General features: G+C 34.8%; 8 protein-coding genes and 1 long non-coding RNA gene across 13 annotated transcripts in view; 5 read left to right on the forward strand and 4 right to left on the reverse strand.

Annotated features, from left to right (window-relative positions):
* Positions 1–50,776, forward strand: part of LOC136034512 (serine/threonine-protein kinase RIO1-like) — a 119,974-nt gene extending 69,198 nt beyond the window's left edge. Inside the window, exons 10-11 of the mRNA XM_065715734.1 lie at positions 42,460–42,642; positions 50,583–50,776. Coding sequence (XP_065571806.1) covers positions 42,460–42,642; positions 50,583–50,726 — 327 coding nt within the window. The 3' untranslated portion in view covers positions 50,727–50,776. The remainder of the gene's footprint in view (positions 1–42,459; positions 42,643–50,582) is intronic.
* On the forward strand, positions 12,828–42,453 carry LOC136034513 (protein salvador homolog 1-like). 2 transcript variants are annotated; one of them, XM_065715737.1, is made up of 3 exons: positions 12,828–12,946; positions 41,312–41,978; positions 42,013–42,453. In XM_065715737.1, exons 2-3 carry the CDS (start codon positions 41,313–41,315, stop codon positions 42,349–42,351), a joined length of 1,005 nt encoding a protein of 334 aa, XP_065571809.1. In that variant the 5' UTR covers positions 12,828–12,946; position 41,312; the 3' UTR covers positions 42,352–42,453. The 2 variants fall into 2 exon arrangements, with proteins under 2 accessions (XP_065571809.1, XP_065571808.1); XM_065715736.1 differs by lacking the exon at positions 12,828–12,946 and adding an exon at positions 34,726–34,961 and having other exon boundaries at positions 41,312–42,254.
* Positions 50,777–64,074: 13,298 nt separating the features above from the next.
* Positions 64,075–100,918, reverse strand: LOC136034511 (uncharacterized). Its single transcript, XM_065715733.1, has 7 exons — positions 100,763–100,918; positions 93,592–94,299; positions 77,808–78,049; positions 71,929–72,633; positions 68,002–68,192; positions 66,897–67,033; positions 64,075–64,234 (listed from the first exon to the last, which is right to left on the reverse strand). The coding sequence occupies exons 2-7, from the start codon at positions 94,296–94,298 to the stop codon at positions 64,231–64,233; spliced, it is 1,986 nt and encodes a 661-aa protein (XP_065571805.1). The 5' UTR covers position 94,299; positions 100,763–100,918; the 3' UTR covers positions 64,075–64,230.
* Positions 100,919–105,517: 4,599 nt separating this feature from the next.
* LOC136034514 (dnaJ protein homolog 1-like) lies at positions 105,518–121,915 on the reverse strand. 3 transcript variants are annotated; one of them, XM_065715740.1, is made up of 5 exons: positions 121,841–121,915; positions 118,206–118,567; positions 112,118–112,311; positions 109,392–109,667; positions 105,518–107,289 (listed from the first exon to the last, which is right to left on the reverse strand). In XM_065715740.1, the coding sequence occupies exons 2-5, from the start codon at positions 118,564–118,566 to the stop codon at positions 107,056–107,058; spliced, it is 1,065 nt and encodes a 354-aa protein (XP_065571812.1). In that variant the 5' UTR covers position 118,567; positions 121,841–121,915; the 3' UTR covers positions 105,518–107,055. The 3 variants fall into 3 exon arrangements, with proteins under 3 accessions (XP_065571812.1, XP_065571811.1, XP_065571810.1); XM_065715739.1 differs by having other exon boundaries at positions 121,762–121,906; XM_065715738.1 differs by having other exon boundaries at positions 121,756–121,906.
* Positions 121,916–130,687: 8,772 nt separating this feature from the next.
* LOC136034515 (BRD4-interacting chromatin-remodeling complex-associated protein-like) lies at positions 130,688–194,885 on the forward strand. Of its 2 annotated transcripts, XM_065715741.1 has the most exons (12): positions 130,688–130,799; positions 142,074–142,186; positions 145,623–145,662; positions 152,041–153,096; positions 157,952–158,377; positions 162,492–162,668; positions 167,526–167,615; positions 175,714–175,821; positions 178,055–178,269; positions 188,747–188,990; positions 191,480–191,929; positions 194,609–194,885. In XM_065715741.1, the coding sequence occupies exons 2-12, from the start codon at positions 142,161–142,163 to the stop codon at positions 194,624–194,626; spliced, it is 2,850 nt and encodes a 949-aa protein (XP_065571813.1). In that variant the 5' UTR covers positions 130,688–130,799; positions 142,074–142,160; the 3' UTR covers positions 194,627–194,885. The 2 variants fall into 2 exon arrangements, with proteins under 2 accessions (XP_065571813.1, XP_065571814.1); XM_065715742.1 differs by lacking the exon at positions 167,526–167,615.
* A 3,544-nt stretch (positions 194,886–198,429) lies between these two features.
* On the reverse strand, positions 198,430–202,479 carry LOC136034516 (DNA polymerase epsilon subunit 4-like). The gene is made up of 2 exons (XM_065715743.1): positions 202,164–202,479; positions 198,430–198,615 (listed from the first exon to the last, which is right to left on the reverse strand). Exons 1-2 carry the CDS (start codon positions 202,398–202,400, stop codon positions 198,475–198,477), a joined length of 378 nt encoding a protein of 125 aa, XP_065571815.1. The 5' UTR covers positions 202,401–202,479; the 3' UTR covers positions 198,430–198,474.
* Positions 202,480–220,053: 17,574 nt separating this feature from the next.
* Positions 220,054–255,417, forward strand: LOC136034517 (DNA damage-binding protein 1-like). The gene is made up of 5 exons (XM_065715744.1): positions 220,054–220,152; positions 222,964–223,127; positions 244,386–246,540; positions 251,671–252,205; positions 254,787–255,417. Exons 2-5 carry the CDS (start codon positions 222,966–222,968, stop codon positions 255,370–255,372), a joined length of 3,438 nt encoding a protein of 1,145 aa, XP_065571816.1. The 5' UTR covers positions 220,054–220,152; positions 222,964–222,965; the 3' UTR covers positions 255,373–255,417.
* Positions 255,418–259,303: 3,886 nt separating this feature from the next.
* Positions 259,304–285,774, reverse strand: LOC136034519 (phosphate carrier protein, mitochondrial-like). Its single transcript, XM_065715745.1, has 7 exons — positions 285,610–285,774; positions 276,590–276,711; positions 273,153–273,313; positions 270,148–270,384; positions 264,600–264,778; positions 261,729–261,916; positions 259,304–259,601 (listed from the first exon to the last, which is right to left on the reverse strand). The coding sequence occupies exons 2-7, from the start codon at positions 276,702–276,704 to the stop codon at positions 259,438–259,440; spliced, it is 1,044 nt and encodes a 347-aa protein (XP_065571817.1). The 5' UTR covers positions 276,705–276,711; positions 285,610–285,774; the 3' UTR covers positions 259,304–259,437.
* Positions 285,775–285,880: 106 nt separating this feature from the next.
* Positions 285,881–288,358, forward strand: part of LOC136034520 (uncharacterized) — a 6,213-nt gene continuing 3,735 nt past the window's right edge. Inside the window, exons 1-2 of the long non-coding RNA XR_010619193.1 lie at positions 285,881–285,986; positions 288,162–288,285. This is a non-coding gene — a long non-coding RNA (uncharacterized LOC136034520). The remainder of the gene's footprint in view (positions 285,987–288,161; positions 288,286–288,358) is intronic.

Genomic DNA, 288,358 nt, shown 5'->3' on the forward strand with positions numbered 1-288,358 from the left:
GGTCGTCATTTTTGTCCCGGTCGTCATTTGTGTTCCGGTGTCCCGGTCTGTAATTTCTCTTTGAGTGTCCTGGTCGTCATTTATATTCCCTGTGTCCCGGTGTCCCGGTCTGTATATACATTCGTTTTTGAATTGGTCTTTTTTTTAGTTTTTAGTTTTTTACCTTTTTTTAGTTATTTTAGTTATACCTCATGATTCTAATGATTGCCCTTGAGCTTTGTTGATTGTGATTGCTAATCAAACATTCCCTGTGTCCCCGTCGTCATTAATATATCCCCCTGTGCCCCCCAGCGTCCCCGTTGTAGTTGTGTCCCTGTGTCCCGGTCGTCATTTATATTCCCTGTGTCCCGGTCGTCCTTTGTGTCTCGGTCTGTATATATATTCGTTTTTGAATTGGTATATGATGAAATAAATTTTTATGTTTTTCCCCTTTTTTTCTAGTTATTTTTTTTTTGGTTTTTACTTTTTTTTAGTTTTTTAGTTTTTTTTCTTTTTTTTGTAGTTTTTACCTTTTTAGTTTTTTTTATTTTTATTTTTTTTTTTAGTTTTGTTTTTCTCCTTTATTTTTCAGTTTTTTTCCTTTTTTTAATTATTTTTCTTTTTTAGTTTTTTTAGTTTTTTAGCTTTTTTATTTTTTTATTAGTTTTTAGTTTTTTTTCTTTTTATTTTTTTTGTAGTTTTTACCTTTTTTTTAGCTTTTTTAGTTTTTTTTTTTACTTATGTCCTGGTCTTCATTTATATTCCCTGTGTCCCGGTCGTCATTTGTGCCCCGCAGCTTTGTTGATGGTGATTTCTAATCGAACATTCCTTGTGTCCCGGTCGCTTTCTCTTTGAGTGTCCCGGTCGTCATTGTATTGTATTGTATCAGATTAACGACGCTTCTTGACTACTAAGGTCCCCATGTCGGCCCAGTAGTGCATTGCTGCAGCATGATTCGATCTCTGGGTCCCGTATTACCAAGCTAAGGTCAAACCCACTGCGTCACCACAGGACTAAATCAAACTTTTTAACAAGCTGGGTTTCCTTGCGAAGCGTCGAATCGAACCTGCGAACCTTGACTTAAAAGCTGAGGACTTATCCAGTACGCCGTCGTAAGGTAAAATATTTATTCCCTATGTCCCGGTGTCCCGGTCGTCATTTGTAGCCCGATGTCCCGGTCTGTAATTTCGTCAGTCGACAAACATGCCGTCAGTCGACACACAAACAAGACGTCACTCGACACACACACACACACAGAGACAACTTATTTTTATATATATAGAAGATATACAGATAAGTTGTCTGTGTGTCTGTGTGTCGAGTGACATCATGTTTGTGTGTCGACTGACGTCATGTTTGTTGATTGACGAAATTACACACCGGGACATCGGGACACAAATGACGACCGGGACACCGGGACATAGGGAATATAAATGACGACCGGGACACTCAAAGAGAAAGCGACCGGGACACAAGGAATGTTCGATTGGCAATCACCATCAACAAAGCACCGGGACACAAATGACGACCGGAACACAGGGAATATAAATGACGACCAGGACACTCAAAGAGATATTACAGACCGGGACACCAGAACACAAATGACGACCGGGACAAAAATGACGACCGGGACACCGGGACACAGGGAATATAAATGACGACCGCGACACTCAAAGAAAAATTACAGACTGGGACACCGGGGCACAAATGACGACCGGGACACAGGGAAACAACAACAACGGGGACGCCGGGGGACACAGGAGGATATATAAATGACGACAGGGAATGTTCGATTAGCAATCACCATCAACAAAGCTCAAGGGCAATCATTAGAATAATGAGGTATAGATCTGAATACAGATTGTTTTTCCCATGGACAATTATATGTTGGATGTTAAAGAGTCGGTAAACCTGACAATCTATTTATATGCACAGACAATGGGACAGCCAAGAATGTTGTACATTCGCAAGTTTTACGTAGTCAAAAATATATATATTCACAGGTGGGACACAGGGACACAAATACAATGGCGCGTAACGACTTGCGCGCGCGGGGGGGCTTGGGGGGGGGGCGAAGCGCCCCCACCAACTAGGTGTTGGTGTGGCGCGAAGCGCCACCCCAACAGCTAGTAGCTTACATGTATCTCGTGTTTGGTTTACGAGTTACACCTGACAGGTGTGATGAACCGTTGATTAAGGCTTCTAGATATGAAGCCGAAATATTGATATTTTTATTGCTTAAAGTTTTCTTTTTCTTGTGTACTGTCTATTTCAAGTGTTACCCTTTTTTCTCGTTTGTTTAGATATGAAACTGGAAAGTCATTTTAGTCTAAAAATTTATTTTTTAATGACACGTTCTGACACGAACTGAATGTAGGAGAAACTAATTTTTATGACAAACAAGGGCATGGTTTGATTTTAAAAACTAACGGAAGTAACCCAAAATTTGAGTGGGCACTGGCCCTTGAATTCCCCTCTTTACTCTCTACGTTAGAATTTAGCATATTCTTCATTGAGAGTATCATTAGTATTTAAACCAATATGTCAGTGTTCGGTTCAATGGGCTAGGAAGAGGGTTGCTTCCCAGACATTGAATATTTACTAATCATTTCAATTTTAAACGTCGCTTTAATTAAAAAAATTGCTAATGTAGGAACAAGCTTTTCTTCACTTTTGTTTTTTTTTATACGATCTGTTTAAAATCAAATTTTTCCTTGTTGTTTTTAATTATATATCCCCCACACAGTAGCCAGGAATCGAAACGCGACACCCACGATTTGAAGACGCCCCTTTATCCACTCAGCCACCACAAGGGTATTCATGCTTAATTTTTCTGAATTTTGGGCACTGCTTAGACAAATGATTAACTGAAATTAGCTTTTTTATTACTGTATCTCTCCTTAAGAAAATCCTGCGTACGCCTCTGCTCCTTCGTATACAGGACTGCCATCATGGTCAATCCCTAAAGTGCTACAATGGCCCGAATTTGCGTACTAGACAGCGATTCTCTGGGCTATAGTAAAAAAAACTGACTGTAATAGTGCTAAAATAACACTTCATGGAAACTGAAAATGGAAGAAAATGACTGTAATAGTGCTAAAATAACACTTATGTGCTACAGGTAGCAATCCTGTTCGTACGTACCTAAAAAAAAAAAAAAAAAAAAAAAAAAAAAAAAAAAAAAAAAAAATTCAAAGCCTTCCCAAACAGTTTGTGGTTACAAACCCTAAGTAAGGAGTGATTCGGCCCAATAATGATCAAAACTATAAAAATGGAATTTTAATAACAATAGATACGTTAAAATACTCAGCTGTTTATGCTGACTCTAAATATAAAGTTCATTAAGTTTAGTAATACCCATCAAAAGATGCGAGCCTCGGTAAATATTCCCAATTTTTGGAAATGGGGTAAACACCGCCAAAAGTCAAGGGATCTTCACCCAAATCCCACCAATAAATTCAGCATACCATAGAATACTTTTGTAGAGGTTTCAAGCTTCAATATACAAAAATGAATTATTTTGTAACTTTTGGCAGAAAAAAGAACGCGGACGCGTGTTTATTTATTTTTTTCTAAAGGTGATGGAATAGAACCAATCGTCCTAGAAGCCTGGTACAGAGCTCAGTTGAATAGAAATATAATGTTCTAGTGCCCTTTTTCAGTGAACAAAAGAATGAAGGGCAACTAGCTCCCCTCCCACACCAATTTTTTCCCAAAGACATTTGATCAAAATTTAAAGATGAGCATTTAATTCAGCACAGTTGAAAGGTCCAATAACTATGCTTTTGGCGTGTTGCGACCATCCATAGTCTCTGGGGAATGGGCTGTAGGTTGCGGAATTTGGCCATATTGATTACATCTAGTATTTATTACTGGGAAATATACGGAAATTTTCAGGGTAATTGTTTGGGGAGAGGGTTGGAAGATTTTCCACGTGGAGAATTTTCCAGGGGAAGGAAAGTTTCAGGATGAGTTTTCAAGGAGAAATGCTGCACGGGGGTAAGGGGATTTACTGGCATGATTTGAAAAATAGTCGGAAATTAAATAAAAAAAAAAGTTTTTTCAACTGAAAGTAAGGAGCAACATTGAAACTAAAAACGAACAAAAATTATTCTGTCTCTTCCTCACTATTTGCACTGAAGTTTGACTTTTGTCCTGATTTCTTAGGAAAGACAAATTGAGTTTTTAAACCAAAGAAGAACTCGACACAACACTTAAGAAATGAATAATTAGACTTTAACCAATTAGAAAAACCATCATCTTGGAAATCAAATTGAAAAATTAAACAATTTAGTTGGTTTAAATACATAACAATCATTAATGTAGTAGACATCATTTTAAACATTTTCAACAAGTATTTCTTTTCCGTCTGTGCATCAGGTTTTGTTAAAACCATTCAATGCCTGAACGAAAATGGGTAGTAACCTCTGAATGCTCGTGGTAAATTCAAGTGCTGACAGAAAACAGCCACCGACACCACATCAGACCTCTTGCTTAATTTATGTGGCCAAGCATCCTATTATTGCAGTTAGAACCGTAGCCACCTTATCATAGTACGAACCCTTTTTTGTCTAAAAGCTTTTTCCTATTTGTGGATAGCTGAGCTACACGTAATGTTAAAAACAATTATCAAAGGGGGTGGAGATATGAAACGTCGAAGAGTGCATTTTTGGGCTATAATTGCGCTGTGGAGTTGTATTACAACTTTGTTGTTTTTTTGTTTTGTTTTTAAATGCTCGTGATCAGTGATCTGTTGCTTGGTAATAATAAGAAATGGCAATTGATTTCCAGCTTGGTATTATGCAACTGAGAAGAAAATCTCCAAAGAGGTTTACGGCAATTCTAGTAATTTTTGGAGCAAAGAGTCCTGAATACAGACATTCTTGTTTGTTGGTTAAATTTTTTACTTTTATAGACTTCTTTTTGAAAATTTTGTGTTCCTAGGGCCAGTATTAGACGGGTGTAACTAAATTGCGATCTATCTTGTAGAAGTGGGAGAGGATTTACGGTATGAAGCATGATTACAGAAGGTTGTCAGCTCCCAGCCAAACTTGGTAGAAAGTAGATGCCAATTTCTTAGTTATGCATTTAGCCTATCTGGATGTAATCTGGCCCCGGTAGTGGAGGGAGATGGGCAGAGGGAGAAGAAGAATAAGTTCTTTCACCAAGTTTTACAAATTCTTGTCTTTAGCATTTTCACCACAATTCGTCAAATCCAAACCAACTTGAAGAAAAACAGAGAATAATGTCCTAGTTATACATTTAGGGATACTGACCTTTATAGTGGAGGGAAGGGGCGTATAAGGAATCGCTAAACCAGAGCACCTTCTACAAGATAATATCGGATCTCGATCAAGCTTGCCAAGCTAGGGTGGTTTTCTAGTTGTTTTTGGTCTTTTGGACATCAGGGTCTGACCCGGTTTTGTGTAGCCTGGAAGAGGATTCTTGTGCTTTCGTCATCAACTAAACTTATCAAGCAAAAGAAACTGTCAGATGTCGATCAATGTGTAAGAAAGATAGAATATATATCCTGATCACGCTATATGAAAATTCATACTCAATTGTACCTCTCGTAATCAGAAAATATACCTAAAAATTGTTTCGGGCACTAAGTCAAACTGTAGGAATATCAAGCAAATATTATGAGAGACAAGTACGACAGTTACGACTTTTGGAAACTTAGACTAGGTTCAAGCTTTATGGTGGAGAAGAAGGGAGGGACCCTGCATTACTTTTACCTCGATATCCACCCAAAAAAGGTTGTCAGATCTCAGCCAAGCTTGTTGGGAAGCAAGGATAAATCTCTTAGTTGTACCTTTGAGAGTTTGTTGACAATACTATGAATTTGGAGGTAGAAGGTTCCTAAATTCATGTCATCAGATCTTTCAAACAGTTCGTGGTAACGAACTGTAGTAAGGAGCGACCCGGCTCAATAGTAACCAAAACTCTAAAAGATAGAATTTTGATACCAATAGCTACATCAAAAGAATTGCATTTTAATGCTCTATTTTAAATATATAAGTTTCATAAGGTTTAGTCTTACCCATCAAAAGTTACGAGCCTGAGAAAATTTGTGTTATTTTAGAAAATAGGGGGAAACACCCCCTAAAAGTCATAGAATCTTAACTAAAACCACGCCATCAGATTCAGCGTATCAGAGAACCCTACTGTAAAAGTTTCAATATCTACAAAAATGTGGAATTTTGTATTTTTTTTGCCAGAAGGCAGATCACGGATGCGTGTTTATTTGTTTGTTTGTTTGTTTGTTTTTTTTGCGTTTTTTTCCCAGGGGTGATCGTATCGACCCAGTTGTACTAGAACGTTGCGAGAGGGCTCATTCTAACGGAAATGAAAAGTTCTAGTGCTCTTTTTAAGTGACCAAAAAAATTGGAGGGCACCTAGGCCCCCTCCCACGCTAATTATTTTCCCAAAGTCAACGGATTAAAATTCTAAGATAGCCATTTTATTCAACGTAGTCGAAAAACCTTATAACTATTTCTTTGAGGACGACTTAATCCCCCACAGTCCCCGTGGGAGGAGCAACAAGTTACAAACTTTGACCAGTGCTTACATATAGTAATGGTTATTGGGAAGTGTAGAGGCGTTTTCAGGAGGATTTTTTGGTTGGGGGAGGGATTGAGAAGAGAGGGATATGCTGGAGGAACTTTCCATCGAATAATTTGTCATGGGGGAAGAAAATTTCCATGAAGGGAGCGTAGGATTTGCTAGCATTATTTAAAAAAAAACAATGAAAACATAAATATGAAAAGGTTTTTTTCAGCGGGAAGTAAGGAGCAGCATTAAAATTAAAACAAACAGAAATTATTACCCATATGAGGGGCTCACCTCCTCCTAATACCTCGCTCTTTACGCTAAAGTATTTTTAGTAATTTCAACTATTTATTCTTCGGCTTTTGTGACTCAGGGGTCATTCTTAATGAATTGGGACAAATTTTTCATTTATTATATTTCCTCTTCTTTGTTTTGTTGAATAAATTGTCGGTGTCAATATGCAAATAGGCCTGCCAAACAAGCTAAAATGAAATTAAAATTCTTCAAAAAACTGTCTTTCTTTTCACCGATTGAAGCTTGGTACTCTGGTGCTCATACATAAAGAGAGCAGATACTACTATAGATGGAAAAATGGAATCAAAAATCAAACAGTAACAAAATAAATAATAGAAACCCAAAACGAATTCTAAAACAAACAAAATTAAAATTTAAAGGTCAATTAAACAAGAACGTGTCCGGGATTGCTTTTTTCATAGAGGGGGCTTAAAAAAAAAAAACTCTAGAAAGCGTGTCAAAAATTTGTTTATGTTCATGTTTGTTGCTTTTTTACGAGTCAGACAAACATTTTGGGGAAGGGGGTCCAAACCCCTCCCCTTCCCCCTGGATACGGCTTTGCAAGTAAAACGAACAGAGATTACCACAAACAGGAGTACAGCTAAAGTGTCAAATGCGCTTTGCTGAAAAAAAGCTGTATTTCGAGGAGTGTTTTTTTTTTTGCCATAGGATCAGCAACAATACAACTACAACAGAAAATATTAAGGCTAATCAACGTTCACAACAAAACTGTTGCTAAAAAAACAAAGAGAGATAAAAATATCAATATGAAGAAAATAATTGGGACTACGATCAGTAGAAGGAAAAGACAAAACTAAAGCGAAACGGATTCTTCGCCTTTATAAAACAAGGCGTCTTCAACGCTAAGAAACAAAGATAAAAACAATAATAACTTCAAATCAGATAAAATCCAAAACCAAGAAATAAAAACAATAGATGAGGGAGTTAATCTTGTTGGCCCTCAGTCGAAGTCTGAAACTTGCAGGAACGAGGCAGTGGCTGGCATTGCCGAGCTCGGCATCTCTGTATGAGCGGAAGTTTTGGACAGACAAGAATTGACAAAGCTATTGGGCTTTTAGGAGCAAATTGCTAAAGTGACGTGTTAAAAGAATTTACATTCAAATATTTACAATTTCAAACTATAATAATTTTTCAGTGATAAAGTACAACATTAAAAACTTTAGAAAGAACCTTAAATCGTCTTTCCTAGTTCTGAATTTTCTTTTACTTCCCAATAATTCCAATACGAATAAATAAGTACACACAGTAGCCTACTTAAGCATAGTATTTTATAAACATAAACTTTTATAAGCACAAAAGCTCCACTTATTATATTTTCAATTGATTTTAATTTATTTGTAGTTAAATTATTTGCAGTTGTAATTTACAATTTGAAACTAGACCTCCTGCACCAAGACCCCTTGGAATGATGCAGCAACTTTAACCATGGGGCATTGGTCATGGTTCAACTGTGGTTCACAATTGTAGAACAGAACATGCAACTAAATATCACGGGTAATATATGTGTGTGCTCCCGCATCAAGTTTGCAGATACGTTTTGATTATTTTAGGGTACCATTTTTAAGACCTATACGTAATTAGAAAACTTCTGAAAAAAATTCTGTATCCGTAAAAAATTTCTGTGACTACACTGGCTAAGCACGATGAAACGAAATAAATAGTAAAGAAGAGAGAAAGAGGATTAAAGCAGACAGTAAAATATAGAACAGAACCATGCAAATATTTTGATCGAGATCTCCGCTTCGAGGTCGATCAAGATCGACTGTCCTCAGTGTAAAATAAAAATAAAGTCTGAAGGACAATGTAAAACCTAACCTTAAAACAAACACTAGACATTAAAGAAGAATACCATTTCTATGTAACGGTAAAAAGGTAACTGAATAAAAATACTATATTGAATGGCATCTCAAACTTTTCTTTATGCAATGCTTTTTAAAGGCTAATTACGTACCAAGCATGGTATTAACAGATACAGGTTGCGAAGAACGATTTTTTGCACAGATATAAAAACGATTGGATTTAGTAAATTCATTATACATTGGACTTAGGTAAGTTTCACTAGTATCTCTATTAAGAGCGACCCTTTAATGGAAAGGTCTTTTTTATTTTTAAATGCCTCGTTGACAAATTGCATTAGACCCTTAAATGGGGGCAATAGGGGAGGTATCACAAAACAAAATAATTGGCTCGGATTGTCATTGACGTGTTGAGTCAAGACGGAATCAAAAGTCTGAGGCATTTAGCTTAGCTCTATGGCTTTGTCAGTTGGGGACCTGTGTTCCGTTAACCTCTCCCCAATACTTGCTGAGTCCTCCCAATATAGAAACAGCCACAAAAACAGAAAATTCTATAAGCACCACTATCCAGAATAGGGCTGGTTTTATCCTCGCCACTGTTAAAAAGCTCTGTGTTTCATTTAAAATTTAAAAGTGACATTAAGGGTATATTTTCCTAAAATTCTTCCCGTTTCATCACTTAATTTAGGAATACAGGGTAGAATAGTGAAAATTTTCTTGTCACTCACCAAAGGGATGCTATCTGCTGTGGGTGTTGGAGTTGATGCATCCATTTCTGCCTGTTTCAGCTTTTTTTCTTTAATCGATTCAAGCAAGTTTATAGAATATCAATTGCAAAACAAAATATCCTTTAGATAGTTCAATTTTGGGACGATTAAAGCTTCTTAGCATATTCGTAGCACATGATCCACCGAAGATATAACTACTCCTCTTTTTACGCAAGGAGAGTGGCTGGAAGAAAAAAGCAAATATCAGTCGTTATGTGTGGATTTTCTATGTATCGAGAACTCAAAGCTGAAAGACTTATTAAGAATTAAGAGGTCTAGAAAAGGTAGTTTAGGATTATCTTCTAGCTCTAAAGTTATCTAAAGATTAGAATCTAAAGTGTTCAGATGTCACAAGAAGGAGCTAAGTGATGCCTCTCCATGATCCCATACAGAAATAACGTCATCCAGAAACGAACCCCAGAAATGGTGTTTCGGAATAAAAGTTTTTAAAGTAGAGATTTCAACAAATGCCATGTAAAAAGTGGCCAAAAAAGGCAAAAGGCTGGTACCCGCTTGAAGACCCATAATTTAGGTCAAAAATTGGTTATTGTATCGAAAATATAAGGAACAACTATTGCAAAGGCAGACGTAATAGTTTCGATATCTAGTGTCTTGCCGTTGATTTGGTTATAGTATTTTCTAGTTTCCTTTGAACAGCAAGTTCACATTTTCTAATATCACAAAATATATACCTAGAAATAGCATCAAAACTGACCAAAATTGTTTTTTTTTTACAACAAGATCTTTTAATTTTTCAACAAGGTGGACTGAATTTTTAATTCATCAAGTTTGCGTAGACACTGCATTCTGTATTTCACTGGCTGTTATTATCCTTGTTTTCTCTTCTTTATAAGTGTTTTCGTTTTACTCTGTATCTGTGTTGTATTTGTATTAGCTCTGTAGCATTTATTATGTTTAATGAACATCAATGAAACGGCTTGTTGTATAATCTTTTACTTCTTAGAATACTGTTTGTTTTCAGATAATGGAAATTGCACGTCCTTTTGCTTACTTATCGTGGCATTAAACATCAAAACATATTAAACGTCAAAATCAAAAATAGTGAACTTCTGTTTCCAAATATTCTCTTCTCTTGATTTTGCAGTAGCACCGGGTGGTTTCCACTTCAGTCGGCACCTTAGTTTCAAAAGTTACTTGTGAATCTGTTTAACTGTAAGCTCCCACGATAACCGTTGATTTCTTGTTTTGAAATCTGAATTTCCGGCATTATTTCCAAAAGAAATGAGAGATACAGAAATTTTGCAAAGTTCGTTGAAGAGATAGTTTGAATTTTTATTACAATTGAGAGTTATTTGATTTCCAGAAAGTTAAGCTTTGAACCTAGTAAAAATGTAGCTAGACAACGCATGGGGAATTTATGGAATCAAAGTTCAAGACGGAAAAGACACATAAGAAATTTTACTTATTGAAAACCAATGTAAGCTTCAGTTCTTAGAAGATCAATATCTGTCTATCTACATTGGAAAAGAAAAATAGTTGCCTCTACGATTTCAAGTAAATTAATGCATGATGACAACCTTAGAAGTTGTTTCTGAGTGTACAGCTCTTGAATGTATATATTTTCGAAAATAGAAGTGTATTTCTTCTTGTTTACTTTTCATTGAATTAAACATGTAAAATGTGGCAAACATCAAATCGAAAATGTTGGAAAAAACAACAATCGCAGCTTCTGTGTTCCGAAATCACTATTCACTGCATTATTTCCCAAAACCTTATGAGAGATAGGAAAATTGTGGTTAGGTTTTCGGCGAGACAGCATAAATTTCTATCATCATTCAAAGTTATTTGCTTTATTAAAAGATTAGCTTCGAAGCTAAGATTCTTACATGTTATCTGAAAAAATATTTTAGCTTCGAAGATATTTTTTCAGGTAACATGTAAGAAATTCATAAAACAAAAGCTCCAAAATGTTGAGTTTGTATGTGTTACCACATCAAAGCTACAGAATATTGATAGAAAAAAGGCGGCTGGGAAAGCAGAAGTGTTGCTCCGCAACACAAGATGTGCAACCAATTAATTCAGGAGGTCCTTGACTACTTTTTGCTACACAGATTCTTTTTCCACTTAAATAAATGATATGGATATCTACTCAGGGTAACAATTTCAAGTGCAAAAAGAGGAATTACCAATGGCCAATTAGGCAACATTGCTGTTATATTCAGTTGACCTAACGATAAAGATTACGCTTTTCTTTGCGAGGTTTCTTCGTATCCCCTTCCCTAGATATGTCTTCTTTTCTGTATTCTGATTTTAGTCACTAGGTTAGTGTCTATACTCCTTTGTTATTCGGCCTGCTTTGTTTTCCTCTCATTTTCTCAAATTTATTTCTCCCACATCCGTCATTCTCCCTTTCTTTCTCTATCGATCTTTTTCCCTCCCCCTCCCTCTCTGCTTATCTTTTATTAGCCTCATATGCCAAGCATAATTAAGCAAGAATTTTTAATTTGCGAATTGACTTTTTCCTAAAGTTATCCCTGGTTTTCTTACGGCACCTTTTACCTGAGGTCATCTTGGTGGCGTTTTCCCTATTGAAATTGCTATTATATGAAAGAAACAAGTTTTTAAACTGAAAGTAAAGAGCTACATTGAAGCTAGAACAAATAGAAATTATCATGTATGGGGGGTGTTGCCTCTTCCTCAATACCTTGATCTTCACGCTAAAGTTTTTAATACTGTTAAAAAGCTTCTTATTGTTCCGAATCCGATTAAATTTTCCTTGCATTTCAGAAGTTGTTCTTAATAGTTTGGGACAAAAAGTCAAACTTTAGCATAAAGACCGAGGCATTGAGAATGGAGAAGCCTCCTTAGATACGTAATAATTTATGTCCGTTTTCAGTTTTAATACTACTCCTGACTTTCAGTTGAAAGTAGGATCCACCCCCATAGAAACATTCTATAGACAATTTAATCCGTTGAAATTTCACCCTGGACGGTTACTCTTAATATTTCCACATGTAAAATTGAGTTGGCAAAGAGAAAGTAAGACAAAAAAAAAACTTTGTATAGGAATTCTGGCAAAGTCCCCATGTGTAAAATTTCTCCTGAAAAATTCATCTCCTCTAAAACTTTCCTCTGCATGGAAAATTCTCACCGTGAACTATCCACCTAGTAGGAAATCCCCCACAGGCATGATGTTATGATGTAATTAAGGAAAATTGGGTTATCACCACATAAAAGGACGAAATACTTAACCTCTGGATTTATTTTGAAAATATATGCAAAAATTTAGCCTACCTCTGAATTTCCAACAAATGACGCCCGTATTTCTCCTAAGGCCAATCCATAGTAAGAACTTGTTTGTACAAATAGAACCTGAATTCTTGACAAGAAGTTCGTAGTGTTTTATTCCCACCTATGGAATTTCGCTAGAATATTGCCTCAGATGGCAGTTTAAATCTTAAAGCAATGTTTTCAAAATAATAACACATTGAAATAGGGAAAGGAAGATTGCTGTCAAGAGAATCTCTCAGCTCAGATCAGGAAAAAGAAGATAAAGTGAAAATTTCTCTTCTTCAGGTGATGCACTTACTATTATGTCATGTAGAAGAAGTATATAATACTATGTTTTACTTTAGTTAGGCTAGAAAGAAATTGAACCTTAAGTCTAATGATGCTATACATCTGAAAAATAACTTTTGATTAGGACGTAAGAAATGCGGTAAATTACGAAGATACGGAAGATTAAGCTGTGTATTACAAATTATAAGTTCAATTTAGGAAATGGGCTGTATTTATCAGCTTGTAACTATGCCTATTAATCCTACTCATTAGCCTAGCTATTCAGTACATGCTTGATTATAAATGTTAGTATTAAGATCTATCAGAGTGTAGTAGACTACTGTATATTTTTATACAAAGAAAATTGTTGATAAATATTGAGCAGTTCACATAAATGACCTGCAAATAAAGTGAACATACCACACAATGCCTTCTTTATGCTCTTTCTGAAAACAATAATTACTCTGCTCACAAATTTAATATTAATGTAACCTAGCTTAACCTAACCAAGTTGTTGCTTCTGAGATACTTGGCTATTTTTTTCATAATACATCCCAAATTATATATAGCCTATCTTGTCTATTTTGTCACTTAATTTTGTTTGTCTCATGCTAAGCTAAAAGAAACTAACAAAAGAAACTGGTTCTACAGTATGTCAATGGATAAAGAACCTGTGTCTTGGTACTATAACAGATAGGCTATGTTCTGCATCCTGAATCTAAATTTAATAGGCTATTCATTTATATCCATAAGTAGCCTAGGCATATGTCTACTAGGCTATAGAGGAAATTTTGTAAATCAGGTTAGTAAATATATAATTTCTTCCTACTTTGCTAGGTACAAGGCAAACATACCACATGATTAATCCTTTTATATTCTTTCCAAATGTATTATTTGCTTAATTTACAAATAGCCTTCCATTATGAGGCATGGGTTAAATACTTACTGGATTCTATTACTGACATAAAGTCATGTCATTTAGGCTGAGTCACAACATAGGCAATAATGCTCCTAAACAAATGAATATAGTTGCTAATTGAGGGAAGTATAATAGATGTGCACTTGGTAGACTATATGCTACATTCTGTCCTTTATCTTTCTGGTCTTTATCCCCTTCTAAAAAAAAGATGTTAATCAGATTTGGACTTTTTATTTCAGATATTGTAATTTTTACTTTATCTCCCCCCTTGGTATAGCAATGGGAAGATAATTTGTAAGTTTGATGTCCCTGATAGAAGTGCAAAGTTGGCCCTCCTGCATGGAAGGTTGTCAGAATCAGCTTTTTATTGTTTATTGCCTCATCATCCTTTGGTCTGTCTGTTCAGTTAATCTCATTGTAGTATAGTGTTTTTTTCTATTTGTAGTGTATTTTACTTGCAGTGTATTTCATTTTTTTTTTGTTACTCCACAAGTGCCATAACTTGATGTGATGTGGGTTATAAATAAATTATTATTATTATAGGGAAAAGATGAACACACTATTGAAATATCATTTTCCTATTTTCAAATATAATAATAATTTCATTCTCAAATGCCTCTTCACTCCCTGATGGTCTTATATAAAGCACTAGGATGAAGGTTTGTACAGAACTAAAAACAAACAATTGAGCAGCAAGATTCTTACTTTATAATATGCAGCATTTTTCCATTAATCAAATTTTCTTCTTTACTCCCCTTGCCATCCAAATTCATAAATCATTTTTAAATATTAGTCAGTATCAAAAATATCAGAATAACTTTTGAAATAAGATAGGATATAGGTCTAACAGTTTTAGTAGGTCAAGGTACCCATTCATAAAGAAAACAAAGTGTCAGTAGATACAAAACAGCATATACTTTCTAAAAACTGCATGCAGAATACTTAAAATCTGGTCTTGAATTTGATGCTAAAAAGTCCAACATGGTCCTTTTTAACTAAAAAGGCCCAGTTCCTCATGAAATTATCCTTTGGAATTCAAAGATTTGCCCATCTGACCAAATTGTTTATCTTAGTATTTCTATTGGAAATACCATTTCATAAACTTGTCATTACCTTAAATCACAGCTTGGAGCAATATAAGGATTTTCTATCCTTGTGGTGCTCCAGTGATAAAAACAAATTGTTTGGTGTAGATTGTGGTTGATCTAGACTTTTGTAGAGGACTCTGCTAACAGAATGCATCAAGTGCTGCATATCAGCTTCATATGCTTCCATAGTCTCTGCTAAGCTCTCTGCTTCATTTCAATTAATATTATCTTGTAATGCTGCACAACACTATTGCTCTTTCCCACATCTGTACTTGTACCCTTCTGGAAGATTCTTACTAATGCTGATAATTTGAAAATCTTCTCCACTTTCTTCTGTTTCACAAAATATCTCCTGAGATATCCAATTTGGACATGCAATTCAAAGCTAATCAATAGTATGTGCATTGTAGATCCTACTAGTGCTGTTGCTAAACTCATAAAAACAACAAAATCAAAAAATTTTCTTTTGATTTTGACTAGTGCTGTTGCTAAACTCATAAAAACAACAAAATAAAAAAATTTTTTTTTGATTTTGAAGACATGCTTGGAGCCAAATTCTTTGACTCTAGTTGCATTATCTTACTTGTATAGTGACATTTTGCTTTTGTTTTTCTTTGTTTTTTTCTCTTTGTAGTGCTGTCATTTTCTTTTTGTACAAAGATGGGTTTTTAATAAATATTAATAATACATGTAATTATTAAGGCAATATATAGGATCACCTGGGGAGGGGGGTGCATTTGCAAGTGAAATGATTAGTCAATTTAGAAATAGCATTAAAAAAGACATTGAGTAGTATGTTCACCTTGTCCCTACATTAGTAATGAAAGTCTTATGTACAAGACTCAGCTTCTTTCCAAGATGGAAAGAAGCCTCTTAACTTCAACTTTACCTTCTGCTATAATGCAACTCTTTGGTTTTTTTTATTATTATAGAAAATTTTAATCAATTTGTGGCATCACCCCATTGCTACATATGCCTTGTCATGTAAAAGATATATCCCATGTTCCATCCCCCTTTAATGAAAAAGAAATTGGACCAATTGAGCTTGTATCCCTTTGACACTGCTCTGGCTTATAACTTCAAGCTTAAAGCTGTAACCAGGAATGTATTTAGGGTAAATTCTCACTTAGTGATACTTTTATTTTAATACTTATCCAAATTTTTATAACAAGCCTAGGATAAGGAGTCAGAAAAATATTCTGTACTCCTACTATAGGTTCTAAACTCCACTAAACTTGTACAATTTTCACCTTCAACATTTTGAGAAACATAAGCTATTTTTAATGTAAGAATGCTTGACAAATAATTGTGTAACCTCTTTAGCCTGATGAACCAAACTGACAATAATAACAATTCCATAGTAGTTTTGCTTAATTAATGCACTTGTTTCTAGGTTTATGTATATATATATTTATATATATATATATATATATATATATATATATATATATATATATATATTATATTATATATATACAGTCATTCATTCATATATGAATGAATGAATGACTGTATTTAAAGCCATTTTTCAGGTCGTATACATACATATATAACAACAAACAAACTAAATTTTGTAACAATCGACTTTCAAATAACAAGACCCTTCCAGACAAAATTTGCCACTGCTACTATATTTGTTTTCGATGTCAACTTCAAAGTTCCAAGAAGGGGCTCCCGACCGCCCACCCCAAGAAAGCTCCCTCTTAGCTCATTTAGCCCCTGACACCTGAAAAGAAAATGGTCTAGCCCATCAAGATCACCACAAATTGGGCAAGTATACTGCATTTTTGGGTGACACCTATTTTTCCAAATACTGTGAAGAGGGAGACAGTTTGCTTGCACCTGCATCCAAGACCTCAGGGATTCTTTTGTAATCCCTAATTTAAAATATAGCTCTTCACCATAATTTTCTTTCACCTTATAGTAAGAACTTAAGCTTTCCGACTGGCTAAGGTCATTCCACCATTTCTGAATTTCTTGGTCTTCCAGTCGTGTTTGGATCTCTGACAGAAAGGCTTTTTGATCTGAGATTGGGCCCTCTCCTCCATTCCATGCATACAATAGACCTGTGCTGTCCAGTAGTTTTTTGACATGGAAGGGCCATGACGATTTTTGTCCCAGGGTAAGTAATTCATCATATGCTGCTCTGATGAGTCTTGAGGAGGGACATAGCAGTATTTTCAGCCAAAACTTAATTAATTGGGTCTGTCTATGTTTTCTCATGGAGAAAAGTCCCAAATCTCCCTTGATGAAAAGTGTGTAAGTTGTGGCGTGCAGACCTAGCATTTGTTTATAATATTGTAGCTGTAGAGTTTCTAATGAATTTGCCACTTCTAGGTCCCATACTTCCCCTCCATAGTGGAGGATTGGCCTTATTTTTGATTTGAACACGTTTTTATGCATCTTTAAGTCACCTCCCGTCAATTATCACCTCCCGTCAGTTCCCGTCAAGTTACTGTTCCTGAACAGTGTTGCCATTGCTGTTTTTCTCGATTTGCCATCTTCAAAATATGATTGCTCCATCTTCCGTTCGATGTTAGATGGAATCCTTAATATATTGCCTGAGACACAACCTTCACAGCTTCACCATTCAAATTAAAACTTTCTTCATCTTTAATTCCTGTTGATTGTCTACGGCAGAAAATCATCACCTCTGTCTTTTTTGTGTTAATTTCCAATTTTTTTCCCTCTAAATATTCAGCTGTTAAATCTAACAGAGTTTGTAGCTCCGAATTGGATCTGGCGAACAAGGCAATATCATCGGCAAATAATAATAATGATAATACTTTATTTCCAAGGTGTACAACTGGCGCCCACCTTTTTTCAAGGTATTCGGCAAGATCATTTATAAAAATAGCAAAAAGTTTCTGTGATAGGGTACTACCCTGTTTTACACCTTTTACATTAAAAAAAACTCTAGATATACTGCTTCCTGCTATCTTTACCGCATTTCTGGTCAAACAATACATCGAGAGAAGAACCCTTAAAAAGGGTGACAGAATTTCTGTTCCTAAAAGCGGTCTAAACAAAATTATACAGTCAACATTGTCAAATGCTCTACTTAAATCAAGAAAAGCCACGTACAACTTTCCATTTCCCTTGCAATACTTACTAATCAATGCATTTAGAACAAACATTTGATCAGATGGTGAGTATCCTTTACGAAAACTGGCTTGCTCTTCTCTCAGAATTTGCCTCTCATCCAGCCATAATTCCAGCCTTTTGTTTAAGATTTTGTCCAAAATTTTTCCAAGGCAGTTTCCAAAGCTGATTGGTCGGTAATTCTCGCACAAACTTGCATCACCTTTCTTAAATAGGGGGATAACTACAGATATCTTCTTCCAAGGATCAGGCTACTTTTTTTCTTTCATAACCAAGTTATACAACCCCAGAAGCAGAGGTAATAAAACTACTTGTAGTACATTCAAAGCCTTTGCTGGAATTCCATCTGGTCCTGGTGCAGACCCACCTCTAGTTTGTTTTATGGCATCTTCTACTTCTTCCCGCTGGATCTGGCAGCAAAGGTGATAATCTTCTTCCAGTAGGGGGTATTCAGTGTGGTCACAAGAGGGGATTCCGACTTCTTCTGCCAGTTTTTCGAAATTGGGTGGGGGCTGTTGTGTGCCAGATGCTGTACCTGCTTCTAGTTTCTCAAAAAAGGGGGCCACTCGTCTTCCTGTGGAATACATTTGGGAGCAGTCATTTTTTTTTATGAAACCTTTTTCCAGAATTCCCGGAAATCATTTGTCTTATAGAAATGCGCAAGTTCATTTTGTTCCCGCCATCGAAACTCTAGTTTCTTCATTTTTATCATTAGTTTATATTCTTTTCTTTTACTTCTATGCTGTCGGAGCAATTCCAGTTTCTCAGTTTCCTTTTTGGATTTTTTAACATATTCTAGCATGTGATTTAATTCTTCTTTTTTCCGTTCACATTCATTGTCGAAGAACGTGCTTTTTTGTTTCCCTTTTTTTTTCATTTTTTCAAGTAAAGGACTCTGTATCAGCTCGGCAAATTTTGAAGAAACTTCATTTACATTTCCCGTATTTTCCTCAATCTCACATGCTAGGGCATTCAACTGTTGAACCATCGGCTCCGAGCAAAAATAATCTTTTATTCGGGTTACATCTTTCTCCACCCACTCACATTGTATTCTTGATTTTACCAAGCCAGTGCTTCTCGTTCCTGTCCCAAATGTCTGATACTTTAGTTTTTCTCTTTTCCGCTGATTTATACTAATATTTGTCGACTGAAAATAAAAAAATTAATGGAAAATGGTCAGAACCAGCAAAATGCACTACCTCAAGGTTTAGGGAAATAGGTGCGAGCCTACTGTCCACCAAAACATAATCAATGACACTAAAATTCGTTCCGGAAATGCAAGTAAACTCACCGCGTCCCGCATCATTTCCAAACCTTCCATTTCCAATGACTAGACCAAATTCTCTGCAAATGCCCAACAACCTCCTTCCCCATTGGTTAACTTTTCTTTTCACATCTTGGCTCTTCCTTGGAATTTTGTAGCTCTCTGGAATCCTCAGTGCCGTCAAATCATTTCCTGAAAGAGAACAAGGGGAATTTCTGGTTCTTCTGACGTATAAGCATTAAAATCACCCATCAAAACAAAAACTCTTCACTATATTTTCTCTGTAAATATTCCAACTCATTTGCAATCAAAGTCCACGTATCTTCTTTCATATAACTACTATTCTGTGGAGCAACATATATGCAACCCAGGACAATCTTTGATCCATCATGACACTTAATGTTCTTAGATTTACTTTTTATTCTATGACAAACTTCGAAACTCTGCTTTTTCACAAAAACCGCGACTCCACCGTAAAAACGTGCGTTACGGGAAATTTGCCGGTCAGCACGGAAAACTGTGTAATCTTTAACCGACAGATCCTCCGACAGATCCTCAATTAAACATGTTAAATCACACTTCAGAAAAGACTCATTTAGACACTGTTGTTTTTTTTTTACTCATTAGGCCTTGGACGTTCCATGTCATAAACTGAATTTGTTGTACACGGCCTACTTCCTATTCCTCGAAGTTGAAAGGGCTTCTTAGTCTATTTCTGAGTGAGTAGCGTGGGGGTTCTCGACCAAGGCCTCGATTTGGTGGGTCACGAGTTACGTTCCGACGATCCTGCCTGTGACGATCTTCGGGGCTGATTATCTCTTCTACACCTCGTTTACTCGTGACTCCGCTCACTCCGGTTTTTTTACCGTCTGCCTGGATAATAGCCTGGTCGTGTGTGAGACTACCGCTACGAATATCCGAGTTTACCTCTGACATTTGATCCCCACCTTCGCTTTCCATTTCCGCGTTTGATCCAGTGTACTCTTGCACTTGAGATCGCGCTAGTTCTTTTGCTTTATTTCTTCCATTATTTCTAATTTTTCCTGATTCATGTTCATACGTGAACAATTCACCGTCTACAAATAAACGAGGGCCCTTGAATTTCACCTCACGGTCCTCTTTGATTGCTTTCTGCAAAAGTGGTTTCAGAGCGTTGCGAGCAATTCTCTCGGCCCGTGTATAATCCGGAGCTAGGGAGATACCGCAACTCTGGAAGCGAACTGAGTTTCGCAAAATCAAATCTCGCAAATATTTGGTTGTGAACTTCACTAAAACTGGACGGATTTCTCCTTGTTTTTTAGTGTTCAAGCGGAATGCGTCATTTATGTCCCATCTCCTGATCTCAATCTGTGGCAAACAGCCGGGAATGACCTCACTGATTTCCTCCGCAAGTGATCCCCTAGGTGGGTTTAGGGGTTCAAAATTATAAAAAATCAGGTTTGACTGTTTTGCTTCTTTTTCTAACCCCTCTCCGCGCCTCTGCGATTCGTCTATCTTTTATTTTATTTTCTGGATATCCTCCGTGGTTTTCGATTGCGACGCCTCATTTTTCTTTATTTGGGAGGATATGGTTTGCAGTTCTTCCGCTATCGACGCGAGCTTAGAAAGGCCCTCAAGCTGGTTTTCTATATTTTTCAGACGCTCTAAAATATCCAGATTTGTTTCCTGTTGAACAGACATTTTCGTTATTTAAAATTAATTGAAATTTACTTATCTCAAGTAGGGACAGGCCCACGCAAGCAGTGGCAATCACTTTGTGGTCAGTGGCCCGATGGGACGTGGGACCTGCCTGGCTTATTTCCCACCGTACTCCGACATCCAACAAATCATCCAACAATCCAAGCTTTCCTTATTGCATATATATTTCACTTATTGCGAAACTTCAATAATCACTGACAGTCACTGTATTTCAAACGTAATTTATTCCAAACTTCAATCCTGCTTCAAAATTTTATCGATGCTCACAGGCCAAATGCCAAACGATAACTGATATATATATATATATATATATATATATATATATATATATATATATATATGTATATATATATGTATATATATATATATATATATATATATATATATATATATATATATATATATATATATACATATATATATATATATATATATATATATATATATATATATATATACTAGCTGTTGGGGTGGCGCTTCGCGCCACCCCAACAGCCTGTGAATATAGTGAATATAGTTGATTCACAGGGGCTGTGAATCAACAGCCCCTGTGAATATAGATAGATATATTATATATATGTTTTTAACTACGTAAAACTTGCGAATATACAACATTCTTTGCTGTCCCATTGTCTGTGCATATAAATAGATTGTCAGGTTTACCGACTCTTGAACATGCAACATATAATGGTCCATGGGAAAACAATCCGTATTCAGATCTATACCTCATGATTCTAATGATTACCGTTGAGCTTTGTTGATGGTGATTGCTAATCGAACATTCCCTGTCCCGGTGTCCCGGTCGTCATTTATATCCCCCTGTGCCCCCCGGCGTCCCCGTTGTAGTTGTGTCCCTGTGTCCCGGTCGTCATTTATATTTTTTACTTATGTCCTGGTCATTATGGCTTATGTATGGTCATTTATATTCCCTGTGTCCCGGTCGTCATTTGTATCCCGGTGTCCCGGTCTGTATATACATTCGTTTTTTAGTTTTGTTTTTCTCCTTTATTTTTTTCCTTTTTTATTTTTTTTCTTTTTTAGTTTATTTAGATTTTTAGATTTTTTAGTTTTTTTATTAGTTTTTAGTTTTTTTTTTCTTTTTAGTTTTTTTGTAGTTTTTACCTTCTTTTTAGTTTTTTTAGTTTTTTTTTTTTTACTTATGTCCTGGTCGTCATTTATACTCCCTGTGTCCCGGTGCTTTGTTGATTGCTAATCGAACATTCCTTTTGTCCCGGTCGCTTTCTCTTTGAGTGTCGTCATACCTGGTTGGTGGGGGCGCTTCGCGCCCCCCCAAGCCCCCCCGCGCGCGTAAGTCGTTACGCGCCATATTAGTTACGCGCCATTGTAGTTGTGTCCCTATGTCCCACCTGTGAATATAGATAGATATATTATATATATGTTTTTAACTACGTAAAACTTGCGAATATACAACATTCTTTGCTGTCCCATTGTCTGTGCATATAAAAAGATTGTCAGGTTTACCGACTCTTGAACATGCAACATATAATGGTCCATGGGAAAACAATCCGTATTCAGATCTATACCTCAAGATTCTAATGATTGCCCTTGAGCTTTGTTGATGGTGATTGCTAATCGACCATTCCCTGTCCCGGTGTCCCGGTCGTCATTTATATCCATTTATTTAGATTTTTAGATTTTTTAGTTTTTTATTAGTTTTTAGGTTTTTTTTTTCTTTTTAGTTTTTTTGTAGTTTTTACCTTCTTTTTAGTTTTTTTAGTTTTTTTTTTACTTATGTCCTGGTCGTCATTTATACTCCGTGTCCCGGTGCTTTGTTGATTGCTAATCGAACATTCCTTTTGTCCCGGTCGCTTTCTCTTTGAGTGTCGTCATTTATTTTTTTCTTTTTTAGTTCTTACCTTTTTTAGTTTTTTTTTACTTTTTTAGATGAAAATTTTTTTTAGTTTTTTTCTTTTTTTTCTTTTTAGTTTTTTATTGGTTTTTACCTTTTTTTTAGCTTTTTTAGTTTTTTTTCGTTTTTTCTTTTTACTTTTTTTTTAGTTTTTATCTTTTTTATTTTTTTTTTTTATTTTTATTCTTAATTTTATTAGTTTTCTTTTTCTCTTCTATTTTTCAGTTTTTTCCTTTTTTTTAGTTTTTTTTTTAGTTTTTAGTTTTTTTTAGTTTTTTACCTTTTTTTAGTTTTTTTTAGTTTTTTTAGTTTTTTAGCCTTTTTATTTTTTTTTATTAGTTTTTAGTTTTTTTGTAGTTTTTGCCTTTTTTTAGTTTTTTCAGTTTTTTTTTTAGTTTTTAGTTTTTTACCTTTTTTAGCCTAAAATTTTATTAGTTTTCTTTTTCTCTTCTATTTTTCAGTTTTTTCCTTTTTTTTAGTTTTTTTTTAGTTTTTAGTTTTTTTTAGTTTTTTACCTTTTTTTAGTTTTTTTTAGTTTTTTTAGTTTTTTAGCCTTTTTATTTTTTTTTATTAGTTTTTAGTTTTTTTGTAGTTTTTGCCTTTTTTTTAGTTTTTTCCATGACGTCACCTGATCCATCCACAGATCCACACACAGACAACTTATTTTTATATATATAGATAAGATATAATCTGGCGTAACGGACAGACAACTTATTTTTATATATATAGATATATATATATATATATATATATATATATATATATATATATATATATATATATATATATATATATATATATATCTATATATATAAAAATAAGTTGTCTGTGGATGGATGGATGGATGTGTCAGGTGACGTCACCTGAAAAAACTGGATCAGGTGACGTCAAAACTGAAAAAACTAAAAAAAGGCAAAAACTACAAAAAAAACTAAAAACTAATAAAAAAAATAAAAAAGCTAAAAAACTAAAAAAACTATAAAGGTAAAAACCAATAAAAAACTAAAAAAAAACTGAAAAAACTAAAAAAAGGCAAAAACTACAAAAAAAACTAAAAACTAATAAAAAAAGTAAAAAAGCTAAAAAACTAAAAAAACTAAAAAAAGGTAAAAAACTAAAAAAAATAAAAAATAAAAAAAACTAAAAAAAAGGAAAAAACTGAAAAATAAGCTGACGACCGGGACAAAAAAACTAAAAAGAAAAAAAAACTAAAAACTAATAAAAAAACTAAAAAATCTAAAAATCTAAATAAGCTAAAAAAGAAAAAAAAAGGAAAAAAATAAAGGAGAAAAACAGAACTAAAAAACGAATGTATATACAGACCGGGACACCGGGATACAAATGACGACCGGGACCCGGGACACAGGGAATATAAATGACGACCGGGACACAGGGACACAACTCCGGTACACCGGGATACAAATGACGACCGGGACACAGGGAATATAAATGACGACCGGGACACAGGGACACAACTACAACGGGGACACCGGGGGAAACAGGGGGATATAAATGACGACCGGGACAAAAAAACTAAAAAGAAAAAAAAACTAAAAACTAATAAAAAAACTAAAAAATCTAAAAATCTAAATAAGCTAAAAAAGAAAAAAAAAGGAAAAAAATAAAGGAGAAAAACAAAACTAAAAAACGAATGTATATACAGACCGGGACACCGGGATACAAATGACGACCGGGACCCGGGACACAGGGAATATAAATGACGACCGGGACACAGGGACACAACTACAACGGGGACACCGGGGGAAACAGGGGGATGTAAATGACGACCGGGACACCGGGACAGGGAATGGTCGATTAGCAATCACCATCAACAAAGCTCAAGGGCAATCATTAGAATCATGAGGTATAGATCTGAATACAGATTGTTTTCCCATGGACCATTATATGTTGCATGTTCAAGAGTCGGTAAACCTGACAATCTATTTATATGCAAAGACAATGGGACAGCAAAGAATGTTGTATATTCGCAAGTTTTACGTAGTTAAAACCATATATATATATCTATCTATATTCACAGGTGGGACATAGGGACACAACTACAATGGCGCGTAACTATTATGGCGCGTAACGACTTACGCGCGCGGGGGGGCTTGGGGGGGGCGCGAAGCGCCCCCACCAACTAGGTGTTGGGGTGGCGCTTCGCGCCACCCCAACACCTAGCTGGTGGGGGCGCTTCGTGCCCCCCCGCGCGCGTAAGTCGTTACGCGCCATTGTAGTTGTGTCCCTGTGTCCCACCTGTGAATATAGATAGATATATATATATGTTTTTAACTACGTAAAACTTGCGAATGTGCAACATTCTTCGCTGTCCCATTGTCTGTGCATATAAATAGATTGTCAGGTTTACCGAGTCTTGAACATGCAACATATAATTGTCCATGGGAAAAACAATCCGTATTCAGATCTACACCTCATGATTCTAATGATTGCCCTTGAGCTTTGTTGATGGTGATTGCTAATCGAACATTCCCTGTGTCGCCGTCGTCATTTATATATCCCCCTGTGCCCCCCGGCGTCCCCGTTGTAGTTGTGTCTCTGTGTCCCGGTCGTCATTTATATTCCCTGTGTCCCGGTCGTCATTTGTGTCCCGGTGCCCCAGTCTGTAATTTCTCTTTGAGTGTCCCGGTCGTCATTTATATTCCCTGTGTCCTGGTGTCCCGGTCGTCATTTGTGTCCCAGTGTCCCGGTCTGTATATACATTCGTTTTTGAATTGGTCTTTTTTTTTTAGTTTTTTACCTTTTTTTTAGTTTTTTTAGTTATACGTCATGATTCTAATGATCGCCCTTGAGCTTTGTTGATGGTGATTGCTAATCGAACATTCCCTGTGTCCCCGTCGTCGTTTATATATCCCCCTGTGCCCCCCGGCGTCCCCGTAGTAGTTGTGTCCCTGTGTCCCAGTCGTCATTTATTGTCGAGAAACATGACGTCAGTCGACACACAAACATGACGTCAGTCGACACACACGTCCCAGTCGTCATTTGTGTCCCGGTGTCCCAGTCTGTAATTTCTCTTTGATTGTCCCGGTCGTCATTTATATTCCCTGTGTCCCGGTCTGTATATACATTCGTTTTTGAATTGGTATATGATGAAATAAATTTTTTGTTTTTTTCCTTTTTTTCTCTTTATTTTTTTATGGTTTTTACCTTTTTTTATAGCTTTTTAGTTTTTTTTTCTTTTTTCCTTTTAGTTTTTTTTTGTAGTTTTTACCTTTTTTAGTTTTTTTTTTATTTTTATTTTTTTTAGTTTTCTTTTTCTCCTTTATTTTTCAGTTTTTTTCCTTTTTTTAGTTTTTTTTTCTTTTTCAGTTTTTAGTTTTTTTTAATAGTTTTTCTTTTTTTTTCTTTTTAGTTTTTTTGCTGTTTTTACCCCTTTTTTTAGTTTTTTTTTTAGTTTTTTTATTTTTTTACCTTTTTTTAGTTTTTTAGTTTTTTAGCTTTTTCAGTTTTTAGTATTTTTTACCTGTTTTTTAGTTTTTTTAGTTTTTTTCTTTTTTAGTTTTTTTTTCTTCTTTTGTATTAATGCTGAAGCCAAGGTTCGAACCTGGAACCTCTTGGACCTAGAACCTGGAACATAACGCTTTACCAACTCAGCTACTTCGGCTTGAATACATTTTTTCTTCTTTTGTATTAATGCTAAAGCCAAGGTTCGAACCTGGAAACTCTCGGACCTAGAACCTGGAACATAACGCTTTACCAACTCAGCTACTTCGGCTTGAATACATTTACCTTTTTTATTTTTTTTATTTTTATTTTTTTTAGTTTTCTTTTTCTCCTTTATTTGTCAGTTTTTTTCCTTTTTTTAGTTTTTTTTTCTTTTTCAGTTTTTAGTTTTTTTATTAGTTTTTAGTTTTTGACTGCTAAGGGCCCTGCGTCGGCCCTGTAGTGCATTCCTGCAGCATGGTTCGATCTCTGGGTCCCGTATTACCACGCTAAGGTCAAACCCACTGCGCCAATACAGGTAGTTATATAACTGAGCTACTTCGGCTTGAATACATTCGTTTTTGAATCGGTATGTGATGAAATAATTCAGACGTCATATGCGGACAGTGACGTCACTCGACAGACACAGACAACTTATTTTTATATATATAGATTTTTATTTTTATTTTTTTTAGTTTTCTTTTTCTCCTTTATTTGTCAGTTTTTTTCCTTTTTTTAGTTTTTTCTTTTTCAGTTTTTAGTTTTTTTATTAGTTTTTAGTTTTTTTTTAGTTTTTGACTACTAAGAGCCCTGCGTCGGCCCTGTAGTGCATTCCTGCAGCATGGTTCGATCTCTGGGTCCCGTATTACCACGCTAAGGTCAAACCCACTGCGCCAATGCAGGTAGTTATATAACTGAGCTACTTCGGCTTGAATACATTCGTTTTTGAATCGGTATGTGATGAAATAATTCAGACGTCATATGCGGACAGTGACGTCACTCGACAGACACACAGACAACTTATTTTTATATATATAGATAGATAGATAGATATATCAAGGAAACATGGAAACATATATCCAGGCAAACATGGAATCCAGGAAACATGGAGAACAAAGTTCTTGAAGTTTGTTTGAAGTGCTCCTTCCAAAAATGAAGGAGCACTACAAAGAGAAAAAAGGAAGCAAAATATTGCTATTCAACTATGGCAATGTAACTATAGTTGAAGAAGTTCGCTCCAAGCATGTCTTGTAATCTTGCAGTTGTGTTTCTCCATAAGCTTAGCAAAAGCTATAGTAGGATCTGCTATGTGAAGACTGTTGATGTGTTTTGAATTGCATATTGAAGTTGGTTATATCAATAGGTATTTTGCAAAACACAAAAAGTAGAGTAGATTTTCAATTTATCAGCATTTGTAAGAATCTTCTAGAAAAGTGTAATATAGAGGATGTTTAGGTGAGCAACAGTGTTGTACAGTATTGCAAGATAAAAGGCAATTCAAACATAACTTACAGAAACTATGGAAGCATAGGAAGCTGATATGCAGTGCTTGATGACTTCTGTTAGGAGATAATGAGTATGAGAAATAGTATTTCCAATGGGAGTACTAAGATAAACAATTTGGTCAGATGGGCAGATCTTTGAATTCCCAATTACAATTTCATGAGAAAATGGGCCTTTCCAGTTAAAAAGCACAACATCAGACTTTGTAGTGTTAAATTTAAGACTAGATTTTAAATATTCTGCTTGGAGTTTTTAGAAAGCTGCAGAAATTTTGTCCAAAGTTCAGCTAATGTTATAAATGTCATCAGCACAAGTGGCAAAGGATATCTATATATATAAAAATAAGTTGTCTGTGTGTCGAGTGACGTCACTGTCCGCATATGACGTCTGAATTATTTCATCACATACCAATTCAAAAACGAATGTATTCAAGCAGAAGTAGCTCCGTTATATAACTACCTGTGTTGGCGCAGTGGGTTTGACTTTAGCGTGGTAATAAGGGACCCAGAGATCGAACCATGCTGCAGGAATGCACTACAGGGCCGGCGCAGGGAACTTAGTAGTCAAGAAGCGTCGTTAATCCGATACAAATACAGTAGCTCAGTTGGTAAAGCGTTGTGTTCCAGGTTCTAGGTCCGAGAGGTTCCAGGTTCGAACCTTGACCGGGACACAGGGAATATAAATGACGACCGGGATACTCAAAGAGAAATTACAGACTGGGACACCGGGACACAAATGACGACTGCGACGTGTGTGTCGACTGACGTCATGTTTGTGTGTCGACTGACGTCATGTTTGTCGACTATAAATGACGACTGGGACACAGGGACACAACTACAACGGGGACGCCGGGGGGCACAGGGGGATATATAAATGACGATGGGGACACAGGGAATGTTTGATTAGCAATCACCATCAACAAAGCTCAAGGGCAATCATTAGAATAATGAGGTATAGATCTGAATACGGATTGTTTTTCCCATGGACAATTATATGTTGCATGTTCAAGAGTCGGTAAACCTGACAATCTATTTATATGTACAGACAATGGGACAGCGAAGAATGTTGTATATTCGCAAGTTTTACGTAGTTAAAAACATATATATATATATATATATATATATATATATATATATATATATATATATATATATATATATATATATATATATATATATATATATATATATATATATATATATATATATATATATATATATATATATATATATATATTATATATATATATATATATTCACAGGTGGGACACAGGGACACAACTACAATGGCGCGTAAGTAATATGGCGCGTAACGACTTACGCGCGTGGTGGGGCTTGGGGGGTGCGAAGCGCCCCCACCAACCAGGTGTTGGGGTGGCGCGAAGCGCACCCCAACAGCTAGCATATATATATATGAGTTTTGTGTAGCCTATGAGAAAAATATCATAAGGTATTTTGTTTTAAGTGAGTGATGTAAAAATTTTAAAGATGGCCAAAAGGATGTGTATGATGAAGGGGGCCAAGGAATTCAAACAAACACTCGGTAACAGAAAGTCTATGGCTACTTGTTGTGACAGATCAAGAAGCTATGTTGCTTGTGGAGTTTATGGAGCCTAGAATTAGGATCACTGCAGCTGTTTATCATAAAACTTTACATCATTTGCATAGGGCCATTCAAAACAGCAAAAGAGGAAAGCTGACCACTGCAGTTGTTCTGAGCAATGATAATGGTTGTCCACAAACTGCTAGTGAAACTCAATGACTTCTTGAATAATTTCAGTGGACCATTTTTGATCGTCCACCATATAGTCTTGATTTAGCTCCCAGCAGACATTAGCATATTATATTCAAATAGGCAATGGTCAACTCTGTTATTTCTTTTATTGTAGTGTCTGCAAAATGAGGAGGACAGGGTTAAAATGATCAAGACTGAATTAGAAAACTGATAGGAAAAAGCCTGAAGGTTTAGCCTCTGATTCTGAACAGATTTTATGGTAAATTTTTGAGTAGTACTTATTGGAGAAATGAGGTGAATTTGGCTTGGTATTAGTCAAATAGGCGTCTTATCTCCATTGATTGATTATCTCCATTGAAACATATATACCTTAAGGGATTTGGTCTTCCACTCGGCTGGTCAGTATTTAGGGAATTTCATCAGTATTATGATTACCTATAAAACCTGAGTGATCAGGAACATATTGGAAGTATGTCATTATGCCTCTTGATGTAAGTGCATTTGTAAGAGTAAGATAATGGAAAGTATCTATATGCATATTATGTTGAGGTGCCATATCCAGCAGCTCCAGGCTTGAAATAAATTGGAATATACTAGCCTGTAATGTTTTGCATATTAGGACTCAATGAGTAATTATTCATAACATACACCAATGCCATGATCATGGCATTTAACCCTGCTGACATTATAGAAACATTTTCAAAGAGTTTATCACCCATTGTAATATTAAGGGATGTGAAATGAACTTGATCAACGAAATTTGGAAAATGGTCTTTGTGTGTAATTTTATCAAGTTCAACGATTTTTTTCTGCATGTACTGGATAGGGTGTAAGTTCTTTTGTCCAATATGAGAAGTTAGTATCTATTATGGGGAGGGTTCAACTCCATGGAGGGGTTTGGGGGAATATGCAGGAGAGGAGCAGTAGACCTGCCTTTCACTGCACAGTTCGTTTTTAGTATAAGCAAACTCATGTGCAATGCCTCTATACGTTGATGGATTTCTTAGCCAATTATGTAGGGTGTGTGAGCTGTTGGCTTCAATTTTTGATTAATAATTTTTAATAAAAAACGAACCAATAGTCAGTAAGGGAATTGTAATTTTACATAATCACAAGGGGACAAGATTACATCTTGGACCAAAAAGAGTTGCTTCAATATTAGCCAACAAGAGGATTATTTCGCAACAGAATAGTTAACTTAGTTTCAATTTTTATAATTTTTCCTCAGTTGCTTTGATGTTCTCATTGAAGTAACTCTAATAGTTTCTTTTCCCTACGTGGATCATTAACAACAATTGTATTTATTATTGGTGGTGGTTTTATTTGTTTTAGTTTAGTGTTTTTATGGCACTTGGTATTTACCAAGTGACATATTGCAATTTCTGTTGGTCCCAGTTTTGCTAGTTCAGGCACTTCCAGATAAGCTAGGACGACAAAAGTTGGCAGGCGTATTAATGACTAGATTAAATTAGAAATAGTCTCTTCCACGATTTGACCATCTGGGGTGGGGGGGGGGGATTGGAGGGGTGGTTAATTAGGAAAAATTTGAAAAAAATGAGGTATTTTTAACTTATGAACGGGTGATCGTATCTTAGTGAAATTTGATATTTAGAAGGATCTCGTGCTTCAGAGGGGGGGATAGTTGGAGGGGGAAACCGGAAACCTTGGAAAACGCTTAGAGTGGAGAGATTAGGATGAAACATGGCGGAAAGAATAAGCACATGTCCTACACATGATTGAAATAACCGGACCAGATCCGCTGTCTTTGGGGGAGCTGGAGGGATTTTCAGTGCTTTGGCGAGTTCAGTGCTTCTGAACGTGCTAGGACGATGAAAATTGGTAGGCATTTCAGGGACCTACCCAAATTGACTTTATAACAGTCGTTTCCTCCGATTCGACTATCTGGGGGGGGGGATGGGAAATCGTGAAAATTGAGGTATCTTCTATCTTAAGAATGGCTGATCAAATCTTAATGAAATTAAATAAAAAAAACGAGTTTTTTTAACTGAAAGTAAGGAGCGACATTAAAACTTAAAACGCACAGAAATTACTTCGTATATGAAAGAGGCTGCTTCCTCATCAACGCCCCGCTCTTTACGCTAAAGTTTGACTCTTTCTCTCAATTCTTCTTTTTAAAACAGTAAAAAACTTTAGCGTAAAGAGCGGGGCGTTGATGAGGAAGCAGCCTCTTTCATATACGAAGTAATTTCTGTGCGTTTTAAGTTTTAATGTCGCTCCTTACTTTCAGTTAAAAAAACTCGTTTTTTTTATTTAATTTCTGAACGTTTTTGAATCAATGCATGTTTTGATTTTGGCTCTCCGCAGAGGAATAATCAAAACGAAATTTACATATTTTTTTTTTGGGGGGGGGGGCTAAATGGCTTTCTCATAATTTTGATCGAATGATTTTGAGAAAAAAAGAGCGGGGGCGAAGCCTAGTTGCCCTCCGATTTTTTGATTAATTAAAAAGGCAACTAGAACTTTTAATTTTTTACGAATCTTTTTATTGGTAAAAGATTTACGTAACTTATAAATTAGCTTACGTAAAGAACTTTTGTATTCTCATGTTTTTATTACATATATGAGGGGATTCGCCCCATCGTCAGTACCTCGCTCTTTACACTAAAGCTTAAATTTTATCCCAATTCATTAAGAATGACCCCTGAATCACAAAAGCCGTAGAATAAATAGTTGAAATTACTAAAAATACTTTAGCGTAAAGAGCTAGGTATCATAAGGAGGTGAGCCCCTTATATGGGTAATAATTTATGTTTGTTTTAAGTTATATTGCTGTTCCTTACTTCCAGCTGAAAAAGCTTTTTCACATTTATTTTTTAATTTTTTTTTAAATAATGCTAGTAAATCCTGCTCTCCCTTCATAGAAGTTTTCTTTTCCCATGACAAATTCTCGATGGAAAGTTCCCCCAGCATATCCCCCTCTTCTCAACCCCTCCCCCAACCAAAAAAATCCTCCTGAAAACGCCTGTATACTTCCCAATAACCATTACTATATGTAAGCACAGGTCAAAGTTTGTAACTTGTTGCCCCTCCCACGGGGACTGTGGGGGAGTAAGTCGTCCCCAAAGACATAGTTATAAGGTTTTTCGACTACGTTGAATAAAATGGCTATCTCAGAATTTTGATCCGTTGACTTTGGGAAAATAATTAGCGTGGGAGGGGGCCTAGGTGCCCTCCAATATCTTTGGTCACTTAAAAAGGGCACTAGAACTTTTCATTTCCGTTAGAATGAGCCCTCTTGCAACATTCTAGGATAACTGGGTCGATACGATCACCCCTGGGGAAAAAAAAAAAAAAAACAAATAAACACGCATCCGTGATCTGCCTTCTGGCAAAAAATGCAAAATTCCACATTTTTGTAGATAGGAGCTCTACAAAATAGGGTTCTCTGATACGCTGAATCTGATGGTGTGATTTTCGTTAAGATTCTATGACTTTTAGGGGGTGTTTCCCCCTATTTTCTAAAATAACGCAAATTTTCTCAGGCTCGTAACTTTTGATGGGTAAGACTAAACTTGATGAAACTTATATATTTAAAACCAGCATTAAAATGCAATTCTTTTGATATAGCTATTGGTATCAAAATTCCATTTTTTAGAGTTTTGGTTACTATTGAGCCGGGTCGCTCCTTACTACAGTTTGTTACCACGAACTGTTTGACTTGATACATAGAAAGACCTTGTGTCTCAGATGCATTATTTTCAATTCAAATCGGATCTGGGGACATATGGGGTGGGTAGAGGGGGGAAATAGAAATCTTGGAAACCAGAAATCTTAGAAAACGCTTAGTGTGGAGAGATTGGGATGAAACTTGATGGGAAGAATAAGTTCTAGATACATGATTGACATAACTGGACTGGATCTGCTCTTTTGGGTTAGATTTATAGTGCTTTGACGAGTTTGGTGCTTCTGGACATGCTAGGGCAATGAAAATTGGTAGGTGTGTCAAGGACCTGCACAAATTGACTTGATAACAGTCGTTTCCCTGATTCGACCACCTGGGGGCTGGAGGGAGAGGAAAAATTGAAAAAATGAGTTATTTTTAACTTACAAATGGGTGATCGGATCGTAATGAAATTTGATATCTAGAAGAAACTCGTGCCTCAGAGCTCTTATTTTAAACCCTGACAGGCATTAATCCTCTCATTTTCCTTTTAAATCAATATATTGATTCTTAGAATTTTGCTAGAGCTCATGCCATATGAGCTCTTGGCTCTTCTGACCTCGTAACAAGTGCCATATGAGCTCTTGCTCTTGTTTTTTTTTTATCTTGTGCTGAGGACGCCTAGTTTAGATACAGGCGAGATATCTGTTATTTTAGTATTTCATCTTTTTTCTCTCTACTGCCTGCAGTCTCGTTTGACGTTTTTTCTTTTTTTTAGTTTTATCTCTCTTTGTTGTTAGTTGATAAATAATAAATTAGGAAGAACTTTCTTCTTTCATTTGTTGTTGATAAACCACTCTCTGTATGCAGAAACTTAGTAATTGCAGGCTTCCTGAGACCAGATACGAGGTGGATTGTGTTATTTTGTGAGGTTTCAACTTTTTGCATTTGGGTCAATGCACAAGCATCATATGCAATTAGCCCATAGTCAATTTGGAGTCTCTTATGAATTTTGTAAAACTGGAGTAATGCTTTACCGTTAGAACCATAAGGTGTAGATAATAGTATTTTCATTTTTCTAATTTTCCTGTAGCATTTTGATATTATTGTTTTAATGTGAAGGTGGAAATCCAATTTCGGTAGGTGATTTTTGTGGTTATTCTCAGGGATTATGATGTCGCTTAGTGTTAGTTTGATATGAACTGTTCTATGCTTGTGGTGGAATTGAATGATTGTAGATTTGGTAGGTGCAATGGGTAAACTAGATTTTTGAGAAAATTTTTCAAACTGGAATGGGGAATTATGTAACTTTGAACATGCAATCTCAAAGGTGTTGCCAGTTGCCCATAACGCTAGGTCATTAACATATTTTATATTAGGGGGGAGGCTCATGTCCCAGAGGAATAGAGAGAAAAGGAGGCAGTTCACTAGTGCATCCTATGGAAGGTCTCTGTTTGTTGGAGTTTTCAGTCAAGAGGCTGAATGGAGAGAGTCAATGGAGCATCTGTTTTCAATGAAGGACTTGTTGAAAAAAAAAACTCCTGTCTTGTTTCAGAGTTCAGAGTGAACATATCTAAAATCAGATATCCTCTTAACGTAATTAAACCAGTGAATTTTTCAAGTGAACTAATTTGTCATTTCGTAACAACAATTGGCTTGGTATTATAGTTGTGAATAATCCTGCCCTTTACCAATTAATTCAGTGACCTTCTGTGATTATAGACTTTTCACAAGAAATGACATATCAGATTATATTATAATTGGATATTCTTGCTCATTTAATTAAGGCGCTGTAAGATCTTTTCATTATTTTTTATAGCCCTATTTTTGATTGCATATCGTTAAGAAGTGTGCTGGGAACAAGTAAAAGAGGGGAAGGAACCTCCCACAAGCAACATATTGCACCCGCCGGTATTAAACTATCCATAAATTGCAGGGTACAGTTGAAGGAGTCCTAACAGTTCCCTTGTTCCTAGGTTCCTTCATTTAATTTTTATTCAGCATTCACTATATTAATTCAGGATTCATTTAGTGTACTGTTCATCATTTACAAACATTTTTGGAATTGAGTTCTTTAGTCGTGACGATATCCTTAACACCAAGCGTATCATGGTCAATATTACCTCTAATTTTGGCCTAGGATTCCGTTACTCTAAACTGGTCAAGGATAGTGACAATGTGATCGACATTGTCACTTTCTTTTAAGTCATTTTCTTTTTCTTTTTCCTCTTTTCTTTTATTCACATTATACTCCGTTTTTCATGTGTATTATAACGGGTTATAAATAAATTCAATTCAATTCAATTGCACAAATACTTAATGCATGTGCCAAGGAGAAAAAAGGGCTCCCTGTGTTTGTAATAACAGATTCCCAAGAATTTCCCTTGTGTGGAGAGGAGATAGCAGCATGCGTTACGAGTCAAAATAAATGAAATGTGCTGTCGTTTTGACGGCATTTACGATCATATTAAAAATTTTGCTCTCCCAAAACGAGAGAGTGAATCAGGAACAAGTATGCCTGTATACTCTGTCATTGTGAAAAATCCCCCTACTTCGCTGGTCTCCCCTAGTACTCGAAAGGAGTTTATTAAAAACCTGTGTCCAACTCAGGTCCAAACTGACTCTATGTTGCTGAAAAGTAACCGAACTCACCGGAGGTTAATCACCGATTCTCTGGCTTCTGCCAAAGCAATCGCAAAAGCTATGTCATCACAACATAAAATCGAGACGTAAGTTAAGGAGCCCCAGTACATCGGCATAGTTAAGCGAACTCCTGAATCTGTATCTGAACAAGAATTACCTAGTTTAATTCGAGGTAGTGAAAAAGCCACACGCTATAGTGAGACCTGAGCTCATAAATGGTACTTTTCCAGCAAAAACGATATATTACAAGCTATTGCCCAACCACTGAAAATCAGCCTAGAACCCTTTAAAATTGAAGAATTGCGACTCCTACCATGAAGATGTTACCGTTGTCATTAAAAATCACATCTGGCCAAAGACTGTACCAATCAAGAAAAGTGTGGAGTGTGTGGGAGCTTAGATAACGTAAGGACGAAGGAAAACCCATGCAAGCTACCTCGTTAATGCTTGAACTGTGGATCCAACAAACACACCTGCTACCATGCAGCTTGCCCTCGAAATATGTCCACTGTTCCCCTTCAATCCACAAAATGATGTGCTGTATTTTCTCTTGGAATATGAATGATAAAGTGCTGGACCATATAGCCTTTATATCTGATGTTTCAACTAAATATGATATAATATGCCTAGAGGAGCCTTTTTTGGCTGTAAATAACACGAACATTCTGAAATTCTCTTCCTATCTACATTACTTCATCCAACCTGCATCTAAATCTGATTCCTAGGGTTGCCCCTCTGGAGGCCTTGCAGTTATTTTGAGTCAGAATATCTCTTCTTTACCGCAAATCCTTACTCAAAATGCGTTCCATCAAGTGAGCAAGATTAACAGCCTTGTAACTATCAGTTTATACCTCCCACCTGACTATGGTGATGAAAGATCAGAGCAAAAAAAATGCTCTTGCATGTAAGAAAATTGGCAGGGAACTGAAAAAACAACAAATGGCTGGTCTTCAAGTGATGATAATCGGTGACTTCAACTACAATTTGTAAGATAACCATAGCTCAAGAAGTGAGACCTTGATGGGAGTTATACCAGATACAATTTATTAAAGAAAGACAACCATACTCGTTCATAATCGTTGCCCATAATGTATCAAACCTGGATAATGTCTTGTACTCTCAAGGTTGTAGTAATATTATGGTTTCAGTTGGTGCTGAAGGACCACCTACTGCTATCCTTCCTCCTCCCTACTTCAAACTCCTGCAGTGAAAAGTCAATGGCAAATGGAGATCATATAGCTATTGGGATAATGTTGACAAGGAACTATATAAAACTAGTTGTGATGCGATCCTTCAAAAACTAAAAACCCCTTCCACCTGCTTCAAATGAACTCTACATTGCCATACCACGAAACTGTCATTGAACTCAATATTTACTTAGTACAAATATCCTATGCTTTAAGTTCTGCCGAAAAATCCGCCGTTCCAAATAAAAGACTTCAGGGTGAATACCCATGTGAAAAGATGGTAAAAAAAATAGTGAACTCGTGAAAGCAAAAGATGTGGCAAAATTCTGGCTTAAATTATGGAACGAATGTGATCGCCCAAAATCTGGTATAGTGAGTAATATTTGCCTGCTCACAAAATGCCGTTTTAAAAAAGAAGTCACAAATCATCGACTATATCTCCAAAAAGAAAATGCGGAAGAGATCCTAGAAAACCCTAACCAATTACGGAAGCTCCACTCTAAACATCGGGAGGCAAATAATGAAAAGGTATCGGACATCAGTGAGAACACATGGGTCTAGTACTTTGTGGACTAACTCAAACATCTTGAAGAGTCTAAGAACCGCAATTTTAAAACTCAGCTCGATAGTGTTATACCAAAGGAGCATAACACTCTTCTGGTCTCTAGTTCTGATGTAGTGTTCCAGTATAAAAAAAAAAAAAAAAAAAAAAAAAAAAAATCTTCAAGAGGAGCCAACAACTTGTGTGCCCTACATCTTTTACATGGCAGTAATATATTATTTGAACATCTATCCGTTATCTACCAGATTGTGATGCATCAAGGTGTTGTCCCTGATCTATTTTGTTTAGGTTTTACTGTGCCCATTCTTAAAAAAGGAAAGCCACTGGATTACCATCCTCTTATAGACCAATCACGTTTTCATCCATACTCTCTAAGCTGTTTGAACTTCTGATAACCAGTGAGAACAACTTTAAATGTAAAATGTCGTCCCACCAGTTCGGTTTTCAGCCTGAACTAGGCTGCATGCATGTCCTAAATGCATTAGCAAATATTTTGCTTGATGCACATAATAGTTAAGAAAGTTTGACCTAAGGTCAGTATGGTGTTTAAAGGGCATTTGGTTCGAGCATTCGAACCAAATACCCACAGGTTAGTACCTGTGTTATTCAAGTAATACGTAATTTGTATGACCGTCTAAATGTTAGACTAAATCTTAAGATTAGGGTCACTGCAAAACTAATGTATGTACACAAAGGGATCAAACAAGGGTCTCTCATTCTCCTGATTTGTTTAATTTTAGTGTAATCAGAACCCAAGCGGGAGTTAAACAATTTTGTATTTACAATGGTAAAGATGTATCGTTAATCGGTTTTGCGGATGACGTTATAAACATTGCCAGAATGTTGACACGTCTAGAGGAAAATTTTGCCCTATTACAGAATTCATCTGGTAATATCGATCTAGATTTTAATTTAAGTAAAAGTGAAGTGTAGCTATTCAACCGGAAAAATTCTAAGCATACCCTGTCAATAAGACTGGGAAATCATGATGTTATGCCTTCACAACCCATTACTTACCTTGGTTTACCCATAGTTGATAGCTTGAAATCTAGTCGTTCGCTGCTAGTAAAACATATAATAAGAAGATCCGAACAAGTTATGCTGGTATCGTTTATGCTAAACCTAATTTAAATCGTCATCTACTAGGTCGTCGATTTACCTCTATATGTTTACCACATGTTCTTTATTCGGCACCATTTTGGAAGTTATTACGAGAAAGATAAAATAGAAATTCGCTCTACCTATTTCTGTTACGCCAAATTCCTACTCCAGCTCCCAATATGGAACAGAAATACTAAGATCATCTAGCAATATGGGGTAATTGACCCATCCATCGCCGTTCAATTGGTCATTACCATTTATGAAAAACAGCTGATTACGTTAAAACACGAATGGCAATCTTTACTTATGTAGATTAATTTTATACTGTTTCTTTTTTATATGCGTGTGTATGTAAGTTACTTTGGTAGTGTCGCTTTTTCTTTTCTTTTATTTTATTTCCTGTACTCCGTCTGTGTACCCTTTTTTGCCGGGTTAACAATAAATACATACATACAGTAACTTTAGGGGTAAACCAAGACTTAAAAGTTTGACACTAAGTGTCTGGTGGCTAAAATTGTCATATTTACTTCAAAATCTAAAAATGCAGCAGCAAGAATATTGTTCTTGGAGAAGCACTCACTTATTAAATTTGTTAAGTAGACAAAATCATCAGTTGAGGAATGGTATTTCCTGAAACCAGTTGGGGTATCATATTGTTTATCTCAAAAAACTATAAAAGTTGATTATACATCATGTTCTCTATTACTTTTCCCAACATAGGAGCAATCATGATAGGCCTGTAAGATAAAGGCTTGGTTTTAGTTAATTTTTGGATAGGTAGGGGGAATATTGGTATTTGATCTATTAAAATTATAACATACATGTCTTGATGACTGCCTCTACTTGAGATGAGTATACGTCTTCTTGAGTATCTAGGGGCCCTTTCATACAACATAGGTCAGATTGAGTGCAAAATACGAAAAGGTGTTGCTCAAAGACACTTATCCAAAATTGGTTGAGATACAATAGCTTGTTCTGATGTGAATCCCCAAATGGGTTCTGCTGGTACAATTGCTCTTAGCTTATTAAAAAAAAGAACAAAAAAATACACACACACACACACACGGGAAAATTCCTTGTTATTTCGCCGTATCTACTTTAATTCGTTTCTTGACCCAAGCCCCCCCCCCCCTGCCTATAAAAAATCTTTGATCCATTGATCATTACTTAATAAAATGACTTTGTTTTCTGCTCCCTTTAGGTCTTTAGTTTTTCTCTTTACTTTTCTTTTGATGAAAGTATTTTTTTTTTATTAGTGACGTCACTAAATCGTGCAGAAACAATACCAGTAACAATTTACATTGTTGTGAATAGGGCCTGTAAAATGATGCTAGTATTTCTGTAGAATTTGAATTTTCGTTTGAAGTTTGTGCACAACATTGAATACATTTTTGTGAATAGGGCCTGTTGAAGTGTGCTAAAGTCCGAATTAAAGACATAACATTAATTTAACTCACTTCATATTTATATTAGATTTAGCCCTTTTTTAGCCTTTTACCATATCCAAGTATGTTTTACGACTTTCAACATTTCTTTTGTGGAATAATACAAAACTACAGCCCTATTTACCATCAATTTTTAAGGTCAAAAGTATCATTTTCTCATTCTGTTTCTACTGCCGTTTTACCAGGTGGACTCTAACTATTATATACTCCCACTTACTAACAACGTACCCCAGCACCAAGCTGCCCAAGGCCAACGCACCTGCGCATACTATTCTTTCATTCGACTATATTCAAAGATTCACTCTATCCCCTTCCTTGGAGCTCCAATTTCCTTTAAATCCTTCCTTATGACCTCTTCCCACCACCTGCCCGTGTTTTTGTCCTAGGTGGATGGCCCAAAGGCACAATCTTTGATAGTCCGTTAGCCTTTGTCGACAAAACGTGATCGTACTAGGTAATAAACATAACTTGGCCTACTTTGCCAATAATAATAATGAAACTTTTCTTCATATTCCACATAAAGTGGGACTTTTGGAGTTAAAAATACTAATTCACCAGCAAGTTTAGTGTCAATTTTTGTCTCGAAATTTGTCGAGGACCTTTATTTTGTGAATTTGGATGGACGTAAAGGTGATTTGGTCTCCCCTAGGTCTAATCCGAAAGATTATGATTTTTATGCCTTGTTAGTCTTGGAGTTCTTATCCTTGTCCATATGTAGTAGGGGGTGGATTGGGGAATCACAACAAAGCTGGTCAAAAATATTCTGAGAATCGCTATAGGATGATCAAAAAGAGGATGAACCTTCCTCATTACATAGAATTTCTATTGAAAAAACTAATAATGAATGCGAAAGAAAAATTCTGATAAAAACATTAGATAAAAGACAAGATCTTATTATTTTTTTTTTTTTTGGGAGGGGGGAATACAAAAAAAAGTGAATTGAAGGATGAAACTAGTAAGTTTCAGGGTAGCCATAAAATATTGATGATTTATTGGAAGGTGCTCTAACGCCATCCTTGCGTGAGTGCCTTGTTGACAGAATAAGGCCAAATTCAATTATGTATGTGGAATGATATTATGTTTTTTCACATTGCTTTAAGTATTGAGAGTGCTATCTCTTAGAGTTGTATCTTCCAGGCATTGTACCTATAGCTAGAAGTGTTATTGTTTTCACAGATTCTTTAGCAGCAACTCTTTTTTTCAGCATGCTTTCCAAGAAGAAAGACCTCCATAAGAGTGTCATTAGAAACGAGGTTGCTGGAAAGTACATAAAAAAGGAAAGTGGGTACACAGAAAAGCTTTTAGACAATTTCACTGCAAAAAGACAAGCATATCCAGTATCAGCTCCATCAAACACAGGGACAAAGTCATCAAATTTCGCATCAGTGCAGCGGGAGTCCTATGGTGATTATGCAGAGGTTGCTGACATCGAACCAGAAGAAATATCACTTGCTGCCTCTTTTAATAAGCACACGCAACAAGTGCCACACTATAGACCTTTTAAAGCAATATCTGAGCCACAAATTAACCGCAGTGATTTTAAGTATCAGCCAATTAATAATGCACTTTTTAGACATAATTCAGGTGTTTCATACCAGCCAATTAGTTTCCAGAAACGAAATCCGCACTTTTTATCTCAGGGAAATTTAGACTCATTACCGTTACCACCAGGTTGGTCAGTGGATTATACAGCCAATGGAAAAAAGTTTTATATTGACCATAACACTCAGACAACACACTGGAGCCATCCTTTGGAAAAGGAGGGGTTACCAACAGGATGGGAGAAGGTCGACAGTCCAGAATTTGGTGTTTACTATGTTAATAACATCACTAGAGAACTTCAATATGAGCACCCATGCGCTGCCAGATATGTCTGGAATCCAAAGCCTGCTCACTGCTTGGGAGAGACCCCCTTTACATAATCATAACTTTCACCAGCATAATGTGTTAGTCCCGGCAAACCCATACCTAAACGAAGAGGTACCTTATTGGTTAAAAGTTTATGCTAAAGCCCCTACAGAGCTTGATTATAAACTAAAATGGGAACTATTTAGATTACCCGAACTGGATGCATATGACAACATGATGAAAAGACTTTATAAGCAAGAACTAGAAGAGATTGTTAATAGTTATGAAATTGCAAGACTTGCTCTGCTAAGAGAAATGGAAAGGCGGAATAGTAACTCTTCTGTTGACGTTTTAAAGCGAGCTGCTCTTTCTCAAAACTATGAGACCAAAGTTTGATGGTGACTACATGTGTGCATTGTTATCGTGTTTTATAAAGTTCCTATTTTGAAGTGTCTCCATTTCAACCTAATTGTGTTACATCAAAACTATTGTTTCTGTTTTTAGGTGAACATGTTGAATCAAGTGGTACAAGTTTCTGTGACTCAAATTCGTGCGTTTAACTCCAATAGAGCGACTATTTGTAAAATTGGAAGGCTTGTTTATAAACGAATGTACCCAACTGTTGTTGTAAATCCAGATGGATCGTCTTTCAATATTCGCTATTATGAGCCCAGAAGCATTATCAAGGTAATTACTTATTATTTTGTGACTAATTATGGTGTGACTTTTTTTAGAGAAATAGATGCCTATATTTCTGACCCTTAGGGTGGGGAGGGTATCAGGGAATTTTTAAGGAAATGCGTCCAAAAGTATCAAAGGGCTTTTTAGGCCAAATTTTCATGGAGGATCCTTCAGAAAAAAATTTGAGTGGGTTTGGGTATTTGATTACGGTGTAGGGATCCTCAGGAATCTTTTTAGTACAGCTTGAATATAATATGACACTCTTAATTTTACCCTGTGCCTCTCTCTGTCCATCCCATTGAAAAAGTCTATTATTACTTTCTTGAAGCTGAAACATTTCAAATTATGCAGGTTTTTTTTTAATTATAATTCATGGGCAAGTAGGTCTACTAGAAAATAATATATTCCACCATGATTTTTTATCAAACTTATATCCAAAGACTTGTATTTGGTATCCCTTAGTTTTATGACTATTTACCTTGGTTCTGCCCTTGAAATGATGTATGGACAGACTATCTGGCTATTTCAACAGACTGGCTATCTCAAACTTTGTATCGTATAAGGGGCATGGGAGAGGAGTTGGTTCCCCTTTGATCACTTTTGACTCTTAAAAGGGCACTGGATTGCAATTTCCAGCCGAATGTGCCCCATCTAAAGTTTATACAGCCATCCCTTCTATATGAAGTGGCTTTGGAAAAAAAAATTACAACAGGAAAACATTGAAGCCTTATAGCTCTTGTCTATAGGCTTGCACCACTAGAGCGTTGGCTCTGATTGTGTTCACTAATGTATAATTACACAACGTATATTATGAAGCAGGGGCGGTGGGTCATTCTTTAGGCGGGTGCTAGATGCCTAGAAGACTGCATTTCAATGCCTAAACTTGCTAATTCTCCACGAGCCTTTAGATAAATATTTTAAGGGATACGGGGGCTTAGGAATTAATTTATTATCTCTCTTCATTGAGACTAAGACTAATTAGGGGTGATGCGGGATGATACCTTCATTCTTATTGCAGAAGTATGTTTCTTATATTTACTTAACTAAAATGATGTGCTTTATATTTCCTAATATTACATAGACTAATTTGTAAGTGCAGCTATTATTAAGGAGGGGCTGTGGGTTATCTTGTTGGTGGGAGGTGGGATAGCCTCAAAAAGTGTATTTAAATGCCCAAACATCTTTACTCTCATTGAACCTACATATAAATATAGATTGAGTGTTGGGGAAGTGGGTGGGTTGCCCAGATAGAAAGTGATATACAATCACTCTTGAATCCCGGTAATATTTTCGGTCTACGGCTTTATTGTTTGTTCGGGTGGTGGGGGGTGTAATAGTGTCACCCTAATTAAGGCCATCTTTTTCGTTGTAGCATTAAATATTAATAGAGATGGAAAAGGCAAGGTGGGGTTTCTTGACCCTCGCCAGGAAATTTCTTGGGGGGAGGAATAGCAAGTACTGCAAGGAACTTTAATTTCAGGGCTTTTATAAGTTAATATTTCTCTTTTCCTGTTTATAAACAATGTTTCAGTGTATGTTACACACATATAAGTTCAGAGGACGTGTAAACATACTACTACTACTACTACTACTAACTCACTGCAGCACCAAGCCGCCTGAGGCCAACACAGCTCCTCCAGCCTAATCTATTTAAAGCCTCCCTCTACACCCTCCCAGGAAGTTCCTATTTCCTTTAAATCTTTATTTATGACATCCTCCCAACCCAGACAAGGACGACCTGCTTTTCGTGTAGCCCCAGACGGTTGGCCAAAAAAGGACAACCCTCGGTAATCTGTCATCCTCAATCCGTAGAACGTGGCCTAGCCATCTCAACCTTTCTTTCATTATAGCCCCAGGAAGCGGGATTGAACCACACTTTTCGTGTAACCTACTGTTTGACATACGGTCAGTCAGCCGGGTACCCAGAACAATCCGTAGGCAATTTCTCTGGAAAACATCTAGTAAATTTTCATCTGCTTTTCGGAGTGCCCATGTTTCAGAGCCATATTTGACCACTGTCATCACTGTAGCTTCCAATATTATAATCTTGGTTTGTAGACTTATCTTTCTATTCTTCTAGACATTTTTTAACTGTGAAAAAACACCCTGAGCCTTTGCTATTCTACCTTTAACATCTTCACTGCTCCCACCATCTTTACTAATAATACTACCAAGGTAACTGAAGCTCCTAACCTGATCAATCTTTTCGTTACCTAATGTCACCTGTTCATCTTCACTTATTCCTAGCCTTAGTGACTTAGTCTTCTTAACATTGATTTTCAAGCCTATTTTAGCACCCTGAACTCGTAAAACGTCTAAAAATTCATTCATTTTGCTCACACTTTCATCTAATATGCTTAAATCATCAGCATAATCTAAGTCCAGGAGCGTTCTTCCTCCCCATTTGATTCCATGGTCTCCAATTGCCTTTCCTGTGCTCCTTAAGACGAAGTCCATCAAAATGATTCATATAAAGGGGGATAGAACACAACCCTGCTTAACTCCTGATTTAATACAAAACCAGTTGCTAACCTCATTTCCTACCTTAACCGCAGCAGTATTATTCTCGTACATAGCGCAAATCACTTTAATGTATTTTTCTGGTATACCATATAACGATAAGACCTTTGTTAACGCTCTTCTATCAACAGAATCGAAAGCTTGCTCATAATCGATAAAACTGAGGACCAAAGGTGTTTGACAACGAAGGGACTTCTCAATTTTTAACCTAAGAGTGAAAACATGGTCGACACATCCTCTACCTTTTCTAAAACCGCATTGTTCTTCCCTTAAAACTTTGTCTACGCATGTCTCAGTCTAAAAAGTATCATATTACTCAGTAATTTGCTACCTACAGAGACCAGACTAATGCCTCGATAATTATGACACTCACTCTTGTCACCTTTCTTATACAGTGGTTTAATTAAGGTTTTCCTAAAATCATTGGGTACTTCCCCCTTTTCAAAAATCATGTTCATAGTCTTCAGTAGCTTATTCCTAACCTCAGAGCCACTATATTTAAGAAACTCATTAATCATACTATCAGCACCTGGGGCCTTATTATTTTTTAATCCTTTTAGTACTGTCGCTAATTCTTCCTCACTAAACAAATCTTCCTTCACATCCAAGGTATCACAAACTTTTTCATTTTCATCTATATCTTTTCCTGCAACTGTATCTTGGTTTAGCACATTCTCAAAATGTTCCACCCATCTTTCTTTAACTTTTTCATTATCACTAATTGTGGCCCCATTTCTATCTTTAACTGGGACTTGTCCGGATTGGCTTCTCCCTTTCAGTTTATTAACATGCCAGTATAATATTTTACTATTATGCCGTCTAGCCGCATCTTCCAGATCCTCAGCAATTTTATCCATCGCCTTCACTTCACATCTCCTTAGTTCATATTTTAATGCTTTCTCCACTTTCTTTACATTCCTATTGTTTTCATACGACCTATCACTCAGATAGCTCTTATACAAACCCCTTGTACTGTCTATTGAACCTAAAGCTTTTTCACTAATATTCCTAGTTGCAGTCTTAGCACTCTTCCCTAGGACACCATCAGCAACTTCACAAATTGTTTTTCTGAAATTATTCCACCCATCTTCCACATTGTCAAATTTTAAACTTTCAAGTTTAGTATTCAACTGTTCCTGGAATTTTTTTCTCAAATTTTCATCCTAATGTATTTAAACATCAGAAGACCCTGTTGTACATGTCCTGATGAATTCAGCCATGCACAGGATCAAAAGTCATGCAGAATTTTCATCCATATTAACAATAATATTCCTCTCTGTCCGCTAGAAATTCTGTACTAAAAAATGTTATTAAGAACATACTCAACAAAACCACTGCTCATCTCGTTGTTCTGCTCCCATGTAGTCCCTATTAAGCTAGGACTAATAAAAACCATTCAGCAAAGCCCTGCCCAAGAAACAAAACGCTGTAGGATGAGAATTTCAGCTTAACAAAAGCCATATTGACGTCATTTCTTTAAAGTTAAATAACAAAAGAAAGCACTTTCCTCTCGACTGTTTGGTTCAAAACTAAGATTGTTAAAAAGTGAACGTCATGAGTTTAGCACATCGAAATGGCCAGTGGAAGAAGATTACCATTTATCCTGATGAATATATTGTGGAAAAAATATAGAGCCCAGTGCTGTTAACAGAAGCTGCCTCTAGGCTTCATTCTTTTTTCTAAAACTGGCATTTCCTTTCCCTTGCATTTGCCTCTGTTAAAAATATAGGGAGCCAATCCTGTTAAAAGAAGCTGCCTCTAGAGCTTCATTCTTTTTTCTAAAACTGGCATTTCCTTTCCCTTGCATTTGCCTCTGTTAAAAATATAGGGAGCTCAGTACTGTTAAAAGAAGCTGCCTCTAGGCTTCATTCTTTTTTCTAAAACTGGCATTTCCTTTCCCTTGCATTTGCCTCTGTTAAAAATATAGGGAGCCAGTCCTGTTAAAAGAAGCCGCCTCTAGGCTTCATTCTTTTTTCTAAAATTGGCATTTCCTTTCCCTTGCATTTGCCTCTGTTAAAAATATAGGGAGTCAGTCCTGTGAGCTTCATTTTTTTTCCAAAATTGGCATTTGCTTTCCCTTGCATTTGCATGTGGGAAAAATATAGGGACCCCAGTACTGTTAAAAGAAGCTGCCTCTAGAGCTTCTTTTTTTTTCAAAACTTTTCAAAACTGGCATTTGTCTTCACTTGCATTTGCATGTGGGAAAAATATAGGGACCCCAGTACTGTTAAAAGAAGCTGCCTCTAGAGCTTCTTTTTTTTCAAAACTGGCATTTGCCTTCCCTTGCATTTGCATGTGGGAAAAATATAGGGACCCCAGTACTGTTAAAAGAAGCTGCCTCTAGAGCTTCTTTTTTTTCAAAACTGGCATTTGCCTTCACTTGCATTTGCATGTGGGAAAAATATAGGGACCCCAGTACTGTTAAAAGAAGCTGCCTCTAGAGCTTCTTTTTTTCAAAACTGGCATTTGCCTTCACTTGCATTTGCATGTGGGAAAAATATAGGGACCCCAGTACTGTTAAAAGAAGCTGCCTCTAGAGCTTCTTTTTTTTCAAAACTGGCATTTGCCTTCACTTGCATTTGCATGTGGGAAAAATATAGGGACCCCAGTACTGTTAAAAGAAGCTGCCTCTAGAGCTTCTTTTTTTTCAAAACTGGCATTTGCCTTCACTTGCATTTGCATGTGGGAAAAATATAGGGACCCCAGTACTGTTAAAAGAAGCTGCCTCTAGAGCTTCTTTTTTTCAAAACTGGCATTTGCCTTCACTTGCATTTGCATGTGGGAAAAATATAGGGACCCCAGTACTGTTAAAAGAAGCTGCCTCTAGAGCTTCTTTTTTTCAAGACTGGCATTTGCCTTCACTTGTCGAGAGCAATACAAGGTTTAGCAGGTAGAAATGGCTGTTGTGGGAAGATTAGCAGCTATCCTGATAAAAATGCTATTAAAAATAGGATTCCTCAAAAAAAAATTAATTCAGCAGTTTTTTTTCCCCGTATTGGCCGGTAAGCTGCTGAATAGCAACATAAGCAATTTCCTTTTTCACTGCCATCATTTTGAAGAAGATCCATCCTCCAAGTTCCAGATCAAATCTTTTCAAGTGAATGCGATTTATTATTGTCCACTTGGCACTGTGTAGCTTCAATACCTATCTTCTTAATGTTTGACGCCGATTCACCGTCGAAATTGCTTTTAGATGATCTAAGTGTACAATAGTGTGCAGTGGAGTAGTCATCTCAGTTACAGAGGCAACTATGAAAATGGTGAATTTTAGGGCTTCCACTATTTAGGGTTTTCCCCCAAGATCTTGAGAAAAGGGCACATATACTAAAGATTACCCCCCTTACATTATTATTATTTAACATCTTGGGCCTTTTTTAACCTTTGAATTTTAGGTTTATGAACCTTGAAATATTGTTAAATTCTCTGTGGCAACTCTGTTGCATTTGCCTTGCATTCCTTCGGCTTCTTTTGACCTTGGCGACATACAAAATAAAGTTAGTTTTTAAAGTGAATTAAATAAAAAAACAAGTTTTTTGAATGAAAGTAAAGAGCAACACTAAAACATAAAACGAACAGACATTACTCCGTATATGAAAGGGGCTTTTCCTCCTCAACGCCTCGCTCTTTACGCTAAAGATTGACTCTTTCTCTCAACTCTACTTTTTAAAACAGTAAAAAACTTTAGCGTAAAGAGCGGGACGTTGATGAGGAAGCAGCCCCTTTCATAGACGGAGTAGTTTCTGTTCGTTTTAAGTTTTAATGTTGCTCCTTACTCATTTAAGAAAACTTGTTTTTTTTATTTAATTTCTGGACGTTTTTGAATTAATGCATGTTTTGATCTTGGCTCTGCGCACATAAATAATTAAAACGGAATTTGCATATTAATTAATTGCAATTAATCGGAAGATTTTGAGAAAAAAGGAGCGAGGGAGGAGGCCTAGTTGCCCACCAATTTTTTGATTACTTAAAAAGGCAACTAGAACTTTTAATTTTTTACGAACGTTTTCATTGGTAAAAAATATACGTAACTTACGAATTAACTTACGTAACGAACTTCTATATTCGTATGTTTTATTGCGTATATGAGGGGGTTCAACCCTCGTCGATACCTCGCTCTTTACACTAAAGCTTAAATTTTGTCCCAAATCCTTAAGAATGACCTCTGAATCACAAAGGCCGTAGAATAAATAGTTGAAATTGCTAAAAATACTTTAGCGTAAAGAATGAGGTCATACGAGGAGGTAAACTCCTCATATGCGTAATAATTTTTGTTCGTTTTAAGTTTTAATGCTGCTCCTTACTTTCAGTAGAAACAACTTTTCATATTTATTTCTTCATTGTTTTTTCAAATAATGCTAGAGTTCCTCCATGGAAATATCTCCCACGTATCCCCCCCCCCTCAACTATCCCCCCTAAACCAAAAAATCCCCCTGAAAACGTCTGTACACTTCCCAGTAACCATTACTGTATGTAAACACAGGTCAAAGTTTGTAACTTGCAGCCCCTCCCGCGGGGAATGCGGGGGAGTAAGTCATCCCCATAGACACAGTTATAAAGTTTTTCGACTATGAACAAAATGTCTATCTCAGAATTTTGATCTGGTGACTTTTGGGAAAAAATGAGCGTGGGAGGGGGCCTAGGTGCCCTCCAATTTTTTTGGTCACTTAAAAAGGGCACTAGAAATTTTAATTTCCGTTAGAATGAGCCCTCTCGCGACATTCTAAGACCACTCAGTCGATACGATCACCCCGGGGGAAAAAAACAACAACAAAAAACAAATAAACACGCATCCGTGATCTGTCTTCTGGCAAAAAAATGCAACAATTCCACATTTTTGTAGATAGGAGCTTGAAACTTCTACAATAAGGTTCTCTGATACGCTGAATCTGATGGTGTGATTTTCGTTAAGATTCTATGACTTTTAGGGGGTGTTTCCCCCTATTTTCTACAATAAGGCAAATTTTCTATGGCAAATAACTTCTCAGGCAAATAACTTTTGATGGGTAAGACTAATCTTGATGAAACTTATATATTTAAAATCAGCATTAAAATGCGATTTTTTTTTATGTAACTATTGGTATCAAAATTCCATTTTTTAGAGTTTCGGTTACTATTGAGCCGGGTCGCTCCTTACTACAGTTCGTTACCACTAACTGTTTGATATAATACTCTTCAGTGCTGCTGTACATGTCAACTTTAGATATTCAGAAGAGTGAACGATTTGGCCTAGTAGAACAAAGAAAGTGTTTTAAAATCATGTTGGTGCTGACGCATGCATATGCGAGAAACGAAGAAGGAAAAGACAACCGCAAGAACTTATTCAAGCTAAACCAGGCAATTTTTCCTTCTTAATTGCTGAAAACTGTAAAAGAAAAATTGTATTCACACAGAATTATTATAGAAATTTATTCATATTTTCTTTTTAGTTACCTTTTGATCTGACAACGCTGACAGAAGAGGAAAGGCGATTGCGACTTGAAAAAAGAAAGCCTAAGAAGCGTGTGGAAATAATTGAAGATTTTGATGATGGATTTTCAACTGAATCTTATTCTTACTTATGGAAGAAATAAGTTTATATTTGAGTTTTTATAGAATAAATAAAATTGTTCGTTCTCTTATGCATTACTGTTTTGCTTTCATAAAAGCTGGGTGGAACGTTCAGGCATATCATATTTTTTCAAATATACTAGGATTGTTAAGACATTCGACCATTGCCATTGAGTTTAAAGTAATTTGATGCCCTTCGTGTTTTTGGGCCCCTTATGTAAAGCTGAAACTATGAATAGGAAATAATCACAAAATATATCATTTTTGTTTGACATAAATGAACTTTATTGCAGTTGAGCTTTATTATATTTCTACAGGAAGCTCGATAATAGCACACTCATAGGAATAAATGAAAATAAATAAGTATATATATATAGTGTATATATATAAGTATATATATATATAAGTATATATATATATAAGTATATATATAAGTATATATATAAGTATATATATAAGTATATATATATATATATATATATATATATATATATATATATATATATATATATATATATATATATATATATATATATATATATATAAATAAGTTGTCTGTCTGTGTGTCTGTCTGTCTGTCAGGTGACGTCATGTTTCTGTGTCGACTGACGTCATGAAGTTAGTTGTCGTCATTTTTGCTATGACGGTGACGTCATTAACGGTATTTAAGACATTTGTTCACGGAAAAATGTTTAATTGTAAAATGACTGAAGAACCTACAATGGCAACAGCCGAGGAAGCTGCTCAAAGAGTTTATGCCAAAAAACTTGCTGCTGATAGAGAAAGTAAGAAAAGAAAGCGTTCCGAGGAATCACAAGAACAGCAAGAAAACAGGCTTGCGGCTAAAGAACGCAAAACCGCGCAGTTAGATGAAAATCCACCTGGACAGCGAGAGTCAAAACATATCAAAACTGAAAATGATAGCGATGATGATTGGGTTTGGGATTTTGACTTGGATAAGGTCATCAATGCCTACCAGATTTAAGTTAAAAAAACAAAGGTTCGTCGATATGTACTTCATAGTGACGCTGAAAAATAAAGAAGAAAAAGAAAACTGAAAAAAGAAAAAAGGTAAAAAACTAAAAAAAAACTAAAAAGAAAAAACACTCAAAGAGAAATTACAGACCGGGACACAAATGACGACCGAGACAGAGGGAATATAAGTGACGACCGGGAACCTCAAAGAGAAATTACACACTGGGACACCCAGACACAAATCACGACCGGGACACAGGGAATATAAATGACGACCGGGACACAGGGACACAACTACAACGGGGACGCCGGGGGCACAGGCAGGATATATAAATGACGACCGGGACACAGGGATTGTTCGAATAGAAATTACAGACCGGGACACCGGGACACAAATGACGACCGGGGCACCGGGACACAGGGAATATAAATGACGACCGGGACACTCAAAGAGAAATTACAAACTGGGACACCGGGACACAAATGACGACCGGGACACAGGGAATATAAATGACGACCAGGACACAGGGACACATCATTAGAATAATGAGGTATAGATCTGAATACGGATTGTTTTTCCCATGGACAATTATATGTTGCATGTTCAAGAGTCAGTAAACCTGACAATCTATTTATATGCACAGACAATGGGACAGCGAAGAATGTTGTATATTCGCATGTTTTACGTAGTTAAAAACATATATTTATATCTATCTCTATTCACAGATGGGACACAGGGACACAACTACAATGGCGCGTAACTAATATGGCGCGTAACGACTTACGCGCGCGGGGGGGCTTGGGGGGGGCGCGAAGCGCCCCACCAACTAGGTGTTGGGGTGGCGCGAAGCGCCACCCCAACAGCTAGTATATATATATATATATAATAAATTTGATGAAAAAATATTACATTTCTGATTGGATTAAAACAAATACTGATTATAAGGTCAAAAGATAGAAAACACATTGAAAGATTGTGTTTTGGTTATTACCAGGGGTCTGAAACTTGATTTTATTTCTTTGTGTCCGTTGAACATTTTTCTCGACTACCTCGTCACTTTCCAAAAGTATTGAAACACAGAAATTTTTTGTGCTAGTCTTTTTTTAACGTTGCTTCAACCCATAACTGGTGCAAACTCTGTTTTAACAGTATTCCTAATATTTTTATGTAAAACTAGCTGTTGGGGTGGCGCTTCGCGCCACCCCAACACCTAGTTGGTGGGGCGCTTCGCGCCCCCCCAAGCCCCCCCGCGCGCGTAAGTCGTTACGCGCCATATTAGTTACGCGCCATTGTAGTTGTGTCCCTGTGTCCCACCTGCGAATATAGATAGATTTATATATGTGTTTCAAACTACGTAAAAATTGCGAATATACAACATTCTTGGCTTTCCCATTGTCTGTCCATATACAAAGCCGTATGTACTAATAATGACGTCATATGCAAACGCTCTTTTTACAAACAAACAAACATGCGTACACACAACTCGTTTTTATATAGATAGATAGATAGATAGATACAATACAAATTAACTACGTAAAACTTGTGAATATACAACAGTCTTCGCTGTCCCATTGTCTGTGCGTATAAATAGATTGTCAGGTTTACCGACCCTCAAAGATGCAACATACAATTGTACATTGGTAAAGCAATCTGTATTAAGATCTCTACCGCATTTTTCTAGTGATTGCCCTTGAGCTTTGTTGATGGTGGTTGCAAATGCTAATCGAATTGGGAATTGCAATCTTTTAAATTGAAAAAGCAGATCCGTTGGAATCATGGGAATGCGAGGAATAAGAACAGCCTCACCCTCATATGGCCTCTATTAGGTTTTCCATTGTTTTTTTTACGGCAAGTCGCGTGCCATTGCAAAGCTTTGGTGGGTTGATATTTCTTAAAAGTATTATTGGTACGCCTATTTTTAGTTGTAGCACGTGTGGTGGAAACCCTGAAGGATCTATGGAATTTAAAAATTCAGATGGATAATTAACCGCTTCATTTGGTTCCAAAATACAAATTAACTGCGTAAAACTTGCGAATATACAACATTCTTCGCTGTCCAATTGTCGCTGCATATAAATAGATTGTCAGGTTTACCGACCCTCGAACATGCAACGTACAATTGTCCATGGGAAAAACAATCAGTATTAAGATCTATACCACATTTTTCTAATGATTGACCTTGAGCTTTGTTAATGGTGATTGCAAATGCTAATCGAATTGGGAATTGCAATCTTTTAAATTGAAAAGGCAGATCCGTTGGAATCATGGGAATGCGAGGAATAAGAACAGCCTCACCCTCAAAAGGCCCTGTCAAGATTGTGGCCTCTATTAGGTTTTCCATTGTTTTTTTTACGGCAAGTCGAGTGCCATTGCAAAGCTTTGGTGGGTTTATATTTCTTAAAAGTATTAAAACAATATTGTTGATTTCGTGGACGTCTATATTTTTGGGTGCGAGAATCGCTCTTTCACTTAGCCATTTATTATTTTTAGAATTTTTTAGAATATTCGGAAATACTTTTTCAATCAATTCATTTTTGGACGTCACTAAATTACAGAAATCAGCAGGTAGTTGTATACGTCCTGAAATTGAGTCTACTGGGAGCTTTCCGTTTCCCATTGCCAGCAATTGATCTGAAAATGTTTGACCAGAGTCATCGTTTTGCAATCGGACACGCATATTTGTAGTTAATTTTAATGTTTTTACGTGTGCCCATAAATTAGAATTTTTCAGGCAAGCATTCATTTCGTCTGCAGGAGTTGATCTAGTTATTATAGGTAATGTTTGCCTGAAATCTCCCGCAAGCAATATTAAGGTGCTGCCAAAGGGTTTCGACTTCCCTCGCAAATCTTTCAAGCATTGATCCAGAGCCTCGAGCGATTTTTTGTGTGCCATTGTGCACTCATCCCAAATAATAAGTTTGCATTGCTGCAATACTTTACCCATCCCAGATGATTTGGAAATATTGCACGTGGGAGTTTCTGTAGAATGCAAGTTCAGAGGCAATTTCAAAGCGGAATGAGCAGTTCTTCCACCAGGCAGCAATGTTGCGGCTATTCCGGACGACGCAATTGCCAACGCTATATCATTTTTTGATCGAATTGATGCCAGAATCAGTTTTATCACAAACGTTTTACCAGTACCTCCTGGCGCATCCAAAAAGAAAATTTCTCCAACGTTGTTATCGACACAATGCATTATCGTATCATAAATGTCTTTTTGTTCCGACGTTAACTTGGAAATGTTATTTTGTACATACGACAATAGATCACTCGTACTGTAACTTTGTTCACGATCCAATTCTACACATGTCGAAACAGCAGCGATACGGTTAGGTGAAGGCATTCCCAAATCCTGAAGAGGTTTGTTTGCCATACTTACGCACAAATCTTCTATAACAACTAAAGTGTACTTATAAATTTCTGATGTAAAATCAAAAGTCATATCTGACGTCTCTAACTGTTTTCGATGAAGTATATCTTCGGACATTTTTGACTTATATTTTTCCCATAACTCTGTAGGAGCTGATGGAGAGCAAGTTGTTAAAATGATGCCAAACAATGCACGAATTTGACTTGGGGTTGACGTTTCACACGCGTCATTGATGCAGTTATCCCAGTGTTGGTCATTCTCCAATAAATTCAGAGCTTGGCATGCACTACGGTAAGTGTCATGTATAGTACCATTTACAGTCCTCAAATACTCAAAGGATGTCGGACCGGGTACATTCACCAAAAGCAGGCGTAGAAAGAAGCATTCATGTTGATTGGGGTGAACGGTGTAGAGTCTTCCTATCGTGGTATCTTTGAAGATGGTAGGTTGGCCGTCGACTGACTTACCCTGTTTTCGACGTTCAAATACTTTATTTTTAGTATTCCACGTGTAATACGAAGGCACTTCAGTATACAGCAGTTTTTTTGCAAAAGAATCATTTTTGCAAAGCGAAAAAAAAGCTGTTAATGTTGTATCCGGTGGATTCAGGACTCTTTGTTGCACGTTGGTTTCCGTGAAATAAACACGTTGACCATTCTGTAAATGTACCGCTAAGTGAACAACAGCTGGACTACGTTCATGTATCGGAAAAGAAAGAATTCGCCAAACAGCTTCATTACTGCTTATGTATCTTCCAGCCTGATATTCTACGATTTCATCGAAATCTTTGATTTCGGACTGCAAGCCAAAAACTGCCATGTCACTGCCTTTGTTGACGTATTTACATATGTATTTGATTGCCTTTACGGAGTTACAGTATTCAACGTTTATGTGTGCATTAAATGTTTTTGATAATAATGGAAAATATGGAACAACCCACTGGCTATCTACTTCGATGGTGGTACCGTTACGCTTCTTTATTATTGCTGTTTTACCGCCATCTTCAGTAGATCTTCTTCTATATTGTGGGTAACCATCATTGCCAGTAATTGTGTTGGGTACTAAAAGTCGAGGATATTGCTTTGTGCACCTTCCTTTGGCCATGCATGGTGAATTTTCGTTCAGTGCACCGCAAGGTCAATGTATCATATTTTTTACAATAATATCATGTAACCCCTTATCGACATTTTTATCAGGTATTTCAGCGGAAATCACATCATCAATTTCGTTCGAAGTAATTTTTTTATGTAGCCAGATTAGTATATGTGCGTGTGGCAAACCTCGTTTTTGCCATTCCACTGAGTACATCCAGCATCGCACTGACCCAAACACTTCATGTTTTACAAGGTAGTTTATCAGTGATTTCAACTTTTGCCGGAAGACACGTGCCGTAATGTCATGCCTATGAACCGCCGATTGTCCTTGAAGTAAAAGCTGCAGTATCTCGTCCCAAGATTGATTACATGTAAATGTAATAAATAAATCTGGACGACCATAGAGACGAACATACGCAATAGCATCTTGAGCATATTCATGCATATGACGGGGACTGCCAGCATATGACGAAGGTAAAATTGTTAATCTTCCAACGTTTGTGGTATTACCGTCATTTATAACTGCATCTCGCAAATGAATGTATTGTTCAGAGCGGAGCTTGGTCTGATTCAGGCGGATATATAGCAAACGTTCTGATTCAATTTTAGCATACATATCCACGACAAATTGGTGAAACAATTCACGGCATTTTAAAATATAATTTTCTTCATCCTGCCGAATCATTAGTCTATAGGAATAATAATGCATTGCACTGCATTTCTTATTCATTTCTTTGTTAGTGGCTGGATTCATCAATTTAATATTAAAGTGATAGCCGTCGGCTCCATCCCAAAAAATGATAGGATATTGTAGGGCATCGTAGCATTGATGAGTTTCAGCAATTCTTAACAACTGAGCGTTTCGCTTATGAAGAATAATATCTCGAGGTAAAAACTGATCACCGACCATAACGATTGCCACTTCGTCGATAGTCGGAGCATTGTATCTACGCACATGTTGGCCAGGAGGCGTTTCGTCAGCGGAAATAACAATTTTATGCGTATCAGTAGGCATCAAATCGATGGCTGTTTTGAACAGACGCACTAAATTATTATTTTCGTGGAAGAGATGTTGCAATTGGGAAACGATTGTCCTTTCAACGTTGGGAGAAATTTCGCAACGTGCATTCAATTCAGAATTTCTATCACTGATGAAGTACAATTGTAAAAATTTATGATTCTCGCCTGAGAATGGTAGAAGGGACCCTGCTTTATGATAAATTTGCCCTTTTACTTTGAAAGTAGACATAAATTGACCTGGATTTTCGATTTGGGCTCCAAACGACGTCATTTGGAAACATGAGTTGTATTGTCTGATTTTTGACAAAAAACGCTTAGATTCTGACGTAGTTCCAGTAAGGAAAGTCTTCAATGGCTCTGGTGGTGCAGCCAATAGAGGAAGTTTAACTTTTCCTGAGACGCAACACATTCCCATTGTTTCACCATTGAATTTCAAGGCCTTGCAATAGGGACAAATTTTAGACATTGTCCCGATTTGAACACATCTACTCAAGCTATAATCATCGACTGGGTTGTACCTGAATGCCAGGCGATAATTTTCAGGTTGCTCTGATTCCTCGGCACGCTTTCTTTTCTTACTTTCTCTATCAGCAGCAAGCCTGATTTCTTGCTGTTCTTGTGATTCCTCGGCACGCTTTCTTTTCTTACTTTCTCTATCAGCAGCAAGCCTGATTTATTGCTGTTCTTGTAATTCCTCGGCACGCCTTCTTTTTTCACATTCTCTTTTAGCAGCAAGTCTGCTTCCGCGTTGCTCTGGTAGTTCCTCGGCATGCTTTCTGTTCTTTCTTTCTCTATCAGCCTCAAGCCTGTTTCCCTGCTGTTCTTTTGATTCCTCGGCACGCCTTCTTTTTTCACTTTCTCTTTTAGCAGCAAGTCTGCTTTCGCGTTGCTCTGGTAGTTCCTCGGCACGCTTTCTTTTCTGACTTTCTCTATCAGCAGCAAGTTTTTTGGCATAGACTCTTTGAGCATCTTCATCAGTCATTGTAAACTTAAACATTAATAGATTTCTACGTGAACATATGTCTTATATAACTTGAATGACGTCACCGTCAAAGCAAAAATGACGGCAACTAATTTCATGACGTCAGCCGACATAGAAACATGACGTCACCTGACAACTAATTTCATGACGTCAGCCGACACAGAAACATGACGTCACCTGATCCACAGATCCACAGGAGCCCCAATGTCCCCACTCCCCCGTTTTTTTGAACTTTTGAACAGACACAGCCGTGCAGGCAAGAAATACACACAAACAAACAGGCAAAAATACACAGAGACAGATAAAATTGGCTTATTTAAGGGAAATGTTTGGTTTAACATGATAGGAAAGAGCTTGAATGAAGGAATGCACCCTGGAAAACCTTCATTGATTTTGATTATTGAAGGTCATTATTAACAGGATCATATTAGAATTGGACATGGTATACAGTAAATGTGGTTGACATAAGCAATTGAGCTGATTCATTAACAAATGGTTTTGTCACTTGTATATCATTTGAAGGGGACCACAGGACAGCAGGATATTAAATTAAGAAAAATCGCAGACTTAAATCAAAGATTTGTCATGCAACTGGCTTGTTTTAAGAAAATGTTTAATGTTACCTACAAAAAAGAAGCTTGGATCAAGGAATGTGCCCTGAAAATCCTTCTTTGATTTTCATATTTGAAGGTGTTACCAACAGGTTCCCATTAGAATGGCACATGCTATGCGGGTAATGAGGTTGACATAGGCAATTGAAATGATTTATTAACAAATGGTTTTATCAGTTGTATATCATTTGAAGGGGGCCATAGGACAGGAGGACCTAAAATTGAGAAAAATTGCAGACTTAAATCAAGGATTTTTTCTGCAGCTGGCTTGTTTTAAGGAAATTTTTAATGTTACATGCTAGAAAGCAGCTTGAATCGAGGAATGTATCCTGAAAATCCTTCTTTGATTTTGAAATTTGAAGGTATTATTAAAAGGTTCATATTAGGATTGGACCTCACTTGCGTATGCAGCCTGTTCCAAGCCAGGATGAAGGGGGAGGATTGAGCTGTAGGCTTACGACCCACTCCTGTAAAAAAACCGAAGGAACAGAAACATATATTGAGAATAGCCTCGGATCTGATTGTTTTTTATGACAACGGCATGCCCCCGAGAAAGATTTTTAACAGCGAAAAATTCCTTCAAATTTGGCTCAAACAATGTCCCAGTTGTCTAAGACAGAACAAGTTTTGAAAGAAATGAGCCAGTACAATCTAGAAATCCTCGCCCTGTCCAAGGTACGACGGCCTGGTTCAGGCATCGAAAAGTTGCCAAGTGGACACAGCATCATATTCTTTGGACCAGGGTCGAGGAGACAACACGGAGTTGCCCTTATGATGACGAGAAAAACCAATCTATCCTTTTTAAAGAGGCAACCGGTTTCATCCAGAATTCTTACCGCTAGGTTTTCCAGACAGCATGCAAAACTGTCTGTGGTGGTCTGTTACACACCAACATGCGAAGCAAGCGATGATGTAAAAGAAGAATTTTATGGAACCCTGCAATAAGTAGCCAGTGATATACCTAGACACGACATAGCTTGTTTTGTCGGTGATTTCAAAGCAAAAATTGGCGACGACTGCGAATATTGCCCCAGTCTATGGGTTGCCATGGCCTCGGTAACTGGGACGAAAATGGTGAGCTTCTAATCGATTTTGCGCTCTCGAATGACCTAGTTATTAGTGAGAGTTTGTTCCAACACCGTGATATCCACAAATATTCCTGGACCTCTTCAGATGGCGTCACCAGAAGTCAGATCAATCACTGCCTAGTGAGTCGCTAATGGCGCACTAGCCCCATGGCCGTAAATTCACAGAGAGGACATAATGTAGAGTCAGATCACAACCTGATGATTGCCAAATTTAGAGACAAACTGAAGAAAAATGTTAAACAAGTACCCTATCCATAGTCTCCTTTTGACTCGGGCAAACTATTACATAGCACAGTGAAAAGAAACTTCGTGATTCGACTTTTTAACACATTTGAATCACTTTCCTTACCAGAAAATTCAGACCAAGAAGAAGTGTGAGAAGCCACGAAAAACTTCTTCCATAAGGCAGCAACAGAAATACTGGGGTACAAGAAACACCTTAAAGACCAATGGATCTCTGACTGAACTTGAAATCTCAAAAGGAAGAGATAAAACAAACCCTTCTTCAAAGCCAAACACCAGGCCGTTTAATCTTGAAAAACGCACGCTACCGCGAAGTAGACAAAGCCATAAATAAAAGTGCAAGGAATGACCACGGAGCCCTGATCGAGAACAAAGCCAAACTTGCTGAGGAGCCAGCCAAGAAAGTAAATTATAGAACCCTATATTACATCACAAGTGGCATCGTTGGAAAGAAGCGTACCGTCCACGGCCCAGTTCGAGACCCATCTGGTGTACTCGTGACCGAACCAGCAGTATTGAATGAGTTACGGGCCTCCCACTTCGAAAATCTCCTTAATAGGCCACCATCCGATGAGCCACCCGACATTCCCGCAACACCATCCTTCACCCTAAACATTAGTGTTGATCCACCAAGTGCTGTAGAGATTCAAGCTGCTGTCAAGAGATTCAAGAATGGTAAATCCCCAGGAGAAGCCCGTATATCAGCGGAGATGATAAAAGTCTCAGTTGCAGAACTAATAACATTCTAGACCGCCTTCTTCGCTACAATATGGGAAAAGGAAAAGGTACCAGTTAACTGGAAGCGCAGCATACTTATACACCTATTCAAAAAGGGTGATACCAATGTCCCAGAAAACTGGCGAGTAATAAGGTTGCTTTAGGTTCCCGGTAAACTACTGTTTCTTGCCACTCTGAAGAAGATTCAAAATGAGTTCGAAAAGCACCTAAGGAACGAGCAATACTGGTTCCGCCCGAGCCGCTCTTGTGCCGACCCTATTTTTATTTTGCAAGTCCTCACTGAGGAAAGTCGCAAACGGTGCTCAAAGCTTTACATAAGCGAAGATATTAGCAAGTATACTAAAATTTATCAATCACACGACGATATATTGACTAGAGTTGATGACAAAGGACTATAGCAAAAATACCTTAAAAGCGACAAAAGAAGATATCAATGCAGAAAATAGAAGGATTAAAACGTTGCAAACCCAAAAAACGGTGCAGATGCAGTTAATTTTTCGACGTTATCGTTATACTCGAAGGGTCTTATGCAGTTGTCTGATCGTTTAGACAATTTTGAAAATGTTATAATAAATATACTTGAAAAAGATCCTGATGAATCATTTCAAAAGAGAATGAAAGGAAGGTTGAAGTAAAATAAATAATATTAGATTTTTATCTATAAAAACAATTCTCTAATAAATGGAAGAGTATACAATTATTTTTCAGAATTTCAAAACAAAAAATTAAAACGTGTTTGGATGCAAAATAAAAATGTAATGTGCGAGTGACACATACAAAAGTGAATGAACGAGAACCTATTAAAACTATTACCTCATAAAAGACAGTTGACTAAGATAGAAAAATATAAAAATGAAAATAAGGGATGTGGTATTGATTTATCCTACAAACAACTACTTCAAAATCATCCAAGATTACCGTTCTTATCTCTTCTCGATAAATTTGAAATCGATAAAAATTTGACTTTATTGAATTCACAATTCATTTATCTCCTCTACAAAAAGTAAAAATAAACTGATACTTTACGAAAAAAAAATTAACGAATTCGAATAGAAAATATTATTGTTGGTAAACAGCCTGTTAAACTATTGCTTAAAAGGAAACAAATGGAACAAAGTAAGCAATGGAAAATAAAGAATAAACAGGTATAAATATAATTATATCATATCATCAACTGATTCAAAATGGCGGCTTACTTTCATTTTTAATACCATTAGCAGCTGAACTATATAATCATATAATCGAACTATTAGGAAAGAAGATGTAGACATTGGAATGGAATAGACGACTAAAGGAATACAAGGTGTTACAACTAAATGTGAAAGGAAAATCGTTAACATTCTTAATTTTAAATGTGAAATGTTGATCTATTTGCACCTAAGCGTTTTGATTTTAAAGCAGCTGATCTTAAAAAGAAATTTGAAAAAAACAGATAAAGATATGACTTTAAAGGCTATAGAAAGGAAAGGGAAAGATAATAACTATTATTTAGATATTGATATCGAACTACCCACTAAATATTAAATTAAATTAATTATAATATTTTATCAGTAGTATAGGAAAGATGGAGCATAATTAAACTCTTATTTCACAAGACTCGTTTTGATCTCAAAGCTGAGGATGGAAATTGTAAAAATGTTGAAAATTTTGATCTAAAATAGTTTGAACTCAATTGAAGATGGGGTAAACTGAGGGGGTGATCTAGGTGGGGCCTAGAACCCGTGTTCATATTGTGAGAAAATGTAAAAATGAGACCTTGTTTGATTTCCAAGGACCTGTTTTCATTTGTAATGTAGGCATGGAAAATGTTCAGAATGTGCAATATTTTGTGTTAAAATGATGTAAAATGGACTGAAAATGATATAAATTGATGGGGTGATCTAGGTGAGGCAGAATCGAAAATTACTAGACTACTAACTGACGAAACCATTTGTTAGTAAATCATTTCACTTGACTATGTCAACCACATTACCAGTATACCATGTCCAGTTTTAATATGAACCTGCTAATAATCTCTTCAAATTTCAAAATCGAAGACAGACTTTAAGGGTACATTCCTTGATTCTAGCCTCTTTCTAGCATGTAAACATTTCCTTAAAACAAGCCAATTTCATGACAAATTCTTGATTTAAGTCTGCAAATTTTTCTAAATTATTTCTCCTACTGTCCTATGGTCCCCTTCAAATGATTTACAGCTGACAAATTCATTTGTTAATAATCATTTCAATTACCTATATCAACCTCATTACCAGCATACCAGGTCCAATTCTAATAAGAACCTGTTAATAATACTTTCAAATTTCAAATCAACGAAGCATTTTCAGTTTTGATATTTTTTAAAACCTTTTTGACATTTTAATAATTTTTAGCTCAACCCAAGTGAGATTTTAAAATATTAACAAATCCAACTTCCCGTGCACTCTGTTTGAGTTGTTAATGGCTTGGTTGAACGTAACTGCAGTGATTCATGTCACCGCAACTGATTAATTCTGTCATATAATTTCTGTTGTTGTTTGTGTACTTTATTAAAAAAGAAAGTTACTTTATTTCTAGAAATATCTTCTGTCCTGAATTTCATTTGGATCAAAAAGAAGAAATGAAATTCTGCCGTCTATTTATGGAATAAACAGTCGAATTATCAAGAATATGTGGTTGAGCCTACTACAGTAGCAAAAAGTCGTATGCTCTCCATTAATAGTTTTTGACATATCTAAAACCCCACAAGCTAAACCACTCTTCATGACCCCACCTTCACGCATACACACTGACAAATTTTTCCAATGGAAAAACAAGTAGCAACTGAAACTATGGCTCTGACGGTCTGGGAACTTGCGTGCTATGAAATGTGTGTCATGTTTGGAGAACATTTCGCTACTGGTATATACTTTTACTGTGCTACTGCTATTCCTAGCTATCTGAGCCTGCTCAACCAACATTTAGAAAATTATTTGCTGTTTTCCATCCTGGATTGAAGTTAGGGATGCTATGATTAGTCATATTCTTGTCAATAAATCGAAATTAAGAGGTTGAACGAAAACCCATTTTCTCATAGGTATTTTGATGGAGGTATAAAAGGTGGAGGTGTTACTTGAGATCAACCAACGAAAAATCCTTGTACCAGCACAAATATTTCTGAGAGTAATATTAATGGGTAGACTTTCAGAGCTAAGTTATACCATCCAAAATACTGAAGTAAAATACTAACCTAAACTGATAAATATTCTTTATTATTAAAGGACGAGTTGCATGAACAATTAAATACAAACTTTATTTATATACTCGCTATATATTAACAGTACAATAACTTAGTTACAAAAACTTTAACGATTAAAGAGCTCGCCACTGTCGTTTACTTAACACTGTCATCAAAAGTGTATGTTGGGTACAGGGGAATTCTGAAGTGAATTAGCTGAAATATTATAATTTGTCAATTAATATAATTAATTAAAATATACTATAATTTGTCGAAGTATAATTTGTCAAACAATATGCAGCTAATACTTGATTTTTTGAATGCCCTGCCACTGGACTTAGAAACTCGAAGCGAAGTTAATCCTATTCCTGTTCTGAGGGAAGAACCAAATTAACTCAAGACAGATAAAATGCAAAGGCAATTTTTTATCTGTGTACAGGTCTATTGAGACTTTTTATGATCTCAAGCAAAGGAGAAATATCTAATAAAAATAAATCGTAAATAACATTTTGAGTTAAAACATACTAGAAAATATGAATAAATGAATTTTAGGACAGCGAAAATACAAAAATTAAATACGACACGTGACTTTAATCTCTGAGGATTAACTTAGTTTTAATGCTCGGTTTTACAGCACTCCTCAGCAGGAATGCTTAAACCTTATGAAAAAATATATTTATAAGCGACATCTAAGTTTTTCTAAAAGGAAAAAAAAATCAAACTTTAAAAAGGAAGGTATTTGACAGCATAATGTTCAAGCGGCAACCCTGGTGTGAAAGCCTAGCTTAAGCATCACTTAGCTTTTGACAAGATATGAACTAAAATAAGCGTGAACCAAAAAGGGTATACACGCATACAACCCCCTAAGAAGCATCTCTGATATTCCTAAAATAGAATTTGTGTGGCACCTAGGCCAAACTCTGGCAAAAACAAAGCAAAAATAAGCAGATATTTTGTGAATGTTTTTTTCATGAAAAGTAAAAAAAAATAGAAGGCACTCATTTTCTTATAATGAACATAGATACTATTGAAACAAAATTTGGTCATATGGCTATATTAAAGAACTAGGTTCGTTTTGATTCCGAATGGTAACTACTTCCGTCTCTGAAACAAAATATTAGCTAAAGCTATCAATTTGAATAATACGTTGTTTTATATTTTCCTGTCCATTAATAGCTCCAAATTTTGAGTTAATGCCAATTTCAAAAAATGCATAAAATTAATTCCAAGAGCAGAAAAAGCTAATTAAAATGGTTGCAGTTTGGTCATTAGTCTGTACAACGTCAATTAAGATGGTTGTTGGCACAATGTCAACCATAACGAAAGTGAAAACCCAATGTAGCTAAAAGTGTCCCGTTTTTACGATACAATGTTTTATATTTCCCCAATCGTCTTCCATTATTACCTCCGAATTCTGATTTGATGCTAATTTCCAAAAATGCGAGAAATTAATTTGAAGAGCAGAAAAAGCTAATTAAAATAGTTGCAGACTGATCATAAGTCTGTACAATGTCAATTAATGAAGTTTTCCGACAGACGTTTTCGAGTTTCTAAGCTATATTATGAATCAAGCAATAAGGACTCTTTTAGCCATTCATGAATATCCTGAGCAAGGCCATATCCAGGGGAAAGTTAAGGGGTTTGACCCCCCTCAAAATGCTTGTCTGACTCGTATAAACGTTTTGATGCGTTTTAAGATTCTATTCTTTTTACCTAGTTTTACCCTATTAGCCGTCCTTTTACTTCTGAGGAAAACCTGGGACTCGTTGTTTCTTTTGATGTTCCAGAAAAAGAGTGAAAATAGGCCAGTCTTCGGGTTCACCAAGAAATGCTAATATTTATCAAACTAATATGGTTAGTAAAGAAATGCAAGTAAAATCCTTGACATGTATTTTAGCACTAAGATATTACTGAAAGTTTCAATTCCAATCAAACAGACACTCAAGATTTTCATGGTGGTTAAATTTAGATTGTTAAAATAGATTAAAAACTACTAAAAACGTAGGTTCCAGCTTTTGATAGAATATAAATGCGGTCCACACTTTCAGTCGCTAATAAAACATTGATTGTTACGAAAAAAAAGGTAAAGAATACAGCATTGGACTTTACAGTCCTTACCACCGGTGTTGATATCCGTTTCTTGGGCCTTCAGCCAGGAAATGCAACGGGGGGCTGAGGGCAAACGGGGGGCTGACCCATGGAAAGTTCCAGTGCGCTTATTAATAATATATGTACAACAACACAAAAATAGACATTTTCCCCTCCCCCAGTGGGTTCCAGAAAGAAGGCCAAAATTCAAGCACTATGTCAAAACTTGACACCAATTGAAACTTGAACTTGACACCAATGAACTATGTCAAAAATTTAGACACATAGGCATTCTACTTTGCATTCAAGTTGTATTAGTAACAGTCAAATTTATATTTAAAAGGGTGTGAGGATTTTTGTCTTATCCTCATTCCTTTGTATTACCCTGACAAGAAACCGACGATAATTGAATTGAATATTCTTTACTAGCCTATCCAAACATAATAATATATTTGTATATAACAACATATTGATGAAAGGCATGCTTAGGTGTCAGGATTTGCTACTCGGAATTGAGTCCTTTACTTTACCATAAAAACAATGTCGTCTCACCCCAAACAAACAACATTTGTGCTTCTACTATAAAACCAGATATAGAACGTACACACACGCTATGAACAACAATTTTTCTTCTTTTTTTCTAAAAATGAAAATCGTAACACATGGCAATTTCCCTTTTGCGTAGCTTAAGCATCAGCGCCGTTAGTCACCATTGCGCGTGGTTTTCTATTCTTTCTCACTTTATTTAAATGCATCGTTGTTTCACATAATATAGAAAACCACAACCTACGGAATTTTCAATGGACCAGCATTATTTCTTGAAATACTTTCGCCAAGATGAAGCATCGAATGAGCTATGTCCTCGTCAATCTCTTCTCCTTCTTCTCCAAGGTCAACTTCTTCACTTTCAAAATGAGGGTGTCGCCTCTAAAAGAACAAGAAAGATACCAGTGTTAAAATAGTTTTAGAAGCAAGACAATAATTGACAGAGAAAGATAGAGAGAGAGAGAGAGAGTAAGGGACAGAAGGAAGATAGCGTGTGTGGAACAGAATATGACGAAGGACAGATATATCCGAGAGTAACTTATGCATAAGATAAATATACAAGCTTGGTTTAATAGTAAAAACATTCGAGTGACATTTTTTTTTTAATTTGTGCGTTTTATAAAGAGTCAAAAATAGGTGAGTCCCCATTTATATGAAGAGGAATGCTAAAATATCTTAATTGGCGAAATCGGAGCACAAATCGGAAAATCATGATATTTATTATCCCATTCGAAAGTGATCCATCAAAAGCGAAAAATACATGGATCGTTGCCATGTGACCTAGTGTTGGTATTTTATTATTATTTTTTTTTTTTTTTTAATTCCTCATAATCCGCGCCAACGCCATTTGATTTAAACAGGGTGTTCAAAAAATATTCCTCGTTTGACATGGAACATATATGCATACGAGACGCCTCTAAGTCCAACCCAGGAGGTGGGGGTCCGTGAAACTTTCATTGGGGAACAAAGGATGCTAAAGGGGAGAGGGGAAAACGTACAAAATGGCATTTCCAGGCCACTGATTTTCAAAAAGTCTCGCATTTGTTGGCATATCTTCATTTGACAACATTGGCAATTCTTCAAATTCGCTATTGATCAATCGCTAATTCATGAGAATTTAGAGGGAGGAAGGGTGGGATGTATGTTTCAGAATCTAAGATTCTGAAAATGACATATTTGTCATTTTTTCAAAGAAATACCAAAAAGGCATTCCTAAATGAAAATGCCCTTGAAAAGTTTTTTTTTTTTCAAATAACTTGGGTGGGGTGCAAGAAAAACTAGGGAGCATATGCCCCCCCTCTCTCAATTAATATCACTGCACCTCTTATTGCATATATTATTTTACTTACTCCTTCTCCATGTTGCATAGGTATTTCAGTTCCTTCCTCCATAACAATTTCAGGTTGCATGTCTTGTACAACAATTTCATGATGGATTTCTTGCTGATCTGACTGATAAACTGCATGACTCTTCTCAAATATATTTTGCTGTTCATAAATAATCTGATGAGAAGGACCATTTAAATCCACTGATTCTAGAGCTGAAGAAAAGAAAAGTATGAAATAGAGCATATCCTTGGATACTGTGATTTTTTAAGCATTTCGCAATTTTAGTGAAATTCAAATTTAAACATAATTTTCACTTTTCCGAAACATATTTGAATGTACAATATACGGTACAAATTGGGCCAGTAGCCCCATCTTAGCCCTAACTCCATAGCCAATTTTTTGGCAGAAAGCGATACATGTTCCTCCTTTTTACACCGAAACCATGTAAGGATAAGCATTATCGAACAAGGTCACTCAAAGCTACGGCCTGAATTGGCGTAAGAACAAGATGAATCCTGACTCACTGCAAAATCCAAAACGAGCCAAATCCGAAACAAGGCCTGGCAAAAGTTTTAAATTTTTATGGATTATAGCTGGAGTAGGCGGGTACAATAGTTGACATTCTTCACCTTTTTCGAGCGTTCCCTAGCTGGGGAACACTGAAGCCTGCTGGAGCCTAAGTGTTAAGGGATCAGCGCTCTATTTTCTAGGAAAAATCTCTTTGGGTTTAGGTTCCTGTCTATCAATTTTCAACTAAACCTTATAAGTAAGAAATAACAAAAGCTTGTTTAAAGACAGTAGAACAGAAATCTTCTTTATAAACACCTAGAAATGCTATAAACACAACTATTACGCACATTAACAGTTACAACAAAACAGAACATGAAAACATTCTTTGTAAAAAGCACGAAACAGGATACCTCTATATTCAACAGTGACTACAGTACACGGGTTAACTTCACCGCCACACAAGACCAAAAATCACGCAGACTTATGGCATTGTTCCTCCTCCCCCCTCAAATGGGTTTCAACATCGTACAAGTATATAGATGCTTTACCAGCAGCTGCAAACACACTGATGAATACTGACGTTTCTGGTTCTCAATTAGTCCTAGGGTGGAGACGACGTAAACCGCACTTTTGGATTCCCTTATTCACGCCCCTATATTGTTCTGAGCTGAAAAGAGTGGGCTTCAATTCAATGCTTCTATCATTCAGCCACTAAGGAATATATACTCGAGTCTAAATATCAGCAAAAGCATCCCTGAATCCAATAAGAGTCCTCGTGTTACTCATAGACAAAGTCAAGTTCGTACAGAAACCAAAAAGTCACTTCTCTTATTTTAGTTAAAAAATTGTGTTACAGAAGAACAGGTAAAACACCACAAATCTTGTATTGCTCATGGCATCAAAATATCTTTCCATACAATACAATGATGATAAACTGAACTTAAGTGAGGCTACTGATCGTTTTTCCGGTTTTTTTTTTACAATGTGATGAGTGTTCCATTCAGAAAAAGCATCAGTTTTTCTTTATATTGCCATGGCGATTATTCACAACAGGACTTATCCCTTTACATCTACATTACTACGGCAGTTGACTCTAGCCATACATAGGCCTCCCTTTCGACACCTCATCAGCTACGCTCGCAGTCACCCCGCCACTCTTTACAACACTATCGTGTTGCCTCATTTCTTCTGTATCATGCCTTTCTAGAAGATACTCACTGACACTGATAAATAAAAAAATTATGTCTCCTTTCAGCATTTTGCAATTTCAGCATCAGCATTTATCCTGCAGCACATATCTTCTTTATCATATCTTCTTTATCATGCCTTTCATGAAGATAATTACTGAGAAAGAAAACAAAAAGTACGTGTCTTCTTTCAGCATGAACAGCTATCCTGCAGCATCAGCCTAATATCCTTTTTATCATGCCTTTCTGGAAAATACTCACTGAAACTGATAAATCAAAAGTCGGTGTATTTTTTCAGCAGATATCCTTCGCAATTTCGGAACTTTATTAAAAACATAAAAGAAAAAAGGAGGTTATCCATGGATTAGTATTCTACTTCGAACTGAATTGGATTTTTTTTTTTTGCAATAGGCAGGCCTTATGTGTCTTTGTTGCTTTTTTTATGTAAACCCCCCTTTTTATTTTTCTATTTTTTTATTTTTTTCTCATTTATTATTTAATCTTTGCTATGCTATTGTAGACGGGCTTTATACCCATAAATAAACAAAGTCCACAAACAACGGCTGATCAAGAATTCCATCCAAATATTCAAAGTTTGCCTTAAATCTAAATCGCAATCCAAAATTTTAATTCTTCAGCAGAAACGACAGAAATCTGAACGACAAAACCGACAATTAGTTGGAAAAACTTTTCCACAAAGCTTTCTCAACCAAAAGCAAATAGAGATATTAAAACCGAAAACAGGCAGAAATAAAGTCATTTAATAAGTCGAATTCCAATGAACAAAAATTACTTTGAATTAATAAGTCAAATCGAAGACTAACAGAAATAAAAATGAATGATTATTTAAGCTTAAAACGAAAAGAAATTACCACGAATAAGTAAATACCCCAAAAAACAAACAGAGATTACCATAAACACGAGTCGGGCTAAAGACTAGAGAATCATTTGTGTTTTAGTGAAAATAACATTTTTTTTCTGAACAGTTTCATTCTTTAGTGGTATCACAACAGCAAAATAATAAATGTGAATTATCGATTGCTAAAAACTTAACAAATCCTGTAGTAGCTCACAAAATTTGGGGTATTTGTACCTAAAATCTACTTTTTCTGAATGCTAAAAAGTATGTATAAACATGACTGTACATACCATACTACACAGAGAAGGGAAATGAAACAAGGGAGAGTCAACTCCACCACCTAACAGTCCTTGAGGATTCCTCTCCCTCCTAGAAACCATAAAGCTATCAACCCCCACTCCTTGCATCATGTTGAATTTTGCATACACAAACCTTAATGATAAATGAGTAAATTCAATGTAGGAATTTTCACAAAAAAAAAAAAAAAAACACTAAAATTCTGATCATTACATCTGACCATTAAGACCATTAAGGGGGGTTGAAAGTTTAACTTCCTCCCCTGAAATGTTTGTTCCACTCGTAAAAAACGTAAAAAAAATGCATTAAAAATTTTTATGATGTGTTTCTTACAGTTTTTGTGTATCCCTCCTCAAGAAACAAAACCCTCCTCCCCCCGCCCAAAAAAAATCCTGGATAAGATGTAATTTTAAGGTCAGCACTGAGTTTATAGACACATAGCCCCCTCCCCCCGAGATAGGGCCAGATGTAACCCTGAAGTTTCTTGATTATATGGCTTTTTCCTCTAGAGTACTTTATTATACATATTTCTCATAAGCAGAGTACCTTAACTCTCAAAAATTATAGTTTTCACTATCTTGAAAAAGGGGATTAGATTATGAAAATGAGACAGAGTCTATAGACTTGTCCTAGGAAGGCATTTTGAAGCATGTACTTGGCTTATTTTTGTCACTATTTAAGAAAATAACTCTAAATCAATATACTTGGACCCAATAAAACCCTGTCAATCAGTGTCAATCATCACTCAATCAGTGATAACTGATTGATAACAATCCGTTGTCAACTTAATGATAACTGAGTAAATACATGGAGGGATTTTCTAAAAAAAAAAAAAAAAAAAAAAAAAAAAAACACTAAGATTCATTATATCATTATAGCTGACTATTAAGACGTTAAAAACTCATTTAATCACAAAAAGACGTTAAAAAATCGATCACTGATCTTTAAAAAATTCGTTAAGACGTTAACGCTGTCTTCTAAGAATAATGGCTATTACTACATTCTTCTTACAATCTTCAAAAAAAATCATGTTGTTTTACATAAAGTCAATCCTTCTTATTACATTTTATAACAAAACGACAAAAATATACTTACACAGATCCTGCTCCACTAAGTTTTTCCCGTGATGATCAACTGGAAATTTCTTCAGTTTTACTACCAACTTTTTGTTATTTTTCTTTAGTTCATTTTGTAGCATATTCTTTAACGCAGAATTCTGGTTTTCAAGATTTCGAATTCGCACTTGGGCTTTCGAAGTTGGCAATGCACTTTCAGCATCATCAGCTGCTGCCTTGTACGAACGCAGCATATCTAATTGTGCTTGCATCGTTGTAATTGTCTTTCGGCACATTCTATGTGACTTCTCAACATCCCTCAAAATAGTAATTTCTCTTCTCAATTCTCGTTGCGTATTTTCGTGCTTTTTAACTGTCAAATTCAATGACACAACTTTTTGCTTTAAAGCTAATATCTCCTGACCTGGTGCATTGCCTACAAATTTCCCAGAAGAATCAATTCCATTCTCCTGAAGCATTTTGGCATAGTGCTTAACTAAATCCTTTTGAGTTTCAAGTTCCTTTTTTAATTCATCCACTTCATTTGGTTGCTGCAAGAATTTCAATGGGTCACCTTTGCCTTCTAGGCTGAAGGGCTTTCCATTTGGATAAATCGAGCCAATAGTTCGTTTGTGATTGGTATCTGCTTTATTTTCGGGATCAACTGGAACAGGTACATCCATAGGCCAATAAATAATCCTTCTTCCCTGAATGTCTTGTTTGGGTAAGTATTCATGAGGGAAATCTGAAAAAAAAGAAGCTTATTATAATTTTGGATCTTTGGCTGTTTTACCTTGATGATGGGAACCATGTATGGATAAACCTTCATTCAAGTAACTGTCTATGGTAGCATCAACAGAGAAAGTATCTCTTTCAGTTTTTTATTTACCTTCTACAATTTTACAGGTATTTTTTATTCTTATTTTCTACTATATATATTTCATAAAAGCTATACATTCATACGTATATATGCACTAGTATACACGAATCTCTATACTCTGGTCCCTCAGGCCTTGAACCATCACTAGTGACAATCTCGAGCCTTTAGCTTTGGCAAATATAGCTTGACACCACCTCCCTCCACCCACTTCGCACGACAACTCGGTCCTTTAACCCTTATATGCTTATTAATGCTATCACCATTTCTGCCTTTGTTTATAGTATCAAAAAAAAACACAGGGCTTGAAAGGTAGGATTACGGATCTACTTTGGTCCGCCAATCCTACACCTTGAATCCTTGTACAATCTGGTTCAAATAAAATGAAGCTTGCCTTCCTTAAAGCTAATAGGCTGTTGCTGGGGGCTGAGGTTTTTGGAGGAGCTACTGTGGCTCTCTAATCATACAGAATGCAGCTAATATGTAAGATTAAAGTTCAGGCAGGGTGCCAACATGATGCTGGAGCCAACATCAAACCATCAAATGTGACTTTTTTCTATGAGAGTAAACTAAGTCACGACTTTAAAATAAACCCCGTACTCTCAAACAAGGATAAGACCCGTGGTCATATGCCCAATATTTTGTTTCATGTATAATCTCAAGATTTCCTGAAGAAAATAGTGTGTTTTGGAGGCTTCTTTAAACTGAATAAATTCGATTTGTAACAGATTCAAATCCGGCGTTCTTTTTAGATACCCTTTTATTCTTTTAGGTATTTTATAGCCTATCACCGTTCTCATGGGTCCAAAATCATTATTTATCCATTTTAACGTTTTTGGCTTGATTAGTTTAGCTGAAAATTCAAAGGAAGGATAGATAAACAATCCAAATAAAGAAAAAAAAAATATTTATCATAAAATATGCAGTTAGACATAGCTAACCCCCCCCCCCCCCACTCTTAACTGAAAGCCGTAAAAGAAACGGCAGATAAGTTTTGTTTCAGAAAATGAGCACTAAGCAGCAACAAAAACTGAAAAGTGAAAAAAAAATAACATATACCATACGAATTGTGTTTTTACAAAGCTACGCCGAGATTCAGACCCATCTACAATAAGACTTATCTTAGATTCTATCGCTACTTAAAAGGGGACCCAACTTGAATTTATTTGAATATTCTTTAAATTAACTGCGGCGAGCTTATCAATCTTTGGTAGCATAGAAAAAAGGGACATGAATTTAAACTGGAGATCTATGGTGAAAATTATCTATCTGAACTTGTTCCAAGTAGCCAATCAGATAAATCTTACTATAAATGGCACCTCATAAACCTTGGTGTTACACATATCTAACTATGAACATACCTTTAATAAAAACCAAATTAGACTACGCAATTTACATTGCAAACAGGTACTATTCCCATTTGTTATGATTTAATATTAATTTATCGTTTAAACCAACATATTACATATTACGTAATACTTACTACATATTTTTTCTCAGTTGAATTTTTATATTTATTGACGAATGTGTGATAAAAATTTAAATAGCTCAGTCTCTTTTAATTCATCTTTTTTCAAACAGATGTTGAAATCCATTCTTCCCCACATTTTAAAATTTTAAGTATTAGACAAAAGAAACATGTACAAACATACAAAATTAAGGAAGAGAAATTTCATAACAATCTAAGCTTAGCTAAAAGGAATAAATATTCACAAAAAAATACAAAGTCACAACTCCAAGTCCAAGGCACAAATCAAAAGAAACACAAATTATATAAGTAAAATAAAAGTTTTTGTCTCAACAAAGTAAAGATAAATGACTATGTCAAAGGATTTAAAAAGGGAAAAATTATGACTAGCGAAACCTGCTTTTCCTTACTAACATAAAAAGATGAAATTCACCTTCTAGTTAAGACGTCAAAGATTGAAAAAATAAACACAAAAAAAATTGCATTTTTTACATTTCGTTTCATTTCAAACAACAATTTTTTATGGCCTATTCATAAAGAGAATTTACCCAATACCAAAATTCAACACAAACTAATTAACTTTGATTTGTTTTTTTTATTTTGCAGAATTCGTGGAACTTAGAGTTTGATATGTCACTGTTCAACCATTTCTCTAGGTTTTCATTGTTTATCGGGCAAATTCTTTAAGATTCCAAAGAGAATACACCACAATTTCAAACTTGCACAAAACAATTTTCAAATTTAAAATCCGGGTTCACAAGGGTTAAACAATTATTTTCTGGGCAAACTTTCTTTACTAATGCAAAGATAAGCAATTGAGTTTAAAGAAAGAAACTTTCAGAGGTTTTCAATTTGATCTGATCCCTGTAAGTTTCAGTTGCTGGATTTATTACTTTCTTCTTAGAATCTAGAGATTCTAACAGGTTTCTTTTTCTTTAAGGTTCCTTCTTGCATAGGATTCCACACTTTTCCGAATAATAAAATTTAAATGATTTTTAGTGTAATGTCACATCTACTTATTAAAATAATTAGCTATAAAAAAATTGCTATGATTTATGAATTTTTTTTTTGTCGAATGTGTGACCTTGTTGTGTAGGGGCTCGAAAAGCAAAACGTTGTTTGCGTATTAGTTTTATAATGTAGACAATAAATTGTGTCTTCTTTCTATTACCTTTTGCTTGCTTTTTTTGTAAGCTTCCAGAATGCAATTTTTATAATAATAATAATAATAATAATAATAATAGTTCAATGCAAAAGCCAACGAAAGCCTCTTACAATTCTCCACGAAACGAAAAACTAGAAAACATAGAAGTTCATGAAGATTATCAAGTACTTTCTTGAATGAATCCACATCTAGGTTATCTACTACTGATGAGGGCAGACTATTCCACTCGCTGACGGCCCAGTTGGAGAAGGCCCATCTTCTGGTGTCTTTGAAGAAGCATCTACCTTGTAGTTTAAGTTGACGGCCATGCAGACAAAATGTATCATAAAAGGTTCATCTGTAGAACTGTAAGCTAAAGTTGGTAATTGAAGCTTCTGGAGTTGTTCTTCATAAGGGAGGTGAGATAAAGTTGCGCAAAATGTTGTCGTATACCAAAATTATTTCTTAAAAGAAGGGAGTGGGATGGCCTCCCACAACCCTTCTACCCAGCATTTCTATATTTCTTTGTTCTTTATGTTTTTGCTGTTGTTTTTTGAAACCAAGCTAATTTTTGCTATTATTATTATAACAAGGGTATTATTATTGTTCTTTTTGATGTCCAACTATTTATATACCCAAATTCACGAGCCCTGCTCTCCATTGGGGGTTATTGTTTTTTTTTTTTCAGTTTTAAGTGATTTAGAAAAAACAGTATAAACTGTTTTCTGTGTAGTGTTCTAAGTACATTGAAACAAGTAAGAGAAATGAGGGTAGGTACAATAATTACAGGTCGAAATTAGTCCCAAAGGGCATGGATACTAATCCACACTAACCAATAAGAGAGACAACTAAAGCATAATGTATAACTGCTCATCAGAATTGAAATACTTCCAAAAAACCTTAACTTTTAACATAAATGTTTAATTTCAATTCATAGGCTATTCATAAAATTCATAGCTGGCATAAGTCTATAAAGGTCAATTTTTTGGATTCATTTTTTTTCTGATATTCTAAAATTTTCCGATATTTACAAAATTATTTCGTTCTTTATAGTTTTCTGAATTACAATGGTTGAATCTAAGTTATTCTACAAAGCATAGACAAGCTAAATAAAAACTATGAAACATACCTGCCATGCCCTTTTGGCAAACATGGAATAGTTCTTTTATGTTTGGTTCAATTTAAAACAAAAGAAAAGAGGAAACTAAAAGTAATATCTTTATAGTTTTTTATAATTAACAATGATTTCATTTGATAAAGCTAGATAGCATTAGCTGCTTTTTCTCAGTTTTCTCCTTTATCCGTTTCCCGCACCCTTTTCTTATCCATTCCGTTCTCATTTTCTTGCATTATCTGCTTATTAACTTCGAAAACCTATAGCACCCTTATCCATTTTCTGTGTCCTTTCCCTTATCCAGCACCATATCATTTCCTGTACTTTTTGTTTATTATTTTTAATTAAGCAAAAGCACCCTTATCTGCTTCCTGTAACCATTCACTTATCAGTTTCTGGTACTCTTTCCTTATTTCCTTTGAGAAAGCTACAGCACCCTTATCTGTTTCCTGTTCTCTTTGCTATTTCCTTTGAGTAAGCTACAGTATCCTTATCTGCTTCTTTATCAATTTCCTGTACTCTTTGTTTACTTACTTTGAGTAAGCTACAGCACCTTTATGTTTCCTGTATCCTTTCCCATAGCATTTTCCTGTACTGTTTGTTTATTTCGATTTAAGTAAGCAAAAGTACCCTTATTCGTTTCCTATAACCATTCTCTTATCATTTTCCTGTACTCTTTGTTTATTTCCTTTGAGTAAGCTATAGCATCCTTTTCTGTATCCTTTTCCTTATCCACCACCATATCATTTTTCCTGTACTTTTTGTTTATTCTTTTTAATTAAGCAAAAGCACCATTGTCTGCTTCCTGTAACCATTCACTCATTAGTTCCCAGTACTTTTTCCTTATTTCCTTTGAGAAAGCTACATCACCCTTATCTGTTTTCTGTTCTCTTTGTTTATTTCCGTTAAGTAAACCGTACCACCCTAATCCCTTTCCTGTAGCCGTTCTTCTATCTGTTTTCTGTTCTCTTTGTTTATTTCCGTTGAGTAAACTGTACCATCCTAATCTGTTTCCTGTTCTCTTTGTTTATTTCCTTTGAGTAAGCTACAGTACCCTTATCTGCTTCTTTATCAATTTCCTGGACTCTTTGTTTTTTTCCTTCGAGTAAGCTACAGTACTCATTTCTGCTTCTTTGTCAATTTCCTGTACTCTTTGTTTACTTCCTTTGAGTAAGTTACAGCCCCCTTATTCATTTTCTGTATCTGTCCCCTTACCAGTTTCCTATACTCTTTACTTATCTCTTTTGAGTAAGCTACAGCACCATACTCTTTCAACAAACAATGTAATATTTAAATACATGAAAAAAGAAACTCACCTCTTTTAGATGCATTTTCAATTTTCTTCTTAATTTGTATAATTTTTTCTTTCATTTGCCATGCCTCATCTCCAAAGAGTGAGGGTATTATCTTATCTTTGGGTCGTCTGGGGAAAGTTGGCAGAAAGTCTTCTTCTGAGAAATGAAATTCACAAATGCTGAAGTGCTCAAAATCTGGATCATCAGATTCAAATAAGTTCTTAACTCTTTGGTTGTCAGTAAGTTCCACCCATTTTGCACACCTATTAAAGGAGAAGTTATCTATATATATAAAAATAAGTTGTCTGTGTGTGGATCTGTGGATCTGTGGATCAGGTGACGTCATGTTTGTCCGCATATGACGTCTGAATTATTTCACACTAATACAAAAGAAGAAAAAAACTAAAAAAGGTAAAAACTACAAAAAAAACTAAGAAGAAAAAAAACTAAAAAAGCTAAAAAACTAAAAAAAACTAAAAAAAGGTAAAAATCTAATAACTAAAAAAAAACTGAAAAAAATAAAAAAAGGCAAAAACTACAAAAAAAATAAAAACTAATAAAAAAAACTAAAAAAGCTAAAAAACTAAAAAAACTAAAAAAAAACTAAAAAAAGGTAAAAAACTAAAAAAAACTAAAAACTAAAAAAGAAAAAAACTAAAAAAAAAGAAAAAACTGAAAAATAAAAGAGAAAAAGAAAACTAAAAAAATATGAATAAATATATATAAAAATAAGTTGTTTGTGGGTTATGTCTGTCTGTCTGTCTGTCGAGTGACGTCGTGTTTGTCCGCATATGACGTCTGAATTATTTCACACTAATACAAAAGAAGAAAAAAAACTAAAAAAGGTAAAAACTACAAAAAAAACTAAAAAGAAAAAAAACTAAAAAAGCTAAAAAACTAAAAAAAACTTAAAAAAGGTAAAAAACTAAAAACTAAAAAAAACTGAAAAAACTAAAAAAAGGCAAAAACTAAAAAAAACTAAAAACTAATAAAAAAACTAAAAAAACTAAAAAAAGGTAAAAAACAAAAAAAAAACTAAAAACTAAAAAAGAAAAAACTAAAAAAAAGGAAAAAACTGAAAAATAAGAGAAAAAGAAAACTAAAAATATATTAATAAATATAAAAAATATAAATATAAATATAATATAAATTAGCAATCAACAAAGCACCGAGACACAAATGACGACCGGGACACAGGGAGTATAAATGACGACCAGGACATAAGTAAAAAAAAAAAACTAAAAAAACTAAAAAAATGGTAAAAACTACAAAAAAACTAAAAACTAATAAAAAAACTAAAAAATCTAAAAATCTAAATAAACTAAAAAAGAAAAAAAAGAAAAAAGGAAAAAAATAAAGGAGAAAAACAAAACTAAAAAACGAATGTATATACAGACCGGGACACCGGGATACAAATGACGACCGGGACACAGGGAATATAAATGACGACCGGGACACAGGGACACAACTACAATGGGGACGCCGGGGGGCACAGGGGGATATAAATGACGACCGGGAAACCGGGACACAAGGAATATAAATGACGCCCGGGACACTCAAAGAGAAATCACAGACTGGAACACCGGGACACAAATGACGACCGGGACACAGGGAATATAAATGACGACCGGGACACAGGGACATAACTACAAAGGGGACGCCGGGGTGCACAGGGGGATATATAAATGACGATGGCGACTCAGGGAATGGTCGATTAGCAATCACCATCAACAAAGCTCAAGGGCAATCATTAGAATCATGAGGTATAGATCTGAATACGGATTGTTTTCCCATGGACCATTATATGTTGCATGTTCAAGAGTCGGTAAACCTGACAATCTATTTATATGCACAGACAATGGGACAGCAAAGAATGTTGTATATTCGCAAGTTTTACGTAGTTAAAAACATATATATATATATATATATATATATATATATATATATATATATCTATCTATATTCACAGGTGGGACAAAGGGACACAACTACAATGGCGCGTAACTAATATGGCGCGTAACGACTTACGCGCGCGGGGGGGGCTTGGGGGGGGCGCAAAGCGCCCCCACCAACTAGGTGTAGGGGTGGCGCGAAGCGCCACCCCAACAGCTAGTATTAGATAAAAATCACCAATTATATTAGCCCCAGATAAACCCTACGATAAATTTAAGAGAGAAAAACAGGTTTAATTTAAATAAAGCAGTGGAAAAAAAACATATAAACACACAAAAACAACAACTAAACTTCAAATACAAAAAAAAACAATATCTCATGATTTCTTTTTTTTTATTATATTAGATAAAAATCACCAATTATATTAGCTCCAGATGTACCCTACAAAAAATTTAAGAGAGAAAAACAGGTTTCATTTAAATAAAGCAGTGAAACAAAAACACATAAAAACAACAACTAAACTTCAAACACAAAAAAAACGAATATCTAATGATTTCTTTTTTTATTATATTAGATAAAAATCACCAATTATATTAGCTCCAAATGAACCCTATCCAGAAAAACAGTCTCTGCATCAATGAGAGGGATAATTTATAGCCTGAAGTACACCTTTAATGAATAATATGAGAGTTTAAAGACAATGCTAAACTGAATTGCCTAATATTTATGCACACTATGAAAAGGGGGCATGCATATATGATATATATATATATATATATATATATATATATACTAGCTGTTGGGGTGGCGCTTCGCGCCACCCCAACACCTAGTTGGTGGGGGCGCTTCGCGCCCCCCCCAAGCCCCCCCGCGCGCGTAAGTCGTTACGCGCCATAATAGTTACGCGCCATTGTAGTTGTGTCCCTATGTCCCACCTGTGAATATAGATATATATATATATATATATATGGTTTTAACTACGTAAAACTTGCGAATATACAACATTCTTTGCTGTCCCATTGTCTTTGCATATAAATAGATTGTCAGGTTATCCCCCTGTTTCCCCCGGTGTCCCCGTTGTAGTTGTGTCCCTGTGTCCCGGTCGTCATTTATATTCCCTGTGTCCCGGGTCCCGGTCATCATTTGTATCCCGGTGTCCCGGTCTGTATATACATTCGTTTTTTAGTTTTGTTTTTCTCCTTTATTTTTTTCCTTTTTTTTTCTTTTTTAGCTTATTTAGATTTTTAGATTTTTTAGTTTTTTTTATTAGTTTTTAGTTTTTATTTCTTTTTAGTTTTTTTGTCCCGGTCGTCATTTATATCCCCCTGTTTCCCCCGGTGTCCCCGTTGTAGTTGTGTCCCTGTGTCCCGGTCGTTATTTATATTCCCTGTGTCCCGGTCGTCATTTGTATCCCGGTGTACCGGTCTGTATATACATTCGTTTTTTAGTTTTGTTTTTCTCCTTTATTTTTTTCCTTTTTTTTTCTTTTTTAGTTTATTTAGATTTTTAGATTTTTTAGTTTTTTTATTAGTTTTTAGTTTTTTTTTCTTTTTAGTTTTTTTGTAGTTTTTACCTTCTTTTTAGTTTTGTTAATTTTTTTTTTTACTTGTGTCCTGGTCGTCATTTATACTCCCTGTGTCCCGGTGCTTTGTTGATTGCTAATCGAACATTCCTTTTGTCCTGGTCGCTTTCTCTTTGAGTGTCGTCATTTATTTTTTTCTTTTTTAGTTCTTTTAGTTTTTACCTTTTTTAGTTTTTTTTTAGTTTTTAGTTTTTTTAGTTTTTTACCTTTTTTTAGTTTTTTTAGTTTTTTAGCTTTTTTATTTTTTTTATTAGTTTTTAGTTTTTTTGTAGTTTTTGCCTTTTTTTTACGTAAAACTTGCGAATATACAACATTCTTTGCTGTCCCATTGTCTTTGCATATAAATAGATTGTCAGGTTATCCCCCTGTTTCCCCCGGTGTCCCCGTTGTAGTTGTGTCCCTGTGTCCCGGTCGTCATTTATATTCCCTGTGTCCCGGGTCCCGGTCATCATTTGTATCCCGGTGTCCCGGTCTGTATATACATTCGTTTTTTAGTTTTGTTTTTCTCCTTTATTTTTTTCCTTTTTTTTTCTTTTTTAGCTTATTTAGATTTTTAGATTTTTTAGTTTTTTTTATTAGTTTTTAGTTTTTATTTCTTTTTAGTTTTTTTGTCCCGGTCGTCATTTATATCCCCCTGTTTCCCCCGGTGTCCCCGTTGTAGTTGTGTCCCTGTGTCCCGGTCGTTATTTATATTCCCTGTGTCCCGGTCGTCATTTGTATCCCGGTGTACCGGTCTGTATATACATTCGTTTTTTAGTTTTGTTTTTCTCCTTTATTTTTTTCCTTTTTTTTCTTTTTTAGTTTATTTAGATTTTTAGATTTTTTAGTTTTTTTATTAGTTTTTAGTTTTTTTTTCTTTTTAGTTTTTTTGTAGTTTTTACCTTCTTTTTAGTTTTGTTAATTTTTTTTTTTACTTGTGTCCTGGTCGTCATTTATACTCCCTGTGTCCCGGTGCTTTGTTGATTGCTAATCGAACATTCCTTTTGTCCTGGTCGCTTTCTCTTTGAGTGTCGTCATTTATTTTTTTCTTTTTTAGTTCTTTTAGTTTTTACCTTTTTTAGTTTTTTTTTAGTTTTTAGTTTTTTTAGTTTTTTACCTTTTTTTAGTTTTTTTAGTTTTTTAGCTTTTTTATTTTTTTTATTAGTTTTTAGTTTTTTTGTAGTTTTTGCCTTTTTTTTAGTTTTTTGTCCTGGTCGCTTTCTCTTTGAGTGTCGTCATTTATTAGTTTTTTCCTTTTTTTTTTAGTTTTTTATTGGTTTTTACCTTTATTTTAGCTTATTTTTCAGTTTTTTCCTTTTTTTTAGTTTTTTTTTATTTTTTATTTTTTTTAGTTTTTTACCTTTTTTTAGTTTTTTTAGTTTTTTTAGTTTTTTAGCTTTTTTACTTTTTTTATTAGTTTTTAGTTTTTTTTTGTAGTTTTTGCCTTTTTTTAGTTTTTTCAGTTTTTTTTTTAGTTTTTTATTGGTTTTTACCTTTATAGTTTTTTTAGTTTTTTAGCTTTTTTATTTTTTTTATTAGTTTTTAGTTTTTTTTGTAGTTTTTGCCTTTTTTTAGTTTTTTCAGTTTTGACGTCACCTAATCCAGTTTTTTCAGGTGACGTCACCTGACACATCCATCCACACATCCATCCACACATCCACAGACAGACAACTTATTTTTATATATATAGATATATATATATATATATATATATATATATATATATATATATATATATATATATATATATATATATATATATATATATATATATATATATATATATATATATATATGTATATATATATATATATATATATATATATATATATATATATATATATCTATATATATAAAAATAAGTTGTCTGTGTGTGGATCTGTGGATGGATCAGGTGACGTCACCTGAAAAAACTGGATCAGGTGACGTCAAAACTGAAAAAACTAAAAAAAGGCAAAAACTACAAAAAAAACTAAAAACTAATAAAAAAAATAAAAAAGCTAAAAAACTAAAAAAACTAAAAAAAGGCAAAAACTACAAAAAAAACTAAAAACTAATAAAAAAGCTAAAAAACTAAAAAAACTAAAAAAAGGCAAAAACTACAAAAAAAACTAAAAACTAATAAAAAAAATAAAAAAGCTAAAAAACTAAAAAAACTAAAAAAAGGTAAAAAACTAAAAAAAACTAAAAACTAAAAAAAACTAAAAAAAGGAAAAAACTGAAAAATAAGCTAAAATAAAGGTAAAAACCAATAAAAAACTAAAAAAAAAAATGAAAAAACTAAAAAAAGGCAAAAACTACAAAAAAAACTAAAAACTAATAAAAAAAGTAAAAAAGCTAAAAAACTAAAAAAACTAAAAAAACTAAAAAAAGGTAGAAAAATAAAAAAAATAAAAAATAAAAAAAAAATAAAAAAAAGGAAAAAACTGAAAAATAAGCTAAAATAAAGGTAAAAACCAATAAAAAACTAAAAAGAAAAAAAGGAAAAAACTAAAAAAAATTTTCATCTAAAAAACTAAAAAAAACTAAAAAAGGTAAAAACTAAAAGAACTAAAAAAGAAAAAAATAAATGACGACACTCAAAGAGAAAGCGACCAGGACAAAAGGAATGTTCGATTAGCAATCAACAAAGCACCGGGACACAGGGAGTATAAATGACGACCAGGACATAAGTAAAAAAAAAAACTAACAAAACTAAAAAGAAGGTAAAAACTAGAAAAAAACTAAAAAGAAAAAAACTAAAAAAAGGCAAAAACTACAAAAAAAACTAAAAACTAATAAAAAAGCTATAAAACTAAAAAAACTAAAAAAAGGCAAAAACTACAAAAAAAACTAAAAACTAATAAAAAAAATAAAAAAGCTAAAAAACTAAAAAAACTAAAAAAACTAAAAAAAAGTAAAAAACTAAAAAAACTAAAAACTAAAAAAAAGGAAAAAACTGAAAAATAAGCTAAAATAAAGGTAAATACCAATAAAAAACTAAAAAAAAAACTGAAAAAACTAAAAAAAGGCAAAAACTACAAAAAAAACTAAAAACTAATAAAAAAAGTAAAAAAGCTAAAAAACTAAAAAAAATAAAAAAACTAAAAAAAGGTAAAAAACTAAAAAAAATAAAAAATAAAAAAAAACTAAAAAAAAGGAAAAAACTGAAAAATAAGCTAAAATAAAGGTAAAAACCAATAAAAAACTAAAAAGAAAAAAAGGAAAAAACTAAAAAAAATTTTCATCTAAAAAACTAAAAAAAACTAAAAAAGGTAAAAACTAAAAGAACTAAAAAAGAAAAAAATAAATGACGACACTCAAAGAGAAAGCGACCAGGACAAAAGGAATGTTCGATTAGCAATCAACAAAGCACCGGGACACAGGGAGTATAAATGACGACCAGGACATAAGTAAAAAAAAAAACTAACAAAACTAAAAAGAAGGTAAAAACTAGAAAAAAACTAAAAAGAAAAAAACTAAAAAAAGGCAAAAACTACAAAAAAAACTAAAAACTAATAAAAAAGCTATAAAACTAAAAAAACTAAAAAAAGGCAAAAACTACAAAAAAAACTAAAAACTAATAAAAAAAAAAAAAGCTAAAAAACTAAAAAAACTAAAAAAACTAAAAAAAGGTAAAAAACTAAAAAAACTAAAAACTAAAAAAAACTAAAAAAAAGGAAAAAACTGAAAAATAAGCTAAAATAAAGGTAAATACCAATAAAAAACTAAAAAAAAAACTGAAAAAAACTAAAAAAAGGCAAAAACTACAAAAAAAACTAAAAACTAATAAAAAAAGTAAAAAAGCTAAAAAACTAAAAAAACTAAAAAAACTAAAAAAAATAAAAAAAGGTAAAAAACTAAAAAAAATAAAAAATAAAAAAAAAACTAAAAAAAAGGAAAAAACTGAAAAATAAGCTAAAATAAAGGTAAAAACCAATAAAAAACTAAAAAGAAAAAAAGGAAAAAACTAAAAAAAATTTTCATCTAAAAAACTAAAAAAAACTAAAAAAGGTAAAAACTAAAAGAACTAAAAAAGAAAAAAATAAATGACGACACTCAAAGAGAAAGCGACCAGGACAAAAGGAATGTTCGATTAGCAATCAACAAAGCACCGGGACACAGGGAGTATAAATGACGACCAGGACATAAGTAAAAAAAAAAACTAACAAAACTAAAAAGAAGGTAAAAACTACAAAAAAACTAAAAAGAAAAAAAAACTAAAAACTAATAAAAAAACTAAAAAATCTAAAAATCTAAATAAACTAAAAACGAAAAAAAAAAGGAAAAAAATAAAGGAGAAAAACAAAACTAAAAAACGAATGTATATACAGACCGGGACACCGGGATACAAATGACGACCGGGACACAGGGAATATAAATGACGACCGGGACACAGGGACACAACTACAACGGGGACACCGGGGGAAACAGGGGGATATAAATGACGACCGGGACACCGGGACAGGGAATGGTCGATTAGCAATCACCATCAACAAAGCTCAAGGGCAATCATTAGAATCATGAGGTATAGATCTGAATACAGATTGTTTTCCCATGGACCATTATATGTTGCATGTTCAAGAGTCGGTAAACCTGACAATCTATTTATATGCAAAGACAATGGGACAGCAAAGAATGTTGTATATTCGCAAGTTTTACGTAGTTAAAACCATATATATATATATATATATATATATATATATATATATATATATATATATATATATATATATATATATATATATATATATATATATATATATATATGTCTATATTCACAGGTGGGACATAGGGACACAACTACAATGGCGCGTAACTATTATGGCGCGTAACGACTTACGCGCGCGGGGGGGCTTGGGGGGGGGGGCGAAGCGCCCCCACCAACTAGGTGTTGGGGTGGCGCGAAGCGCCACCCCAACAGCTAGTATATATATATATATATATATATGTATATATATATATATATATATATATATATATATATATATATATATATATATATATATATATATATATATATATATATATATATATATATATATATATATATATATATATACTAGCTGTTGGGGTGGCGCTTCGCGCCACCCCAACACCTAGTTGGTGGAGGCGCTTCGCGCCCCCCCGCGCGCGTAAGTCGTTACGCGCCATATTAGTTACGCGCCATTGTAGTTGTGTCCCTATGTCCCACCTGTGAATATAGATATATATATATATATATATATATATATATATATATATATATATATATATATATATATATATATATATATACTAGCTGTTGGGGTGGCGCTTCGCGCCACCCCAACACCTAGTTGGTGGGGGCGCTTCGCGCCCCCCCCAAAGCCCCCCCGCGCGCGTAAGTCGTTACGCGCCATATTAGTTACGCGCCATTGTAGTTGTGTCCCTGTGTCCCACCTGTGAATATAGATATATATATATATATATATATATATATATATTATATATATATATATATATATATATATATATATATATATATATATATATATATATATATATATATATATATATATATATATATATATATATATATATGTTTTTAACTACGTAAAACTTGCGAATATACAACATTCTTTGCTGTCCCATAGTCTGTGCATATAAATAGATTGTCAGGTTTACCGACTCTTGAACATGCAACATATAATGGTCCATGGGAAAACAATCCGTATTCAGATCTATACCTCATGATTCTAATGATTGCCCTTGAGCTTTGTTGATGGTGATTGCTAATCGACCATTCCCTGAGTCGCCATCGTCATTTATATATCCCCCTGTGCACCCCGGCGTCCCCTTTGTAGTTATGTCCCTGTGTCCCGGTCGTCATTTATATTCCCTGTGTCCCGGTCGTCATTTGTGTCCCGGTGTCCCAGTCTGTGATTTCTCTTTGAGCGTCCCGGGCGTCATTTATATTCCTTGTGTCCCGGTGTCCCGGTCGTCATTTATATCCCCCTGTGCCCCCGGCGTCCCCGTTGTAGTTGTGTCATTTATATTCCCTGTGTCCCGGTCGTCATCCCGGTATACATTCGTTTTTGAATTGGTATATGATGAAATAAATTTTTAATTTTTTCCCTTTTTTTCCTTTTAGTTTTTTTTTATTGGTTTTGACCTTATTTAGGTTTTTTAGTTTCTTTCTTTTTCTTTTTAGTTTTTTTTTGAAGTTTTTATCTTTTTAGTTTTTTTACTTTTATTTATATTTTTTTAGTCTTTTTTTAGTTTTTTTTTCTTTTTTAGTTCTTTTAGTTTTTACCTTTTTAGTTTTTTTTAGTTTTTTAGATTAAATTTTTTTTTAGTTTTTCACCTTTTTTCTTTTTAGTTTTTTATTGGTTTTTACCTTTTTTTTAGCTTTTTTATTTTTTTTTTCGTTTTTTCTTTTTACTTTATTTTTAGTTTTTATCTTTTTTATTTTTTTTTATGTTTATTTTTAATTTTATTAGTTTTCTTTTTCTCTTCTATTTTTCAGTTTTTTCCTTTTTTTTAGTTTTTTTTTAGTTTTTAGTTTTTTAAGTTTTTTCTTTTTTTAGTTTCTTTATTTTTTTTAGTTTTTCGGCTGTTTTATTTTTTTATTAGTTTTTATTTTTTTTTGTAGTTTTTTCAGTTTTTTTTTTAGTTTTTAGTTTTTTACCTTTTTTAGCCTAACCAGGATTTGAACCTGTGACCTTCATTCTCCGTTCTGACACCCTCTCTCACCGAGTGACTACTCCAGCATGTTCATTTTGGTGTTTTAAATGGTATATTATTAACCAAATTAATGTGTTTTACAATATACTAAGCATCGTCATAACAAAAATGACGACAACTAATTTCATGACGTCAGCCGACACAGAAACATGACGTCACCTGATCCACGATCCACAGATCCACAGACAACTTATTTTTATATATATAGATTTTTATTTTTTTTTTATTTTTATTCTTAATTTTATTAGTTTTCTTTTTCTCTTCTATTTTTCAGTTTTTTTCCTTTTTTTAAGTTTTTTTTTTAGTTTTTAGTTTTTTTAGTTTTTTTTTCCTTTTTTTCTTTTTAGTTTTTTATTGGTTTTTACCTTTTTTTTAGCTTTTTTAGTTTTTTTCGTTTTTTCTTTTTACTTTTTTTTTAGTTTTTATCTTTTTTATTTTTTTTTTATTTTATTCTTAATTTTATTCATTTATATATCCCCCTGTGCACCCCGGCGTCCCCTTTGTAGTTATGTCCCTGTGTCCCGGTCGTCGTCATTTGGAATTCCCAGTTTTTTTTAGTTTTTTCTTTTTTTTTAGTTTTTTAGCTTTTTTTAGTTTTTTTTAGTTTTATATCTTTTTATTTATTTACATTTTTTCTTTTTAGGTTTTGACTTTTTTAATTTTTTTAATTTTTAATTTTTTTTTAGTTTTTTTTTTAATTTTTTTTTAGTTTTTTACCATTTTTCTTTTTTCGAATTACTTTAATCTATTGTCAAAATATTTCGAAATATTTATGCAATTTCCAGTTTTTACATTCTAGTTTGTTTTCTTTTATATATATAGAAGATATAATCTGGCGTAACGGACAGACAACTTATTTTTATATATATAGATATATATATATATATATATATGTTTTTAACTACGTAAAACTTGCGAATATACAACATTCTTTGCTGTCCCATTGTCTGTGCATATAAATAGATTGTCAGGTTTACCGACTCTTGAACATGCAACATATAATAGTCCATGGGAAAACAATCCGTATTCAGATCTATACCTCATGATTCTAATGATTGCCCTTGAGCTTTGTTGATGGTGATTGGTAATCGACCATTCCCTGAGTCGCCATCGTCATTTATATATCCCCCTGTGCACCCCGGTGTCCCCTTTGTAGTTATGTCCCTGTGTCCCGGTCGTCGTCATTTATACTCCCTGTGTCCCGGTGCTTTGTTGATTGCTAATCGAACATTCCTTTTGTCCCGGTCGCTTTCTCTTTGAGTGTCGTCATTTATTTAGATTGTCAGGTTTACCGACTCTTGAACATGCAACATATAATTGTCCATGGGAAAAAAAATCCATATTCAGATCTATACCTCATGATTCTAATGATTGCCCTTGAGCTTTGTTGATGGTGATTGCTAATTGAACATTCCCTGTGTCCCGGTCGTCATTTATATTCCCAGTATCCCGGTCGTCATTTGTGTCCCAGTGTTCCCCTTTTAGTTTTTTTTTTATTGGTTTTGACCTTTTTTTAGGTTTTTTAGTTTTTTTCTTTTTTCTTTTTAGTTTTTTTTGAAGTTTTTATCTTTTTAGTTTTTTTATTTTTATTTATATTTTTTTAGTTTTCTTTTTCTCCTTTATTTTTCAGTTTTTTTCCTTTCTTTAGTTTTTTTTTCTTTTTTAGTTCTTTTAGTTTTTACCTTTTTTAGTTTTTTTTAGTTTTTTAGATGAAATTTTTTTTTAGTTTTTTTCCTTTTTTTCTTTTTAGTTTTTTATTGGTTTTTACCTTTTTTTTTAGCTTTTTTAGTTTTTTTTCGTTTTTTCTTTTTACTTTTTTTTTAGTTTTTATCTTTTTTATTTTTTTTTATTCTTAATTTTATTAGTTTTCTTTTTCTCTTCTATTTTTCAGTTTTTTCCTTTTTTTTAAGTTTTTTTTAGTTTTTAGTTTTTTTAGTTTTTTAGTTTTTTTAGTTTTTTTAGTTTTTTAGCTTTTTTATTTTTTTTATTAGTTTTTAGTTTTTTTTTGTAGTTTTTGCCTTTTTTTAGTTTTTTCAGTTTTTTTTTAGTTTTAGTTTTTTACCTTTTTTAGCCTAACCAGGATTTGAACCTGGGACCTTCATTCTCCGTTCTGACACCCTCTCTCACCGAGTGACTACTCCAGCATGTTCATTTTGGTGTTTTAAATGGTATATTATTAACCAAATTAATGTGTTTTACAATATACTAAGCATCGTCAAAGCAAAAATGACGATAACTAATTTCATGACGTCAGCCGACACAGAAACATGACGTCACCTGATCCACAGATCCACAGATAGAGAAGGTCATTGTCTTTTCTTTCTTTTTTTTATTGTTATTATTATTATTTTAGTTAGTCTAAGATGCTTTTAGGAATATTTATGTAATTTCTTCATTATTATTATTAATTTAGGATGCCTTTAGGAATTTTTATATAGTTAATCACCAAACGTTAGCAAAATTTAAATTTTTCCCTAGTGTAGTGATTTATATCTGTAATAATTTATATTTTTGTTTATTATGTTAATGAAAGTAAAAGTGAAGTCTAAAAAGTTAAACTTATAACTTTATAACTTTCTATTATAAAAATCTTCTAAAAAACAACAATGCTCCAAAAACCACCCTGCTTCACAAAAAAGCAAACCCAAATTTTTTGACAGCCAAAAAAAAGTAAAGATATCAATTTTTGCCATAAAAACACCCGAAAACAAATTTTTGACTGTAAAAAGTAGCTTAAATATTAAATTTTTCTGCCTCGTTGTGACAGCACAATCCTGAAACATTATTTTGATAGCCCAAAAAAGTTAGGATTTCAAAATTTCCCTCCTTGTTGTTATGAAATAAAGATTTTCGCCTCCCAGTCAAAATTCCTCAATTCCTCAGATAAAACTCTTAAGAATAAATCCAGAGTCTCAATGATCCCCTGGGAGGGCGTTTTGCAGAACCTGCCTCCACCCCAGGTATTTTGAAGTACCCACCTCCACTCCTTCTCCCTCTAGAGCCCTGACCTTTGATGACCCTTAAAAATATGTGTGTTACAAAAGTGAAACTTCCATCTCACTGCTAACTAGAGCAAGCAGTCCCAACACATAACCCATCACTGCGTTAAGAGGGGGGGGGGCAAACCCACCTAGATCCGCCACGGGTCCATGTGCATTTACTCCCTGCTAATAAGGCTGACCCAAAGAAAATTTTCATCAAAAATTCTCCACCTGAAAATTCTCCCTACGTGAAAAATTGACTAGCCAAAAAAAAGTAACACAAATAAAAAGAATAAAGGAAAAGAGGGATTCGGAGGGGAAGGAGGGAAAAGCAGGAAAAGGAATAATCTATATTTATTCCAAAATAGGGATAGCTTTCATATTTTTATTTCTTTGAATTCTTTTATCTTGTGTTTTTCAGGGCTGCAAGTTGAGTTATCATAAAATGGTAAGATAAAGGTTAAAGAAAATAATTTGCTTAGTTCTGATTTGGAGTCTGACTCCATGTTATTTATATATGTAAAAAAATTGGTTAACCAAGAACTTATTGTACTGTGTAAATTAGAAATAAATAAATTAATTATACTAATATATGTAATGAAAATTATACTTTTATAGTGTGCAAAACAGCTGGACATCAAACATGTCTGGTAATTTGGATTATGGTTTAATATGGGGGGGGGCAGCTGAAAGTTACCATAAGTTTAGAAACTTACCAGCAGCCAAGTGTATTACTATGATATTTCCTGCTTTTATCAATTATCTGTAAGCTGGTTACTAAGCTTATTTATACTTTTGTATTAGGCTATTCAAAAAGATCAACTAACCGAAATAAAAGAGTTCCAATTCTAAAATGTGTCTTGTTGAACCTTGGATCCAATACAAAATGGCTAAAATTGGCCAAGTTGGCAAAAATATTGTTAGTGTCTCAACAGGACTTTATGATTGATTTGAATGTAATCAAGTCTGTCTAATTTGTCTTTTCCTGTATGATTTTATAGCCGCTGCTTCAGCCACCACTTTGCAAAAGAGGGGTAGCATAGTAGCAATGATGCTTGGCAGTTTTTAAATTTGTTGGCAGATTTTATCCAAAAATACCATTTTTACATATAAAAATATTTTTTGCTCAAAAAGCTGTTGAAACACAAGCTGCATGGCTAAAGTGTTTGCAGCTTTTGGAATTCTATCAAATTCTTCTACTGGCAGCTTTGGAACTTTTTCTATAGCTGTTTACCAATTAGCAGGCAATGTTGTAACAGGGAGAGTGGAGAATATAATCAAGATTTAATTCATAGTTAAAAAAAAATGGTTGTCCAGACATTAAGAGCATCATTAACTTCTTAAAGAAACATAGCTGTTGCAGGTCACTCAGGGATTTGTGACTCTTGAGGCAAACATAGCTAGGAAACTGCATTTCAGTTTCTTTGTGATTACCTCAGGCAGCTTTAGGATGGGATGGGTTGTAATTCTTAAAGGCAAAGGGCCTTTGTATGCTGAGCCTCAACTCAGTTTACTGATAAATACTTGTTTAATTAATTTAAATTAAATTTTTATATTAATTAAATTAATACTATTAATAAAAGCAACTTGCAGCTTTACCATAACCCATTTCAACATGAACATTAAATAATGTATTTTCAACATGAACATTAAAACATGGCAGTAGAAGCTGGTTTTGAAATACTGTAGCTTGATGGTCATAGCTGCTTGAGTATGGTCAAAGAAAATGTCCTTGAAAAAAAGTGAAGCACCCAAAGAGAGCAATTCCCAATGATGGTGTCTTGGAATTAGGTATCTCCTCACACTGTTAGCCATCTTGACTACTTTTCAAAAATTGAGTTAAAATCTGCTTTGGCTAAATCTTTTAACACAAACTTGCACAGAGATCTAACTAGGCAAGATTGTGTATTCATGTATTTTTGCTTTTGTTTTATATAAGGTATATATTATCATTACATATTATAATGAATACTATAATATAAAGTCATAATATTATGTATACTAATAGAATAAAATAATATAATATAATATAGTATTATCATGGAATTATGTTATCTATATTATATAAAGTACTTTGCCTGTATCTATTATGTGTTTACAGCAGGCAAGGAAATCCAATTTTCTTTTAAGGAGAAAATAAACAGAGTAGAAAAGCCTTTCTATCAAACAGAAAACAAATCTGAATTATATTCAATTGGAAAAATTACTTTGAAAGCTACAAAGTATTTGGCTTTCACCATTCAACATAACACCATCATTGACATGGATAGAATTTGTGCCAAATCAAACTTTCTACAGTTGTTCATTTATGTTTACAAGTTTCGGGATTCAGTTACTTTTTTTCCATCTAGTAAATTAGCTTCCTTTTTTTTCAAGTGACATTGCTAAAGCAAGGTCAAGACAATGGAAATACTGGGAATTTAGAATGTATCCTAAGAATATGATCTGGAAATTGCATTAGTTTTTCTTTCTTTTATTTTTCTCAATGTTAAATTTTTTAAAGCAGCCTAAGAACAGTATAATTTTTTACATACTCCTTAGAATACATCAAGGGGAGGGTAAAAATGTATTAGAGAAAATCAATGACAGGAATAAATACTATACAATGACCTATATATAATAATAACCTAAGCTACAATAAATACAGTGACCAGAATAAACTTGATTGACATAGGACATAAGATACCTTTCTTTGTCAAAAAGTGGGAAGGGAATTTCCTCAATGTATCTTCCAAACTGATTCCTACATCCATTAACACAGCAATAAGAAACTCCCATTGGCCTCTGTCTAGATTTCACAAATGTTTTCTTTTTAATTGGAACATTTTCTTTTAAATTTTTGTCTGTCTGCTCATCATCACTATTCTCCAAATAAGGCCTTTTCATTGTCTGAGGATCAATTCTCACTATGTTTGTCATGGGATTTCTACTGTATGTCTTATTTACTGATAAAGGATCAACTTCAGGAGCAATATCTGATGTCCTATTCACATTTCCATTTGCTTTAATCCCAATTAAACCTGACATTTTATTTCCTGGACCTGTCTCCACTATTTCACTGTTGTTAGTCACATTTGAATTATTAAAATTTGTATAGCTTTGAGTTGTGCTGTTGGAGTTAGAAGTTGGTTCATCCTTGACAGCTTGACTTGGATTGTTTGACTCTGAAGCTTTTGAAGGAATTTTGTCATAGTTGACAGTGATTCGTTTGTCCTTTGTATTTTGCTTGATGATAACCTTACCACCAGGCTTAAAACCAGGCAGATTTTTCAAAGGTATTGTAATATTATCACCACTGGCTGATGGTACCACAATCTTCTCATTCCCTTTAAAAGGTCCAGATGGCAGAACAACACTATAAGTCAGTACTGATTTCTGAGGTAGCACTTCCATCCTAGAAAAAAAACAAAAAAAATTGATATTGAATAAATAAACAGAGTGAAATAAAATACTAAATGAGAAAAAACTCAATGATAAAAGAATAAAAATTAGGAGACGAACAGAAAAAAATAATCTACATTAAAGGAGATCTTCTAGAGAGAATGTTGCTTTTTTTTCCTCTTATTTTGATCTAATCGACTTCTTGTAGATGGCTAACAAAAAAATTCAATGGTATAAAAAAAATTAGGAGACAAAGAGAAAGAAAAAGTAATCTACATTAAAAGTGATTTCCTAAAAAGAAACTGAAATGGATTTTGGTATGGGTATTGAAATTTAACTGACTTGAACAAGCAGCCTTGACAGATAGTAGATCTGGCATTTGATACCTTTATAGCTGGGAAACTCTTCAAAATACTGCAAATTACTCTTTACATAGAGTTTTAGAAATGGTATGTTGATTACTTTTTAGCAGTTCTTTTTTTTTTTTCAGAAATTCTGTTGATCTTCTGAAGTAAAGAAATTGATCCTTTTCAAGATTTTGTAAATTTTGATAATGATGTGGCTATAAGCAGTAAATTAAGTAGCACAGACATCATCACACCCATTTCTCAATACAACAATAAGGACCTTAAGTAAGGACTTAAGTTAAGTTAAGGACTTTAAATAAGGACAACAATGGACCTTTACAATGCATAATATGCAGTTAGACATGTAGCAAAAAAGTATTCACACTAGCTATTTATAAAAAATATACCTTAAAACACTTTTGTTATCACCTTACCTTAATCACTTTAATCCATCTGAGAGCTTTAAGGTCTTCCAGACCTGTAGTGCTCTTGAGCTGATGACTGCCAGTCAAACCTCCACTGCTTCTTCTCCTACTCTTTGTCAAGTTGGTTTTTGAAGGACTGGATGGAGGGAGCACTGACAGTTGAATCTTTCAGTTGGTTCCAATGGTTTATGACTCTTCTAGAGAAGAATGTTAGGCGAGTTTTCGATCAGGAGCTTGACTTTGGTAGCTTCTTGAAGTGTCCTCTTGTGTTGTACTGGTTGGTACTGAGATTGCCACCTAAGATTGCTGTCTTTTTGTTCTGCAGCTTGTAAGTAAGCATCATGTTGCTGCACAAATGTATGTAAACCAGAGTGGGTAGTTTAAGGTACCTGAGGCGGTCCTAATATGAGGTTGATGCTAGATTTCATATGCATTTTGTTGCTTGTCTTTGTACGTTTTTGATGAGCCTCACATCTTGTCAATAAGAAGGACCAGCAAGACACATGCCAAAATCGAGATGGGGTCTGATGAGAGCCTTATATAGTTTTATAAATATAGATGCCTGTCTCCTGTTGATAGTTCGTTTAAGTAGTCCAAGACTGGAACTTGCACATGAAACAACATGCTAGACATGACTGTGAAATTTAAGTTTACCATCAATGATGACACCAAGATCCCTTTCTTCTACTCTGTTCTTTAATTGCCCTATTACTTTAGTGGTGGGGTTGTAGATTGTGTAGTTTGCCATTGGGTTATTGTGTCCAAGGTGTAATATACCTAGGATTTTATACAAGAGATTTTTTGTTTAATTTGATTCATGAAACCACTGTAATATTTTACTGGATGTAGCTTTTTTAAGAGTTTTTATATTCCACTAACTGTTATTTAAATAATTTTATGTTTCATTATGAGTTTTGAGATGATTTCAATGATCATCTTAATTAGAAAACAAATGTTTATTCCTTGTTCAGTGTTTTACCTTTTTAAGGATGTATAGAATGTTGAAGAAAAAAATGATTTTTGGTTCTCATGATGTATTGATGCTGTTGTGGCCCTCTGTATACTGAAGTCTCCCAAAAATCACCTCCATACATCAACATATTGATACAACAAATTTTCTTTTCTCTCAAAAGATTTGATAAATTTAGCCTTGAATATAAGTATAAGCTGTGATTCTAACTAATAATCCTGCACCCCCCCTCTCACTAAAACGTCTGCTAGTAGTCAACTCCAAACAGGAGTGCTCAGAGGGGGCAAAGAGTTCTTTTCATTTTTAGTATTCAATATTGTGAATATCAAACATGTGATTTAATTATGTATGACCAAACAATTTTTTTATAATATTTTATACAAGATTTAAATTATTAGGATTGTGTAAGTCTAGTCTAGAATAAATAAACTTGGGAATACAAGCCTTACAAACAAGAAAAGGGATAAAAGGATAGACATCAGGCAGAAGTCTAATAGGAGACAAATAAACACAACATTAGAATTGTCATGCAAAGTTCTTATCAAAAATAATAATTACTACTTAATAACTACTTCTTTCACACTTGCATCCCAGCTATCTCCCTCCTAATAGCACCATATACTGCCCCAGAACATATAAACAATTCTATCTGATTGTGTGTATTTGCCATTATTTTTTGTGCTTATTTTGACAAAAATAATTGATTTATGTCCTCTATACATACATGAATGCAAACAGAGGAGTATAGGAAATAAACAAAAAGAAAACTGAAAACTACAAAGTAACAGTCCTGAGGAAAAGGATGATAATAGATAGCTCACTGAAAACTACAAAATAACACTTTTCAGGAAATAGACAATAATAAAGAGCACATAATACTCAATAACTCATGAATAGGTAATAACACAACACAACATGAATAGCTCAATAATAAACAGCTCAGATTTCGTTAAGGCTACAGCAACAAAACTATTTGTCCATCAATCAAGACAGTTATTATTTCTATTTTCTCTAGATTGCCTAAGAAATTCATTGTACCTTTGGTCTATTTTTGCAGTGATATCAAATATTCCATATTTTTGAGCAATGTACCTATTTCTTAACCATAGTGGGATTACAAGGAAGTATTTACAAAACCAGAAAAAGTACACACAGATACATTTTCTATTACTTTTACTTAAAATCTTCAAAAATGGAACAATGAAAAATATATGAGGCACAAACATTGAATTATAAATTTTAGCAAGTCTTTGTTAATCAAAATGGCATTTCACCCTGACCCTCAGGCCATAAGCTTTTCTGATTCTTACCAATACAGACAATAACACCAACTTGCACATAACTGTTGGGCTGAAAGGCAACCCAAGGTATTGAATGTACTCTTTATTAAAGACTTTCTGTGATCCCACCCTCATTGAATGATGCTAGAAATTATTATTATTATTCGCCATTAGGAATTCTGTTTCAGTAAGCTCAATCTCTAATCCTACCTCCAAAAGATGTAATTGTAATATATTAACTGTATACTGCATTGATAATAAATTGTCCATAAACAATAAAATACTATAAGCATACAACAAGTGGCTAGTATCAATGCTGTCTATCACATATATAGGTATGAACCATGTGGCTGTTCTAATTGCACTGTCAAGAATAACAGGGCTAAGAACTGACCCTTGTTTTACTCCATGATATGAAAAAATTTGGTCTGAAAGTCATGAATGGGTTCAATCCACACCAACAATAAAAAAGCACAGTTATGCAACATAAAATTGAATGCTTTTGAAATATGAACTCTGCACACAAAAAGTAGTTTCTTAAGGCTATGATAGTGCTTCTATATTTCTAGAAGTATAGCATGTGCATTTTGAACCCCTACACCACTTTAGAAACCAACTGACAGTCCCACCCCCACCCCATAATATTTCCTATGTGAAGAAAATACTATAACAACTGAAAGCAGTACTAATGACATTTATTTCCCAAATCAAAACTTGTTGTAATAATAATCTAGATAGGGGACTTTTGTCTATCTTAGACATTGTTTGAGGAAGGTGGATAAAACTCTTAAGAATAAATCCAGAGTCTCAATGATCCCCTGGGAGGGCGTTTTGCAGAACCTGCCTCCACCCCAAGTATTTTGAAGTACCCACCTCCACTCCTTCTCCCTCTAGAGCCCTGACCTTTGATGACCCTTAAAAATATGTGTGTTACAAAAGTGAAACCTTGCAAAATAGATCTTCTGCTTAATTGAAGTACAGCAAAATTGTTTTCAGCTTCATAACTTTGCTTAATTCTATTTTTATAAGGTTTTAAAGATATGCAAATACATTTCCTAAATTTGGAAAAAAAACATTGATATGGCTCAAAATTCTACTCAGATAACAGGAACTCAAATAACAGGAATTGCATTTTCAGAACTAAAGGTAGAGAAAAGGCAACTAGTAACTGAAAATTAAGGTAAAATGTTGTTTTGTCAAAATTTCAATAGGTGAAGACCTGTCATGTAGGCAGATTTCAGGGCCCTCTAGAGGGAGAAGGAGTGGATGTGGGTATTTTGAAATACCTTCCAGGGACATACTTTAGCCTGTAGACCCATCCCTGAAAGTTTCATTTCCTTAACCTAAACCCTTTTCAAGATAGCAAGAAGTCAATTAACTAGAATTTTACCCTTTTTTAATTATTCTTGAAAGCCTGTTGCTTTACATTATCCCTCCTCACTACTTAATGATCAAATACATAGCCAGAATTATATAGCCCTATGCTCAATGAATTTTCAATAGGCCTAGGCTAGCACAACACTAATGCCTGACACTTGTTTACTATTTGCTGTTAGGCTAAACAATAAGAGGAGAGGAGTCATACTATTGAAAATTCATTAAGTAGGCCTATATATAGTTTGGACTATATATTTGCCCATCAGGGGGGATAACTTAGACAGCATGCTATGTATTTGAAGCAATATAAGGCAACACAAAACAGGCTGTTTCATGGTGAAATTTGAGACCAATGTATGCCCAAGGAAGTTTAATTATCTTCTGTACTACTAGGTCTCCTCTTCCATCTTCTTCCTCAGCTGTAGCAGAGTCTACAGCAATTGTTCAACCTAGCCTTCATCACTAAAATAAAGATTTAAACGTTCTTGTTGTCACCTAGGTAAAAATAAAATGAAGAGCAGATATCTGCTTCCCATACTCGCATTCTGCCGATTACACTTAATGACAAAAATATAAATCTCAATCTTACTATAATCTGTTGTTGTTGTAGAGAAAATATGCTCAGCTTTTGCCCTCTGCATCACCAAACAATAATTAAACTAAAATCATATAAACAAAAAGAACATACAAATCAAATAAATCAAATCATCTTCTCTTCTCACCACACTCATGTGACTGGGAGAAAAAAAAAAAATCAAATGAAATTACAACCAGTTGAAAATCTTTGTTGAAGACACAAAAACTCCCAATGCCTACAATATTTTTAACTCCTTATCTTTACTAATATGAGTGAAACCTAAAACAAGAGGAGTGGACGTCTTCAGGCCCAATGATTCAATTTTTCTGATCAGAATATTTCTCTCAGATGTGAAATGAGGGCATTCTGAGAGAATGTGATCTATTGTTTCATTTTTACACACCTATAAAAAGGGCATGACTTGCTATCTGTAAGACAATATAGTGCTTGACGAGATCTGGTCATTGCATGACCAGTTCTCAGATGGAAAATAGAGTTTGCAATTTTCCTATTTGGGTGGATAAGGTGATGTGGGATATAATGACCCTCAAAAGACAAAACATAGATATTTTTTGTTGCAATACATGTATTATTAATTCTAAGAGAACTTGCAGCAGAGGTTATTAACTTTGAAGTTTCATTTACAGTGAGAGCAACCTTCCAAGTAATTGGGTGGTGGATAGCCTGTTTTGCAATACTGTCAGTAATTTCATTTCCCTTAATCCTTATGTGAGAAGGAACCCAGACCAATTTCAGTTGAAGAGCATCAGAAGACATTATTTTCTTAATCTGTCCCTGTAGATGAACAATAATTGAAATAACTTTTCCTTGCCTCTTTTTTAGATCAGAAAGAACACTTTTAGAATCAGAAAAGATAACAAATGCGCCTGATCCTACTTCCAGCACTGTATCCAAAGCTTTTTGGAGAGCAAGACATTCTGCATGGAAAATGGAGATTCCATCTGAAACTCTAATCCCAACTGATCAACCACTCCACTCAGAAAAAATGCCTATGGATGCCTTCCCATCATTTGAGACGGATCCATCAGTAAATATCTTTTTCCAATTATAAAATTCAGCCATTTTAGCTAGTGTAAGTTGATGAAGGATTAGACTATTCATTTTATTCTTAGGACAATCCATGCCAGGGATTTTTATATCTATAACATTATCAATGCTATTAGGAGTGTTGGGAGATATCTGGGTCTGACAAGAAAAGGTTAGGTTTTCAGGAACACCTATGCCATTGAGCAAGGAGACCAACTTGATAATGGCTGGACTACTATATGTCTTCCGATTTTCATATAGAAATGAATGATTTATGAGACACTCCTTGAGAACATGGAGGTTTTGGTTAGTATTTACTTTCATAAAGTAATTAGAAGAAAGTTACTTACTTTCGAAGAAAGAAATTAAAATAGAAGAAATTAATTAATTATTTAATATTAATAGAAATTAATTAATAGAAATTAAGAAATTAATTAGAAGAAAGAAACTTACTATAATCTTCTAGCTTCCCTTCTTCTTGTTCTTTCGCTTCTTCTTAGAAAGTAGTATTTACAAGATGAGAAGAAAGCCACGCGGGACAAAACAAGATTTGACCAAGGGTGAATTGTTTTCCACCCCAAGGGTGGAAACTGTTTCTTGCTAGTATTTTATAGCATTAAGTTCAAATTATTATGTCTACGATTTTAATAAAACTATTTAACTTTGACTCTTTTCTTGATCCTGCAATCAATAATTTAACGAAATGACTAGTATTTTAAAAGTTTTGTCAAGCCTTGACTGAAAACAATTGTTAATAGTAGTTTGCTGAGAAAAATTAATTACGACAATGGTGCCGACTCCAATTTTCAAATAGCATGCTTTCGATTCATTATTAGATAAAAGAACAAGTCTTTTTAACTGCAAGCAAAGAGCAGCATTAAATCTTAAAACCAACAGAAAGTATCCCATACACCTGGGGGGTTGCCCCTCTATGCCACCCCCATCTTTTTACTGAAGTTTGACTTTTTGTCCCAATTCTATAAGAACAGCTTCTGAAACACAAAGGCCGTTTCATTAGAACAAAAAGGTTTTTTTTAAAGTTCTAAAACGCTTAAGCGTGAAGAACGAGATATCTAGAATAGTTATATACAGATTAATTTCTGTTTGTCTTAAGTTACAGTGTTGCTCCTTACTTTTAGTTAAAAAACATGTTTTTTTATTGATTACCCCGAGAATAAAAGAGCTTGTTGATGAACATGTGCTGGAAACACACCAGGCAATTTTCTACCTCAATCATTCCATTCCCTAGTATATTTCTATAAGAATTATACAACCAGCTAGAAACCTTACTCAATATACTTATTTGCTTCCTCTGACGGATTTTCCAGAGATATATAAATGGGCAGTTTTCAGATAAGGCAAGAAGTACTTTAAAAAAAGCAAGCTCTAGGAAAAAAGCAAACAAGTAGTGCTAGAATTATTATTTTACAATATAGTTTTAAAGCGAGAATTAAAAAAAAAATAATAAATAACAGTTTTTTATATCTTTTTTTCTAGTCTTTTCCTTCTTTTCTCTAGTCTGCTTCTAATTATTTCTACTCTTCATGTAGTAACTTTTACTTCCCAAATAGTGTACAACCATCTCAGCAGCTTTTTCAATATAAAGAGTCTAATAGACACACTAAATCGGAAAGTGTTAGAAAGGGCTGTATTGACTGTTGGCTCTAGGAAATAATTTTTTTACATATTAAATTTTCCTAAATATTCTATGTACAAGTTTAAAGTCAATAATTCTCCATGTCATAGCAATTGTACAGTTGTTTCATTTATTTTTGTCACATCAAATAAAAAAATAGTTTTTGAACTAAAATTTAGGAGCAACATTAAAACTTAAAACGATTAGAAATTATTCTGCACATGAGGGGCTGCCCCTTCCTCCACCCTTATTCTTCAGCAAAAATTTTAAAGGTCTTAAAAATATTTCTCATTCAAAATCAAGGGCCCTTGGTTTTGAGTAACTTTTTTTACGAAGTCAGGAAAAAACGTCAAACTTTAGCGTAATGAGCGAGGGTTGAGGATGGGGCAATCCCCTTCATATACAAAATAATTTCTGTTTGTTTGAATTTTCTATGTTGCTCCTTACTCTTAGTTAAAAACTTGTTAGATTTTTTAATTTAATTTCTGATATTTTTCAAATCATGCCCGGAAATCGCCTTAACCCCCGCCTTACTGTTTACAGTTTCATCTGAACCATTCCCCTTGAAACTTCCTCCTCCCCCCATGGAAAATTCTCCCCACGGAAAATCCCCACTCCCACGGAAAATTACCCCGAAAAATTTCCGTATATTTCCTGATAACAAATACTAAACGTGAAATATATGGGCAATTTGCGTAACTTACAGCCCTTTCCTAAGGAGCTATGAAATGTTCTGACCATGGTGAATTAAATTTTTGTCATCAAAATTCTGATCGGGTGCTTTTGGGCAAAAATGGGCGTGGTAGGTCGGCTAGGTGCCTTCTAATTTTCTTAGACACTTGAAAAGGGCACTAGAAATTTTTATTTCCGTTCAAAGTAGTTTTCTCCTGATCTTCTAGGACTGTTAGTTCGATACGATCACCCCTGGGAAGAATTTTAATAATGATAAAAACAAATGCATGATCTTTCTTCTGCCAAAAAATAAGAAATAAAAGGTTTCTTGAGATAGGAGCTTGAAACCTCTAAAGGGGGGTTTTCTGACATTCTGAATCTCATGGTGTGATTTTCATCAAAATTACTTGACATTTTGGGGGTGCTTCCACTCTTTTTAGAAAATCTGGCAAATTTTCTCAGGTATTATCTTTTGATCGATAACATGAAACTTAATAAGCTGTATATATTTAAAATCAGCCTAAATAGCCAATTCTTTTATCGTATCTATTGTTAAAATATGTTTAATGTTCATTTTTAGAATTTCACTTAGTATTGGACCGAGTCGCTCCTTGCTTACAGTTTGCTATCACGTGCTGTTTGATACTAGTATTGTAACCTGTATTACTTTCCTAGAGAAACCAAAGCAGCATGGTTATAATGGATTCCAAATTTTCATTATTCTAGAGGGACAGGGTTCCAAGTATGAGGCTCAGCTTTTATTAAGGAGCTAAGTCTAACATTTCTGGTTCGCTGTTTCCACACATTGATGGATTTACCCTTCTGCACTTATAATATGATCTAAATTTTCCATATTTTTGGCTTATATGAAAATCAATCTCTGAAAATAAAAGTAAAAGAAAAAACAGCTGGAGGTGGGAAAAACAAAGCCAAAATCAATGATGATCGATAAAGATTAGCAGAAACTGATGTACTTGGTTGCGCTAAGGTCTGATTGAAATTGTGCAATTGCAATTTTGTTTAAAACAGTTCAAAGAACTTTGTTACTGCTACTAGTGTTCCTACTAATACTAATACAATTAAGGCTACGCGTGTGAATGTGAAAATTTAACGAAGTATTGAGGGGAAATCTAAACAAAATCAAAACACACCATGCAGATGCATATTGTCAAAAGGGCGTACCCTGACAATTGAGTTTGGTATTAAGTTGAGACTTTCGGAGAATACTTAAAGGGGAAGAACAATTGACAAAAAGGTAATATATCTACGTCACTACTAACACTAATATTACCGTTACTGCTGCTTATGGTACTACTGCTACTAAACTACTACTTCCATTGCAACAACTTGTATGACTTATGAGTATTAACCTGAAAAGGACGTCAGAAGCGCACAACAAATATATTTTTAGAACGGCTTAACATGTCAAGGTGAAACTTCCGGGGTATCATGAAAACCTTATTCAACTGACCAAAAGGCATGCTACCACCGCTATTAATACTACTACTACTAATACAACACTAACACTGCAACTACTTTCACTACCCCCGCATCTACTGTAATAATACTGCTATTAAGGCTAAATCTAGGAAGGTAAAGTTTGAGAGAACATTGATGGTAAATTCGAACTAACAAAAAACACTATGTGCATTTAGATTGTAAAAATAGTGTATCTTAAGAATTGACTTGTGTATTAAGTTGGAACTCACCGAGAATACTTAAAGGGGAAGATTAATTAGTCAAAAAGCAATACGTTACACTACTACTAATGCTACTGATGCAGCAACATTTACTAGTTCTACAACTATTATTACTATTGCTCTAACTACTACTTCTATCGCAACTACTTGTAAGGTTAAGAGCATTAAGATGGAAACTTCAAAAAGTATATGAATATACAGGTTATCTTATTTTTTTTTAATGTTTTCTTTTTTATAACTTTAATAAAAAAAACTGAATAAAATTTAAATGCTTTCACTTTTATAACTTTAATAATACAAATATTACCAACACTTTAATAAATAAACATCAGCATATGTATATTAAACTGGCAATCCATATTCGTTTGTATTGTTTTCAGTAAAGTTCTAATTATGCTCTGGCCTTGGGAAGGCATAGAACATGAGCAATACTCATGTTAATTTTGCTCGTTTTGAGTCTGAGTGGTTATTTATTGTAATTTCTGTACGTTTTGGGTTTCATTTATTTATCGATGCTGATCTATGGTAGTTTTACGCTTGGTAGATTATTTGATTTTGTTAGCTCATTTTTGTTTAATGGAGTGCTTTACTTTTCTTTGAAAAACTTATTTTGTGGAAAGTTTTTTTTTTAATTAATCAAAACTAAGAAGACGCTTAGTGCTTATTTAAAAAACGATGTTGAATTTTACCATGTTTATTATTTAGGAGTTTCTGAACTTGCTGATTATAAATTTCTTACTAATATCAGAAGATATCCTATATCAAAAGACGTTATGTAAATAGTTTGCAAATGGTATCTGATTTCCCATTCAGTTGGTATATAAAACTGTTTGATATTCCTGATTACAAGTCTGAGGTAAATAATACAATAATTAAGTCCAAAATCAAAAACGTTAAGCAAATTTTTCAGTCATATACGAATTTCGAATCTGTGTGACTTGAGTGTGACTTTCAGACTAAGAATCATAAAAAAAAAAAATCATACGGGGTCATCAAAATTTTAGAAATGCCTAGGTGGGGCATAGCCCAAAATCTATTTGGAACCACTGTTATAGAGTTAATATACAAGACGCGTTTGCAACCATCCTTTCTAGTGTCATGTCGTTCATCAGTGGCAAAAAATCAGAATGAAGGGATCAGAATAACCTATCAAAAACTGAACAGCCAACTTCATCTTAAAACAAGAGGAAAGAGCCAAGATATAAAGAACTCGCATTTATTAATCTACGATTATCCAAACAAGTTAGAGGCAAAGAGCTAAGGAAGTAGTTGCATTGCATATTCAACAGAAGAGAAAGCAAAACAAATTATTTATCAGGTAGAAAAAGGTACGTTGTTAACAGCCAAATGATTTATTATTCTAAAACCAAACTTATACGCCCTAGGAATTACGACACTTCTAAGTAATATCTAAAAAGAAAAAGCACAATAAAATTCAAAGTAAACAATCCTTTAGTGATAGCTTAAATACTTTAACCCACGATAATAACGGTTTTTGCCCTAAATTTTATGCGCTTTTTTCTGAATCATAGCCTATAAGTTTTGTACATTCAACATTTTTTTTATATATATAAAAATTACGTCTTCTTATCAATGTTTTCCTTATTTTTATCTACCTTTAGTTATTTTATCAGTCTTATTATCTTGTTTACTTCATTTCCCCGTCTAACGATTACAGAGGTAGATCGGGATATGGGGATAAGATGCTGGTGTCTCCCTTCAAACTCAAGGGCTTTCAGAAATCTTTGTCGTCTAATTTACTGAAATGAAAAATGTTGCTGTAGCAGATTCCTGCCAAGCCACCCTTCCCTCCCCTTACAAAACTTCTAAACCAATATTTTTCAGTTACCAAATATTAAATGACAACTATTGATATGTTTACTATATTGACAAAAACCAACAAATTGTATTTAATTGTTTAGTGTATTAGCTTTATATTTAGTTTAAGTCAACAAAGATTAAATCAGTTTAGAGACTTAATTTTGGTCAATCAATTAAGTTTAAGTCATTGTTAACAGTCAGGTACAATTACCCGAGAATATTTGTTAAAATAGATAGAGGCATAAGAGAACAAAGTTTTGAGTGGAACAAATTAAGCCACAAATAAGAGTAATAAAGATCTCGACAAATCAAATGACATAAAAATCAACTATAATTTCAAGCTTAATAAAGAAAAAGAAAAGAGAAAAAATACGATTGTAACCGGATTTAAGACAAAAAAAAGAAAAAAAAGAAAAGACAATGCTTAATAAACAAGGCACCAATAAAAATGAAAACTTCTTTAATCAAGCTAGAAGGAAAACGAAGACGATTACATAACAATTTTTTCTTCCTTTTCTTCCAAGAAAAGCATTAATTAAGAAATCCAGTGACAGGAAATTAAGTAATTTCCTTTTGAAAAAAAACTGTAAAAGTTGAAAATAAAAAATGAAGAGGCATAAATAAAGACAATCAAAAGTTCATTTTTAATCCCTTAAACAGTTTTAGGTGGCACTTGTAACTACAATGCTGTATATTACAATAATCCAACTTCACCCATTCTGAGAACTCTAATTACATGCAAACACTCATAGGAGAAAGAAATCTACAAAGAAAAGAAATACACAACATATGAATGACGTGTTTATCAAAAAGATTTCAGCGTTTCACTATAATAACAACACAGAAAGCATATTCCATATCGGTTTTGCCAATTTTCACCCTTAATCACCATTCACTCCCAAATACAGATGAGCATTTCAATTAGGCAAGGCATCACGTAAAACTTCTCTAACAGTTTGCGGCAAGTGATCTGGGAACTTAATATCGAAAGTGATGATGAGATCTCCGCGACGATTAGGCTCCTTTGGATAGGGAAGTCCATAGCCCGATGCCTTACGTTGAGTGGTTGGTTTAACTATTTCGCTGCTTGTATCAATACGTATTATCTCCCCAGATAGAGTAGGGACATCGACCCGGGTACCACAGAGAGCCTGAAACAGATAAATGAAAGAACTGATGAAGCCTAGATTCAAGTAATTTATTAAGATAGTCACAATTTTATATTTCACTCCTTTTTTAAAGGAGTTTATAACTTGAATAGCTTAACACATGTTTGATGTCACTGTTGTCAGATACATGGTTCAGGAATTGGAATTGGCATTGAGTTTGGGCACACTAAAACACATAATAAGTATACTTTTTCTTTGGTTCTCTTTTTTTCTTATAGATAAGACTTATTTATTATTTTTTATAATAATATACTTATTAATCAGTTATTGTTATAAATTAATAGACTTATTAATTATTTTTTCTTATAGATAAAACTTATATAGATAAGACTTATTAGTTCAATTTTGAAACTATTCTCTTAAGTTCTGCCAGTGGGTTTTGTGCAATTAAGCCTAACGAGCTTTGAGCAATTGATAGTAGATGAGATAGATTGACGAAGCAATTTCTGACTTGTTAATTTAAATGAGCATCTGTATTTCCTCATCATCATCTATGACTGCAAAATTTTTAAGGCTCAAATTTAAACTTTATAGTAAATAATGACAACTAACTCAAGAAAGCTGATTAATTGTAGAAGAAAGACTCATATGGAAAGTTTACATAAAGCTTACCTCTGAAATAATGAACAGATCAAGAAAGTTATGTAAAAACTGATGTCGATGAGGAAAAGAAGGTAACATGATCAACAGGGAAAATATCCTCAAATGACAACAATGACAAAAAAAAATTCAATCACCAATGTGTTACTTGCGGGTTTTTTTCTTTTTTTTTTGTATTTTAGACATATATACATTAGCATCTTATAACATACAGTCCTTAGAGAACACTATATGGAAAACAAGATTGAACAGAAGAAATGAAATTACAATGTGATAAAAGTAATAAACTAGGAAGGGGCAATATACTTCTTTTCTCTTCAGCTGTAAAAAAAGGAAAAAAAGGAATCCAACCAATATTATTCATAAACCCCCTTTGGATGTAAAAAATTAATAAAAAAAAACAACCTTAACAAGAAAGAAATAAAATAAGGGAGATAGCTAATTAAAACATTGGAATTCATAAACCATCAGACCCAATTTAGCACCAGCATGGACCACTTTCCTTTATAGTTTCTGAGGAGTATCTGACGAGTTGTAGCGTCGGCGTGCCAGACCTTTCTAGGGTTCTAACATACATTTCCAACGCATAATACAGAGCTGCATAAGCCTAACAGACACAAAATGAGCACCCATGGATCTGTTTCCTAAATCTGGAGTAGATACTCTTAATAACTAAAAAGGGGGTTAAAACAGCCTGATGTTTAGTCAATAGTACACTCAGTTTGAAGCTTTTTCAGGACAGAAAAAAAGAACTCTTTCGAGCAAACTGCAACCACTGCCAAGATAAATTATATTTACAAACTTTAAATGTCAATGGTCTTTCTTTTCACCAATACTACACACTCCCTCAGGATAAAAGAATACTCTTTGGGTCCTACCCTCCCCTCCATTCTATATAACGTATATCCGACTTTATAAATGAGACAAAAAATTTGTTTGTAGATATTTTGAAAAAATTAAACAGTAAAATACACACAAGTATTTCCTAAGGTTTGGTAAGACTACTAACACGCACGCTGTCTTTTATTTACCTTAACACTTAAATTGTTAGTAGAAAACTGATATTTGTTCTTACTGTACTGTTCGACGTCTGTACACGGTCCTTTGGTGCAGTAAATGACTCAAGTGATAAAAAATGAAAAAGAAAATCGAATAGAAAAAAATGAAAGAAAGAGAAATAATAATGAGAAATGAAGAGGCTGTTTAGATCTCTAAGACTTGTTCTGCAATCATTAGTCGTTTTGACACCTAAAAAGAACTGTTACCTGGATTATCGCCACTGTGATTTAGCTTCGCCTACCTGCCAAGTCCAAAAACTGGAGTCCACTGATAAATACTAAAATTGTCCCGGCTTTTCATTAAAAATGTTCATATAAAATTTAATTTAGCTTTTTTAAAAGAAAGTTTTGAAGTGGTTAGAACTCCAAAGTATTATTATTATAAAAAAAATTAAAATCTCCAAGAAGACACACACAAAAACTTACATCTCTTAGCGATATTTTTGCAGTATAGCGGATATCAGAGCCATCTCTTTTGAAAGTAGGATGAGGTTTGTCCTTGATGACGAAAACCACGTCCGCTGGGATTTTATTTGGTAGTTGATCTCCTTCCTTGGCAAATGTTATTTTAGTGCCTGCTTTCCACCCCGGCTTAACGTTTATAGTCAGTATTTTGTCTTCTTTAGTTATTCTGTCTTCAGTACCTACTCTCCTGTAAATTTTTCGAGAGATTTTCATTCGCTTAGTACAGCCTTTCATAATCTAAAAGAAACAAAAAATTATACAAAGAAGGAAAAAAAATATGCAAAGAAGAGCAGAAAAGAATATAAAGAAGAAACAATCATAATTTGAGTCATTTAGAAGCAAAAAAAAACATGAGCCACTAAAAACGTTCATCTCTGCGAGCAAACCGTAATAAAAAGATAGTTTATTGCACAGATATGATTAAAGTATTTCAGAATTAAAAACAATGGATTTATTAGAAGACAGATTTTAAAAAGATATAAGTTACAATCAACTAGGAGTACTTACAAAAAATAAAATATAATTAGCACAATATAGCCTAAACTGATGACGTATCCTTTTCATCAACTTTCCTAATGTTTGTTTGATGAAATAATTGAGTTAGCATAAGAGTTACCCATTTAAGACAATAATAAAGGCTAATTTCATAAGGAACGATTGCCATATAGGCCTCTTGTTTCGGACTGCTTTTCATATTCCTTTCACTCAACAAACGTAGGAGCAGTAATAATGATAATTTAATTCACCATCGAGAGCAAGGTCGTATCCAGGGGAGCTGGGGGTTTGAACCCCCCGCCCCCAATATTTGTCTGAATCGTAAAAACGTAACAAAAAATCATACAAACAAATTTTTTGAGCGTTTTTAAAGTTTTTTATAGCCCCCCCCCCAAACAAAAATCCTGGATACGACCCTAACTATTTAACAAACACGCTTCTTGGTGAATTTAAAAACATTACGCAATACATTATTAACAATAAAAACCCATTAAACAATCATAAATATAGGTGCTGGTGCTCAGCTTTTACAAAAATCGTCAGCAATGAGCTACTGCAGACGACAGTAGCATAGCATAAACAGGGTTCCAGGTGGGCCAAGGTGGATGTCGTATACACTCGGCTTTTTTCAGCGAGGTTCACTACTAATGCTGCAGTACAAAACCACCATCCACTTCCCTAGCCCCCACGCCCAGCACAGGATGATCAATCTCATAACTCAACCAAGCTTTATTCTAATAGCCCCACGTGTCGGGCTATTCATTTGCTCGAAATTTTGAATGGATTCTATAAAAATTAATTTGTTGTACTAAACTTTTAACATACGGGATTTATTGAAATTTTACTTATTATTTTTTTTATTAAATTGATTTGTTTGTGGGTTTACCAAATTATATTAATAAATAGCATTGATATCAGCAGGCCACATAAAGCCAGAACAAAAATCATAGGCAGCGCAATAGTATAATGTAATAATACTATTGTAATACTATTACCCTGTATAAGTAAAGATGCAAGATAAGTCGAAGTATTATCACAAATTTGAAAATATTTGAAAAATAAAGCTAGAATTACGAACTTATCCATTGGGTTTTGTTTGACAAAGAATATCCAGAAAATAAGAGCAATTCTTGGCATCATTCACTGAAAATCTACCTTCTTATTCTTCAATGATTCCATTTCTGTCCTATTTGCAGATTTGAATAGTTTATTCATTTCCGCTTTTAGAAGTTTTAAAACAAGAGAATCTAATCTTGAAGTGATAGATTTGAAGAATTAAAAGCACCTTAAATATCAGGGAAAAAATTGACCTGAGCAAATGAGGCGAAACTGAAAGCATAGAACATTTTTCAATTTTGCCATTAACTAGGCTCACCTTTTTAGTTGATGATAAGGTTTCAGAGGCTGTATATATGGAAAAATATTAATGTGCAATAAAAATTATGAAGTATAATAGACCATTATTTTTCTCGCTTTGCTTATATTAAATACGAAAATGGATTAACATAAAAAAAATAGGTTTATGTCCGAAGTATACAAAAAATTTTACACTTAAAACGAGAAACAGTTTTACAACTACTAAATAAATTATAGTTTTTTTCTAAATGATTGGATGGGGGATGCCCCCCTTGCACCCCTTCGGCGACATAACTGTTAAGATTGTCAATTAAAAATACAATAAAGTATGCCAATTATGGGTAATTTGCCTCAAGATTTTCTCTATTTGGGCTGGCGCAATTACAGAAAATCTGACAACAGTGCTGGATAGCAGGATAATGTTTGACACTTACAGCTTTAATTTCAGTAAAACCCATTTTAAAGAGCAAAACAATCCAATTCTTTGGTTTCATATTTTCTAGTAGCCCACAGAACCTTCAGCAAAGAGGCATAATGTTATCATAAAAAAAAAAAAAAAAAAAAAAAAAAAAAAAAAAAAAAAAAAAAAAAAAAAGCAGTTTTGATGTTTTTCAAGCCTTAAATTCTTCGTCTTAAAGGTTTTAAACACTTATTGATGCTGACTTAGTTAAATTTCAGAGACAATCTCAATATTTTGGATGGTTTTCAAACTTTTTGATTATTACTTTCATATTAAGTTTTACGCCATTTTATGTATATCTACAAAATGTTGGCAAAATATAGCAAGTTTCGAACACTGCTAGCCAAAGGAAGGTGTATCAATAAAGAAAACTTACTTCTTCCAAAGACAATGGAAGATCGTGTTCAATGGGTGGGTCTTGGGTGATGGGTCCTCTTTCTTTGCCTCTCATTCCTTGAACATTAAACGACTGTGATCGTCCAACGCCTGGACCCCCAAAACTGGAGAACCCACCAAGGCCACCAAACCCACCGAATGGGTCATCTGTTTCCATGTGTTCTTCCTGACCACCTATAATGTAAGCAAGTAAAAAATAACACAACTTGTTTTGCAATTCTTTTTAATTGTAAGATATTTTTAAACCCTAACCCTCACACAAAGGGGAATAATGAGTTACTCTAAGCAGGGACATGCACAAGGAGGGGGAGGTGGTTATGGTCCATTACCCTCCCACCCCTAAAATCTTAATATTCGCGCAGTTCGTCCATAAATTCTTAAATATTCTGCATAGTTTTATCCATTTTTGATGGGTCTTCTAAAGTTATTCCCTACTCCATAACAAAGTCCTGCGTATTCATCTACCTCAGACTGGCCAAAGGACCACTCAAGGGGAAATTGAACAAAAAGATCCTCCCAATGAGTTCTTTTCCTTCTTACACTTTGAAGCTGCATTAAAACTGTGAAAACTTTTATTTTTTTTTTTAAATAGAACATCTAGTTTTTTCAAACGAAATTGAAGGGTGACATTAAAAGTCTAACTAATAAAACGTTATCCTGTATATGGGCTTGGCTCTCTTTATTCTAAAGGTCAACTAATGATTACCTTGTAGTATTTTTCACTGCAACGATAGGCAGTTGACGAATATAGGGGTTTTCTTTACTAATTGCCTCTCAAAAAAGTTAAACTATAAACTCAGTTATTCAAAACAAATCTTTCCATTCTTCAGGCATAAATCATATAAATGAAATCTGTTGTATTGCTCTTCTATTAGGTTATTTTTTCTTACTCATTAGTCTAAAAGTCGAACGTCAGGGTAAATGCTGAGAGCTGAGCAGGAGGAGGGGGGGCTCATATACTGGATAGTTTCTGTGAATTTTCAGTTTCAATATGGCTCTTTATTTTCATTTGAAAATTTGCCCTTTTTTTACATTTAATTTTTCTTCAATTTTAATATCAAAATTGAAGGTACCTCAGGGATTTTGGCTCCAAAATTAGTTTTTGTATTCCATTAGAATAATCAGTTTGACTTTCAATCTTGTATTATTTTTCCAGCAATATGACCACAAGACGCCATGTAGCAGCATGAATTATGAAACTGGCAGGATATTTATTTACTTTTTCAATAATTCTGAGTGGATTGGCTATCTTAGAAAGTACAATCCTTAGTATTTTGGCCCTAGCTGGGCCAAAAATTGGTTTTGCTGCCCCAAATGATATAAATGAGCAATTTCCTACAGCACAATCCCCATAATTACTGAAAGAAAGGGCAATAAAGATTTTAACTTCTACTCAGGTGTGCCATCTTCAAACTTTCTATAGCCACAAGTTTCATGTGATGACCCATGGAAAAAAAGAAAGAAAAAAAAAAAAAAAAACAAGCAAAAAACAAAACGAAAAAACTTAAAAAATTGAAAAAATTAAATGAGAAAAAACTTTAAAAAATGACAAAGAAACAGCAACAAATAAAGAAATAAGCTTTTGATGCTATGAGGGGTTGAGATATATCCTTAATCCCTTGATATTAATAGAAAAAAGAACAGAGATGTGGATTGAAAGATAAGAAATAGAGATTCCACATGTAAGAGTGGAGTAACAACCCCCTCAAACACCCATTATGACTAAAACAATTTAAATTTTTTTCTTGTTATTATGATGTTGAAAAAGGAATGAAAATACAAATCCATCTTAACGAGAAAAAAATCAAAACAAAATACATTTAAGATGGACAATCAAATCACTTTTACTATTTTGAAAGATTTACATTCATGACATTTTTCTTCCTTTGAAATTTATTCCATTTAAACATACGCAAAATGATGATCAAATATAATCTTTTTCAAACACCAGCCTACTGAGTCAAGCAAATCAATAATAGCACTCAGATTTTTGAGGGAGGTTACAGCTCAATTCCTTAATCACTGTATTTTTTGTCTTTCAAACTTGAACTCTTTATTCCTAGGAATTAACGTTCGTTTTCAAGCTTGAACAACTGGAGAGACAGCTGACTTTCTCATTCTTGACAAATACATTAAACTCATAACATATGAAAACTCAACAATGAAATATTGCTCAGCCAAGCTCATCAAATAGGACAATAAGTGAGCATTTAAATGTTTAAATGTTATAAGTGAGCTCAAATAGAGCTTCCATGAGCTTAAATGTTTATTTAATAGTTTGTGGCAAATTACAGTAATTATAGGAGTCTCTTGGTCTATCTTTAGGAGTAGTCAATAGCTTGTCATCAAAATATAAGAGATATTTAATATAAGATAGCAGCACATTCAGTGACCTTTCATGAGCTTAGATGTTTATAGTAACTAATTCCACAAACATTGTGTAGAGAACATTCAAATTTTCCAGATAAGCAATCAACCTTAATAACTTGGTATAAAAAAAAAAAGCTCAAAATGAGTGGTACATCACACTTCAAAAGCTGGTATACAATGCAGCTGTTTATAACTTAGAAAATTTGTAATTGCTTTAACTTTGACTATTACTCTTTATTTTTCAGTGCAGAACAGTTAGTCACTTATTGGGATTCGAAAAACTTAGTATATTTCTCTACATTGAAATTAATTTAACCTTGTTTTGAACTGATCCGTTAAATTCTGTATCACTCTGTTCCCTTTGGATATAGTGTTTTTTATTCCTCTATGAGTCTTGTTGAAATTTCAAAGATCTGACTATCTTCAGTTTCATTTATTCCTTTGAAAAATCACAAGCATCTGATAGTATTTACCAGAAAATCGAATTTATTTTATTTTTTATCTTTTATTTCAGCTTGAAGAGTTTTTAGCCGCTCTCGTTTCCATCTCATGGATGCACTCTTTAGGTTTCGCTGATGACGTTTTAAATTTGAAATGGCGATATAAGCTGATCTTCCCACCCCTTTCTGCATTGCCTTTGTTGATAATTTATTATATACATATTGGTCTTACAACAGTAGTTATGCCCAAGTTCCTGAGAGGGTTTGTTGGTCCTAACTTAGACCTAGGTAAGATTTTATCTATCTGTATTATGTTCTTGTTGTAATAAGTCTTATATTCTGTAGTTATGCCCAAGTTCCTCAGAGGGTTTGTTGGTCCCAACTTAGACCTAGCTAAGATTTTATCCATATGTATTATATTCTTGTTGTCATAAGTATTATATTCTGTTGTTCTGCCCAAGTTCCTCAGAAGGTTTGTTGGTACCAACTTAGACTTATTACCAACCAACTTATTATTGCTATTTCAACAAGTTAAGATACAACAAGAGCTAAGAGCTCATATGGCACTTGTGACAAGGCTGGAAGAGCCAAGAGCTCATATGGCATGAGCTCTAGCAAAATTCTAAGAATCAATAGATTGATTTAAAAGGAAAATCAGAGGCTTAATACCAGTTAGGATATAAATAAGAGCTCTGAGACACAAGGTCCTTCTAAATATCAAAATTTCATTAAGATCCAATCACAAACTTGTAAGTTAAAAATACCTCATTTTTTCCGGATTTTTCTCTCCCTTCAGCCCCCCAGATGGTCAAGTCAGGGAAAACGACTTTATCAAGTCAATTTGTGCAGGCCCCTGACATGCCTACCAATTTTCATTGTCCTAGCACATCCAGAAGCACCAAACTCAAAAAGCACTGGATCCCCCTAACTCCCCAAAAGAGAGCAGATCCAGTCCAGTTATGTAAATCACGTATCTAAAACATTTGCTTATTCTACCCACCAAGTTTCACCCCAATCTCTCTACTCTAAGCATTTTCCAAGGTTTCCAGTTTCTCCCTCCGACTCCCCCCAATGTCACCAGATCTGGTCGGGATTTAAAATAAAAGCTTTGGGACATGAGTTCCTTCTAAACATCAAATTTTATTAAGATCCAGTCACCTGTTCCTAAGTTAAAAATACCTCATTTTTTCTGAATTAACACCCCCCCCCCCAACTCCTCCAGAGAGAGCAGATCTGTTCCAATTATGTCAATCACTAGAACTTGTGCTTATCTTTCCCATCAAGTTTCATTGTGATCTCCCCACTCTAAGCATATTTCAAGATTTCTGGTTTCCAAGATTTCTGTTTCCCCCCTCCAACCCCTTATGTCCCCAGATCTGATTCGAATTGTAAATGGAACATCAGAGACATGAAATCTTTCTATATATCAAGTTTCTTTAAGATTCGATCACCCATTCATAAAGATACCTCAATTTTCACAATTTCCAAGATTTCTGATTCCCCCCTCCAACTCCCCCCAACATCACCAAATCTGGTCAGGATTTGGAATAGGAGCCCTGAAGCACAAGATCTTTCTAAATATCAAATTTCATTAAGATCTGATCACCTGTTAATAAGTTACAAATACCTCATTTTTTTAATTTTTCCAAATTACCACCCCCCCCAACTCTCCCAAAGAGAGCGTATCTGGTCCAGTTATGTCAGCCATGTATTTTGGACTTGTGCTTATTATTCCCACCAAGTTTCATCCTGATCTCTCCACTCTATGCCTTTTCCAAGATTTCTGGTTCCCCTTGCCCCAACTCCCCCCATGACACTGGATCTGGTCAGGATTTAAAATAAGATATCTGAGTTAGGAGGTCCTTCTAAATATTAAATTTCCTTAAAATCCAATCACTCCTTTGTAAGTTAAAAATACCCCATTTTTCATTTTTCAGAATTAATCCCCCCCCCCAGCCCCCCAAAGACAGGGAATCCATTCCAGTTATGTCAATCATGTATCTAGGAATTGTGCTTATTTATCCCACCAGATTTTGACCTGATCCCTCCACTCTAAGCATTTTCCAAGATTTTTTGTTTTCCCCTCCAACTCCCCCTAATGTCACCAGATCCAGTTGGGATTTAAAATGAGAACTCTTAGACACAATATCCTTCTAAATATTAAATTTCATTAAGATCCAATAACCTAATCCTGAATCAACTGTCCCCCCAAGATGGTCAAATCAGGGAAAAAACTATTTCTAATTTAATCTGGTCTGGTCCCTGATATTCCTGCCAAATTTTATCATCCTAACTTATCTGGAAGTGCTTAAACTATCAAAACCAGGACCAACAGACAGACAGACCAACAGAATTTGCAATTGTTATATGTCACTTGGTTAATATCAAGTGCCATAAAAACCAAACAAAAAATGACTTGCTAAGATTGTTCATCTTCAGTAAACTCTGGAACTCACAGCTTTATTCAAGAATCCAACCACACTTTTGGATTCTTGTTAAATCATAGTTCATACTGTATTGATTGGAGTTCCCCCCCTTCTATCCTACTCTGCAGATTTTCAAACAGCTTGTGGTAACAAACTGTAGTAATGAGCAACCAGGATCAATAGTAACTGAAGCTCTAAAAAGCGAAATTTCAATATCAATATTTATATCAAAAGAATCAAAATTTTATGCTGATTTTAAATATCTAAGTTTCATCAAATTTAGTTATACCCATCAAAAGTTACAAGTCTGAGAAAATAGGATTTATTTTCAGAAAAAGGGGGAAACACACCCTAAATGTTATCGAATCTTAATGAAAATTATTATATGTAGAGGTTTCAAGCTCCTATCTGCAAAAATATGGAATGTTGTAATTTTTGCCAGAAGAAAGATCATGAATTTATGCTTATTTGTTTTTCTTCCCAGAGGTGATTGTATTGACCAAATGGTCCTAGAATGTCATAAGAGGGCTCATTTTAATGGAAATTGAAAAATCTAGTGCCCTTTCAAAGTAACCAAAAGCTGGAGGGCAACTAGGCCCCCTCCAATGCTCATTTTTCCAAAAGTCATCAGATCAAAATTCTGAGATTGCTATTTTGTTCAGCATAGTCAGAAAATCCAATAACTATGTCTTTGAGGACAACTCAATACCCCACAGTCTGTGAGGGAAGGGCTATAAGAGATGAGGGAAATCATATAATGCCCAACATTTGGACATCATGAATACAAGTCTCTGACAATCTGGATTGCAAGATAAATATAAAAATAATGTACCTGGACCACCAAAATTAAAGAAGGCCTCAAATGGATTTGCAGATCCAAAGAACTGAGCAAACGTTGCTCTTGGATCACCATGGAATGCATATGAAAACTCTGGACCACCAGCTCCTCCTCCTCCAGGTGCTCCTGCAGCACCTTTAAGTCCTTCTTCACCATATTGGTCAAAAATGTCTCTCTTCTTTTTGTCACTTAAAATTTCATAGGCTTCTGCTATTTCTTTGAACCTTTCTTCTGCTCCCTTTTCTTTGTTCTTATCTGGGTGGTATTTCAATGCTAATTTCCTGTAGGCTTTCTTTATTTCATCATCTGATGCACCTTTGGATATTCCAAGTATTTTATAGAAATCCTTTCCCATGCTGAAAAAGCAACCAAAAATAAGACATACATAAGCATAATGATGTTAAGATTATATCAATATAATGTACTGCAACTAAAACAATAGTGTTTTCAATGAAATAATAATAATGAACAATATCTTGTTGGATGATATTCCTAGAGGATGAGTTAAGTGCACCAAAAAACAAATGAAAAAAACAGTTTTCTTTGGTTTCAACAATATATTTCCCCATGGAATTCAAGGTGCAACCCCCAATGATAGGAGGGTTGGCCTAAATCCTGTTTCTGAGTATGTAAAGTAAACATTTGGGCTAGACAAAAAGATTGAATGACAATTTTGACTAGATATTTGTGTCTCATGAAATTACAATGAAAGTTCTTTTGACACTCTTTGAGAACACAGGTCTTGGGGTGGGGATAAAAATGTATTTTTTTATAATTTTCCTGCTAACTGATTTTCCTCACTCAGGAGCTCTATATCATAAGTCAAAAACCTTGCAGGATTACTTGGTGTGGTTTTCCTACCAAATCCTTGGAAGGATACCTAGTCTCAAAAAGTCACTTTAGAAAATGAAAAATACACTATTTATTAGTGTAATCATAATACACTATTTTTAATACTATTTAATATAAAAATACACTATTTTTATTATCATCATATTTATTATTATTACTATTTATTATTGCTATTTATTTATTATTACTACTATTTACTATTTATATTTTTATACTACTGATTATTTACTATTTATTGTTATTATCATAGATGAGCATGTATCCAAAGGACAAAACAACCTTTGCTTTTTAGTCCTTATGATGACATTAGTGGTAAAGGAAATGATTTGGGCCTACTTGAACCATCACAAGAAGATTTCCAAATAATAATGGTTATTACCCCCCCCCCCAAAAAAAACAAAAAAAAAAACAAGGGGCTCTTCAACACTGGATATTTTTTTAAGCTAAATTTACTCCCTATACTTAATATTTCCTATAGCAAACAAATCCTGGACATAATTCTGCCCCACAAAATAAAATTATTGCTATTTATCTACTTTCTTTCCACCAACAGAACTAGGACTAAACTGGAATTCCATTAAATTTTGTATTTCATGTAGCACTACTGTAAGACAGGCTTGTTCAAGCAAGCCAAGGACAATTTCATGCAAAAAATTTTAATATGAAACACTTTTCAAAAAGAGAATCCACAAATGGATAAAAGTTTGGGACCTTAGGATAGTTTAATGTAGCAAGTAAACATATTTTAACTCTCTCATGATGCCCAAGTAATGGTACAGCTGATATGAGTGAGGATGAAGGATTTAACTCAGTCCAACAGTACCCATGATGTCTGTACACAAGCAGAGTCACTCTTTTAATATAGCCTTTGAGGCTTGCAAGAAGTTGCTAGTATTAACCACCCAATGAAAACCACAAAAGAGAAGCAAGAATGAGGTTTTATAAGGCCAATGATAATATTGGATGAAATAAAACAGGTATTTTGGGAGGACAATTGCTTCTCTTTTTCAGTAACATTAGAGAAAGTCTCAAAGAATCAAGTTCTCATTTTTGGAACAAAAATGTGATTGGTATAGACCATATAAAGTAAAAAAACAAAAACATACAATGTGGATATCAAAATGAAACAAGAACCAAATTAGAGGAATTAAAAGCTCTCTAGTCCCTAATTATATCTCTCCTCTCCTCTCTCTGTCAACTTTATAGAACAAAAGTATGGCAATTTATATCTTGTTTAAATTGGATTAAATAGGCATGATGATCCTGCATTATTAAAGGTACTATACAGGAGCTGGTGGCCTCTCTGATGCTCCTTAGCCCTCTCATCATTGGCCTTAGGCCTTTTTGTAGATTAAAAAGTATTAGTAATAAATTCAAAAAAATTATAGTTAATTGACTTCTTGCTATCTCAGAAAGGATTTAGGTTAGGTAAATGAACTTTCAGGATGGGTCTACAGGCTAAAGTATGTCCCAGGAAGGTATTTTAAAGTACCCACCTCTACTCCTTCTCCTTCTAGAGGGCCCTGAAGTTTGCCTACATGACAGGTCACTACATGACCTATTGAAATTTTGACAAAACAACTTTTTACCTTAATTTTCAGTTACTAGTTGCTTTTTCTCTGCCTTTAGTTCTGAAAATAAAATTCTTGTAATTTGAGTAGAATTTGGAGCCATATCAATGTTTTTTTTTTCAAAATTTAGGAAATGTATTTGCATATCTTTAAAACCTTATAAATTGGAATTGAGCAAAGTTATGAAGCTGAAAACAATTTTGTTGCACTTCAATTAAGCAGAAGATCTATTTTTCAAGTTTCACTTTTATAACACACATATTTTTAAAGGTCATCAAAGGTCAGGGCCCTCTAGAGGGAGAAGGAGTGGAGGTAGTTGCTTTAAAATACCTTCCCAGGACATACTTTAGTCTGTAGATTCATCCCTGCAAGTATTATTTTCCTAACCTAAACCCTTTCTGGGATAGCAAGAAGTCAATTAACTAGAATATTACCAATTTGGGCTATATATTTGCACATTAGGGGGGTGGGGGTAAAGCATAGCATATATTAAATATGTAAACTAACCATTGCTGTATTTAATATATGCTATGCTTTACCCCTCTCCCCCCTGATGTGCAAATATATAAGAACTCCATAACAGTGCATTTGCAATAGTTTTGTAATAGAACAAAAAACATTCAAAATGTCAAAATGCATCTATCCATAATAGTTTCATGACCCAAAACAATTGTTCATGTAATATCAACATTGACCTATACTTTAGCCTGTGGACCTATCCCTGAAAGTTTTACTTTCTTAACCTAACCCCTTACCAAGATAGCAAAAAGTCACTAAACTAGAATTTTACCTATTCATTTGCAACAGATATTAACTTTGCCTTCCCCCTATAATGTGCAAATACAGCCTAGCCTATAGTCTACCCTGAGCTGCATATATAGCCTACCTAATCACTAAATTTTTTATAGCCTAGGTCACTGTTTTATTCAAACTGATTTAAAAGTTTATCAAAATGAGAGGAAATTAATTTCTTAGGCTAACTTCAAATTTAGCATCCTAAGGTATTTGGGAGAGGGCAGCTATCCCAGTTGAATTACTAGTCTTCTTTCAGGTTACACTCGTATGCCTGTCTTAGGACACTAATGAAGTCTAACTAGGCATAGACTTGGACATCTCCATACCTTTACCTGCAGTATAGATTTAGCTAATAATAAGAGCTTTATGATTCTTCACTTTACAATGACAACTCCGAATATGTAGACCTACGTCTTGTCTTTTACGTTCTCCTGTACTTTAATGCTCCAGAATATTCTAGATTTTCTTAGCCTTCTTTTTTAAACCGTCATACAGTGAGTTCACACAGATGCAAGATTACGTAAGGTACATAAGATGGTCTTTATACTACTACTACTAACAACTGACAACAGAACCAAGGTGCCTGGGACCAGCGCAGCTACACAAGCTCCTAATCCGTCTCTAATACTACTGCTAATAATTCACTGCGACACCCAGCCACTTGAGGCCAACAAAGCTACGCACGCACTCCGTCTCCTCCATCAGGCATCCTAATCCATCTCGACCTATTCCAAGCCTTTCTTTTTACGCCCCCGAGAACTTTCAACTTCTCTTAAATCCTTACTTACGACCTCCCCCATTCAGAGACAATCTGCATTTTGTTTGACCCTTGATGGTCGGCTGATAAAGACAAGTTCGGTTAACTATCTATGGCAGTCTGTCATCCTAAACGTGTCGTAGCCATCTCAATCTTTCTCTCATATTACCTTAGAAAGGTGGGTTCAACCAAATCTTTCTTAAGATTGTTATTTAATATTTACTTACCATTTACAAATTGGAACACAATCAGTAGGAGAGGTACAAAAACGATTAATAGACAATTTTTCTGGAAAACACCTAACACATCATTCTTATGTTTTCGGAGCACCTACAAGTCAGAGCCTGTACAGATCATCACTGTAGCTTCTAATATTCTAATATTGGCTCTTAGTCTTATCTCCCTGTTCTTCCAAACTTTTTTCAACTGTGAAGCAAGACTCTGGGCCTTGGCGATTCTACTTTTGATATTTTAACTGCGCACATCGTCCTTACTAATAATACAATCTCGTTAAGTGACGCTGTCTACTTCCTTCATCTTCTCATTACTCAAGATTACCTCTTTGGCATCGTTTATTCCAAGTATTAGCGACTTAGCCTTCTGAACATTATTTTTCAAACTTATTCTTGCACCCTGATCCCTCAAAACCTCCTAAAATTCTTTCATTTTTAAAATCTTTCATCAAGGATTCTCAAATCACCAATGTAATCTAAGTCTAAGAGAGTTGTAATTCCCCACGTGACTCTGTACTTTCGAATGGCCATTGCTGTGCTCTTTAAAACAAACACCATCAAAATGATTTATTTAAATAAGGGTAGAACGTATCACTGTTTGACTACTGATTCAATACGACAGCAGTTAATAATCTCATTTCCTGTTTTACCCGCAACAACGTTACTCTCATATATAGTACTAGTAACTTTAATGTATTTATTTGGTGTTCCTTACAAGGATAGAACCATCGCTAAAGCTCTTTTGTTGGCTGAGTCAAACGCTTGTTCATAATTTATAAAGCTGAGGACCACTTTTCCTCTTTTAAAACTTTACATACGACATCTCTGAGTCTAAAAGTATCATCATACTAAGTGATTTGCTTCCGATAGTAACCAAGCTAATGTTTTATAATTACCACACTTACGCTTATTACCTTTTTTAATTAAGGGTAAAAAAATCTACCTGTTTCTCTTTAACTCTTTCCCAACCAATAATTTTAGTCCTGCTCCTATCTTTAACTGGGACAAGTCCAAACTGACTGTTCCCTCCCAAATTTTTATTGTGCTTGTGTAATTTTTCCATTATGCAGTCTGGCATCCACATCACATTTCTTAGCTCAGATTTCAATACTTTATCCATTTTCCCTATATTCCTCTTATTTTCATTTGATCTATCACTCAAATATTTCTAGTAAAAGTCCCTCCTACTTTTTACGAAATTTAAAGCATTTCCGCTAATTTTCTTAGCTACGTTTCTAAATTTTTTCCCTGAAACAGCATCCAAAGCTTCACATGCTATATTCCAAAAGCCATTCCATCAATCTTCTACATTGTCAAATTTAGGATAGGTCAGTTAGTCTTTAACTGTTCCTGGAAAGTTTCTCTCAAATTCTCATCCTGTAGTCTACCAACGTCATAATTCGCGAAAGGTAGTTACCCTTCCTAAATCTAAATTTCAAGTTAACTCTAGACACAAATAGATGGTGATCTTTACTTTAGTATCATTAACAACACTCCTTAATACTTTGTATCGATCCTGCCAGTCTTTGGTTTTCAATAGTATCATCAATACAATCTGAATTGCTTTTGCAACAAAAATTCTTCTGAAAGATCGTCCGGCAATTAGAAAAGTCACTACGGTTTTCCTTAAAGTGCAGTATGAGGAAAATATGGGCTATGACAGAGTGGCAAAAGTATTGACATATTTCAGTTCACCCATCAAAATGCTTGAGGGTTGAGCCTAGTTTAACAACTTCAAAGAGGGACCTTCTACTATTACCTTGTAGCATTGTCAATTAGAAATACAGTAAAGTATGCCAATTATGGCTAATTTGCCTCAAGATTTTCTCTATTTGGGCTGACACAATTAGAGAAAATATGGCAACAGTGCTGGATAGCAGGGTAATGTTTTTGACACTCACAGCTTTAATTTCAGTAAAATCCATTTTAAAGTACAAAACAATCTAATTTTCTTTGGTTTTATATGTTCTCGCAGCACACAAACCACTACAACGAACAATTCACGGTCGCACCAAACTGTCTGAGAAAAAATGAGCTACGCACGCTCCTCTTTCATCCAAATCTATTGAAAGCCTCTTTAAACCCTACCAAAAATTCCATTAACCTTTAAATTCTTTCTTACTACCTCCTCTTGCCCCATTCGAGGACGAAACGTGTTACGTCTAATGCTAGATTGCTGGCCAAGAAAAGTTAATCGTTGGCAATCTATCATCCTCCAACCATAAAATATGTCCTAGGCATTTTACCATTTCTTTCATTACTGCCCTAAACAGCGGAATAGGAACAAATTTTTCATACAGTTATCTGTCTGAAATATGATCAGTTAGAAGCAATCAGGTTTTGGAGCCGTACTTGACCACCACCATCAATTTAGCTTCCAATTTTTAATATTGATTCGCAAACTTTTCTTGCCATCCATCTAAAGTTTATTCAACTGTGAAAAAACACTATGGGTATTAACTATTTTGATTTTCTTATCGTCAATCCGTCCACCATATTTATCAATAATACTATCTAGGTAAGTTGAAATGTTCTATTGATCGTTTTCTCGTAACTCAACATCACCTCTTCAACTTAACTTAGTCAGTATAAGTGACTTAGTCATCTTAATAGTAATTTTTACACCTATTTAAATTATTTTGGGTATTTTCAGATCTCCAACATAAAATTTATTTTGCTAATATATTCATCTAGCACACTCAAATCATCAGCATAATGTAAGTCTAGGGGAGTTTTTCTTTCCCATTTGATTCAATACTTTTCTATAGACGTGTTCCTTAGGACAAAGTTCATCAATATCACAAATAAAAATGGGCATAGAACGCGACCCTGCTTGACTTCTGATTCAGTACAAAACCAGCTACTAACCTCATTTCGAAGTTTAACCGCAGCAACGTTATTCCAGTAGATACCACCAGTCACTTTAAATTATTTATCTGATATGCAATGAAAGGATAGGACCTTCACTAAAGCTCACCTAGCAGCTGAATCAAACACTTGTGCATAATCTATAAAACTGAGAAATAAGGAGTCTGAGGACTCAGGAACTTAATATAAGAGCACAATTTGGTCACCGCATCCTCTCCCATTCCTAAAACCGCACTGTTTTTCTGTTAAAGCTTTATATACATCATCTCTGAGTCTAAAACGGTACTGAGAAGTTAATTTTAATTGTGATTTTACTTGTGAGATGTAAGTCAATTATGTATGGTAAAAATTAATCGTTCATTGTGAAATCCATTTGGTTATAAAAGTAGCACATAGAAGGCTAAGTTTACAAAATATTTCCTCAGTCCAGATTGGCTCTCTGCATTTTAATGGATGTGGTGGACTGACTTAGTTTGGATATTTTTGTGTGTTTTTTTCGCATCCATTAGCCAAAATGCGCTAGAAATTTTTTTTTTGAAGAATGAATAGATATTGACAGTATATTGCGTCATTTGACGGTACGAGTTTTTTTTTACTAAGTTCCTGCCTTTTTTGTCCTCTCCTTCACACTGTTATAATAAAATGTAATAAAAATCATGACATCATTTTCTTCTTTAGCGAACAGTTCTCTGGGCAACATTATCATCTTTAGGAAAATTTGTCCAATTACTGGAAGGGAGGGGCAAATGGACAACACTGATACCATAACACGCTTCTATGTAGTTCTGTGGCACCCCAAGAAACTGATTGTGCTTTTACAACAATATTTCAGAGCGGGGAGGCTTGAAAGTAGAAATCGGATGGGGAGGCTTAAGAATAGCTTTCGTATGGAAAGGCTTATGAGTAGCAATTTCTGTCTTGAAGTAGTTTTTTTAAGTTAGTATTACTGAATGTCTTCTGTGTTTGAGCTTCTTTTTGCAAGAAGGATCATCATTAAAAAGTCAATTGGTTTAGGTATCCTAGCGTAGAAGAAGTCCAGCTCGTATCATAGTAAGAATGGGAAACGATACAATAACTTAGATAGTTAAAGCAACAAAAACAACAAAAAAATATTTGAAGTTGATGGCAATATCCAAGAAACAACCAGCAAAATATAAACCAACAGAGGTTAAGAATAACCTTAAATTATTCTTAAAATGTTAATAGACTAACCCAACCATCAGTTGATTTATCACACCAAATATCGCCAGAACGGCAATGAAATTTTATATCGAGATTTTGGTTAATCTACCTTCAGTTCAATTGAGTCTAAGTGATTCATTATATAAGCATTTATTTTAGTTGATCCATAAAAGAGTATATTTCAAGGCAAGTGATTCTTGTTTGGTCTCCATCAGTTTGACCGACCATCAGCTCGATTTATAGAGTTATGTAGGGGTTAAAATGAGAATGCTAAATCTCTAACGACATTGGAGCATCATTGATTATGTACCTAATTGTGTCCTCAATCGTTGCTTTAGTGGACAAGGTCCTACGCCTTGTTTATTTTCCCTTTCTCCATCCATAAATATTGTACTGTAGTAGCATTTAGCTTGGCACAGTTTCATTCATTACCCGACCTGTGCTGATCAATTGCTAGTTGGCCTACAACCCTGAGATTTGTTCAAAAAAACACCAATGAACAAGTAAATATACTTTGAGCTTCTGAATTAAGAGAGTTATACGTAGTTTTGACGCTGGAAATTTTGACCTGGTCTACGTTTTCTATGCTTTTTAGGAAGATTAAGAACTGTAGAGAATGTAAGAATCTAAAGAATGTAAATTAAATATATACAAATAATTAATTATGGCCTTTTGGGGTATGAATAGAATAGTATATTTATTGAAATTGCTTATTTGTAAGGTCTGTAGTGTCGATTAGGAAATGTGCTATTGACTGACTTCTTCTCTTTTTTTTGTTTAAGAATATTTTTCCCACCCCCGTCGGATAAAATTTTTACTTCTTGGGGTTGCCGTTAAATTGTAGTTGTTTTTTGTTTTTATAATAAATTTATTCCCCTTTCGTCAAAACCAATAGAAAACAACTTTTGTATGTGGAGCAGATAATTCAAAACTGTTTGATGTCATGTGACGTAATCATGCGCTTTTCTACCGTTCATACGAAGTGGAGAAGATATTGTCGGCCGTACTGTAAAAAAAATAGATAAATTTATTGTCTGCTAGTCATTTTGAAGAATCTTTTTGATAAAAAAACACTTGCGATAATTTACAGTTCGATGTTAATGGCATTTGCATTACTAATCGTTTTATTTTTGGAGATTTTAACCAATATAAGAAAAACATTGTTTTTGCATTTTTTCGGTTTTGCAAATGTTTTTTTAAGATCATAATATATTTCAGTAACTGATATATTGCCAAAAATATGCGCATGATTTGACAGCAAACAGGAATTAGTAATATGGCCAATTACTGAGTCGACCTAGAGGTAATGCGGAAGATTTTTCTCTAGTTTTTGTTTGATACATGAATATTATTTTCATAGAACTGAAGTAAAATTGAGATAGTAATCATGAGTAGTATTATTGTGATTTATCCTAGAAATGCTGTTTAGTTAATTTTCTTTTCGTTTATATTCTATACTCCTCTGAATAAATTCATGCATGTGTGGTGGGGGGGGGGGGGGCACAACAGGCATACAAGTGGCGTGGGGCAATAGGGGTAATCGTCCCCCCAAACTTTTTTTTAGAATCCTTTCTAAATTATACTATTGAGTAGTATATACGAGAAGTAAAGACTGAAAAATGGATCGTTTGCCGAAATAATAACAATGAAACACACCAACGTAATAAAATTGTTCAAAGACGGTTATAAACGCGTTATAAAGACGGCTATAAGACGGAGTGAAACGTTTTTGTGCTGTTAGGGGAATTCCAAAAAAGTGCAGACCCAAGACAAGAGGGTTGGACAGTGATAGTGCTGTGGCCTCTATAAGCATGCAAAGGTTAGCACCACTTATCACTGCTCCAAAGAGACACAGATGAAGTGTACGTGATACATACGTCCAAATGGAATAATTTGATTTCCATCAGTGAACTTAAAAAAAAAAAATCAAGGCTCCTTCATCAACGCTATAAGTGCTTACCTAATAGTTAGCAGCCACACAACATTATATGAAATAGCCTGACAATGATGTCGATTCATCTTCCAGCAATCTGATGTCTGCCTCATTTGATGGCACTGAAACAGCTTAAAGTTGTAATGAATATACCGGCTTGTCATCTATTATGAGGGCCAGGGTTGTATCTTTTTTTATGCCGAATGGGTTTCCATCCTACTGTGAGGAGATTTAAGAATCATATATCACCTTTTTCCGCTAAGTGTGTGTCAATAGTTGAGTGAGTATATTTCACAACTCCCTTGACATGAGACCCGGCTATACCTATTTTTTCACATGTATAACCCGCTGTATGGCATCATAAGGCCATCTATCCTTTCTGGCGTATCTCATCTAGGTCCTTAGACCAGTAACATTATTCAGAAAATGCATTTTGTGCTGCTAGGGCTAGGTATACTGGCACCATTTATCACCCCTTTTGTCTTTTTTCCCTGATATCATATTCTGAACCTCATTAAGTTCTCTTCTAGTATCATAAAGAAAAATTTTGGACAAAACATCAAACTGGATCAAGAGTTTGTTGTCCACTGTGTCAAAATGTACTGTTCATCTTCTCCCAATCTTTTGCTGCGTCTGCTTTTCACCTTCATTGGGATAAGTTTTACAGCCTTCTTGTCTTCTTCTTCTTCTTCGTGTCTTCTTCTTCTGACAACTGACAAGGCTTTTTCTTATTCCTTGCCCTTTTTTCTTTGCTTTGTACCTTTGCCAAAAGTACCGGTAAAATCATTAGAAATAATCCCCTCATCCTCAAACATTGTCATTCAAACAATGAGTGCCTTCTCAAACATTGTATTTTGAGAGAGGATTTTCTATATTTTTTTGTCCTATTTTTATAGGAGCCTTTCATCTTGGTGTCCATACGCTTAGATCATCCATTCATCTTATATTGTGAACTTACAGCACCGTGATGGCATCAAAGAACAATAGAGAATATTGCAACTCACAAAACGCAACAGGCAACGAATGCGTGACCTTCCCTTTGACTGGGTCACCTCTGATTGGCTAATGGATATCGAAGTTTAATGGCAATAACAGCCTCGAAAAAGTTTCCTAAGGCCTTGCGAAAGCTGGAAAGTGAGCCAGTAGATCTCCCGTTGTGTTACGTTATGTCAATAGCAAACCTGGCATTAATCAGTTATTTTAAATAAAATAGTACTTGTATTTGAAAGCTTTCAAACAATATCCTAAAACATACACGATCAATACTTGGGTGGTAATTGAAATTACTAAAACCAAGGTTGAAGTTGAATGATATTTGAGTTACACAGGGTTCAATTTTATAGTGATTGACTTGAATGGGGCTGAATCGCTGGGGTTGATAAGACCGATGCTTATTGATTGACACTGGATATGTAAAATCAAGTTGATGCCATGATATTTCTTAGGTTTTCTAATACATTTTAATGAGTTCCGACCACTGAAAAACAACACTGACACACTAACAAAACACACTAAAATAAAAACACTGAAACCTACTTCAGTGAATTGCGTCATGAAATCCAGCTGCAGCTACGTTAAAACAAATTACATTACTTGCAAAAAATTGAACAAATAAACATTATTGGCAGAATTATCTTATAACCTCTCAATTTCATGTTTTTGAACATAAACTGTTTGTCCAATCGTATACATGCTCTTGTTCAAAAAGATAAAAGAATATCAAGGAAATTTAGCATTTAAAATATTTCTTCTCCGGACAAATGTGCTTAATAACCAAAAGTGAATCTGTCTATTAAATTGAAAAAATGGTGACTTTCGTAATTTTCTCCACTTCTGCATTAAATTTACATTCGGACATCAATAGGATTTTTTAACGAAAATCCAGAAAATAGGTTACACTTTTCCGCTGGACGCAAAATAAACTTCCCAGCTAGATTGGTGCAATAATTAAAGCTTGAAAATGACACTTTAAACGGCAAAGTTCAAAGAAATAATTTTGGGAATTTTGTTGTTTTATTCATAAAAAATAGATAATTGGCAAAAAAAGAAATTGATTGATTTTACTTCATAAATTTCTGTTGCACGTAGTTTCTCATTATATAATAAAGCCACAGTAAAGGGTTCTAATGTCAAAGTGAATATGTGGAATAAAACCGAAATATTTCCTTTTTCCATACTCATCAATCCTGTTAGTCATAACAGGCACTGAATTCAGAAATTTCAGAAATGATTGCTGTTTTTTCTAGCCTGGCATCTATTAACTTTAGTGAGCAAAGTTGAATAAATAGATGGCAATATGATTTAATTTCTATCCGCCATGATTGCTATGTTTTGATTTTTGTTTTGAGATTTAAAAACACTCTTGTTTAATTACTGGGGACCTATTTTGTTTCTATGGTTTGTTTTAATCTGCTTATATTTAGTTTCTTTATTCTCAATTTTTAGCATGAATTCTGCCTAGACTTTCCTACAAATCTAACATGGTTAGCTTAGGCTACCTTAGTTTGCTCTCTGAAAATTTAGCATTGCTTAGGATAATTTAGATTGATGCTCTCTCAGCATTCATTCAATGCACAATCTATCTAAGTTAGATTTTGAGTTACTCTCCTGACTATATAGCTAAGCTAACCTAGGTAAGCTTGTAGCCTAGGCCTAGTTGATAGCCTTGGCTATTTAGAGTGATAAATTAGGCCTGTAACTATGGATAGCCTGTAATTAAAACTAAAATATTAAAATATCCTCAAAACAAAAGGACCTTTCAGATATTTAAGCTAGTTAGGGTTAGGATTAGGGAACTTACAGGCTAGGACTACAATCTAGAGATTAAAGTAGAAGCCTATAATTGAGACTAGTGAAATGGAAAATGTTAAGAAGAAAAATCTTACTTTATAATATACAGAGAAATTATATTCATACATTTTGAAGGTACTTCTACTATACTTTTCCCATCTAGGCTAATATACAAAAATATAATGCATCACTATTGTTTTGACCTGTGGGGTTGGGGGTAAAGTTGGATATAGTAGAAAAACCTTTAGAATATATTAATTGAAATTTTGTGCATGTAGTAAAGTAACAATTGATAAACTTCTACTTTTTCTTTTTCTTGATTTTTGTCCTAGCATCTAAGTTAGCCATGGCTTCTATAAAAAAGGGTAAAATTCTAGTTAATTGACTTCTTGCTATCTCAGAAAGGGATTAGGTTAGGAAAATGATACTTTCAGGGATGGGTCTACAGGCTAAAGTATGTCCCTGGAAAGTATTTTAGATTACCCACCTCTACTCCTTCTCCCTCCAGAGGGCCCTGAAATTTGCCTACATGACAGGTCTATACCTATTGAAATTTTGACAAAACATTTTACCTTAATTTTCAGTTACTAGTTGCCTTTTCTCTGCCTTTAGTTCTGAAAATGCAATTCCTGTTATTTGAGTAGAATTTTGGGTCATATTAATGTTTCTTTTTTCAAAATTTAGGAAATGTATTTGCATATCTTTAAAACCTTATAAAATAGAATTGAGCAAAGTTATGACTAGAATTTTACCAAAAATGTATAAGGCAAGGGTTTGGTTGAGAGGATGCATTAACCAAATTTGGTAAAATTCTAGTTAATTGACTTCTTGCTATCTCAGAAAGGGTTTTGGTTAGGAAAATGAAACTTTCAGGGATGAAACTATAGACTAAAGTATGACCTAGGAAGGTATTTTGAAGCAACTACCTCCACTCCTTCTCCCTCTAGAGGGCCCTGACCTTTGATGACCTTTAAAAATATGTGTGTTATAAAATTGAAACCTTGCAAAATAGATCTTCTGCTTAATTGAAGTACAACAAATTGTTTTCAGCTTCATAACTTTGCTCAATTCCATTTTATAAGGTTTTGAAGATATGCAAATACATTTCCTAAATTTTGAAAAAAAACATAGATATGGCTCAAAATTCTACTCAGATAACAGGAATTGCATTTTCAGAACTAAAGGCAGAGAAAAAGCAACTAGTGACTGAAATTTAAGGTAAAATGTTGTTTTGTCAAAATTTCAGTAGGTATAGACCTGTCATGTAGGCAAATTTCAGGGCCCTCTAGAGGGAGAAGGAGTAGAGGTGGGTACTTTAAAACACCTTCCCAGGACATACTTTAGCCTGTAGACCCATCCCTGAAAATTTCATTTTCCTAACCTAGACCCTTTCCAAGATAGCAAGAAGTCAATTAACTAGAATTTTACCCCAAATTTTCCCTATTAGATTAATAATTGTGAATTACTTGAGTCATCAACTCTTTTAGTCCACAGCTTTATAGATTATGAGCAAATGTATATTTTGGCTGATAGAAGAGCTTTAGCAAAGAAAGCAGCAATGCTGCAGGAAACATCCAAGATCAAACAGGCTATCTATTCCCATCTCAAAGACAAAGTTGGCAGACTGTTTAGACTGGAAAGAGACAGAGATAGCAGGAAACTTAACCTGGTTGCTTGTAGTGTACCCCTGCAGCTAGGAATAAACAGTGACAAGGCATTCATTGAGAAATATCTTACAGAGCAATACAAAATTCCAAACACAAACATTACTAATGTAAGATGCATTATAAGCCAATCACCACCTATAAAAAAGGTTGGGGCAACTCAGCAACCCATCAGACAAGCAGGAGCAAGCCATCAAGAATCAACCCACAGCAGACCCCCTCCTATTCTTTTCTCTGTCCAAAATCTAAACTTGAAAAAACGCATTCTACAAAGATGTTATGAGCTTTGTCAAGAAATTCAGTTTAGCGCAGATGCATCATGGGAAGATGGGGAGAAAAGAAAAGTCTTAGCCACTGAACTCAGATGCCAAACTGAACTAGGAGAGCTGAACTTAGCTATCAACCATGGATCTAAAAAAAACTCTGTGTGCCAGGGTGGGGAATACTCTCACCAGACCATGGAATGTTAGTTGCTCTGTCTGCTAGCCCTGTACATAGTGTAAATAGTGACAAAGTGAATATTGATAAAGTAACAAGTATTGATGAACTTTCTGATTTGTCAAGTCCTGATTCATTCAAGTCCTTCACAAATGAAAGCGCCAATCCAACCAACAATAGTAGATCCTGCAGCACTTTCTTGTTTATTGTAGATGAGCCAGTCTGAAATATCTACAATCACCAAAAAAAGTATGTAACTAAAAAAGGAAGCAAGTAAGTCAAGATTTTTCCACTCTAATTGTAAACGTTGACCAACTTCCTAACAAAATTAATGAGCTGAAATCTATGATTTATGCAAATAACTATGATGTTATACTCCTTACTGAGGTCTGTCCTAAGAACTCAAGAAGCCAGCTCCTAGACTCACATGTTAATCTGCAAGGTTATCACACTGTATCCAATCTATCATCTAGTCATTGCTGCCATGGAATACTTACATTAGTCAAATCCTTGTATGTTGTAACCCCTATTGCACATCCCAGTGGATGCCCTTATGCAGAAACTACATTCTTTGATATTTCAGTTCCACAGAGTAAAAACCATCCCACTGTTAGATTTGGCTATGTGTACAGAAGCCCATCATCACCTTCACCCAAGCAAACAGATAGAAAGCTAGTTGAGCTCATTCAGAAGATTGCAGACACCCACAAGGGTGCCCTATTAATTGCAGGCAACTTCAACCTGCTGACCATCACCTGGAAAGACCAATTTCCCTGTGTCACCTCTGATACTGTGAATACTGTGAAAAACAGACAATGGAAGAAGTACAAAAAACATCCATCCCCAGAAAACAAAGAAAAATTTTCAAAGAGCAGGAACATACTTAAAAATTTAACACGCAATTTATACACAAGCTGTGAATTTAAACTTGCAGACAAAACTAAGATGAGTCCAAAGAAATTTCAGCAATATGTCTCTAGCCAAGACCATAATAGACAAGGCATCAGGAAACTAGTTACTGAGGAAGGTGAAGAAATAACTGATATCAACAAGCTTGCAAACTCACTAAATCAGCAATTCGTTTCTGTTTTCACCACTGAACCTGTTGGTCCTTTACCCTCTTCACCTGAATACATTTGAAATCTTCAATGGAAAGCATCACTATCACATACAGAGGTTCTCAGACGCTTACAGAAATTAGATACTAACAAATTGCCAGGACCAGATAACCTACATCCCAGGCTATTAAAAGAAACTGCTGCTATCATAGCAGAACCACTTAGGAGAATTTTCCAGACATCACTTACTTCTAGAAAGCTGCCAGCAGACTGGAAAATAGCCAATATTACACCAGTTTTCAAGAGAGGTAATCATTCCAAGCCTGAAAACTATTGGCCAATTAGCCTGACCTCAGTTGTTGTCTAAATACTTGAGCACATAGTCAATGGTTCAATCCTTAAGCATTTGACAACCAATTATATCTTGTCCCCCAAGCAGCATGGCTTCCAGTCAGGGAAATCAATTGAAAAAAACCTCTTAGAATCATATGAGGGAATCACAGACCTAATTGACCACAAACATCTGGTTGACCTGCTCCTGCTTGACTTTGCTAAGGCCTTTGACAAGGTTCCTCACAGCCGACTGCACTCAAAATATCCACTATTAGCATCAATCCAGTTGCTGTAGACTGGCTGATGAATTTCCTTACAAAGCACAAGCAGAAAGTTTGCTTATTTACTACAGATGGCAAACCAATATATTCCAACAAGGCTGAAGTAATGAGCAGAGTACTGTAGGGAACTTTATTGGGTCCAACTCTCTTTCTGATTTACATCAATGACATATTTAACCATATTGACAATGGCATGCACCTGTTTGCTGGTGATGCCAAACTCTTTGGTATTGCATGCCCTCAGAGTATCCAGCAAAACATAGATGAGCTACAAGTTTGGACCCATGACTGGCTTCTCCAATTTAATGCAGGAAAGTGCTATGTATTACACCTTGGACCCAATAACCCAATGGCAAACTACACAATCTACAACCCCACCACCAAAGTAAGAGAGCAACTGAAGAACAGAGCAAAAGAAAGGGATCTAGGTGTCATTATTGATGATAAACTTAAATTTCACAGCCATGTCCAGCATGTTGTTTCCTGTGCAAGCTCCAGTCTTGGACTACTAAAACAAACCATCAACAGCAGACATGCATCTATATTAATAAAAATATACAAGGCTCTTGTCAGACCTCATCTGGATTTTGGCATGTGTCTTGCTGGTCCTTCTTATCAACAAGATGTGAGGCTCATTGAAAACATACAGAGACAAGCAACAAAATGCATATAAAGTCTAGCATCAACCTCATATGAGGACTGCCTCAAGCACATCAAACTACCCACTCTGGTTTACCAATGCTTGCATAGTGATATGATGCTTACTTACAAGCTGCAGAACGAAAAGTTAGTGATCTTTGGCGGCAATCTCAGTACCAGCCAGCACATCACAAGGGGACACTCCAAGAAGCTACCAAAGTCAAGCTCCCAATCTAAAACTCGCCAAACATTCTTTTCGAGAATGAATCATAAATCATTGGAATAAACTGAAAGTTTCAACTGTCAGTGCTCCCTCCATCCAGTCCTTCAAAAACCAATTTGACAAAGAGTAGGAGAAGAAGCAGTGGAGGTTTGACTGGCAGTCATCAACTAAAGAGCACTACAGGTCTGAAAGGCCTTAAAGCTCTCAGATGGTTTAAGGTAATTAAATTTGTTAGTGCAATAATAGCACTACTGCAGTTAAGGTACAAAATAAGGTTAGTTGCTGGTTTGTATTAAATCCAGAGTTAAGCAGCATTTGTGTCCTATCCCCATTTGTATAAATTATCTTGATAGTCTTTGTTTTAAGGAGCGTGTCAAAGGCTATGGTAGAATTTGGAATCTATTACCTTAATTTACACTTAGGAGCAAAATTAGGGTCCATATTAGATCTGCTGTGCTCTATACTCACAAATATGTTGTTTTTTTGTCACTGCTAGGGTCCAATGACATGCTGTAAGAGAGATCTGTGGGATAAATGTAATTCAAGCCCACTTTGTAATAGTGACCACAAGGTATTGCCAATGATCACCATTCTCCAGGTGGCTCAAAAGCTGACTCAACCATACATTAACAACTTCAGATAGAGTATACAAGATGGTTGGGTATAACAAGTAGCATCAGCTTGCCAGTAAGACACTCTTATGATTGAGTTAGAATCAAATGGGTAATTGAATAGGATAGACAGTCCCACTCACATCTTCATCCCTTGTGATTTTATTCTTTGTCAAGTCTGGACTTAAAGGACATGGTTGTTGGTGCAATCACTGTTTCAGCTTCAATGATATTCTAATCATCAACAGCACACTTGGAGAGGATATGTTGTAGTATTCATGTATTAGTGGGATGTTTTGATAGCTTATGTGAGTAGCCACTTTTATATTGCTGGCTTGAATGTTTAGCAAAGACAGGGTTATTTGGTTGTGTGTTATACTTGTATGTCAGTATAATGTCACCACATTGGCATCTGAAAACAAGTGTTGACATATGTAAGCACTCTTGTCTCTTGTTGTAAGAGAGATTGTTTGGGCCAGCTATACACTTTGTGGCACACCTTTGAACTCCCTCAATTAGGTTTTATTGGAAGGGGAGGTGAGACATGCCCCAAAATCCAAAACAGGCCTGACTATAGCCTTATAAAGCTGTTGAAAAAGTTTTTAGGAGTAACTAGTGATAGTGCATTTGAGGAAACAAAAGCTTGAATTGGCTCTTGAGACTGCTTGTTGCTAGTAGCCATGGAACTTTAGTTGTACATCTATCAGTACTCCCAGACCTCTTTCTTGGGGACTTATCTTAAGTACTGAGTTTGTGATTGAAATGGGATCAGACATGTTGTACTGGCTACAAGGGTTATTTCTACCAAAGTGAAGGATGACTTATGTGTTGAACTCAAGTAGCCAATCTTGTGCCCATATTTGGATTTTCAGAAGGTCACATTGCAGACTTTGTTGATTAGCAGGTCCAAACAGCTTGGAGTCATCAGGTTAGAAAGTGATGTTGTTTTCTTTTCTATTCACCATATTGCTGATATATTTGAGGAATACCATAGGACCCAAAATATGCCTTGACAAGGACAAAACCTCATCACCATTGGCTTAGAAGAGGCAATCCTACTGAGTCTGACCTATCAGAAAGTCCATGCCCCAGTTGACAGCATCCATGTGGGTATATGCTAATATAATTTTTAATCTGAGGCAGTAGTGAGGCGCCTTTTTGAAGGTCTTAGCCAGATCCATACAATCAGGTTCACAGGGGTTTATCTATCCAAGTGGTCTGTTATGATTTTGTATGGGTCAATAAGTGATGGTGATGATAGGGAATGAAAACATTGATCAAGTGGACAGCTTCACTGACTTAGCTAGTATTATTAGTAATGGTAGTAGGTATGGTGAACATGTTAAAAGTAGAACAGTCAAGGCCTAGGGTGTTTTTTTCACAGTTGAAAAACTTGACCAGGATAGAATAGGAAAGTAAGTCTACACACCAAGATTAGAATATTGGAAGTTACAATGGTCAAGTTCTGAAGCATGGGCACTCCTAAAGTGGATTCTATAGGATTTGCTTGATGGTTTTCAGAGAAATTGCCTACATATTGTTTTGTGTACTGTATAATTTGTAATCTCATGTTGATTTAGCTCTTTAAAATGACCTAACCACCTCTAAATACGACAACATAAGCACATAACAAAAACAACAAACTAATAAGTGAGCAGGATGCTACAGGTATGCCAACTGACTGAATGTATATGAAACTGCTGATTAGGCCTTTTAGTTATGACAAAAATAATGTTTTAGTTGGTACAAGAGGCTTCATGATAACACTTTTCTATGGTTAAATGATCATAATTGGAATGACATTAAAATTCATCATGTAAATTTGTCTGCTGTCAGAATCTTCAGCAAGGCCAAAATTTGCTTTCTCAGCCATTTAAATGGATGTGTGCAAAGGTTCTCTTACTTTATCATTATATAGCTTGGGGAAAATCAGTTTTTGCTGAGATTTAGAAATTGTCTTTGATATTTTAATATCTTAGTAAAAAAAACACAAGGATGAGGCAATATCATACGTATAAATAATATCAATATCAATAGTTTCCAAATGTCTTGGCTATTCTTCAACATATTTAATTTTCTACCTCACTAATATTTTTAAAGAAAAATAGTACCAAATATTCAGCATGCAGATTTCATTGTTTGTATGGCCTTGACAAGACTTTTGAACTTCTACATTAAAAATGCCCCCTTTTTCTTTTTATTTTAATGTTGATTTACATGTCTGTTATTGTCATTCATTATTTTGACTATTATTAGCTTTTAAATGGGCTCATTCTTGGTTTTGATCAGAGTGGTAACAAAGGAAATACTGCATTCCCATTATGTAAAAAAAAAGTTGTTTGGAATAGGGATTTATTTTTTTTTGAAAATAGTAAGGAAATAAAAGCTCTGGATATATTTTGGTTTTATGACCAGTAGGAATCCTCCAGTCTTGGGTTGACCCCTCCTCAATGCCTGGCTCTTTACACTAAAGTTTGACTCTTTCTTTCAACTCTTCTTTTTAAAACAAATATAAGCTTTAGTGTAAAGAGCAAGGCATTGAGGAGGGGTCAACCCCTTTTATATATGGAATAATTTCTGTTTGTTTTAAGTTTTAATGTTGCTCCTTACCTGCAGTTTAAAACACTTGTTTTCTATTTAATTTCTGAACGTTTTTTAATTAATGCATGTTTTGATTTTGGCTCACCACACATGCATAATTAAAACGAAATTTACATTTTTTTTTTGGCTTAATGGCTTTCTCATAGCTTTGATCGGACAATTTTGATAAAAAAAGGCGTGAGCAATGAGGCTCAGTTGCCCTCCCAATTTTTGGTTGCTTAAAAATGCAACTAGATTTTTTTTACAAACGTTTTTGTTAATAATAAACATACATACCTTACGAATTAACTTACATAACGAATTTCTATATTTGTGTATTTTTATTACGTTTATGAGGAGGTTCGCCCCTCCTGTCAATACCTCGTTCTTTACACTAAAGCTTGAACTTTGTCCCAAATCTTTAAGAATGGCCCCTGAATCACAAAGGCCTTAGAATAAATAGTTGAAATTGCAAAACATACTTTAGCATAAAAAGCAAGGTATTGTGGAGGAGACAAACCCCTTTATGTACATAATATTTTATGTTTGTTTTAAGTTTTAATGCTGCTCATTACTTCCAGTTAAAAAAATTATTTATTTTCTCTTTTTTTTTTAAATAATGCTAGAAAATGCTGCACCCCCTTCATGGAAATTCTCTTCCCTCATGAAAAATTCTTCCATGGAAAGATCCTCCCACGTAACCTCCTCCCCGTGACCCACTCCAACGCATAAAAGTCCCCCTGAAAACGTCTGTACACTTCATAAGTAACAATTGCTATATGTAAACAATGGTCAGAGTTTGCAACTTGTAGCCCCTCCCCTGGGGACTCTTGGGGGATAAGTCGCCCCAAAGACATATTTATTAGGTTTTCGACTAAGTTGAGCAGAATGGCTATCTCAAAATTTTGATCTGGTGACTTTGGGGAAAAATGTGTGTGGGAGGGGGACTAGGTGCCCTCCAATTTTTTTGGCCACTTAAAAAGGGCACTGGAACCTTCAATATCTGTCAGAATGAGGTCTCTTGCGACATTCTAGGACAACTGGGTCAATACAATCACCTCTGTGAAAAAAAAAACAAATAAACATGCATCCATGATTTATCTTCTTGCAAAAAATACAAAATCCCACATTTTTGTTGATAGAAGCTTGAAACTTCTACAGTAAGGTTCTCTGATATGCTTAATCTAATGGTGGGATTTTCGTTAATATTCTATGACTTTTAGGGGATGTTTCCCCCTATTTTCTAAAATAAGACAAATTTTCTCAGGCTTGTAACTTTTGATGGGTTAGACTAAACCTGATTAAACTTATATATTTAAAATCAGCATTAAAATGCGATTCTCTTGATGTAACTATTGGTATCAAAACCGTTTTTTAGAGTTTTGGTTACTATTTAGCCAGGTTGCTCCTTACTACAGTAACAAACCGTAGTAAATATTAAACAATTCCTTAATGGAACACTCACTTTTCTGGCATCTAGCCTTAAGTTTCTTTTGGATACAGGTTGACTGGTAAATATTTTTTATACATTTACTTATTTATAAAAATCGTACCAAGCTAAAGGCTTCGCTTTATAGTGCTTTAACTTGTTTTCATTTAATTTATGTGCATTTTATCCTCACCTAAGTGTCTGTTTATTGATGTGTGAGATAATGGATGAAACTATTATATTACTCATATATTATATAAATGAAAGGCTCTTTTTTTGCCAGTCTTACCTAAACTTTTGTAAAGTGATAAGCTAAGGCTCTTTCTTAATTTCTTTTTGAACTTTTGTCTCTTGGCATCATAATTTTTTGTTTGCTGTTTATTATTTTGTGAACCATGCCCCATGTGGCTTTTGTGCTGAAAATTACACAACTATCTAAGATCATGGCTTATTTTGTGCTAATCCCACTAGCTGTTCTAAGTTACCTCCTTTAAGTATGGCTTTTATACAAGTATGAGATTTTTCCAAAGTAATGTTTTATTGAATTTTAGTTTCTGGAATTATGTTTATTTCCTCTTTTTGAAATAAAGACATCTGGGAAATTAATTGTGCTCCTAATATTGAGTTTCACTTTATATTAAAACATAAACAACCCCACTCAAGAAGTGAAGTTTGGTTAATCCTAATGAAATATACCATAATATGTTTAAAACATTGTACTTTAGAAACGAATTTGGGCTGTGTATTTGCAAATTAGGAGGGCAGGGGTAAGGTATAGCGGGTCTGCATGCAAAATGTGATAGGTACAATTATTCTGAATATTATGAAGTAAGAATTGTTTTCTAACTTCACACTTTCTAAATACTTTACCCCCACTCCCCCTAATGTGGAAATGTGTAGCCCAAATTATATATTTCCCATCCATTTTGTCACTTGTCTTTGTTTTTGTCTCAACCTAAGCTGAAAGAAACCAGTTCGACAGTGCGTCAATGGATGAAGAACTTGAGTGGGGTTGCTATAACAGATAAGTACCAAGTTTAAATTAGTGTTTTGTCAATAGAAATAATTAGACATTATATATAATGCACATACAATTTAAAAGTGCAAATAAAGATATTACAGAAATATAAATTGCACAGAAACAATGTTTTTTTTCTGGTTATTATGAATAATGCTGGAAATTGAGTAGACAGTTTGAGAAAGTTTTTATTCATATTTCAAAATTTGTATCAAAAAATTTGAACTCACTATTTTTTTTTATTCTCAATGGTTTCTTTGTTTTGGCCTTTCTCCTATTTTGATGAGGACAGCTATTGGTCATATAGCCAAAATTTTGCTTAGGTTTCATTTCAATTGTAATCTGTAAAAAAAAGGCCAAGTTCTGTGTATAAAATCTTGTAGTCATTTTTTGTTTTAATCCAAGCTTTTATACCTTTATTACATGTATTGAGATCCTGACATATTATTTATGCTAAAATAAGTATATTTTGTACCCTAATGATTTCTGTAGTTAAGTATATTTTATATTTTTTGTGTTTATGTATAGAATTATATTTAGAGCATTTCATGAATAAGTGAAATATATTGATATTACACTTGTTAACTATAATTTCTTTGTTATTTAGAAGATGGGCTTAGAGCTGATTAAATATCATCTTCTGATCTAGCCTGCAATAATAGATCCCTGTATCATTGAAGTTGAACTCTAGAAGATGGATGGAGACAGAGATATTTTTAGGTGAGTCTTTGTTTTTTTGAGTTTCTTCAATAAGGCAAAAGGTAAAAAGGACTTTACAGTCCCTACCAGCAGTGCTGATCTCCATTTCATGGTCCTTCAGCCAGGAAGGGTAGGGGGGCTGGGTGCCAGCCGTCATTTGTTTTTGCATACTCTTCCTGTTTACCTTGCCCAGATTTCTCCAGGCACTCTTTTGAAGCTGAGTCAACTTCGGCTGAGCTTACAGAGTCATGCTACCAACCCTCATTCTAACCAATAACCCAGGAATCAAACCACTATCTTCATGGACAAAGGATTTGAGGTCTAGCATGCTAACCACTCAGCTAGGACAGCTTCATTCAGTGTTTTCTAACTAATTTCCCCTAACTGTGCTCTTTTTTGGATTTTGCTGATTTCAACCTCTATCCTGTGCATAGTTATACAAAACCCGTACATTTAAAACCATTTTCAGTAATTTATTTAGTGACTGTCATCATTAATAAGTATTTATGAATTTTGAGGACTGACCATTGCCTAAGACTGCTTGGCAGTCATAATGTAAAGGTACCTGAGGCATGCTCAGAAGTTATGTTAGTTTCTTGGCTATATCTATCTCTTTTTCTCTAATGCACCCAGTCTTGATGGTTGTGATATATATTTCAAAACAATTATTGATGAAGCAGTATCACCAATGTTTGTATCTGATTTGATAATTATTAATGATTTCAATTTCCCATTAATTGAGTGGGTTGATGGCCTTGGTCATGCAGTATCTAGTAATGGAGATCCATCATTTGTGTCCTGCTTTTCTGATAACTTCCTTCATCAAATGGTTGACAAGCTAGCACGGCATCATGACGACCAGGATTCTTCCTTTTTGGATCTCGTAATTTTGAGCGATCCAGATTTCTCCATCAGAAGTGAATTTCTTACTCCAGTTGGCAACAGCCACCACTCATTCATCATCTCTTTATCCTTGAATAGACGCCTGAAACCTAATCTTTATCCTCGAACTTTTACTGATTATCAAGCAATGCAGAAGGAACTAGTCTGAATGAATTGGTCAGAACTAATCATTTCTGACGTCAACATATCACGGTCAAATGTTAAAGAAGCCCTCCTATCAACTGAGAAAACGTACTCCCGTTCCATCTACCAAAAACAGCCAAAAACACTTCCATTTTTCCTGAAGGACGTAAAAAGAATAATCCACAGGAAAGCCAGAGCCTGGAAAAGGTAGAACAAGGAGAAAAAACTAGAAAATTGGAAAAGGTATGCAAAAGCTCAGAATCTTGCCTCCAATGTAGTTAGGAAACTGAAGTTTCAACATAGAGAAGCTTGCCACAGATATCGAGGCAAATCCCACATCTTTCTGGAGACATGTTTCTGCTAAAACTCATTACCGTCACACCATTCCTGACCTCAAACATAATGGCGTAACCCGCTCATTGTCAGTAGATAAGGCTAATGTATTGAGCATCCAGTTTGCCTCTAACTTCACCATCTGATCTTGTCCAACTATCCCTGCAGCACCATCAAACGTAACACGTGATTGAATGCCAAAATTATCAATTACCATAGATATGGTCTTAAATAGCCTGGATAAACTTAATGTTAATAAATCCAAAGGATCAGGTGGGATACACCCAACGCTTCTCAGGGAGTGCTGAGTTGTTCTCAGTTTTCCCCCGTGTAGACTCCTCCAGCTGTCCCTACAAAACAGAGAACTACCGTCGAATTGTAAAACATCTTATATCACAACAATCCACGAAAAACGCCTCAAAGATCATGCAGAAGATTAGTCATATCAGCATCACTTCTGCTGTTGTAAAGGTGCTTGAGAGATTTATCAGTAGAGCTCTAATTCAGCACTTGGAAATTAACAACATTCTCACTTCCACTCAACATGGCTTCAGATCCTTAAGATCGCTAATACTAATCTGATACATACATACGACTGTGTTACATCATTGTTGGATAAGGGTTTATCTGTTGACATGGTGCTAATGCTAATGTGATTTTTCTGATTATTACGTTGGGCTCAGAGCTGGTTTTGGTTGTTCTCAAGTCCATCATATTCTTGTTCAGTTGCTATTCTTGGCAACAATGCAAAAAGACCACTTTACTTTTGATCGGTTGATATTTCGGGCGATTTTGACAACGGTGTACATTCGCAAGCGCTTCATTGCTACGTTAGAGCAGGAGTCAAATCTTTCGTCGTAAAAGTTCTTCAGTATTGGTATTTCGATCCGTTGGTTCGGTTAAAATGGATGTCTGATATATCCGATCCTATTTCAGTAAAGAAGGGAGTCAGGTTAGGTGGTGTGCTGTCTCCATATATTTTTATTAATGTGCTTGCAGAATGTTTGCGAATACTGTCTCCTGCTGTGTTTTTAGAAGGTGCTGTTGTTAGTCACATTGCCTATGCTGATGACATACTGCTAGTTAGTCATACTAGGTCAGGCTCACAAAGAATCTAAATGTTCTAATTGATGCATTGAGTATGATTGGAATCTCTGTAAATGCTTCAAAATGCAAGTTTCTATGCTTTAATATTCCTAACCCTGCTCCTTCTTTACATGTGGGTACAATGCTACTCGAGTGTGTCTCGCAGTTGAAATGGCTTGGGATTACTTTTTCTGATACACTTTCGACTACATGCTCGTCTCTGGTTGTTAGTGCTCTGCAGTGTGTTCGCATATCATATTGTAAAACCTCGCCTAATAGAGGAATTTATAGCCAGCGAGACTTATGTAAACTTTACCATGGTTTCTGTTCTCCTACAATTCTTTTTCTCTCCGGTTTTCAGCCTCAGCGGTTTAAAGACCGTCTTCAGCTAAGGAGAGACTATTTTTAATATTGTAAATTCTTGCTACATTTACCAAGATGGTACAGAAATCACAAGATTGTCTCTCATTTTGGACTTATTGACCCCCTAGTGCTGCTTGACAAAATCGCTAAGGATCTGAGGACCAATACTCCAAAGAAAATATGTGCAAGTGAACCTCTCACTTATTTTTTCCTAGATTAGTGATTCAGTGGATATTGTTATGTTATTTATGTTATGTTTTCTTATTATTTCCCTGTGAATTATATTATTTGTTTTTTTTTTTGTTTTTTACTCCACATTTATTTTTTTGTCATTGCGGGTTATAAATAAACTTACTTACTCACTATTGTAAATAGTGATGTAGGTGTGGTTTACACTCACAAGTAGGGCCAGATTATCCTATAAAAATTGGTCTGTTCTAATCCCTCTGGGGGAAAAATGATTAAAAAAAAATGTATTTTGAGGTTTCACGGACAAATTCATGACAGTTAAATTTACTGGAACCCAAACGAAAGCAAATCTTGAGCATAAAATAAGAATTAAAATCTCTTTCTGGTAAAGGTTTTAAAAGAATATTTGTATTTTACTTAATTACTGTTTTGTTAGTAAATTTCCTTTTTTTTCTTTCAGTGAGTTAAATGATCTGGAGAATATACTAGGACCTGGAAGTGTGAGTTGTTTTTTCCTCTTTTGTTTCTTTGATTTTTTACATAATTATTGACAGAAAATGCTATGTTGGTTATTTTCTCCATGGTCAGTGATGTCTGTTTTGTGCTCTAATTTGTTGGTATGCTGTGCAGTACTGCACAGTATAGCTGTGCAGTACTAATTTAATTGCTGTGCAGTACTGTACATCTTTAATGGAGGGATTCTGTTGATAAGATTTTCTCCAGAAATAAATAAAAATTGGATAAAAAGATATCAGTTGCAAGAGTAACTTTCACAGTAATAAAAAATATTCACATCCAAACAAAAACAGCAATGAAAGTTCCTCTTTTAAGTAAACAACAAACAACTGAGTAACTATACATAGAAAAAGGCTCCTACAAACGGTTGGTTGAAATTATCCTGTAAAACCATTGTAAAAACAATTTAAAAATAGTAATTTCAAAATGAGCCAACAAAGTTGGGATAAGACTGGAGGAAAAAAATCACCACAAAACCAGGGGAGAACAAATAGATGAACAGGAAATACTTATTGGGCATTTATGATGGTTTCACTATAGATTGGCATTAAATTTTTATGCTATTTCTAAACATACTATTATAATATGGAATAACTTGACATATATGACTGTAGACAGGTTAGTTATAATTTTAAGATAAGAATATGTAAGCATATGATGAGCTGCTCTTCTTTAAGAGTAAGAATATTTGCTTTTTTGACTAAGACAACTCCAAAATTTGTTTCTTTGGCTCTATTTTGAATTGGCTCAATTCTCTTGGTGATGCAGTAGTGTTATGCAGGGCAAGAATAAACAAAAATATATATATTAATCAGGTTTAAGTGTACAGGATATGGGAAATGAAATTTGAAATTAACTCAAGCAGCTAAGGTTAGTAGTTGGCTTGTTAAATAGCGTTAAACTTCAGAAGTATCAGAATAAGATTAAGACTGTTTGACAAAACCATTAGTAGATATAGGAAAAAGGGCTGTAGCAATTGCCATCTAACCCATTGGTAATTAATTTTAAGAGCATCAACATTGCCAATAGTTTAACTTTATCAATTCTTGGTTCAAATTTCCCGAAAAAAGAAAGTTTTTTGCAAGAAGATTTATTTTATGAACAATAAAAATAGCCAATTGAAATTGAGCTATAATTATGGGTTTGTGTACTTATTCGTTTTTGTGTCGAGTCAAGACTTCTATTGTCTTTTTGCCTAAGCAGGATTTGGTCCGTTTGTGCTGTGAAACGCTGCAGTTTGTACCTAGCTCGTGTTTGTCCTGTGTCAGTCTGCAACTCGGACTAGGTTCGGTTTTGCGCCACGTAAACACCTATCTCATCATTATACTGATGATGTTTCTGTGGGCTACCTATTTGCCTTTTATTGATAAAGATTGAAAAACTGCATGAGTCTACTTTAAATAAAGTGCAACCTGCCTTCCTTAATTCTAAAGACTTTGTGGTGTAGGGGGTGGAGTACTGAGTAGCCTTGGGCTCAATATGTGCTTCCAACTACACACTTTTAAACTCCTCTAGACTTGACGAGGCACCCAATTCTTCTAAAAAAAAAAACACATTAAAAGTGACTCAAGGGGTGTCTTAGAAGATGTAGCAGCAAAGGCTAGTACCCTGGTATAAGTCCCCAAAAAATCACAAATTCAACAATAAATATCCTACAATCTGAACGCTCATTTCTACAATCAATTCAACAAGAAACTCAAGTGTCACGTAACCAGCTTTAAGCATAAATAAAAGGGTTGATTTATGCTGGTAATCACACGTTGGCACAATCTTTCTCAAGGATGGCCAGTCCTTCTCTCCCCTTAAACATTTCCAAAAAATGTACCCCCCCCCTATACCACCAAAACGCCTCCCGAGACTTTGCGCGTAATTTTCTCAACCTCATTTAGAATATGTTGAGATTGAGAAAATAGAGCACAAACTCAGAAAATTTATACAGTACAAAAAAGAGCTTTAAGGATAATATACAGTCAAGGCAGTCTCACCTACCACTTTGTCCCGCTAAATTTCAAACAAATAACTCTGGCTGGGAGGATGGCTCCTTTAAAAAAAAGAAGACTTAAAGCTCTCTATGATATTCGGGTTTCTGGTATTTTTCCTCAATATCGCATTTCCAATTGCCCCCTAAATTTCCATAAATGCACGAAGAAATGTCCTGTTTGACTGTTGTATATCATTATGTGTATAGGAAACCTTTTTTTACCTTCGTTTGTCGAGTATTATAACACAAGCAGATGATTAGAAGTAATATCGTGTCTTTTTAATTTTTTTATGGCACTTGGTATTAACCAAGTGAGATATAGCAATCGCAAATTCTCTCAGTCTGTCTATCTGTCAGTCTGTCTGTTGGTCTGTCGGCCCCGGTTTTGCTACTTTAGGCACTTCTATGTAAGCTAGGACGATGAAATTTTAGGACGAACGATTGAAATCTTAACGAAATTTGATGTTTGGAAGGATATCGTGTCTCAGAGCTGTTATTTTAAATTCCGACCGGATCGGGTGACATTGGGGGGGAGTTTGGAGGGGGAAACCTAAAATCTTGGAAAACACTTCGAGTGAAGGGATCGGGATGAAATTTGGTGGGAAAAATAAGCACAAGTCCTAGATACAGGATTGACATAACCGGAATAGATCCGCTCTCTTTGGGGTAGTTGGGGGGGGGGTTAATTCTAAAAAATTAGAAAAAATGATGTATTTTTAACTTACGAACAGGTTATCGGATCTCAATGAAATTTAATATTTAGAAGGATATCGTGTCTCAAAGCTCTTATTTTAAATCCTGACCGAACCTGGTGACATTGGGGGGGAGTTAGGGGGGGACCTAAAATCATGGAAAACGCTTAGATTGGAGGAATCGGGATGAAACTTGGTGGGAAAAATAAGCAGAAGTCTTAGATGCGTGATTTACATAATTGGAACGGATCCGCTCTATTGGGGGGGGGGGTTAATTCTAAAAAATTAGAAAAAATGACGTATTTTTAACTTACGAAGGAGTGATCGGATCTTCATGAAACTTCATATTTAGAAGGACTTCGTAACTCAGATCTCTTATTTTAAATCTCAACCGGATCAAGCGTAATTGGGGGCGGGGCAGTTGGGGGGGGGACCGGAAATCTTAGAAAATTCTTAAAGCGGAGAGATCAGGATGAAACTGGATGGGAAGAATAAAAACCTGTCTAAGATACATGACTGATATAACCGGACCTGCTCTCTTTGGTGGAGTTGGGGGGGGATTTGGAAAAATGAAGTATTTGACGAATAGGTGATCCGATCTTAATGAAATTTGATATTTAGAAGGAATCTATGTCTCAGAGCTCTTATTTCAAATCCCGACCAGATCTTTTGACATTGGGGGGAGTTGGAGGGGGAAATCTGGGAAAACATTTGGAGTGGAGGAATCGGGATGAAGCTTGGTGGATAGGATAAGCAAATGTCCTTGATACGTGATTGGCGTAACCGTACTGGATTCGCTCTCTTTGGCGGAGTTGGGGGGGAGGCCTTCAGTGATTTGGCGAGTTTGGTGCTTCTGGACGTGCTAGGACCATGAAAATTGGTAGGCGTGTCAGGGACCTACACAAATTGACATGATAAAGTTGTTTTCCCAGATTCAACCATCTGGGGAGCTAAAGAGAGAGGAAAAATTAGAAAAAATGAGGTATTTATAACTTACGAGTGGGTGATTGGATCTTAATGAATTTTGATATTTAGAAGGACATCGTGACTCAGAGCTCTTAAGTTAAATCCTGACCGGCATTAAGCCTCTGATTTTCCTTTTAAATCAGTCTATTGATTTTTAGAACTTTGTTAGAGCTATACCATAAGAGCTCTTGGCTCTTAGCTCTTCTTGCCTCGTCACAAGTGCCATATGAACTTGTGGAGTTAGAATATTTTGCCTGAATATTAGGAGTGCACTTTACAACATTATTTTGGTATTGTTTTACTTTCTTACTTTTAATTTTCATTTTATATTTGACAAGAACGCAAATTTGGTCAGATAAATGTTTAATTCCGCTCAAATTGTGTATAGTCAATTGTTAAATCCAAATATTGTCTTGTTTATTTAGCATTTATCTTTGGCAACTGTTTTATTTCGATAGATTTTTATGTTTAGTAAGTTTTTATCTACGTAATCCCTAGTTTTTATGGCACTTGGTATTAACCGAGTGACATATAGCAATCGCAAATTCTGTCGGTCTGTCTGGCGGTTTGTCCTGGTTTTGCTAATTTAGGCACTTCCAGGTAAGCTAGGACGACGAAATTTGACAGGCATATCAGGGACCGGACCAGATTAAACTATAAAATAGTCGTTTTCCCGATTTGACCATCTAGGGGTGGGGGTCGGTTAATTCGAAAAAAAATAGAAAAAATGAAGTTTTTTTTTGACCGGGTGATGGGATCTTAATGAAATTTGATGTTTGGAATGATATCGTGTGTCTGAGTTCTTATTTCAAATCCCGACCAGATCCGGTGACATTTGGGGAAGTTGGAGGGGGGTACCTAAAATCTTGGAAAACGCTTAGAGTGGAGGGATCGGGATGAAACTTGTTGGGAAAAATAAGAAAAAGTCCTAGATATGTGATTGACATAACCGGAACGGATCTGATCTGTTTGAGGGAGTTTTTTTTTTTTGGGGGGGGGGAGAGGGTTAATTCTGAAAGTTATAAAAAATGGGGTATTTTTAACTTATGAAGGAGTGATCGGATCTTAATGAAATTTCATATTTAGAAGGACCTCGTAACTCAGATCTCTCCTTTTAAATCCCAACCGAATTTAGCGTCATTGGGAGGGGGGGATTGAGGGGAACCAGAAATCTTGGAAAACACTTAAAGCGGAGAGATCAGGATGAAACTTGGTGGGAAGAATAAAAACAAGTCCAAGATACGTGACTGATATAATTGGACTAGATACGCTCTCTTTTTTGAAGTGGGGGTGGGGGGGGGGTAATTCGGAAGAATTAGAAAAAAAGAGGTATCTGTAACTTACGAACGGGTGATCAGATCTTAACGAAATTTGTTATTTAGAAGGATATTGCGCTTTAGAGCTCTCATTTTAAATCCCGACCAGATCCGGTGACATTAGGGGGTGTTGGAGGGGGGAACCGGAATTCTTGGAAAGCGTAAAAATTGAGGTATCTTAATCTTACGAATGGGTGATCCGATCTTAATTAAACTTGATATAAAGAAGGATCGTGTGTCCCAGATGCTCCATTTTCAATTCGAATCGGATCCGGGGACACAGGGGGCTGGAGAGGGGAAATAGAAATCTTTGAAAACGCTTAAGAGGGGAGAGATCGGGATGAAACTTGATAAGAAGAATAAGCAAATGTCATAGATACGTGATTGAGGTAACTGTACTGGATCCGTTCTCTTTGGGGGAGTTAGGGGGTGGGGTTCAGTGCTTTGGCGAGTTTGGTGCTTCTGGACGTGCTAGGAGGATGAAAATTGGTAGGCTTGTCAGGGAGCTGCACAAGTTGACTTGATAAAGTCATTTTCCCCGATTCGACCATCTAGGGGGCTGAAGGGAGAGGAAAAATCGGAAAAATTAGAAAAATGAGGTATTTATAACCTACGAGTGGGTGATCGGATCTTAATAAATTTTGATATTTAGAAGGACCTCGTGACTCAGAGCTCTTATTTTAAATCCCGACCGGCATTTAGCCTTTGATTTTCCTTTTAAATCAATCTATTGACTCTTAGAATTTTGCTAGAATTTCGCAAGTGCCACATGAACTCTTAGCTCCTGTATTTATTCCTCTTCCTTTTGTTTTGATTTTACGTGACTGAGCTTTTTCATTTTTCCTTTTGAGTTTGTGTATATTTTTTCTGTTTCTTGCTTTTTTTGCATTACCCAGTTGATCTATAACGATTTACAATAGTTTTAATCCTTTTTTTGTTCTTTTTTTTAATTAACAAAGATAGAAATTCGGCATGTTTTGCTTGTTATGGTTGTTTAAAAATCAAAATTTGTCTTATATTAGTTCTACTAAAATGTATCTGAAGAACAGACTATTTGCATAATTTGGGACCAAAAAAAAAAAAAAAACCTTTTGAAGTGAACTCCACAAGAAGAGAAAAGACTCTGAAACAAGACGAGGCAGAATAAATGAAATTATTTTATCCCTCCCCATCTTCCCTCTGTATAAGGACAAATCCTGAGTTCTCTCCCTGAGGATTGGACTTAAGTACATCTGTGGTAGGCTCAACATTATTCCATGTACTAGTACTTTAGGCCTATGTTCTATCTTTAAATTACAAAATATATCATGTACTTCAAATATCTCGTTTTTTCTTACAAGGCAAAATATTTGTCCTATTATTATGTTCACAAATTTAATTTTGTCTGCTAAACATGCTTTTTTTCAGTCTGGTTCCTCCCATCATACAATGACTGTCTCTCCAATGGAGGTTCAAAGTGTTGCTCTCCCAAATCCATCTGCTGTTCATAGTCAAAACGGAATCATGTACCAGCAAATGCATGCTCCATCTCCAATTCATACAAATATTGTGTCTCCTGTAAACAGGCCCAGCCCTAGTTTGACGCCTGGTAATCCAGCTAGTATAAAGTCCCCTAGCTCTGCAATGTCCCCTCAGTATAGGTATTTGCCAAGTCCAGGAAGACCTCCATCTAATCCTGGCTTAACTCAGCAGACAATGCAAATGCAGCAAATCGTTTCTGGTGGTCAAGTTGTACAACTTATGCCAAATACTCACGCAAAATCATCTTCTAAAATAACAAAGCAGATATTACCTAAGCCAATTCAGGCAAAGAGCTCCCAGACAATACAAATCAATAAAAATGTGAAGCCAGTCCAATCACATTCACCAAACTTGCAACAAAATCAAATTGTGATAAATCAACAAAGTAGTGGTGCTGTTTTAGTGAATCAGCTTTTGCAACCATTGAATAATAATGGCTACATACTCCAACAGCAGCCAAATGGGGGATTGCAGCTTATTATGAGGCAGCCAACAGCCCCTGCTGGCCCTGGTCCTCCCCGTGGGAATCAGCCCACAATTATTCTACAGTCTCAAAATAATATAGTTAGTGGTGCACAACAGGTTATGAGAGTGCTTGGACATCCTAGTTTAGGTGGCATGCAACTGCAACAGGTGCAGACTCCAAACGGACCTGCATTTATTGCTTTACAAAGTGGTCAAGTTTTGCAAAATGGTGCACAAATTTTACAACAGGTAGCTCAAGTTATGCAAAATCCTGTGATACAAGAAACTAAATCTCCCAACGAACAGTCATTCAGCCCGCCAAGGTCTGTGAAAAAAATTGCTAAGAAACCAAGTGAAACAAAGAAATCTATAGACTTGTCCATGCTTTTAAAGGATGCAGGGATTGTTGGAGATGAAGATTTGTTTTCAATGGAAGAATCATCAAATTTGTCTGCACCAGATCCTGTTAAAGAAGAGGTGAGCATATGTTATCTAAAATCTGTTGCTTTTATATTGCAGTAATTGCTAGCAAATGATTAAAAATTCCTTTGAGACCTCCAAAATAATAACCACCCTTGTTTGATGAAGTACTTGTTAAGCATAAAAGAGTATCTTCAACGTGAGATGTGAAGATGGTTATTGTGCAGTCTTGACGATTCTCTCAAAGGGAAAATCTTCTGCATACCTCTCCCCCCCCAGGTAAAATCTATACTTTTTTTGTACCAGCCTGTTTTGGGATACAAATAGCATGCATTTTATATTATTCTTGCTGGCAATGTAGCACTATTACTGGAATATTAGCTTATATTTGAGAATTTGCCTTATAGTAAGAAGTTTATCACTAAAGAAGTGTCATCCCCTCTCCTTTTTGAATGATCTATTTGGGAGACTCAAGGATGGGGACGGAGGAGCGCCTTGTGTAGCTGTAATGGCCTCAGGTAGCGGCTTGCTGCTGTAGGGAGTTGTTAGTAGTAGTAATATGTTCCCAATTCAGTATCTTTTTTAGATTTCTTTAAAGGTATTGCCATTTTATGAGGTGCCCCCTGAAAAAAAGAGGAAAAAGAAAATGTCAATTTAGCTTGGGAATTTGTTAGTGATGGAGGGATTAATTGTAGAAATTTGAGATTCATATTACCAAATTTTTGACAGAACGTATTTATTTTAGGCTCTAAATCTATTCACTAATGGAATTCACCCATTAGGTTAAATTATAGCAAAATTCTGAAGATAACTATTTCATTGCTGCTTTGTGATAAGAGTTGAAAATTGTTAAAATCATAGTAATTTTATTCATTTGCAGATGATCAATCTTTCTCTGTCTGAGGAAAAATCAGCATTTAATCTGTCCAGTCAACAAGAATAGACCATTCAGTTTGAATTTAAAAATGATTAATACTTTTAACCAATAAGTATTCTAGACAAGGTAAAACCTATTGTCTAGTTTATAAAGGTAAATGATTTGGTACTGTTGATGATACTACTTAACTTAAGTTGCTAAAAGGTCCTGTTTGAAAAATGCTTAAAATCAGCAAAAGTTCTATAACAGAAAGAGTTTATTCTCATGAGGAGTCTTTGTTTTATAGTCCCATATGTTTGAAGCTTATAAATCATACCAAAAAAATCCCATGCTGACATTTTTAAAACCACCATATAAGAGAAAAGACTGAATTAACTTAACTAGAATGTTTAGTGTTAGAATATATTAAGGTGTTTTGTTTTCACTGTATTTCGGACTTTCTAGCAATGTATAACTATAGTTTCACTCAGGAGGGTGAGGGCGGAGGAGGTTAGAGTTGAAAAGTCAATAGCTGCCTCTGTCCTTTATAAGCTAATCTTAAAAAAAGTAATTGGTTTTAAATGATGATCATAAATATGTAATTATGAAATTCTGGGGCACCTACCCAAAGTTATTACTATGAAGAAGTAGAATGAAGGAAATGCTTGAATCTTTGATACCTTAATACCTTGAATATTTGATATAATTTGATATAATACCTTGATACCTTCAATGTTTGATACCTTTGATACCTTGTGTTCTTTGATACCTTAAAGAATCACCCTATCTTGTCCTTTACTGGCTTTTTAGTTTGTGTCACCAAACTATTCAGAATTGATTTGCAGTCTTGCTATAACTTCAATAAGAGATCTGAATAAACAACAGAACACTAAAAGCCAATACATTCTTTGCCAGAAATCTTAGAAAAACCATTTCACTTCTCCCGTTTTGTGCCAGAGATAGAGATATTCAGATTTAACAAAACTTGCATCATTAGAAAACGTAATTAATATTCTTTTTTTTTATTGAATGGAGCAGAATTTTCTTTTAAACCTCAGGAAAGGACAACCCCTTGAAATATTCTAGTATAGCTGCTTCGAAAACATTAAAGATCAGCTCAAAAGAACTCTCATTGATTAATTTGACAGCTTTGGAAGTTCCCTGTTGTGCTAACTGCCTTGATTGAAATCTTTGCAAACACAGGGTGCTCATTATTTTTTGCTGTACAAACAAAGGTCTGCTTGACAATTGGTAAGAGATTGCGCCCTATAGGTTTTCTTTGTTTTAAAGGAAACCTATTTTTGTTTGTTTGTTTCCTTTTGTTTTTGTTTGCTTCTTGAACTATTGACGCATCTAAGATCCCCTGTCAATATTCACCAAAATTACTTTGGAAACTCCTTGTATTACTGGAAAAATGACATTTGGTACCTTGATGCCTTACAAGGTGCAATCGCCTTGTTCCTACTGCAAGTACAGAGTAAGTAAGAATCGCTCTCTTGATTCAAAGTTTTGCATGTTACATTTATTTGTACATATTTTAATTTACTTCAGAATAAAATCTTATCTATCTAAACTAGCTTTTTGAACTGTTGACTCATCTAAGATCCCCTGTCAATATTCACCAAAATTACTTTGGAAACTCCTTGTAGTACTGGAAAAATTTGCTAATAGGTTCTTTGTCTTTGAGACTCTGCTGACGCTAAGACTCGCAAAATGACATTTTTGGTACCTTAAATGTATAGAAAATTGAAAAACAAGACAATGAGGAGAAATTAGCTTCAGACATACTTAGGTCTTCTACAATAGCACCAAACCCAATAAGAGGGGAGTGGGTGTAAAGGAGATCTCATCCTCATAAGCTGAATTTCAGTGGAATATTCTTCTCTATTATTTATTCGATTTTTTTTTATATTGTTATCTTGTCTGTAACCGAAAATGGCGTTATTTCAGGCATTTTTTCTTGGGTGTGGGGCAAGGTATTTGCTCCCATCATGCATATTGAACATCTTGGTACGGTTCTGCTTTCAAAAAGGTGGGATATGTCCATTATCTATGAAATATATGCTTAGTCTTTTTATTTTGGATGTTTAAATATCAATTTTAATATCAGATTGGTAATTACCTTGCTCAGATTTGTAATCTGCAGTTTAAAAGAGGTATGACTTGTCTGTGTGTGTGAAAGAGGAATACTTTTGGAGGAGGCATTGGCCCAAAGATGTCACTTTGGTCCCCTAATCTTGCAGACCAATGTTTTTTTGCATTTGTTTGACCAATTCCAACATGGGGAAACATTCCATTTTTCTGTAAGGAATTAAAGGCATTCTTTGGGACCTTCAACAATACAAATTAAAAGTTTTGTTCTAATAGGACTCCAAAAGTCTGTTGCATGCCCACCTTTCTGCCAATAAGCAAAAAGGGAGGGGGGATGCACATGTTCAATTGCCTCATTGGGTCTTTGAAGATATTATTACAAAATCCTTGATAAAATTTGGTTGAGTGGGAGGATTAATCCAAGGGTCTTACTTTAGGCCCATTAATCATATAGATCTAAAATCAGTATATGAATCGGATTTCGACGAAGTTGTCATATGTCCACTTTTCCTATTAAATTATGCTAATGTAGTTTCTTGTCTATATAAGTTATTTGTATAATACTAATCACTCACTTTGTTGCTGCACTTATCATGCTACCCCTGGAGGGGTAGCATGAACCTTCTAACCTTTTAACCATTTTTACCTTTTAACCTTTTTGAACCTTTTAACCATTTGCTTTGAAATGACTGTCTTCAAACATCAATTGAACGCCAAGCAGGATGGGGCAGGGGCACTTGGGGCATCGAAATTGTAGTACCTGTGCCGTCCTTGCCGAGTGGATTGGTGCGCTGGATTCAGGATCCTTTTTCTGAGAGGACTCGGGTTCGAATCCCAGTGTACCCAATTTTTCAGTTTGGGACGGAGGTCAGTGGCGTGACTCTGTAAGCTTAGCCAGAGTCGACCCAGCTCTAAATGGGTACCTGGAGAAATCTGGGGAAGGTAAACAGGAAGGGTGTGCGAAAGCACAGGATGGTTGGCCCCCATCCCCCCATTGCACTTCCTGGCTGAAGGGCCAAGAAACGGAGATCAGCACCGCCGGTAGGGACGTTAGAGTCTAATGCCGTATCCTTTACCTTTTTTTAGTGCAGGGGGTGGCAGGGAGTAGCCCTTTATAATTAAGGGAATTATATTTATTATTTGAAGCACTACACCTGATCGAGTCCCCTTCTTCTATCCTAGGATCTTTGGTGTCAACTAAATACAATATGAATAATGTAGAAGGATAATAAAAACTCTGGTGCTAGATTAAAAACTCAGCTGCCTCATGGCTTGTGTATTTGTATGGCGTGTGCATTTGTGTAGTTTATTTTGTAATTAGTACTAAGTAAAGCAAGTCAATAGAAACTTGTTTTATCACCTTTAAAAGGCTCTTGAAAGAAAAATAATTTTAAAACAAGTTTGTTAATATTTGTCTGCAAAGTAATGGCCGTTTTGAATACATCCCTTCGGGATTTTTTTCTGAATTTATTCAACTTTTTCTTCTTTTTCTTCTTATACATGAATGATATTTGAGCGTCTTTTTCAGAGTTTAAAAACCATGTCCTCTTCTCTGTTCTCTTTTTTGTGTTCAGTTTTCCCAAGCTCAGTTTCAGTTTGTAACTATTACAGTCTAGTAGAGTTCTGTTGTTTGAATACTTAAATGTGCAAAGAAAAAAGAACTGGTGCTAATTCAGGAAAATTCTGAAGGGGGGGGGGAGATGATCAAGAGGCGTGTGAAGAAAGCCGTTTTTTTATAGTTTAGTATCAGAGTATATGCTATAATTTACAGCAATAATCTGGTAGTTCATTTTTTTTAAGTGGAAGTAGTTTAGAACTAAAAATTTTTATCATCTGATAGCACTTAAAAAATGATTTTTAAGTTTCTAAAGTTTTTTTTCTATGCTGAAATACCTATTTTACTTTTTAAGGTGGAAACTAAAATGACCTTATATACAATTTTCCTATTCTAATCAATTCTTTCAGGTGCGAACTCCTACACCTCAAATCAGCATTGAATCTCCCAGGAATGAAACAATACCTACCACTATCTCCCCCCATGTTAAGCCATCAGTGCCAGTAACAACTCCAGTTTCATATGCTCAACATATTCAAAACACCAAAAATGCTAGTGTTACCAACTCTCATCTGCTTGAGGCACTTCAAGGCAGTAAAGTACCTCGTTCTTTGAGCCAACCATCACCAAAATTTAAGCCAAGGCTGGGATCAAAAGTGATAGTGCCTAAAAGGGAAACGGATAGTGTGAATAATCACGAAAAAAATATCAGAGATATTGGTGCTGATACAGCCAAGCTAATACAAAGAAATGTTCCAAACGGACAATCTCCCTTGCCTCCATCAGCTCCACCACCCCAGGTGAAGACAATCCAGTTGAGCCTGCAAAATCAACAGGTAAGATTTATTAGGTTTATTATTATAGACAATATATTGATGACAATATATAGGTGTTTGTGGGGTGCATTTGACGACTAGCCTATATTTGAATAGCCTTAAAAAGGCATTGTGTGGTGTATTCACCTTATCCTTATGTTGGTAAATGGAATCTTGTTTATATTTATCCGTTTTTTTAGTATTTTCTTTTAAGGTGGATAAAGGCTTCGTGCCATTTTGGAAAGTAGTTGAATTAGACGAATGAAACGTTCAGCAGTGAATCCAGGGCCTAAAACATACCCTAGGAAGATATTTTGAAATGCCTACCTCGTCTCCTTTTCCCTCCAAAAGGCATTAACCTTAGATGACCTTTTACAATCTTTACGTTATACAAAATAAACCTTGAGAAATGATTCTTCTGCTGAAATGAGATACATGAAAAGTGTTTTAAGCCTTGGAGGAATCACTGTTGATTATAATTATGAAATTCTACAAGATGACAAATGAGCTCAAATAGCTAAACCAAAAGGCATGAGAAAAATGTATGAGCTAATGATGAACGAAAACAAAGCGCGACAAAACCTGTGGTTAGAAGACAAGTGACAGCGAGAATCACAATGAATCGCAAATGAAAATAATGCAAAACGAAATTTGCAGTTAGAAGGTAAATCAGAACTATAATGGAATGAAGGAACGTGTTATTTTAGTGTCACTCAGAAAAGAACTAAGTAAAATTATGCTAAGTGCTTTTTTGCATCTTTCTTGGGGTGGGTACTGGGATATTAGTTAAATATATTTGGATTATAAATAAAGTGAACTGAGCTGAATTGAGCTAAGATTGTCGATTGCCTCTCAGGTGAATGCAACTTCCTATAAAGTTTTGATTTTGTGAAGGATACTTAGGAAGGGAGAATTTAATTGATGCATGAATTTCTCAGTTCAATTGAAATTACTGATTTGCCACCCTATGAGTTAAAATGGAAGAGTGATACAATAGTTATGCCAGCAGCGATTATCAAGCAAGATACGGGACTTGATCATATCAAAATGGTCAATATGGATTGTGTCTAGTCATTTCACACTTTGTATTTCACTTTGAAACACATCTTATCCCTAAAATCGAAACAGAAACAAGGGTGTCAATTCATAAACATGACCCAAGACAAGGATAAAGGATAAAGATCATCCTAAGTCATTGATGCTGCATAGTGTGTCGAATCGACGTTTCAGTTGCTGGGTCTTTTTTTACAGGGACAAGTAGAAAGCTTGTCGCCCAACCTTGCTGCGGCGGGACCGAACCCCGGGCCTGTATTGCCAAGTAGAGCATCAATCCACTCTGCTACAACAATAACTGAAGAAGGAGGGAAATTTTAATAAATTTAAAGGAGGAGGAAAATTTGAAGAAGGAGGGAAATTTAATATTGTTGAAAATATTAAGGTGGCAATTTTGTCATTTTTGTCAAGATTTCCTACAAAAAAGACTAAAAAAGATGCATTTTTTTTTGCAGAAATACAAACTAAAGATATTTTTCAAAATTTTGGATGGACAAAAATTCTAGGGTATGAGCAGGATTGGGTCACTCCCCCCATTTGACGCTCCTGAACAGGGCTCCTGAAAAAATGAGTCTTCTTTATTTCATTTAATATAGACAAGGGCACCTTTTATTAAGCAGGAAGGAACAAATATCGATTTTATTTTTTATTCTAACACAGAACTAGCAAAAAAAAAACAACAAATGATATTACACGTATTAAAATTTAAACGACCGGAAATTATTCTGTCTATGTGAGGGCTACTCCCTCCTTAGCTCCTCAATATTGCTCTCAAGTTTGTGAATCAAGCCTAAAGCCAATTGGAGTGGAAAAACAACTATTTTCCACAATATTTCACGATTAAAAGATATGATTGGCGTTCGTTTGCTTTAAACAATATATTTAAACAATAAGTTTCATTTGATATGTTTTAAAAGACAATTGGTTGCACATTCGCATGAGCCCCCATAAGCTGAATTTAGCCCATGCACATTGGTTGCATTCATTCCTTTCGACAAAGAGTGGATGGCTAAAGAGCGGACATTCCCTTCAAATACGGAATAATTTCTGTCCATTTTAAGTTAAAGGTTGCTCTTACTTTTATTGTAAAAAAACTTGTTTTTTTTTTTTTTACTTAATATCAGGAAAACTGAAGTTGAACACACATAAAAATCTTTACAATCATCACTTCAAGTAAGAAGTCATTGTTCTGATAGTGGTCGGGACTCAAAGAAATGGAAGTTTAGAAACAATAACTGTAGAAAAATTGCAGAATTTGGTAATTTTAAATGTGAAAGTGAAGAGCAACTCAAAGGGGCCCCAAAAGGTAATTTAATAACTTGCCCTAGTCTGGGGTGCAGCTTGTATTCTGAATTTGAAGGGGTGATTTAAAGAATATATCGATAAAAAATAGTCCTATGCGCCAACAAATGCGGACACATAAGCTAAATTCGATAAAAAACGTAAGCTCGTGCAGCTTGTATTCTGAATTTGAAGGGGTGATTTAAAGAATATATCGATACAAAATAGTCCTATGCGCCAACAAATGCGGACACATAAGCTAAATTCGATAAAAAACGTAAGCTCGATTCCCAGGTGTTTATTTTTTTTTGGGGGGTGGGATCCCTCCCCACTTAAATGCTCCCCTGGCCTTGGTTTTAGACTATTATGTAGATTAAAATTAAATAAGTTGGAATTTAATTTAATATTAAAAATTAGCTTTAAAACAAGGCCTTAAGTAACTCTATGATACTTCAGTGCCGCGTTAGCAACAGAAGGAAAAACAGAACAAAAGAAGTTCTGGCTTGTTGAATGTTAATCTGAGGTGTCTATTGCAACCTAACAGATCAAACATAAAACACAATATGTACTCAATAAATGTTTGGTTTTTATTGAAGTTGGTGTTTAGGTTGACACGAGGCAAATATTACAATACAAGAGTGCCTACTGGTGTCAATTCACAAAAATTTGGGAGGGGGAGGCAAAATGTGTTTTTTAAAATCTAGGGCAATTTTTTTGTTTTTTCAATTCTATAAATGAAATTACCAAAATTCATTTCAATGAATATAACAAAAAAGGTATTTTTCAAAATGTAGAGGGGGGGACAAAAGAAATTTTAGAGGTCATGTCTCCCCTTGTTGACGCAACTGGGAGGGGGGGTGCAAATTCAAGAGACGTTAAATACACAATCCACAAATAAAAATTAGTTCCACAACTCTACATACACCGGTGTTTTCTGCCCGGCTTTTTTTAATTTGCAGTTTTTTTATTATTCTATCTTTTTTTTATCTGTATTCCCCAGTTTTTAAAAACTAAAGATGATTCAAAATTTTGAGTACATATTTTAATTTTGTATAAAATTCAGACGACTACAAAATGTTTTATTTCGTAAGCAAACACAGTTCAATTAAATTTAAAGATAATCATACATCGAACAGATAGTAAGATACGTCAATTAAAGAAAAAACAGAAATTAAATAAAAAACAAGCTTTTCCAAATAAAATTGAAGAACAATGTTTAAAACTAAAATTGGTTGGGATTTTGTCTTTAAATAAGTCAAGTTACTAAAATAGGCATAAACTGGAAACGAGCATAAATTAAAATGAATGATAAAATCTAACCAAACAGAAACTACCACAAAATCAGTACCAGGGACGACTGCCTGTCACTATAAAAAAAGACCTAGCAATTGAGACAATGATTTGACGAAGAATATTGAAAAAAGACAAACTATATGTAAAAATAATTTCATTCTTTTATTACTTCAGAATTAGGAAAGCTTAAGTGTAAATAATGTGGTCAAAACCCAAATTTGTAAAAAGTAATGACAAAATTTACAAAATTTGAGAAAAAAAAATCCCAAACTTGAAAAAAAATTGATGGATGGATCAAAACCCAAATTTAAAAAAATGTAGAATTTTCATTTCTATTTTTTTTGCACAGTTTTTGAGAGTATGACTTTGAAAGGGTTTGTTTGAACAATTTTGTCTCTTAACTGTGAATTTGCTTTCGTTTTCAGCCCATGGTTTATGATTCTAAAATATTTCTACTATTAACTTTTTTGTAAAGCTATTTTTTGTAAAACTGTTCTTTTTATTCTAGCTTCTTAAGAAACTACAAGCACAAGTTCAGCTGTTGACATCGAAGTCTGATAGAACTAATGAAGAAACACTACTTTTGCAACGAATGCTGCAACAACAACAAAAAATCATTGCTATGGGAACTCCTGTTTCTTCTAGTCAGCCAACCTCGCCTGCTTCCACTCCAGCATCATCTCCTGTAAGATTTTCCAATCACCCTCTTAAGTTCTTTATCCTCAAAATAATCGAAAGTTAGGTTTATTCCCAGTAAACAAAGATCAAATTTCATATATCACGTCATATGTTGTTTGCAGCATTGTGGAAATGTGTTGAAAGGGCCTAACCCGCAAAAATAGTTCTAGCCATATTTGCAGAACTTAGTTATGTCAGGGGACCTCTCCCTTAAATCATTCTGGAGCCCCTCCCCCTCCTTAGGTTTTTGACTGCTCCTTGAAAAATCTTGAAATATCACGTTTACCTTTTAAGATCTGCACCTGTGATCGGAATATGTTTGCAAGAGTGGATGGGGGGGGGGGGGGGGGTCAAAACAGAATAAGTGTATTAGGGCATAATTTTCCCTCAGGGTGGAGTCTTTGGATCAATGCTCGGTAGATGATTACCCCGATCTCTGTTAGAATAGCAAGGGAATGAGAGAAAATTACCCGTCTTTGTTTTCTTTAATTCTCATATAAATATAAAAATAAATGAAATTTGAATTTTTTAGATTTGGCAGAAATTTTCTGCTTAAGCTCGATATACATTTTTGGTCCTCATTTTTCATATATTTTTGGCGCTCAGAATTCCTGCTAGCTTTGTCTTCAATTGACTGACAATTCTCTGGGAGTGTATACAGGGCCACACAAATTTAAGAGAAAAGACAAACTGGGGTATATTGATCCATGACATGCGAAAAACGGGTCAAACTTTTTTTTACAGGATTGAAATTTTGAGGTAAATAGACCGGGCCATGGAGATCTTAACAAGAACAATAGATTCTAGAAGATAAAGGTGGTTGTTTTGTCTCTTAATTTTTTACTCTTAATTAAAAATCTTAATTTTTTCAGCTGGTCAGCTTTAAAGCTTGAAGCCACGTGGTTGGTCGGAAGCCACGTTGACACCTCGATTATACAAAATTAAGTGGTTAAATCTGGCTGCATTAATTCATAACGTCCTTTTTTTAAATAAAGACAATAAAACAGAACACTTAAATAAATAATCCTGGTCTCTATTTATTAAACAAACAAACAGTTGTATTAAGATGCGTATATATTTGACGATGTGTACAGGATTGGGGCCAGAAAGCCTTCAGCCCTAATTATGTATATTTTCAATTCTTTTGAATAGTAATCTTGCTTCCAGTACATTGTTTTATAGTACAGATGTTCCAGTACAGATGTTTTATTGTAAAACTATTTAAATTAAATCTGCAAAACTGCTGCTGATTGACAATTTTGATTGATCATTTGAAGTTTATCTGAAATTTAAATTAAAATCAACATTTTAATTCTCAAGCAGAAAAACTAACAATGTTACAAATATCCTTAGTGTCAACTAATAGTAAGACTATGTTAATTAAAAACAAAAACTAATTAACTTAAAAAGTATATTCTAAGAAAAAGAAAGTTTAAAAAAAAAGTTAAGCAAAGAGGCATAATAAATCCCATGACGAGTAGTAGCAAAGTCAAACGATAATTCACCTTAAAACGAACTTGAACTAATATTAATGAATGAATGAATGATACCCAGAGCGAAGAGAAATTAAAGTATAAGTATATCTTAATAAGATATTATTAAATCATATAATGATTCAAACTTAGAATAAGGCCTGATAAATGATTAATAAGTTTAATTTTTTTTTATCGTCAAACCAGGCAAAGAGAGAGGAAGCGATTATCATTGAAAATAACTTCCCTTTTGTATCTTTGTTTATAAAAACTAAATCTATAAAAATAACATAAAAAGGTTTTTCATTATGTTTTTTTTGTACACCCGTGTGGGGGTGTGCATTTCCGTGTGGTGGGTGGGTGGTGGGTTGGGTTTATTTCAGACAGCTCAATGTTTAAAATTCGCTTCACCGACTGAAGCTTGTTCCCCTGGTACTGAATCTTAAAATGAACAAAAATTAAAATTTAATAAGAAAGACAAGCTTAAAACGAAGAGAAATTACCACAAACATCAGTCGGGTTACCGCTCCTTTAAACTTCAAAAGATCGGAGACAGTCCGAGGTCGGAGATCAGAGTGGAGTTCGAGTTTCACCGAAAACAAAAGAATTTTACACATAATGTTTGAAACCTGCATTGGAAGGTTTTCAGACTAATTGAATTTTCATTGCGCAATTTTCGTCTAGACCACATCCATTTTTCTAAATTGTTTGATAGCTAATATTAAATCTAACATGATTTTGCACATTTGGAATCAATATAAAAAGTATATACTTTTGATATGTTACTATTGTAACACATCGAGTTGCTGTCGATAATGGTCATTCTTTCATTTGTCATTCATAACTGTGAGGTGTTTGAGAAGAAAAAAAAACATGATAGAATAATGAAAGTGTAATATTAATAGAATGAAATGGGATTTTTTAAAATTATTTATAATACTGTACATATTTATAATATTTATGAGATGGATAAGCTTTTATTATAATATTTAGCAAATATAGCAACGAAGGCCACACTGCCTTTCCATATCAAACAAAGACAAAGTTTCCATATCAAAAAACCACATAGTAGAAACAATAGGGAATTTGTTTTTAAACAATAGGAAAATCTAATTAAAAATGATCTAACAACAAAACATTGTACTAAACCAATCTACAATAGTATTGAACTTGTTACGAAAAGATCTTTGAGGCAAGCTGCCAAAATCAAGATTAGCTTTAAAAACTTGCATCTAATCATTTTTTTCTGTTTTGTTTGAATGAATTTATCCTCTCGCATCATTTTATTTATCAGTCCTGGTTGAACTTCGTTGAAGAAAGGATGCTAAGCCGTTGAGCATTGGGCCGAAATATCCACTGAATTCAATTCCACTGTCTTAGAAAAAAAATTCCCTATTGTTTCTACTTTGGGCTTGTTTGATTATAATATTTATAATAGTCTAATATTATTTATAAATTGGGTCTTGTCTGAACTTTTATTTCTGATCGTAATTTTTTCGACACTATTTTTTTCTTTAATTTCCTTGCGCACGTATTTTACATCGTAGAGCTTGCCTGTAGCTATTATAGTGACCATTTTGTGAGTTTGTGACCATTTAGTGACCATTTTTATAGTGACCATTTTGTGAGTTTGTCAGCTTTTTAATGTTAATTTAATTGCTTTTATCGTTTTTCTTGGTAACTGGATTTTCCATCCTTAGTTGATTATTCAGTCTCTGTTTAGTAGCTAGTAGATAAGATAATTTTGATATTGGATAAGTAGTAAAACCTGAGTTTGTTATAATGATTGTTGCTATCAGTCTGTACTAAATTTGTAAATCCTTTTCTCCTATTTTTATTTTATTTTGTCATTATACTCTGTTTTATTTATTAATTTTTCTATCGCATTTTCTGTAGTACTACCTTCCTTGTTATTTCTTGGCTTTGAACATTTTCTTAAGGATCATTTCTAATCTTTCCTCCTGCGTTTTACCTCCGGATGCAAATTTTATGTCATTATTTAATGAATTAGTACTTAATCATCAAATGAAGACATTCCCAGTGGAAATAAAAAGGATTCTCTACCTTTTTTTTACATGTTGAAAACAAGAAGTTTTTGACTGATCTGTGAATTTATTAATACATAGGTCTGAGCCCTTAAGGAGGTGGGAGGGGGGCAGAGGAATGTAAGATGATTTTCTTTTTGATATTGAATAAGTAGTAAAACCTGAGTTTGTTATAATGATTGTTGCTATCAGTCTGTACTAAATTTGTAAATCCTTTTCTCCTATTTTTATTTTATTTTGTCATTATACTCTGTTTTATTTATTAATTTTTCTATCGCATTTTCTGTAGTACTACCTTCCTTGTTATTTATTGGCATTGAACATTTTCTTAAGGATCATTTCTAATCTTTCCTCCCGCGTTTTACCTCCGGATGCAAATTTTATGTCATTATTTAATGAATTAGTACTTAATCATCAAATGAAGACATTCCCAGGAGGATTGGAGAGAGGAACATAAAAAAGTGCACTTAGACCATAATTTTTCATTCTTGTGAAATCCCTAATGGAAGGGCGAGGGCCCTTCAGACCAATTTCTTATGTTTTACGCAGTGCTGGGGAGTAATGGGACAATGGGACTGCTATTCTATAAAGATATATTAACGAGTGTAACTACCACCGGGTACATGGACTCCTTTTGAGATTTTCCCTATGGACCTTCCCCCTCCGGCCAGAAAAATCATCTGATATCCTCTCCCCCCAGGGTCGAACCTTTGTCCACATATAACTGTAGTTTAAAAATAAATAAAAATCTGAAATTGATGGGGAAAATGTTATTGCACAAGTATGATAGCAGAAATATAGGGTAGCAAGCATATATATCCTTACTACTTGTTGTTACACTTACCGTCTAAAAGCTTTTACTCTTTGATCCACAGGCACATACACAGACTCTTTTCACCTTAATGGAGGTGTTTTACACTACCCGCACATACACTTACCGTCTAAAAGCTTTTACTCTTTGATCCAAACGCACATACACAGACTGCTTTTACCTTAACGGAGGTGTTTTTACACTACCCGCACATACAATTACCGTCTAAAAGCTTTTACTCTTTGATCCACACGCACATAAACAGACTGTTTTTTTGTGGAAGGGTGGAATTTGGAACAGCCACCTATGCATGGCTATTGCTCAAAACACTATTTCACAGCCATGGTTGTCTTCTGTATAAATGTTCTGTTATAACATTTATATATTATAACGTTCTATTATACCATAACAATTACGTACTTCTGAAGAAATTGATTCTTATGAGAGTGTTCGATGCAATACCACTTTATTTTCCTTGTTTTTAAATGCTCAATTTGGAATGCTCAATTTTGGGAGCCTTTTTTTATTTTATAAAGGATTTGCTTACATTTTACAAGAAGAGATCTCGATGGCAACCAGAAGGAGGAAGTAAAACGTCTTATTTGGCCGATTTATTACGGCAACCTGTGAGTGAGTTTGAATTATGGCTTTTGGCAAAATTGGGGCACTAACTTGGGTTTGGCTATTGAAGTGTCACATATTACCGCAGGGAAACAGGGAATTTACTTGTAATAAATGCTGTTGCTTAAAACTACTTTAAAAACAGTACTGTCGCTTGTTGCTAAGGAGCAGAGAGTATACTTGTGAAATTACTGCTGTTGCTTAAAACTGCTGTTGAAAAAAGGTTATTGCTTACCGCGGACAAACAAGGAATTTAGTTATAAAAATATTATGACTTGAAACTTTTGTTCTCTTTAATACTTCACAATTTTATGCAAAAGAGCCAATGATATTTTGCGTTGTTTTCACTGGCTCAAAATTTGACATAGTAACAATGGGTGAAAAGGCGGGGTTACTTCGCTTTCCTTTCTGACCTACGATTAAGTCATAATCTGGTTGGCTTAATACACCTCAAAAATGAAGCAAAACGGAATTAAAGCCTACTTTTCAGCACGAGAGTGTAGCAAAGTAATGTCTCTTTTTTTCTCTTTACTGTCACAGTAACGGATTCAGGTTCATTTGTGCTGTCTTACTTGAAAACCGGAAATTTTTACTGGAGATCCTTTTTCAAGTTCTATTTCATGGATCGGTAGTTTCTATGGATATAAAGCTAATAGATATGCTGCTATGTGACATATACTAAACACCAACACTCATTAATTGGACTTCAAAACGGGTACAACTAACCTTATTCCGCGTCCCTCTCCCCCTTTTGATCGTCATTGTGCGAAATCGCACCCTCTTTTGTCTTACGTTAGACCTTAGTTCCTCTTGTGCCTCCAGAGCCACCCAAAGGATCCACGAAAAGTCTCCAGTCATCTCGGAGGTGTGCTGCAACTAGTACGTCTTCTCATTTGGGCTCTAGGGACGCATGTATATTTGACAATTATCTTATGTATGAACATCATTGAGTGTTTCTAGGACTGCTGCGTCTTCTTTATCCTTCTGGTTGCCAGAAGAGGATCAGGTTTGGCAAGCGATTACTGTCCATCCTGATGACATGCCCAAGATAACGCCACCTACGTTGACGGATAACGTCTATTATTCAAGGTAGCTGGATCAGTTGCCTGATGGTGTCATTTCTTATCCTCTGGGTCCAGTTTATATTTAGATTTATTCTGAGGCAAGTGTTTTCGAATGGCTGTATATTTTTCTTTTGTTGCTGAATAAGGTGCCAGGTATTTTTGAGAATTCCAAACTCGTCTGAGACGGCACCCCATGTGCTTGTCCCAATCTAAGTTGGACTTCTCTTGGGTTTGAGCCAGTGTTTTGACTGTTCTACCCAGGTATCTGAACTCAACCACCTCCTCTATTCGATCATCTCCATATCTAATATCAAGAGGTGATCCACTAGTAGCCATGTTTTTTGTTTTATTTGTGTTGATTTTTATCAATCCCATATCCTCCACATTTACTTAAGATGTAGTCAACAATAGGGATGAACAGCAGGAGGGAGAGGACATATCTCTGCATTACTTCTGTCATAATTTTAGAATATTTGGTATTCCCCCGTCCAGTTTATACACAGCATTCTGTATCTTTTTAGAAAGCCGTGATATGTTTTATGATTTTTTCCAGTATGTCGTAATGTGAGAGAATTTTTCAGAGTATTGCTCTATCTCCTGAGTCAAAAACTTTCTCAAAATCAATGAATACAAAGTACAATTTCCTTCTCCCTTCATTGTTTTCTTCCAGCAGCATTTTGAGGACGAATATGAGGTCAGTACATGAGCGGTTTGGACGGAAGCCGTGTTGCTGCTCGCGTAGATGTCTATCAAGATGTAGTTTTAGTCTGTTGATGATTGTGAGAGCATATAACTTTCCAGCGATTGAAAGGAGGCAGGTACCACACCAGTTTTCACACTTTGTGGTATCTCCATTTCTGAAAAGTTTTACTAGGGTGCTTCTAGTCCAATTTTTAGGCTCTTTTTCCGACTCTCGCATTGTCTTGAAGAATTTATTCTCAAGCATTTCTGCTGTGATTCTGTCTTCGCCTGGAGATGGTCCATTTTTCAATTCTTCTGCCGCCATACAAATCTCTGTGGTATCCGAAGGATCTATGTTGATTGGAAGGTTTAGTAGCTGATTAGTAGTTGATTACTTCAACTATGGAAGGTTTAGTAGTTGATAGTAAGGTTTAGTAGTATATCAGGGATTGTTGGTGGCTCCAGAGGGGGAGGACGGCTTAGAAGCGTCTGAAAATGGTCTGCCCCTTTTGTCTAGGTTTCAAAAATTTATTGAAATACTAAATATTATATTTTCCATGCTAGCTAGTTGTAACCAATCCACTTGATAATCACGGTACAAACCCCTCTTTTATATCTAGGAGGAGGGGGTGCATCACATATTGGGAACACTCATTATAAACAAAGGGCTAGAGCGCATAAAAAAGGAGGACCATACGTGGATAATTTTGTAGGGTCAGACGAATCTAAAAAAAAAATAAAAATAAATCTGTATCATTGATAACAAACTAACGTCCATAGATGAAATTCAAAACGTTTAATTTGATCTTCAATGGCCCAAGGACATTTGTTCCTTTGATGAACGCCTGGAAAGTTTCCTAGAATAAACGATTAAGTATATAAAATAAGATGGATATCTGAATTAAATAACCAATTTGAATGAAAAATGCGATTAAAACAATATAACATCCAAGCTTGTAAACCTCTTGAAACGTTCCTATGGACGTTTGGGTTAAAATTATGTTAATTCTCAGGATAACTACTATTTGAATACTAAAACGTAGCAACATAGAAAAGAAAAGGAACAATTTTCATATAGCTTACAGTTTAACTGGCAACCGTGTGTCTACCCCGCTGAGAGAAGTACGCTGGGATAGAATTGATTTCAAAATACGTTAAGAAACGTCCGAGCTATCTGAAGTTTTGGTAATCAGTTGCTGCTATATTTTTTTTAAATACCTCTAAAGCTTTCAGACATCTTTCCCATCTCCTAATCCACTCTGCTACCTTGTTTAATTAACTGTTGGAATTTGCAATTTAGTTTTTGTGTAAATCTACAGGATATTCTCATTATATCCAAGATGGATCTTCAGACAATTTTGTTGGAATGCCCTCTCCCTAGTATGTTCATCTGAATCATATGTAATTCATATTAATATTAATATGAATGATTTATGTCAATTTATATTAATCTACTATGGTTCTAAGTCATTGAAATGCTTGAGTTGACTTGTTTTTTTTCTTTGAGTTTTGTGCAAGTTTTCAGCTAGCTCACTGTTTTATTTATACTTTATCTTATTTGGGTCTGTTGCGCCAAGCTTCTGTTTTTGCTGCTTTAAAATGGTCAATTCAGTATTACTTGATTTGTCTATATTGCGTCTTGTGATTTTCAGCTAATTCACTGTTTTATTTTATACTTTATCTTATTTGGGTTTGTTGCGCTTAGCTTCTGTTTTAACTGCTTTAAAATGGTCAATTAAGTATTGTTTGATTTGTCTATATTGCTTCTTGTGATTGTTTATACCTTGTTTTATTTTTATGTTGCGTAGACGCTATTCATATATGCACACACGTCTGTTCCTGGGGGGGGGAGTGTTTTAAAATTTCCTGCTGGGAAGCTCTTCTTTTATTTGGGTATAAAACGAGGGTTGTTTTGATGCTATTGAAGGGTTCTGTTCATAATAAGGCAACCGTTCATTACCCACTAAAAAAAAAACAAAAAAAACTTTGCAAATACTTTCTATTTTTGAGAATAAAAGTTTCGAGAATATGCTAAACCGAGATACAGTTGCAGGAAAAGATATTGAGGAAAATGAAAAAGTTTGTGATACCATGGATGTGAAGGAAGAATTAGCGACAGTACTAAAAGGGTTGAAAAGTAATAAGTCTCCAAAGGCTGATAGTGTAGTAAATGAGTTTCTTAAATATGGTGGCTTTGAGGTGAAAAATAACTTACTGAAGAATATCGATATGATTTTTGAAATAGGGGAAGTACCTAGCGATTTTAGGAAAACCTTAATTAAACCACTGTATAAAAAAGGTGATAAGAGTAAGCGTCGTAATTATCGAGACACTAATCTGTTCTCTGTAGGTAACAAATTACTTACTGAGAGATGCTGTAGATATAGTTTTAAGAAAAGAACGGTGCGGTTTTAGAAAGGGTAGAGGATGTGTCGGCTAAATTTACATTCTTAGTTTAATAATTGAGAAATGTCTTAGTTTTCAAACACCTTTTGTCCTCAGTTTCGTACATTATGAGCAAGCGTTCGATTCTGTTCATAGAAGAGCTTTAGTAAAGGTCTTATCCTTTTATGGTGTACCAGACAAATACATTAAAGTGATTAGTGCTGTGTACGAGAATAATACTGCTGCGGTTAAGGTAGGAAATGAGGTTTGCAGCTGGTTTTGTATTAAATCAGGAGTTAAGCAGGGTTGTGTTCTATCCTTCTTTATTTGGATCATTTTGATGGACTTTGTCTTAAGGAGCACAGGAAGGAGACCAGGGGGAGGAATAACTTTCCTGGACTTAGATTATACTGATAATTTAAGCATACTAGATGAAAGTGTGAGTAAAATGAATGAACTTTTAGAAGTTTTGTGAGTTGAGGGTGCTGGAATAGGTTTGAAAATTAATGTTGAGAAGACTAAGTCACTAAGGCTAGGAATAAGTGAAGATGAAAAGGTGATGTTGGGTAAGGAAAAGATTGATCAGGTGGGCGGCCTCACTTAACTTGGTAGTATTATTAGTAAAGACGATGGGAGCAGTGAAGATATGAAAGTAGAGTAGCCAAGACTCAGGGTGTTTTTCACAGTTAAAAAAAGGTTTGGAAGAATAGGAAGTTAAGTCTGCAAACCAAGATTAGAATATTGGAAGCTACGGTGATGACAGTGGTCAAATATGGCTCTGAAGTATGGGCGCTTCGAAAAGCGGATGAAGATTTACTAGATGTTTTCTAGAGAAATTGCCTACGGACTGTTCTGGGTTCTCGGATGACTGACCGCATTTCAAAAAGTAGGCTACACAAAAAATGTGGTTCAATCCTGCTTTTTACGGCTATAATGAAAGAAAGGTTGAGATGGCTAGGCTACGTTCTATGGATGAAGGATGACAGATTACCGAAGATTACTCTTTTCGGCCAACCGTCTAGGGCTAAACGGAAAGCAGGTCGTCCTCGTCTGGGGTGGGAGGGTGTCATACAGAAAGATTTAATGGAAATGGGAGCTTCGTGGGAGGGTGTATTGAGGGGGGCTTTGAATAGATTGGGATGGAGGAGGAGCGTTCTTAGCTGTGATGGCCTCAGTCGGCTTGTTGCTGCTGTGAGTTGTTAGTAGTAGTAGTTAACATGTATCACTAATGTTTTAGTTTTGAACAGAAAACATTTGACAAAAAAAGTTTAAATCGTTGTAAACTCGTTAGACTCTCGACTTTGTGACGTTTTTTTTGCGGTTGTTAGGTAAAGCCAATAATGACCTTCGTTAGATGACGTTTTTTTTGGCAAAAAGTAAAAAATTATTAATGAGAATGGCTAGGTTGTTTTTTTTTTTTTTTCTTTGGAAGTTCAAAAACCACCAAATATCAAGTCAAAAACCGTGGTCTTTGGAGGTGCTGCGATCCTCAGAAGAAGGTCTTCTAAACCTTAAAGTTGGAAGCATAAACTTATATTTTTGAGGCGCACATCTTGTGTAATAATCCGTCTGTTTTGTGGTAAGTTTGTGCATATAAAGAACACCTTAATATTAGACAGCGTTCCTAAATAATATTAAATTAAAAAAACTAATTTTTTTAGCTGAAAGTAAGGAGCGACATTAAAACTTAAAACGAACAGAAATTACTCCGTTAATGGAATGGGTTGTCCCCTCCACAATCCCTCGCTCTTTACGCTAAAGCTTTTAATAGTTTTAGAAAGTAGAATTGTGGCAAAGAGTCAAACTTCAGCGTAAAGAGCGAGGGATTGCAGAGGGGATAACCCATTTCATTAACGGAGTAATTTCTGTTCGTTTTAAGTTTTAATGTCGCTCCTTACTTTCAGCTAAAAAAATTAGTTTTTTTTATTTAATTTCTGAACGTTTTTGAATTAATGCATGTTTGGTTTTGGCTCTCCACACATAAATTATTAAAATGAAATTTGTATATTAATTCTTTTTTTGGCTAAATGGCTTTCTCTTAGTTTTGATCAGACGATTTTGAGAAATAAGGGGTGGAGAAGGAGGCCTAGTTGCCCTCCAATTTTTCGGTTACTTAAAAAGGCAACTAGAACTTTTAATTTTTAACGAACGTTTTTATTAGTAAAAAATACACATAACTTAAGAATTAACTTACGTAACAAACTTTCATAACCTTATATTTTTATTATGTATACGAGGGGGTTTGTACCCTCGTTAATACCTCGTTCTTTACACTAAATCGTAAGTTTTGTCCCAATTGTTTAAGAATGACCCCTGAATCAGAAAGGCCGTAGAATAAATAGTTGAAATTACTAAAAATACTTTAGCATAAAGAGCAAGGTATTTATCTCCTCCTAAATACCTCGCTCTTTATGCCAAATTATTTTTAGAACCCCTCATATGCGTAATTATCTCTGTTCGTTTTAAGTTTCAATGCTACTTCTTCCTTTCATTAAAAAAAAACGTTTTCATGTTTATTTTTCATTGTTTTCTTATAGTAATGCTAGAGAATCCTGCACCCCTTTCATTGAATTTTTCTTCCCCCATGACAGATTCCTCCAAGGAAAGATCCTCCAACATAGCCCCCTCTCCTCAGCCCCACCCCCAAACAAAATAAAATCGCCCTGAAAACGTCTATACATTTCCCAATAACCATTACTATATGTAAACACTGGTCAAAGTTTGAAACTTGCAGCCCCTCCCCCAGGGATTGTGGGGGAGTAAGTCATCCCCAAAGACATAGTTATTATGGTTTTCGACTATGCTGAACAGAATGGTTATCTCAAAATTTTGATCCGTTGACTTTGGGAAAAAAATGAGCGTGGGAGGGGGCCTAGATGCCCTCCAATTTTTTTGGTCACTTAAAAAGGGCACTAGAACTTTTCATTTCCGTTAGAATGAGCCCTCGTGCGACATTCTAGGACCACTTGGTCGATACGATGACCCCTGGGGAAAAGAAAAAAAAACAAAAAAAACAAATAAACACGCACCCGTGATTTGTCTTCTGGTAAAAAATACAAAATTCCACATTTTTGTAGATAGGAGCTTGAAATTTCTACAGTAGGGTTCTCTGATACGCTGAATCTGATGGTGTTATTTTCGTTAAGATCCTACGACTTTTAAGGGGTGTTTCCCCCTATTTTCTTAAATAAGGCAAATTTTCTCAGGCTCGTAACTTTTGATGGGTAAGACTAAACTTGATGAAACTTATATATTTAAAATCAGCATTAAAATACGATTCTTTTGATGTAGCTATTGATATCAAAATTCAATTTTTTAGAGTTTTGGTTACTTTTGAGCCGGGTCGCTCCTTACTACAGTTCGTTACCACGAACTGTTTGATTTTGCCCAATGTCTTTTGTTATTTTATTCTAACGATGGCGAAGATACTGATGGAAAGCATAATCTTAACTTTGTCCCTCTATTGTTGTTTAGCGTTAACCTTACCTCTATTGTTAGTTTATTCCAAAGTTGGTAATGATGCTGATGAAAAGCACAACGCTAACCTTATCCCTCTATCGTCATTTATCGATAACCTTATCTCTTTTGTTATTTTATTTTAACGTTCGTGATGGTGGTGATGAAAAGCATAATGTTAACCTTATCCATCTATTGTTATTTATCGTTAACCATATTTCCATTGCTATAGATCTATATCTCTATTGTTATTTTATTTTAACGTTGGTAATGATGATGGTGTAAAACATAACGTGAACCTACCATTGAAATTTTGGGACTATGAAATTTAAGCATTTTTTTTATATATAATCAAATGTTTTTATGAATGCTCGTTTTCTGAGGTTGGGAGGTGTGTCTGAAATGAACAGCTTCGAACACTTCTAGAAGCTGATATTGATTGATTAGACTAGAACCTGATTGTTGGCTTAAGCTTTGCTTTTGGAAACTTCTGTAGCATACATCTTTCTTTTTTTAGGTTTCAAATGGCCATTCCTCTTCTGTTATTACTCGGACAAATCCGCAATCCTCTTCCGATCAGCAAGCTCCACCACCGCCAAGATTACAGTCGGTGGTAAAACCTAGAGTAAGGTTTTAATTTTTTGTACTATTTTATAGTTTTCTTGTTTCTCATGCCTTTCGGGCTGCATAGAGAGTTTGTCAGCCTACTCCAAGAAAACAGGTTTAGAGAATCTAGCCCAGTCAAGAGACTGATTCATACTGTTCCTCCCCCCCCCCTAGAAATTTTTTCTATCTATAAAAAGAAATTACTCTTATTGTGATTTTTGTTTAGTTTTTATATATTCTTTCTAAGGTAAAAAAAAAGAAATCAAGGCAAGGTGCGTTTAAGCCTTTCAAGAAGCTTCCAAGATCAATTGGAAGGCTCCCGGGAAATAACCCAGTTAAAGACGTGACCCGAAGTAGGTTTTCTTTTTGGCGATTCACTGTATTCCAAATTTTATTTTTTATTTTTTTGGTCACCTTTCTTAATGACTTCTTGGGTCAATAACAACTTTGCTGTTGTTCTATTATGTTAGCTCCCTATGGTTAAATAAATAAATGAATGATAAACAAATAAATGAAAAACTATAAATAAATAAATAAAGGAATAAAAAATAAATATATTTATAAATATTAAATGAATAAATATTCATTTTATAAATAAATGATATATATATTAAGTGCTGTCAAGTTGTGAATAAATAAATATATAAATAAATAAATAAAAACACTTTCTTTATGACTTTCTTTATGACACTTCTATTTATAACTCCCTATAAATAAATAAGTGAAAAACACTTTCTCAACGTGCATTAAATGACTTCTTCAGGTCGATTTGACTGAATTTTTCTTTTTTTTTAAATTTACATTAATGCAATTCATTGAGATAATAACCCAAATTTATTTCATAATCAAGTTTCATAATAATGATAGATGGTAATAAGCTTACCTAAGCTATGGATGCCAGGTGATTGATTTTTCTAACGATAGTTTCGACAGGACCTGCGCCTGTCATCATCAGGTTAAATTCAAATTTCTTCCTGAAATTTCTACCTGATGATGACAGGCACGGGTCCTGTCGAAACTATCGTTAGAAAAATCAATCACCTGACATCCATAGCTTAGGTAAGCTTATTACCATCTATCATTATTATGAATACAAGTCAGGTTGGCCTCAGAGAATATATAACATAATCATAAGCAAATGCAAACAACAAGCAAAATGCAAATAACAAGCTCATAAGCAAATGCAAACAACAAGCAAAATGCAAATGCAAATAACAAGTTCATAAGCAAATGCAAACAACAAGCAAAATGCAAATGCAAATAACAAGTTCATAAGCAAATGCAAACAACAAGCAAAATGCAAATGCAAATAACAAGTTCATAAGCAAATGCAAACAACAAGCAAAATGCAAATGCAAATAACAAGTTCATAAGCAAATGCAAACAACAAGCAAAATGCAAATGCAAATAACAAGTTCATAAGCAAATGCAAACAACAAGCAAAATGCAAATGCAAATAACAAGTTCATAAGCAAATGCAAACGTTTCCGTTGCTATTTAATGCAAACATTCCAAATTGTTTCCAACCATGAAAACGAAACAAAAAACATGGTACCTCCCCTATTATTTATTAGTGTCGTTATTATTGGAATCATAAAGCAGGCTCTTGGCCCCTCTAACATCTCCCAACACTCTTAGTTGCCGAAGCGAGCGGTCTTCTAGTGCCATTCCCACTTCCCTACTGCAGACTTTTAGCAAAAAAGTGAGCATGTTTTACTTTTTTTGCCGAAACGTTAGCTCCCTATAATGTTCTATTGCTGTTAGCTCCTTTTGACGGTTTCATCTGCTGGACAACAAGGGTTATATGATAAACAACACATAGTGGGATGCCACGTGGCCAATGTAAAAAACTTTGTTTTTTGTTTTTTGTCCAAAAAAATGTCAATCATTTTAGGAGTTACAGTTTTGCAGTTTTGAAAATGTTGGGAATTGTGGGGTGCGCGAAGGATATCCCATCTCACCAAAGGAATTTCTATACGATTGACTGCTTACTTTATACACAGTCTTACTGTGCATCAATGATTATTTTGGTCTTCTAGATAATCAATATGATTATTTTGGTCAGCATAGGATAAAACAATTAAAAAAGGAAGTGGTTTATTTGCATATTTTTAGAACTTTATCCGGGCTCAAAACTATGGCATTTTAACTAGATCTTAATGTTGCTTAGGATCACTGTAAATCAAAGAAAAAAGAGTATGTCAATTTGTGAAGTAAATTTTTCGTATCTTTACCATGGAAATACTTTTCAGGTTGAATCACCATCAATGCCACAACCTGGTCCTAGTCTTTCTCATACGGGTTTAAGTCCTACTCCCGCCATTCCACTCACTGTGACTGCCTTAGAAGATAAGAAGGTTCATATTCCTCAAATTAGTAGGAGCATCCCCCCTCCCGCTGCTCTGGTGAAGGAGGAAGCCCCAGCCCCTCATTTGACGCGAAAACGACCGCTGAGTAAAACAACATTGTAAGTGGAAATTGTTCCTAAAGCTGCTGTCAGTAGCATTGCTATAGCATAAACACGTTATGTTGATAAACTACTCTGAACAAGCTAGTTGTGTTGTGATTCCTGCATTGCTGCCCTTTGGAATGTTGAGTTTTAAAGTAGGGGCCATTCCCCCTCCCCTTCTAGGGGATACTTGAAACCTTTTCAGGGTTGCCAGGAATCTTTTAGAGTAAAACAAGCTTAAAAATAAAAAAATATGCTACCTCTTTGATTTTTGCTCCTGATTTTGTATTAATTACATTTACAAGAAGACTTTAAGGAGGTGAGCTGGAAATAATTCAGTAAAATAATATAAATAATATATTTAATAGCTAATTTTGTCAGGAACGGCCCAGAAGCTGGGTGCTTTTTTAGCGTCGAAAAAAAAAATTCGGGAGAATGCGAAGAAAGTCTTGGAACTAAGAATGAAGATTCTAGAACACACGGTAATGATAGCTATCAACTATTGCGTCGAAAGTTGGACGCTTTGAAAGATTAAAGAAGATTTGCTATATGTTTTCTGGAGGAAATGTCTAAGAATAATTTTAAATACGCGTTTGAGAGGCTTCATTCCACACGAAAGGCCACAAAAAATATGTTCTGATCCTGTTCTTTCGGGTATTAGGGTTTGTGACGATGAAAAAAAGGAAGTAAAAATCGAAACATACTATGTCTACTCTCCTTTATTGATTTGCCAACTGCTCCTCTGTCTTGGACCCCTGACTGACCGACCCCGGGGTTTGTGACGATGAAAAAAAATAGGACAAAATTGAAGCATGTTCTGCCAATTCTTCTTTATTGATCTGCTAACTGCTCCTCTGTCTTGGACCCCTGACTGACCGACCGGAGGGTTTGTGAGGATAAAAAAAAAGAACAAAAAATGAAACAAGCTCTGCCTACCCCTGTTTATTGATGTGCTAACTGCTCCTCTGTCTTGAACCCCCTGAACTGACCGACCCAAAGGTTTGTGACGATGAAAAAAAAGAAGAAAAATCGAAGCATGTTCTGCCTCCCCTGTTTATTGATCTGCTAACTGCTCCTCTGTCTTGAACCCTTGACTGACCGACCGGAGGATTTGTGACGACGAAAAAAAAGGAGAAAAAAATTAAACAAGCTCTGCCTACCCCTGTTTATTGATCTGCTAACTGCTTCTCTGTCTTGAACCCGTGACTGACCGACCGGAGGGTTTGAGACGATGAAAAAAAAAGAACAAAAAATTGAAACATGATCTGCCTACTCCTCTTTATTGATCTGATAACTGCTCCTCTGTCTTGGACCCCTGACTGACCGACCGAAGGGTTTGTGACGAAAAAAAAAAAAAAAATCGAAGCATGCTCTGCCTACCCCTGTTTACTGATCTGCTAACTGCTCCTCTGTCTTGGGCCCCTGACTGACCGACCCAAGAGTTTGTGATGATGGAAAAAAAGAAGAAAAAATCGAAGTGTTGTCTGTTTACTCCTCTTTATTGATCTGCTAACTGCTCCTCTGTCTTGTACCCCTGACTGACCGACCCTCCGTGTTAATATTAGTTTCTTTACTCTCCCGTAACGAGTTCCATTTGGCATCCTCTGACATTACTTCTTGGACTTTAAAGGGTGAATTACTAATATATTTTATCGGTTAAACAGTTACTTAGAGCTTAATTTGCTTCTAGCAAATGGATTTTTTTTTTAAATATCTGTTATTTGGTGCATATAGAATTACATAATTTGATATATCTTGAACGATGCACTTGGTGGGCCTTTGCGTCGTTTTTTTTTTTTTTTTTTTTTATGTCTGTTATTTGGTGCATATAGAATTATATAATTCGATATATCTTGAATGATGCCCTGGGTGGGCCTTGGCGTCGTGTAGTTTTTTATGGCACTTGGTATTAACCAAACGACATATAGCGATTGCAAGTTCTGTTGGTCTGTCTGTCCCGGTTTTGCTACTTTAGGCACTTCCAGGTAAGCTAGGACGATGAAATTTGGCTGGCATATCAGGAACCAAACCAGATTAAATTAGAAATTGTCGTTTCCCCGATTCGACCATCTGGGGGGGAGTTGGGGAACGGTTAAATCGGAAAAATTAGAAAAAAGAGGTATTTTTAACTTAAGAACGGGTTATCGGATCTTAATGAAATTTAATGTTGGGAAGGATTTCGTGTCTCAGAGCTCTTATTTTAAATCCCGGCCGGATCAGGTGAAATTGGAGGTTGGGGTGGGGAACCTAAAATCTTGGAAAACGCTTAGAGTGGAGGGATTGAGATGGAACTTGGTGGAAAAATAAGCACAAGTCCTAGATACGTGATTGACGTAACCAGAACGGATCCGCTCTCTTTGGGGGAGTTGGGGGGAGGGTTAATTCTGAATAATGAGGTATTTTTAACTTATGAAGGAGCGATCGGATCTTATTGAAATTTGATGTTTCGAAGGTAGTAGTGTCTCAGAGCTCTTATTTTAAATCCCGACCGTATCTGGTGACATTGGGGGAGTTAGGGGGATGCCTAAAATCCTGGAAAATGCTTAGAGCCGAGGGATCAGGATGAAACTTTGTAGGAAAAATAATCACAAGTCCTAGATACGTGATTGACATAACCGAAACGGATCCGCTCTCTTTGGGAAAGTTGGGGAGAGGGTTAGTTCTGAAATATTAGAAAAAATGAGGTATTTTTAACTTACGAAGAAGTAATCAGATCTTAATGAAATTTTATGTTTTGAAGGAAATCTTGTCTCAGAGCTCTTATTTTAAATCCCTACTGGACCCGGTGAAATTGGGGGGAGTTGGCGGGGGATAAAACTTTGGAAAACGCTTAGAGTGGAAGGATCGGGATGACACTTGGTGGGAAAAATAATCACAAGTCCTAGATACCTGATTGACATAACTGGAACAGATCTGCTCTCTTTGGGGGAGTGGGGGGAGGGCAAATTCTAAAACATAAGAAAAATGAGGTGTTTTTAACTTACGAAGAAATGATCGGATCTTTATGAAATTTTACATTTAGAAGGACCTCCTACTCAGATCTCTTATTTTAAATCTTTACCGGATCCAGTGTCATTGGGGGGAGGGGGGAAATCTTGGAAAACGCTGAAAGCAGAGAGATCAGGATGAAACTTGGTGGGAAGAATAAGCACAAGTCAAGATAAGTGACTGACATAACCGGACCATATCCGCTATCTTTAGTGGAGTTGTGGGGGGGGGGGAGTAATTCGGAAAAATTGAGGTATTTGTAACTTATTAACGGATGATCATATCTTGATGAAATTTGATATTTAGAAGGATCTTGTGCTTTAGAACTCTCATTTTAAATCCCGACCAGATCCAGTGACATTGGGGGGAGTTGGAGGGGGAAACCGGAAATCTTTGAAAATGCTTATAGTGGAGGGATCGGGGCGAAACTTAATGGGAAGAATGAGCACAAGCTATAGATACCTGATTGACATAATTGGAACGGATCTGTTTTCTATGGGGGGGGGGGTTATTAATTTGAAAAGTTGGAAAAATTGAGGTATTTTTAACTTAAGAACGGGTCACCGGATCTTAATGAAATTTAATATTTAGAAGGAACTCGTGTCTCAGAGCTCTTATTTCAAATACTGACCAAATCTGTTGAGATTGGGGGAAGTAGGAGGGGAAAACCGGAAATCTCGGAAAACGCTTATAAATGTCCTTAGTTCGAGATTGACGTAACCGGACTGGATCCACTCTTTTTGGGTAAGTTAGGGGTATTGGATTCAGTGCTTTGGCGAGTTCGGTGCTTCTGGACGTGCTAGGACGATGAAAATTGGTAGGTGTGGCAGGAAGCTGCACAAATTGACTTGATAAAGTCGTTTTCCCTGATTTGACCATCTGGGGGGTTGAAGGATTCTTAAAATTTTGTTAAAGCTCATGCCATACGAGCTCTTGGATCAATGGATCAAACAAAATTGTGTGTATTCGTCGATTTTATTCTCAGCCCAATCACCTTTATATTGGTCTTTGGTCAACCCAGGTTGTCAGACAGGGCAAGCATATTCCAGACAGGGTCTTATATAATAACAGTAAATTAATTTAAGCTTATGGATTGATATAGAGAACTGTTTGAGAAGGAAGAAAGATTTAAGAAGAAAACTACCAGAATTAAATAAATGGGAAGTATGGGAGTTCCATTTAAGGTCCTTGTCCTATTGCACACGGAGCGGTTCAACTGTATTAAAATATCGTATGAAAAGGTTATTATTGATAGGGGGTATTTATTTTTGATAGGAGAATAGCATGAAACTGCTTTTGGGTATGCTTAAGTTGTTTAACACTGTCAAGATCATTCTTTAAATTGGTAGTGAGTGAGTCAATTGAAACTTCCGAAGCAGTAGAGGTTTGACAAAGGTTAAATAATTGAACAATGTACCGCGGAACATTGAACTAAATATTTTTCTAATATTTGGGTGCTAAACATGGGTTGTATGGAAAGTAGAGCATTGACCATAATTCATACATTTTCCGCGATACATTGAACCAAGATTAAAAATATTCTGTTAATATTTGGGATCTAAACATGTTTTTTTTTTTTTTTTTGAAAGTGGAACATTGATCGTAATTCATACATTTTCCGCGGTACATTGAACTAAGGTTATAAATATTCTTCTAATATTTGGGTACTAAACATGGGTTGTATGGAAAGTGGAGCATTGACCTTAATTCATATATGTTCTGCAGTACATTGAACTAAGATTACAAATATTCTGTTAATATTTGGGTGCTAAACATGGGTTGTACGGAAAGCGCAACATTGACCATAATTCATTCATGTTCCGCGGTACATTGAACAAAGATTACAAATATTTTGCTAATATTTGGGTGCTAAACATGGGTGGTATGAAAAGTGGACCATTGATAATAATTCATACAGGTTCCACGGTACGTTGAATAAAGGTAACAAATACTTTGCCAATTGCCAATTGAGTTGAACAAACTAGGATGTAATTTAAGATTGCCTCCTCATTCAAGTACATGTTCGATGTAGTATCAGAGTCAAAACACAATCATTCACTGAGTAAAGAGTGATATATCCTACATGTATAGGATTTTTAGGCCCCTTCGTATATAAAAAAAAGTCTAGGACTAATGTTTTTCCTTCAAATTTATTTACACTATACCACATACTGGCAAAAGTAAAATAAAAACATTTTTTTTCTGGACCTATGTTAGGTCTATTCATGACTGAAAATCCCGATTTCCCAATATATTTCGTTTGGCTGTTTCAAGATTATAAAATTCATAGAACAGTAGGCCTACTACATTTTCGTCAGTGTTGCCATGCCAAACTGAACCAAGAAAATAAACAAGAAAAAATAATTAGTCTAATTTGGAAACGCTTTTTGTCTGGAAAAGTCAAGCGTTAACAATCTGTTGTGCTCAGAATTAAAAAAAACTCAAACCTTAAAAAAACTAGTTTTGCTGTCATGGAAGCGTTTCAACTACTAAACATTTGAAACCTTTATTCATTAGAATGTTCATGTATTACCTCAGTAAGTCGTTCTTACCCCTTTCCTTCGACTGTCAAACGTAAAGAATAACTAGACCTACGTTGCCTGGGCAACGTGAAGTGTTGCGGCAACCTTTGTCCGGCTTCGCCGATAAAAGTGTTGCGAGAGCAACACTTTGGTTTTGTTTCTTTGCTATCGGTTAAATTCTGAAGTTGTCAAAACTATCAAAGCATTCAAAACGGCATATTCAAAGCAGAACACAATCAGTAATCACATGATCAAGTTCTTCAGCGTTGAAAAAACAACAGCAAAAGAATATCGGAAGAAGGGACTAAATTGAGTTCGCAGCCAGTTGAACTTTATCCTTTTCAATCGTAGACATCGTGACCGATGGAAACTTGGAACATTATCTTATATAATCTAGTTGGTATTATAAAGCTATTCGTGACTTTTCAGGATCAAATACCATAGATGTGCACCAATTTGCACAAATTTTTAGCCTCTGATGAACCTCCTCTAGCAACCGATTCTTACTTACAAGTCCCTCTCCCGTGATATACATCCAAGTTCACCGGAAAAAAATAATGGGTACACCAACTAGCAAAAGTTGCAAACCCCTTGTCGCTGAAGTCATTGTAGCCTAACAGCCGATTATTACTTACAACTCCCCTACATGTCTTACAATCGGGAACCAAGTTGTTCTTACCATCAATTACACCAGAAACAGATAATAGGTACACCAATCAGCAAAAGTTGCAAACCCCTCATTGCCAAAGATGATTATAAGCTAATAATCGACTGTTGCTTGTAAGTCCCCTACATATCTCACAATTGGTATCGGCCTATTTTTGGTTCAAGTGTGTACCTTACCACTGAAGTTGTCAACCCCTTGAAACTTTCAAACTGGTGTATGTCATGAAGGAATTTTTGTAACAAAAAATGGATGACATATACTTTGATCAGCTCATCAAGGTCTATCGATTGTCATTGAAAAAAAAATTCTATCTGTCTTAGTTCAAAAGTTGACTTTTTTGCCGGAGGCCAACTTTCTAACACCACCACTTAGAAAGGAGCAAAGGATAAGCTCTAATTTCTTTAGCAATGAGAGGACTTTTAAAGTTTAAGAGGTATATCTGATACCATTTCTCTATTGCAATCCCAAGTAGAAAAAAAAGAATGGTAAAGTCAGCTGAAATCACGAACAGAAATGGCTAGAAACAATAGATGGCAGCACTTTCGGACCCGTGGGAAAATCGCACTTTTTTGTTTCTGTAAATTTTTCTATTTATCACTCAAAGAAGATATATTGGCTGTGGGGCCGGGGAACTACCGCATATATTTAACACTTATAGATTTTAGTCCATCTTCAATTTGAAACTGGTGCCTGCCTGCTTGCCTGCTAGAACGGAGCTTTCCACTCGAAAGCAGAAACATGGTTTGATGAAACGAAAGCTTGGCTGTACAACTTCAGATACTCCTCTCTGACATAGGCTATATAACTCCACTTCACTTCGCACACCATAGGCTCTGGCTCGAGGATAAGCAAAAACCATCCTTTTTGGACCCAGGCAAGAGTTCTACGGAGCTTTCCAAAATGTAATGTCATATTCATCAATCCGGCCTGAGGTCCACACTTTCCGTAAAAACCGCACAGGTTAGACCCTTACCAGTTTCCAGGAATAAGCTGAGATCGGCGGCATAGGAAAAAAAAAAAAAAAAAAAAAAACGGGACAAAACAAAAGTGTTGCTCTCGCAACACAATTCGTGTTTGACGTGATAACCAAGTCAGAATTCGATGTGGTAACTCGAAATATTTGAAAAAGAATATTGAAGCCGATTTCGCTGCTTGAATTGTTTTTGGTAATTTGTGATGGTAATTTTCGATTACATGTGTCTTCGTGAATACCTTGATGTGGTAAATTATTTCGATCGATTTTTGTTTGAGTGACAGTATTTTATGAGCTTCCATTTAAGAATGTTGTATATCTTTGTTCGGCCGGGTTTATTCAACATTGGTTTCATTTAATTGACATGGTAAGCTCTTTTACCAGATCTTTGTTTTTTTTTGTTTTTTTTTTTTGTTTTTTTTTTAATACTAGTGTTACGGAAAGTAGGGTATAGCTTTACATAAACTGGACGATTATGACACATAACATTACCCAGCTGAGTTATATAAAAAAAAGCACAAAAGCCTAATAAGTAGCACCATTGGTAGGGTAGTAACAATGGTAGTAACATTAAAAAAACACAAAGATTTGAGATTTTGCTAGGCAACTTTAGAAAGCTTTTATTTATTTATTTTTGGTTTTGATATAAGAGGTAATTTTACTAAAAAGTAGAAATATTTCTTGTTGAAAACTTGTTTTCGGCTGTCCAAGACACTTTATGCTGAAAGAGAATGCATCCTAATTAGGCTTTAAGGACAAATAAGTTCATGATGCTGGATCCCTAAAGCATGTAAATAATTTCCATATCAGTGGCTGTGTACTTAGTATCTACATAGCTCAACACCCAGAAAAGCTGCTTTACATAAACTGGACGATTATACTATAAAAGTAGAAATATTTCACAAAGCCCTCACGAATAGTACCGCTTTTAGATAGTAACGTTTAAAAAGCGAAGACATGTTTAAAATACTACTAGATAATTTTTTGAAAAATTCTATTTTTGCTAATTTTTTATTGTTTTTATTTTCTTCTTCAAGTCTTTGATCTAATTGGTAATTCACTATTATTAGTTCCATTAGTTTATATGTAATTTTGACAGCAATATTTAGCCTTGTTCTGGAGGACTTTAGTTGAAGGTGTCGTGTTTTGAAACTTAGTAAGTAATGTTCTCTGTAATTTCCATAGATTTATTACCTGAATAGGTAACAGGTAATGCAGGAAAAGCACTTTTAATACAGGCTTTGGTGAGTTAATCAAACAGTTCGTGGTAACGAACTGTAGTAAGGAGCGATCCGGCTAATTAGTAACCAAAACTCTAACAAATTGAATTTTGATATAAATAGCTACATCAAAAGAATCGCATTTTAATGCTGATTTTAAATATATAAGTTTCATCAAGTTTAGTCTTAGCCATCAAAAGTTACGAGCCTGAGAAAACTCGTTACATCAAAAGAATCGCATTTTAATGCTCATTTTAAATATACAAGTTTCATCAAGATCAGTTATACCCATCAAAATTTACGAGCCTGAGAAAATTTGCCTCAGTTTAGAAAACAGGGAGAAACACCCCCTAAAAGTCATATAGTCTTAACGAAAATGACACCATCAGATTCAGCGTGTCAGAGAACCCTACTGTAGAAGTTTCAAACTCCTATCTACAAAAATGTGGAATTTTGCTTTTTTTGCCAGAAGACAAATCACGGATGCGTGTTTATTTGTTTGTTTTTTTGTTTTTTTTTTTTTGTTTTTTTTTTCCCAGGGGTCATCGTATCGACCAAGTGGTCCTAGAATGTCGCAAGAGGGCTCATTCTAACGGAAATGAAAAATTCTAGTGCCCTTTTTAAGTGACCAAAAAAATTGGAGGGCATCTAGGCCCCCTCCCACGCTCATTTTTTTCCCAAAGTCAACGGATCAAAATTTTGAGATAGCCATTTTGTTTGGCATAGTCGAAAATCTTAATAACTATGTTTTTGGGGATGACTTACTCCCCCACAGTCCCTGGGGGAGGGGTTGCAAGTTACAAACTTCAACCAGTGTTTACATATAATAATGGTTATTGGGAAGTGTACAGACGTTTTCAGGGGGATTTTTTTGGTTTTGGGGGTAGGGTTGAGGGAGGGGGCTATGTGGGAGGATCTTTCCTTGGAGAAATATGCCATGGGGGAAAAAAATTCAATGAAAAGGGCGCAGGATTTTCTAGCATTACTATAAAAAAAAAACAATGAAAAAATAAACATGGAATCGTTTTTTCAAATGAATGTAAGGAATAGCATTGAAATTTAAAACAAACAGAGATTATTACGCATATGAAGGGTTCTAAAAATACTTTAGCATAAAGAGCGAGGTATTTAGGAGGAGATAAATACCTCGCTCTTTATGCTAAAATATTTTTAGTGATTTCAACTATTTATTCTACGGCCTATTTGATTCAGGGGTCATGCTTAAAGAATTGGAACAAAACTTACGATTCAGTGTAAAGAGCGAGGTATTAACGAGGGTACAAACCCCCTCGTACACATAATAAAAATATAAGAATATAAAAGTTTGTTACGTAAGTTAATTCTTAAGTTACGTATATTTTTTACTAATAAAAACGTTCTTTGAATATTAAAAGTTCTAGTAGCCTTTTTAAGTAACCGAAAAATTGGAGGGCAGCTAGGCCTCCTTCCCCGCCCCTTATTTCTCAAAATCGTCTGATCAAAACTAAGAGAAAGCCATTTAGCCAAAAAAAAAAATTAATATACTAATTTCATTTCAATAATTTATGTGCGGAGAGCCAAAATCAAACATGCATTAATTCAAAAACGTTCAGAAATTAAATAAAAAAAACTAGTTTTTTTAACTGAAAGTAAGGAGCGACATTAAAACTTAAAACGAACAGAAATTACTCCGTATATGAAATGGGTTGTCCCCTCCGCAGTCCCACGCTCTTTACGCTAAAGTTTTTAGTTGTTTTAAAAAGTAGAATTGTGGCAAAGAGTCAAACTTTAGCGTAAAGAGCGAGGGACTGCGGAGGGGACAACCCATTTCATATGCGGAGTAATTTCTGTTCGTTTTAAGTTTTAATGTCGCTCCTTACTTTCAGTTAAAAAAACTAGTTTTTTTTATTTAATCACTTTAGAAGCTCAAATCTAAAAACAGAATGTTTATCTGCTGTTTCAGCTGTTGGCAAATACCTGAAAATAAACCTATAAAATATTAGAAATATTCTAAAAACAATTTTTAAAACGGTTTTAAAATACCTCTGGACCATTAATGAAAAACATGTTTATGGTAATTTTCCGTTACTCTTTTCTGTATACTTTCAATTGGGTAACATTTCGTTATACACTTATTTTCATTTAGATTTGAGCACCAGTTGAAAGTTGATCAAAATGGTGCTTTAAACCCAGATTATCGTGTGCCTTTCTTGAACAAAAGCAACGCCTGTAAGAGACTACTACGGTATCATGTTTATTATGAAAGACCACCAAACCCCTTTGTAGAGGAACAGGAAGAATCCGAATTCCAAGAAGAGGCTGAACATGTAGCCAGCAGATTTCAGTCAATGTTGGACAAATATCGAACTTTGTTATTTCGAGAGAGTATGGTAAGTGCCTTGTACAAATAATTTATGTCTAATTACTTCCTTACTTCCTACTTTCTCTACACTTTCCTTTTAATGCTTCATTTTTTAACCAATTTTTTGTGACATTTTCACCTTAATGATCAGTTTTTCTTTATTTTTCAGTTTTTTCCTTTCCCTTTGCTGTTATTTTTATCCTCAAACCGTAGGAAATTTATTCTTGTATAAATGAATTCCTGAAAAAATACCTATTATCTGGAATTTAGCAAGTGATCTTTTTGTAAAAAGAATATCCAAAAGACAAGATTCTTGTAAAGGGCATGAAAATGGCTTAAAAAATAGCTATAAAAAAGTAAAACGGTAGCCCAATGAGATTCTGCAACGTTGGTGGTGTGAAAAAGTCGGTGACCCCTCCGACTCCGACCCCTCCTCTCCCGCTTGCCTTCGTGTCTAGTGTGGAAGCTTAGTCTTCATGCAGGTCATGACTGCTTGAATATCTTCAGCTACTTAAAAATGACGTTCCCTAAGGACATTGAGTATTCGAAATAAGTAGGAGTTTTAAGACTATTCTTAGCCCTCTGGCGAATAGGTTGACATGGCGACATTTCTTTTTCTTCTAGAAAGATTCTTAATTCTCAAAAATGTCATTTATGTCTTTGTATTATCAATGTGAGGTGCCACCTGCTTTATGTCTACAATGCCGCAAGTGCTGCGATTTTACAATTGGTCCCAAGTAGTACCAGTATTCTTCCTTTACCGTTAGGACTTAAATTCCCTTTGAGGAAAAATTTGAGGGAATTAAATTCCCCCAGTTGTTCTTTCATTTCATAAAATATATTTTTCAGGGTATTTCAAAAGTTACTGAATGCTAATGAATCATGGGTTTTTATGCCGACTATATCTATCTTCTTTCTTTCTTCCTTTTCTATGGCTTGCGTAGTCTACCAGGAGTGGCATACAAACAAGATTGCGACCAGTGGCGACCAGCTTATGCCGACTATATCTATCTTCTTTCTTTCTTTCTTTCTTCCTTTTCTATGGCTTGCGTAGTCTACCAGGAGTGGCATACAGACAAGATTGCGACCAGTGGCTGTCCCATGTTTTGTTCTCTCTCTCACCATGCTGGATCGAGCTGTTTTCCAGTTGAACTAAGAATTGTGAAGAATGAAAACTGCTTCTTTTACAAAAAATAGCTACATAATAAAATTTAAAATATTGTCTGTTTTTAGAAGAATCAATAGTAATACTGTATATGCGTCGCATGCAATAACTCTCATTTTGTGTGGGCTGTATTAACTTAACGATGAATGCACAACTAGATGACAGTTTGGCCTCTGAACCGGGGCGTCACTTAAAAAACTTTTCAAGAGTTTTAACCGACCAATAATCTTGATTTTTTTTTCTGAGAATTTTTAAATTTTTGTTGTATTTTGGCTCTGGTTAAAACACTTCTTCATGCCGTACAAAATTGCTTAACTTGGCAACTTTTCTAGCGTCATATATTTTTCTTCGTTTCAATTTTGACTTGACTTTATTTGTTAACAAAATAAAACAATGCATATGGTATGTATATTCTTGTACTGCAAACATACCAGAGGCTAAATATTATTATTACTCGAAAAGAGAACTTGTAATTTGAATTTCTATTCGAATAATCCCTCTTTTGGTGTTTTACGATTAATCTTTTGATATAATCATCTAAAAAGGGATAAGAAATGGCAAAACTATAGGGTAGTAGGGTTACCAAAGTATGACGCAGAATCTGAAAACGATTTTTGTCGAACACGCTCAAAACACGCTTCAAAACCGGTGCCTGAAAACCCAGCTTAGCCTAACTGTTTATTTTTATGATGTCGTTTGCGTAAGCTTATTTGGCAATAAGTTTTCATCTAATGGATGCGCTGTCTGTGGTTGTAGTGAGTGATAAAAAAAAAATAAAACAGTCAGCTTTAGAGTAGGGGGGTTTTTTAAAGTTTTCAATGTAGTTGAAAGGTTCCATATGGGAAGAAAGGGGAGGTGACAGGGGCAGTGTTAGGTTGTATATAATAAACCTGACTTTTCCAAAATCCGTACATGTGAGCCTCTTAATAATGGTCATATGCCATCTAATAAGCACAGCAGTTTTAGTCTTACTAAAATTAGCCATGTACATTTTGGACCTAAATAGTTTAAACCCAGTATTTTCACTTTTTTGAACAAGTGGCTGCACTTATCTTTAAATCATAGAAACTAGAAGATGGCGTTAATAAAGACTCCTATTAATGGTTTCTAAATTTGTATCCCTTTCATGATACAATTCACAGCTAAAATCGTGGAGGTACACCCTCCGCAACGTCAAATATAAAAATTGTACTCACATGCCATTCTTTTGTGGCATCTGTTTCTCTGGGGACTGTTACAGTATTGTCGTTTATTTTGTTTTTATTTTAAATATTATATCTTTCTTTACTGGTATATTTAATTACTTGGATACATTTTTGGTATATTTACTTACCATTTTCTTGTTTCTCTAGCGCGATTGCCCGTCATCCGAGCATGTAATGATTCAGCGTCGATTCGTTGCAGAAGAACGATTTTCTCTCGAACGGTTGCGTGAAGAAGCTCGACTCAATATATCACAAAACCCCTTTTGCCGTCCCGAGCCTTTAGTTAAAACAGAACCTAATCGAACAGGAAGTGATAGCCAACAAAGTATAAAAGTTGAACCAGGAAACATCACTGATAGTGCCACTCAGTTTAAATGTGAAACTCGGGTTAAATGTGAACCACTTATAAAGCGGACCGAACCTCCTCTGTTTCAAGAAGCCCGTGTGGTTTTGGAACGATTAAAAGAGAATAGAATCAAATGTGAACAAGCAGAGTACAACGAATTAGAGAGACTTCAAAAAGATATGGAATTATACCCACATAGTGATCTTTATAAGAGTGGAAAAGACCCGCTAGAAGAAGACATCAATGCTCAGGTACAAAGTGCAATTGATAGTATTTTGAATCTTCAAAAGGTATTAGAAGAGGGAGGGGATATGGAAAAAACTATCGGGGAGGCTGCCAGAGGAATATTTACTTAATAATAATGTTGTACTCAGGGTTGTGGAGTCGGTTATAAGTTATAACCGACTCGGACTCCAGACATTATCAGTATACCTACTTCGACTCCATTCAACAAAAATTTACAAAAACTCCGACTGCAACTCGACAGCCCTGGCTGTGCTCAGGGCAAGGGAAAGGGGGTACAACGGCAAAGCTGTAAGCTGTACACCTTCTTGCGACTCATTTTTAGCTCTTGAGTGTTGACTCTTTCTTCTTCAACTTCGTTTACGTAAATTTTATTTGCAATTCCAAATGAAACCCGGTGTATATACCTGTACAAAAAGAGGAGAAGCTTTGCTCCCTACGCTCCCTCTACAAATTGTTTTAGGGGCTTCCCTGAAAATGTTGAGTGGAAGGCTTTGAAATAAAACGCACAAAGATTAGTATGAACTTATATTTAGGTATCAAAATTTCGTATTCCTTGAAATATCTTTGGGTTTCCTCTTTAATTTTAGTTTCTTATACAGGAAAAGATCTAGCTGGGAAATAGGTCTTCTAAACAAAATTTTCACCTGTAGGTATAATTTATTGTTATTATTTGGCTGTTGGGACCTATCTGGAGAGTATTAGCTAACCGCACTTGATAACAAGCTTTTCTATTTCGCCGTATATTACTAACTATATGGGCTCATGATAATGCCCACTGCCCTAATAAATAGTTGGCAATAAAGGGCACCAGTGGGCATGATCTCCGACAATTGGCTCATACAGTTAAGCCGTCTTAACCTTTCGTTTCAGATAGTTCGCATATGTTCTGGTTTTTTGTCAAACCCAATGTTTGCCATAGTTTGGTTGGAACTAATTGGGTACCCCAATTCAATTTTTGTCAATTCTCTTTGTAAACAGTGTTTCTAGTAGCATCTATAAAGATAAGTTGCTTCTAAACCCTATGAAAGCCCTCCCCCGCTAGAAAAAATAAATACACCCCAGTTATATATCCCATTAAGTATTATGACTCATAAGAAAATATATGAAGTATTGTCTTTATTTCTACTCTAAATAATTATTGTGTCCTTCATTTTAATGTTCCTTTGATGTTATTTTGTTTTTCAAAAATTGTTGCTTATAAAATAACTATTTTGACTGCAAAAGTGGAAACCAGTGTAACAGCTAGTCAATAAAAGTTTTATACTTGTATGCTTTTCTATGTGCCTTAGTAGTTTTTTATCATTCAACCTCTTTTCTATATTCTTTATTGTCCTATTATGACTACTACTCAAGTTGAGCTTTTCTCATTGCTATCATAATGTGATATAATTGAGGACTCCCATCCATTAACAACTATTGCAGACTGCTATCTTGCAAAAGAATCATGGCCATTAGTCTATGGTATTAAGGGAGTTGGCAGGGGGCAAGCTACACCTCCCTTCTAAGTATAAAATAGCAGAAAACTTTATTATCAATTTTTTCATGACAATTCTCCTCCTTCCCTCTACCAGAGAAATTGATTTTGTGTCCTACTGATAATCTGTCTTCAGTTCTACTAATACAATATAAATCAAGTAGATGGTTGTTTCTATTGAGGTTATCATAGCTATAATAAAGCTTTTTTCATATAATATTTTTTATTTTATGTCAGTCCTTCACATTATGAATTTTTTCTGGACAGTACTTCATTTTGTGACTTTTTTTTCTATTCTTCTCATTATTATTCTGCCTTTCCGGTTTTCGTTTATTCATAATATTCTCCACTTCATTGCGTTTGCCAATAGTATACTTTTATTCTGGATGTGTTCTGAAATAATTTCATTGTCAAGGAGAACATGGATGGGATTAAATTATATAGCCAAAGCATAGATGTACTGATTTATGAAAAATTAGAGACCGCATGTCTTTCGGCAAACTCTTTGTGCTTTGTCTTCCATGCCATCATCGAAGCTTTCCTAATGCATTTGAAGCAGGCTAACCAGTTATTTAAGTCGGCTTGTCTATAACCGCCATTGACTGCCACCGTCCTTGTTAGCTGCAGGTGTGGTCTCGGCAGGGATTCTGGAAGAATACTTGTTGGTATACGCTATGTATTGTTAAGAATGTGAAGATTTGTGAAACTGGGATTAAAAAGCACGAAAAGTGAATCAAACATGGCATTACGCATGTTATTAATAAAATAAAGGGACTTAGAACGTGCATTACTTGGCCTAGCCTAAAAAAGTTATTGAAACTTTTCTTGTAAATGTGGTTTATTGATTTCGTTGTAGTTGTTTACGCGAGTTGAAGCAGACAAACTGGTTATTTAAGTCGGCTCGTCTATTACTGTCATTGATTGCCATCATTCTTGTTAGCTGTAGACGTGATCTCGGCAGGATCAGCTCCTCGCATATTGCGATGTTTTTTTTATATTATCTGGTTTATATTCAGCTAATAAGGCTATGAACTAAAGTAACCAAAACACACCCTGTCATCCTTCCAACCCAAGAAAGTTCTTTTAGTACATAACGGTTCTTATTCCTTTGGTTTTCCTTTTACTATAGCACCTATTTGTTTTTTACTTCTATCCTTATTTATATTGCATGTTTGTTTTATTAGTTATTTACTTTTTGTTTAATTTGCAGGATATTTTCACCTCTTGAAGTATCCATGGAAAGTTGAAGCTTCGCTTGACGAATTCTGGCTGTTCCGTTTTTGCTAATTTCCCTTTATGTTGTTTAATTTTTCTGTTTTCTCTTTTTTTAATGCAGCTTTAGTTATTTATTTGGTTTATCTTTTTCGTTATGTGCAATCTATCGAATTTTAGAAGAAATTATACCCCCTATAAGATGTCAGTTTTATGTTTTTTATTTTTTTTGTACAAATTTGTCCATGACAGTTAAACTTGTATTTAAGTTTTTAGTTGTTCGTCTATATTTTAACCCTCTACTCTCAGTTTTGTTTAGGATACAGAAAACGTCATACTGTTTGAAAATGGGTGGCCCATTTGCAAACTCGATGAATTTCAGAAAGCGAAAAAGAGAAGTGACAGAAAAGAGGTATTACTCATTGACATTGAAAATCATCAATCGATTTTTCTTTCTATCTTTTGTGTGTGTGTGCGTGCGTGCGTGCGTGTGTGCGTGCGTGCGTTCGTGTGTGTGTGTGTGTGTATGTGTGTGTGTGTGTGTCTGCCACGGAATCTGTAGTCTCAGGAGTAGTTTTGATACATTCCTTTTCGAGCAGCTTGTACACTCGTACTTAACAATTGTGAGTTGTTGTCAAGCTGCTTAATCGCTAGGAATAGATCTGCGTGCAATGATCTGCATCCAGCGTGCTCCCATTCTGAGCAGAAAAAGCACTGCAACGAGGAGCAATGTTCTGCCACTTTGTGACAGTACGAGCAGTCGCCAGTTTTACATTGTTGGGATGTGGAAGTTGACTAAGAATCCAAGCCTGTGAATACTGGGATCGGAGTTCCTGATGAATGAGTGACCGAGCGTCCATCGGCTGGTGTTAAAGTGGATTTGTTTTGTACTGGAGTGCTTTTGGGGGGTGCCAGATTTGGATTTGCATTTCTGACAGAGCCACTTTCCCTTCAGTTTTTCCATTGTATCTTTGTTGTACGTTACTGAGGCACAATTAAAGTGAAACCAGCTGCAGCACTCTCTGCACTCTATTCCACCCTGAGCTCCTGTAACGTTCTTTTTGCATTTAGGGCAGTTATTTGCCATGGTTCACAGTCTTATCAAGAAGCCGGAGATGTCAACTCGTCACGGGGTTTTTAAAACTTGGGAGGGGGGATTTCGGACCTGTGGGAAGTGCAGATACCCGAATCGCCTATCCCCAGCAGTTTAAGGATGGATATCCAGCCGGTACCAATACGGCCCTTCGTGTTCGTTATCGCTCTCTTCTGCACAGGTTTTTCCGAATATACGAGATAAACGACTTAATGAAAGGTTTCTCCAAATGTAGAAGATAAACAACAACTCAGTGTACTTAATCTGCGGACTTTTGGAAAAAAGGTACTTGGTAACTATAGACCGGTGCTATATGAAGAGCCACAAAGATGAAATTGGCGATGTAGATGGCGAGCCAGCCAATATGAGAAAAAAAGATGGTGCTGATAAAAACATCCATAGAAAAAAGACCTATACTAGGAATTGGAGAAGGTCTCTTAAATTCTCCTTAGCTAAAAATCTATCGTTAGAGTGTCGAAATCAATACTGAAAATAACCTCAGAGTAATGCAGAAGCTTTATCCCATTAACAGCAAAGAATCAAACTCAGTCCCAATCACCCTGGATACAGCATAGATGGCGTTAATAATTTTAAGATTTTCATTTTGCGCCATTTATTTGTGGTTTTAGCACCACAGTTTAAAGCCAATTTTTTAAAGTATTTAGTCCCATCTATGAGTCCATCAGAGACCATTGAGTGTTTAATACGAAAATATGTTGAAACATCATTAATAAGATAAGACCCATATTTTATAATTTTATGTGCGTTGAGCTAAGCTTCTTAAGAATTTATTTGTTTCAGTTTATAGTTTTACTGTTTTTGAAGAGTAAGCACGCTTAGGGTTGCCAAAGGGATACTTTTAGTGCTTTTTTGATACTTTTTCACTCTGGGTGACACCGTGCCACTATTGGGTGAAAAAAGGCAACTTTTTGAAAAAAAGGACACTTTGGCATTTTTCAAAATCAATACCATACGTATTTATTTTGTTTTTTCTTCACTGCAACTGCTTTTAATTTGTGCTTTGTGCTTTACCAATGCTTTTTGTCTGATGTGTTTCCCCCACCGTGGAAGAAAGTGCACATACAGGTCATTCCGAAAATAACTCCCCTCCAAAATCTGTGATGAGTTGAGACCCGTTTCCTTAACTTCATGCTTTGCGAAAGTGACAGTATTTCGTACTCTGCCACCTGTTGTCTCAAATTCGTGAATCCATAGACAAATATCAATACGGAGGACTATCAAAGTGCAGAACTTGTAAGAATGTTCGACCGCATTTTAAAGTGGCTTGAAACCCAGGGTCATTTAGTTGCAATCGATTTTCGAAAAGCGTTAGACCTTCTATCTTACCACATTGCATGTCTGAACTTAAAGCAAATGGGAGCTATGCGTCAAACTCTGTAAATTGTACTGTATTTTTTGTCTGGACACCAACAGAAAGTATTAGCCCTCCTCAAAGAAGACACTGACTTCAAATGGAGTGAAACAACCAGCAGGGCCCCACAAGGCACCAAACTTGCAGGCATAACATTTCTTGCTGTGATTAACTACATATTGAACAAGCACAAAGACAGGTATAAGTTTCTGGATGACCTATCACTCATGCTTACTTATCTACTTGAGGGTAGTACTCCTATAGCCCAGTTTGTTAGTGACATTTTTGACCAACTAATTCCCAGTGTAATGAGTCCAATCTTATCATTAATGCTACCAAGTCAAAATTCTTCAGCTTTGTCCCCTAAAATAAGACTTTAACCCTCCTTGAAGTTCCATTTCCTGTTGTGTCAGAAGTGAAGATACTTGGTGTTATTTTCTCCAGAGACTGTTCTTTCGTTGCACATGTTGACAGTGTAATTAGGAAAGGTAATGCTTCCCTTCAAACACTGTCCGAAATGTGTTGCTTTGGTTGCAATGTCAAAAGCGTCCTCCATGCATATCTTTGTTATGTGCAACCAGTCTTGGAGTATGCCTGCTCTGTGTGGGGCCCTTCAGTACAACACACTGCTCACCTGATGCATGACCTAGTCAGTGCAAAAAAGGGTAGTTAGGATTATCCTGGGTTCTAGAGATATTCCTTACCAAGTAGCACTCATTACACAAAACATTCAGTGCCTAGAACAAAGATTGCATGATCTCATCACAAGGTTTGGAAAAACATTCCAATTAGACCCAGCCAATCAAGACATCTTACCTGCAGACGGCCAGTCTGGTGTCTGCAGTTCTGCAGACAGCAGAACTAGACAGAAGTCCAAAATGATTCCTATACGTGCACAGACAAATCGATATTACAATTCATTTGTGCCTTTTTTATGTCTATGTTTAACAGTGCATAATTTCTGTTTTTAATATTTATGCAACATCAAATTAGCCAAGAGCTACAAAAGTTGTTTAATAAACTCTTCTCTCTCATAAAAGAACAGAAAAGCTCTTAATGCTGGCAGTTTTGTACATGATACTCTAATAGATATAAACAGATTCAAAAATAATCCATGTTCCTCTTAATTCAATTAAAGAACAATAAATCTATTAAAATTAAACAAGAATTAATCTAATAGGAAAAAAACTCTTTTAAATGTATACAAATAAACAAATTGCCAAAATATTTAAAGAAACAGTAAATCTATTAAAAAGAAACAAATTTCATCACTGCCAAAATACCCATAAAACCAAGTTTCCACTAGTGCAAACATGACTGAAAATGACAATTCTGAAAAAAAGGTCTATGAAAATTTTGAACAAAAAAATATAAATTTATTTTTTAAATAATGAAAAAGCTACTCTATAATACCATCAAGGAAAGACAGAGCCTCAACAGTGTCTACACATTTCAGAACATCTTGCTTTTGTATTGTCCTCTTTTTTGATGCCAGGGTATGAGAACATGCTTCTTTAGCAAGCCTTTCAATGAAGAATTCCTATAAAATTAATATCATGAATTTTTTTCAACTACAAAAGTTCTTGTTTAAACAAAAGAACATACCTCTTTCTGGGTTCCCAAATAATTAACGCGTTAAAAAAAAATACATCTTAATCGAACGCCATGACAGTTTGAAGCCAGAGCATATACCTACTTCCCCCCTCCATCTATACATTTTGCAAAATAGCTTCCTTGGCTCTTAAGAATATTTGCCACAAAAAAGAATCCAAGTTTCTATCAGAAGAATTATCTATTAAGAGTCAGTTTTTCATAGCAAGTTTCCAGACAATACATTGAAGATCAAGACAAGATGTAATTAGGACATAGATTGGGAAACTAAGAGGTGTCAGTCAGGATGCTAGGGACATTACACTTTAAGAAGGCTGTGATATGAACTCTGTAAAGTAAGAAACCATTAAAGCAGATATACTATAACAAGCAAAATTTTCATGTTATAGAATACAAAAGTTCGTTACGTAAGCTAATTTATAAGTTACGTATATCTTTTGCTAATAAAAACATTCGTAAAAAATTAAAAGTTCTAGTTGTCTTTTTAAGTAACCAAAAAAATTGGAAGGCAACTAGACCTCCTCCCCTGCTCCTTTTTTTCTCAAAATCATTTGATCAAAACTATGAGAAAGCCATTTAGCCAAAAAAAATAAATATGCAAATTTTGCTTTAATTATTCATCTGTGGAGAGCCAAAATCAAAACATGCATTGATTCAAAAACATTCAGAACTTAAATAAATATTTTTTTTTAAATGAAAGTAAGGAGCAACATCAAAACTTAAAATGAACAGAAATTACTTTGTATATGAAAGGGGCTGCTTCCTCATGAAAGACTGGGGCATTGATGAGGAAGCAGTCCCTTTCATATACAAAGTAATTTCTCTTCGTTTTAAGTTTTAATGTTGCTCCTTACTTTCAGTTAAAAAAAAACTTGTTTTTTTTTATTTAATTTTGGTCTTTAAGACATTTATCACTGGAATTTTTCTGCAGCAAGGAATTCTCAGGGAACTTTATTGCTTATAAGGCTTCTATAATAAACAGAAATTATTAATAGTAAAAAGGAGAAAATCCTATCAACAGAAAATTGAATATCTATGATAAATGTCTAGAATAAATGGGGATGAGTGCCCATTGCTATATATATGTACATGCATGGAACTAGGCTATTATTTTATGTTGAAAAAATTAACAACAGGCCTGTATAAATTTATAAAGATAGAGATCATAAAAAGGAGATCATCAACTCATAACAAGATCCTTTAAAAATAATTTAAGAACTTTTTTAAACATACAAAAAGTAAAAACCTGTTTGCCAGAAAAGTGCCAACTTTTAAGACTAAAAATTAAAGTGTGACATATCTTTTAAAGTTCATAAGTACCAAAAGACAAATTTATATGCCTTGCCTATTCTAACCTTCAATTTTAGTTTTAACATATTTTATTTTGATTTTTTAAGGCAAAAAAATAAATGTTTTGAGTTTGAGTTTGAGTTTTTTGAGTTTCTACTGAGTCATCCTTTTGCAATGGTCAAAGGAACAATTAGCATTCTAATTTCATAAAATACATTGAAGGATGAATAAATGTCCATCAGTAGTGATATAGCAAGTGGAAACAAGTCCTTTTAAGGATTCAAGATCAAACTATTTAGGGTTGCTATATGATGACAAATTGTATGTTGTACAGAACTGTTGCTTTGTTCTGATGATTCATATATAATACTTCTTAATGCTTTGCATTTTGTTTTACACTGATTTTGTATAGTAAAGCTTACAACTTAAACCAGTGAATAATAAAAATTCCAGATCTAGGTAAGTACCATTGAACAAGTAATTAAACAGTAAGATATTGTAATGGCCTTTGGGGCTACTTAGCCATGATGTGCTAGTGTAAGTCAAGCGCCACTCTTAAGATCTACTTATTTTTATCTATAGCTAAAATTTGTTCAGCATTTATTTATACAAAAAATACCACATAATCATTCTTCACAAAAAATGTACAACAGATACACAAGGTTTTACTAGGATTTGAATGCAAAGGATTTAACTGTAGATGCCTAAAAATGTTTTTATAAATAAAAATTATTTATAGTTAGCAGCTTGGGGAAAGACAGAGATACCAACCATGATCTTGGTTAAGTTCCTTGGTTGTTGTTTGGCACAACCAAAATGTGTATAAACAACATTCAACATACCAAAATATAAAACCTTTCAACTGAATAATCCATACTGAATTTTACAAATCAACAACACTACTACATCCTATGTAAAACACCATTTTCTGTTTTTTCTTGTTTACTTTTCTAATTTTTGTTTCTTTAGCCTACTGTGTTATTTTTTTTGTTAGTGGGTTATAAAAGAAAGACCTTCCTTAAAATATGCCAAATTAAACTTTGTGTTAATGCTAAAAAAAAAGAATAAATTTTTTCTTGATTCTACAAAAACATAAGAAATAAGATAAAAACAAGATAGTTCAAACCAGTAAAAATTTAAAAAATGCAAATATTTCTGCCAAGACCTCTACTCACCCATCCTCAGTACAGAAACTTAAAAATAAGAGCAAATCATAAGAAAAATAAATTAAAACAAACTGTAAAAACAGCAACTAAAATAAAAGAGATCCTTTCTACATAGGAGTGAAAGGATAGCTCACCTTTCACCCTTTGAGGTAAGAGAGTTACTATTTAATCATTACAAGAAAAGGGTCTCTTTTATTGAAGTGATTTTTGTATGTGTATTTGCTTAGTAAATTCTGCTGTGATGTCATTTTCAAGGGGTTTAAGCCTCTTTTTAAAAATTCCAACAAATTTGTCTTCAACTAATATTTTCCTATTAAGACTAATGAAAATAAAATATTGCTACAACTGAAGGAGATATAAATAATAGTTTATTCTCACCAAACTGTTTTTTTTAGATCCATATTTTTAAGCTTTTAGTTAGCCTACTAGGCTATGGGCTGTCTTTAGCTCTTTTAGGGAGATTCAATTGGAATTTACCCCAGAAACAAATATGGAATTTGAAGACCATAAAATGGACATCAAATGATATATTCTCATTCCAATCTTTACAAAAACTGACACACAATTAATTTCTAGACAGAGACATGTTAATCTAGCTCAGATTACAGTAGTACCCATCAGCACCAACACAAAATATACCCACTATGTTCACACAAAAGATTAGGCCAAAATTCTTTATCTAGTGAAGTGTGGAAGACTTGGAATGTACTTCCATTGGAAACAGAAGGGACTATTGTGGTCAAGTCTTTCAAGAGCAGTTTAGCCTCTATAGATTTCAATAGCCTACTATGTCTTATCACAATCTATTTTTAGAATGTTCTGTTTATTTTTTATGTTAGTTGCCTTTGTAGCCTGTATGTTTCCATAGTGTATTATTTTCACAGATTTTTATGTGTTTATTATGTTGTTATAATGAATATGTTATGTGGCAAGCTTGATAAAGCTTACCACTTTTAGATTTAAAATATAAATAAAAGTAGTTTACTGTAGGCTAATCAAACAAAATAGCTATATTCCTTACAGTGGCTTTGGAAATGAGGAAAACTGACTCCTGGTTTGCTAGGTTTACATCTGGATCAAGCTTAATCAGGGTTTTGACTCTTGAGAAAGGCAACTTCACAAGTTTGTCTTCTGTTTTCTTTACTTTCGGTTCTGAATGAGTAGCAGCTTCAGTAATATTAATACTATGAAGTGTCTCAGAACCAACTAGTTCTTCAGAATAATCGCTTATTTCGATGTCAATACTTTCCTCTTCCATTATTTCGATTCCAGAAATTTTGTAAAGGTTTAAACAATCAATGTGTAAAACTTTTCAATATTTTATCAAAAATGTCAAACGTAAAATCATAGCTGAGCGCGGTTTAACATTAAAATTAAATAAAAAAAAACAAGTTTTTTTTAGCTGAAAGTAAGGAGTGACATTAAAACTTAAAACGAACAGAAATTACTTCGTATATGAAAGGGGCTGCTTCCTCCTCAATGCATCGCTCTTTACGCTAAAGTTTGACTCTTTCTCTTAACTCTGCTTTTTAAAACAGTAAAAAACTTTAGCGTAAAGAGCGGGGCGTTGATGAGGAAACAGCCCCTTTCATATACGAAGTAATTTCTGTTCGTTTTAAGTTTTAATGTCGCTCCTTACTTTCAGCTAAAAAAACTTGTTTTTTTATTTAATTTCTGGACGTTTTTGAATTATTGCATGTTTTGATCTTGGCTCTCCACACATAAATAATTCAAACAAAATTTGCATATTAATTAATTGCAATTAATCGGAAGATTTTGAGAAAAAAGAAGCGAAGGAGGAGGCCTAGTTGCCGTCCAAGTTTTTGATTACTTAAAAACGCAACTAGAACTTTTAATTTTTTACGAACGTTTTCATTGGTAAAAAATATACGTAACTTACGAATTAACTTAAGTAACGAACTTCTATATTCGTGTGTTTTATTGCGTATATAAGGGGGTTCAACCCTCGTCGATACCTCGCTCTTTACACTAAAGCTTAGATTGTGCCCCAATTCCTTAAGAATGACCTCTGAATCACAAAGGCCGTAGAATAAATAGTTGAAATGACTAAAAATACTTTAGCGGAAAGAGTGAGGTATAACGAAGCGGTAAACCCCTCATATGCGTAATAATTTTTGTTTGTTTTAAGTTTTAATGCTGCTCCTTACTTTCAGTAGAAAAAACTTTTCACATTTATTTTTTCATTGTTTTTTCAAACAAAGCTAGAAAATCCAGCGACCCCTTCATTGAAATTTTCTTTTACCATTAGAAGTCTCTCCTTGGAAATATCCTCTCACGTAACCCCACCCTCCTCAACTCTCCCCCCTAAGCCGAAAAAATCCCCCTGGAAACGTCTGTACACTTCCCAGTAACCATTACTATATGTAAACACAGGTCAAAGTTTTCAACTTGCAGCCCCTCCCATGGGGACTGCGGGGGAGTAAGTCGTCCCTAAAGACATAGTTATTAGGTTTTTCGACTATGGTGGATAAAATGGCCATCTCAGAATTTTCATCTGGTGACTGTGGGGAAAAAATGAGCGTGGGAGGGGGCCTAGGTGCCCTCCAATTTTTGGTCACTTAAAAAGGCCACTAGAATTTTTAATTTCCGTTAAAATGAGCCCTCTCGCAAGATTCTAGGACCACTCAGTCGGCACGATCACCCCTGGGAAAAAAACAAAAAAAAATAAAAAATAAACCAAGAAAACAAATAAACACGCATCCGTGATCTGTCTTCTGGCAAAAAAAATGCGAAATTCCACATTTTTGTAGATAGGAGCTTGAAACTTCTACAATAAGGTTCTCTGATGCGCTGAATCTGATGGTGTGATTTTCGTTAAGACTATATGACTTTTAGGGGGTGTTTCTCCCTGTTTTCTAAACTGAGGCAAATTTTCTCAGGCTCGTAAATTTTGATGGGTATAACTGATCTTGATGAAACTTGTATATTTAAAATGAGCATTAAAATGCGATTCTTTTGATGTAACGAGTTTTGGTTACTATTGAGCCGGGTCGCTCCTTACTACAGTTTGTTACCACGAACTGTTTGATTAATTTCGTCCAAAAATAATATGGACTTTTTCGCATTTCGAAACTTACAATTGAATATTCATCACTAAAGACAACAAAACTCAAAGCGAATAAGCTTCGCGAGTCTGAAGTTAGTGAAAAACTATTGAAAGATCGACAAAATCGTAAAAATTAATTTAACAAACAAATGATAACAACAATGCAACTCAATAAATCAATTAAGAAACCCTAAGGATATTCTTATATTCAAATATTGATTAATGCATTAGTGTAGTCAAGGGTGTCTACAAAATGGGGTTTAAAATAGCTTTAGACCTGTAGAAGACGAACAAATGTACAGTTTTTCAATTCACAAGAATATTATTACCTCTGTTCATCGACATAAAGTTCCGTTGATCAAAAAATTATAGCCCGTTTGTCATACAAACTTACTGTTTATCAAAAATTTTGACCAAGTGAGAATAATTTTCCCAGCATTTAAATTAGAATCTAACACCATAATTCTTAAGCAGAAAAACTGATAAAAACTTAACAACTTACAAAGATACTTTCTAGGAGAAGAAGCTTTTTAAATATAAGTAAAAAGTTATATTAAACCTACAACGAGTAGAATGGAGTCATGCAATGCTGCAAAATTAACACGAAATGAAGGGTGCGTTTCTAGTATCTAAAGGGTTTTTGGTGTTCTAGGCCTGTCTTGCATAGGCTAAGCTTCATAAGGAGTCAGAAGAAAAGTTTTTTTTTTATTAAAAAGGTTGATTCTTAGGGAGGCAGCTATCACATTGGTGAGTTAGTCAAATGTTATTATATCAAACAGGCCTAGTTTGTAAACCATCCTATAATTTTTAGTTGAAAAAAATTTAGAATGATTAGGCCAATACCTATAGCCTTTTATATAGTCTATATTTGTTGAGATTGCTATTTAAACTGGATTTTTAAGATAAAGTAGGGGTAAAATTTTACTTTAGCTACTTTTGGCTATCTTTGAAAGAGGTTAGGCTAGGAAAATGAAACTTTCAGGGATGTGTCTACAGGCTAAAGTATGTCCCAGGAAGGTATTTTGAAGTACCTACTTCTACTTCTTTTCCTCTAAAGGGTCCTGAAATTTTTGGGTGCCTTATTTTTTGGTTATCAGCTTCTTTTTCCCTGGCCTTAGTTCTTAAATATTCTGGCCTTAGACAACTCCTGTTGATTGAGCAGAACTTTAAGCCATAACACTGTTTTTTTTCTAATTCTAGAAATAATCTTTTATGCCACCTCATTATAGGTTAAATATATGGCTTATATTATTTATTCCCCATGAATTTTTGTTTTATTTGATTTCATTGATGTCAGTTGCTTTCTGTTAAAAATACATATATTTTTTTAAATCAAGAGCTTCTTCTTTTGTGAAAAAATTTGAACTGTTTCTTTTTATATATTGTATAAAATGTAAAGGAATACCTGGCCCTTCATTTCACAATTCAACTGAAAGTATTTGAGGCATCTTACATCAAAATTCATTTGACACATTTTAATGGTTTTTTTTAGATGACATAGGTCACCATTAAGGTTTTGCATTTACTTTGCTAAAAATTGTCTTAAAAAGTGCCAAGTTTAGAGATTTATGTTAATATTTTTCTTGCTGATGAGTATAATTGTTTTTAAAATTCCTTCTGTTTAAAGCATTTTAGAGAGATTCTGAGCCAACCATGGGTATATTGTTGTTACAAATGATTTTTCTCAAATGGGCTTGTGGAAAACAAGTAGAACATATAATTTCACTTTTTTATTATTTCAAGACCAGAATATCACAAAACTAAGCATTAATATTGCTGATTGTACCTTAAGTAAATACAATCCCTGATGGAGTTTTGTTGATACCTGTTTAAAAATTTATTTGTCTTAATGAAATACATATTTTTTGTGGGACAGCAATGAGCAACTATGACTTGAGTTGTTTTTTTTTTCAATATTTTCTTTTTTCCAAATAATTTTTGTTCTCTGGTGACATTTGTGTTCCTTCCTAAGTGGCTGGCACTCTAGGTTGAGAATCCTTTATCCAAAGGGCACAGGTTTAATTTCTGGCATTAGCAGTTTATTTGGTTTGGGATGAAGGTCAGTGATGTAACTCTGTAAGTTCAGCCAGAATTGGCCCAAACTTAACAGGTTACCTAGAGAAATCTGGGGTCAGTAAGCAGGAAGGACATGCAAAAGCATAGGATGACTGGCCCCTAGCTTCCTATTGCACTTCCTGTCTGAAGGATTACCTGGTCCTTTACTAGGCTTCTGAGTTAGCCATAGGAGCTTTCTTTTAAACCCATTAAATATAAGTACAAAGGAAGAAATGCCAGTAAGGTGGTCCTTCCTTTTCAATGAATTTTTGATGTACAGACAACAGTGTAGGTCATAAGAATTGGCTGGTGAATGTTTTGCAAGGTTTAAAAATTTAGGGCAATTGCTCAGGTTGAAAACTGAGCACAAAAGTAAAATTTTGTGAATGGTTTTTCTTTGTGAATGTTATATTTATGTCATGTCCAGAATTTTAAAGTTAATCTTCATTGTTTTGTTTTAATTTCCATGGCTCTAGGACTTTAGTGTATAAAAACCTACTTATGTCCATCCATTTTCTTTTAAACAGAGAGGAGTTCTATGTTTCCTAGCTTCAATAAATTTATATGCAATTTTGAGACCAGGGTTACAAAGTAGGTCAAAACTTCCAAGTGGAACTATGATATGACTAATTAATTTGTAAGATATGTATATCAATTTAAAGATTTAAAAAATTATGTAGAAAACAAACAAGACAAATAAATAAAAGTATCCCTTTACAACCATTTAATTAAGTGTAACAAATGTAGATCATCCCTAAGATTGAAATGAACAAAGCTTCAATTATGAATCTGTTTTCTTTAAACAGACTGAAGGGGCAAACCTCCAAGCTATGACAAATTCAATCTCACTTTTGATCTCTTTCCTTTTCAATAGGAACTTTCTTTGTATTTTTTTCAACCAAGTAAAAACAGTAGGGACATGATCAGGTATAAGTGACCTTCCACTAAGCCTACATACCCAGGGGAAAAATGTGCAGCTACACTAATAATTGGTAATTTTTTTGTTGTTCATATGTTTGATTTACAAATAAAGTGAACATACTCCTTGATGCCTTTTTATGTTTTTTACATACATAATAAGTGCTTCAAGTACAAGTTTTTGAGCTCTTGAAAATGACCAAAGTATACTCAAATAGTTTTTGGGTATAAAAAAGCTTAAAACATTGGTCTCAAACTTACTGTTTCATTATTAATCCATTTTTACATGTTGTATAATCTATGAGCACTGATTTTCCACAATTAAGTTGGATTAATAAATTTTACAATATTATGCTGTATTTCTTCTTCTTTGATGCCAAATTTTCAATTAAGGTATGTGTTTTTGGTCATTTTTGACAAAACAATGTATGTTTTTCACTGCCAAAATTTGTTAGGTTAAGTAAGGTCAAAAAGTGCTTAAACTTGAACTAGCAAAATAAGCAATTATTATATTCGTAAAGAACATACAAAAAGGCATCAAGTGGTATATTCACTTTATTTGTAAATCAAAATATGAACAACAAGAAATTCACCCCTAACATGCCTAATTTGCAAATATATAGCCCAAATTATATATTTCCAATGTTTTCTGCCACCTTTTACTAGGGTTGAGGGATAGATTGGCAGAATCAATAGAAAATATGTAATTTCAGCTTCCATATTAGAAGGGTTGGGGCTAAAGTAGAGCAGGGCTGCATGTAGAAAGCTATAATTATTATGTAAATTACAAAGAATCATCTTTTTTTAACAGGTTTTCTTCTATAGGTCTACAGGTCCTTCTCTTGGCTTATACCACATCAAGCATTATATAACCAGAGAAGAATAAGTAGCAAAAAGCTATATATACATAAGCACATGTTATTTAACAATGGCTTCTCTAGTGCTTAACTCTGACCCCTTAGTAATATTAACAAGAAATGAGGGTAAAACTGGTGCAAACAGTATTACTGGCTTTCATATAAAGTGAATGTACCACTTGATGCCTTTTTTAGGCTCTTTACAAATATAATAATTGCTTCTACTGCAAATTCAGATTTAAGCACTTTTTCACCTCTTGACCTCTTCAAAATGACCTATAAATGGGGTCATTACAAATCTGTAATAGTTTAGAAACAAATTTGGGCTATATATTTGCACATCGGGGGTGGGGGTATAGCATAGCATATATTATATATGTTAACTAACCATTGCTGTTTTTTTTTAATGTGTTTATGCACATCAAATTTTAATGAGAAGAGAAATCACCAGTGCAACAGCACACACATAAAAAAAAATTCCAGCAATGGTTAGTTTACATATTTAATATATGCTATGATTTACCCCCACCCCCTGATGTGCAAATATATAGCCCAAATTTGTTTCTAAACTATTACAGATTTGTAATGATCCCATATATAGTTCATTTTTAAGAGGTCAAAAAGTGCTTAAATCTGAATTTACAGTAGAAGCAATTATTATATTTGTAAACAGCATTAAAAAAGGCATCAAGTGGTATATTCACTCTATATGAAAGCCAGTAGCCTAATACTGTTTGTACCAGTTTTACCAATGGTAAAACTGGTACAAACATATATAGGTAACAGAAAAAGTGAAATTTAGTGTAAATGACAATCAGGAACTGGATACTGGCTCAAGGTGGCCAAAAACAGGGCTATATAATTGGAGTTTTTTAGTGAAAACACACTTCCCTGGCTAATTTAAGACTTTGAATTAATTAGCCTACCAAAATGTTCCTATCCTATGGAATTGAAATAGTTTTCCCTTCTCAGAGCATTAAGACAATTTATCACAATAAAAAATATCCAAAGCATCTTGAATGGAATGACTTAAAAAGGCAAATGACAACCACAATTTGAAATCTTACAATTAAACTTCTGGCCACACAAATTGTATTAGGCTAACCAGCTCTGAAATAATTGCTGAAGGTGTACTTGCCTGTAAAATTAGAAACAGGCCCGAAGTCCCAGCCTCTTCCTTGTCAGAACTTCACATAGCATTAAAGCAATAATTACACGTGACCAATGTTGTTATTCCCGCAATTAATCTTGCCGTTTTCAGTGACACGTGGCCAGACAAGTATTTGTTGCTATCTTTTAGGGGTTAAACCTCGATTAGTAAAAATCCCATTGGACAAGTAAAGAAACGCACCCGAAATTACTATCAGTGGATAACTGAAGCCGAAAACAAAGAGAAATTCAAACAAGTAATTACTTCAAACATAACAATAACATATACTTAATACTTCCATAAATAAGTAAATTAATTTTTTCATAAGGAAATAAAAAGCATTTAGGGATAACTTGCCAAAACACATCCCGACAGGATTACTATGAGCAGGGAAGTGACGATCCTACAGCATCTGAGCCAAGATACCACAAATACAGAAAAGCTAAAAATTAAATAAAAAATTTACCAGGACTAGATTGCATACCAACATTGTAAATAAAGCTGAGAAGGTAAGAGAAAATGAATCCTGTAAGGATGAGATACTAAAATTAATAATCAATCTGAATTTAGAGAGAATAAAAACTACCAAAAACGGGAGTAAAGCTATTGCAACCTTAATCTTTAAAGATTAAGATATTAATCTTTAAAGATATTAGTCATTCGCACTTTTTTGGAAATTACTTTTAAAAATTTTGGAAATTTAAGATCTTAATCTTTAAAGATATTAGTCATTCGCACTTTTTTGGAAATTACTTTTAAAAATTTCCGCAAAAGTAGTTTTTGTAGAAATGAAAAGAGCTAAATTATACCAAATATGAATAGAAATAAAGTCAAGTATTTTCTTTTGGGTGTATCCTGAGTTACAGAAATTTTATCCTAAGTTTGTCTTGGGATACTATACAGACACTCTTTTGACAATCTGAACACACATCGTTTTGCTTGATTTAGTTTTACATCCCTATCATTTTTTTTTTCGAAATTTACAACTTAAAACCCTATTCCATTCCTAAGATATGGTATCTGTACCATTTCAACACCCTAGATGTACTCGAAATCTTTTGAATTAGTCCAATTGTAGCAGTGGTGGTAGTAGAAGTAGTATTGCAGCAGTAGTAGTAGCATTGACAGTAGTACCAGTCGCAAGTAGGCACAGCTATAGTTACAAGAACTCATAGTCAAATGGAGTCACACTTATAAATATTCACAGTAGCAGTCGTGAGTCGTTGCAGTCACAGTCGTATGTAGCTGCAGACGTGAGTAGTTATTGTAGTCGCAGTCATATATCAGTTATGGTCAGAACCCAGAAAAATTTGCACCTTGTTTGCATAATTTGCGTCACATTTCCCCCTTGCATGGCTGAATAACGCTACGTTGGCAAAGACGATGCAGAGGCAATCTATGCACAAGATATACGCAATTAGCTCATGCATCCAAAGCGAACTACTGTTTTGCAACAAGCCTGTTTTTAGATAAGTTTTACAATGAGATGTTTCGCTTTAAATTGGATGTGTTGAGCGATCTCCGATCATTTTTTTTTTTGCTCAAATTGATCAAACTCTTCGCTTTGCCAAAGCTTAATAACAAACAATGTGATTAAAGAGTATTTTGCACAATTTTTTTCCAAACATTGAACAATATAAAAACAAGCTTCGCTGACGTAAATGCTTACCATAAAAATGAAGGAGTCTTATTATTTTTTTAATTCTTTTAGTACTGTCATTAATTGTTCCTCACAAAACAAAACTTTCTTCACATCTAATATATCACAAACTTTTTTTTTTGTTCTGTATCTTTTCTTGCAAATATATCTCGGTTTAGCACATTGTCAAAACGTTCTGCCCATGTCTCTTTAACTCTTTTCTTATCATTAATTGAGGCCCCTTTCTTATTTTCAACTGGGACAAATCCAGATTGACTGCTCCCTCTCAATTTATTAACATACTAGTAAAATATTTTACTAATATGCAGTATAGCTGGATGTTCCAGATCCTCGGAAGTTATATCCATTCCTCCACTTCACACCTCCTTAGCTCGTATTTTAATGCTTTTTCCACTTTCTTTACATTCCTTTTGTTTTCATATGATTTATCACTCAGATAATTCTTGTACAAACCCCTTCTTCTTACTATTAAACATAGAATTTTTTCATTATTATTCCTAGCTTCAATCTTAGCCTTCTTTCTTAAGACACCATGTCAACTTCACGAATTGATTTCCTAAGATAATTCCATCCATCTTCCACATTGTCAAATTTTAAACTCTCCAGGTTAGTATTCGACTGTTCCTGAAAAGTTTCGTTCAAAATCTCATCCTGGAGTTTACTAACATCATAATTTTCCGGGAGGTAGTTATTCTTGATGGATTTCAACTTTAAATTAACCCTAGACAATACCCGATTGTGATCTTTACTTTTTACTTCGATATCAGCACTCCTATATACTCCTATATTTCTATCTTGTATATATCCTGCCAATCTTTGGCTTACAATAACACAATCAATAAGATTTGCTGTCTTACATGTTAACTGATGGGCCATTTTATCACCAAATACCTTATTGCTTATATCCAGAATGTTATTCCTACAAAGTTGCAACAGTCTGTAACCATTTTTATTTTCTTTTCCTATACCAAATTTGCCTTGGCTAAGATATCATCTATCCCTCTACTGACCTGCGCTTTAAAATCTAATGAAAACACCATATTTATATCTAGGACCCTGTCTATTTTCTTCTGTAACTGTAAGTAAAATTCATCTGAATCACTATTATCTCCGCTAGTTGGTTCTTCAGGGGCATATACTACTATAACTAATACCCTGAGCTTTTAGTCATAAAATGAGTGATTAGTACTCACGTTATTCATATCTTCACAGCTTAAACAAGATTTAGCATGTTTCTCATTCATCATAAGCCCTACTCCTTGTCTATGTATCCCATCCTTCTTGCCTCAGTAAACAAATTCTATATCACCTAATGTCATATTTCCCTCCTCTGGGATATGATTTTCTGAGACCCCCTAATAACTCCATTTTGAATTGTCTCAATTCATCAGTAAAAATGTTGATATTATGGTAAATTCTTAGTTTCAGAACATTCCAAGTTTCGATTTTCATATTCTTTAAATCATTGAAATTATGTTGGTCTCAGAAAAAGCTAGGGTCACTGATACCAATGCAAGACGGGAACCAACACATTTTCTCAAGTCTACATCGAAGCGCCGAAGTCAGCATAGAACCGTACACCAAGAAGTCCCTGGAACCTCCAGTATGAAGGAATGCTTTGCGCAATGCTGGGCCTATTCTTTGTCAAAACATGGGTTTTCAGCACTTGGCAATACGCTTCTATCAACAAGAGTCGAAATCTTGAGCAGACAGTTTCAAGCTATTACCTCCTACTCATTATGTATCCATGCCTACAAATTTTAAGCAGCTGCGGGGAGGCAGCCCATAGTAGATAAATTAGCTAAGAAGAGATTTTTAGCTACGAAGGATTTTTAGCTAGGATTTTTAGCTAGGATAAATTAGCTAGGAAGAGATTTTTCAGCCTGAAAATGCCCACCAAAACAGATCAGGCCCAGAAGAATTGTCCATTAAACAGAATCCTGTATTAATGATCTATCTTTTATTGCAAAATAGTAAACCTTTTACAAAATTACATAGAAAAAACAAGCTTTTCAACTAAAAGTAAGGACCAAAATTAAAACTTTAAATAAACGACGTTTCTCAATACACGAGGGGGCTTCCCCTCTTAAACCCCTCTTTCTTTACACTAAAGTTTGACTTTTTTCCCAATTCCTTAAGAAAGACTTAATAAACATTAGGGTCCTTTAATTAGAATAAAAAGCCTTGTCAAAGCAATAGAGACGTTAATTTAATGAGTAAAAGATTTAGGAAGGTGCAGCACCACACATATATGGACTAACTTTTGTCTTTTCTAATGTTGTTCTGCAATTAAAGATATTTTTATTTAATTTTTATATCTGTTTGTTATCCAGATCACACCGGATAATCCGGCTCCATCGAAGTGGTTTCAGGCACCATCCCCTCTCCCTATTTTCCACCAACCAACATTCTTTCATGGCAGGCGATTGCAAATTAAAAAAAATCATTCCTATTAAGATCATTCCTATTAAACGGCAAGATGTTTCAGGAGTTTTTCCTAAGAAATTTGAACAATAAGTCAAAACTTCAGCGTAAATAGCAAGGTCTTGAGGAGGGGAAAAACCCCTTTCATATACGTAATAATTTCTGTCTGTTTGAGTCTTAATGTTGCTCCTTACTTCCAGTTGAAGAAACTTCTTTATAATTTAATTTCTGATTGTTTTTATTAATACCGAGGAATCTGGCTCCTCCCTCCATGAAAAATTTATCCACGGAAAAAATCCACCTTGGGAAGTTCTTTACACGTAAAAATTCCCGTTCCCCTTTCCAGGGAAATTCCCGCAGGACAATTTTATTCTAACTGAAAATTCCACCCAGAAAATTTCTTGCAGGTGATCTGGGGTGAAAAATTTTTCTTAGCACACTTTCATATGAAAAGGACTTTAGTTTCTGAATGTGTTTATTATCCGGCCAGTAATATGCTTCTCTTTCCAGCAAAAAAGCAGCTAAAAGGTGTTTTCCAGCATAGGTTTTTTGGGGGACGGGCACAAAAGAAACTTTAAAAATACATCAAAAATGTGAAATTGATATCGACTCCCTTACGATTGCTGGGAATATTTCTGGTCTGCGCTGTTATTATGAAAGTTGAGAATAACAATAAACCCTAAAATGAGCAGAATTCATTTCGTAGATGAGGATGACTGTCCCTTCCTCATCCACACCTCCAACTCAAGGTCGCAGAAACTTCAGTTTGTTTACTGGATCAGAAATTGAGAGTTCTATTCCTTTGCGCGGGGGTGGAATTTTTCAAGGGGATCCGTGGAGGGTTATTTTCTCAGGGGGTGGGTATATTTCAGATGGGTTAACGCCAGCCACTGGGAAAGGACAAGCAATTATAAAAAAAGAACGCTAGTTTTTTAAATAAGCAATATGTGTCAAATGAGGTATGTTCATTGCCTATAAAAATCATCAAAGAACAGAAACGTCTAACAATAAGAAAAAAGGGATTACGACTAATCAAGGGAAGAAGAGAAAGTAAAAATCAGAACTGTTCGTCATTGAAACTAAAAGCTATTAAAATCTAACCTGTATTAGACTGGACTCTTATTATGGATTTGGATTTGATTGGAGTAGCTTAAACACATTTGGTTTGCTTTTCTTGGTGGGAGGGGGGTCAATTGTTTTTGGTTTTACTTTTTTTAATGTTGTGTCTAGTTTTCTTTACTCTTCTTGCAGTATTCTTGCAGTTCCATCCTTCTGGTTTCGTATTGCTTTTGTTTTTTTGTCGTATTAATATAAATGAATAAATAAATCTTAAAACGAGTACAACTTAAATTGAATATGCAAATCAAGCTTAAAACGCACACAAGTATTTTACTATTGTAGCATAAATAAAATCCAAAACGAATAGAAACTAAACAAACAATCATAGTATACAAATATACAACATGTACTAATATAAATGAATAAATAAACCTTAAAATGAATAAAGATCTAATTAAAAATTCAAATTAAGATTGAAACAAACAAAAATCAATTCAAATAAGAGTATGGGTACTGCCTCTTTCCCCAACTGTAAAAGTCTAAAATCCAACTGCTTCATTTCAGCAACTGACATCATTATTTATCGAATATTTTGTTTAACTTTATTTCTTCCCAAGACCGTTCACGAAAACTTTAATTTCACTACAAACAAGAATTTAGCTACTGCCTCCTTTCCTAACTTTAAAAATCTAAAGCCTACTGCGTAACTGGTGCTTCACTAAAAGCGCGTTATATTACAAATATTCTCTTTTCCAGTTATTATAGCATAGAAATGTAGATACACATTACACTATTCAAATTTTACTTATTAGATTTCATTTATTATATTTTCTTTTTACTGTTTCAATTTTATCTATTAATTAGAATTAAACCCTTAGCTTCATTATAGTATATTAAACGTTAAATGCATATTAAATGCGTTCAATATCTCGTGGCAATCAAATGTTTGTCCTTGTACTATAAAAATATCATATTCAGATGCCTACTGCTACAGAAATTTTAACCCACTGTGAGTGTGGGCGTTTCTGACAGACAACAAGGTGTACGTAATCATTGAAATCAGGTTCCAATCCGGGTTTTTAGCCTGTTGGTAAAATCTGTCTTAGATCATAACTGATGTAGTCACAATCGCAGTTCCGAGCAATTAGATTCGTAGTCATAAGAAGTTGCAGTCACATTCGCAAGTATTTTTAGCCTTAGTTAGTCAGAGTGGTAAGTAGTCACAATCATAAATAGTCGTAGTAGCAGTAGTAGTAGTAGTAGCAGTAGTAGTAGTAATTACGGTATCTATTTATGGTTCAATTTAAAAACCATCAATAATTCCCGAGCTATTGCTGATATCGCCTTTTGACAACCTGCATGCAAATACTGTGTTTTGATTTAGTTCATCATACACCTTAGTATCCCCTGAAAGTTCCACCTCAATATCTTAGGCTATTCTAGAGAAATTGCTGACACGCCCTTTTAACACTCGTATTTAGTTAAACGTCAACGTAAACATAAGCTGAGAATTTCAACATAGCGTCTTTACCCGTTCCTAACCTACCGCAGATACGAACTCAATATCAACTTGGATGGACATGGCTTCCTTTGATTTAGTTCAACATCCCCAATAGCATTGTTCCAAAGTTTAAACGTAACACCGCTATCTGTTACTGGGATATTTGTCTTTCTGGCGTGCTTGCGATGTCTCCTCTATGTATTTTTCTGCTTTTTCAAGTGTTCCTTATTATGCGTATGCTGACGATCTACACCTGGTTAGTTGGACTAGGACTGGTCTGTCTAAAATGGTATCTTCTGTTTCTAATGCTTTTTCCGGGATTACCTCTCGTTAAACGAAGAGAAGTGTGATTTTCTTTCTTTCGCTTCAACTTCTCCGTCCCCTCTTAATTGAGGCACTTTTTCCATTCGTTATATTGATTCTGGGCAGTGGTTGGGTAGTAATAACCTTTATTAGTAGACTTCCCAGATTTTGTCAGCATATAGTTCCAGATATTTCTTAAAGGATGCAATTTGGACATGCGAAAATTGTTGAACCTGGAGTAGTTATTTCAGATATTGTAAGTTTCTTATTTTCACTCCTCCTTGGACAGGCAACCATTTTCTAATTAGTAAATAAAGTATACCTGACATGACATTAAAATTGGAAAAGCTACATAGGAAGTTCTCAAGTAATGTTCTTGATTGACTTTCTCCTTATAAATATCTTTTTAATTTTTTTCTATAGTTAATATTTTTTGTTCTCTGTATGTTTTCTATTTTTGTGTGTATTTAATTCGTTTTTACTTCAAATTCTAATATTTTTTGTAAATTGTTTTTATGGATAAAAAATGAATGACTATTATTATTACAGTACCTTTTTATTTAGTTTAACATTTCATTAAAATTTCACCGAAATATAGAATTTAATACCCTATCCTGTTCCTGAGACATTGTGTCAATGCCTTATTGACAACCCGGGCGCCTTAAACCTTTTGAATAGTAGAAGTAGTAGCAGTTGTAAGAGTTATAGCCCTGAAAGTTTCAACCTAATAACCTCATGCATTTCTTAGATGTTCTTGGTACACCTTTTTGACATCCATTATGTACATGATACCTTATGGTATAGCTTCACAACAACATTACCTTTCGCTGAAATTTTTTACTTAATACTCTATTCCGGTTCTGAAATATTGCATCTCTGCCATTTTCACAGCCTGGATGTACTTTAGCTCTTTTAAGTTAGCTATGTAGTAGAATCCGTAGAAGAATAGTAGAATAACAAAGAAGAATGTGATGGCTCGACCATGTCCTGAGAAGACTGAATGAACGCATCATCAAGCAAGTGCTTCTAGCTGCTCTTTTGACAAATTGACACAGGCGAACTAGCTCTAAACTGAATAATTGGTAAGGAACTGCTAAAAATAACCACAGTAACCACGACTTCATGGGAGGATTTAGAAAATTTCCCAAAAAAACGGGAAAACTGCTGTCTCCGATATACTAAGTAGTTGGCGCAAGGATGGGATAAATGGGGATCAACCATATAGAGTCTTCTATATGCCAGCTGAGGTGTCCGCATCTTGACCCACAACAGGTAAAAGTACGAGTAAAAGTTTTGATTTAGTTCAACATCTCAATAGTCCCTGAAATTTTCACTTTAGGACCATTAGCTTTAGTCACGGTAGTAGCAGTAGTAATAGCAGTAGAAGTAGCAATAGTAGTACTAGTAGCAAGAATAGTAGAACCAGTAATAGTTGTAAGAACAAAGTGCATTTTGTTGTGTGTCTTTATTTAGTTCAAGTTTCCCCTCAATATCCCCTGAGATTTTCACCTTAATTCCCTTAACTTTAGTAATAGGAGCAATCTTAGCAGCAGTAGTAGTTGTAGTAGTTGTATTAGTAGGTGTACTAATAGTAGTAGTAGAAGTAATAGCAGTGGTAGTATGCACATATTGCTCTCGGTCAATTGAACACCCATCATCATGTCCGAAAAGTTTTAGCCACATTTTTAACATTGCTATCCATGTAGTTCTAAAAGTGGAGGCAGCAACAGCTTTAGCACTAATAGTAGCAGTAGCAGTAGTAGGAGAAAAATTATTAGTAGTAGTATGCATAAAGTGCCTTTCGATTAGTTCAACATCCCCCTCAGGATACCATATAAGTTTCAAACTAATACTCGAAGGCGTTCCTAAGGTATTGCTGATGCACCTTATCGACAACTGGCATGCACATAGTTTGCTTTGATTTAATCATTTAGTTCAAATTCCCCTTTAACATTCTTTGAAAATTTAACTCTAGTACCCTTAGTCTTAGCAATAGTCGCAGTAGAAGTAGTAGTGGTATTAGTAGTAGTATTAGTAGCAGTAGTAGTAGTAGTAGCAGTGGCAGTAGTAGCAATAGTATGTATTTTGATTTAGTTCACCATCCTCCAAAAGCTTCAGCTCAATACCTTTAGCTAATTCAAACACCAGAGATCAGACATATCGTTCTTTTCCAATAAGAAGTACCATATGTAAACAAAAGATGTAATGTATAAACTACAGCCCTTGCCTCAAGGTCTTTGGGGGTTCTTGTCATCTCTAAAAACATACTTACTGGACCTTCCCGCTATGCTTGACAGAATGGATACCCGGAAAGAAAGTTGTTTACCCTCCAGTTACAATTTACTCTTAAGAAGATCACTGGAACTTTTAATTTCCAATCGAATGAGCTCCCTTCAAAATGTTTTCGGCAACCCATTTGACACGAACGCTTAATTTTTTAGTATTTTCTCTTTTGTACTGTAAAATCAAAAGATGCCGACGTATATATAAATTACTATCATCATATATTGAAAAGTCGGTTTACTTTCATACTTTCATTTTAAGACTTTCAGGTCATTCTGATTGTTAAACGAATTTTATTGATATTTTGACAAGTAAAAATCATATCCTTCAAAACACTTATCGTTTTCATTATCATACGAATGATACTCAATCCTATATTTGAAAGGGGACATTTGTTCTGTTCCTTGTTCGTGGTAGTTTCTCTTCTTTGAAGTCTGACGTAGTTATTCTTTTTAATTTCAGTTCATTTTAGGATTCGGTTACTCAACTATAGCAGCATCTGCTATTTTCACGTTTACCATGTGTTTTTATTTTAATTTCTCCTCGTTTTGGGCTTCTTTTATTCATCAGTGATATTTTTTACCCAAGATTGAAAAATTAACAGCTACAATTATAAAAATTTAAAAACTATTATAAAAAATCATTTAACATTATAAAAAATCATTAAACATTATAAAATTAGACTAAGTCTCTAAATGGCGGTCGTGATTTTCTTTGGGCTGCTAAAGTCTCATTTACAATAAGATTTTACTAATATCATAATGATAGGCCTTAATTTCAAAAAACAAGATTTTTCATCGAATTTTCTACTTGACAGAAAAATATTTTGAAAGATTCTCATTAGCTCAAATTATCAATTGCTAAATCTACATATTTTTAAGGTCTCGATGTTATTTGGCTTTGAGCTAAATACAATTATTATACGAGTGCTTATGTAGTCTCATCAAAGATTTCACAGCAAAGCATAGCTATGTATTAAAAACTGGATAAGTTTTTTAATGGGATATTTTATCGGTAGAGGGAGAGACTGAACTTTTAAAAAGTACATTTTTAGGATCAAACTATTTTTCGCGAGGGCTAAGCTGTACTATTATCTATTATCGATTTCATCATGCCAAGGCTAAACAAAGAAACATTTAATTACAAACTAAAGGATGCTTAAAATTTTAAGGCTGTTTAATACATTTTTCATCTCCAAATAAAGCTGGAATAGTGATTTTTGTTATATTGCCTTTGAGAAAGAGCTGTTCAAATTGTTATATTGCCTTTGAGAAAGAGCTGTTCAAATTGCAAACGAGAAATTTTTTCTTGTTTGCAATTCGAAATATGAGACTTGAAAAACCGTTAAACTTGAACGATATTCTTCTATGGCAAATTTTACTCCTTCTTCGGTTGTTGTAAGTCAAATTGTAGTCCTCAATTTTTATGCTCGAGTAAGTGTTGAAACCCCAAATACAGGTCTATAAATTTCTGTATGGTTTGAAGTCAATCACCATTACTTCCCTAATTTTATATACTATAAAACTATAATCCCAGAAGTCCCATTCAAAAAGTTAACGAAACTTCAGGTAACAACGGAATCTGACAGCGAAAATCTCAGAATCTAGTCTATAAAATTTGCCATAATTGTTTGCCAGACAGCCTAAAGTTAACTAGGGGTGATCGTGAATATTTAACTTAGTAATAGAAGAAGAGATTGAAGAATAATACAAAAAAAAAACAAATCACGCCAGGTCTGTTATTCTTACTAATAATAAAGATTAATTATAGGTGTCATAAATTGATCATTATTTAAAAAAGACTGTATTAACTTTTACTACCGAGCATTAACCCTAGGAAGGGATTTAGATCACTGGGAATATATCCCTTACACAGGTAGACTAATAGCTTAGGCTAATACAGTCTGAATGTTGCATAGCATACATATATGGAGATGCTAATTTTTGTAGCAGTGTAGTTTATCCTCTGTTATGAACTAAGTGTATCAGTGTACAGTTTAGGCTGATGTAAAGGAAACACTACAAAATTTCTCAAACAACATAATGAAAACCCATCATGCTTATATCTTTCCTGAAAGTATTTCCGTTTGTTTTACCCTTGCCCCTCCCTAGTGTGCAAATATTTAGCCCAAACTATAGAAAATAATGGACACCTGGTCAGAAGAAGACATCTTTAAACAAAAAGACACTTTTTATATTGCTAATTTTATGTTAAAAAACACATAAAAATAGCAAAAAAGAGAATGGTAAAATTTTAGTTTAGCTACTTTTCACTACTATCTTGGAAAGGGGTTAGGTTAAGGAAATTAAAATTTCAACTTCTTCTCCCTATAGAGGACAGTGACCTTTGATGACATTTATAAAACTTTGGATTAAATGTAAAATTCTAGTTAATTGACTTCTTGCTATCTTGGAAAAGGTTTAGGTCAGGAAAATGAAACTTTCAGACATGGGTCTACAGGCTAAAGTATATACTGGGAAGGTATTTTGAAGTACCCACCTCAACTCCTTCTCCCTCTAGAGGGACCTGAAATTTGCCTACATGACATGTCTATACCTATTGAAATTTTGACAAAACAACATTTTAACTTAATTTTCAGTTACCAGCTGCTTTTTCTCTGCCTTTAATTCTGAAAATACAGTTCCTGTTATTTGAGTAGAATTTTGAGCCATATGAATGTTTTTTTTTTCAAAACTTAGGAAATGTATTTGCAAATCTTTAAAACCTTATAAAATGGAATTGAGTAAAGTTATGAAGCTGAAAACAATTTTGGTATACTTAAATTAAGCAGAAGATTTATTTTGCAAGGTTTCACTTTTATAACACACATAATTTTAAAGGTCATCAAAGGTCAGGGCCCTCTACAGAGAGAAGGAGTAGAGGCAGATACTTCAAAGTAGTTTCCTGGGACATTCTTTAGTCTGTAGATTCATCTCTGAAAGTTTCATTTTCCTAACCTAAATGCTTTCTGAGATAGCAAGAAGTCAATTAACTAGAATTTTACTGGATAAAATTCTATGGTAAATGTTTACTCTAATTCCAAGTGCTCTAAACTGGTAACTAGGGATTAGATTAGAAGAATGAAACTTTTAAGGATAGGTCTACAGTCTAAAGTATGTCTCAGGAAGTTATTTTGAAGACCATACCTCTACTCCTTCCCCCTCTAGAGAGTCCTAAAATTTGCCTACATGACAGGTCTATATCTACTAAAATTTTGGCAAAACAACATCTTACCTTAATTTTCAGGCAGTTTCTTTTTCTCTGGCTTTAGTTCTGAAAATGCAATTCCTGTTATTTGAGTAGAATTTCAAGCCATGTCAGTGTTTTTTTTTTGGCAAAATTTATGAAATATATTTGCATATCCTTGAAATCTTGTTCAAATATCTCTGAAAATCTAGTAACTAGATAATTTCTGAGTTTAATGAAGGAAGAAACTTGTTATTATGATATTTGGTCCAAAGAGAAAATAAGCCAGACTATTACTATGTCACAAACCAACAAAATCTGCAATCTTAAAGATATGGATTTGTTTAAAAATATATTTGGGCATAACAGGCAAATTATGCAGTTAAAGTAGAAGAAGTTCAGAAAATCTAATAAACATATTTTGTTTTATGTATTTAGACAATAATCTGGTAACTGTCTTATGCATCCCTGGAATCAACTGATGCATTACCTTAGTTTGATATATTATCATCTAAAGCACAGAGCTAATACTAAGATAAGCAACTATTTTATATCAGTGTATTTTTATTTGGTATTTTCTGGAAAATTCAGATTTTGGTAGATGTCAAGACTATGTAAAATGGAAATAATTCCCAAAATATAAAGTTTGGGACTTTTTTATGATTGACTTATCTGTTAGTCAGGTTTTAATCATATATTTCATGGTTGTACTACAGTAAGACGTTTCTTAAATATTTTGACTGCTGGTCCTTGGTAGGTTATAAGCCTTGGTCAATTTTTCCTTTCCATGGATGTTCTAGCTACTATACTGGTTCTTAATGTACATTTATTTGATTTGGATTTGTAATTTTAATATTTTTTATCATTAAAAATAAATACTAAGTTGTTTCTCTTTGCAAAATAATTGATAGAAACTTCACTTACTCATGCCACTTTTCATTTTTCCTCATTGTTTTACCTATATTTATCAGTATTTTTTTTCTCAGCATCTCCACATTTTACTGTAGTCTTGCCATTTGCTTTAATTAGAAAACATATGATTTGTTTTAATGCCTCTGATAGAATTTGTTTATTCATTGGTTTCTTTGCTGTTCCCATGAGTGACAATTTGAAAGTGGTACAAAGGTTGTAGCACCACAAGAAGGTCATGTAACTGCTGTAGCAAAGAATATGGGTAACTTATAAGAGTAGAAACTGGTGCCAGTGTTAAACACCAATGCCATCTAGTGTCTGGCAACCCTTATGCAATGACATGATGCTAAAGTCATCAGAATCCTTTGTAAGAGACTTTCATATATTTCTAATCCTTTTTTATTTATATATTCTCATTCATATGTTTGTTCTGATTTTTTTTTCAGACATGGCTCATAATTATATAGTTACTGCATCAAAACCATCTGCTGTAACATCATGCTTAACTGGGAGTTTTACACAAGCAAATCAACTGGATCTCATTCTTATCAAGGGTAACATATTGGAAATATTCAGAGTTGCACCAGAAGGACTTAAACCTCTTAAAGAGGTAATAATTTTTATTACTCTAATGGTTAATTGAACTAGGTCTTAGGATTTTGTTCATATTAAGTAAGTACTTATTACCCAAAAATTCATTGGAATTACATCAGAGTACAAATGAAAAAAGAAAAGAAAATCATGCTAAAAACATCCAATGAGTATATACACACTATGTACGCTAACAAAACTACTGACACATGATAGCTAGCCGTAGGTTTGTCCTTCCCTTAGCGTTTTCCAGGAAATTCTCTATGGCCAGGTTTATGCAAACTGTTGGATTGGACACTCCATAATTATGCATAATATATGAGTTCCTTGTCCATGGAGGAAGTCTCAGAAGGAACTTCACAAATCAAAAAACAGAACTCTTACTTTTTTACATGGGGAGGAGAACAAATATTTCCAAAAGGTGCTATATACAGTACATGTTGGAGAGCAATGGTATTATACAGCAACACAAGATATCTATGTCTGTTACCAATGATTGATCTGTAAGCAGTCCATATTTTTGCCTCTACATGTTGTAAAGCAACATTCCTGTGGAGTAGAGGCTTCAACCAATTGGTAAACCAAGGTAGGTAATGCTCTCAAATGGCTTAACAGCTGAATTGCCTAAATTTGAACTGACTTCAAGCTTTGCTTCAGGCATTTGCTTGTTTTGTTTTGTTTATTTATATTAATAAACCCATCTTTCTCTCTCTTTAGAAAAAAAGAAGGAATTTTTTCCTCATAATATCCTTCATTGAAGAACAGCACAGCCAATTTAGACACATTAAATGATAAACCTACTTTACTATATTCCCCTCTCAAAAAACCAAAATTCTTCAATAGTCAATTGGCAGACCTAATTTGAATTAAGTAGGTCATCAGCATATGTGATCAACAAAAGGCCAATCCCTTTTGAAACACAAGACATATCTACCTGGGCTTGTGCTAGCAGAATACTATTGCTCTACAAACTCAGGGACAAAACTGAGCCTTGCCTGACCCCTTTACAAACCAGTATGACAATGGACTCAGCTGGACTTGAGGATATTTTGATTTGCGCTCTAAGGTTATTTTACTGATAATATACAGCTCTGACGATCCACAGATTTAGCCCTTGTTTATATGCTTCTAAAAGGATCTGCAAATGGACCAACAAGTCAAACACCCTACTTACATCAAAAGAGCCAATAACTAATGGGTCACCTGTTTCCTCAGAATCAGACAAAATAGCAGCAAGGGTGAAAAGAGCATCAGCGCAACCAAGACCTACTGTAAAGCCAAACTGGTGGTTTGGCATATGGCTGCAGTTTCTAACATTGGACAATATAAACATTTCAAAAAGCTTACATAAAACTGGCAACACAGTAATTGGGTGATAGGAGGAGCAGATGTTAGCTGGCTTCCCTTTTTTCAGGATGGGCATAAGTTGTCCTTTACAGAAAACATTGGACACAGTACTGACCACAAATATGATCTGGTACAATAATGTTAACATTTCATACAAAAGATGAATGGATCTTTTGATCTTTTGAATGGATCAAAAAATTCACAAGGTGAAGTGCACACAAACCCTCAACTCCGCGCAATTTTATTTTTTCAACTTAAAGCCAATTACTAATGGGTCACCTGTTGCCACAGAATCAGACAAAATAGCAGCAAGGGTGAACAGAGCATCAGCGCAACCAAGACCTACTGTAAAGCCAAACTGGTGGTTTGGCAGCAGTTTCCAACATTGGACAATATAAGCATTTCAAAACGCTTACATAAAACTGGCAACACAATAATTGGGTGATAGGAGGAGCAGATGTTAGCTGGCTTCCCTTTTTTCAGGATGGGCGTAAGTTGTCCTCTACAGAAAACATCAGACACAATACCAACTACAAATATGATCTGGTACAATAATGTTAACATATACAAAGGGTGAGTACCATTCACAAGGTGAAGTGCACACAAACCCTCAACTCCGCGCGATTTTACTTTTCCAACTTGCAGTTACATCCAAAACAGTTACAGTAAAGTCTGAAAGATTCAAATTCGATAGCACAGATTCAAGTTGCTTGATATAAGACCTTGCTACACTGGGATCTGGGGCACTAAATTCACTTGTAAAGTAGGCTTGTCAGTCGTTTGGGTCACAAGGCATGGACTAAGGTGTTTCTTGGCAATCTTTCCATAGGCGACTTTGGATTGTTGATTATTCTCTCTGTATATTTTCACATTTGTACAATGCTGTTTGAGGGCTTTTTCAAATATGCGTTTTGTGTGTAAACAGAGACAATTCAAAACACCAGATTTAGGGCAACTGCCTTCCCTCTATACCTAGAACCAAGACTTAGCATCTTGACACACTTTCACTAGCTCTCAATTCTTTGAGAACCCAGGGATTTCAGTATGTTTACGAGTTTTCCTAACGGGAATAGCAGCCTGTTCTGCAGTTAGTAGTGCATGAGTGATTTCAGTGCAAAAGCCGTTGAGCTGCATTTTAGTTTCGTGGATATTCCTTTGCTCGTTGGCTTGTAGGAGATTATATGGTACATTGATCTTCTGAAGCGTCTTGTTGAGTACTGTCTGATAAAGAGCAAAGTCGGCCTTTAACCAATCTTTATTTTGTACCACTGTGAAGTACTTTTTTCCTTAGTAATACACACATTAACACATGCTTCAATGGAATATGGTCGGTGGAGTGACTTCCATTAGCACGCTAACTGTGCCACTCATGTTTAATGTGCATGCGGCATGGTCTATATTTGAGACTGAACCACTAGTGTGTACGAAAGTAAAATCATTCTATTTGCTTTTTCATCTCAGGACATTGGAATGACTGACAGGTATGTTTTGTTGATTTACATGCTGCACAGCCAATTGGATTCATGCAAATGATTGCAAAGTTAACTCTAAAACTGGCAAAATAGATTTCAGCAGTGGGAAACTGATGAGGGAAGAAACTCATGTTTTTCAAGAAGAAAAAGACAAGTGCTGCATAGTATTATCTAGCAAAGTCAAAGTTATACAAACATGAAATGAAAAACAATTCATATTTTTATCTTTCTTTGCTAATGTTTTCGATTGTACCAAAAATTTATGAACCATTTTTGCCAAAGGAACACAATAGGTAAATTTCTGTATAATGTTCTCGAAATTAGCCCATTTTCTGCATATAACCCAGCCCTGACTATTTTATAATCTATAAAATAGTTTAAAAAGCAATAAATCTGAATTTTTTCAGATGATTTCTGATTGTGGGCAAATAAACTAAGGTTGTTAATTAAAATAAATTTAAATATATTAAAATTATGGTTTGTTCCAATTTTCCTAATTATGCTGAGATTATGCTGTTTATTATGCTGTTATGCTGTTAGGTGATTATGGGCTTCTGTCTTAACGTAGATAACTTCGAAGACCACACTGCCTTTCCATGACGAAAGTAAAACAGTTCAAAATAGGGATGATACCTTTTTATTGACAGTGAAATTTAAAATTATTTTAGGTATCATCCCTATTTTGAACTTTTTTACTTTTGTTCTGTCTTAACAATACCCTTTGGTGCAGCAGGTATAGACGTTTTATTAGAAAGCGATAAATCTGCATTTTTTTCAGATGATTTCTGATTGTGGGCAAATAAACTAAGGTTGTTAATTAAAATAAATTTAAATATATTAAAATTATGGTTTGTTCCAATTTTCCTAATTATGCTGAGATTATGCTGTTTATTATGCTGTTATGCTGTTAGGTGATTATGGGCTTCTGTCTTAACGTAGATAACTTCGAAGACCACACTGCCTTTCCATGACGAAAGTAAAACAGTTCAAAATAGGGATGATACCTTTTTATTGACAGTGAAATATAAAATTATTTTAGGTATCATCCCTATTTTGAACTTTTTTACTTTTGTTCTGTCTTAACAATACCCTTTGGTGCAGCAGGTATAGACGTTTTATTAGAAAGCGATAAATCTGCATTTTTTTCAGATGATTTCTGATTGTGGGCAAATAAACTAAGGTTGTTAATTAAAATAAATTTAAATATATTAAAATTAAGGTTTGTTTCAATTTTCCTAATTATGCTGAGCAAGCTTGACCTAGCAGTGGTACTAGTATGTTTAATTTCTTTTAAATTCATGTTAGAGTACCAAAGTTTTCTCTCCTATCTGGCTCTAATACTCTTCTCCTTCTATTAGGTGATTATGGGCTTCTGTCTTAACAATACCCTTTGGTGCAGCAGGTTAGGATTGACTAGATTTCAAGTTATATCAAACAGGTTGTGGTAACAAACTTTTAAGTAAGGACAACATAGTCAAATAGTAATCAAAACTATAACAAATGGAATTTAGATAATGATGATAGATTCACCAAAAGGATTTGCTGTTTGTGCTGATTTTGAATATATAAGATTCATTAAGTTTAATGTTACCCATCAAAAGCTGTGGGCTGGAGAAAATTTACCTTATTTTTTGTTATTTTTTAACAAAATTTTTTGTTAAAGTTATTTTTTGGGTGAAGAATCCCAAAAATTTAAACGATCTTAATGAAAATCACACCATCAAGTTCAGCATGTTATAGAACCTAACAGTAAAGGTTTCAAGCTCCTATAAACAAAAACGTGTAATTTTAAATTTTTTTGCCAGAAGAAAGATTACAGATGTATGTTAATTTTTTTTTCCAGGGATGATTATGCCAAGCTAATGGTGCTAAAAGATCGAGGTAGGGCTCATTCGAGTGGAAATCGAAAGTTCTAGTGGCATTTTTAAGTGACCTAAAAGATTGGAGGGTAACTAGCTCCCCTCCCATGACCTTTTTCCCAAAAGATATCTGATCCAAAATTTTGAAATAGCCGTTCGATTCAGCATAGTTGAAAGCTTCAATGACTATGACTCTGAGGATAAATCCTTTTATTAGACAGAAAAAAAAAAAAACAAGAAAATCTACTGGATAAACCGATCAAATATACGGTGCTTGTCATAAGCAGGAATGACGATGATCACTGATGATCATTCTGCTGATGGTCACTATATGTGATCAAAATATCCAGTATATTTTTTAATTTTCTTTTTTTTTTCACTGTCTAATAAAAGGACTTTTCCCTATTCAAACTGTTATTTGTTTTAATAATTTTTAGTCGGAAATGTACGACATTTTTTTTTTGGGGGGGGGGTAATTTTCTGACGGATGGATTTTCAAGGGAAAATTGTAACATGGGGAGAGGGTCCTGATATGACTAAAAAAATGGCCAGAAACTGAATGAGAAGCATTCTTTTTAGTTGAAGGTAAAAAGCAACATTAAAACTTAAAACATATATTATTGAGTATTTGAGAGCGACTGTACCTTCCTCAATCAAAGTTTGAATTTTTGTCACAATTCTTTATGAAAGTCTGCTCAAATATAAAACTGACTTTGAATAAGAAGTATTGCTAAATATCTTTAACACTTTAGTGTTTTCACTTGTTTAGTCTTGAAAATCGCAAGCTGATTGAAAAACTTCCTCAGTTTTGATTTTTTTTTGTCCTAATTTAAAAGTTTACCCTAAAATAAAAAATGTTTTAAAGACTGTTATCTATGATTTATACTAACTTATATTGGTGATCAGTCGATAATCTCATTATACTTGCCAAATTTATTGAAGTTTGAAAGTAATGATGTTTTGAACAACATTTAAAAAAAGGTTATGATAAGCCACGTTTTACTATTAAAGCTGCAACCTGGTTATCGTGTTCAACTCAAGTATATACACAAGATTTTTTTTTTCGGTGGGCCCAATGATAACTTTTCTTTTTTTCGGGGGGGGGAGAGAAATAAAAAATAATAATTTAAATAAGAAACTCTCAAAACATCAAGAAAACTTAAGACTTGGGTGGTGAATTTAGATATTTGGGTGGTGATTTGGTTGGTCTGACGCCCCTCCCCTCCTTCATACATCCGTTGTTCAAATAACGGACAAAGTTAAGAAAGGTTAGTTTTAATTTGTAATTAATGTCTTTTAAAGCTGATTTTTTTTTTATGGGATACTATCTATGTTGCCAAATAAAAGGGGTTATGAAATCATGTATTTTGATTTTATTTGTTTATTTTGTTTGCTGTACATGCAATAATAGATGTTGTTTAGTTCAGTCACTTGATTGAATTTAAGCTCTTTCCAAGAACCTATACAGGATTTTTTTAGGGGGGGGGGGGTGAGTTAAAAAAAACAAACAATTTTTTTATATTCATTTTTGTTACTGAGTCAGATAAACATTTCGGCCTTAATATGGTATTGGCTCTTTTTCTTTTAAGGAGCTAATACCAATTAGGGAACTGAACTTGGCTCCGTGAAAAGAAATACATTTTTTAAAATCCCTTTAGCAAAACAACTTTATTTTCATTTTATTTTATTCGGGAAATATTTTGCATAATTATGCTCGCAAATTATTCTATTATTGACTATCACTTTGAACTGTGATGTGCTTCTTAAAATATTTATTAGACACTCATCTTCAGCAAGTTCATTGTAACTATTCCAAGCATTTGGGGTGTTTCTCATATGAAAAACTTTTTTTCCCAAAATTAAGGCCCTAAATGAATTTCCTCGAAGCTGTGATCTATCAAGATCATTTTTTTTTTTAGCGAAAAATGGTAATATGCCAATTTTCAGACAAAAATATATGAGCTGTATTAAAAAAAATATTTCCAAAAATAGAAATTGGAAGTCTAAAATACAAAATATAAAAAGTACTTTCAAGAAAAAATTTAAACAAATAAATTTACTTATATACAATTATTTTTCGTTTAATAAGATAACATATAAACCAGGTATGGTGATGGGTTGCTATCCCAGGTGTCTTTTAAACCAGCGTGTGGCTTACTCAGTTTTGTGTAAAGTAAATAGCTAACTTCTGTTCAAATGGGGCCCATATTATAAATATGTTAAATTGTTTCTGAAATAAAAATCGAAAGTCTAAAATCCAAAATATAAAAGGTACTTTCAAGAAAAAATTTAAAACAAATAAATGTACGTATATACAATTATTTTTCGTTTAATAAGATAACATATAAACCAGGATTGCTATATAAACATATGGATTGCTATCCCAGATGTCTTTCAAACCAGCCTGTAGCTTACTCAGTTTTTGTGTAAAGTAAATAGCTAACTTCTCTTGAAATGGGGCCCATTTTATTTTTGGGGAGACAATTAAGGGATAAAGAATACTGTTTCGTTACGTTTGTAACGTCAATAGTTGCTTGCATCTTTCCAGACTTTGGAGCTAGATCTTTGGCCATCATCCTTCGTCCTTGGTATTGCGTGACTAATTTATAATAAATGATTTTTTGGGGATCCGATACCATAAAGAATCATGTTATCTCGTCCATTATAAACTTTTTTAGTTTGTGTGACCAAACTATTTAGAATTGATTATAAAATTACCATAACATATAAAATTAAATTATAATTACAATTAAATTTAAAATTATAAAAATTAATAAAAATTATTTTAAACATAAAATCATAAAAATTATATAAAATATAATTATATATTATGGTACCTATATAGGTACCATGGTACCCATAAAAATTAAATTAAATTAAACGAAAAAAATTAAAATCCAGCACCTGCTTTACCTGAAATCTTAGAAAAACCTTGGAACTCCTCTTGTTTTGTGCTGAATATAGATATATTCAGTTTTAGAGAAACTTATATAACTAGGAAGTGTAATTTTTTTTTTGATCAAACAGAGCAGAATCTTTTTTTTAAAATTCAGGAAAGGATTGTCCCTAAAAACGTTGTAGTATACCTGGTAGGAAAATGCCGAAAATACATCTCAAAAGAAATTTCATTTGATCAATCGACAGCTCTTTGAATTTTCTGCGGTGCAACCCGCTTTGATTGAAAACTTTGCCTAAAGAGTTCGATTGTCTTTTCAATCAAATTCCACAGTCAAATCACAAATTCTCAATTGTTTTCAATGATAAGTAGCCCCCTGGGAGAATTCACTAATGGACCCTTTGTCTTTGAGACAGTCAGCCTACTATAAGACTAACAAAATGATGTTTAAGCTATAGAATCCTCTTAACAAAGGATTCTGCCTACCTTATGACAATTTTAAGTTCAATCTGGTTGAATTTACAGCTTTCATTGAAATATAATCTTGAATGAATTAAAATTTCAGCTTCTTTTGAATTTTTCTAATTTTGCTGAGTAGAGCTTTATCTAATTGATTTCATACTTATGGGTAAAGTCGAAATTATTCTCGACTACTGTGCTAGTTATACATCCTCTTCATAATTTTTCGTGTTGAACTACGTTCGACTGTCAAGCACAGAATTCGTTCTTGACGAATCAGGATTAACGTTTAAGATAAGATTTTCTGACGTTAGAAAAGATGGGAGTTTGAACCAGGAAATTTCCTGTCTGCGAAATTACAATTTCAATTTTAGGCAAAATCAGAATTTTTGATCTCCCATAGGTTTGTGTAATAACTTGGTACTAAAAAATTTCACTGGTTCCTCTGATGTCCCCCAGTTCCCTAGCTCGTTGGTAACTTTTTAGCTGAAAAGTAAGCGTGTGGCAACTTGTTTGAAACATAATCATACAAGGGTTCTAGATCTGTTTGATTGGAGGCTCAAACATGCCCATATCCTGTTCGTAATTCACCGAGTTTCGCAACCTTCATTTTTAAAGGTTCAAGTTTAAAATTGAACATTCAGAGTAAAGGTTGAAAGCATAGTTTTTTCTTAAATTAGAAAAGATTGAAGCTAGGAATATCAGTTTGTTGTGCCTAAAAGATAATCGTGGCAAAAAATACAAAGATATGATACTGGTAAACAATAATTGGTGAAAATTATGAAAAAAAATCAAAAATATTTCTAGCTATTACAATTCTCCACTTCTGTAGGACAACTTTACATTAACATTAAGAAGAAATACGACCGTTCATAAATATTAGCTTTTAATCGTCAGGTGTGACTATGGGGAGGTTTAGGTATATTGCTAGTAGTTTAATTTATATTTGTGGTTGAACTAACATTGCCATTGGCTGTGATGTAATTCCCCCTAAACCCTTGTTAAAACGCAAAAGATCCCTGTCATCAACGTATCAGTCGATATGTGCCCTTGACATAGTTAATTGTTAAGTAAATTATATTATTCTCAGGTTTTCGATGTTTTCGTGACCTATAAGAAACTTGTAAAAATTTACTTGTAAAACCTTGTAAAAAATAATGAAATGGATATTGTAAAGGCAGATAGACGCCACAAAAAAAAATATATATATATATATATATATATATATATATATATATATATATATATATATATATATATATATATATATATATATATCTATATATATAAAAATAAGTTGTCTGTCTGTCTGTGGATCTGTGGATCTGTGGATCAGGTGACGTCATGTTTCGGCTGACGTCATGAAATTAGTTGCCGTCATTTTTGCTTTGAAGGTGACGTCATTCAAGTTATATAAGACATATGTTCGCGTAGAAATCTATTAATGTTTAAGTTTACAATGACTGATGAAGATGCTCAAAGAGTCTATGCCAAAAAACTTGCTGCTGATAAAGAAAGTCAGAAAAGAAAGCGTGCCGAGGAACTACCAGAGCAACGCGAAAGCAGACTTGCTGCTAAAAGAGAAAGTGAAAAAAGAAGGCGTGCCGAGGAATCAAAAGACCAGCAGGGAAACAGGCTTGAGGCTGATAGAGAAAGAAAGAACAGAAAGCATGCCGAGGAACTACCAGAGCAACGCAGAAGCAGACTTGCTGCTAAAAGAGAATGTGAAAAAAGAAGGCGTGCCGAGGAATTACAAGAACAGCAAGAAATCAGGCTTGCTGCTGATAGAGAAAGTAAGAAAAGAAAGCGTGCCGAGGAATCACAAGAACAGCAAGAAATCAGGCTTGCTGCTGATAGAGAAAGTAAGAAAAGAAAGCGTGCCGAGGAATTACAAGAACAGCAAGAAATCAAGCTTGCTGCTGATAGAGAAAGTAAGAAAAGAAAGCGTGCCGAGGAATCAGAGCAATCTGAAAGTTATCGCCTGGCATTCAGGTACAACCCAGTCGATGATTATAGCTTGAGTAGATGTGTTCAAATCGGGACAATGTCTAAAATTTGTCCCTATTGCAAGGCCTTGAAATTCAATGGTGAAACAATGGGAATGTGTTGCGCCTCAGGAAAAGTTAAACTTCCTCTATTGGCTGCACCACCAGAGCCATTGAAGACTTTCCTTACTGGAACTACGTCAGAATCTAAGCGTTTTTTGTCAAAAATCAGACAATACAACTCATGTTTCCAAATGACGTCGTTTGGAGCCCAAATCGAAAATCCAGATCAATTTATGTCTACTTTCAAAGTAAAAGGGCAAATTTATCATAAAGCAGGGTCCCTTCTACCATTCTCAGGCGAGAATCATAAATTTTTACAATTGTACTTCATCAGTGATAGAAATTCTGAATTGAATGCACGTTGCGAAATTTCTCCCAACGTTGAAAGGACAATCGTTTCCCAATTGCAACATCTTTTCCACGAAAATAATAATTTAGTGCGTCTGTTCAAAACAGCCATCGATTTGATGCCTACTGATACTCATAAAATTGTTATTTCCGCTGACAAAACGCCTCCTGGCCAACATGTGCGTAGATACAATGCTCCGACTATCGACGAAGTGGCAATCGTTATGGTCGGTGATCAGTTTTTACCCCGAGATATTATTCTACATAAGCGAAACGCTCAGTTGTTAAGAATTGCTGAAACTCATCGATGCTACGATGCCCTACACTATCCTATCATTTTTTGGGATGGAGCCGACGGCTATCACTTTAATATTAAATTGATGAATCCAGCCACTAACAAAGAAATGAATAAGAAATGCAGTGCAATGCATTATTATTCCTATAGACTAATGATTCGGCAGGATGAAGAAAATTATATTTTAAAATGCCGTGAATTGTTTCACCAATTTGTCGTGGATATGTATGCTAAAATTGAATCAGAACGTTTGCTATATATCCGCCTGAATCAGACCAAGCTCCGCTCTGAACAATACATTCATTTGCGAGATGCAGTTATAAATGACGCCTTGCCGTAAAAAAAAACAATGGAAAACCTAATAGATGCCACAATCTTGACAGGGCCTTATGAGGGTGAGGCTGTTCTTATTCCTCGCATTCCCATGATTCCAACGGATCTGCTTTTTCAATTTAAAAGATTGCAATTCCCAATTCGATTAGCATTTGCAACCACCATCAACAAAGCTCAAGGGCAATCACTAGAAAAATGCGGTATAGATCTTAATACAGATTGCTTTACCAATGTACAATTGTATGTTGCATCTTTGAGGGTCGGTAAACCTGACAATCTATTTATGCGCACAGACAATGGGACAGCGAAGACTGTTGTATATTCACAAGTTTTACGTAGTTAATTTGTATTGTATCTATCTATCTATCTATCTATATAAAAACGAGTTGTGTGTATGCATGTTTGTTTGTTTGTAAAAAGAGCGTTTGCATATGACGTCATTATTAGTACATACGGCTTTGTATATGGACAGACAATGGGAAAGCCAAGAATGTTGTATATTCGCAATTTTTACGTAGTTTGAAACACATATATAAATCTATCTATATTCACAGGTGGGACACAGGGACACAACTACAATGGCGCGTAACTAATATGGCGCGTAACTAATATGGCGCGTAACGACTTACGCGCGCGGGGGGGCTTGGGGGGGCGCGAAGCGCCCCACCAACTAGGTGTTGGGGTGGCGCGAAGCACCACCCCAACAGCTAGTATATATATATATATATATATATATATTCACAGGTGGGACATAGGGACTACAATGGCGCGTAACTAATATGGCGCGTAACGACTTACGCGAGCGGGGGGGGGGGGCGCGAAGCGCCCCCACCAACTAGGCGTTGGGATGGCGCCCCAACAGCTAGTATATATATATATATATATATATATATATATATATATATATATATATATATATATATATATATATATATATATATATATATATATATATATATATATATATATATATATATATATATATATATATATATATATATATATATATATATATATATATATATATATATATATATATATATATATATATATATATATGTTGCATATAAATAGATTGTCAGGTTTACTGACTCTTGAACATGCAACATTTAATTGTCCATGGAAAAAACAATCCGTATTCAGATCTATACCTCATTATTCTAATGATGTGTCCCTGTGTCCCGGTCGTCATTTATATTCCCTGTGTCACGGTCGTCATTTGTGTCCCGGTGTGCCAATTTGTAATTTCTCTTTGAGTGTCCCGGTCGTCATTTATATTCCCTGTGTCCCGGTCGTCATTTGTGTCCCGGTTTCCCGGTCGTCATTTGTATCCCGGTGCCCCGGTCTGTGATTTCTATTCGAACAATCCCTATGTCCCAGTCGTCATTTATATATCCCACCTGTGCCCCCAGCGTCCCCGTTGTAGTTGTGTCCCTGTGTCCCGGTCGTTATTTATATTCCCTGTGTCCCGGTCGTGACTTGTGTCCGGGTGTCCCAGCCTGTAATTTCTCTTTGAGGTTCCCGGTCGTCATTGTCCCGGTCGTCATTTGTGTCCCGGTGTCCCGGTAGGTAATTTCATCAGTTGACAAACATGACGTCAGTCAACAAACAACTTCATGACGCATACAGCTCAATCCTTATAACGACGTCAGTCGACAAACATGACGTCAGTCGACATACAAACACGACGTCACTCGACACATACATACACAGACAAATTATATGTATATATATAGATTCTTCTCTGTCCCATTGTCTGTGCATATAAATAGATTTTCAGGTTTACTGACTCTTGAACATGCAACATATAATTGTCCATGGGAAAAACAATCCGTACTCAGATCTATACCTCATTATTCTAATGATTGCCCTTGAGCTTTGTTGAAGGTGATTACTAATCGAACATTCCCTGTGTCCCCATCGTCATTTGTGTCCCGGTGTCCCAGTATGTAATTTCTCTTTGAGTATTTTGGTCGTCATTTATATTCCCTGTGTCAAGGTCGTCATTTGTGTCCCGGTGTCCCAGTCTGTAATTTCATCAGTTGACAAACATGCCGTCAGTCGACAAACAACTTCATGACGACATACAGCTCAATCCTTATAATGACGTCAGTCGACAAACATGACATCAGGCGACAGACACACAAACAAACAATTTATTTATATATATATATATAATAACTAGCTGTTGGGGTGGCGCTTCGCGCCACCCCAACACCTAGTTGGTGGGGCGCTTCGCGCCCCCTCAGGCCTCATCGCGCGCATAAGTTGTTACGCGCCATATTAGTTACACGCCATTGTAGTTGTGTCCCTATGTACCATCTATGAATATAGATAGATTTATATATGTGTTTTGAACTATGTAAAACTTGCGAATATACAACATTCTTGGCTTTCCCATTGTCTGTGTATATACAAAGCCTTATGTACTTTTTTTAACTCGTTTTTATATAGATAGATAGATAGATAGATAGAAACAATACAAATTAACTGCGTAAAACTTGCGAATATACAACATTCTTCGCTGTCCAATTGTCGCTGCATATAAATAGATTTTCAGGTTTACCGACCCTTGAACATGCAACGTACAAATATCTTACAATATATTGTAAATATTTTACAATATAATAAAATTTGTAAAAATTGCAAATGGTTAAAATTTTCTATCATCTATACTTTGAATATACAAATTTGATACCTTGTGACAGCTTTCTGGATGCATCCGTGTCTAGAGAGTCTCGGGACTTAGGTTCGATCCCAGCTGTTGCAAGGAAGTTGTTCTATTGTGATGTTGGATGGAAGGCTTGATATTTCATTTTCGTATTTTATTTTCTATCATTCATACTTTGAATATACAAATACAATACAATGTGATAGCATTGTGGATGCATTGATGTCTAGAGAATATCGGAATTTAGGTTGCAAACTAGCTTTCATTGAGTGAACGCTGAATTGTCGTAATTGAGATTGGACAATTAATAAACCTGAGTGGGAAGTTTTTCTTTATGAACATGATATGAGCTATCGATATGAGTGGCATTCGAGGGCTCATGATATATATGATATATATATATGATATATATATATATATATATATATATATATATATATATATATATATATATATATATATATATATATATATATATATATATAAAAATAAGTTGTCTGTGTGTGGATCTGTGGATCAGGTGACGTCATGTTTGTCCGCATATGACGTCTGAATTATTTCACACTAATACAAAAGAAGAAAAAAACTAAAAAAGGTAAAAACTACAAAAAAAACTAAAAAGAAAAAAAAACTAAAAAAGCTAAAAAACTAAAAAAAACTAAAAAAAGGTAAAAATCTAATAACTAAAAAAAAACTGAAAAAAATAAAAAAAGGCAAAAACTACAAAAAAAATAAAAACTAATAAAAAAACTAAAAAAGCTAAAAAACTAAAAAAACTAAAAAAAACTAAAAATAGGTAAAAAACTAAAAAAAACTAAAAACTAAAAAAGAAAAAAACTAAAAAAAAGGAAAAAACTGAAAAATAAAAGAGAAAAAGAAAACTAAAAAAATATGAATAAATATATATAAAAATAAGTTGTTTGTGGGTTATGTCTGTCTGTCTGTCTGTCGACTGACGTCGTGTTTGTCCGCATATGACGTCTGAATTATTTCACACTAATACAAAAGAAGAAAAAAAACTAAAAAAGGTAAAAACTACAAAAAAAACTAAAAAGAAAAAAAACTAAAAACTAAAGACCGGGACACCGGGATACAAATGACGACCGGGACACAGGGAATATAAATGACGACCGGGACACAAGGAATATAAATGACGCCCGGGACACTCAAAGAGAAATCACAGACTGGAACACCGGGACACAAATGACGACCGGGACACAGGGAATATAAATGACGACCGGGACACAGGGACATAACTACAAAGGGGACGCCGGGGTGCACAGGGGGATATATAAATGACGATGGCGACTCAGGGAATGGTCGATTAGCAATCACCATCAACAAAGCTCAAGGGCAATCATTAGAATCATGAGGTATAGATCTGAATACGGATTGTTTTCCCATGGACCATTATATGTTGCATGTTCAAGAGTCGGTAAACCTGACAATCTATTTATATGCACAGACAATGGGACAGCAAAGAATGTTGTATATTCGCAAGTTTTACGTAGTTAAAAACATATATATATATATATATATATATATATATATATATATATATATATATATATCTATTTATATTCACAGGTGGGACATAGGGACACAACTACAATGGCGCGTAACTAATATGGCGCGTAACGACTTACGCGCGCGGGGGGGCTTGGGGGGGGCGCGAAGCGCCCCCACCAACTAGGTGTTGGGGTGGCGCGAAGCGCCACCCCAACAGCTAGTATATCTATATATATAAAAATAAGTTGTCTGTGTGTGGATCTGTGGATCAGGTGACGTCATGTTTGTTCGCATATGACGTCTGAATTATTTCACACTAATACAAAAGAAGAAAAAAACGAAAAAAGGTAAAAACTACAAAAAAAAACTACAAAGAAAAAAAACTAAAAAAGCTAAAAAACTAAAAAAAAACTAAAAAAAGGTAAAAATCTAATAACTAAAAAAAAAACTGAAAAAAATAAAAAAAGGCAAAAACTACAAAAAAATAAAAACTAATAAAAAACTAAAAAAGCTAAAAAACTAAAAAAACTAAAAAAAAAACTAAAAAAAACTAAAAAAAGGTAAAAAACTAAAAAAAACTAAAAACTAAAAAAGAAAAAAACTAAAAAAAGGAAAAAACTGAAAAATAAAAGAGAAAAAGAAAACTAAAAAAATATGAATAAATATATATAAAAATAAGTTGTTTGTGGGTTATGTCTGTCTGTCTGTCTGTCGAGTGACGTCGTGTTTGTCCGCATATGACGTCTGAATTATTTCACACTAATACAAAAGAAGAGAAAAAACTAAAAAAGGTAAAAACTACAAAAAAAAAACTAAAAAGAAAAAAAACTAAAAAAGCTAAAAAACTAAAAAAAACTAAAAAAAGGTAAAAAACGAAAAACTAAAAAAACTGAAAAAACTAAAAAAAGGCAAAAACTAAAAAAAACTAAAAACTAATAAAAAAACTAAAAAAGCTAAAAAACTAAAAAAACTAAAAAAACTAAAAAAACTAAAAAAAGGTAAAAAACAAAAAAAAACTAAAAACTAAAAAAGAAAAAACTAAAAAAAAGGAAAAAACTGAAAAATAAGAGAAAAAGAAAACTAAAAAAATATTAATAAATATAAAAAATATAAATATAAATATAATACAAATTAGCAATCAACAAAGCACCGAGACACAAATGACGACCGGGACACAGGGAGTATAAATGACGACCAGGACATAAGTAAAAAAAAAAAACTAAAAAAACTAAAAAAATGGTAAAAACTACAAAAAAACTAAAAACTAATAAAAAAAACTAAAAAATCTAAAAATCTAAATAAACTAAAAAAGAAAAAAAAGAAAAAAGGAAAAAAATAAAGGAGACAAACAAAACTAAAAAACGAATGTATATACAGACCGGGATAGAAATGACGACCGGGACACAGGGAATATAAATGACGACCGGGACACAGGGACACAACTACAATGGGGACGCCGGGGGGCACAGGGGGATATAAATGACGACCGGGACACCGGGACACAAGGAATATAAATGACGCCCGGGACACTCAAAGAGAAATCACAGACTGGAACACCGGGACACAAATGACGACCGGGACACAGGGACATAACTACAAAGGGGACGCCGGGGTGCACAGGGGGATATATAAATGACGATGGCGACTCAGGGAATGGTCGATTAGCAATCACCATCAACAAAGCTCAAGGGCAATCATTAGAATCATGAGGTATAGATCTGAATACGGATTGTTTTCCCATGGACCATTATATGTTGCATGTTCAAGAGTCGGTAAACCTGACAATCTATTTATATGCACAGACAATGGGACAGCAAAGAATGTTGTATTATCGCAAGTTATATATATATATATATATATATATATATATATATATATATATATATATATATATATATATATATATATATATATATTATATATATATATATATATATATATATATATATATATATATATATATATATATATATATCTATCTATATTCACAGGTGGGACATAGGGACACAACTACAATGGCGCGTAACTAATATGGCGCGTAACGACTTACGCGCGCGGGGGGGCTTGGGGGGGGCGCGAAGCGCCCCCACCAACTAGGTGTTGGGGTGGCGCGAGCGCCACCCCAACAGCTAGTATATATATAAAAATAAGTTGTCTGTCTGTGGATCTGTGGATCAGGTGACGTCATGTTTCTGTGTCGGCTGACGTCATGAAATTAGTTGTCTTCATTTTGCTTTGACGGTGTACGTCATTAACGTATTTGAACGCAAAACCGCGCAGTTAGATGAAAATCCACCTGGACAGCGAGAGTCAAAACATATCAAAACTGAAAATGATAGCGATGATGATTGGGTTTGGGATTTTGACTTGGATAAGGTCATCAATGCCTACCAGTTTAAGTTAAAAAAACAAAGGTTCGTCGATATGTACTTCATAGTGACGCTGAAAAATAAAGAAGAAAAAGAAAACTGAAAAAAGATAAAAGGTAAAAAACTAAAAAAAACTAAAAAGAAAAAACACTCAAAGAGAAATTACAGACCGGGACACAAATGACGACCGAGACAGAGGGAATATAAGTGACGACCGGGAACCTCAAAGAGAAATTACAGACTGGGACACCCGGACACAAATCACGACCGGGACACAGGGACACAACTACAACGGGGACGCCGGGGGCACAGGCGGGATATAAAAATGACGACCGGGACACAGGATTGTTCGAATAGAAATTACAGACCGGGACACCGGGACACAAATGACGGCCGGGACACCGGGACACAGGGAATATAAATGACGACCGGGACACTCAAAGAGAAATTACAAACTGGGACACCGGGACACATTTGACGACCGGGACATAGGGAATATAAATGACGACCGGGACACAGGGACACATCATTAGAATAATGAGGTATAGATCTGAATACGGATTGTTTTTCCCATGGACAATTATATGTTGCATGTTCAAGAGTCAGTAAACCTGACAATCTATTTATATGCACAGACAATGGGACAGCGAAGAATGTTGTATATTCACATGTTTTAAGTAGTTAAAAACATATATTTATATCTATCTCTATTCACAGGTGGGACACAGGGACACAACTACAATGGCGCGTAACGACTTACGCGCGCGGGGGGGGCTTGGTGGGGCGCAGGTGACGTCATGTTTCTGTGTTGACTGACGTCATGAAATTAGTTGTCGTCATTTTTGCTTTGACGGTGACGTCATTAATGGTATTTAAGACATGCGTTAATGCGTTCACGCTGCTGATAGAGAAAGTAAGAAAAGAAAGCGTGCCGAGGAATCACAAGAACAGCCAGAAAAACAGGCTTGCAGCTGATAGAGAAAGTAAGAAAAGAAAGCGTGCCGAGGAATCACAAGAACATCAAGAAAACAGACTTGCGGCTAAAGAGCGCAAAACCGCGCAGTTAGATGAAAATCCACCAGGAAAGCGAGAGTCAAAACATATCAAAACTGAAAATGATAGCGATGATGATTGGGTTTGGGATTTTAACTTGGATAAGGTCATCAATGCCTACCAGATTTAAGTTAAAAAACAAAGGTTCGGCGATATGTACTTCATAGTGACGCTGAAAAATAAAGAAGAAAAAAAAATGAAAAATGTAAAAAACTAAAAAGAAAAAACACTCAAAGATAAATTACAGACCGGGACACAAATGACGACCGACAAAGAGGGAATATAAATGACGAACGGGAACCTCAAAGAAAAATTACAGACTGGGACACCCGGACACAAATCACGACCGGGAATATAAATGACGACCGGGACACAGAGACACAACTACAACGGGGACGCCGGGGGCACAGGCGGGATATATAATTGACGACTGAGACACAGGGATTGTTTGAATAGAAATTACTGACCGGCACACAAATGACGACCGGGACACTGGGACACAGGGAATATAAATGACGACCGGGACATTCAAAGAGAAATTACAAACTGGGACACCAGGACACAAATGACGACCGGGACACTGGGAATATAAATGCTATTTATATGCACAGACAATGGGACAGCGAAGAATGTTGTATATTCGCATGTTTTACGTAGTTAAAAATATATATTTATATCTATCTCTATTCACAGGTGGGACACAGGGACACAGCTACAATGGCGCGTAACGACTTACGCGAGCGGGGGGGCTTGGGGGGGCGCGAAGCGCCCCACCAACTAGGTGTTGGGGTGGCGCGCCACCCCAACAGCTAGTATATATATATATATATATATATATATATATATATATTATATATATATATATATATATATATATATATATATATATATATATATATATATATATATATATATATATATATATATGTGATAGTGTCGTCTTTTCGCCCCATCTTACAATGTTAAAAAAGGGTTGGGTATCCGGGTGCCTTTAGGCTATGGGGGATGACGTCAAAATATATATTTATATCTATCTCTATTCACAGGTGGGACACAGGGACACAGCTACAATGGCGCGTAACGACTTACGCGCGCGGGGGGGCTTGGGGGGGCGCGAAGCGCCCCACCAACTAGGTGTTGGGGTGGCGCGCCACCCCAACAGCTAGTATATATATATATATATATATATATATATATATATATATATATATATATATATATATATATATATATATATATATATATATATATATATATATATATATATATATATATATATATATATATATATATATATATATATATATATATATATATATATATATATATATGTGATAGTGTCGTCTTTTCGCCCCATCTTACAATGTTAAAAAAGGGTTGGGTATCCGGGTGCCTTTAGGCTATGGGGGATGACGTCAATGCGTGCTAAAAGCCTGAGGAACTGAGGATAGACGAGGTTTTAACAGTTCAAAATAGGGATGAAACCTTTTAATCGACAGTGAAGTTATCGAAGTTATCTACGGATTGACAAGGACAAGCATTAAATTGATTGGTGCTGTAAAATGATTTGGTTGGACGTCTGTATTATATACGTTTGTCTGTGCTTCACACAAACCCATAAAACTCACAGTTTCTGCTTCACGATGAGCTCACTGGAAGAGATTTGTGAATTTTTGTCGCTTTCTGTTTCTGAGCTAACTGCAGCTAATCAAGAAAATAAACAAAAATAAAAGCAATAATGTTGCTCTGCAACCCTATAAATGTGACATTGAAAGCGAAAAAGGTATTAATTGTGCTAACTACTGATTGTTTTAACATTGTCAATGTGTTTGAAGGGTATTAGATTGGTTTTTGTTGGAGTTTTTTCTTACATGAAAAATCTTGGGTGTTATCTGTGTGGGTGTAGTTCCTCTCAATTCTAATAAACCTTAAAAATTTTGGTTTAGTATTAGAAGCGAGAGTTTGTGAGTTTCTGGGTATTTTTAGATAATATTTCCGAGTTTTTGAGAACAAAGTACTTTGCTTCAACAACTTCCATATAGTTTGAAAAAAAAAATATAAAAAAGCGCTGATATATAAGAAAGAGCTGGTCTCTAACAATCATTGTGAAAATCATCAGTTTAAAGATACTATAATTGTTACCTTTTATATGTGATACTGTGAATGTCTGAAATCTGGTTAATGTCTACATTCACCAGTAAATATCCGAAATTCCTTTTTCTAACCTTGGACTCAATTACCTTTGTGAATCAGCTTTTAGTCTTATGCAAGCTTTGATGGTAGTAGTTAAAGTTAGGTTGGATTGGGTTAGGTTAAATTAGGTTAAAAGTCTCAGAAATGGGCTAAAAATCTAACACAACCCAATCTAACCTAACCTGTCACCATCAAACCTTGCATAAAACTGAATAAGTTAACTGGCTACGCTGACTTAATCCACAGAGAAAAAAGGTATTTTGGTTGTTCACCGAATTTCTGAGATTCACCATGACATATACATATGATTATGCGTACGATGTCAGCATACCAAAGAAAAAGGCTTAACACTGTCAATTAAGTAAATAAACTAAATTTTGCTCCAAGAGAATTGCTATTTTGTTATTTTTAATATCTATTTTCAGGTCAGCATCAATGGAAAAATTGAAGCCGGAAAATTATTTCGCCGAAAAGGCAATACATGTGACAGCTTATTTCTCATCACACAGAAACTAGATGTCATGATTATAGAAGCTAAAATAGTAGATGGCAATGTTGATCTAGTGACGAAAGCACACGGCAATGCTGCTGATAGAATCGGAAAGCCATCAGAGGGTGGAGTCATTGTTTTAATTGACCCGGAGGCCAGATGTATAGGCTTAAGACTTTATGATGGACTGCTAAAAATAATACCATTAGAAAAAGATTTGCTAGATAGTGAGAAAATACTCATAACTGCTTATAATATTCGCTTGGACGAACTTCAAGTGATTGATATAAATTTTCTGTACGGGTATACCAACCCGACAATAGCTCTCATTCATCAGAATATGCATGGTCGTCATGTCAAAACCCATGAAATCTCTTTAAGTGAGAAAGAAGTAGCCAAATCACCATGGAAACAAGACAATGTTGAAACAGAAGCTTGTATGATTATTCCTGTTCCAGAGCCTATTTCCGGGGCAATCATAGTTGGGCAGGAATCTATTACTTACCATTCAGGCATAACTTATGTGGCAGTTGCACCATCTATACTGAAACAAGCTCCTGTCTGCTGTTTTGCGCCCGTTGATGAAACTCGATTCCTGCTTGGGACATTAGCTGGTAAATTATTGATGCTTCTTCTAGACAAGGAGGAGCGAATGGATGGCACGTTTAATGTACGTGATTTGAAGGTGGAAGAACTGGGGGAGATTTCAATTCCAAGTGCATTAACATACTTGGATAACGGGGTTGTTTTCGTTGGATCTCATTTGGGCGACTCCCAAATTGTTCGATTGACTACTGAGCCGAATGACCAAGGAACCTTTGTTACCATTCTTGAATCTTTTACTAGCCTAGCTCCAATACTTGACATGGTTGTTGTTGACTCAGAAAAGCAAGGTCAATCAAGACTTGTGACCTGTTCAGGTGCGCAGAAAGAAGGTTCTTTGAGAATTATTCGTAACGGTATTGGAATTAATGAAATTGCAGCTATCGATATGAGTGGCATTCGAGGGCTCTGGTCTTTAAAACTCGGCCAGGTGGATCAGTTTCAGAATTGCCTTGTACTTTCATTTGTTGGTTCAACACAATTTTTAGATATCTCTAATGAAGAAGCGGAAGATTTTGATTCTATAGATTTGGCTACTGATGAGGAAACAATTTACTGCTCAAATACTTCCTCATCTGCAGTTTTACAAGTTACAACCGTTGGACTTCGTACATTTGATCAGTTGACTAGAAAGATTATTAGTGAATGGCTCCCTCCAAGTAGTGATCCAATTACAGCCGTTGCGGGGAACATGGAACAAGTTGTTGCTGCAGTTGGAAGATACCTGTTCTACTTTGAAGTAAAGCCAGAAGGGGCTTTATTAATGGGCCAAAAAGAACTTGAACACGATATTGCTTGTTTGGATGTAACCCCTATAAGAGATATGAAAGAAAAAAGTGATTGGGTTGCTGTGGGTCTTTGGACTGATATATCTGTTCGTTTGTTGAGTTTGCCAAATTTAGTAGAAGCGTGCCGCGAACCGCTCGGCTTAGATATCATACCTCGTTCTGTTTTAATGACAACGCTAGAAGAGACACCGCATTTGTTTGTCGCTATGGGAGACGGAACCCTTCTATATTATGTGTTTGATCCATTGCTCCCCGGTTTAGGCGAAAGGAAGAAAGTCAATATTGGAACGAAGCCTCTAATTCTAAAGTGCTTCCAATCAAAATCTTCTCGGAATGTTTTTGGTTGCTCTAATCACCCATCTATAATTTATTCTAGCAACAGGAAGCTTGTGTTTGCTAATGTCAACTTTAAAGATGTCCTTCATATTTGTTCTCTTCATGCTGAACTTTATCCTCACAGTTTAGCGCTTTGTACTGAAGCCGGCATAACAATTGGAACTATTGATGAAATTCAGAAACTTCATGTACGAACCGTCCCCATGGGAGAATCGGTAAGGCGTATTGCTTACCAAGACGTCACTCAGTCATTTGCTGTACTATCATACCGTGTTGACACCGTAGACAGTTCTGGTGCTGTTATTTCAAGACCGTCAGCCAGTACGAGGGCTCAAAATTTTTCTACAAGCCATGCAACAAAAGGTATTTTATTCAATATTTTTAAACATTATATAAATGCCCATACGTGCTTACAGGTCGATTTTTGGAAGGTATCAAGAGGTTTTCTTGGTAGGGGATGTTAAACAAAAATGGGAAGGTGCATTTTATGCCTAAGAAGGGAGCTTCCAAGAAGGGAGTTCCTTTTACTGATCTTAGGGAAAAATGCCCTGTGATGAAGTAGAGATAAGTTATCTCTTTTGCCATTGATTTACTAAGATGTACTTATAACAGCTTCATTTGCAAGAATAATAAAAATTCAGGCGGCAAGATTTTTTGTTTTTATTATACCTATTTCTTTTCATTTGAGGGCTGATTAAATATATTATATATAACGAAAAAAGAAATCACCAATGCAACAGCACAAACACAGAAATGAACATACACCATAAAAAAAGACAAAAAAGAAAGACAGGAGGAGAAAGGAAGACTGTTTTCCTACTTTAGCAATTAATATAGATCAGTACTTGAATGATGCCTTAAACCTACCCATCCATCTAACTACAAAGGTCATGCACAATCAACCGTAAAGAATAATCTATGGACAGGCAGTCGTGTCGTAAGTAAGTATAAGTCATCATTTACCAAATATTAAAAACAATAAAAAAGACAAATAATTCAGAGGCGACAGGAACTTTCTGCGATATATATGTTGGTTGTTTTAGTTGTTGCAGAATTATGAACTTTACTAGTCACGTGCAAAGTTTTACCCTTGTTGTCACGCCGAATCGTAAAAAAAAATAGCGGAAACCAACCCAGCGAATTTGACGATACATTTCCTACAAAATTGATATGCGAGGGTTTTTAAGTTCGTTGATTACGAGTCTGATGCAATTATTGCAATTGAGCAATCCAAAATCAAATAGTTTTAAGTCCATATTTCACAAAAAGGATTTGATTCTCACCAGAGTTTGTATTTTAGGATTTCTGGGCATTTTGATTACGCATCTTAGGCTGATATTGAAATATATTTAGCCCAAAACTAAAGTACGGAAATTGGTCTACATATTGCACGAATAGCGTTTAACACGTGTTATCTAAAGATTTTGAACTCGTTTGTTATGAATCTGATGTTATTATTGCAGTATTGAAATCCAAAACCTTACATAATAACTCCAATTCTTTTTCTTATCGAAATAATCTATTTGTATACTATGCGATAAATCTTCGTTAATGTTCTCTTCTTTTTAATCCAATTTTTTCAAACAATTGAAAAATGGCTTCGATTAAAAAGAACCTTCAATTTTAGCTATTTATTTACTTTTCTATAAATGGCACTTGTTTTTCTAGATTTTAAAGGTTTCGAGGGGTGTCAATAGCATGAGTATTTGCGGGTAAAATTTTTTGACGTAAAATGTGTGACAGTTAGTATAATTTATTACTTAAAACTAAGGGTTTAATATTCGTTACTGTTTTCTTCGTTTTACATCCAAACCTTTCAAATATATAGAAAAATCAGTTGGCTAAACGAAACTCAAATTGGGCAACCAATAGTTTTTAGCGAAGCGCTAATTTCAAGAGGCTTTTTAAGAGGCGCTAATTTTGAGAGGCTCTCGAAGATAGCAAACCTTTGCCTATTTGTGGTAGTTTCTGTTCGTTTTAGTTCTCATTTGTCGGTTCATAGTAATTATTTCTCGTCATGTTCGGTTTCTTATGGTATCTATAATCTTCAGTATCTATATATTGTGTGTTAGGTTTGGTATCTTATTAAGCTAATTGCTATTGTTTTGCTTTAAATCCATGTACATTTTTTATACATTTCGAGTAAACAGTATACAATCATTCCTTAAAGCCTGAATTTTGTTAGCTAAGGTAAGCTTAAACACTCTTTTCATAATTCATATTCGATTGGAGTTGAAGAATCAAACACCTTTACTTGTTTTGACGCGCAGGGGACTGAAGCTGTCACCTTGAACAAGGCTGACAACCCTGATCAACTGTGAAGGTGCCAGAACAATCTGATTGTTAAGTATGGTTCTTAATTATGCGGATTATACCAATTTGGAAATTGCAATTAGGGGGTGGGGAATTATCCCCCCTCCCTATCCTCACTTATATGTGCTTCTGTTTATTTGAAGCAAATTCTCTTGATATGACTTTATAAATCTTAAGCCATTTCATTAAGCCATGTTTTTGGTGGCTTATACATATTTGCCCATATAAAATTTGAAGAAATCGTGAAACAGTGCAGTAGGGATTTACTACCCTGCACGGAATTATGATAAAAATTTCACCAATTGTGAGTAGTCTCATTTCCCATGCATACAGGCATAGTGAAAATAGTACCTTCCACAAAACACTGGCTAGCAATATGCGCATTATATGCGGTTGATTTTGCGGCTCTTAGCTGGGAAGGGATTCGAAATATTATCTTTACTATATTATATTAGTTTAATATTATATTATATTATAGTTAATATTATATTAGTAGAAGAAAATACGTTATTTCTAACACGACGGTGCCGGGATACATTTTCTAGGATCTGTAACACATTTAAAATAAGATTTATTCATGATGAAATACACAGACAACTATATGCTATACTGGTCCCCTAAGGCTCCTTGGCTTGTAAAGCAGGAGGGAGAGGTACAAGTTGCATTCTTAGAGAGGAAAGTCATAGAGAAGAAAAAGTATGTATAATACACAAATTAAATATATTCGATAAATTAAATTAATAGTCTTTACCCTACCGGGTGGTAATAAAAGAAACTCTATGGCCAGTATTTCATCAATACGTTTTTACGCTAATATATGTTTTATATAAAATATATGTTTCATATGTTGTATATGCTTTATATACTCTAATATATGTTTTATATGTAATATATTACATACATATAATATATATTTTTTATATGTAATATATGTTTTATGCTAATGATGATATGTGTAATTGAATTCTAATCCGTTTCCTTGGAGCGTTGTAAAAGACTAGACTATATGATCGGTCGAAATTTGTTGTCGTGGATTTTTATTCTTTTTTTTTCTAGCTTTGTCTCCAATTGCAAGTTATGCATTACTTTTAAACTCCTGTAGTATTTCTACTACGTTTGATGCTAAAATTCGGACCGCTTTACGAAATGCCAGGGCAGTATATAAAGAAATAGCCAGACGATAAATTGAACATTTTCAGGTTTACGGTATATATATTCCCGGGAATTGAAGTGGTCTCTTCTCACAAGTCATTTTACATTCTAGTTAAATTGTTTCAATATCTCGTAAAACATATGATCCATGAATTTATCAAATCTAAAGCAGCCCTGGTAGTTTTAACAGGTATCACCCTCATATCCATTACAGTTAGTATTGGATTACCCTTAGGAAACCCCACATGAATCGTTGCAGTACCTCTTCTCCTTAAATGAATCGTATTAAGTTGCTGAAAAACTAGACTTTTTGTAATAATGAATCACTTTTCCAAACTCCAACCTCCAAAATATGCACTAAATCCTGTATGTTTGGGCATAGAAAATCAAACTCTTCTTTTATTTTACCTTCTCATCCTTTCGAAATGTTGATTGTCCCGAAAGAAACCAAACGAAGCGTTGCGCCCCGGTCATTCAAGTGTCTCCCCCAACTTTCTTTCTTTCATATCTCCCTCTACATCTCTTTCTGTTTATCAGAATATTTATATTTAGTAAGAATAAATAATCTGGGACTTCATATTTATAATTGTAAGGAAATGAAAATATAATAAAAGGTAAAAATTTTGAATCAAAACAGTGAATGTTGGAAACAAACAATTACACAAATGCCGATAAAAGTCCGGATTTGTTTAAAAAACAACAACGTTAGTTTATCAGATGTCACTTTCTTTATTTTTTCTTTTTTTTGTATAGTGCTCTTTTTTCTCATATTTTTATATTATTTTATAGCATATTTTGACTGTTCAATCTACTTTTTTATGGTCATTTTTTTTTTGGTGGGGGGGGGGGGATAAAGGTTTCCGGGTGTGAAGCCGAAATTTATTTACTTTACTTGCAATTGATTTTTTTCGTGTTCCCTAACTTAATTTAAAGTTTTATCCGCTATTGTATTTTCATTACATTTTAGTTGATTTTGCTTAAATTCTTGTTACTAAAGATAGGGGACTGTAGTCTACCTAAATGGAGCTTTCAGTTGAACATATTCGATTGTTGCAGTTTTCGTATTAATTTGGCACCGTTTTTGTTGGATTTTAGGCTACTTTTTTTTAATTCTCACAGATTTGTTTTCGCAATAAACTTTACCATTAAAATTAATCGAAGTCATCGGGGGCGTAATTTACTATGGGGCGAGGGGGCAACTTCCCCTCCCAGACCTCAGTTTGTCCTCCACGCAGCTGAAATATAGTTCTTTCCAAAATCTTGTCAAAACTAAGATAAACCTGCATAATTCAAGGTTCAACAAAAACAGATCAGTACATATATACCTTTATAGTACTATAAAGTATCTTTATAGTACTAAATAGTACCTTTATGGTACCAAATGGCTTATTTTTTAGTTTTACTATCATTTTCACTTGATTTTGGAAAATCGGCTCCAACTTTGCCCCCCCCCCCCAGAATTTTGACGAAATTACGCCACTGGATACCGTCCTTAATCACCTACGAATCGTGATTGGTATTCATTTGATGTGTTTTTCTTTAAAGCGTTTTAAATTTTCTGGCAAGGGATTCTTTCTTAAATTGGTTACCCCTAAGGTGGCAACCATGATTCCTGATATCTTTTTGTCTATTCCTAGGATTAATATACATTTGAAATTTTCGAATTTGTCTGGATGACTATACCTCAGAAGTGAGTGATTCGCCAAGAATTGTGTGCTAGAATACTTTGCTAAGCCTACTAAAAATATAGCTAACCCATTTTTTTAAAACATGTTCTGAATTTTCGGGTATTGTAGGCTAGGGTTCTTTCTTTGCTGGGTTACCCCTAAGGGGTCAATCATGATTCCTGATATCTATTTACCCATTCCTAGGATCAATATACATTCGAAAATTTCCAACATGACTGGGTACACTGTTTGTAACTCAGGATGTTGGTGATTCACTAAGGATTGGGTGCTTGAATACTTTTCCAGGGCTACTAAAATATAATAAACATGTTGTGTAAGTAATTGTTGTTTTCTTTTTCAGGGACTTCAATACCCTCCACAGCAACGGTTACTCAGGAGCCAGGCAGTGAAATTGAAACGCACAGTCTTTTAATTCTTGATCAGCACACATTTGAAGTTATCCATTCTCATCAGCTTCTCAATTCTGAATATGGTACAAGTCTCACATCTGCTTACCTTGGAGAAGATCCGCACCCATACTACATTGTCGGCACCGCTTTTGTGCTCCCTGAAGACACTGAGCCAAAATCAGGCCGTCTTCTTTTATTCCAGTACAACGATGGAAAATTGACAGAAGTTGCAGAGAAAGAACTCAAAGGAGCTTGTTACTCTGTTCATGGGTTTAATAAGAAAATTCTTGCTGCTATTAACAGCATTGTCAGGTTGTATGAATGGACGCCAGAAAAAGAGCTGAGACTTGAATGTAGTCACTTCAACAACATTTTGGCCCTGAATTTGAAACACAAAGGTGACTTCGTAGTTGTGGCAGATCTTATGAGGTCAATTACGGTCTTGCAGCATAAGATAATGGAAGGTTCATTCGATGAAATTGCAAGGTATGCAAACTTCCCTCTTCTTGTGTTTTTGCGTTGTAAATTTTTAAATCAATCCTGGAAAACTGCCTACCACATTAGTATAGTAAATCAGTGATTTATGATCACTTTAGTCAATCTATTTTTGTTATTGGACATCTTCCCTGTAGTTATAAGTCATTGGGGGAGAGCTCATTTTTTTTATTGATAGCTATTCTCAAAGAATGAGTAACCTAACCTGGAAACCTTGAAAACGAAGGGTAATATAGGTTTAATGCCCCGCTTGCTTGGTGGTTTGGCTAATTATGGAGTAGATGTTGTTTAGTAATTATTTAGTTAATTTTCAATTAGACTCCATTGCAAGCTGTGAAGTGAATAGAGCTTGAAAGCTACTTGGAAGATAAATTTGTTGTTAAAACACATTTCAAAATCATCAGAACAATAATAACCATCTTAACAATAACTATATACTATATATGCATCTATAACCATCATATACTGTGCAATTACAATCGCTGTGATAAACGGCATAAAGTCTGAATATTTTCACGTTGGTTTTAAAGCTGAGTCATAAGAGAAGGGAAAAGTTGCTAAAGGGAAGGTATGCTAAGCTTCGGTGTTTTTCTGTGAATCATATTTCGTTTTTTATTTAATTGCTTTAAATTTAAATAAGATTCATGTTTTTTTTTATAAAACAAAAGTTCTGTTTTTTTTTTAGGCAGTCAAATCGTGCATTTTACACCAAAGCGAAAAATGGATACAAATCAAGTAAAAAAAAGGATAAGAAAAATTTAAAGCCAAACGAGAATAGGGTAAATGTTTAGTTTCGTCACAAGCTGTCTAAACTGGGAACTATGCTGCGAAGCAGCCTAATTTCCAGTTTAGAGCACTTAGAAATGCTAATTCTAGAAGCGCATCCGTTTCTGGCTGACCTTCCTCCTCCATGGGGCAAACTAAAAGTGGATAGTGGGTAGGGTTTTGAAGCTGAGGGAAATGCTGGGGTTGTACAATATGAATGAAATTATATTCGAAATACTAATTCCAGTCATCACTGGTAATTTCTGTATAGTATTAAGTCGAAAAGTGATCAGAAAATTTGAGGGCAACTAGGCCCTCTTTCACGTTCATTTTTTCCCCAAAGTCACTGGATCAAAATTTTGAGATAGTCATTTTGTTCAGCATATTCGAAAAACCGAATAATTATGTCTTTCGGGATGTCTTAATCCCCACAGTCCTCGGGGCGTGGGGACCGCACGTTACAAACTTTGACCATTGTTTACATATAGCAATGATTATTGGGACGTGTACCGACGTTTTCAGGGGGACTTTTTCACGTTAAAGGAGGGTCGGGGGAGAGGGTTACGTGGGAGGATCTTTCCTTGGAGTAACTTATCATGAGGGAAGGAAATTCCCATCAAGAGGCCGCAGGATTTTCTACCATTATTTGAAAAAAAAACAATGAAAAAAAAAATGTTTTCATGTGGAAAACATCCTTACGCTAAAGTATTTTTTAGTAATTCCAACTATTTATTCTACGGCCTTTGTGAGTCAGGGGCCATTCTTAAAGAATTGGTACCAAATTGAAGCTTTAGTGGAAGGAGCGAGGTATTGACGAGGAGAAGAACCCCCTCATACACGTAGTGAAATGTACAGACATAGAATTTCGTTACTTAAGTTAATTCGTAATTTACGTATATTTATTACTAATAAAAATGTTCGTAAAAAAGGTCTGGTTGTCTTTTTAATTAACCAAAAATAGGAGTGCAACTAGACCTCCTCTCCCACCATTCATTTTATCAAAACTATGAGAAAGCCATTTAGCCAAAAAAATTAATATGCAAATTTCATTTAATTATTCATGTGCGGTGAGCCAAAATCAAAACATGCATTGATTAAAAAACGTCTAGAAATTAAATAAAAAGAAACAAGTTTTTTAACTGCGAGTAAGGAGTGGCAATAAAACTTAAAACGACAGAAAATTTTCCGTATATGAAAGGGGTTGTCCCCTCCTCAACGCCTCGCTCTTTACGCTGAAGTTTTTATTGTTTTAAAAGGTAGAGTTGGGAGAAACATTCAAAATTTAGCATAAAGAGCGAGGCGTTGAGGAGGTGACAACCCCTTTAATAATTTCTGTTTGTTTTAAGTTTTATTGTCGCTCCTTACTTGCAGTTAAAAAACTTGTTTTTTTATTTAATTATATTAAGGAATTATCTGAGTTTATGTTTCGAGTTAAATAACTGTGTTTTAGTATCTATGGGTAAAGGGATCAATCTTCAGGTATATAATATAGATGGGCGAAGTGTAAATGAGTATTTGTGTGTGTGTGTGTTTAAGTGGTTAATTATTATTAATTAAGGTTAGTAACGTTATACATACTTAAAATTCAAAATAAAATTGTTAGGAGAATTCACCCTAATACAGACTCATTGAGGTTTCAGGGACAGAGTTGTTAGCTGAAATTTATTGTATTGATTATGCATTTTTTTTTCTCTTGCTATTATTCTGTTTTTGTTGTTTTAATAATTCTCGCTTTTTCTTCTCTCTCTCTCTTTCAATGTTGTTCTTAGTTGTAAAGTCTATGAAAATTTCTTATTTTTCTTTTTAGGGATTATAATCCAAACTGGATGAGCGCAGTGGAAATTATCGATGATGACACTTTTCTTGGGGCTGAGAATACTGGAAATTTTTTTGTTTGCCAAAAAGAAAGCTCCGCCACAACAGAAGAAGACCGAAAACAACTCCAAACCATTGCCAAATTTCATCTTGGTTCATTTGTAAACGTCATTAGACATGGAAGCTTGGCAATCCATTATGGAGCCCAGGACACAACAGTGCTGCCGCACAAAGGAATTCTCTATGGTACTATAGATGGGGCCATCGGCATTATTGTTCAGCTTGGAAGTGATATTTTTGGTCTACTTAAAGATCTTCAACAAAGGATGGTGAAAACAGTGAAACCACTTGGTAAGATTGATCACGGGTCTTGGAGAAATTTCTATACGGAAAGGAGAACCGAGCCAGCTGAAGGGTTTATCGATGGTGATCTGATTGAGCAATTTTTAGATCTCCCAAAGAGTAAAATTATAGAATTGACTAAAGAGCTGTTTATTGATGAGGGACAAGGAAGAAAAAGGAGTCTCTCTACGGAAGATGTGATCAAACTGGTGGAAGATCTAACAAGGATCCATTGATTGATATGTTACCTGAGCATCTTTTATAATAAAAATTATAGTTTACTTGTTTTCGAATCGAGAGAAATATCAAACCGCCACCATCGGTGTAAAAACGAAAGATGTATCTCATTTTTGTTTGGGGGGGATGAGATATTAATTTGATGGGCCTTAATCTTCTGGCCATATTTACAGTGGCGTAATTACTTCGTAGTAGATAGGAGAGGCCAGTCGGTATTGGTCAAAAAATGTTTCAGCGTCTCAAAATTTCTTCATAAATGGTTCGAACGATGTTTAAAATTCCCCGACATGATTTTATGTACTATGTTTACCAAATTGAAATTATAATTACTTAGATTGGCAATGTGCTTTGCTTAAGGCTCTGCAGTTGATTTTTAATTTACCAGCTGGCCCTTTTTTAATTTGCAATGATTCACTTTCGGTGCTTGAATATTTGATGGTAGGACGTTTGTATACGAGAAAGTTGGTTTTGCATATCGAAGATATGGTACACCAGTTATAACAGTATGGGTATATTGGGTTTACATGAGTACCAGCGCATTTGCACTTTGGGGGTGAGCAGGCAGACCGCCTAGAAAAGTTTGGGGGCACATTTGGTTTTGAGTTTGATGTATCACTTGCAGTTATGGAATATATAAAATATTCTGAGGAATAACTGTATGAAATTGAGAGTGAGAGGTTAGAAAGGAGGTCACCTAACCAACTCTAGTCCTTGCGAAAAATAATAATCACTATTTTCTGCCTTAGAACCGACCATGCACGGACAAAGAATGTATTGCTTAAGTGGATGTACCTGGAATCCTCCCTGTGGGAGTTGTGTGGTATTGGAGAGAATGTGAGACACATTTTAATTTCCTGCCAAAAGTATAATAGCCAACGACTGATTTAAGGTCTCTTTGTATTAAATTTTTAGGTGCTTCAAAACGTGCCCAGTTTTGCCAGAAAGCTTTTTATGGCACTTGGTATTAACCACGTGACACATAGCGATCGCAAATTCTATCGGTCAGTCTGTCTGTCGGTATGTCCCGGTTTTGCTGCTTTAGGCACTTCCAGGTAAGCTAGGACGATGAAATTTGGTAGGCGTATCAGGGACCGGACCAGATTAAATTAGAAATAGTTTTCCCGATCTGAACATCTAGGGGGGGGGGAGTGGGGGCCGGTTAATTCGAAAAAAGTAAACAAAAATGAAGTATTTTAATTTACGAATGGGTAATGGGATCTTAATGAAATTTGATGTTTGGAAGGATATCGTGTCTCAGAGCTCTTATTTTGAATCCCGAGAGGATCCGGTGACACTGGGGGAGTTGGAGGGGGGAACCTAAAATCTTGGAAAACGCTTAAAGTCCTAGATACGTAACTGACATAATCGGAACGGATCTGCTCTGTTTGGGGGACTTGGGGGGAGGGTTAATTCAGAAAAATTAGAAAAAATGAGGTATTTTTAACTTGCGAAGGAGTGATCGGATCTTAATGAAATTTTATATTTAGAAGGACCTCGTAACTAGATTTTTTATTTTAAGTCCCAACTGGATCCAGTGTCATTGGGGTTTGTCAATTCGGAAAAAGTAGAAAAAATTAGGTATTTTAACGGGTTACCAGATCTTAATGCAATTTGATATTTAGAAGGAACTCATGTCTCAGAGCTCTTATTTTAAGTTCCGACCAGATCTGGTGACATTGGTGGGAGTTGGAGGGGGAAACCGGAAATCTTGGAAAACGCTTAGAGTGGAGATATCGGGATAAAACTTGGTGGGTAGAATAAGCAAATATCGTAGATATGTGATTGACGTAACCGGACTGGATCCGCGCTCTTTGGGAGTTAGAGGAGGCCCAGTTCTTTGGTGCTTCTGGATGTGCTAGGACGATGAAAATTGGTATGCGTGTCAGGGAAACTGGAAATCTTGGAAAACGCTTAGAGTCGAGAGATCGGGATGAAACTTGCTGGGCAGAATAAGCAAATATCGTAGCTATATGATTGAAGTAACCGGACTGGATCCGCTCTCTTTGTGGGAGTTAGGGGGGTCCAGTGCTTTGGCGAGTTTGGTGCTTCTGGATGTGCTAGGACGATGGAAATTGGTATGCGTGTCAGGGACCTGCACAAATTGACTTGATAAAGTTGTTTTCCCCGATTCGACCATCTGGGGGGCTGAAAGGAGATGAAAAATTAGAAAAATGAGGTATGTTTAACTTACGAGTGGGTGATTGGATGTTGGCATTAAGCCTCTGATTTTTTTTTTAAATCAATCTGCTGATTCTTAGAATTTTGCTAGAGCTCATACCATATGAGCTCTTAGCTCTTGTTTTTTTTAAGCCGTTTTGTAAAGAACAAAGTTGAATGAGATTTTATGATTCCTTCCGAGATTTTGTTTTGAATAACCTGGCAATATATATATATATATATTATGTTCATGCACTTATGTTTTGATTTGAATAACCAAGAATGAATTTGTTGTACTGCATTTCATTTGCGTTGTATTTTTAGATTTAAACAGCCAAGCATTTATTTGTCGTATTTTGTCGCCTACCAGAAGTTTGAGTATTTACATGTTAAAAGTGTGAAGAAAAGGAAAAGTGATTGAATAAGAAGAAATTTCATCGCTATCAAAAGTTTTACAGTACCCGCAAAAGCTAGAAAAGTTTTCTTCCTTGACTCTCCGCTAAGTTACAAGTGGGTTGTGAGATTTTGACTTGACGTACGTCACATGTGCAAAGGGCCGATAGCCTTGAAGCAATAATAACATCAACAATACATCTCCCTTGCAATAAAGCCAATGCAATTTCTGTCAGCAGTAAGTCTGGGAAAGCACATGTAAGCACATGTAAGTCTGGGAAAGCTGGATCATGTTAATATTTTTGTTGAATTGATAGCTGAAACAAAACAGAAATACAACAATGAAAACAAACTTAATTGTTATAAAGCGGACTAAAAATCAATGCGTGAGTTTCGGAGCGAAGTGGATTGGCCTAAGGAATTTGGAAATCTTGAGACGGCGGAAAGGCATGGGTTATTTTGCAATAAAATCTGGAAAATCGAAAAAAAAAATTGTGCCAGCTAAAATAAAGCACACAAGACCTGTACTGAGTCGAGAAACTGTGGAGCTAATCAAAAGAAAGCGGCAGGCTTGGAGAAAGATCGCCACAACTCATGCCGACGAAGACTATAAACTATTCTGCCGCTTAATAAATAAAGTTAGAAAACTAACACGTCATTTTGCAGCTCAAAGTCCCCAAAAATATAAAAGGCTTTCTGGAATTATGGAGGTTCCAAGCGACATGATCGACCTAGCATCCCAGCTTTAATAGAACCTTTTTCTGGAAAAACATTGAAAGACCTTATTGAAAAATCCAATCTATTTAATTATCATTTTACATCAGTTTTTACGCCATAATCGGACGGATAGGGAAAATATGTTGGCTTCTCCGTGATAGATTACGCGTGTCTTTTTTCACTCCGCTTAATATCTCATTTAATTCTCATTAATATCACAGCCCTGGTTGAACTTCTTTGCAGTAATGATGCTAGGGATGTTTTGAAAATATTTTAGTTTTAAAGATTGTATTTTAATGAGTTCTTTTATTATTCGTTCTTCTTCACTTGTTTTTCTGAGGACGGCCCTTGGATATAGGGTCGAAATATTCATTTAAAGTTGTGTTCCACTGTCTGATATAAAAAATTTCCCTTTTGTTCTACTTGTTATTTCAGATAGAATAACAAATAAAAATTATATGTAGATATTCAAACACCACGTAACTGTAACATGAAGTAAGATAGCAGATAACGGGATATGGACCAACCCACATTGTTCATTAAGAAAAGGGTATTAAATGACTAAGGAAAAGACCCCCCCCCTCCCAAAAAAAGTCCCAACTCTTCCTGTACTCCTATAATATATCGTAGTCAAATCACCAGACCTCAAATTCTCAAAGAAAATCTTGTCCAACACATTTATTGACAATTTAATAGAATACTATGAAAAATGGTGAATACTGAAATTCACAAACTAAAACAATATCAATAAAAAGTGTATTTCGAACAATTCATAATAAATGGTTTAAAGCTAAATATTACTTCTGTGCAGCTTCAAGTTTAGCTTTAAGTGATTCTGGCATTTGGGGTGGTGGTGGACGTGGGAGGCCAAGGGCCACCTTCACAGCATCATAAATGAACCACTGGGCGGCAGTCAAAGTACCAATCATGATGATCCTAGGTGTCAAACCCTTCCACAACGCTAAAAGAGAATTCAATGACATGTTACTAACAATATAATTTCTTCACGGAGCTAGGCCACCACAGCATACTCTTGTTGTATTCAACTAGGCGTAAACAAATGAGAAGTTAACACATTCAGTTATCACGCGGAATCTAAAAGAAACATTCGCCCAGAATACTATCCTAAATCCCGCCACCAAACAATTCAAGGTGGCATTCCGTACGAATGTCCACTCCTTTTTTATGGTCAAAATTATTACTAAAATGAGTAAATTGGTCTAGTGAACAGATATAAATTGCCACCACTATGAGATATGGTACCATCAAAGGTGCGTCCGCACTTGTGTGTGCCTGGGGATGAGGAGGAAGTGTCAATTCTATATTCATAGTGATTTCAGCTGGATTTTGATTTAGCCTACATATAAAATAATTTCTACTCACTTTAAGCTTTGCTCTTTATTTTTCACAGAAGAATTAATCCTAAGAGTTTATTATTTGGTAAGTTAGTTTAGCTTTAAAACTAGGGGAACACTTCCCAAGAAAACTCACTTGATGGCGTCCATAATTAGTAGCCATAGCTATACAAAATACTAATCCAACCATTTGGGACATTATTGAATTGTCATTTCAGAAACACTGGACAAGGATAAAACATCTATTTCGAATAGAACATACTTCGCTTAGCCAAAGCCAACAATGAAGTGTTATTGAGGTTTTCGGCTAATACCTATATTTCCAAAATACCGATCATCTTTTACAGTCTCAAATTGTAGCTTCAGACAGATTGGTCAAAAATAAATATTTTTGTCAAGAATAAATCATAGTTAGTACTGGTTTGTTTTTTAAGGTTATCAAATTATAAACCATCCTCAAGGGTGCTATATTGAGGACCTATGTTCCTGATCAATATCTAATTTTTCCAAGCATTCCATTCTAGCCGTAAAAAAAAAAAAAAAAACTAATTAGGGCCATTAGAGGGAAATGTAAACGTAAAGCATTGTGCAAATAAATTATAGAGCTTAGCAAAACAATAATATTCCTTCAAACAGAGAGTTGGAGGAGTTCACCCAGGGCTCTATACACAAATTTAATTAGAAATGACTCAATAAATTATATTGAAAAGACCAATAGCCAACGCCAATGAATCGGTTACAAAAGACGTTTTAGATTAGCTGCTAAAGATGTAAGACTAGCCTTAAGGGCATGTTCTTCATTTGTATCTGAATGAATTGCCTCGTTTTGTATGGTTTCATCTTCAGTCCTGATTGAACTTCGTTGTAGTAATGATTCTGCGACTGTTGTAATTTTAGCAACAGCTACTATTAATACTATCAGCATAGTAATACTACTAGCATATCTTAGTGTTTAGGCAATATTAACAGAGGTCTGTTTTCATTCTCAGCTACTACTAATAACCAGCTACAGCTACTAAAAACCTACAAATACAGCTACTAAAAACCAGCTACAGCTACTATTTATATTATCAGCACAGTAATACTACTAGCATATCTTAGTGTTTAGGCAACATCAACAGAAGTCTTTATTCATTCGCAGCTACTATTAATAACCAGCTACAGCTACTATTTATACTATCAGCATAGTAATACTACTAGCATATCTTAGTGTTTAGGCAACATCAACAGAAGTCTTTATTCATTCCCAGCTACTACTAATAACCAGCTACAAATACAGCTACTAAAAACCAGCTACAGCTACTATTTATACTATCAGCATAGTAATACTACTAGCATATCTTAGTGTCTAGGCAACATCAACAGAAGTCTTTACTCATTCCCAGCTACTACTAATAACCAGCTACAAATACAGCTAATAAAAACCAGCTACAGCTACTATTTATACTATCAGCATAGTAATACTACTAGCATATCTTAGTGTTTAGGCAACATCAACAGAAGTCTTTATTCATTCCCAACTACTACTAATAGCCAGCTACAAATACAGCTACTAAAAACCAGCTACAGCTACTATTTATACTATCAGCATAGTAATACTACTAGCATATCTTAGAGTTTAGGCAACATGAACAGAGGTCTTTTTCCATTCCCAGCTACTACTAATAACCAGCTACAGATACTAAAAACCAGCTACACCTACTAGCAATAATAAATACATCAGATAATTTTACCAGCAAATCCTAGTTTTTTAGCAACGCCAATAGCAGTTGATCCTTTGTCCTGATTGAGTTTGGACACAACGGTGTCAGCTGGGTGAGACACAATGGCACAGAAGACACCAGCAATATAACCAGCAGTGAATGTCACAATCAATTGTTCTCCTTTGGAGCATTTTTCACGAGGCTTAGGCACAACAAACCTAAATGAATTAAATTGAATAAAAAAAAGAAAAAAAAAAAAGAAGAAAAATTTCATTGTAACTTTCACTTAAGTGGATGTGACATCCAAAAGAATCACCCTCTCTCGTCCATTATAAACTGAATGGTTAGGTTTGAGGCTTGGGCACAACAAACCTAAATGAATTAAACTGAATGAAAAAAAAAAAAAAAAATTCGACTTAGTTTTTCCACTTAAAAGAAATACACGATGTGTCAGGGAGCAAATATAATAAACACGAAACTAGTTTTTCAGAAGACTGGAAATCAGGGATAAAATGTGCTTAATATAGTAAGAATCAATTTAGAATTGATTCAATTTCCTTTTCACGGGGGTATAATGTTATAACATCAAGGGGAAAACACCACTGACGAATGAAATACAAACTTTTTATACACGTAGAAAAAAAAAGAATGAAAGACGAATATTAAAAAAAAAGAAGAAAGATGAATAATTTTTCTACAAGATACCGTCAACGTTAAAATAGAAAATTAAAATACCAAAAGGAACACTTTTATATTATACCGAAAATGTCTTGTTGATTAAACTTGCTTTAAGTTTATTTTTAAATTCTGGCTAGAAAAATACCCCACTTCATTGGCTGTTTGTCCCCTCCTACTGCTTGCTTTGGATGGCAGCTTTGGCCCTCAGCAGTTACAATTAAAGGTTGTTTACAAAGCCCTTTCCTGAATTTGGCGTAACTTCTAAGCATTTTCAATAAAGTTTTCAGGTGATTTTTTTTTCTCTTAACTTTTACATCCAATTTCTTTTGTGTTTCTAAATGGTTACGCTCTAAGCTTTATTGTAAGCCAAATAGGGCCATACAGAACAATATTCTAAAGCACACATCGCAATATAGGAAATTACCATTTCTCCTTTCTATTGAATGTCCGAGATTCGCTTTTCTCTGCTTGGACTCGATTAGCTATGCGAGTCAGCTTTTTCAGTCTTTTGCAAGCTATGGTGGTAAAAGTTAAAGTTAGGTTAGATTATGTTTGGTTAAATTTGGTTAGAAATATCAGAAATGGGTTGAAAAACTAGCTAACCTAACCTGTTATCATCAAACCTTGCAAAAACTGCAAAAGTTGACTGACAACACTGACTAAATCCCCCCCAAAAAAGTATTTTGGACATTCACCGGTGAATGTCGACATTTACAAATTTTGGACTTTCACGGTAACAGATATATTTGCAAACCTGAAAGGTTATCCTTTTCAAAATGGGCTAAAGGGAATTACCCTGGAATCCTAGGGTCTCTCCCACCCTAAGAGTAACTTCTTAAATGAGAAAGCTACTGACAGCCTGCTAGAATATGTGCCACGTCCTCCACTCCTAGATTACACCTGGGGCAAGGATTACCTGCATCTGAGACCAGCCTTTTTCTATTAAATGCCTCAGTTCTATTTTTCAATAGTAGACAAACTGTCAGAAAACAAAACCGGGCCACAAATATCACGGACGGTAGACCTAATTTAAAATAATAATAAAAAATCTTTAACCTGAAGATAAAACTTCAACGTCCACGATCTCCTTACTGCCAGGATTCAAATTTGGACTTCCTGATCGTCCATTCTGGCTCATTATTCTAAATAGAAGATAGTCATATCCCATCTAATACAGCCTCTTTTTTAGAACGGCTATGATCCTTTCCTTGCCAATCGCAGTATCTCCAAATAAGTTGCATTTGTTAATTTATCTTCCGACAGGCAAGTACAGTACCTTTTGCATATATATTTGCATCAAATTGTATTTGGTGCAATTGAAAATGCAGTGAAAAACTATGCAGAGTGCAGTATTGGGGCCACATCTTTCTAAATATTAAAGCTTACCAAAAATAATATGCATACGTTATTCACCACTACATTTTCAAAATTAAAAAATGTGTATTTAAAAAAAATTCTTTCTTCTGCTTTAATTTTTTTTGCAACATTGCAGGCGTTTTCGTAAGGGTATTTAATGATTTTATTAATTCCTGTACCCAATTTCCTTTACAGTTCTAAATGGTTCACACAGTATTTTGAATTACACTATTTCCAATGACTCTAGATGGCGTACAGCTAAATACAGTTTTAGTGTTTTTGAGGACCCCCCACCCAATGTTAAAGCCTGGAATATAACGTGCGCATCTTATTCATTTTTCTATAGAATATACATTGCAAAATGACCTATGATTAGCTAAGTTGTTTATAAATCACAAGAAATCATATTGCTTCACGATATATTAAACAGTCAATGGGACTGCCTTGTATTTTTACAACCTAAGAAGATGACCTTCAAAGACACAGGGAGTAAATTCAAACCACAAGCAACACTTTGCATGTGGGGTCGTCAACGTTTGCTTGGCTGATAGAAGCTAACCACAGCAGCAACGGAACTTCAAATGGCAGCAGGGGCAGATCCAAGGGGTTGATCCAGGCACGAGCCCCCCCGAAAAGATCAAAATTTGCGCAAATTACAGATCGGGTGGGCGAAAAATACTGATGGAGCAGCCAAATTTTTTGGTGCCCCCCCCCCCCCCCGAAAAACGTTTATTCTAACCGTGCCCCGGAATGGCTACAAGAAATGGATGTCATGTAAGTGGCATCTCTAGGTCATCCTATGCCAGTTCCGAAAGAAAAAAAAAAGAAAAATCATCAAAAAAAAGAAAAGGGAGAGAAAAAGCATACTTGTAGAGTGCTTCAACAGTTCTTTCAAAGCAAGCAAACTTCATCATAGTGTATGGAATCTGTCTGAGCCATAGTGGAACCAGACCCTTGTAGAAACCGCTCAATCCTTCTTGGGAATAGATCAGGGGAGCACCTTTTCGCAATGTTGAAGGGAAGTCAGGCTGCGTTTGAATACGCACCTAAACACAGCAAAAAGAATAAATAAACAAAATTAAAAAATTGAGCAAAGTTGTTGCTTGTATTTCTTTTTTGATTTAACAGACTTATCAAACTGACAGGTAACATCAGTCATTATTTCCAAAGTCATCATCCAAACTGTTCATATTAAAGAGTCGACCCATAAAGTTTTAAATATTTTTCTTTCTTTAAATGTTAGCTGTGTCAAAAATAATTCTTAGATCCAGATACATGAATACAAAAATAATACAACCCCTCTATATTCAATAATTAAAATATACAATAAATTGTATATTTTACATATTGTATATTTTTATATATACAATTCTATATAGAATTGTATATATAAAAATACAATTCTATTTTATATATACAATTCTAGTATATTAGATACAATTCTATATACAATAAATTGTATTAAAAATAATATAAAAGATTAAATAAACAAATGAAAAAATTGGGCAAAGATGTTGCTTGTATTTCTTTCTTGATTTAGTAGACTTATTAAACTGACGAGTAACATCAGTCCCTATTACCAAAGTCATCATCCAAACTGTTTATATTAAGGAGTCGACCCATAAAGTTTTAAACATTTTTCTTTCTTTAATATTAGTTGTGTCAAAAATAATTCTTATATCCTGATACATGAATGCAAAAATAATACAACCCCTCTATACACAATAATTAAAATACACAATAAATTGTATATTTTACATATTGCATATTGTATATTTTTACATATTTTTATATTGTATATTAGATACAATTCTATATACAATAAATTGTATTAAAAATAATACAAAAGAACAAATAAAACAAATGTCAAAATAAAAGAAAAAATATCAAAAATTATTCTTATATCCTGATACATGGATACAAAAATAATACAACCCCTCATGATGTTAAGCAGTAAAGTAATTATATCGAATTGTATCACTGAATTTAGGCTATAGAAATTGTGAAAAACACATCTTAAGCTACCATTCTTCGATTTTTTCGGGAGGGTGGAGGATCCTTTGAACAAATCTCAGGGGTAGGGCAAATAATTGCCTTCATTCTTATAGACTTATTTATCAAACAAAGTTCTACCACAGGATGTCGTAAGCAATTCTTCGCATATGTATTCAATTAGTTCTGGGATAACATTACACATACCTGTACATATCGGGTAGGGGGGGGGGGGTGTTCCTGAAAGCTAGCCCAAAGGACCGCAACACCGGAAAAAAAAATAGTAACCTATAAATATCCTTTCTTCTCATTAGGTTCCTCTACCCAAAAGGATCAGACCATACTGACAAAAATTTATTTCAACTGTTCCCTGGGCAAATGATATTTATATTTATGGTTGTAATTAAAAGGACAAAAAAGAACCGTCGACGCCATCTATCGTTTCTTTACATTTTGCAGTACAATAATGAGAAAAACCAGTTACGTAAAATAGTTGATAAAATTAGAGTAATAACAAGTGTCTAATATCGGTTTCTGATAGTAAAAAAAAGCACAAAAAAAACAAAACAAGTTTTTCAACTGAAAGTAAGAAGCGACATTAAAACTTGAAACAAACAGAAATTATTACGTACATTAGGGGATTCGCTCCCAAGTCAATACCTCGCTCTCTACCTTAAGGTATTTAAATCGAACCCTGAATCACAAAGGTCGTTTAATCAGAATAAATAGCTGTTTTGAAAGTACTAAAAAAAACTTTAGCGTAAAGAGCGAGGTATTAACTAGGGAGCGAACCCCCCTAATACACGTAATAATTTCTGTTCGTTTTATGTTTTGATGTCGTTCCTTACTTTCAGTTGAAAAAACTTGTTTTTTATATTTTATTACTGATCGTTTTTTGAATAATTCTGGGAAATATGGCACCCCCTTCATAGCAATGTCCTTTCCCCGATGGAAAGATCCTCCTACGCACTCCCTCCAATGAAAACGTCTGTATACATCCCAATAACCAAGACTATACGTAAACAATGGGCAAAATTAATAACTTTCAGCCCTCCCCCCGGGGACTGTGGGGATTAAGTCATTCTCAAAGACAGAGTTATTAAATTTTTCGACCAAGCTGAACAAAATGGCTATTTAAAAATTTTGACCGGGAAATGAGGGTGGGAAGAGGACCTAGTTGCACTCCAACTTTTTGGTCACTTAAAAAGTCGTCACTAGAACTTTTAATTTCCTTTCGAATGAGCCCCCTCGCGATATTCTAAGACCACTAGGTCAATACAATGACCCCTTCAAATAAGGCAAATTTTCTCAGGCTGGTAACTTTTGATAAGTAAGACCAAACTTGATGAAACTTATTACGCAGATAGAAAACGTGCTAAAAGGTACAAACGCTAGATGGCTTTTATGTTTTTTTTTGCCGACACAAATTTTTCAAAGATATTTACAAGAAACATTTCAATTTGAAGGTTTTGGATATTGATGTTTCAATAAATCTGGAGCTCTAAATGCACAAAATTATTAAAATGCGGCTTAGTTTCCATAAATTGATTCTGTAAAAATAAATATTCAGTCTGATTGTATTAGTCTTAATTTTTAGGGACTGCTTGTTGGGGGTCCAATGGAAGGGGCTCTCGAGGAGGGGTAGATTTAGTTACCACGGTTTGAAGAGTGATATTGGTGCCAATAAAAAGAAAATTGATCAAAAAAGCTTTATGGATTGTTTATTCCGATATTGATTTAGATGTGGTAACCATTTCAGATCTGCAGGTCATGAGTGCTAAACGTTTCGGTATCTCTAAAACTGTACTATTGTCTTTTTGACCAACACGAAAAATAATGCAAGAAATGTACCTTGAGCGTTTCTAGGAGGCAATAGGCTCCCCAAAGAGCGGAATAAAAGGATAACAAGAGCTAACAGCTCATATGGCACTTGTGACAAGGTCGGAAGAGCCAAGAGCCAAGAACTCATATGATATGAACTCTAGCAAAATTCTGAGAATCAATAGATTGCTTTAAAAGGAAAATCAGAGGCTTAATGCCGGTCGGGATTTAAAATAAGAGCTCTGAGTCACGGGGTCATTCTAAATATCAAAATTAATTAAGATCCGATCACCCATTCGTAAGATACCTCGTTTTTCACGTTTTCCAAGAGATCCAGTTTCCCCCTCCAACTCCCATCAATGTCACCGGATCTGGTAGGGATTTAAAATGAGAGCTCTAAATCACAAGATCCTTCTAGATATCAAATTTCATTCAGATCTGATCACCCGCTCGTAAGTTCCAAATAGCTCATTTTTCTAATTTTTCCGAATTACCCCCCCCCCCCCAACTCTACCAAAGAGAGGTCCGGTTATGTCAGTCACCTATCTTGGACTTGTGCTTATTCTTTCCACCAAGTTTCATCCTGATCTCTCCGCTTTAAGCATTTTCCAAGATCCCCCCCCCCCTATGAAACTAGATCCGGTCGAGATTTAAAATAAGAGATCTGAGTTTCGAGGTCCTTCTAAATATGAAATTTCAGTAAGATACGATCACTCTTTCGTAAGTTAAAAACACCTCATTTTTTCTATTTTTTTTGGAATTAACCCTCCCCCCAACCCCCCCAAAGAGAACAGATCCGTTCCGATTATATCACTTCCGTATCCAGGACTTGTGCTTATTTTTCCTACCAAGTTTCATCCCGATCCCTCCACTCTAAGCGTTTTCCAAGATTTTAGCCCCCCCAACTTCTCCTTCACCGGATCCGGTCGGGATTTAAAATAAGAGCTTTGAGACATGATATCCCCCCAAATATCAAATTTCATTAAGATCCGATCACTCCTTCGTAAGTTAAAAATACCTCATTTTTCTAATTTTTCAGAATTAACCCTCTCCCCCTAACTCCCCCAAAGAGAGTGGATCTGTTCCGGTTATGTCAATCACGTATCTAGGCCTTCTAATTATTTTTCCAATCAAGTTTCATTCCGATCCCTCCACTCTAAGCGTTTTCCAAGATTTTAGGTCTCCTTAACTCCCCCCAATGTTACCAGATCCGGTCGGAATTAAAAATAAAAGCTCCAATACACGATATCCTTCCAAACATCGAATTTCTTTAAGATCCGATCACTCCTTCGTAAGTTGAAAATACCTCATTTTTTAATTTTTCAGAATTAGCCCTCCTCCCCCCAACTCCCCCGAAGAGAGCGGATCCGTTATTCTTACCACCAAGTGTCATCCTGATTCCTTCACTCTAAGCGTTTTCCAAGATTTTAGGATCCCCCCACCAACTCCCCCCAATGTCACCGGATCCGGTCGGGATTTAAAATAAGAGCTTTGAGACACGATATGCTTCCAAATATCCAATTTCATTAAGATCTGATAACTCCTTCGTAAGTTAAAAATACCTCTTTTTTTAATTTTTCAGAATTAACCCTCCCCGTCAGCTCCCCCGAAGGGAGCGGATCCGTTCCGGTTATGCCGATCACGTATCTAGGACTTGCGCTTAGTTTTCACACCACGTTTCATCCCGATCCCTCCACTCTAAGCGTTTTCCAAGATTTTAGGTTCCCCCCCTCAATTCCCCCCAATGTCACCGGATACAGACGGGATTTAAATTAAGAGCTCTGAAACACGATATCCTTCCAAACTTCAATTTTTTTTTAAGATCCGATCACTCCTTCGTAAGTAAAAAATACCTCATTTTTTCTAATTTTTCAGAATTAACCCCCCCCCCATCTCCTCCAAACAGAGCAAATTCGTTCCAGTTATTTCGATCACGTATCTAGGATTTCTGCTTATTTTTTCCACCAAGTTTCATCCCGATCCCTCCACTCTAAGCGTTTTCCAAGATTTTAGGCTCCCCCCTTCCAACTCCCCCCAATGTCACCGGATCTGGTCAGAATTTAAAATAAGAGCTCTAAGACGCAATATTCTTCCAAAAATACCAAGTGCCATAAAAAAGGATAGAAAACCTACCTTGAAACACGATATCCTTCCGAACTTCAAATTTTTTAAGATCCGATCACTCCTTCGTAAGTAAAAAAATACCTCATTTTTTCTAATTTTCAGAATTAACCCCTCCCCATCTCCTCCAAACAGAGCAAATTCGTTCCGGTTATGTCGATCACGTATCTAGGATTTCTGCTTATTTTTCCCACCAAGTTTCATCCCGATCCCTCCACTCTAAGCGTTTTCCAAGATTTTAGGCTCCCCCCAATGTCACCGGATCTGGTCAGAATTTAAAATAAGAGCTCTGAGACGCAATATCCTTCCAAAAATACGAAGTGCCATAAAAAAGGATAGAAAACGTACCTTGAGTGCTTAGACCCACAAAGAGGAGTAATAAAAGAGCAAAAAGTACGGAAACGTAACTTAATAATTTCTAGGGGGCAATAGGCCGCCTAAAGGTGACAATGAGAGAATATAAAAAGTACAGAAAACGTACCTTTATTGCTTCCATGGGGCAATAGGCAATATCAGCAAAGAATTCAGCGGAAGCCGATGCAGCTAAATACAGAGAAGTTCTCCACATGTATGCATTCTCCTCACCAAGAAGGTCAGAATAGAGAGATTTGAAAACTTCGTAGAAGCCAAACTTGCAAATACCTTGCACAGAGTAACCAACGAAAGTAGGAGCCCAACCTTTTACGAGAGCCTTTGCACCCTCCTCAGCCACAGTTACCTAGAATTAAAAGAATGTCTGAATCTCTCTCAAGATGAACCCTTTTGGGAGGCAATATATCATCTTAATACTTAAACAAGAGCCAAGAGCTCATATGGCATTTGTGACGAGGTCGGAACCTAAAATTAGACTCCGTACTAGAGTTGTCGCTTTCATCGTCCTAGCACGTCAAGAAGCACCGAACTCGCCAAAGCACTAGAAATCCCTCCAGTTCTTCCAAAGTGATCGGATCCGGTCCGCTTATGTCAACTATCTATAACTTATACTTATTCTCCAACTCGCCAAGTGCTAGAAATCCCCCCCCCCAAATAGAGCGAATCCCATGTCAAGTTTCATTAAGATCCGATCACCCGTTCGTAAGATAAACCTACCTCTATTTTAACGATTTCCCCTCCCTCCAGCCCCCCCATATGGTCGAATCGGGGAAAAGAACGTTATCAAGTCAATTTTTGCAGATCACAGATACGCCTACCAATTTTTCCTCGTCCTATCACGTCCAAAAGCACCAAAATCGCAAAACCAAGTTTCACCCCGATCTCTCCACTAAGCGTTTGCCAAGATTTCCAGTTTCCCCTCCAACTCCCCCCAATCTCCCTGGATCCAGTCGAAATTTAGAATAAGAGCTCTAAGACACGAGATCCTTCTAAATATCGAATTTAATTAAGATCTGATCACCCGTTCGTAAGTTAAAAATACCTTATTTTTTCTATTTTTTCCGAATTACCCCCCCCCCCCCAAAGAGAGCGAATCCAGTCCGGTTATTTCAATCACCTATTTAGGACTAGTGCTTATTCTTACCACCAAGTTTCATCCCGATCTCTCCACTCTAAGCGTTTTCGATGATTTCTGCCCCCCCCCCCACCCAATGTCACCGGATCCCATCGGGATTTAAAAATAAGAGATCTGAGTTACGAGGTCCTTCTAAATATTAAATTTCATTAAGATCCGATAACCCGTTCGTAAGTTAAAAATACCTCATTTTTTTAATTTTTCCGAATTAACCCCCCTTGCAACTCCCCCATAGAGGATCCAGTTCGGTTATGTCAATCACGTATCTAGGAATTGTGCTTATTCTTCCCACCAAGTTTAATCCCAATCTCTCCACTCTAAGCGTTTTCCAAGATTTCCGGTTTCCCCCTCCAACTCCCCCCAACGTCACCAGATGCCGTCAGGATTTAAAATAAGAGCTCTGAGTTACGAGATCCTTCTAAATATCAAATTTTATTCAGATCTGATCACCCGTTTGTAAGTTAAAAAAAACCTCATTTTTTCTAATTTTTCCCAATTACTTCCCCCCCCCCCCCAAGAGAGCGAACCCATTCCGGTTGTGTCAATCACGTATCTAGGACTTGTGGTTATTCTTCTCAACAAGTTTCATCCCGGGGTCTCCACGTCCCTCCACTTCCCCCCGAAGATGGTCGAATTGGGGAAACGACTATTTCTAATTTAATCTGGTCTGGTCCCTGATATGTCTGCCAACTTTCATCGTCTTAGCTTATCTGGAAGTGCCCGAACTAGCAAAACTGGGACCGACAGACAGAAATTGCGATCGCTATATGTCACCTGGTAAATACCAAGTATCATAAAAAAGCAACAAGTTTAAAATTGTAAAAGGTTTCAAAGCTTGTTGGCCCAACACAATGAATATATATATATATATATATATATATATATATATATATATATATATATATATATATATATATATATATATATATATATAAAAAAAGAAGAGTTGAGAGAAAGAGTCAAACTTCAGCGTAAAGAGTGGAGCGTTGATGAGGAAGCAGCCCCTTTCATATACGAAGTAATTTCTGGTCGTTTTAAGTTTTAATGTCGCTCCTTACTTTCAGTTAAAAAAAACTTGTTTTTTTAGTTAATCGTTATATAGTATTTATAATATTTTATAATATATTTTAGTATATTAATATATTATATATATATGTTATATATATTATATTTTAATATATTATATAATATATATAAAATACTTATATAATATTTAGTTTTCAGTAAACCGCACATAACGTTCTGGTCTTTAGAACCCGCAGGGGGTTAGAACTGCACCAGGGTTGCTCCAAATCGACTTTTAAACTGTTTTCAAGCACTAAAACTTTCAGTTTTCAATTGAATGACCCCCATCAAAATTATCACTATTTGTTCCATACGAAGTGGCTTGGCAAAAAAAATTAAATAAGTAATATATAGAGCCCATTTCGTTCTTTATTTAGGCAGCGCTATTGCACTGTCTATAATCAGAATCTTTATAACCATTACCATTTCATGACAAAATATATTATTAAACCATCTCCTAAAAACATTTTACAACTCATGTGGGCATACAATTTGAGTTCCCAAAATTAAGTTTAACATAAATAAAAGAAAATATACAGCTAAAACAGAACAAATTTGATTCAATCTGGTGGTTTGCAACTCGGTGTCACACAGATTGCAGCAGCCTCTTATGTGACTATTTTTTCAGTTAAGTTTTATTCAGTTCGAAATGGGCTCCAGAAGCTTTATTTGTCCAAAGAACTCGCGACCAAATTAAACACGGCTCAAAAGAAGTGTGATTACAGGACAAAGGTAAAGACAAATAGCTTAAACTAAAAATCAGTTTATTTTATGTAAGGTGTTGACAGACAAAATTTTAGTTGACAACTCTCGATCTCGAATAACCTGTTTGTTATGTTAAAGCAACAAATATAGCCCAACAGTTAGGAAATAGCACAACATTTTAGTATCGGATCTAAAAAAAAAAAACTCACCTTAAAACCACGAACAATTGACCTGTATTTCTCAGGATTGACTTGAATTCGGCATTTGACTAAATCCAATGGGACAACTAAAGTATGAGTAATTCCACATGAAAGAAGACCACCAAACGCACAAAGGCCATAATATTTTGATGATCCAAAGACCACTTCACCTGAAACAATTTAGATGCTAGAAATAGAGGAATGGAACGAGGAAGTAAATAAGTAAAAAGGAGTTGTATTTAGGACGAGTTAATCTGGTACTCTGGAAAAGTAGATGGCAGAATAATACCACCCAGTATAAAAGATAGCGTTATTGCTAATGTCAGGTCTCAGAGGCCTTATCTTGGACCTTAGTTCAGTCCTCAGTGCAGTCAGAGGCATCAAGGAAGAGCCTCCCGTCATCCCTAATGTTTGTTGCAGCTATGACGCTCAACCACTTTGGTTGGATGTAGGCATTAAGGCTATGGTGGTCTGCCTGTTAGTTGCACAGTGGCATGTTCTGGGGCCTTTACATTGTGACGGGTGTCTGACGGATGCCAATAAGGGACAGCATACGGAAATCCTTGGTTGCTCAATTGTAGTGAATGTCCTAAATGCCCCCATCTGGCTTTATGCTCTGATGGTACTGGTCACAACCGGTTGTTTTGTTGCATCTCGTATTGACTGATTTTTTAGTCCTTTTTACAGTCCAGGGAATATTTAGTATTGTTCCTCAGTTATATGTTTTCCAAAACAATAAGGTTCGCTTTTCTTACTGGTGGTTTACATTTCATGTCCCAGTAGCGTATAACAGTAGAGGCAAGACACTGCTATTGAAAAGTCGTAGCTTGAATAGATGGAATAATTCTAGGATCGCCAAATTTTGCAAAGCCTATTGAAGGTACAATTTATTCCTTCCCGACACTGCTATTGAAAAGTCGTAGCTTAAATAGATGGAATTAATTCTGGGATCGCCAAATTCTGCATAGCCTATTGAAGGTCCAATTTATTCCTTGTCGACACTGCTATTGAAAAGTCGTAACTTGAATAGATGGAATTAATTCTGGGATCGCCAAATTTTGCATAGCCTATTGAAGGTCCAATTTATTCCTTCACGACACTGCTATTGAAAAGTCGTAGCTTGAGTAAATGGAATTAATTCTGGGATCACCAAATTTTGCAAAGCCTATTGAAGGTCCAATTTACTTTTCCTATTCTAGTCTTGTGCTGTTGAACCTGTGTTCTCAATTACGCCCCCTAGGTATTTGAACTAAACTACTTGAGCTATACCCCTCCCTTGACATACAAGGGAGAGTCAGTGGTTGCCATGAATTTCGTCTTCATGGCGTTTATTTTCAGATCCACTTCACCAGTTCTTTGTCTCGGTCCATTAAATATTTCTTTGAATTGTTTCTTACACAACTCTAGGGTTGTAATGTCTAGATTGCTCAACCGGATTGCTGGGTTTTGCAGAATGTCCCCTCGTTCACTTTATCTCAGAACATCTGTTAATATTACAAAATAAAGTAGTGAAAGAACACAACATTGCTTTGCTCCCAAAAGCATGCAGAAAAATCTAGTTGGGCTGTCAGGGGTCTTGATGCAGCAATTCTTTTTTCAATACATAGCAATTATGAGATTGACTAACTTCTCAGGGACTCCACAGTTTAGAAATATCTTCCACAGCCTTGGACAGTCTACAGAGTTGAGGCCTTTCCAAAAAAGAAATAAAGACTATATAATTTTTTCCCCCAATGTCCCCAACTTTCAAAAATGCAAAATGTGAATGTCAGATCTGTGCAGGAGAGTTTTGGTTGGAAGCAATATCTCGTCCCATGGATACTTGTGTAGTAATGAAGTGATCCTTTGGAGGATAATATGTGAGAACAGCTTCTTGGGAAAAAGTAAAACATCTATACGTATCTTCAGCATCACTAATACGAGACAATACAGGGTATCTTCTGTATCAATAATGAGAGAGAATACAGATGTCACAGGGATGTTGGGGGGGGGCTACTGGGGCTGGTCTATTCAGTAGCCTTGAACATGGCAGCCATCTCTCCTTGATCAGAGGCCAAGTGATGATTAAGAAACCAACCACATGAGAATCATCTATCTGTCTTGGCTTTTTCTGCAATTAGCTATGGCTTGATGCCCACAATTAATTGATTGATTGATTTAGATTCTTGATTTGAATTAAAATCAAGTAGTTGTAATTGTAGAAAAAGCCAAGACAGATAGTCCGAGTGAGTAAGAGGCAAATCTGGCATAAGCCCTTTTTAGGATTGTATAAAAATGATGTCAGTTCACTTGTTGATAGATAAGTCTGTCTAACATCCGTCCATACGTCATTCTTAGGGCAGGACTAAGGTAGATAGTCATAGAATATAGAATAAGGGATGAAAGATAGGATTGATTTTGGGATGATGCGTGACGGACAATGTCCACTGGACTTGTATGGAAAATCTAGGACTGAATTTGCTTGGACTCACAGGCGAACTAGTGACACTCTAATAGGCTTTGCTGCTCGTAGTCTAAAGTTGGAGTACCGTATCATAGGATTGACACATGATCCACAAGTTCCCTGGACTCGCAGGCGAACGGTGAAACTTATGGTTTTCCAAGTGTTTGGTTAAATGGCACGGGTAAACGGCAGGAGTAACGCCTCAAGCTTTATTGGCGTAGTAGTTATTCCAGGGCTGCCACAGGTTCGAGTGGTGAAAAATAGCAACTTGGGGACATCTTTTTAGTCGAAGTAGAAACCTCTCTAGGGACCATTCTAGACGCAAAACGAACCCCAAAACTCAGTTTTCAGCAAGATTTTGTAAGAAAAGGCAGTAATATAACAGCAAATAACCATTGACTAAGAAAAAAAAATGGGAATGATCACAAAAGGTGCAGGAAGAAACTCAAGGTCACGTTTTGGGGAGCAAAACCTGATGGTTTGATTTTGTGTGGTTTAGAGTCAATTTGTATTTTTTTTTTTAATACAATTTTTTAACAATTAAAAACAAAAATAACAGATAATACATAGTACTTACATCATACGAGAATATAATCAAGGGAAAAATATGAGCCCTCTATGAGAAAAAAAAGAGGAAAACTTAGCACACCCATGGTTACAAATTCCAAAGGTACAACACTATTCAACAGCTCAAAACAATGTGTTATAAGGAGTCAGATATGTTAACTGAACAGTTGTGTCAATGTATTTAGGTTGACAGGGATAATGTGCACCCTTAGATTTTGAAAAATGCATTTTTGGCAGTATTGTCATCTAAAAATGTTTTTTTTTTTAATTTTCATCAATAAATTAACAAAAACAACAATTGACCCAACCATTAGATTTTAAACCATACATGTTGCCCTCTACCCCTTAGTTTTTGCACACTGACACTACTGTGAATGAAACAACCATTCTTTATGGTTTATTTTCCTACAGTTAACTATTAAAAATTGAGACTCACTTGAAGCAGCTGCAGCAATTGACCGTCCTGGAACCAGTGAAGCTGACTCACATTCTGCCTTTTTAAAGGGTGTTGAAAAAGGACTTAATTTCGATGCTTCCCACAAGGAGTTCATTTTCAACCTGGAATAGTGATTTTATGAAAAATATTAGCATGTACATTTCTTAAAATAAGATTAACATGAATAGAGCTGACAACTCCTATGCCTTCTCAAGAGCAGAACATAGCTTGCACTTTACTGAAAACAAATACATTTGAAATGTTTTCACTTTTGTGACTTTAATAAATGAAAAATTAAGGAATAAATGTCACTATATGCATATTAAACTGACAATCCATGGCCATTTCTTTTTTTTTCAATAAAGGGAAAATTATGCTCTGGTCTTGATAAAGCATGGGGGCTGTCCATACTACTTATGTTTTATTTTTGCTTATTTTGAGTTTGAAAGATGGGAGTAAGCATGATTCTCTTATTGGAGAAATACTTGTGTGTTAGCTTTTGGAAAGGCACACCTGCTTAGAGTCTCAGACAGGTTGACCAAGAATTTAAATTGACATAGGATCATTAGACTGCCTGAAATGAGAGGCAAACAAGACATGCCCATCTAAAGTCTTAGGCAGGTTGACCAAGAATCTAGAATTGACACAGGACCATTAATTTGCACTGAATGACAGCCAAGCATCCAAAGCCAAATTGGGTCCATCTGTATAAAGTGTAAGGCTTATTACATAATTCAATATTAGTTGACCAGCTAGTCACCTGGAATTGCAAGGCCAATCAAGTGTCCAAGGCCTAAATGGGCTTGTCTGCCTAGTGTTGGGCGAGTGAACCCATTTATACACTAAGACAGTTGCGCTAACAAAATCAATTAAATATTGGTTGACCAATATTTAGTTGAATGTATGTCATTGTGTCTTGGGTTTGACTGTCTAGACTTGTCACATTCTCAGACAATTTTGCTAACAAAAATGTCCAACCAGTCAGTCAATACAATGGTATAACTGAACAAAAAGTACTGAACTAGTTTTCATGGTGAGAACATCTCAAATAATTGAATCATATTTTCATAATTTTAATGATCTGAGCGGGTTTGCTGGACTGAATTAATTGCGTTGTTATGAAGTGAAATGTTGAAACCTGGCTGTTTAACTCAGTTGGATTATCGGACATTGTTATTATGAACATAGAGATTGGATTGTTAGAGTACAGAGGATAATTGAACAGGTTCCACTGGGCCACCTAGCCAAAATTGCCAATCCATACTGTTGGCCTGCCTCACTAAAGATATGTCTTTTCCTCTTTAATTATCATTTGTTCAAGGCCTCAGAATTTATATTGAAATGTGACGAAATACAAAAAAGGGGATTTGGCCTTTGCTTGTTTCCAGGATTACCCACTAGGGCTGATTTGGATGGTCAAACTAAATAACTAATCTGGAAAATTTTTGGTACAATGTTTTTTTTTTGGTATAAAACTTTTTGCTATGGATCTCAAGAGATACATAATATTGTCAAGACAAACCTGCTGGATTTTAAGGAAAATAATCCTGTTGCCTCTAAAAAAATTAAGTGCAAAAGGAGTAAAGAATGCTTTCCATGAATACAGAAATTATCCAGATTGAGATTATAAAAAAGGACAACAAGAAAAACGGAAATACAAAAGGAACTGCAGTTTCTGAAGGCTTAGACACTTAGATTACTTGTAATCAGCTCAACTCTACTCAAGCAGAAGTGGAGAAAATTAAAGCAAATTTGATGCAGGATATTCAGAAGAAAGTAACAAAGAAAATTAGTGCACCAAATGATGGCACATCAACAATTAAATCAGTCTAAGGATACTAAAAAAATTCAGTTTATTGTGTCAGAGATTTATGATTTGATCAAACTAGAATAAAGCATTAAATTTAAGCAAGCTGAATAATTCCTAGTAGATCTTAGAGGTTAAATCGAATCTCTTGAATTTTGTTTTGAAAGCGTGGAGAAAAGCTGAACAATTTCGAGCAGAAGCTGCTGGATTCATTAGTGGTTTCTGGACTCAAGCATATATCAGGAGTTGAGTAAAATATAGCTGTATTTGATACTATTAAACAAAAAAAAAACAAGTTTTTTTAAATGAAAGTAATGAGCAACATTAAAACTTAAAACAAACAAAAATTACTCTGTATATGAAAGGGCCTTTTCCTCCTCAACGCCCCGCTCTTTATGCTAAAGTTTGACTCTCTCTTAACTCTACATTTTAAAACAGTAAAAAACTTTAGTGTAAATAGCAGGGTGTTGAGGAGGAAAAGCCCTTTCATACACGGAGTAATTTTTGTTCATTTAAAGTTTTAATTTCACTCCTTACTTTCACTTAAAAACAACTTTTTTTTTGTTTAATTTCTGGACGTTTTTTAATTAATACATTTTCTTTTATCTTGGCTCTCCACACATAAATAATTAAAACGAAATGTGCATATTAATTTTTTTGGGGCTAAATGACTTTTTCATAGTTTTAATCAGAAGATTTTCAAAAAAAGGAGCAAGAGAGGAGGCCTAGTTGCCCTCCACTTTTTTGATTACTTAAAAAGGCAACTATAACTTTTAATTTTTTACAAACGTTTTCATAAGTAAAAAATATATGTAACTTACAAATTAACTTAAATAGCAAACTTCTATATTCGTATGTTTTTATTGCGTATATGAGGGGGCTCACCCCTCGTCGATACCTTGCTCTTTACACTAAAGCTTAAATTTTGTCCAAATTCCTTAAGAATGACCCCTAAATCACAAAGGCCGTAGAATAAATAGTTGAAATTACTAAAAATACTTTAGCATAAAGAGCAAGGTATTACGAGGAGGTAAACCCCTCATATACATAATAATTTCTGTTTGTTTTAAGTTTTAATCCTGCTCCTCACTTTCAGTAGAAAAAACTTTTCATATTTATTTTTTCATTGTTTTTTTTTTAATAATGCTAGAAAATCCTCAACCCCCTCCATTGAAGGTCTCTTCCCCAATAAAACGTTCCTCGATTGAAAGATCCTCCCACGTAACCCCCCTTCAGCTCTCCCCCTAAACCAAACAAAATCTCCCTGAAAACGTCTGTACACTTCCCAGTAATCATTACTATATGCAAACATAGGTCAAAGTTTGCAACTTGCAACCCCTCCCATGGCAACTGCAGGGGAGTAAGTCGTCCCCAAAGACATAGTTATTAGGTTATTCGACTATAGTGAATAAAATGGCAATATCAGAATTTTGATCTGGTGACTTTGGGGGGAAAATGAGCGTGGGAGGGGGCATAGGTGCCCTCCAATTTTTTTGGTCACTTAAAAAGGGCACTAGAACTTTTAATTTCTGTTAGAATGAGCCCTTTTGCGACATTCTAGGACCACTGAGCCAATACAATCACCCCTGAAAAAAAAAAGAAAAAAAAAGATGCATCTGTGATTTGTCTTCTGGCAAAGAATGCTAAATTCCACATTTTTGTAGATAGGGACTTGAAACTTCTACAGTAAGGTTCTCTGATACGCTGAATCTGATGGTGTGATTTTCGTTAAGATTGTATGACTTTTAGGGGGTATTTCTCCCTATTTTCTAAAATGAGACAAATCTTCTCAGGTGCGTAACTTTTGACGGGTAAGACTAATATTGATGAAACTTATATATTTAAAATCAGCATTAAAATGCGATTCTTTTGATGTAACTATTGGCATAAAAATTCCATCTTTTAGAGTTTTGGTTACTATTGAGCCGGGTTGCTCCTTACTACAGTTTGTTACCACAAACTGTTTGATTGTGAACAAGATGGGTCTGTCAAGTATAACTAAGTCTCAGGTATTAAAGGCTACCAGATTCAGACTTATGAACCACACTAAATAATTCCTTAGACCAGACTGCTTTTCCATTTACGAAAAAATAATTGAAGAAAAATGAACCACACTGCCCCAAGCAATTCTAAAAACACCGTGGCTCCTGTCTTTGTGAAGTTTGTGAATAAAGAAATTGCTTATGGTATATTTAGAGCTAAGTGAAAACTAAATTGTGAATTTTTGTTAGCAATTACCTGAGAAAAGAGAAGAAGTCAATCCTAGATGGTGCATGTGAATGTTATAGTATGAAGTGTTTGGTCAGATTGTGGGTGCATTTTATGTGCCAGCAAGGTGATATGAACCCTAAAAGAGTGAAGCCACAAGCTGACACATTGGAAAATGTTAAATGAGTAATTGTTTGTTCATTGTATCAGATAGTGTTTTTTCATTATCTTCATGTAGGCTACCAACCCTGTATCTTGTGTGTTTTGCTGTTGTTTTATCCTTAATAACATTTTCGTTGTATTTTTTTTTGTGTCTCTGTTGGTATGTTTGGTGGTAATTAGAGTCCATGATGAAGAGTGATCCAAATAATGCATTGGAAGGATATTTAGAAAATTGGTTCCTGATAAAGGATCATGTTGAAATTTCCATTGAATGTGATGATTTTATGCTTAATCAGATTAAAACTTTAAGACAAGTATGTTTAACAGACCTTCAAAGAATAGTTGTAGTTCAGATAAAGATGGTCAAATGCTTTGTGTTTGCACATGGAATTGCCACGTTATGACATGTTACTTGGATATTTTACAGTTGATTAAGGATTTGCAAAATGTTCCTGAGTCAGTATCTACCCCCCTTGGCTTATTTTTTTTTTCCAGGTTACCAGCTAGAAGGAATGTCTTGAACTAAAATAAATTGTAGTGGCCTTGGGTTTTTGATAAAGATAAATTTGAGTTTTAAGATAAGGGATGATTTATTAAAATTGGAATGAAGGTAAGATTGGAAGTTTTTTTATTGGATTAAGTAATGAATAATAAAACGTCGTTAGTTACTGTGGCATACAGGCCACCTAGTGCTTGCTTGGAGGAGTTTTTGATGGTTTTGTGGAACCAATGAGGGGAGGGGCAGCTACAGATTAGCTACAGTATATGGAATTTTTCAATTTTAATCTTTTATGTTTTAGAGCAGATAATTTCAATTACTTTAATTTAATGATTTCATATGATCTTTACCCTTTAGTGAATTTACCCATAAAGGATTTCCAGTTGTTCTGCTACATTAATTGATAATATTTTTCTGAGCTTAAAGTACCTGAGTCATAGTTATGTTATATGTTATAATGAAGGTGTTACATCACAGGCTTTTGATATAATGAGTTCTATTGTCAAAAATATTTTTGATAAAACAAGCCCCATTAGAACAGTGATGCAGAGGAAACAAGAACCCCATAAATCATGGATAGATGAAGATATTTTAAATGAAATTATGAATAAGAATTCTTTGCATGATCAATTTCTGAATTCAGAAAATGACAAGGAATTTGAGTAATTCAGACTAGCAAGAAATAAATTGAAAAATCTGAGAAGGAAAACTGAATTTGAGTAATTCAGACTAGCAAGAAATAAATTGAACTATCTGAGAAGGAAAGCTAAGAAATGATATTATGAGTAAAAATTACTCGAGAATCAAGATAATATCAAAGGAACTTAGGGAGTTATTAATGAGATTGTGGGAAGTAAGAAAGTTTTTGAGCGTCATGCAGTTGAAATTGATGGTTTCGAAATTAAAGACAAACATGCAATTGTAGATCAGTTTGGTAAGTATTTTTCAGAGACTGGAGAACCTATACAGCAAGTAGGTAGAATCCATAAAGATCAGTTCCAGAAGCAGAAATTTTGTGACAATAAAGGATAGGGTCTGAGTTTTCAGTTTGAGCCATGTACTAATGATGAATTAGAAAAGATGATTCAGTGAATCAAATCTAATTCAGCTGGCACTGACAGATTGAATCTTTGCACATTTAGAGCAGTTACGACTTACCTTATAACCTGTTTGTTTCATACTGTAAACATTTTACTACAAACTAGAATAATACTGGATGCCTTAAAAGAAGCAAACGTGATCCACTGCATAAAGGAGGTGCAAAATCAAACCTACATAACTAGAGACCTATTTCAATTCTTCCATCATACTCCAAGATAATAGAGAAAATAGTGCAGTAGTCATTTGTATGATTTTTTGTCAAAAAAGGACTTCTTTCCAAAACCCAGTTTGGAATCAGGAAAAATCACTTGACATCCCATGATGTGCAGTACCTGTCAGATTTAGTGGACTATCATCTTGAAAAAGGGAAACTTGCTTTTACATTATTTGTGGATTTTAGAAGGCATTTGATACAGTAGATTTTAATATTTTATTGTGTAGATTAGAATGTCAGATTTACATCTAAAGTGGGTTGCAAGTTTTTTAACTGGAAGATCTGTTAGAGTCATATTAAATGATATTATTTGTTTTCAGTATTTTATCAAAAGTGATGTTTTGCAGGGTTCTGTCCTAGGTCCACTGCTATATCTTATTTATGTTGATATTATGGCTTCTACCTGCTGGGTGCTTGCTTTACTTTGTTTACAATGATGCTGATCCTACTTTTTCTAGTCGTTTTGTTGAATTTTTAATAGAAAAGGTTAATAGTGTAATGACTCAACTTCATACATTCACTAGTCTTAGCCTTTAATCAGTAAATGTGAATCAGACTAATATTAAGGTCTACATTAATGTAGTAACCCTGATTGATATTGGTGGTAAAACTTTACTGAGTGGAGAGCCATTGAATCAAGTAAATTGCATGTGCTACCTTGGTTTTTATACTGATTGTAATTTATTTTGGAAACCACACAGCAATCTAGTTGCAGCTAAAGTGGCTAGGGGAGTTGGAATTATTTGTCATTTGAATAATTTTCTTACAAATAAATTTGACTTCATAGATATCATGTAGTATTTAGTGCTTAATCTTGTATGATTATGTTTTATGGGCTAGTAATTTCTACTCTAATTTTATAACTTGAATTGGCAAGAATAATTGGTGAATATATGAAAGTTTTTAATGATACAGACATGCTATAGAAAGTTAAGAGTGATGAATGCTGGGACAGCTCAGGGATTACCAGCCTGCAATTTTTCTATATCAATGCTGGAATACCCAGGTATTTTTTTTCTCATTTTTATAAGAGTAATAGTTGCTTACATGAGTACCTTGTGACTAAGCACAGGCAGAGCACTTTGGCAGGATTTATGATTAGCTATGTCACCAAGTGTTTGGAATGTGCTTCCAGTGAGTTTTAAGGCAATTGAACATCTATTTCATTTAAGAAAAGATTAAAGAAGTGTTTTGAGACCCAACACAGCCCAAGAGGAAAGGTCTATAGGTTATAAAATCTACCTATTGTTAACATATAGTCTGTGTATAGTATACATTTTATAGGTGGAGGGGGGGGGGCAAATTTTCTACTGGGGGTTTGTCCACACAGAGGATTTTCTACTTGGAGGGAGGTTTCCAGTGGATAAAATTTTTTAAGAGAAATTTTTATAAAACTCTAGTTAATTGACTTCTTGCTATCTCAGAAAGGGTTTAGGTTAGGAAAATGAAACTTTCAGGGATGAATCTATAGACTAAAGTTTGTCCTGGGAAGGTATTTTGAATTCTAAAAGTGAAACCTTGCAAAATAGACCTTCTGCTTAATTGAAGTACAACAGAGTTGTTTTCAGCTTCATAACTGTGCTTAATTTTGTGTTATAAGGTTTTAAAGATATGCAAATACATTTCCTAAATTTTGAAAAAAAAAAAACATTAATATTCTACTCAAATAACAGGAACTGCATTTTCAGAACTAAAGGCAGAGAAAAAGCAACTGGTAACTGAAAATTAAGGTAAAATGTTGTTTTGTGAAAATTTCAATAGGTATAGACCTGTCATGTAGGCAAATTTCAGGGCCCCTATAGGGAGAAGGACTAGAGGTGGGTACTTTAAAATACCCTCCCAGGATATACTTTAGCCTGTAGACCTGTCCCTGAAAGTTTCATTTTCCTAACCTAAACCCTTTCTGAGATAGCAAGAAGTCAATTAACTCAAATTTTACTCTAGGCAAACTTGCCAAAATTCATATATGATTTTTTTATATGCCCTGCTTTCTCTTATCCAACTCAATTTTATTGAGTTGGATTGACTCATTTTATGGATGGAAATATTAAGGGTAATTGACCAGGGTAAAATTTTCACTGGGGTTGAATTGTTTAGAGGATATTTCTATGAGGAACAAGGATTTCCAATGGAAATGGAGCCAGATTCCCTGGCATTATTAAAAAAAAGCATATCATATTTGAAACAAATATTATGTTAATTATTGGAAAAAAAGTTGTAAAAATAACCACCCATTTGGTAAAATCCCTCACTCTCCCCAAACATTTTGGCTAGTAGAATACCTGTATAAAACTGCAATTTTTCATCAGAATAAAGCTCTTTAATTTGGAAAATTAGCCACACCTAGCCCCCCCCCCCTCCATCACAGATTGTGCCATAAAGCAAAATTGATGGAATTCAAGAGAAAGTGAAAGAAATTAACAAACAACTAATTCATGTAGGAAACTGTAAATAGATTTCCAGTTTTGTTTAAATAAAAATAGGCCTGCACATATGTTCTGGGTATGGCTGTGATAGTTGGTTGGTTAATATGGTTGGTATTTCTAAAAATAGATCCTTGAAGGTAAGTAAACTAGGCTAAAAATTTCAGTGTTTGATCTTAAACAATTTTAATATTAACCATACTGATGCATAGCTTAGATTTTTACTGATAGCCTATATAAAATGCTTCCTTATTTCCCTTTGGTAACAAGATGTGAGGGTTTTAGTTAGACATAATTTAACTCAATTGAATAGGCCTACTGGTTTTTTACCCTATATAGGTGTGGGGTAAAGGTTATTTCTGACACATATAAATTTTGAAATTGGATTAACGATGCAATTCTGATTATAAATATTACCCCTATTCCTATTAGTCTAGAGGGGTTTTTAAAAAGTGGTAAAACTCTACAGAGTACTGCACCCCACCTCTTGGGGCTACTACAAAGTAGACTAAATATCAGTGGCACAGCTTATCTTAAAAGCTATAAATGTGGCCCTCTAAGCCTCTCGGTTGAAAATACAATATAAGCAAAGAAAATTTTTCTTACCAGAACCAGGCTATTTTCCCTCAGTGGTCAGCTGAAAAATGTGTAGTGATGACAGTGAAGAAGTAAGAAAAATTTTTTGGAATCGTTGTGCCAAGGCCAACTTCAAGTTTTCTTCAGTTAAAAAAAAGTTTGGATTGAGGTATACATCTTTGAAAATTGATTTTCCAAATAGTTTTTTGTGAAATTTGTGTAGAAGATTAAGATTGGCAGATGTATTTATATGCAATTAAGGTTTTTATTTTCTACCGAAACAAGAATCGAATATTTTAAAATTTCAGCACGCTATCACAATGAATTTCAAGAAAACTACAATAAGGCAACAAATAAAGCTAAAGCACAGCGTAACAGAAGCTTCTAAGTATTGGTCTCATTTGTCGGTATGTTTAGAAGATTTTTTCTATGTGATACTTTAAAATTTGCAATTAGGCCCACTAAATGCTATTAAGATCCTAGGCTAGTCCATTGCAATATGCATAAGCCTAGCAGAGAACAGATACTTAGAATAGAAATTAAAGTATAATGACAATAAACCTAGAAATGTTAACCTGCATGAAGATCTTCCTTGGCAAGTTAATACAAGAATAATGAAAGAGTAGTAGGCTAGGTTAGGTCTAGCCTACATTTATCCAATTTTCCAAATAGCCTATAATCTTTCATGGGTCTTCTGTGGCAATTGTGTAAGCCTATCTTAGTAAAGGTTTATTATAGCAGCTATCAAGAAGGACACACAGCAAAATAAAAAGAGAGATACTTTTAGATTGCTAATTTTGTGTGCATTTGTATCCTATGTTTTTTATGTTTTTATTTTTTTATTAATACCAAATATGGCAAGCTTCCAAGCTTGTTGCACTAAATATAACAAAAAGAAGCTATGACAATTTATCATCAGCCCCTCTTCTCCTAATGGTTCTGAATTATGATTTTGTATTTCCCAACTTCCAGATTTCGTAATTGCATAACTGACAAATAACCAACAAAACTCAGTTACAACCTTTAGGTGTAACAGAGTTTTGCAGATACATCCAGGGTGGGGTTGGCCATTTTGGAAACAAGTGGACATTGCGTCTCCCTGTGGATGCAAACTTGTAGCACAATATCCTAGGACTCTAAAGTACAGATTAACTCAGTTTCACCAAAAATGTCAGTTATGACCTTTAGGTGTAACAGTGATGATTTGGTTTGAGATGGGGGTCAGTGGTGTGACATTGCCACAGCTGCCTGGAGTCTTAAAGATGCAATTAAAGGTTAAAGATGTTAGGCTAGAGGTTAAAGATGCAATATCCAAATTTCATATGCTGGCTTTAGGCGGAAAACGCTTTTCTTGAGGTGTGGCCGTATTTTTTTTGAATAGGAATTTAAATTCATGTAAATCTCAACTGTCAATATGGATATGTTTTTTTAATTATTTCTACTCAGTATTAGTGGTGGCTTGATCTAGTTTGGTCCTATCTCCTACTCTGCCTTATCTTTTACATTCCTTTACCTCCTTCTGCCAAATAGATCTAGAGGCCTCTAATTTCTAAGCTAGCTACATGGCCCTGTGTATCTCCTACTTCATTAGTTGAGTCGACAGAAGATAAATTTATGCATATATATTAAAGGAAAAAGCCCTCTTAAAAGACTGTTACATTGAGAAATCAAGAAAAATGCCAACACAAAATGTGAAAAGACAAAGAAAAACAAAACAACATGGAGAGTTGTCTAAAGTTTTCAGATTTTTTGCTAATTGTAAGTATTGGTGAGTGACTCTGATTCTTTGACTTGCCTTTGGTGTTAAATTTTTGGTTTTACTTCTTCTAATTTTGGCTTTTCTTGAATTTTATTCATCTTTTAATTTTGGCTTTTTATTGGATTTTATTAGTTTGTTTTTTTTAGGTCGACTTTCTGCATTATTTTGTTTTTTTTAGGTCGACTTTCTGCATTATTTTGTTTTTCTTTTGTCTTTTCACATTTTTCAGTATTTTCCTTGATTTTTTTTGTTTGCACTGAAGAAGAGAGGTGAGTGTCCTCCCAAAATATTCACTTTGTTTTTTTTTCAGTATTTTCATTTGGCCAAAAAACTCATTTTAATCATTTTCTTTCTTTATAGTTCTAGACTTTCAGTGTATCTTCCATACAATATTTGGGCAGTGGGGGATAAAATGCTTTACAAGGGTCAAGTATAAGATATTAAAAGTAATACAATATTAATATTAGATTCAACAATATTAAATATAAACAAACAAATGTTCAAAATTATTATTCTTGCAATGAAACAAGTATTTGGTTTGGTCGGTTGACAACAGTATGTGACTAAAATGCTAGTAATGTTGTCTTTTTTGTTGTTGTTTTTTTTTGTCTAAACTACCGTCTATAGTAAAGACTGACAATTTTTCACGTGACAAAAAGGTTTAACTGAGTTACTGTCATTGAAAAAAAAATACAGTCAATACAGAGGGGCAGGGGTATCTTTCTAAGGCTTAGGACTTTTTTTTTAATGTACTGCTGATTAATTGCAGTTGAATAAAATGAACAAAAAATCTTTTTTTTTAATTTGTTCTTTTCTTTTTAAGGCCTGTGTATCGGTGCAAGTTTCTACCTGATTCAACTAAATTGTCCTCGTTTTCTGATGATAGAACCGCCTGTATTTGGGACTTACCAACTGAAACCCAACTTAATAAATTTGAAGGTCATACGGTAAGTGTCTTTTAAACTAATATATTCAACTTGCTTGTAACACAGAGGACTCATATTATTAAAATATGATGTA

Source organism: Artemia franciscana, chromosome 13 (assembly GCF_032884065.1).
Source record: "Artemia franciscana chromosome 13, ASM3288406v1, whole genome shotgun sequence".
Classification (NCBI taxonomy): domain Eukaryota; kingdom Metazoa; phylum Arthropoda; class Branchiopoda; order Anostraca; family Artemiidae; genus Artemia; species Artemia franciscana.

Bases quoted from the DNA above. Each gene is read 5' to 3' on its own strand.
- LOC136034511 (XM_065715733.1), bottom strand. From the start codon at position 94,298: ATGGAAGTGCTACCTCAGAAATCAGTACTGACTTATAGTGTTGTTCTG. The intron at 78,050-93,591 runs GTATCTTATGTC...CTCCTTTAATAG, and splicing joins CCACTTTTTGACAAAGAAAG to GTGTGCAAAATGGGTGGAAC. The intron at 68,193-71,928 runs GTAAGTATATTT...TCTTTTCTTCAG, and splicing joins CTTAGTGGAGCAGGATCTGT to CTCTAGAATCAGTGGATTTA.
- LOC136034516 (XM_065715743.1), bottom strand. From the start codon at position 202,400: ATGGAAGAGGAAAGTATTGACATCGAAATAAGCGATTATTCTGAAGAA. The intron at 198,616-202,163 runs GTAAGGAATATA...TTAATTTTATAG, and splicing joins TCCTCATTTCCAAAGCCACT to GAATTCTTCATTGAAAGGCT.
- LOC136034517 (XM_065715744.1), top strand. From the start codon at position 222,966: ATGGCTCATAATTATATAGTTACTGCATCAAAACCATCTGCTGTAACA. The intron at 246,541-251,670 runs GTATTTTATTCA...TTTCTTTTTCAG, and splicing joins TACAAGCCATGCAACAAAAG to GGACTTCAATACCCTCCACA. The intron at 252,206-254,786 runs GTATGCAAACTT...TTTTCTTTTTAG, and splicing joins TCATTCGATGAAATTGCAAG to GGATTATAATCCAAACTGGA.
- LOC136034519 (XM_065715745.1), bottom strand. From the start codon at position 276,704: ATGAACTCCTTGTGGGAAGCATCGAAATTAAGTCCTTTTTCAACACCC. The intron at 264,779-270,147 runs GTACGTTTTCTG...TGCTGTGTTTAG, and splicing joins GCCCCATGGAAGCAATAAAG to GTGCGTATTCAAACGCAGCC. The intron at 261,917-264,599 runs GTATGCTTTTTC...TAATTCATTTAG, and splicing joins ACTGTTGAAGCACTCTACAA to GTTTGTTGTGCCTAAGCCTC.
- LOC136034514 (XM_065715740.1), bottom strand. From the start codon at position 118,566: ATGGGAAAGGATTTCTATAAAATACTTGGAATATCCAAAGGTGCATCA. The intron at 112,312-118,205 runs GTACATTATTTT...CTTACATTATAG, and splicing joins CTTTAATTTTGGTGGTCCAG to GTGGTCAGGAAGAACACATG. The intron at 109,668-112,117 runs GTAAGTTTTCTT...TGTTTCTTTTAG, and splicing joins TTCCATTGTCTTTGGAAGAA to ATTATGAAAGGCTGTACTAA.
- LOC136034515 (XM_065715741.1), top strand. From the start codon at position 142,161: ATGGATGGAGACAGAGATATTTTTAG. The intron at 162,669-167,525 runs GTAAGATTTTCC...TATTTTATAAAG, and splicing joins CCACTCCAGCATCATCTCCT to GATTTGCTTACATTTTACAA. The intron at 178,270-188,746 runs GTAAGTGGAAAT...ATTTTCATTTAG, and splicing joins CCGCTGAGTAAAACAACATT to ATTTGAGCACCAGTTGAAAG.
- LOC136034513 (XM_065715737.1), top strand. From the start codon at position 41,313: ATGCTTTCCAAGAAGAAAGACCTCCATAAGAGTGTCATTAGAAACGAG. The intron at 41,979-42,012 runs GTCTGGAATCCA...ACTGCTTGGGAG, and splicing joins ACCCATGCGCTGCCAGATAT to AGACCCCCTTTACATAATCA.